Below are 259,450 nucleotides of genomic sequence, written 5' to 3' on the forward strand. Positions count from 1 at the left end.
AGAGAGAGAGAGAGAGAGAGAGAGAGGTATAGGTGACTGCCCCCCCCTTCCAGGATGCAGCACACACTCTGGTAGCATTGCTGCATTGGTGATAGGATATTTCAGCAGAACTGGGCTGCTAGTGGGATACCATTGAGAATCAAACCACTCATGTCACATAGCTTCACCCTTTCCTCTGCAGAATGGTTGGTTCTGTTTTTTGGTCAAGTCCAAGTGTGACAAAGTGAGAGATTTCTCAACAAACCTCTATTTCAGGTTTGCAACTATATTAGTAACTCCAGCTGGTGATGTGAAGAACATTTTCTTGACCTTTCTTCCTTCTGGTTGGCCACCCTCTGTTTTGCTGTTGGTTTGGTTCATTTCAGGGGTCCTGTTTCTCCACAGCTTTTGCTAACATGTTCTAGTTAGTGAATACTTTCTGCAGAAGGTATGAAAGCAGCACATATCACTTTAGAGCTTCGAGCGGTACTTTTACTTGGCACCAGCCAAATCTAATTTAAGAGATAATGTCCATGAAATAGGGCATTATTGCAGGGTCATGATTTCTCCTGCTGTTACATAAATGCAGAAGTGAAGCCAGGTTTCTATTTTGGGAACACGAGACATTGATCTTGTGACACCTCTCTCTTCCAAAGGCAATCATTGTCTGGTGCCAAAGAGTGGATCACAGCTTGGCTGATTTGTGACTGAACATACAGGAATGATGCTGGCTTTACTGGTGAGTGCTGCCTGTGTCTAGAGAACCATTTACCATTTAATATTAATAAAAAGGAATCTCATATTTATTATCACCATCTTAATATAAAGGAGATGGAGAAGTAGATTATTGATCGTATATTTCGGCTCTTACCTAGCTGGAGGAGCACTGCCAGGCAGTGACCTTCCTAAGCAGATTGACATCCCGGGTGCAACCCTTGGGCACGCTGTCTTCAGGCCCATTCCCATGGAAGGTGACCATGTCTCTAGAGGCTTCTAATGTGACCGGGGTGACCAGGGCAATGGGAAGAGCAGGGCCAGAGTCGAAGGCCCCCTCTTTTGAGCAGGGAGGGGGTGAAGCCACATGTGCTCACTAAGACCAGGAAGGTTTAAAACCCTAGCCATGTGCAGGGAGGAGGTAGAGAGGGCAAGATGCAAATCTGAGGTTTCCAGGCAGGCTTGGAAGAAGCCTGGGGACCCAGGGAGTGGGGCAGCAGAGGAGTAGGAGGAATTGGGTGCTGCTCAAACCCCCTCCCTTCTTCTTTTGCACTGAGATACTGGGAACGGGTTCTGGGCTGGTGAAGCCCTGGGGAACACAGGAATCTCACCTGGGCATCCTGCTATCCATTCAGATCGAGAGAAAGGTTGTTGCCCTACTGGCAGAAGTTCTCTTGGTGAGCCATAGCCAATAACTCAGGGACAAGAGTTCAGTGGTGTGAGTACAGAAGTTCCATCCTCCTCCCCTACACACACACACACAACATTAGGCAATGAGATGTGCCCCTCCAACAACCTTCTTCCACCTAGGGGCCAGACATTGGGTGCATCAGTACTACAAATACATGTGCATTCCGTACACACATGTGAACCTCCCGATTAGGTCATAGAACTAAGAAAAAAGAGATTGGCATGGGCTGGAGAGGCGCATGCCCAGACAGAGAATGGCACTCAATTCAAGGAAGCTTCTGTCCTTGATCTGCTTATACTATAAAACTTATTGAGATAGAATTACAAACTAGAATTTTTTTTCTGGTCCACCAAAGGCTGACTGGATATATCTTTTTGGGATTACAGGCTGGATGATTTTGAGTGGTGGGCTGGAACTGACTGTGGGCTATAGATTGCCTACCCTTGCCCTACAAGCACCTTCCTACCTACCAATCCCATCATGGTTTCCTAAGAAGACACAACTAGAGTGTAGTTAGGAGACAGCTGTAAAGTTTTCTTCCTTGCTCTTTCTGTGTTCTTTCTTTTCTCTTTTTTCAGAATCACTGCCCTTTATTCCCATACCAATTTTTTTTCCACTTCTTTCCTTTGTTCTAAAAGGATCATGCATCAGGTTTATTATGGACTCTTTGATCTACATCAGTGGCCCTGGGGCCACTTGCGGCCCTCAAGGACTCTCAATGTGGCCCTCAGGGAGCCCTCAGTCTCCAATGAGCCTCTGGCCCTCTGGAGATTTGTTGGAGCCCACACTGGCCCTTTTAGCATGAGGGTGACTGTTCGACCTCTCGCGTGAGCTGTGGGAGGAGGGCTCCATCCACTGCTTGCTGTTTCATGTCTGTGATGCGGTAGCGGCAGCAAAGGAAAGGCTGGCCTTGCTTTGTGCAAGGCCTTTTATAGGTCTTAAGCTATTGCAAGACCTTCATTCATTCATATAAGTTCATCTTTAATATATTCATTTATGCAAACTTATGTAAATTTATTCAAATTTTAAATGTAAATTAATTCTTTTTCCCCCCCAGCCCCCGACACAGCGTCAGAGAGATGATGTGGCCCTCCTGCCATAAACTTTGGACACCCCTGATCTACATTTATTCCACCCATTCTCTTGACACAAAACAATACTTCTCCAAAATATCTCTAATAGCTAACAACCCTTCTTCTTGGCTCTAAAACATTGTTTGATCTGAGAAACCTACAGGGAAACACAGAAGCCTGTTTTGCTTGCTTACTGGTGGACCCCAGAATCGTTTCTCCGGCAAGGAGATAACCAGTTTAAGGTTAAAAAGTAAATCAAAACCAAAAAGCAGGAGTTGGTTCAAAAGTCATAGCTGAATCTGACTCATTTCTTCAACATCAAAGCCCTTTTTCTCAATATCTCAATGACATTCTTTTCAAGGTCTTTTTAATTGGAGGCTCCAGGGATTGAACCTGGGACCTTCTGCATGCAAAGCTCGTACTCTATGGTCCAACACCTATAGGGGACAGCACAAAGTCGCCCCACTGTTCCCAAATGAGGAAACAATGTGACCAGAATGCAAATTAAAGTGGTCACCACTTGCCTAACCCAGTTTATCTTTCATATGAATATTGTGCTTCAGAAACAACATGCCAGTCTAGTTGAAATGAAGCAACTATTGAATCAGACCATTGAGTTGCATTGTATAAGCCTGGAAGTAACTCCCCGAACTTCCAACCCCGATACCCAAGATTTTAACTAGAGAGGCTGAGACTTAACACAAATAGAATGTGCTCAGTCACTGCGATATTGCCCCTCCAGCACCAGCTATTGAGATATACTGCCTCTGTACCTGAAGGTTTCATTTAGCTATAACAAACAGCTGTTGATAGATATCCACCATGATCAATAATGCAACAATCAATGGCACCAGCTTATCAGTGAGAAGAAAGAAGCATCCCTGTGGAGCATGGTCCATCAGTGGTGCTGTGGTGCATGAGAGTCTGATAGTCAGGTGTATAGCACTGGGAATAGACAGTGTCAACATGTCCCTTGATCTCAACCACTGATTCCTGAATGTTTCCCAGTGAGAAAGGGATAGCAGCTGCCAGGCCCCCATGACACTCATTTATTTCAGGACTCTCTACACCGAGTATTAAAATGTGCTACATGAAACTCCTCTGAAGTTACACGACATTTCAGCCGTTACACGACTGAAGTTACACGACGTTCACAAATGGTCAGACATAATCTTTGAAATCAAAGGCAAGCCAAAGGGTAAAATGAAGGGATTTTTTAAAATGTCTCACGTCTGCTATCTCTCTAGGGTTCTTCTAAGGCTTTGACTCTGGCCAAGGGAAGATAACGTGAAGTGCAATCGCACTTTATTATGATCATGTTGAGTTGCTCTGACAAGTTTCATGTGAGATTTTTTTTTTTGCTACAGTGAGTGCAATTTCAACACCAACAGTGGATTGAGACTTCAGCTGAAGCAAAGATTTCAAAAGTTTTCAACAATTTCAAAAGTAGTAAAAAAGTACAGGTCTAATTTTACAAGTTGCATGCTTGTCGGGAGGGGCGGTGTTTGCACCTAGGTTAGGGGGAATAGAGAAGAGAAAGGATGGAATCCTAGTGCCAGGGTCAGCCTAAATCTTCCTAGCACGTGAAGCAGCTTCCCAAATACTTCCCCTGCTTACTGGCTTCCTTATGAGGAAAGGCTATGGCGTTTGGGCCTCTTCAGCCTAGAAAAGAGGCGCCTGAGGGGGGACATGATTGAGACATACACAATTATGCATGGGAAGGATAAAGCGGATAGAGAGATGCTCTTTACACTCTCACATAACACCAGAACCAGGGGACATCCACTAAAATTGAACGTTGGGAGGGTTAGGACACACAAAAGAAAATATTTCTTTACTCAGCGTGTGGTTGGTCTGTGGAACTCCTTGCCACAGGATGTGGTGATGGTGTCTGGCCTGGACACCTTTAAAAGGGGATTGGACAAGTTTCTGGAGGAAAAATCCATTATGGGTTACAAGCCATGAGGTGTATGTGCAACCTCCTGATTTTAGAAATGGGTTATGTCAGAATGCCAGATGCAAGGGAGGGCACCAGGATGAGGTCTCTTGTTATCTGGTGTGCTTCCTGGGGCATTTGGTGGGCTGCTGTGAGATACAGGAAGCTGGACTAGAGGGGCCTATGGCCTGATCCAGTGGGGCTGTTCTTATGTTCTTACGTTCTTATGGGTGATGTGCCTGCTTCTCCCACTTCCTTACTTATATTCTAAGACATATATCCTTACATATATTACATAACATGCATGGGCTACCAAACGTGCGCAGACAGAGGTGTCACTAGGTTGGAGCCAGAGGGGCACCTGCTCCGGGTGCTACACCAATGGGGGGGGAGTACATGACTGCCTCTCGGCTTCCGCACTAGTTACGGAGGAAGCTAGTTCCTTCTACGGAAGAGGTGTGGCAGCTTCACACCCCCATTCCTTCTCCTTCAAAGGGGAGCCTCAAGAGAAGAAAGAACAGAGGGCACAAAACCACCAACACCCTCTCCATCGGGGAGAACCCTGAAGTGACATCACAATCCCACATGACATTGTAATGTCGCACCTCTAAGCACCGGAGCAGTGAGTTACACCTCTGTGTCCAGTGACCCTATACTATTGGTTCATGACACACCATGAGGGAGTTTGGCATTTAACAAGGACAGGGTAGAAAGAAATACATGTGCAAAACAGTTTAAAACATTTTACCCTGCCTTTCCCTTTTACAGTAAAAGGTCCAAGACAGCGAACTAAACACAGTATAATAAAAGACAAAATAGAAACAACAATAAACAGTAATTAAAATAATTTAACAATAAACATAATTTAATAGCAGTGATTCAAAACCATGCATTAAGAAGACCTAGAAGCTATAGTTGCAATGGCAGCAATGCAATCCCCAGGATGAGGATGGAAGGGGTTTTTCTTTACTTATCAGGAGCCAGCGTAGGAGTCCTGGGGGCAGCCGGGGTGTCCACGTTGCCCTCCGAAGGGCTCCCCATGCCTCTAAACATGTAAAAGTAACAAAAAAGGGCACTTCCAGTTTTGCAACAAAAACCAAAAGTGCCTTTTTTTTTTCTTTTTTCAGATATTTAGAGGCTTGGGGAGCCCTGTGGAGGACTCTCCGGACCCATCAGGACTCTGGTGCTGGTTCCCTGTAAGTTAACACCCTGCTACCTTCCCCTCTTCCCCCCAAGTGCTCCCCTGGCTCATGGATTATGACTCACCAGTTTGGGAACCACTGCTTTAGAGGTTAAGAACATAAGAACATAAGAACAGCCTCACTGGATCAGGCCATAGGCCCATCTAGTCCAGCTTCCTGTATCTCACAGCGGCCCACCAAATGCCCCAGGGAGCACCCCAGATAACAAGAGACCTCATCCTGGTGCCCTCCCCTGCATCTGGCATTCTGACATAGCCCAGTTCTAAAATCAGGAGCTTGCGTATACACATCATGGCTTGTACCCCATAATGGATTTTTCCTCCAGAAATTTGTCCAATCCACTTTTAAAGGCGTCTAGGCTAGGCGCCAGCACCACATCCTGTGGCAAGGAGTTCCACAGACCGACCACACAGCTGTCCTGTATGGGGTGGTCCTTAAGGTACCTTAAAAGTTTTAACTTTTAAGATAGCAGAATGTGTTGGCCTGTGTAATCAGCCAAGTGCCTCTGGGTGTCCACCTGCACCTGGACTCTAAATCCAATATGATCTGTTCTAAAGAGGAGGAACTCAAACAGAGCATAGCCCAGGATCTTTGGGAATTAACACTCTTTGACGGACCACTAGAAACCAGACCACTTCAGACAGCCAAAGAGGTTGAGATACTGAGGGACTTGAAGCCCTCTGTCAGGTTCTGCTTTCCAGTTCTAGTACCTCCCTGGCAACCCTGCCAAAATTCCCTCTTCTGGACAATGGTTACTATAGGCTCTCTGTCCCACTTCGTATCTAGTGACCCCAAGCATGAGCATCTGCTTGAGATTAGTACCCTATCATGTTTTAGGGACAGGCAGAATGGTCAGTTCTGTGGACATCTCACCTCACCTTGCAAATCAATCTCTGCTTCCCTGATTGTGCTGGATTGCTCCCCTACTAGACCATACCTCATGCATAGAGTCTCTGCTCTTGTAGCCAGATCCTTATGGACACTTACCTGGCTGATCTAGGCCTCCTCCCTATCCACAAGCAGGACAGAGCTTTAAGGCAATAGCTCTCCCCTCCTTTGCTGCCCCCCTTCAGCAACTGGTATTCCAATGCAAACAGCTTTTAACATTCTTAGTGTTGTTGTTACCTAATACTGTATTTTAAATTTTGTTGCGAGTCATGTTGGAAGCCCTTATTGATGCCTAAAGGTGGGATATAAGTGTTTTATGTAGCAACAATTTCAAAATAATATTGTCTATCTGTAGAGATTGCACTGAGTTTGAAACTTTCACAAAGGTAAAGGGAAGGGATAAGATCCTTGCATGACAAAAGGAAAATAAATTTCGGAAATGTTCCATGTCAAAGGAAGACGTGCAGTGAAGATGAAAACAGAGCCATGTTGTTCACTACACATCAGAAAGTGACTCTGGTACTTAATGGGATTTGCACTGCTCATTTGCAGTTTTGATTTTCCAAGTTTGTGCACTAAATGTTCAAGCCACTCTAGAATATCCCTGTGCCAGCCATTTTCAACCTTTTTCAGCTTACGGCACACTGACATGGCACTAAAGTTGTCAAGGCACACTACTAGTTTTTAATTACATTATTATGCTACAATTAATTTAATTAATATAACTAAGGGCACAAGCCTAACCAGGTCTACTCAGAAGTAAGTCCTATTTTGTTCAATGGGGCTTACTCTCAGGAAAGTGTGGTTAGGATTGCAGCCTTGGATCATGACAATGAAAGAAATTGCCAAGAAGCTTAGAGAGGGAGGTGTATGTGGTTCCTGGAAAGGAAGAACAATGTTTTGTTGCAGGTCTGTTCAAACTGTTATCAATTGATATGCTCTGATATGCCAGGAGAGATGAGATTGAGCATACTGGAGAAATTGGGGGGGGGGCCCTGAGGGGCAGTGAGGAGATGTGACTGAAACAAGTGCAGGATTCACTGGGGTGGGGGGAAAGAGAGAGAGAGAGAGAAAGAGAGAGAGAATGGGAGGCAACTGGTTTTGAACTTTGGAAGGTGGGGAAGAGGCAGGGGAGGGGCAGAAAGAGAGGAGTTAACTGCAATTATGATGGGGGGATGTGTGTGCAGGAGGGGAGGAGGTGGGTGGGGGAAGAAAAGCATCACTTGCCTGCTCATGTATTCAAGAAAGAGTGCAACGAAGCCTCTGTACATCTACTCAGAAGTAAGCCCCATTATAGTCAATGGGCTTACTCCTAGGTAAGTGTGGATTGGATTGTGGCCCAGCACCCTTCCTGCCAAAGCCTTGCCAGGGGAGGCAACGCAGGCAGGGTCACTTTGGGGCATCGCTGGCAAGGAAGAGGGTCTCTCCGGGATCCTTTCCAGCCAGCTGCTTCTGGCTCCTACCTGCTTCCACCTTCAGGCTCACCCTCATTCCCTCCACATTCCCGCCTGTCCAGAGCTCTTCCAGGCTCCTCTGGCTGGCTGTCCAATCAGCGCGTGGGGCAGGCATCAGCAACAGCAGGAGCGTCCAAGCCCCGTTTTCTCCTGCTGCCGCGCGAGGCTCCGAGCCGCAGCTTCTCCCGCACGCATAGCAGCTGCTGCTGCTACCTGACTCCTTGGCCCCACAGCACACCTGAGGCGGCACAGCGGTTGAAAACCGCTGCCCTATGCTGTTAGGAGGCCCCCCAAGGAAAAAGGGAAATGGACTATTTAAAAAGACAGAGAAGGAAAATGCAGCTCTTTATGGATAATTCATTATTTTTGTTCCTAGAGTTTTGGGGAAGTGGCTATCTCTGTCTTCATGGCTGAACCTCCATCGGACTGTCTTGCTCCTTGTACATTGGTGCATATGCCCAAGAAGAAAATTCACGTAGTTCACATCAAATATGAATGTTGCATGCACATACAACTTGCTTTTATCTCCCCATTTAAACACAAATTACTGGGGCCTTTCTTTTTCTGTAAAGCAGTGGCGGATCTGCCATTAAATCAAAGGGGCAAATGCCCCAGGCCTGGAGCCTCACACGCCTTTAGGACCTTGCAGAAGCCTCTCTGAGGCTCCTGACATGGTTTGCCGGAAGCATAGTTTAAAGCAGGGGTACTCAACCTTTCAACTTTAGGGATGCTGGACCTTTAACAAGTGTATAGAAGAGAGAATTGCAGCAGGTGCAACTTGTCATCCCCTGGTTTAAAGTGTTGGGGAAGGTCCAGGGTGCTTCCCCAATGCGTCCTGGAGACATGTGAGGCTCCATGCACTCCAGGTAAGTGGGGGGGGGATTTGCACATGGGGGGCAGCAGCTTCCCATGGGGGAGGCACCATTGCAGATCTTTTCCCATTGTGCACAGGGCAAGGGAGGGCCCCCTAAAATAAGAGTAATGTGTACCATTCCACTGGCTCAGGATCATACTACTGGCCACATCCCAATGTTATTGTGTCTTCTAGCTGCACATCTTGGTATCCAGATATTCACCATTAATGTGAATGGTTCCAAGTGTGGGTCCAGTGTGGAATGGGTCCACAGCTGTACATGTACAGGAACGATTCATGCTAATAACGCAAAGAGGGGGCAAGCAGGAAAAGTCCTGCTTCAGGAATATGTTGGAGTTAGGAATAGAGCTTTAGACTGCAAAACCAAATGCATTTACATGAGAGTAACTGTGCAATCCCATGCATGTCTACTTAAAAGTAAGTTCTATTGTGTTCAGTGGGACTTACTCTCCATAAAATGTGTATAGGGTTGCAACCTAATTCAATAAATTCAACTGAGATTACGTCTGAGTTGACATTTATAAGCTCATGCTGCTAGTGGTTTATTCCCTACTTAGAGCCCAATCCTATCCCATTTTCCAGGGCTGGTGCAGCGATACCAATGGGTTATGTGCTGCAACCTGCAGTGGGGGGGGGGGGGGACAGGATGGGACACTCACATAGGTCTCCTCGAGGTAAGGGAACATTTGTTCACTTACCTTGGGGCTGCATTGCAGCTGCACAGGAGCTGAAAAGTCGGATAGGATTGGGTCCTTAACTGTGACCAGTGTTCTGCCTACCATTCATTCATCCTTTGCAAAACAAGGGGTACATTCTAGATTTGGGTAACCAGGAATTTTGGACAACTGATAAAGGTGGAATTTAGAGAATTGCCTCTAGATCAGTAGTTCTCAAACTTTTAGCACCAGGACCCACTTTTTAGAATAAGAATCTGTCAGGACCCACTGGAAGTGATGTCATGATTGAAAATGATATTATCAAGTAGGAAAAATTTTAACAATCCTAGGCTTCAATCCTATCCATGCCTACCCAGGAGTAAGTCCCATTTACTATCATTGTTAAAAGCATATACATAGCAGCCTGTTCAAAGTACAGAGCTGTAATCTTTCCCCAAATTCAGTCACATACCATGGTAGCATCAAGTCTAATATATGAAAAATAAAATATTGCAATGAATTGGGACCCGCCTGAAATTGGTTCACAACCCATCTAGTGGGTCCCGACCCACAGTTTGAGAAATCAGTGCCCTAGATACTTTCAGGAGTTGGTAAGCACACTGTGAACAATGAGATCTATTAAATTAGACACTGCATTTCTTTAGCATTTACAACCTCTTGATTTGTGATAAAAGTCAATTGTTGTGGGCTGTTTTCTGGGTCACAGAGCATTGCCAGAGGGGGAGGATCTAATGCAGAGCATTTGACCACTTACAAGGTCATTAGTTATGTTGGTTAAGGAGGGTGGGGGAAATAGTTCACTGAGTAGCCTTGGTGATGCTTTTGCTGATTGGTGACCTTAATTAGCACTTGCCATTTGCTAACAGAGGAAAGATGTCATGCCCCGAGGTGAGGAATAAAATGTATTGATTTTGCAACCACAAATTGAAGTTAGTCTATGCTCTAAAGTAGTTTGTAGATAAATATTGCACAAAGCTATACATGTTATCCATGCTTCTCTCATGAAAGCTCTGGCAGCAGGGCAGTCCTCCACAACCTAGAGGTGTTTGAAAATTCTTACTTATTTTACTTAGAAGTAAGTCCACTGTGTTCAATAAGACTTCTTATTGAACACAGTGCCCGGGGCACTGTCTTATTGATCCTGAGCTTTCCGGGGTGCCCAGTCTCAATGGCACTGAGGAGGGCTGCCGCCGGATCCTGCGCCGCCTGAGCTACCGCAGGAGGTGCCTCGGGAGACGGGGACTTTCGTCTCCTTCTCCCAGGTAAAGTAAGCAGCCCTGCAATGGGGCTACTCATTTTAAAGGTACTCACTTAAGATAAAGGAACTTGTGTAGGGCGTGGAGCCCTGCCCAAGCGCCTTGGATCCTGCGGAGCAGAGCTCCGCGGACCTGCCTCCCTCCCTCCCCTGGCACACCTCCCCCCGCCTTCTCTCAGCACCCCGCCAGCCTCCCCCATCCCCAGAATGCCTCCTCCCCACCCCCATCCCCTGCCTGCTGTGCTGTGGCTCAGCAGTCCAGGAGACCGCCGAGCCGCAGAAGCTGGGCTCCCATCCTGCGCTAGCCCAGCACTGGCGGGTGCTGAGCTAGCACGGGCAGGAGCCTGGCAGTGAGGCTCGCAAACGTGTCTTACAGCACGTTTGCAACAGTGCTCAGCGGCATGGAGCCACACCACCAAGCATAGGATTGGGCTCTTAGGCTGCAATCCTATCCTCACTTACCTGGGAGTAAGCTCCACTTACTATCATGGGGCTTACATCTGAGTAAACATGGCCAGGCTTGGGCTCTTAGGCTGCAAACCTATCTTACCAGAAACAAACACCTGTACCTGTGACCACCAAGTCAAGAAGTCATATACCCATCAGTCATGTATGGACATTCCCACAGCTTCTGCTGCTTGCCTAGGATGTGGGGTGGAGGGACGACAGTGGACACATAAGTTCATGCTAAACAGCCAGAAACAAACTCCAAGGATAATTTAAAAGTGTTGTGATTTTCTAACACTTTTCACACAACTCTTCATTTCAATAACCTTTTTTCAAAGAGGATCAAGGAGAAGCACCATAGGTCAGTGGCAGAGCACATGCTTTGCATGCAGAAGGTCTCCATCTCACTCCCTAGCATCTCCAAAAGATCAGGTAGCAGGTGATGGGAAAGACCCCTACCTGGGACCCTGGAGAGCCACTGCCAGTCAAAGAAGACAGTGTTGGGCTGGATGGATCAACAGTCTGACACTGCATAGGAAAGCTTCATATGCTTGTCAGTCATTCCAGTGTCTTTGCATCATTAGCCAGAACACCAAAGGCAGAAGCAAGGTTATTTATTTGTAAGAATACAGCACACACTTTTCCCCTGAAGTCTGTGTAAGGAGGAGTTGGAAACTTTCTCTTAAGACAGGGGTGTCCAAAGTTTTTGGCAGGAGGGCCACATCATCTCTCTGACAATGCGTCGGGGGCCGAGGGGGAAAAAAGAATGAATTTACGTTTAAAATTTGAATAAATTTACATAAGTTTACATAAATGAATATATTAAAGATGAACTTATATGAATGAATGAAGGTCTTCCAATAGCTCAAGGCCTATAAAAGGCTTTGCACAAAGCAAGGCCAGCCTTTCCTTCACTGCCACTGCTGCATCACAGACGTGAAACAACAAGCAGTGGAGGGATCCCACAGCTCACGCAAGAGGTCAAACAGTTGCCGTCATGCTGAGAGCAGTTGCGTCGGGCCAGTGTGGACTCCAACAAATCTCCGGAGGGCCAGAGGCTCATTGGAGGCTAGTATTATAATGCCGTTGTACAAATCTATGGTAAGGCCACACCTGGAGTATTGTGTCCAGTTCTGGTCGCCGCATCTCAAAAAAGACATAGTGGAAATGGAAAAGGTGCAAAAGAGAGCGACTAAGATGATTACGGGGCTGGGGCACCTTCCTTATGAGGAAAGGCTACGGCGTTTGGGCCTCTTCAGCCTAGAAAAGAGACGCCTGAGGGGGGACATGATTGAGACATACAAAATTATGCAGGGGATGGACAGAGTGGATAGGGAGATGCTCTTTACACTCTCACATAATACCAGAACCAGGGGACATCCACTAAAATTGAGTGTTGGGCGGGTTAGGACAGACAAAAGAAAATATTTCTTTACTCAGCGTGTGGTCGGTCTGTGGAACTCCTTGCCACAGGATGTGGTGCTGGTGTCTAGCCTGGATGCCTTTAAAAGGGGATTGGACAAGTTTCTGGAGGAAAAATCCATTATGGGGTACAAGCCATGAAGTGCATGTGCAACCTCCTGATTTTAGAAATGGGTTATGTCAGAATGCCAGATGCAAGGGAGGGCACCAGGATGAGGTCTCTTGTTATCTGGTGTACTCCCTGGGGCATTTGGTGGGCCGCTGTGAGATACAGGAAGCTGGACTAGGTGGGCCTATGGCCTGATCCAGTGGAGCTGTTCTTATGTTCTTATGAGTTCAATGGCTCCTGGAGCACTCCAGAGATCCAGATGTGTACTGAGGCACACCGCAGGGGTAAAAAGTAGCTGGAGCAATTCCCTCTGCTGTCCCCACTGGTAGGACAGATGCTTTATTTTACCAGTGAACAGGGAGAACGTGCCTATGCTCAATCGCCAGAGGAGCAATCAAATGCCAGCCAAGCTTTGCCAAGAGCAATGATTTCATAACCATCTTCAAAGCAGCAGCGATCGCCTCTGCCCTGCCCACCCACTAGCTGCACTGAACAAGCCAGCCCAGTTTGTGATGACAACTGCACCATTGAAGAACTTGCACTAAACAAGTAGCGACGAGCACTTTGAAAGAGAGCAGCTTTCGTCCTGGCAGGCACCTGGAGCAGATGAACGGATAGCTCTGCGCCACCTGAGATGCCGCCAAGCACAGCTGTAATTTGACACACTGTGAAATGAATGGTCTGCGAGCAAACGCTCATTTTCACTTGCTCTAAGCATGGAAGGCACACTGGGAGGAATCCTCTTGGAGCAGGAGGGCCTGAGAACTGTGGCTGCTGCTGCTAGTGTCAGTGTGACTGTCGTATAGGTATCACAGATATCTAAGGCAGCTCCTCTCCATCATCAGGGGTGAAAATCCATCTTCCTTTTCCCTTGATCCTGCAACTTACCCATGACTTGACAGAAGAAGACGGATGCAGTGCCCAGTTCCTCTCCCAGCTTTACTGTCCGCTCGGTATATTTTGAATAGCTTCCCTGCAGCTGGAGGTTGTTTTGCTTTTATTCTCTTGTCTTTGTCTCCAAAGTGCTGGAGTTAAAAATCCTTCCTGGACTCCAGAATTACCTTCTCTTTTCTAAATACTGCACTTTATTTATTTAAGAGATTTCTATCTCACAGTGGTACACTGCTTGGTCATAGGTCATCTATGCAAAGGGCAAGACTAAGGGTTTTGCAAAACTAGTAACTCACCAGTTGGATTTGACTGTTGAAACAATTTGAGTGGGATCGCATGTCCCATAGCACTTATCAATAATCCAGAAATGCCACCTACTACCTACATAGTCTGACCACTTTTGCCTTCCTCCTAGCTTGAAATAGGGTACAGGCAAAGAAGAGCAGCTGATAGATGGAGGGAAGGGTAGTGAGTAACCCAGAGAATAGGATGACCTGATCTACGGACAATGTGCTGATTATTCACAAATCTGATCTGACCAGAGAACTGTCAATCGCTGACCATTATCCAGTGTTAATATGCTGGAATCCCTAGCATGTATTCACTGCTGAAACAGAGACGCCTGCGTTGGCTTGGTCATGTCGTGAGAATGGATGATGGCCGGATCCCAAAGGATCTCCTCTATGGAGAACTCGTGCAAGGAAAGCGCCCTACAGGTAGACCACAGCTGCGATACAAGGATATCTGCAAGAGGGATCTGAAGGCCTTAGGGATGGACCTCAACAAGTGGGAAACCCTGGCCTCTGAGCGGCCCGCTTGGAGGCGGGCTGTGCAGCATGGCCTTTCCCAGTTTGAAGAGACACTTTGCCAACAGTCTGAGGCTAAGAGGCAAAGAAGGAAGGCCCATAGCCAGGGAGACAGACCAGGGACAGACTGCACTTGCTCCCGGTGTGGAAGGGATTGTCACTCCCGGATTGGCCTTTTCAGCCACACTAGACGCTGTGCCAGAACCACCTTTCAGAGCGCGATACCATAGTCTTTCGAGACTGAAGGTTGCCAATACAATCCAGTGTTACCACCACCATGTTTTTGAAATACTTTTCTTGAACCTATATACGGTCGCCCCTTGCTTTAGGCACCATTGACTTCTATAAATTGAACTTGGGACTATCTAGTCCAGTGAAAAGCAAGACAGAAATGGTACAAATATAAATTTATATTCCATCTCTCTAGATTAAAATATATTCAAGACAGCTTACAGTATTTTTTTGAAAACACATAATCTAAAAGCAGAATAACCAAAACATTTAAAAGGAGAAGTTAAAGTGTTACAGAGTAAAAGCACAAATATAAAAGTATCAGATCTTTTAAAAGTTTGCTAGATATGAACTATTTCCAAGGCCTGCCTAAATGTGGGCAATAAAGGAGCCAGCACACCTGCCCACAGAGGCCACCAGGCTCTCTAGGAGCCACAGCCAAAACGGCTCTATCTGCTGTACCCACTTACTGCACCTCTGTCAGTGGGCACACAGAGAAGATCTCATGTGTTCTTGAATAGATTCTCAAAGTTCTTGGGAAGTCTCATATGGAAGGAGATGATTCTTGAGATACCTGCTCCCAGGCCGTTTAGGGCTTTGAGTATCAAAACATATGGCCTTGTGTGAGTCTATTTTGAAATTGGAATAATTAACAAAATTTGAGTTTTAACACCTAGAAGGAACTTGCACATTTTCCCAAATTGCATTTTAGCTCATATCTGACATTGGAAAAAGAACATCAAAGGGATATTTATTCCATGTCAACCCTGCTCAACCTTGTCCTTCACCCAATAGTTGGAGCAACCTCTCTCTCTCTCTCTCTCTCTCTCTCTCCCCTCCCTGTGTGTGTGTGTGTGTGTGTTTAAGTCCCACTTAGCCTTGCTCCATATCAGCAAAAGAGAACCCAAGAAGCGCCATTACCATGCAATCGACTGCAGGCCCCAAATCATGCAATTGACCTCCTCCCGGGGCACAATCCTATCTGTGGTGTGAGATTATTACATTTATTATTGATTATTTAATTCCCCCTCCCACATGTGTGCTAAAGAAGACAGCCTGCTGTTACTGCATTAATGTAATCTACATGAGATCTCCCTGTTACGGCTGGCAGGCTGCTCTCACCCACAGACTCTGCAAACTGCTAATTAACTCCCCATTATGATTTTTTTTCTCCTCTATCAAAGAAATGCAAGATGACACAATTCAATTAAAATGACTAGAGGAGAGTTTGAGCTGACATATGTTTCTCTCAATACATTTATTTTCCTTTTCCTAGACAAGCTGGAAGAAGTGCCCGTCTGCAGTTAGCAACCCTGGCAAGGCTGACAAGCGAATGGAGGCTGCTCACCATCTGATTGCATTAGGCTTTACCTTCCCGGGGGTTTAACTTCTCTCCCTAAGGAGGGCTTCGCTTTCCTCACCCAGGACATTATGATTTACACAAGGATCCAAGATGTAAACACTGGTATGTTGAAGTAGCTCTGGGAAAAGTAGCAAGGAAGGAAGAAAAAAGAGAAACGGTGGGAGGATGGAATGCCGTGGGACCTGGAGCATCAGAGAGAGGGTCAAAGTGACCAAAAACAGAATGAGCTGTTGATTCTAGTAGGGGCAACGCAATCTTGTACTGCCCAGTGCCGGCACTCCAGCCCCACTGCTGGTACTGGGCATTAGTGCCATGAGGCACTTCGGTGCCGGCTGTGAGCCCACTTCACAAGCAGAGAGGCTAGCGTCAGCTGGCACTGGGTCTCAGTGCTAGAAGGATGCTTTGCTGGAGTGCCAGGTGGTAAGTTTCCCTGCCCCTCAGCAGGGAGGCCTATCATGGCGGGGGGGGGGGGGAGAGCAGGTAAAAGGTGGGGGCAGGGTGAAACTGAGCAGGAGGAAGGCAGGCTGGAGGACAGATTGGGCCCAGAAGGGAGCGGGGATGGTGGCATAGGATGCCACTGAATCCTATGGCCCCCCCCAGAGCTGGGCCACCTGATAGTGGTCTCCTCGGTTTTGTGCCAGCTCAAGGGCTGGCACAGATCTGAGTAGACCCATTGGAGCCAGTCACACTCGAAACAGGGTAAGGGAACCGATGTTCCCTTATCCTGAGGAAATCTTTGGCACCTTCCTTGGCCTCATAGAATACAGTGGTGACCATTTTGGCAGCACTGTACTGCTGCGTGCCAGTGAGGGATAGGATTGGGTCCTAATTATCCAAATGAAGTATGCACAACTCCTTCAACCTTTCCTCATAGGGCATGGTCTCCAGTTCCCTCACCATCCTAGTCACCCTCCTCTGGACCTGGTCTAGTTTGTCAATAGCCATCTTAAACTTCAGCACCCAGAATTAAACACAGTATTCCAGGTATGGTCTGACTAAAGCAGAATACAGTGAGGCCATGTTAAGGGTTCATCCCTGGGACTGAGAGAGAAGTTACAGGCTGAATAGCAGCAGGCCTTGAAGCCTTGGCCTGACTCAGCCAGCACAGCATCCTGGGAAGAAAGGATGATGCAACATCGGGTGATGTAGACCAGGTGACTGCTATGTGTGTGTGTGTGTGTGTGTGTGTGTGTGTGTGTGTGTGTCACTCCATGCAGAGTCAGAGTGACTTAGCAGTTTCTTACTCCACACTGATTGGCTGACAGCATATAAAGTCCAGCAGGGACAAGCTGGGGTGTGGGAGATGAGAGTGGAGTTAGTGCCAAAGGCTACGTCAGTGAGAACCGTGATTCGTGTGATATCTGGACTGTTGTTGTACATATTGTATATAGTAAAGAGGTGTTTGGTGGAGAACTTCTGCCTTGTGTTGTCTTGTTCCCGGGAGTGCCGGTGCTCTGGCCTTGGGAGATAGGCAAGCCAAGCAGCCGGGCAGCAGCTGGCGCTGTACACCGTTCATCCAGCTCGCAACAGGCCATTACTTCTTGCAATCTGAATAATACAGTATACTTCTGTTGATGCAGCCTAGAATTGCATTTGCCTTCTTTGCCACTGTGTCACACTGCCAACATTATGTGTACCTTGTTGTCAACTAATGACCCAATCTTGTGGGCCGCTTAACGGCAGTGGATCTAGCAATCTTCTGCTGTAAGTCATCTTGCATTGGTGCAAATATTGCTGTCGTGCTATGGAACCAATGGTGGAAGTGGCCAAAGGTTCCATGCACATGCAAGAACTTCTTAGATGCTCCACAAGTGTAATTAAGGTGGAAGATGGGGTGGGTTTGTGGGTGGCTTAGGGGAGGATTGGAATGGAGAGTGGGTCAAACCAAGAGGCAGTTCAGGATCGTGAGGGGGTGGATCTTGGTGGCAGTTGGGCATGCCAGATCCTATCCCCCTTTCCCAGTCCAGATCACCCCTTCCTGTCCTTACTGTCACAAAATAGCTAGCATATGCCTGAGGAGACCCACTGGCAACAGGCAATTTACCAGGAGGTATGTAAAAAATATTTGTACTTACCTCTGGTCAGCTGCCATATTGCCCTGTCCCCACAGCATGCAATATGCACTCCGTCAGTGATGCTGCATGCTATGTACTGGCAAAGGATAAGATCAGGTTGTTAAACACCTAGATCTTTTTTACACGTGTAGTGTCCAAGCAAGTATCCCCAGTCTTCTATTTGTGTATCTGATTTTTCTTACCCAAATGCAGAACTTTACATTTATTCCTCTTGATGTCCATTTAGTTCACATTTGCTCAGTTCTCAATCCTTTCAAGACCATCTTTTGGGGTATTAGCTACCCCTCTCAATTTGGTGCCATCTGCAAATGTTATGAACATCGCTTCTACCCCTCATCAAAGACATTGAACAACTTTGGGCCCAAGACAGAGCCTGGCAGCACCCCACACGTCATTTCCCTCCAGGTCTTTAAGGAGTCACTGATAAGCACTCACTGAGTATAGTCCATCAGCCTCTCATGTATCCCCTGGACAGTAACAGAGTATAACCCACATCCCAGCAGTGTGTCCAACATGATGTTGTGGGAACCTTCTTCAAAAATGTCACTGAAATCCAGATATATTGTGTCCACAGCTTCCTCCGATCTAAGAGCTAGTCATTCTGTAATGAGACAGCTAAGATCTGATAGCAGACTTTTTTACTTAGGCAAAAGCTTTGTAGCCAGAAAAGGGATTACAGTATTGTAATGATGGGATGATGTTTTGTTTTTCAAATTAAATATCTCAATGTTTTTGAATCTTATCCACCTTCAGGGACACATTGGGCTAAAAAATACAGATAAATCCACTTTTTTTTCTTTTTTCCTTTTCAAATAGGAGAATTGAGAGCCCAATACTGAGCTCTTCAGTGCCAGTGGTACGAATGTTGTGCTGGTAGTATGAATGTACTGCTGGCTGTCACAAACATGCCATAAGGCACACCCACAACACCCTGCGCTAAGTCAGTGCTGGCCCAGGACCAGTCAGCACTGAGCCCAGCACTGGCCAGATGTCGCCTGGAGCTAGGTAAGAGCTCTAGACAGCAGTGAGGGCCTCGGGAGCAGGAAGGAGGCATTCCGGGGCAGATGGAGGGCAGGGGAGGAACTAGGGTGAGAGGGGGGTGGGACCAGTAGAGCTCTGCCCAGCCAGATCCTGAACTATGTGTTGGGCCAGAAGGCCTGACATGGAGTCTTTCAAATCTGTGATGGCAAAATAGCAGACTAGAGAAGCCCTACTGTGGGGCTTGGGGCTTTCCCCAGGGGAAAGCGATGAAAGTCCCCTTCTCCTGAGGAGATCTTCAGCACCTACTGCAGGGCCACAGGATGCAGCGGTAGCTGCTTTGGCACCTATGCACCTGTCAGCGGCACTGCTTTTAGGATTGGGCTGTGAGTGTTTTGGACAGGTTGACCCTAGATCATGCACAGCAAGTGCTCACTCCTCTGAGATTTATGAAAAAATTGTGGCTGAAGTGTGTTAACTAAGAGCCCAGTGCAATTAAATGTGGCACGGCAGTAGCAGAAGTTTCAGGGAGAATTTCTGCAAACCTTCCAAGAAACCATTCCTGATTCTGTACACTGGCCTCCATTGCCTGGTCAGCATTAAGCTCTAAGGAGGAAGGTAGTCTCTGGCAGACTTGACATATTGATGCTGGTATGATTAAGAGTGGCAGGTTTGTCAGAATGTCAGTCTGGATATGGGGGCTTTGGAGATGTGGATTTCTACCCACAAGTTGGAAAGTGACAGAAGGAGCTAGAAAGAGCGAGCTGGTAACTAAAATCTCTAGTACCACTCAGTTTTTAAAACCCCACTTGGTGCATTTTTGCTTGCTCCTAAATGAAGAGGATGTGAGTTGTAAAAAACTTTGAACCAGATTTTCTTCCGCTTGCCTGAAAACTTTCTTTCTTTCTTTCTTTCTTTCTTTCTTTCTTTCTTTCTTTCTTTCTTTCTTTCTTTCTTTCCATATTAGAGCTTGCATTTCAGCTTTCTGTGTGTGGGGAGGCAGCAAGATCCAACAAAGTCCCATGTCAGAATGGCTCACTTGCTTAGTATGTGCACCAAGACACAATGCAGATGTCCATTATGTTGATGTTTGGGTGGCCACAATTACTCCACTTGTTATTCTTGTGACAACAGCGTCTTGGATGAGGGTGTAATGCAGGTGGGGGGGTTAACTTACTTCACAGGTGGCTGTTTTGACACAAAACAGTTGTGGTGAAAGTAGTAGACAGTGAAAAACATATCTTGGACTAATAGAGATCTGGATCCCACTGAGTTGGATGATTACTGGTAAATCTAAAGCCTCCTGTTTCGGGGCAAGATGTTTTAGTGGGTATTGACTTCAAGAATTCCTGGATGAGACATTATCTGGGACCATTTCAGTCTGGCTTCTGAGTTTGGGATGGAAATAGCCTTGGTCATTTATGTTTTTGTTGTTGATCATCAAACAGCACAATCCTATCTTGCACCAGAACAGGCAGGCCAGGAGGCCTGCACTATATCCAGCACAAGATAGGGGCCCAAAGTGGCTCAGCCAGAAGTAAGGGAAAACTCTTCCCCTTACCCCTTGGTAAGCCACCGCAGCCCCAATAGGTCTCCTCAGACTTGTGCCACCTCAGAAGATGGCATAAGTCTGAGGAGACTGGAGCAGCTTGCAGCCACTCTGTGCCACTTGGGAACAGGGGCTAGGATCCAGCATATCTGCCGGGTGGTGTAGTGATTTGGGAGGTGAACTTAGACCTCAAAGATCCAGGTTCAAATCCCCCCTCAGCCACGAAGCTTCCTGGGTGACCTTGGGTTAGTCACTTTCTCTCAGCCTAGTCTACCTCACAGGGTTGTTGTGAGGACAAACGGAGGGGAGCAGCTATGTATACCACCCTGAGCTCTTTGGAGGAATGGTAGTATAAAAATATGAAAAATTTTATAACCCGGGGGCTATTTGAGACCCTTGGGGACCCCCAATCTGGCTCATGGAGAGCCCCCAGTCTTCAATGAGTCTTTGGCCCTCTGGAGACTTGTTGGAGCCCATGCAGGCCCAATGCGACTGCTCTCAGCATAAGGGTGACTATTCAACCTCTTGCATGACCTGCAGGCCAAGGGCTCCCTCCACTGCTTGCTGTCTGTGAAGCGGCAGCGGCAGCGAAGGAAAGGCCGGCCTTGCTTTGTGCAAGGCCTTTTATAGGCCTTGAGTTATTACAAGACCTTTATTCATTCATATAAGTTCCGTCTCTGGTATATTCATTTATGTAAATTTATTCAAATTTTAAATGTAAATTAATTCTTTTCTCCCAGCCTCCGACACAGAAAGGTGTCAGAAAGATGATGTGGCCCTCCTGCCAAAAAGTCTGGTCACCTCTGTTATAGAAGGGCAAGACAAGAAGGTGAGGTAGACAAGATTGTAGAGAAATGGGTCTTATCCATTATATTTTGGAAGAACAATCATAACAGTGGTAATAGTTACCCATATAATGCAGAGGCTTCACTAGGGTTTGTATTATCCATGCAAAACCTCATTGCATCATCGCCAAGATGGACCTCCTCCCAGACCAGATCAAACAGAATAAAATACAATTCAGTTCAGAACTGATTCAAATGTTGAAATGTTATATTGCACCTATGGCTGCATCCTGTATTGCTGCTATGCAATATTGGAAGGAAACAGTGTAAACCAGCGATTTTCAATCTTTTTCATCTCATGGCACACTGACAAGGAACTAAAATTGTCAAGGCACACCATCAGTATTTTGACTATTGACAAGGCACACCATTCTGCTGGTAGGGGGCTCAAATTCCCCAATTGCCCTCCTAATAAGTGACCCTCCCTGAAGTCCCAAGGCACACCTGCAGACCATCTAAGGCACACCAGTGTGCCATGGCACAGTGGTTGAAAATGGCTGGTGTAAACCAAGGAGTGTCTGTAATTGTTGCTTATAAAAAGGGCAGGCTTTTAGGCAATTGGGGAGATTTTGCTCAATTGGGCCCCGCGCATGGTGGGGGCCCTGCACAGCCCTTTCACCCACCACTGTTTCCAGTTGACCCAAAATTGGTGCCATGCAGGCAGGAGCATACACGCTTCACTGCTTCCTGCCCTCACAGCTCCCAGCGCCATCCTCTCCCCTGTCTTGCTCTGGAGTGGGCTGCTGCAGACGGGGCAGCAACGGGTGAGATTTGGGGAGCACTGCGAATTGAGTGCGTGCTCCCTCCTCCCTCCAGCTGACCTCCCAGGCGCCTATTCTGCACAATCACGAAAGGTACAGGAGTCCTATCCGCTTGCACAGAAGTAACAGATGTATTTTTCTTATTCTGGCTTCATTCAAGTTAAGAGATTTTTTAAAAAGTAGAGGAAGCCCTGCAAACGTGTTTCCAATTGGGCCCCACAGCTCCTAAGGCCAGCCCTGCTTATAAACACCTGAAAATGGATAATTTGTTTTAAAAAAAAATGCCCCATGTCTACTTTAAAGTCAGAGACAAATGGCAATCAGGCACTATTTGAAACAAAACAGGATGTTCCATCTACACAGGAGCTTCTCAAACCTTTGCTTCAGCACCTGATTGGATATCCATGCTACACAAAACATAGGCACCATGTTGTTAAAGCATCACTTTTTAGTCCATCAAACTCCACCACCAATTCTAGATATTCAAGGAAATTGCCATCTCAGTCAGGGCCCAAACAGAATCTATAGTTTATTGATTCTACATTATAAAAACAGAGAGAAGCACTTCTGATTTTGTGCCTTGGCTTTTCTGATGTATAGTTCATAGTACAAGTAAGTGCCCCTCTAAAAATTTAAGAAGATGAAGTCTTAAAACATTTTATTAATGGATTTCATTGACTTGCAAGCCACAGTTGTGCTCTTTCAAGAAAAGCATTTCAATTCATTTTAAAAGTGCTTCTGCATTCTTTTAAAAAGGTGTTTGTTATTAACCATTAAGGGCATTGAGAATTTGCAAAGGATTCAGAGGAGACCTGGGAGGGTGTTAAAGGATTTAGAGGAAGGACTGAAAAATCAGTTATGTTTAGCCAAAGAAAAGCAGATTGAAAGTGAATCTGTTTATCCTTTTCAAATATTGCTTCAACAATAACAGAAGGGGGGAAGCAACAGTTCACCCAATCCGCTCAAGATAGAGCAAGAAGCAGCAGGTTTTACGCTACAGAAAGGTAATTTTAGCTTTAACTTTTTGGGAATGTTAACATTGTTTACAATGTTTAACAATTGCTAAATTGTTCAGCAATTCAAATGGTCATGAATAGGCACTCAGCACCTGTGGTAGAAGGGTGACCTTAGCTGTACTATTTTGGTCAAAACCAGGCCATCCTGAAGCCTGTGAACCTGAGTCAAAACGTTTTTCCCCCTTTGCCTCAGATATCCCCTCTGTTATTATGAGTAAAACCTGAATATGCTTATGTCTGTCAAAGTGGCTGTAATTTCCAGTTCACACGCAGACTGCCTGATCAGTTCTTAAGACGTCGGCAGCCCAATCCTAGCTTGCGCTGGAACAGGCAGGCCAGCGGACCTGTGCTGTATCCAGCGCAAGTTTAGGGCTGCTCGTGGGTCAGCCTAAGGCAACGGGAGGCTTTTCCCCTTACCCTAGGGAGAGCCGCAGCAGCCCCAAAGGGTCTACTCAGATCTGTGCCACCTAAATTGGTGGTGCAATCTGAGCAGCCCGGGGCTGCCCCAGGCCACCAAAGAACAGGGCTAGGATCCTGCATAACTGCTGGATTCTGGCCCTGCCTCCTGCTCCCCACTCACCCTACACCACCCCAAAACATCTCCCTCCTGTCTCCTCCCCACACCTGACCCCAGCTCACCTGTCCCCAGATCCTGCGTCAGTGTGGGGAGGCCGATGCACACCTCTGCGTCGGTCTATCTCCCCTCATGTTGGCATGAAAGTGCTTTATGGCACCTTTACAACAAAGTTGGGCTGGCGCAAGAGCACCTTTGGATTGTGACCTGGGATACCTTGTACAAGTATCAAGGCCATCTGGTGCCACAATAGTGCAATAGATTCAAACCAAACTTCCTCGTCCAAGCCCCCTGATTAAATGTTGTCTTTCCCTTTAACCTGGCCAAGGACAGTGGTCCTTTGGTTGGAGGAGGAAATAAGAATTGCTCCAGTTTTAACATCATTATCACTTGAATGGCCAGCAAGCCCAACCCTCAGGAACGGAGAGTAAACAAGAAGCCCAATCTGAGACCTTGCTAAAATAACAACAGGAGGCTGGAAGAGGTGTCATAACAAAGGACTACATGCAAATCTATTGCGGAAAACCCTATAAAATATCTGGCCAGAAAGCCACAATTGGGAATTCCATCTCACAAAGGAGGAAGAGGGACAGCCAATTCATTACTACAGACAGTTGCCCTAGAAACAGAGCCACAGACCCTGAAAGTGTCAGCCAGAAGTAACATCACAAGAGACAAAGTCCATAGAGAAGATCATAGAAGTCAGTGTACTGTGAGAAGAAAAACATTAAAAATCACCACTCTAGGGGTTCAGCATTGACCTCCAGTGGGGGATGTCTCTGGTGTTAGAGATTCCAGCTCTGAGGGGTCCTGTCTAATAGATTGAGGCTCCAGCCTGGTATCAAGGTCTGGAACTGGGTCTGAGGCTAATCTTTCCAGAAGTGGTGTCACTAGGGATGTGGGGGGGTTGGACCACACTGGGTGGTGCACACGGGGGAGGGGTGACACCACTAGTTACTCAAATTGTGGTTTGTAGAAATAATACCATCATGTTATATACCATTCAATGCGTAATTTACAACAGAATGCTATGAAAAAACCAGAGTGAAATACCTCCATCCTATAAAATGTTATGGCCAAAAAAAAAAAAAAATGCAACTGTCTTATGTAACAAAAAAGTACATTTCCTTAATTCATTTTTTTTTTCTGCAATACTTTATTTATTTATTACAAAAACAGGTAAGGAAGATTGGATAAACTTAGGGCTGGGACTACACAGGTTACACATTTCCTTAATTCAAAAGAGACCAAACAAAATTCAAAACAGACCAGTGAGACTGATTGTTCAAAGAGCCAATGAGATGTCATTATGACACAGCATGAAACCAATAAGGTGTTAGTAAGGTGACACCCGGGGGGGGGGGTTTGACACCACTAGTGACCAAAATTGCTAAAATCAAAGTTTGCAGGAATAACACCATCATGTTATATATCAACCAATGCATAATTTCATGCAGAATGTAATGAAACAAACTACATTGAAATATTTATGTTCTATCAAAAGATATAGCCCCCCCCCAAAAAAAAAAACAGGGCAGTGGTGCATCACCATGCCCACCACCTGGGTTGTTGCGCTGCCCACTGCATGGCAGGAGGTCCATTATGGGGGGTGACGACCTGGCCTCCCATACCTGGTGACACAAACCCTGGTGACGCCACTGTCTTCCAGCCTGACAGTTCCCTGCTCCTCAGGATCCATCTCTGAACTAGTCCTGCCTTTCCATGGCTAGCTACACAACACTCTTCTGCTGCTTCCATGAGAAAGAAGCATCATGTTCTGTGTTGGCTGGGAATGATTTATGTATGCAGATGGCAACGCACCTCTACTTACTGCTAATAATGTTCCTTCTCCCTCTAATACTCTTCCTCTCCGAAACAGTGTATGTGATCAGGAGCTTAATAAACCTGTCTCCCACTGTCAGGCTTAATAAAACTGTAGCTTGTTTTTTCTATTAGCAAATCCAGTTGACTAATACCTTTACATTCCAAAGGGTGGCTTCTGCTTTGGAGGGTGTCACATCCCCTAAGTGTCTTAAAGTAACACTTGATGATATTTCCCCGACCAGAAAACAGACTGATTATATTGCAAACAAGATTACCTTTCAACAAGGTCTTTTTAAATGAGGATATGACAAGGGGCAAGTGCATCAGGCTGGGCAGTCTCTTCATGACTAAACGATGCTCGAATCTATCTGTGAAGCAACAGCTTGATTGTTCTCATTTAGGAGGATCCTTTACTTAGCAAGGAAGGGAATAAAGAGATAACACAAAGCAGCCTGTGGGAGGGGAGCTTTCTGAGATTCAACGCAAGCAATAAAAGGGTGCAGGGATTTAACAACTTAGGATCCAATCCTATCCAATTTTCCAGTGCTGGTGCTGCAGTGCCAATGAGGTATGCACTGCTTCCTATGTTGGGGAGGCAGTCTCAGAGGTCTCTTACCTCGGGACTACATTGCGGCTGCACCGGTGCTGGAAAGTTGGATAGGATTGGGCCCTTAGAAAGTAAAACAAATCCTTTTTTGGAACCAGAGAATTAGTTAACTGGAGACGTTAAGGCCGGAGTCTGCTGCTAAGGTTCTGGCAGGCACAAAGCTACATAATCATGCCACTCCTCCAGCTGCACTGGGTACCAAATTGTTTCCAGATGCACTTTAAGGTGCTACTTCTTATGTTTAAAGACCTAAACAGCTTGGGTTCCCTCCTTCCTTTTGTCCTCACAACAACCTAGCTTATAGGGTTGTTGTGAGGACAAAAGGAGGGACAGAACCAAGTACACCACCCTGAGCTGCTTGGAGGAAGGGTGGTAAAAAAATAAAATAACAATACCTTAAAGACTGCCTTCCTCCATGTTAGCCTGCTCATCTACAGCCTATGCATGTCGACTCAGAAGTAAGATCTATTGTGTTCAATAAAGCTTATTTCCAGGAAAGCATGTACTGTATAGTACTGTAGCCCCAAAGAGGCTCTCCTGCAAGTTCCGCTGCCACCAGAACCTAGACTGGTGACAATATGCAAGAGGGCCTTCACCCTTTGGAACTCCCTGCCACAGTAAATATAGTTGATATCCTCTCTGCCTGAGTTTTGGCTCAGATTAAAAACATGCCTCTTCCAGTAGGCCTTTGCTGGCCTTCTCAAATTACTTTTGTCTCTCTGGCTCCTTGAGTTATCCTTTTTTACTCTTATTTATCTACTGCTGTTTAATTGATATGTCGTTGTTTTCCTACCTGTTTTCTGAAAATAGCTTTTAGTGTCAGCTGTTGCTGCTGGTTGCTTGTACTGTATATTGTTTGAGTGCTGCTTTAGTCGTTGTTAACCACCTTGAGTCCTGCTTGGGCAAAGCAATGTAGACAAACAAATGAATAAATGTTCTTGTCAACTATTCAGAGTGCAGCAGGTGTAATCATAAGAACATAAGAACAGCCCCGCTGGATCAGGCCATAGGCCCATCTAGTCCAGCTTCCTGTATCTCACTGCGGCCCACCAAATGCCCCAGGGAGCACACCAGATAACAAGAGACCTGCATCCTGGTTCCCTCCCTTGCATCTGGCATTCTGACATAGCCCATTTCTAAAATCAGGAAGTTGCAACATTTTTAGTTATGTTCCTAGTGGTCACTGCTCTATTCCTCATCACCAGGAACCACCCCTAATGAGAAGCATACTAGAACTAGCAAAAGCCAAAAAGAAGTCTGCCCCCCCCAAAAAAAAACAGACATGTGAACAAGCCATTCCCATTATCTGCTCGCGTAAGTAAAAATGGGTTTGTACATACTAACCACCTGAGCAAAACCAACCCTTGAGCCAAACCAACAGGGCCAGTCCAGGATCTCCCAGCACCTGAGGTGGAGTGCCAAATGCAGCCTCCCTTACCCAGTGGTGTCCTAGTGGCTGTCATTCCCCCTCCACCACTGCTTAATGGATTCACAAAAGAAGAAAGGAAGAACTGGAAAGATGATGGGCTAGCCGCTAGAGCATCACTCCTCTCCTCCACACCTCCTCTTCCTTTCAATTCCCTTCTTCCTTTTCAAATCCAGGAAGCAGGATGAGGAGCAGCTCCCTTGCCAACCTGCTGCCTTAGGTGGCAGCATTAACCTGACTCATGGGTGGGCCAGGCTTGCAAACCTGGGGGTGGAGGGAGTTTCATAAACTTACTAATTAATGTCCTTTGAAATGTGCCCCTAACTTTTTGTGTGTGGGGGGGGGGGGGGACATACTTGTAAGGGTGCAAAAATTGGTGAAAGAAAGAGAAATTACAATTACTATTCTTGGCATTTTCTACAAATATTAGATAGAAAACACTCAAGCAGTGGAATTTTTCATTATTTGAGTGACGATAAAGAACCCAACTTGTTTGTTTAGTAACTAAAAACTTGTCTACTTGTTTAATATTCTATACCAGGGATCTCTAAACCCAGGCCCAGGGGCCAGGTTTGGCCTGTAGCAAGCTTCTGTCTGGCCCACAGCCAGCCTCTTGTTCCCTGAAAGCCTCTGGCCCACTTCACTGAACATGACCAGAGCTGATTGCATCTGGAAGGTGTTCTGAGGGCTGGAAAGGCTGAGTGAATGAGCCCACTCATTCATTTATTCATTCATCTAAGTTCCAGCTCTGATTTAGTTATTTAAATTTTATATTTAAATTTTTCCCCGGCCCTCAGCGCTGTGCCAGATATTTCATGTGGCCCTCTGGCCAAAAAGTTTGGAGACCCCTGTTCTGTACTATTAGTTCACAGTCCTCATTATTTGCACTGCTGACTGTCTTTCTAAAGCAAGAGACCCAAATATCTTCCTCATGAAAGTCCCAATATCATGCTAAAGTTCTTAGAGCTTTTTGCAGCCAGGTGCCAAAATCACTTGTGATCATGATGATTACCGTTCCTTCTCTTAGCTACTTTCTTTTTCTTACATCAAGCCTTCATATATTTTATTCACTGCATTCGCTTCCCCCAAACTTGTAACATCGTTATTTTCTTGAAAGTCTCCCATTGCTTTCGCAAGTCATTTTAACCCGCTAAAACATCATTTATTTATCAAATCACTCTTTGCAGCTCCCTTCACCTCATTTTCTGATGATGGTGCTTTGCGAGCATCAATTTAAAGCTCTCTATTTCCACCTAATAAGCTCAGCTTGATTAATTCATTTGGACAATATGATTGCATATGTACATTGTTGAGAGAGAAAGAGAGAGGAGTCCTTCCATGTCTGAAAAAATTGTAATGCAGCACTCTGTAAATAACAGTGAAAACTGGTCTATAGAAGAAGCACATTTTCACATTACAGTCCTATGCATGTCTACTCAGAAGTAAGTCCCATTAGAGTCAGTGGGGCTTACTTCCAGGAAAGTGTGGATAGGATTGGACTGTAAATGTCCTGCAACCACATCCTCTTCCATTCTCTGTGCTAAGATACACAACTAAGCACACATCACTAGAGGTGCTTAAAACATGCTCACACAACACTGCATTAAGGTGTTTAAGACATTTTCCAGAAATTTAAATAAATTACTTTTCCAATCAGAAATAATACAGTGGCTGTATCCTCTGACACTATATCATCTGTATTGCCTACCTCATACACTTTTAAAGCATTTAAAATGAATAAAAATGAGAACTTGGAATGAGAACGAATACAATTATTCTAATTTCTAGAAAATTAGAATAAAAACACATAACATCCCTTTCTGCCTTTTTCATTTTTTTAAATCACAATATCTGCAAAAAATTAAAATAATGTTCAATCACCCCTACACATCACTATGACAGAAACAAGAACAAACTTTGTTCAGAATTCTAGAATGCACACATTCAGTTGCCTGAAATGCACTCTGTTGCCCTCTTTGGTAGTGTTGGCCCAATCCCAGCCCCAAAGGGGCCCTTGTATTGTAGGTGACACAGAGGCACAGATCAGCTTTTCTCAACAATTCCCTCAACATACCACTTGCACGGTCATATTAGCCCATAAGAACATAAGAACAGCCCCACTGGATCAGGCCATAGGCCCATCTAGTCCAGCTTCCTGTATCTCACAGCGGCCCACCAAACGGCCCAGAGAGCACACCAGATAACAAGAGACCTCATCCTGGTGCCCTCCCTTGCATCTGGCATTCTGACATAGCCCATTTCTAAAATCAGGAGGTTGCACGTACACATCGTTGAAGACCAGGAGGCAGATTAATTGGTGTTAATTAATTAATTAAGTTTGGTGTCGTCTGCAAACTTAGCCACCTCACTGCTCACCGTGTCGATTGCCATGGCTGAACCCTTAGGCTTTCAGGTATTTTGGGCCCCCTCTGGCACTTCAGTCTTTCACCTCACTACAGCTGATAGTATATATGTCAGTATATATGATACACACCGCAGATATTCGCCTATAAGTCGGCCCCACAGATAAGTCAAGGGCAGGTTTTGAGCCAACAATCACAGAATTTTCTATGATAAGTCGGGGGTTAAACTTAGGGGGGTGTCTGACTATAGTTTTTTCTGATTTTACCTGAGGCCAGATCCTGAAAAATAACCTACCGCTAATTGTTACCTAAGAACTGTAGTCTCTAATTTATTAAAAACATAGTAAAAGATCATAAGATACATTTTTATTCTATTTAAATTCTGGTCTTCACCACCGTTTTGTAAACACTATCAGAGTAAGTGCACTGTAAACAACATACCAGTGGTTCCCAACCTGGTATTCATGTACTCCCAGGGACACTCAACAGGACCTTTAGGGGTACTTGAAAAAGAATGGCATAATGCAGGTCATGCTCCAGAATGCCTTGCAGGACAGGAATGCCTTGCAAGGACCAGCAAGGCAAGAAGGGAGGTAGCTAGTTGACTGTGAAAGCCCCACCAATAGCTAGTTTTTGGTCATCAATTCGTGTATGCACCAGTGATTGAAAACCAACACAGTAAAAAAGCTGAAACATAATATGGAAAGTGATCAATCACCCAGAATTCCTCAGCACTCTTCTGGTGCAAAACAGTGCAAAGGCAGAGTCTTCTGTTCTTCAAACAGATGAAAAGAGAAAACACTGTAATAAATACATGAAGTCTGGGTTTTCATATGGGGGAGATGAGGGCATGTATTATTAATTACAAACAGTTTGCTACTAGGAAGGGTACAATTTATGGAAATAGGCTGCCAAGGGATATGCCAGTGAAAAAGTTTGAACCATGAATCAAATCCACCTTTAAGGTATCTGGTGTGTTAAGCCAGAAGCTCTACATACAACATACAACCCGTAACACATAACTGGGAGTGTGCAATTCAATTCACAGCAGAGAGATGCAGCTGCATATATTTGCAACCCTTTTTACTCAGAAGTAGACCCACTGCTTTCCATGGGTGTTATTCTTAAGTAATGGTGCACTGAATTGTAGCCTGGGAAGGAGGGTCCCATCCTGGTGTTTCAAAAAACAGACCTGCTTTCCAAGCATTTGCAAAGCAGAACCAGGCTGCAGCAGAAGGAAGGAGAAGAAAAGGTTAACCAATTGCTTCTAAGGAGCTGTGCCTGCCTGCCTGCTGCTTGAGAAACTTGGTGCCTGTCTGTCTGCCGCTTGAGAAAGGAAACTGTTCAGAGTTGAAAGGCTCTGCCCTCTGATTGACCCAGAGATGCGGCAAAGTGAGAATTGGAGCTTGATTACTTGGCAAAAATTTCACGTACTATACGTGAGTATCTACAGTAAGTTTGTTGTACTTTGACCACTGTCTTATATGCGATCCGTTGTTAAGCAAGTGGTAGTTAAGTGGCGCATGCCTGTATAAATACCATAATTTAGGACTGGGCAGCAATCCTTTGGATTGCTCCATAAACAGAGCCCTTGTGGTCTTACTGGCATCTGTCCAAAGGGCTGAGCCCCAAATGAAGCTCTCCTCACACATTTTATAGCCTGCCTGTGGAAGCTTCCAGCAGAATTTCCTTATATGGGTAGGACGTCTTGGCTTATCTCAGCCTGGTGGTCTTTGCCCAGATCAGGAGCAAGCAGAAGAGACCGTTAAAAAAGATGGGAAACTGTTTAACTCTTTCCTGCCTGCATCCCTCTCTAGTTCAAGCTTTCCTGAGGTAACGTCAACCAGTCAAACATTCCAGTAGCATAAAAGAATCACTTTAAAGCAGGGACATGCAATGAGTTGGGAGGCAGGTGAGGCAGAGCCTCCCCATCGAAGTCCTTCGAAAAGCACCACCATTGCGTAAGGCGCCCAAGAACCCACAACCCATGCACAGAGCAGGGATGTGCCCTTTAAAGCAGGGATGTGTGGTGGGTGGGCAGATAGTTGAGGCAGAGCCTCCCCACCAAATTCCTTTGAAAAGCGCTGCTGCCGTGAGAGGCTCCCAGGCACCCTCAACGCATGCGCAGAGCGTGTGGGTTGTGGGTGCTTGGGAGTCTCACATGGCAGCAGCACTTTCCAAAGGAATCTGAAGGGAAGGCTCCGTCTCACCTGCCTCACCCCACATGGCGCTGGTGCCTTTGGAAGGACTCCGGTGGAGAGGCTGTGCTTCACCTGCCTCCTCACCCACCACAAGTTCCTGCCTTAAACATTTTTCCTTAACAGTTTTTTTCTACTTCTGCTTTCCTTCATATACGTACATATATAATCCTAAGGAAACAACTCTGAGATAAGGCCTTTTTTTTACATAATAGTAGTATAAGGGCCAAACTACCTGTGACCTTAAACCCACCATCAGAAAACAGGTCTAATGTAGCAGTGGGTCAAAAAGCAGTCCTTTTATCTAAAAAAAATTAGCCATGGGAGGAGAGGAACCTGGTCCTGCAGTGCGGTGTGCAGGAGCAGAGGAAGCTAACACTTTCCCCGTACTCTTTTCATGCCCACAGCAGTTGTTTACCCTCAAAAAATCTGTTTGTACAAAGCAGCGACTATGGGGGCAATCTGTCACTTTGTGGGTTGTTTCTGGCACAAAAACGGTGGAGGAGGAAAGTATTCACCACTGCACACCACTCTCTTGGGCCATATTGGTCCCCCATGACTTATTTTCACAGCTAAAACCGTCTACTGTCAACATTAAACCCATCTTCGAATGAAGGGTTTAATGTCCTGTGGCTCTAAGAGATGGTATAAGGCCTCTTCTATATCTTACATAGTGGCTTACCTGAAGGGGGGGCAAGGGGTGCAGATACCCTGGGGACCAGGCTTGGGGGCAATGTCGCGCGACCATCAACTCTCCCTGCAGCACCCCCTCGCAGCACTGAGTTGGCCGCCAATAGTATCGGTGCACTGATCTGAGGGCCACTCCCTGAGGATCTCCCCCAGACACGTTTCAAGGATTAGGGAAGCCACGCGCAGCCTCCCAGCCCTCAGAAGGCCTTGAAAGGCATTCTGGAGGCTGGAAATCTATACTTTGTGACATAAACCACATAAATTAATAAATAATAACCAGAAGTGACAGTGTTTTGGCATGCAACTTCTCCAGCCCTCTGAAGGCCTTCTGGTGGCTGAAAATCGTCACTTCCCATTTTTGGCTAAAAACCTTCACAACTCTGGAGGGGAGGGAGGCACCCCTGGAGGTGTGCCCCCAGATGGCACAGTGGCCAGGAATGCCACTGATCCTTCATCTCCTCCTCCTTTGGCTTTGCCCCTTGCCTAAAAGTGCAAAAACAGAACAGGATATTCATTAGCTACTAAGCCCTTGGCTAGTTGGGTACATGCTGTGCAATGCACAGAATATTCACTAGCACATGGGTTATTCCTGGGAAAAAATGGACACGTCAGGGCAGGCAATGTTGTAATGGACGTTGTATGGTCGTGTAAGTGGCTGTGATGTGTTGAAACTGACAGTGTGCAACAGCTATCCCCGACTGCCGTAGAGACTTTAAACCAGGTAATCCCATTTTTATAGGATGTTTCACTCCACTTTTCTTTTGACCCCATGTCAGTTCTGGACTTTTCACTAATAACACCGTCTTGGCTATAACAGCAACTTTATTCTAGTGCAGGGTGTCAAACATAAGGCTCGCCTTGAAGAAATTTATTCAGCCCCCATGATAATTGGGTTCTCCCAGTTTGATGGTTGGGCTCTCTCGTAGCTTGAAAGTATGAACAAGATTTGCACATTTTCTCTCCTGTCCTTTGCAGTTAATGAGTTTCTGTAAGAGAACAAACTGCTTATTTCTGGCTATCATCTGCTTAATGACGTCACTTCCAACTCTCAGCAGGCACCATGAATGCTAACTTCAGCCCTCTGTATGAACCAATTTTGACATCTGTTCTAGCGCTTACATAGCAAAGTGCCTGGTGTGAACTCTATTGCCCCCTCTGGTAGCAGTGAGAAGCTACTCCTAGCCATAATTTATTAGGGATCTTATGGTAGAAAGAGACACATGTGAATATGCGCTCACCCAACATAAATATGGTCTGTTAGGGCTCATTTTTAATCAAGGTCAATGAGACACACAATTCTGAGTTTTAAAAATAAGATTCTAATTGAAATTTTTCCTTATAATGCCAAACTTTTATTTCCCTCCCACTTGCTATTAGTGTAGATGAATCCCTTGTTAGATATCTCAGTAGGCAAACTTTCTTTCCCCTTTTAAATAAAGTTGTTTCTCACCAGGCACAGAGTCAGCCAGTTAACTGTGGAGCAAGTACTGTGTAACTTTTGTGCCCTGATGTGGATTATACAGTAATTGTTTTTATGTGTGGGCTGATAGCACCACCTGCTGGCCAGAAAAAGTAATAGTAGTAAATGACTGTAACACAGTACACAATGGGTGTACAATCACCCATCTAATGAGATGTCATCCATCTAATGAGATACTGTTACAATCTTGCAAAACTAGCTACCCAAACACCCTGAAAATAAGCTTCTTCAATACTAGATACAACTCAGTATTCTTAATAAATAATTATTTAATAATAAAACTGGAATAGTTAAAAAATCTGCATTTTTATTGTTCATACTTTGCAGTATTTTGAGTAGTTTGGAAATTTTTTCATTGATTTAGAAGACTTGGAGCCAAAGCTAACCTGAAATATAAAAAGATGAAAGAAAAAGAAAATGATGAGTTTCAGGTATGAAACTGCCATATCACATCTAGTCTGGCCTCAGAGACTGGCAGAGAGTTAAAGGCATACCATGTGGCGCCTGGGACTGCGAGGATGATTTGGGTGATGTTAGGTATTATAATATTTGTATTCCATCTTTTAATTGTGTTTCCAGGGCAAAGCACTTCTCTGCCAGAATCCAAAGGATAAGCAAAATCTATTTCTGAAATTCCAAAACCCAGAATTGCTACCAGAATGTTGTGTTTTTAATTTTAAATATTATGTTTGATTTTACTGTAAGCTGCCATGCAATTTTTAAGTGGAAAGGCAGGGTATAGATTCATCAAATAAATAAATACATACATACATAAAGTTAAAACAGAGTTGCACTTTAGGGATATTTGAAATGCCAGAACAATAATGGAGTGATGCTGAAGGAACCTGCTCACCCCCAATTAAATAATAATAATAATAATAATAATAATAATAATAATAATAATAATAATACAGGTATTTATATACCGCCTTTCTTGGTCTTTATTCAAGACTTTATTCAAGGCGGTTTACATAAGCAGGCTTATTAAATCCCCGTAGGGATTTTTACAATTTGAAAGAATGTTCTATCTTACAAGAACCACAACATTCAGGTGTTACTTTCTTGATCTGGTTTCACATTCTGGCCTCCATCCTCCCACGCTCAGAGCAGATGGAATAACTCGGCTCAGCTTGTCAGCTGCTTCAAGTTCGCACGGTGCCGGTGCAACCTTTGGATGTAATCTTCAGGCAAATGGAGGCTCTACCCTCTAGACCAAACCTCCTGCCCAAAGATGTATTCAGGGTCCTAGCTGGACCTAGAGACCAGGATGGAACACTGGTTGGGACAATCCCCACCCCCACTGACTGCTGTGCTCACACCACTACCCTCCTCACCCTGTTGATAGAGGTGCTGGAGAAGGGAAAGAGGAAATGGGAGAGAATGTTCTCTAGCCCTGTAGTCTCATATCTACTTCTCCTCCCACATTTCTCCTGTCCTCCTCCCTCTTTCTGGTTTTCCCATTTCAAAAGGTAAAGAGAGATTAGGGGAGGGAGAAGGGTGGCAGCTGCAACAAGAAGGTAAACTTGGAGGGGGCAGGGGGTGAGGGTGGCAACCAAGGGGGAAATATGGAGAGGGCACATAGAACATTTGAGTGGTGGAGACATCATGAAGGAGCTGCAGATGGGTTGCAGCTGGTGTGGGGGGAGATTAGAAGTTAGATTATTTGTCAGGCTTTTTAAATATTTGCGATTATAATTCTTTATATTGATGGAGAAATTTTAATTTTTGCTTTAATCAAGTTGCATTGGCCCTATTTTAGACATTTTTCCCTGTGTTAAATGGCATAAGTCTCAAACTCCATCTTAACCTAGGAAAACCTACCATGCTTAGTAGGGAAAGCCAGCCCGTATCAGTGACCTTAGAAATTGTTTTGAGAACCAGAGACACTTTATTTTACTCCTTCATTTGGAACGCATAGGAGCTTATCAGCAAAACACTGAGGCCAGATGATCCTTCCTGATGCTCCTTGCCCTGTAAGAAGTGTTGACTTTGTGCCCTGTAAGAAGTGTTGACAAAAAGGACTGTTTTGGAGTCATGTCCCACTAACTTGTTTCATTGTGATTGATTGACAGGTATGCTTTTCTGTTGCTGTCACTTTGTTTCCTTAGGGCTAAAATCTTGGTCAGATGTATTCGCTCTCACCACAGCACTGTTTTAATAAACCCAGAACAATTTTCTATCATCAGCCTTCATTTGCATAATTAATTTCTCTGGCACTACGGAACTTATAGAATTGTATCCAAAAGGAATCCTTTTGCTGGAGGAAAGGAGTCTTTGGATCCATCCAACCAAAGATTTCATTGCTCTTCTACTGGATTTGGAATTTTAAATATAATTTCGGTTTTTGTAGAACTGCAAGACACCTTGGAAGTTCTTTGAACGGAAACCCAGGGTGCCAAATATCTGCACATGCAACCACTTGAAGAACTATAGTTACAGACAGGCAACCTGTCTTCCTCCATGGTCTTTTGCAGTCACATGTATTGGAGACTAGATTGCTGCCTTTGTACTTGGAGGTGGGTGCAGGTCTGTCATGTGAAGATGTTCTGCAGAACAGCCTGTCCAATCAAGGTATCTGCTTTCAAACTTTTGCCTGTGGCATAGTGCTTGAGAAATCAGTGCCAAGAGCTATGAGAGGGAACAATTTCATGGAGGAGGATAAAACCACTCTGGTGGCATGCCCTTTCAAAGTGCAGGTCAGAAAAGCATGACCAGGGCCAGTCACATTGTATTTGAATCAAAAAGATGGATGGACAGCAAGAGGACTCGGATCCCACATGCCTTAAGGAAGGTCAAAACTTCAGTTTGTCAGAGCAGTTGCCCCTCTCTAGGTGGCTAGCTTAAGAGTAGGCTTGCCTTTCTTTTCTTAGGAAAATTCCATGAGTGGCCACACCTTGCTTGCAGCCCATTAGAATCTGTAAAATAAGTCACTTCCTGGGAGCTTCCTGATTTGGAGTAAACAAAGTTGTTAATAACGCAACAAAGGAGTCCTCAACCATCACTATTCTCACCAACTTCTTGACCAAATCTAATCCATAGTTGTATGCTGGGGTCCAGGCCTCCAGAGCAAGCCAAGAGCTTATTGCCACACTCTTCACAGTGTGCAGAACCAAAAAAGCACCCATCTTGACCTATGGTTGAGCAATCAAGCGCCATTAAACTTGATTAAAGGAAGTTCCTCGACAAGTTCACCCCACAAAAGCTCGGATGCAGTCCTATGGGAAACTTGGGTTTAAAGGCCGAGTCATTGACCCTGCTGGGTTATCTGTTTGCTGTTTACTGTGCCTTTTCCCTTCCCTGTTTCCCTTCCCACTGGGCAGCCACCCTTTTGTAAGCTGCTGCTCAAGCATTCATTGAGTCACCTCGAAACCCAGGCACACCCCTTCCCCCAGGAGAGCAACCTTGGCTCCCTCCCCACCCAGGAACCGGCTGATGCCCACCTGGGCTTGCTTTTCAAGCCCATTTCTGCCTGCCTTTCATGCTACCTTTGCCTCTGGAGATTGCTGTGCCTTGGCCCCCTGGCCTCACTCTCCCTGCAATGCTTCAGATTGATTCAGCAGACTGGTAACCTTCGTCTTTGGCAACCCTCACCATGGACCCACAAATATTCCTCTATCTTCTGCATCTCATGTGCAGTCAGATGAACAAGACGTTTAATGCCTCTATCTTTTCCTCCTTGTGTGAGCTCTGTATGAGCACGTTAGGGAGTCTAAGGCCCCAATCCTAGCCAATTTTCCAGCACTGACATAGCTGTGCCAATGGGACATGTGCTGCATCCTGCAGTTGGGGGCCAGTGACAGAGGCCTCCTCAAAGTAAGGGAATGTTTGTTCCCTTACCTCAGAGCTGCATTGCCCTTTCCACACTGCTGGAAAGTTGGTTTGACTCTTAGGGCACAATCCTAACCAGGTCTACTGAGATGTAAGTCCTATTGTGTTCAGTGGGACTTACTCCCAGGAAAGTGAGGTTAGGGTTGCAGCCTTAGTCTAAATCACTTGCATTTAGGATTAGTTGTGTGAATGATTACTGAATATATTGCTCTGCATTATTATCCCCCCAATAAAAATTATCTATCGTTAAACTTTTATCCTTTTCTCCCTCTTTCTTGTATGGCATTGCACTGAACCTACAATCGATTTGCCCATGTTACACGTGTCTTAAAGGCATCCCCAGTAACACCCTAGCAGCAGATAAAAAGCCTATCATGAAATGATGCAGTTCTATAAACGTAGAAGGGAAGAGGCAGAGTTTTCTGTCTCTCTGAAGTGGGGTTTTCAAAGACAGGTAAGGCTAAGTCTTGATTAATGTGGAAAGCTGAGACCACCTTAGTTAAAAAGGCAAGGTCTGGTTTTCACTGCATCTGGAAGAAATCTGACCCTCTCTTTCATAGTAATGGCTACTGGAAACACCATCATGAGAGGAGAAGATGCAAGGCCACTGTAGCCAAAGGATCAAAAGGTTTGCCCATAAATTGGGACAGACCAAGGACAAACTCCATAATGGAAAGAGAAGTTTCAGAGCTGGCTACAAATTAGCTAGACCTTTAAAGAACTCTCTGATTGAAGGATATAAAGACAGATGCGTGTGTATTACTCAGTGAAGTGAATGCTCAGGGAAGAGTTAAAGAAGACTGCAGACTTAAGGTGAAAGCCATAATTCAGACTCTTCTGAAGAGAGAAGCTCGGTGATGAAAGCAGTTGGAGACTGTAAAGATGCAGAATGGACCCACTCAAATCCATTTGAGGAAACCTTCAACTTGTAAGAGTCACATGACCTCTTGGCTGAGTCAGTCTTACAAGTCAAAGCCTTCCTCAAATGAACCAAGATGTTCTTAGCTTCCCCTCAACACCAAGAACAATCAGATCCTCTACATCATCACATTTTGAATCTTGATGTCATGCTGTAATGTACTCCATGACTCTTCAAAAACATGGAAGGGAATATCACGGGCACTCAAGAAATGGTCACAGTGTGCTGATATGAACTTCTCTGTGCAGGCCAGACTTTGGTGATCTTGACAGAGCCTCAATGAGATCCCCAGCCCCTCATGGAAGCTTCAGTGGCGATAGCGGCTTTGAAGGAGAAGCTACACATCTGAAGAAATTCTCTAGTCCACCAGAGTAAGGGAATGCAGGACCTGATCAGAAATGTGTAATGTAGTGGAATACAAAGAGGATGGCTGGGGAGGGCCCCTGGCCCTGGGTGTCAGACTGCAGAGGGGTGTCCAAGAGGTCACTCCAAGATGGTGGTGAGGGGAGTGACCTTCGCTGCAGCCACAATTTGGCAAGCACTGGCTGAAGCCAATCGGAAGAGAAGCATTATTGGTATGATTATATATATGGAGTTACAGTTATATATCAATATACAAATAAAGATATACAAAGTTAGTGTGTACATACACACACACACATATTCATAAAAGAAAATGTTCACTGTCTGCACTTCTCTGGGCATTATTTTTATTTATTTCATGTCATGACTATTACTGAACATAATTTGGTCATGAAGAAGCTGACGGAACACACCAAGATCCAGGTCTACAGAGCTTGTGTCCTGAGTACACTTCTGTACTGCAACGAGTCATGGACTCTTCGCTCACAACAGGAGAGGAAGCTGAACGCTTTCCACATGCGCTGCCTCCAACGCATTCTCAGCATTACCTGGCAGGACAAAGTTCCAAAAAACACAGTCCTGGAATGAGCTGGAATCCCTAGCGTGTATGCACTGCTGAAACAGATGCCTGCATTGGGTTGGTCATGTCATGAGAATGGGTGGGCCGGATCCCAAAAGATCTCCTCCAGGGAGAACTCGTGCAGGGAAAGTTCCCTACAGGTAGACCACAGCTGCGATACAAGGACATCTGCAAGAGGGATCTGAAGGCCTTAGGAATGGACTTCAACAGGTGGGAAACCCTGGCCTCTGAGTGGCCTGCTTGGAGGCAGGCTGTGCAGCATGGCCACTCCCAGTTTGAAGAGACACTTGCCCAACAGACTGAGGCAAAGAAGGAAGGCCTGTGGCCAGGGAGACACACCAGGGACAGACTACATTTGCTCCCAGTGTGGAAGGGATTGTCACTCCTGAATTGGCCTTTTCAGCCACACTAGACGCTGTTCCACAACCACTTTTCAGAGCGCGATTCCATAGTCTTCCGAGACTGAAGGATACCAATGATGATGAATTTGGTCATGGAAAGGGTGCAAAATATTTATGGGCTCAGGTTACCAAATGACCATGGTACACCACATCTTGCATATTTGAAAGTGGATAGAAACCATCTTCCTAAAGGGCTCCTGTAGAAGTGTGCTAAGCTTCCACACTGGGGCAATGTTATATCCACAGTACCTCAAGATTATGTAAGACTGAACAAAAGTAGAAACACTGAACTGAAGGGGGAATGCTACATTCTCAGAAGACTGATCTTGAACTACCTGGATGAAGACAGTAATTACTGAGACCCTGGGGCTTCAGACTCACCACAAAGTGAAGGATACTGACTATGCTGTAATCCTTCTTGAGATGATGCTTACTTAGGCCACCTTTTCACAAATGCCTTATACCTCAGGCTTGGTGCTGCTCCCATGCATCTGGAAGCTGGAATTCCATGCATCTGGAAGCTGGAATTCCTCGCAGGATGGAAACCGTTTAAGCAACTTAGATTTGAAGTCATACCCAGGTCATATCCTTATTCTTGGTGCATCAACATGAAATGCCAGATTCCTTCCAGGTGAAATCAGATAAGGCACCTTTAATTCAGAAGACTTCTGCCAAACCTCTGCTGCTTGCTTCCCGTGTGAACCTGGATGCCAGTGTCCCTCCCAGGATCCACTTGCCCTCTCAGCCCTTGCCCAGCATGGCTTATAACAGGGCTTTTCAAACTGGGGTGTCGTGACGCTCGAGCCCGTGGGCCCTGGCCTGTTTCCCCTTAAGGAGTGGGGGCTGCCTGGAGGCAGGGGCTCGATCCCCAGGATCGCACTGCTCAGGGGAACTGCAGGGGCTTGGGTCCACTTACCCAAGCCTCCTGCAGCCTCCCAGGAGTGCAGGGAGCCCTGCACGACCTTCTGCACGGCTCCCCACAGCTTTGAAAGTGAAAGCTGAGCAATTGCGCCCAGCCTCCGCTAAAGTGGAAGTGGAGCGCGATCAGTCCACTTTCACTTCTGAAGCTGCAGGGAACCCTGCAGAAGGTTGTGCAGGGCTTCCCACACCCCACAAGGCTGCAAGACGCTCGTGCAAGTGGACTCAAGCCCCTGCAGCCCCCCTGAGCTGCCTCCCACCCCCCACCCCCCCGCAATAATTTAGAGTGGCTCAAACTCTCCCTAAGAGTTTGAAAACCGCTGCCACAGGGGATTCACTCCTTTTTATTTTAAAGAACAAGTTACACTTGAACTAAGAAACACTTAAAATGGAGGCTCTCTTTCAAAATGGGGGGAGGGGGTAGAAGTGGTTCATTCACTACTGAGGCTGCAGGTAAACAGAAACTGGAAGTTTGGATTTTCCCCTGCCTTTGAGGCATGGAGTATGTATGAGGGAAGAAGCAGATTGCTAGACTAGGATACTTCTGAGGCAGACTCTGCATGTGCAAAATTCCACATGCGATTCCGCATAAACCTTGAAGAGGAACCTGTGAGGTCCTGATGAGCCTCTTTTCCAGCTTTGGAGATTTCTTTAGGCATTGCCTGCACATGTTAAGGCCTAGTTTTGTAGGCATAAGGACTAGAAGCTTGCTTTTAAAGTAAAATGAAAACAAAGTTCTTAAGATGCTGAATTCTGCACCCAATACTAAATTCTGTACTTTTCTGCATTGGTACAGAACAGATATAATCCAGGACACATGGCAACTGGGACATCCTTTGGGGTCCATTCGATCCCAACTTTGTTCACAACAGCCCTTTTTCCTCTCCCGTTTGGTGCCTTTGCCAGAGGAGGGCAGCAAGCAACTGCGAGTGACGCTTTCAAGGAAAAAACTAGACACATCTTTGTCTGTTCAAATGTTCCTCCAAAGTAACAGCTGGGGATGTGTGATCCAGATCAGGACCACGGTCCTAAGGAAAACATACCCTGAAAGCTGCTATTTGCACCCATAGCAGCTTCACTGCCTTGGCAAATAAACTCGGGGCAGAGAACTGGTGATCATTTAACTGCCTTTAAAATGCTTTTATCTTTGTCTTATGTAAAATAAGCAAATATCTGGGAATGTGCTCAATTATAATTTATATAATGAATTGCATCAGCAATTCAACTTTTTTGTAGTGTGGCGAATCTACAGTATTGTCAATATGGGGTGGAGAATTAACAATTCTCCAGTCATCTTTCTTGCTTTGCCCAACAAGGAGGTGTTCGAAAACTATTTTATTCAAAAGTAGGCCAATTGTGTTCAGTTAAACTTAGACTGTAATCCTATCTTACTCACCGGAAAAACCACCTCTATAACATAGCAGACTGTGGAGGTAGAATGCACCACTTTAGTTTATAAGTATGAGATACCATTTTTGAATATTCTCTGCAAGAAAACTCTGCAAGCAGAAAACGAGCACATCAAAGAAAAAGGTTCTAGCCCAGCCTGCTCCCTGTATGCTATATTTCTACTTTCAGGGAGGTGTGTGTTTGGTTTTTTACAAAGGGATGCATATACACAGTTGGCACCAAAAAAACAATAAAAGTAATTTCCCCAGCTGCGGTATGAATGGATACAAAACAGTTTCACTTCATTTTGCTGCATGTATAGACTCAGGCTTTTGGATGGAGAATTAAACAAATTACTGGCATAATTTACTTCAAGTGCAGAAGCTAGTTTCCTTGATGCACAATTCATATTTTTATTTTATTTTAGGCACAGAGCAGCTAGCATCCCAGCCAACTATTTTTTTTCCAACACTGCTGTAAAGCAAGAGGTTTTCCTAAGAGTTCATTCTTGTAGCAGTGCAAAGGGTAAAAATATTAAATATATATCCAGAGAAAGAAATATTTTTATAGAGCAAAAATACTTACACAGATACAGATAAATTTGTTTTTAATAAAGGAGTTAATTTTCTTTCAATCCTATATAAAACAATAGCAATTAAAAACTTCATTTTTGAAAGTAAAATATTTACATATGAACAAGGAACTGTGCAAAATTTACATGAAAAAAAATGGAAAGACGGGATTTCTTCTCCTAAAAGACAAAATAAAAAGGTGTAACAGTTTGTTGGATGTCGATAAAAATACTGATCAGCATTCAGTTTACACACAAAAAGAGTTAAGGTGCAATCCACCAGAAACACTTCTTGAACGAGCCCCGTTGAAATCAACGCCAGTTTCGTGCCCAGCTCCCTTCACCTCAATAGGGCTTGGACAGGAAACGTTCACTGAGGCCCCTGCCCTTAAAAATCTAACATGAGAGGTCACACAAAGAAAGCCGACATATTTACAGTCATAAAAGTACTATCAATAGACAATTTAATACAATAACCTCTGAAAATATAAAGAACCAATTAGTATATTTGTAATAAAAAAATAGGTACAAAGAGGGGACTTTTGCTCTGGACGTCTTTAAAGTAAGCCCATCGCTTGCATACAGTCTCTTAGCAAAATAATTATAGTTTACATAGCCATTTTTTAATGTTATGTGCCAAAAATTATGTACAATTACTGACAAAATACACCAACCATTTTTCAACACTTGATTTCACACTGAGAAACTGTCTTTTTGATGATTCCTCTCAACTCTGATTTTTAATCTAAGCTTTCACTTTTGCTAAAAAACACAGTGCAAGTAAAATATATTTATGCTGAAAAGGTTTTTCTTTTTTTCCTTTTTTCTTATTTTTTTTAAAACTTTACAGCTTTACAAACTATAGCAAATAAAATGCATTTCTTTTTTTCCTTTTTCTTTCTTTTTTTTACAGACGCTGATAAAACATTCAGAAGAAACCCTTCTTTATGGGCCTTCAGAGTTGGGGATGCCTCTAATAAGCGATAATAATGAGATTAAAAGAATCAAGGTTACGCTTAAAATTAAGTGTAATCTAGAATTTGAACAATGGGGGAAGATAAATATTTATTAAAATCAGTTTGCTTTGCTAACTGACTTCTTTTAAAAGCTAAAATAAAATGAGGTCATCTGCTGTAGACATATACCTATATAATCGATTTAGTTAAGTAAAACTGAACTAAAATGCACAATTAATGTTGAAATTGCTACAGAATCTGACACAGAGTAGCTGGTTATTTGCTAAACGGTTCCATCAGTCTCTATAATATGGCTTGTTTGGCAAGAAGGCCACTCAATCAAAGAGAATGAGTTAAACTTTGAATTGTCCTCTTATCGTCTCCTCAGGCCTTTGCAAGTCTCCTTACTGTCAAAGAAAGGGATCTCTTACACCAAAGAGTTCATCATAAATGGGAATAGAAAACAGTTCCTTGTAAAGATGTGGTTGTCTCAGGATGGTGGTGGTGGTGGTGGTGGTAGTGGGTTGTTTTCCTCAAACAATATCCCATATGCTCGTTACAAAAAGGCGTAATCTGCAAATATATATAAAAAAAGTGTCCCCAGGTGTCTTCTCTGCCAAAAATACCTTGATCTTCTCCACTTTTACTTAAGGAATGCTTTGTATAGCAATAGTGAATGGCTTGTCTCTCGCTCATTTTCTAAACAAAATATGAGGTCCCTGAGGTTCACCCGTGTTATCCTTTGCCGTGTAAACTGCCTGGTTGTTCCAACTCCGGAGCTGCCTGGGACTGCCACATTCGTACTGGATCCCTGCAGATGGAAAAGGAGAAGTCAATCTTTGCTATGTTCTCAGACAGAATCTTTTGCAGCAGCAACACAGTTCAGGAAGGTGGGAAGAGAGAACTGAGAATTTCTACAAGCTAGCAGTTTGGCTGGGTACTGGAGATTTCTCTCCTTGAATACATGACACTGCCTTATATGGTTTCAGACAATAGTTCCATCTAGCTTAGTATCATCTATATGACTGGATCTTCAGGGATTTGGCCAGGTCAAGGATTCAATCTGCAAAGTTCTGTGATTCATTCCCACGTGCAGCCTGATCTCCTGTGAAAGATGCACTGAAGCTGTTAACACCACCTGTTGCCATTGCAGAGGTAGCTCCAACTTTGAGTGGCTTTTCCCCTTTTTTCCCTTGGAAGCAAAGTGCTCTGAAGGTTCCGCTTCATCCCGTCAACAATCACTGCCTCCAATCTCTAACACACAAGTACAGATACAGGTATCTGTTCTCACTCTTTCCGTGACCATTTACATGGGTTCTAATTTCTTACCTCATTCATCCTTGCACTTCCCTATGAGACCATTAGACCAGAGACCTCTCTACATGACCACTTCAGGCACAGAAGCCACTTACTTGTGCTGCTGGCAAGCCACGACCACCCACAGATGGAAGCAGCCATGCAAGGGATCATTCCCAGCCTAAGCACTGAACAAAGGGCCTGCTGCACCTGCATCCATCAATATCTTTCAACAGATTTGAAATAACTGAATAGCTATTGATCACTGAATCACTGAATAGCTATCAAGTATTGCCTGATACATATTCTTAGCCTCATGTGCCTTTGCTACACAATCTGTGGAAGCAACAACTGTTTCATAAGCAATTACAAAGAGGCACCCTCATGGAAGCAGCACTACCCGGCCTACCCCTAAGCAGCAGGCAGGCATCTAGAAAATAGAGTGGCCTCATGCAGCTTTGTGGGGAAACGCAATCAACAGTTACATTTCCAGTACTGCAAGACAAGAGGTGCCACAAAATTTCCATGCCCATGAGAAATGCTGCAATATTTGTACAGCTTCTGCACTTACTAGATGGGGTATTTTTCTGGTAGTGAAAACTCTGCAAGGGAAGCCGATGTTAAAACTTATCAAGTTTTGTCTACTTGCTTTGCACATGTAGAAAGTAATTCATCTTGCCAAGCATCCAAAATGGGATGCCCACACATGTACACTTGTCCTCTTAAATGGTGCTCTCTCAAGGAGGACTGTATTTGAAAAGCACTTTTGCAAATTAAGCACCTTTGAGGGGTACCTGCTCTGTGCTAGGCATAAAAATGATCACTGACTAAAACATGACAGAATCTGAACTTGTTTGTTACTGTTACATTTGGAAAAGCTCAACCTTTGGCAGGATACATACTGTGAGCTTCTTTAAACCTTATTCTAAAAAGAAGTATAGTCAACACAGCTAACACCATTTACCATATTAAATATAGAAGCACGGCCTTGCCTTTATTGTGCAACATGTTTGCTATAAAGTGCATCAGTAACTACTAATTGTACATAAAAACAACAAAAGTACTACCAAAAGAAAAGGAGTAAAGTAGTATATTGAAACAGCTGGGGTGATTCTGTAGAGTTGTCTCACCCTTGTAGAGGCAGTAATGGGCTGTAACCAGCAGGTGACACATACAGACAGGAGGATTTACCTCTGCTCTTATTTTCAGAAACAACCATGTCTTTCTGATGCGTGTGCACAAGTTGATCATCAATACTGTGGGACTGTCCGTTTTAGCAAAGGCACTTTGGTGCAACAGTGGAAACATCAGCGCACTGTGATGTATCTTCTCCCCACCCTAATCCTGGCACTAGGATCTCACCATCCCCTCACTGTCCATCCTACCCCATTCATTTGTTCAAATCGCAAGTGAGTTGCTCTCCTGCTGGCTACCTGCTTTGCTCACTCTCCAATGAGCTCACCAGAAGGTCAAGGTCCACAGACTTGACCCACCCCCACTTGACTCTTCACACTATCTCCTATCCCACACTACAAGCAGGACCATATACTCATCCCTCCAACCTTCCTGGCTAACCTCTCTTCAATTGTCTATGGCAGTGATGGCTAACCTATGGCACGCGTGCCACAGAGGGCACGCAGAACGTTTTTGGTGGGCACTCGAAGCCATCGTCCCAGCTGCCAGGCTCAAGCCTCTGCTCACCGCCCCTGGAAGGCGCCAGCAGCCAGGACAAAGGAGGGAGGGGCGAGGCCAAGCTTGGAAAAGGAACAGACAGCAGGGGGAAGAGCCAGGCCCCCAGGGAGGAGTCATCCCCAGCAGCCCAATGGGAGCGCTTCCTCCCTCCCCTGTCTGGGGTAAGGCGGGAGGCCTTACTGTGAAGGTGCGGTGTGTCCGCGGGCTCAGCAAAGCTGCTGCTGCTGCTGCTGCAGGCTTTGAGGTGCCAGCCCTGCATGAAGTAGATCTCATTAAAGTCACTGGGGCTTGCTCCAAGGAAAGCGTGGCTGGGATTGCAGCCTCAGAGCCCAATCCTACTGTAGGATTGCATGTCTACTCAGAAGTAAGTTCACTGTAGTCAGTGGGGCTTACTCCCAGGAAAGTGAGGGTAGGATTGCAGCCCCAGTCAAAGGGGGGGGGGGAGCTCGTAGTTTAAGAGCCCAAGCCCATGCATGTCTACTCAGAAGGAAGTCCAATTAGAGTCATTGGGGCTTGCTCCCAGGAAAGTATGGCTTGGATTGCAGCCTGAGAGCCCACTTGTATGCATGTCTACTCAGGAGTCACAGAGTTTCAACTGTGACTCTGAGTTTGAAGCCCCAGAAAGCCATGGGGCTGGGTTTTTGCGCGGCGCGGCAGCTCTGGAGGCTCGGCGGGGTGTTGACTGCGAGGGGCGGGTGGTGGCTGCTCTCCATGGGGATGGCCTCTACGCCCGGCCCCCTCCTGTGCCCCCCGGGCTTCCTCGGCCAGAGCGGGGATGAACTGACAGCGCTAGGGCTTGGCGTGTGCAGGCTGCCGGGCTGAGTGGTCAGCTGTTGGGGGCTGCCTTGGTCTGAGTGTCCAGCTGTTGGTGGGTTTGTGGGCGGGGTGGTCGCGGGAGCGCCTGCCCCCGCCATGAACTAGCAGCAGCAGCAGCAGCAGCAGCAGCAGTTGGCCATCCGGGCAGAGATCCAGTGCTTAGATCTGAGAGCACGTCATCGCCATCAAAGCTGGATCGCTGCTCCTCAGTTAATCTCGGTCTCTCTGTCCTGGGCACGTTCACTAGCTGCCTGGGGGATTCATCCCCGCAAATTGGGCATCAGGTGGAAGCTTCAGGCTGCAGTCCTGTCCACACTTGCCTGGGAGTAAACCCCACTGACTATAATGGGGCTTACTTCTGAGTAGACAGGCATAGGCTTGAGCACAGAAGCTGCAGTCCTGTCCACACTTGCCTGGGAGTAAGCCCCACTGACTATAATGGGGCATACTTCTGAGTAGACAGGCATAGGCTTGAGCGCTGAGGTTGCAGTCCTGTCCACACTTGCCTGGGAGTAAGCCCCACTGACTATAATGGGGCTTACTTCTGAGTAGACAGGCCCTGAGAGCCCAATCCTACCCAACCTTTCAGCACCAGTGCATCCCAAGGTGATGGACCAAATGTTCCCATACATTAAGGAGGCTTCTGTGACTGCCCCCCACCACCACAGGAAGCAGTGCATACTTCATTGGCACAGCAGCAGCAGCACTGGAAAATTGGATAGGATTGGGCCCCAAGTCTGTAGTTGTCCTCATTCCACCCCCACCTCTCTTTCACTTGGGCGTGAATCTGGTGCAGGCTTTCTCAGAAGTAAGCCTTTTTTCAATGTAAACTGAATTCTGAGTAAAGTGTCACAGGATCACTCTGTACATTCCCTGTTCAGCTGTGCCTGCTGCCCTATTCCTTTGCTGTTGTATTTATACAGGGGGTGGTAATAAGTATTTATGCAGCACTTCAAAAATGCTGCCCTGGCATTGTCTTGTCTATACCTGCAGTAACTCTCAGGTAGGTCAGTATTATTATCCTCCTGTTGCAGATAGCCACTATTATCCTCCTGTTGCAGATAGTTGACATCTCTTAGCCACTACACTACACTTGCTAAGGTTCATTTCTCCCTAGTGAGTGGAAATGCCCTTCTTATTCAGTGTAACTTTGGTAACTTCCTTATGTTTAACCTTGTCTAATTGGATCCTGGGCAATCCAGTCATCTTTTAAAGTAGGGGAGAGTAACTGTGTACCCTCTTTACCTTTGTGAAACACTTGAGAAGATAGAAGGGATGACAAAGGACAGCACAGTTAGTTCTGAAAATGAAATCCTTAAAGTGTGGAATTCTCTGCCAAATAATTTTAAGTCAATGAAAGCACTTGGGATTGCTTTGTTTGGATTATCTTATGCTTGTGAGCAACTGTTTTCAGCTTTGAATGATATCACATCTGACACCAGAAACAGACTAACAGAAGAGCTGAGTGGTGCTACATATGTTGCTCTCAAACTTACAAAGTATGAGCCAAGGTTAGACAAATTATCAGCATGCATACAACAGCAAAAATCACATTAATGGTTCAGAAACAGGCCAAATGCAAACTTTGACCTTTCAATAAAAAGTTGTATCATTGAAAGCTCTGTTATTGTGTTTTTCTTTAAAGACAAAAGATGTTAATGTATGAGTTGTTTTTTTCTAAACTAAAACCTCAGTATTCAGGTTAAATTGCCGTGTTGGCACTTCGCAATACATAAGTGGGTTTTGGGTTGAAGTTTGGGCACTCGGTCACTAAAAAGTTCGCCATCACTGGTCTATGGCATCACAGTGTAGCCCTTCCTTCAGTCCAGTGCAGAAGCACAATTTCTAAGATGGAAATGGAACTTCTCATCAGCTGCTGTAGCACAAGCGTGGCAGCCTGTCCAGCACCTTACAACAGGGAAGCAAATCTCATGCAACTTTTAGAGTGAAAGTAGATTTGCAGAGCTAATTAGCAGATTAGTCTTGTGATCAGTCCCCAGACTAATAATTACTTCCAAGTAATTAGCCTGCCAAACCCAATGAATGTCCAGGTCACTCCATGGTACTAAGATGCATGCAGGTAGGCAGGTAATGGGTTCCATAAGCTTGTAAATTTTTCACATTTGTCTGCAAGTCTGAGATGGAAAGCTTTCTTCCTGTTTCTGTCCAGCCCTTGACAGTATGCTAGGCATACTTAGGTTGTATGGACAAGCTTGTCTGTACACAGTAAACCCATGTATTTGAACACATTAAGTGTGGAATCATGAATCAACTCCTCTAAGCTGTTCAAGGTAGTTCTATAAAATATAAAAAAAGAACAACAAACCACATGCACAAAAGGGGGTTTCCCAGAAAAATGTGCCAATATTTTTAAGGCAGGTGATGGATTTGATGTTTGCTGGCTAATTGGGTAATTTCCTCTGATTAAAAGATTATCACCACAGTTTCACTGAAAACTTTTCCTACACCATAAAAAAAATGATATCAAAGATTTCCTAGGGACCTAGACCAAAGTCCAACAGAATTGTTTCTGGTATAAGAACCTTTATCACTAGCAAGGTAGATATTCAAATATGTAGGCGCCACATTAAATATACAACTACTACGCTTCTCAAAACTGTCCTGAATGTTTGGATAAAGCTGATGGAAGACACAACTAAGAATACATAGGAAGATCAAGACTTCATAATGGTCCTGAAAATAGGCATAATGAGGTCTCACTCATAAGTGAGATTTATTTGCTATTTATAAACAAGGAAAATGTTAGGTGGATGGCAGAAATAGAAAGGTACATTTCAGGAGCATATTTAGTACAGTCCAGATCCTGCTCTCTATACCATCTGACAAATCTCTACAGGTACAATATCACAAGGCAGTGTTTCCTGTTCACCACCACCACGAAGTACAGATACTCATGTTTATGTTAGACCCCCAAAATGCAATCTAACCATGCCCATTTGGGGGGGGGAGTGCTAAAAGTATACCCTCATTTTTCCTCAGGATTATTCACTCTCAGATCAGATCAGTTTAGGGGCACTATTAACTGAGAGATTTTGCCTTAGCCCTTTTAACTCAGAAACCAGATTCAGATGCAACAACAAACCATGGCTTTTAGCCATGGCACAAGACTGAAAGCTTCTTTTTTGATTCAAGCTGCAGTTTCCCCATTTCATACTAACTTGGAAACTTGATTGCTTAAACCACAGTTGCAGCAACACACACCATCAACTAAGTGTAGTTGTATAACCAGTTTCCTGACTTTGGATGAAACAGGAAACTCCAGTTCATAACAAACCAGGCACAGAAGTTATACATCTCCTCCTGTCATGCATGCATCAGAGGGGGGACCACATCAGCCAAAGGTTTGTGCCAACTCATGCTCTGAATCCAACCAAAATCTCTTCTTGTATTTTCCTCTTCTTTATTCCAAGTTCTCATACTGTAGCACATGCTTCCTCTTAGGGTGGGAACGCATGAAATGGCAAGCGGGTGAAACTTCAAGGAGGGAATGAAATGTATGGTCAGTTCATTTCAGTTCATACAGGGGGCTGCAGGGGCTTGAGTGCACTTACCCAAGCCTCCTGCAGCCTCCCAGGGGTGCAGGGAGCCTGGTGCGATCTTCAGCAGGGCTCCCCGCAGCAGTGGAAGTGAAAGCAGAGCGATCGCGCTCCACTTCCGCTTTAGCAGAGGCGGGGCACGATTGCTTCGCTTTCGCTTTCACTGCTGCAGGGAGCCCTGCTGAAGATCGTACCAGGCTCCCTGCACCCCTGGGAGGCTGCAGGAGGCTTGAATAAGTGCACCCAAGCCCCTACAGCCCCCTGAGCGGCGCGATCCTGGGGGTCGTGCTGCTGCCTCCTCCCTGCCTCCAGGCTGCTCTCACCCTTAAGGGGGCAGAGGCCAGGGCCCACAGGCTGGGGCGTCGCGACACCCCAGTTTGAAAAGCCCTGGCTGAGAGGGTCATTGTAAGAGTCTGCCCGGTAACAAGATATTCAAAGGCTACCTGTTCTGTTAAGAGCAGAAACTATGGTGGAGATTCCTACACAGCTGTTCCTTCTCAAAGTCCAGGGGAGAGAGACTTTAAAAACATTTGGATAACTCCAAGAGTCACCAGGGTCATGGCCAAGAATGCAAGGATAAGTGGGACTCTCTAAGTGTTCAATCCTACTCAATGCCTGCCGGCTCACTGCTGGTGCACACTGTTGCAAATGTACCTTAAGCGCCAGTGGAGCACTGGTGCTGGAGCACTAGCCCCATTGCAGGGCTACTCACCTTACCCGGGGGACGAAAGTCCCCTTCTCCTGAAGAGATGGCAGTGGCTGCCTGGGCCATGTAGGATGCTGCAGCAGCCATTTTCAGCACTGCTGCAGCCCCGCACACTGGGCAGCTCAGGATTGGGCTGCCTGTCCCTGGTTCCCAACCTGTGGTCCATGAGATGCTAAGAAGTGGTCCATAAGGTCTCAGGAAAAAAAAATTGCTTTTGACCACTTAGACCACCCATGGACAACTCCCAGCTGCTAACAAAAGCAACAACCCACATATCTTTTCTATAAATGATAAATCTAATTATTACAAATTTAATTGTATTTTTTGTATGGAGGGGTTGGGGGGATGCATGTGATCCACAACAATTCCAGTTTTTGCCTCAGTGGTCCATGAGCTCCTAAAGGTTGGGAATCACTGCTCTAAGTAAAGTAGGGGATCTTGATATGTTATATTTAGAAGTTTCCCAAAAATGCTCAAGCAGGAAAAGTTACCATGCAATTAATGAATTTACTTAAAGTTAAAGTTACTCAAGAACACTGAATCTGCCAAGACAACATTGGACATTTTTATGGTTTCACTGATATTAAACATTAGATCTGCATGTTAATTTTGCAATAGTACAGAAGAAATTACAACTTTCTCATCTTTTCAGTCACCGTTCATTTAGAGCTAAACAAATATTGGATTGTTTTGCTTAAAGGTGACTTTACATATAATTAAAATTTAAAGTTTGTTGGACATCAGTGTTCCAATTTGGTTAACAAACCATTTGGTACTATGCTTAACAGAAGAAAAGTAAATGCACCCAAAGAGAGACAAGGGGAGCTCAGTTTTAAAATGTCAACTGCTACACCAGCCGCACAGCTGTGAGTCAATTAGATCTTAAGCAGCTGGTTTTTAATTAACCAAACAAAAGCTTCGATTCAGGACGCCTGCAGTTGATTTGGCTATCCAGTTACTGATTAATCTAAGATAACTAAATTAATCAGAGTTTGCTGAAGTGCAAACAAGACTTTCTGTAGAATATAAAACAGATCCCAAGGATTAACATGAACATTAAGTTAAATTGCGAGAGCACGCACCCACAAATTAGGGAGTAATTCTAACAGCTTTGGCTGAATGTAGTAATGTGGTATAAAACTGAAGCTGCTTTCAGACAGTACATAAGCAACTGTGGCAATGCAGGTCCACTTAACAGTCTGTGGGGTAACATCCAGAGTAACACTTCAATGAATGGGAAACATTCAGTGGTTCCCAAACTGAGTGCTGCAGGATCTGGGAAGCCATGGAATATTTTTCCAGAAGTTCCAGCTGTGTCTCTAAGACTGTAGATCCCACAGCAAAGAAACTGTAGGGGTACCATGAAAGAATTGCTTTGACAGTAAGGATACTGTGACCAAAGTAAGTTTGGGAACCTCTGCACTAGCACAGCGTTCTTCAGCCTTGGGGTTATGGACCCAATGGTTGAAGCCCACTGGACTAGAGCACCACCAGCTAAAGGGGGGCATCTGGTGTACCCCTTCAGGTACCAGGAGACTGTGTCCCAGTCCTGCTCAGGTTCTTAGTAACTAGGCTAAAATAGCTATCACTACTGCCAGGCTTCATGATAACTTTTTCTGCTCTCTCTAATAAGAATATTTGGTTACAGTGAACTGTGCTGGGAGGGTGTAATGGGAGGTAAGGAGTGGACTGCGATGGGGCAGAGGTGAGCAGATAGAGTCCCGGGAGGGAGGCAGGATTTACGGTAGGTCCCCAGGCTCTTAATTGTTTGGGTTGTGCCATGAAAAAGATTGAAGGCACTGCACTAGCGGATGACAACACTGAGAATCTTAACATAGAATACCATGATTATTCAAAAGGCATATAAAAGTTCTTATCTTTTGGACAGAAATAAATATGATCTTTAATAAATTTACCACAGAAAAGAGCCTCTGCTTCTTCGAAGAGGTCAATATTATTCAAAGTTAAATGAAAGGCAGAAAAGGGGGGTCACCTAGCAATCCAATCCATTCTCCCTCTTTTGTATGAAAGAGTGATGGTGCTTCATTCTTTCATACTGCTAAAAAGTGGTACAGCAATTTGACAAGCAATGGTATAGCCTTGCTACATCCCATGTTGGCAGTGATGCAAGTGGGACGGTCAACAGTAACCATTAGGCCATACCATCACCACCACCTGTAACTCAAGGCATCACCAGTTAATTTGAAACTCATACATAAAAGTTTGTAACTAAATTGTTTCAATTTATTGCCCTCACACTTGATGAATCAGTGCACTAGTGTGTGATCAATGTTACTTTATGAATGCTATAGTATTTTATGTACATCACTTTCTACTCCTAATAATGCAGATAATGCAATTAACAGGTTTTAGAAATAAGTTTTGACCTCCATTTAACTACCTGCAAAACTTTACAGGCCAAGGGCACAATCCAGCGAAGTACTTGGGCCAGCCCAAGAGTGTTGCAAACATGCTGTAAAGTACATTTGCGCCTCCTTGTGAGTTGGCCTGCGAAGGCTGACACAAGCCTCTGTGCCAATGAGGCACCAAGTCTTGCATCGGCTGAGCTTGGCCGACACAAGACTCTGGGGTGGGCGGGGAGGAGACGGGAGGGAGGCATTCTGGTGCCTCGTCGGCGCAGAGGCTTGTGTCAGCCTTTGCAGTCCAAATCACAAGGAGACGGGAGGGAGGCATTCTGGGGCGTTCCTCAGGAGGTGGCGCAAGACCGAGGAGACCCACCACGGCCAGGGTGGTTTATCCAAATATAAGGGCAAGAGTTGCCCCTTACCTCTGGCTTATTCACTTTGGGCCCCTATCCTGAGCTGGATACAGTGGAAGTCTCTTGGCTTGCCTGTTCCAGCACAGGATAGGATTGCGCCCCAAGTCCCCTTATTTCCATGCTGCTTCCTTGTAGGTATTTGTGTTTAGAGCTCCAGTTTTCTATTGTAAAGGTCTTTGTAAAATACTCTCTTTCAACTTACTAATGACAACTGAACTTATATGACTGTCCTGCCTGCTCCCTCCCCTCTCCAGCTCCCTGCGCCAACTTACTGGTGATGGCAGGCATCCCTGATCTGGTTGCAGACCCAGCCACTTACCTCGCATGGTAGTGGCCAGGCCATTCTGAATGGCTCACCATCATTCGCAACAGCCATAAATGGCCTTACACCACCAGAGTGAGTATACATGTGGCACAAGGCCTGCTTAGGACTGGGCCATAAGAGTGTTTTGCTAAGATATTTAAGGAAGAGAACCTTTGAATATAACTATGTCTCCAGGGCAAGAAAATTGCATCTGTTGAAAGCTTCAAGAATTAATGGAGAAACATGTGAACTCTGAAGCCAATTTTCTTGTTTTCTTCCATACTACTAAAATAATAAAGAGAAACTGGCAGAAACGTTGGCGTTTATATAACTGTAGGTTGTCTTCAAGGCATCTGGAGTTGCAGATCAGGTATATCAAAGCTCCAAACCTTTGTTTCACAGAACTACAATTGTTTGTTATCAAGCATTCAAGAAACTACCCCACACTGGCTCACACAAGAAATGCCAACTTCGTTTTCTTTAAAGAAGAAAACAAAAAAGGCTTGCAGGGAAACACAGGTGAAGAAGTATCCTCTACTCCAACTCATCTTGAAGTTATCAGTACAAACAGATAATGTGTAAATGATGTTCTCTATTACTTAGCAAGGGGGAGCAACTGTCCTCTTAACCCCAGCACAGCATCTTTTTCAGGGGCTGCTGCAGGTACCTTCTGCATATATATATTTTTTAGATTGTGAGCCCTTTGGGGCTCTATTTTGCTATGTAAACCACTCTGTGAATTCCTTTTTGTTGAAAAACAGTATATAAATATTCTTAATAATAAATTATGGATCTTCAAAATATTCTTGACTATCAGAACATAGACACACAATTATGAGAAAGAAATCTACACATTAAAAGACTTTTTAAAAGATTTAACAAAAATATTAAGGATAATTAAAAAAATGAGGAGGGACAGCAACTTTGGGAGTTCCAAAGTGTGTAGTCAACAAGCACATCTCCAATTTTGTTTTTGGGGGATGCATAAGAATCCTCCTGCCTCCTTCCAATCAGGCTCTGCCTGAGGTGGGTCATTCTACTGTGTACCAGAATCAGCTGCAATTGGATCATGAAATCACTCCTGGAGTAGAGATACATTAGAATTATGCAAACTCAAAAGGAGGTGTTGTGTCTTTGTAAGAGTCGCTGCTCTAGTGACTCAGATAAAAGCATAGGACGGGGCGTCAAACTCGCTTCATACAGCGGGCCAAATAGCATTCATGAGGCCTACTAAGGGCCGGAAGTGATGTCATTAGGCAAGAAGTAATGTCATTAAACATGTGACAACCAGAAATAAACACTTTTTTTCTCACTTAGAAATTCATTCACTGCAAATGACAGAAAATACATCAATCTTGATCGTATTTAAAGATATGGGAAAGCCCAGCTATGTGCACCACCCTTTCAGCAGTGACACCACAGCACTGTTCAGCAGCTGAGAGTCCAAAGGCCGGATAAAATGCTTTCACGGGTTGCATCTGGCCCCCAGGTCTACGTTTGACACCCTGGCATAGGACATAAGCTCTACGGAGGGGTTCATGTGCACTACAAGTATAGTCAGGGACAGATTGAACTGTAATCTCCACTTTTAAATCCAGACAAAGTGTCTGATGGAGCTGTCAGACATCTGGGACACACTGGTGCAAGTGTATACAAAAAGAGTTATAGTACTGTACCTCTGTCCCTGATCCAGAGCCTGGAGAGTCCACTTTCCTCTTCTTTCTGGGCCCTATTGCAGCCAGAGCCGTTAAGTTGGCATCCCTCTGTCTCATTTGTGCTAATTCTTGTTGCTGCATCTGCGTTTGGCAAACAGAAAGTCAAAATTCCATTTTATTTTTATTTTATGCTTTTGGAAACGTAGTCATTAAAATGATTACGCAGTTGAAAATAAGACACAAGACATATAATATTAAAATGACAAATGTACTTCAAGATGATATGCATTTTTGAAAACATACCTCCTTGGCCTTCTGTTTCAACCTAAGCTGCTCTGGATCTTCTTGTCGAGATCGAGACTGTGTTTGGAAAGAATTTGGAAAGAAGAGGGGTAAGGTGGAAAAAGGAACAAAGAGGTAAGACATTAAAGCATAAGCAGAAACATTTTTAAATCGTGTACTTAGCTATATTTAAACTTCAGTTATAGTTAATATATAAATAATATTCTACTTTCTCATATTTCATCCTTAAATACCATAGGCTACCTTCAGTTTTAAGAATAGGACACAGACATCCATTTAGAATCTGTTACATGTGTTTCTGTCTCCATGCTGACAGTGTAACTCAACTGACTTTCTCCCAATTCAACTAAGGGCGCAATCCTATCCTGCGCTGGAACAGGCAAGCCAAGAGGCTTGCGCTGTATCGAGCACAGGATAGGGGCCATAAGCAGCTCACCCAGAGGCAAGGGGAAACATTTCCCCTTACCTCCGGGTAAGGGCGACTTGCCCCTATAGGTCTCCTCAGACTTGTGCCACCTCTTGAAGTGAAACAAGTCTGAGGAGAGAGGAGCGGCTTGAAGCCACTCCGTTCTCCCCAGGAACGGGGGTTGGGACAGCCATCTCTGCTACGGCTCAGAGTGTCGCAAATAAGTTGAAAATCATATTTGTGATAGCTCATGAGTCAGCAGCACTGGACTAATGGCCTGCGCCAGCTTGCCAGCGCTGCATCCAGGAGCAACACTGGCTGCACAGGTGAGGAGGATGGTGGGGAGGCCGTGTTTCTAAAAGGGAGGGTGGAATAAAGGCCAAATTGGGTCTGGGAGGGGGTGGTATCAGTGGAGGCCTCCTCCATATTCTAATCCCCTTCCTGGGCCAGGCAGCCCTATATGGAGCTCTCTGGATTTGAGCCAGCAAAATGGCTGGCACATATCAGAGAAGCCTCATGGAGTGGCTGGGACATTATTCCGAGTAAGGGGAATATATCCCCATATCCTGAAGCGACCTCCAGCTGCTTCCTAACCTGCATTGGATACATTGCAGACCATGCAGCCTGGCTGTGCCAGGATTGGGCTGAATTTTTTCTCTTTCTGAGGATTGAGGGTTTTTTCCCCCCTCTTCACTTATACCCTGATGGAGATGCCGTATTTTCCAGGTGGCCTTCAGATTCCTTAGATGCAACAGAGGAAGCCTTACAGAACAACAATTTGCGACAGTGCGCACCGGTGGTGAGGCAGCACACAAAGCTTAGAATTGAGCCTTTCCTTCCCCCAAGCAAACCAAATAAATTCTATTTTTGACCTAAGCAAGGTAGTTGATCCCTTATACAAAGTCTGGAAACTTATATAGTTTTGTAGGCCTCTGCTCACGTCACTGGACTTCTAAATACCCACTATTATTAAGTGGGTAATATAAGTGGGTAAAATAAGTCACTATTCTCGACTTAAAGCTGCTTCAAATAATTTTTTTTTGAGGGGGGGAGGTGCTTTGATAGTGTATTGAAGTGCACAATACATCTAATCTAAAGTTTAGATTATGCTGCATCTTTGGAATGTTCATTGTTATAATATGATTGAGAGAAAATATTGGCTGAGAACAGGTAAAATAAAATAATAAAAACAATACTTCCTATTTCAGCTCCACATCTGTGTATCTTTAGCTGCTTACCTCTTCAAGAGCATTAGTTGACAACAGGTACTGATTTGCACATGAATTTAACCCATTTAGACCCTGTTACATATATGCAACATTGGGCAGAAATGACTTTAAAAATTAATTTGTGAAAGCTGATTAAATAACTGCTAGGCTTTGAGCATTTAATTTGCACCTTGCCCTTCCTCTTGTTGTACATCAGTTTGCCTCACTTTTATCCTCACAAGTACCCTATGAGGTTAGCCAGAGACTGGCCATACCACACCCAGTGAAATTCACGGCTAAGCAGGGATTCAAACCCATTGGCAAAATGTTCACTGGTTTTAAACAAATTTTTAAATTTGTTTAAAATTTTAAACTTTACACAGCCAAGGCAGGAGGTCCAGCAGTGCTGCTTCTTGCACTTGGTTCTATAAAGTGGTTGCCTCGCTGCAAGGTATTCTGTTTCTGTTCGGCCTTCCCTTAGAACAGGCAAGGATGATCACCAACAATTAAAAGTCAATGGGGTATAAAAAACTGTATAATTCAATCCGTTAAAGGGAGTGAAAAACCACATCCACTTAAATTTCATTTTACTAGAGAGGAGGAAGCTTATGGGAACATGAAGGAATGCCACCACATAGGGTTTCAGTTATTGCTTGGAAACTAAATTCCTCCCTCTCTCCTTAAGACACAGTAAGTGCTTCTACGCATACAAATATTTCCCTGCTGCTTGTGCCACAGCCTGGCTCCACATGCCATACTAAAGTCTGTGTCTGGGTGATACAGGATGCTGCTCTACAACTGGCAACAGATTCAGGACAGAAAAAAGAAAGGACTTCTTCACCTACCCAATACACAAACCATAAACAGAACACTCTGCCACAAGATGTGATGATGGCCAATTAAATTGATTCAAACAGTATTCAGACATTCATGAAAGATGGCTCTATCACTGATTGTTAGACATGCTGGTCATACAGAATCTTCACATTCAGAGGCTGAAACCATGAAGTCTCAGTTGCTGGGAAGCAAAAGTGGAAGAGGCTATTGCAGTCATACCCCATCTGGAGTTTCTGAAAAGCATCTGGTTGGCCAGTGTGGGAAAACAGGATGCTGGACTGCACCGACCTTTGGCCTGATTAAGCAGGACTCTTCTTAAGGGTGGGAGGCAGCACAGAGCCTGCTGTACATATAGGGCTCCACCTGTAGACCTATACTGACAGTAGGTTGTGGCTTGTTTCCAAAGGAGAAATACCACGGTGTGTGGTCTCTAAGGTTAGGAAGAGACCCCCCCCCCATTCCACATCCTGCAGAGCAAAAAAATTTCTTTTCTTTTGACAGTGAATGTGACACCTTGTCAGTCCATGGTGGGTAAAAGCCCAAAGCACTTGCCTTTGCTGCACGCATTAAAATTTCCCTTTCTTGTTCATCTTTCCGCTGTTTTTCTATTTGATCAAGTTGTTCAAAGAACTTGAGCTGCGTCCGAACATCACTTGCTTGCTCATATCTTTCATCGTCCTGAAAAGTGTGATAAAATGGTTTTCATTAGAAATCTGGGGGGAAAAAATGAAGCAGCTCTCGTGTACCATACAAGAGAAAAAGAAGATCATATATATATTTAAGCTCACAATGTTCACTTAGTCATCTTCAAACAGCAAGTTAATCTTTAAAACCATCTAGCTACTAAAAATGATTTTTCTTCTTAATTCCACATTGCATGCTATGAACTCATCAAGAGAAGCCTTTTGAGCAATATTTCCAGCTAACTCTTCCTTTTCAAGAATACTTTTTAAAAGCACAGTTCTTTAGAGTAGGAGATCCTAACAAGTTAACTAAAGTATGCCTTCTTTACTAAAGTATGCATTCTTCACATCATCTTTCAGAATTCCTTTCCTTCTAGAGTTCAGTATTAAGAAACAAAAGAACCAGGCCACTAGGTTAATGAGATTTCGCATTTTGTGACCAATCACAGCCAGATCTGTGTTCTTGATAAAGTATATAATAGCACAGGATATTAAGAAAGCGGCCTCCAGATTTCCTGCCATTTCCAAATTTCAGCAGTATTAGATTAAGGGACTCTCTAAGGAGCAGCATGTGCTGCCTTCACCATCTTGACTAGCTGCTGTTAATAATCCTATGAGATGGCCCTAAGTTAGGCCAGTCCTTTCCATGTACTACTGAGATAGAATGATTTCAATACATGCCCTCAAATTCCCAGTCAACAATTCCCAAATCAGTGCACCAGGCCTTCCTGAAAAATTTAAAGTTGGATGCATGCTCTGTTTTCTTGAGAGCAAAAAAGATCTGGGCACCGCTGCTCCCCCTCTCTAACACACAGTGGAGGGATATCTTCCTGAGGAAGAGAAATAGTAATAAGAAGCCAGGTTTCCTTACAGCTGAAGCATCACCAGAAAGTCTGGCCCCATTCCCAAGACTTTCCTGACTTGGCAAAGGAGACAGCAGATGGCAAGCAGGAGGTCTCAGAAATCCTGGGATCTTTAGACAAGGCTGGGAAAAGCTCCTGTCTGCAACCCTGAGGCTGACCTCATTGAAGACAATGGCCTGACTCATATGAATACATGAAACGGCTTCAAACCAAATCAGTTTGAGTTTATGTTAATTAGGCTATTCCATAGTTGCAAGGAGGTTGCCTGCCCATTCCGCTGAGAGCTAGTCAAGAAACTATATAAATGCATCTTGTTGAATGTAAATGTGCCTCCAATTTTAACCCCCCCCCCCCCAATCCTTTCACCCCAGATATTAAAAGTTTCTTCTTGGCTTTTATTAGGTGTTGCATCTGCATGCATCCCATTTCCACTGTCAGAACCAAGGTTGGGTCTACATCCCATTTCCACAGGCCTGTCTGGAAGAAGTTCATTTTACCCAACAAAGACAACAGTTTACCTTGTAAGAAATATTCTTCTGCTGGGCAGTCTCCGATACCTTCTCCACCAAGTTTTGTAACCTTTGCTGTGTTGCGTGCGATACGTAGCTAACTACATCAGGATGGATTTCTGTTATTCCATGCTTTTTACCTGAGTTTCAAATGAAAAGCAAAAGCATTTCATGAAGACTAATTACTGCAGTGGATTGTGTAGTTATTGAAGGAAACATACTACTTTACGGTGATGATATTATTTTGGATAGCCTATATTACACTCATGTGTGTACAATGCTTTAAGACCCACATTATTTTTTTTTTTTTTTTTTTTTGCTTTTTGCAAAACAACACTGTAAGGTTACTATGGCTGCAATCCTAACCACTTTCCTGAGAGTAAGCCCCACTGAATAAAACAGAACTTACTTCTGAGTAGACCTGGTTCAGATTGTGCCCTAAGATTCTCATTTTAGATATGAACAGCTTACCCAAGGCCAGACAGGAGGCTCAGGGCTATGCAGAAGTTTAAACCCATGTCTTCCAAGTCAGCAAATCTTGTCACTTAGGTCTATCTATTTATCAAGCTGAAAAGGCTGCAACGCATGACATCTGCTTCCTATAGGCAATTGATTTTGCTAAGAACCTTAATGTTTGAGTGACTGATTGATTGATTAACCATTACTTTACAATGTACCAGTGGAGCTTAAGCAGCAACCACTGGAAGAATATGTGCCAGCACAAATCAAACTTGCTTTGCTCCTTGTAATTCTATTTCAAGGATCCATTCATATATTTTTCTGCTTTCCCCTTACAGCTAACCAGAAAATACGGCTAACTGTTAGTTCCTGCAGGTTTGTACATAATAGCTTACTTCACATATTATGTTTTATTAGTTGTACACCTTCAATCAGCATTTCTCAGTGTGGGTTGGGACCCACTAGGTGGGTCGCCAACCAATTTCAGGTGAGTCCCCATTCATTTCAATATTTTATTTTTACTATATTAAACTTGTTGTTATCCTGGTATGTGACTGTATTTGGAAAAATGTTACACATCTGTACATTTAACAGGCTATTGTGTATATGCCTTAATACAGATAGTAAATGCGACTTACTCCTGGGTTAAGTGTGGATAGGACTGAAGCCTAGAATTGTTAAAAATTTTACCTGAGTTTCACCTGCTTGATGATGTCACTCGGTCATGACATCACTTCTGTGGGTCCTGACAGATTCTCATTCTAAACAGTGGGTCCCAGTGCTAAAAGTTTGAGAACCACTGCCTTAGATGTTTTAAGTGTACCCTTAACCACGAACTGTATGAATGATACAAACATATTTTTGGGAATTGGTATCACACAGATGCCCATCAGAAAGCCAAGACTGACTGCTGTTCCCCACCAAACCACTCTTGGTGGCAATCCTGGATTTCCCAACAGGGGACATGCAGAATGTTGCAAAGTTCAAGTGGTTTATACAGGACTAGATGAACTTTCCTCCAACTCTAAGAGTTAACAAAAACTGTGTGTTTGTCGTCATGCGTTGAGCAGCAACTTACCTATTTCTAATATCCTTCTTTGCAAAGGTGCTGGGAGAAGAAAGGTTTCATCTTTACACGACCTTGTTAATGTGCCCACCAACTCTGAATTTGTGGCCAAAATCCGCGCACTCTCTTCTGATAGGTTAACGCCCGCCATTGATGCAACATCGTTAATATCATCGTCATCCCTTCAGAAACAAAACCCATTGCAATCAAAATAAATCTTTCATCATCTGGAGTAAAATTTATTTGATTTTTCTCTGTAAACCACTTTATGAACTTTTTGTTGAAAAGCGGTATATAAATACTGTTAATAATAATAATAATAATAATAATAATAATAATAATAATAATAATAATAATAATAATAATAATAATAATGAAGCTAAGAATTCTCAAAACAGTTTTACAAAACCCCACAAAATTAGACATTGACCCCTATCCAATAACAAACTGCATTCGCTGGGCAACTACCTGTATTTATGATAACAACACTGAGCAAACAAATTCAGGATGCTTTACAAGCTATACTTTGGTCAAGATCTAAGTTCTAAGGAATTTAAATATAATGATACAATGTAAAAATTACTTAGGAACCAAGTAAAAAAGTAGACTGAATCCAACATAGTTGCCAATGGTGCAGAGATTTCTGATATGGATCTGAATCCAAAAGATCCACAATCTTAATCTGAATTATGGCTTGAAAAATGGCAAATTCATGACATCTATAAGAATACTGTTATAGAAGAAATCAAACTGAAAATAAATAATGATCATTTACCGTTCAGATTTATGTAAAAGGTTTAGAAGTTCTGTAGCTTTTCAGTGATAGAAATTGACTGATTTTGAAAAAAATTACAACGATAACCTGAGTGGTTCCAGTCCAATGCAGCACATACAGAACAATGCACAATTAGGTTGTAAATTAAACTGAAATCCTGTCAATTAGCAGTTTGGTAGAGAAGCAGGCATACATAACCCAGCATCCTGCTCTACCTCCCAAAAACTGAAAGATAGGATTCCAAGCATTTTTTACTTGACTTAAGTATATTTCATGTTTTTGAGTCAGGTAGGACCATCACAAATGCAGTGCCCATTTTCAAGTGCAAATCTCCACAAGGTAGCCACTAGGCTGAATCAGGATGCAAGCATAAATGAATGGGAAAAATAAGCTTTTTTCAGCTAAGACCCATTTATTGCCCGGTCCACAAGTGTACACATTTGGTCCCTGTTGCATATATGCAACACTGGGCAGAAATGGCTTAAATGAACATAAAAGCATAAAAAGAAGTAAAACAAAAAGCTACCTACACTAGTCATGATTGATTACAAAAAAAAAAAAATCAGTTCATGCTTTCTATGGACAAGCACCAGGCTCATTACCTTTACTACTTCTGTGTTGGAACAATGACATTATGTGAACTACCACCAGTACACAATAAAAGGGTTTAGCAGCCATGTGTTGTAAGATAGGCAAAGTCAGTTCTCAACCTGTGAGGGAAAGGGTGAGACCTTTGGAGAGGGACACACAGGTCTGGGAAACAGATAGCAAGGATGCAGCACTGAAAAGAGGTTCAGCAACTGGTGTTTTTCCATATACATCAAGGGGCCCTACTATCCACCAAAAACATACAATGCAAGGACATGCAACTCTAAGTTTAGCTTCCTGCATGTTGGTATCACTGCCCTTCCTCTTCCTGTTCCTTGCCACAGGAAGGAAGAATAGGCAAGATGGAATCCTGAGTTCCAGCTGTACGTTACATACCTAAGAATACACAAGTCTCTGTGCGTTATATCCAAGAGTATGTGAGTGTGCATGTATTAATATTCCCTTTCATACTAAAGAAACTGAGACAGACATGTACAGTTATGGTTATGGGCAAGAGGGAGGGCAGCACAGCGACTGCTATGCTGGATTATACTATTGCAGGTGCCAGTAATTATGCAAATGGCACAGGGTGGTTGGGGTTGTCTGCCTAAGCATGTGGGCTACTGCAGTGGGGCCCTGTGTCACATGCAAGCCCAATGAAGTGCTCCCTCTTATTGGGTCCTTGTGCTACAATCTCTCAGTCAGGTACGTTTGTGGGGTGTGCTGTGGTGCTGTTCTATGTTACCTGCCTCCTGCTATGGCTGAATGTCTAGAGAGCAGCTCTGCGGAGTGGCCAGGGTAGCAAGTCTCCAAGTATCTCTTCATTTCTCTCTGCAATGCATGTTACTGGCCAGTCACACAAAAAGTGAACATTGCAAGTTAGGGCAAATGCCTTTGCTGGGCTCAGACTTGCCTTTTCGGGCTCCCAGCTTGGGTTTCTGAGCACTAGGATACCATGGCTTACCTAAGTGCTTTTAAAGCTCCCCTTGTGGCGCACCTCAATCTTTCTGTAAACCTGCAGCTAAAAGTACACAACTCTACCTTCCCATTTGAGATGTGATTGTGTGTCTGTCTGGGAGTTCAGAAACAGAGATCTATTCCCTGCTAGGGTCCCAATTTTCAGCAACAAATCAGAAAAAAGATCCAAGTCTGTTGCAGATGCAGCTGTCATCTCTAGAAGGAGTCAACCCACCCACCCCCAATAACATTTTTGCTCAAATTAAGATTTCTTACCTAAAAGAACCTCCCCCTGGTTCTTTGAGTTTATTTTTTTGAGCAGCTGCTGCTTGAGTTGAAAGAGTAGAAAGAGCTTTGGTTCCAGGTAATACTGTCTGCTTTACCACAGGGACTGCAAGAAAAGGAAATCAAGATTCATGCTCTGTATGCAGCATTAGCATGACAAAAAAAGTGCTGCAGAATAAAGTTATGCAAAATAAGAAAATGTGTGCATATGAGCTAGACATGCATAATTTGTGCAGCTTTGAAAATCAGGGTTTTGGGGGGGGGCAGAATGGCTGAGTGTAGAGCATGCGCAGTTGTCCCTAAGAACCCATGTAGGCTGCTACTTGAGCTGCTTGCTCAGAAAAACTGTAGAAAACAGATATATAAAAAGACCAGAATTTTATATTTCAGTGTATTGATAGGGAGTTTCAGTGTTAGTGAAACCATTTTAAAATCTTATTTGCTGCCCATATAAATCATTGAAAAAGTCTTAGATTTAAACATAGCTGTGGTTGAGCAGCAACATCTGCCTCCACCCCAGGGAAAAATACCTGGTCGCTCAGGTTTTGATTTTATAGACAATGTTGATTTTTTTTTGTTTTTGAGTTTTTAAATACAAAAACAAAGTCCTACCAAAAAAAATTCCAATACTAATAAAGTGCATGATCTCCTTTTTACATGGGGTTGGGAGAGTGAGAGTGGGTCTTTATTATACTGCAATGCAGTCTACTATTAACATTAAAGGTTAGAAGAAAGAACTGAGGCTAGTTTGTATTTTTTGGCCAAAAAAAAAAAATTCCCCATTGAAAACATACCTCAGGTTGCAACAGTCAATGTACTTAAATTGCACCTTCAGATGTCCTCCCTCCCAAACATTCATTCACATGCAGAAGCCTGATTTACATGCAGCTGTGTGGAGTTTAAGCATCAAATAATTCAACAAAAATTAATTGTTTCACAAACATGATATCTGAGTTACAAAGAACATGAACGCCTGTCTTTGCTGTTACTACTTGATTTTGGGTACAGTTGTACTATAATTACAGATCTCTCACTTCCACCCTAGGGGGGACTAGAATCTGAACACTCTGTGTTGGTCTCATTACACAGGCCAACACACATTTTAAGTGTTACACCAATTCCTGGGTATATTTGGGGTGCTGATTCCAGAAATGGCATCGTTTTGCCCTATCACATCTAGTTTTGGAGACGCGGCATAGCCTCTTTAGTGAATGGTTCAAGCAGCTTCCTCATGAGGAAGCCTATAACATGGCTTCCTTATGAGGGAGCTGCTTGAACCATTCACTAATGAGGCTATACTATGTCTCCAAAACTAAACGTGATAGGGCAAAACAGATGCCAATTTGGAATTGGCACCCCAAATTCATATCAAACTACCATAAAGTTTGGGAAAAACTTTTCTGACCCTCAATTTTGTAGGCCTGTGCTATTAAGAGAATGCACACAGCTTAAATTACCCTAGTTCTAATTCTTCAGTGATATCATCCTTGCGCAAATTTTTTTATCTTTCAAGAATCCAGCACAAAATGTGTTCCTGAATCAATCATGAGCCATAAAAAATAATCATTGTGAAATAAACATTATTTCTGATTGCAGTTTTTTGACAGAACACCAGATGGAGCTTTGTTGTTAGGAAAGCAATATCGAGCCATCATTAAAGAGTTTTTCCTTCTTACCTGTCTGAAGTGGGTTCAGCTGAATTTGCTGAGGAGCAGTAAGCATGATACGGTTGTGCGGTGGCCGCAAGGCTACCATAGGGGTCTGTGTCAATGTCACCTGTGGAGGCCTAATCAACGTGCCTGGTTTTTGAGACTGCTGGATAACCTAGAGACATTTGGAGAGAGAATACTAATTTTACTAAACTAAATGAGGGCAGGGTGGCTGTTAAAAGATCCAGTAAACAATCAACTACTTAAAACTCTCTCAAGAGTGGCTAAGAGCAGCCGACTAACTTCCTCTGCTTTTGGAGTCCTCTAAACATCAAACACGGGGGCAGCTGGAGAGATGTACTGCCCCATTAGTTAAGAACATATGGGAAAGACATATGCTTTCCAAATTTTTCTCCTGTAGGGTGGACAATGGATGACATAAAAGCTACATGGGAGGTCTCTAAGTGAGTGACTAGCACACCCATTTATGCCACATGCAAGTTACAGAGGATCTTTATTTTATGATACCACCAAAGCTTGTCCAAGTTTCTTTTAAGAAATTAAGCCCAGTTCATACATACTGGGTGTTATCAGTCCGTTAGATTTTGAGGGCAAGGATAGACTGCAGCCTCTCCTCTTGTAGTATACGCTCTGAACATAGGTCTATCTTGCCATAAACCACCAATCCCTTGTACAATGAGAGCAGACATTGCTACTGAAAACAAGTGACTGTTGCAATAATTACTATGGAAAGAAGATCCCTGCCATTTCAAGAATGGCCCACCCCTACATTTGAATGCATGAAGAAAAGTAAATTGGGTCTACAAATATCCGAGAACCAGAATGTGACAGGCAAGCATGGGTAGCCAAAACCAAATTTAGTTTCAATACTGAGTCACTTCTAAAGGCAAAATTAAAGACTGAATAAATGTCTTCTGTTATTTATATGTCTTTTTAAACTAGTGAGGCATAGCAGTTAAGAGTATCAGACTTTAAGCAGGACAATGCTGGTAAAAAATGCCCACTTGGACATGAAACATGCTGAAGAACCATTGGCCAGTCATATCTTTCAGCCAACCCTATCTCTGCAAGTAATTTCTTTCAAATTTCTGGTCCTCTGCAGCCCCTCCCCTGCCACACATACACACACCATGCTGCTGCCAAGGGTTCCCAAACCTTCAGTGACTTTTCAAGGGGGCTCAAGGGCTTCAGAAGGGAAGAGGGGCTGTGGAAAGTGACTGTTGGTAGCATTGTTTGCAAGAGTGCAGCAGTCTGGATGCAACCCACTTCATAGCTGCTGATTAACCTCTTCTCTGTGAACTTTTTTTTTTTATTAACCATCCATGCTAGTGGTCATTCCAATATCTTGTGACAATTAACCCCATAGGTTGACTGTGCGCTATGTGAAGAAGTACTTCCTTTAATCTGTCCTATTCCCAATAAATTTAATTTGAACTTCAGAAAAGCTGTAAAAATAATGCAAGTTTTAACATCAGGAAATTATTACCAGGAGGGGGGCGGGGCCAGAGGCAACTGAATGGCTATGTTTTTCTGAGCTCTCAAAAGCTCTTGGAAAAGCGTGCTATTTCCTCCCAAAAAACCGTGGGTCTGAGGAGATCCGAGGATCTGTGATCAGGAGAGATCCAATCCTACAGATGGTGTACAGATGGAGAAGAAGGGTCCAGCCAGGGGTTGTTTTTCTCCAAGGGAACCCAGCCATCAATGTGTTGGTAAGGATTCACCTTGAAACTAAGCTGAAGGCCCCAGGCTTGTGTGTTTGCTTGTGTGAGAAGCAGCTTTGGAGGAGACCTGCAGAGCTTGTTATGGAAATATGAGAGTATAACTCTAACTTTACAAATCTAAAACTCTTTGGATTACAAATTAATCATTTTGGAATATAAACTCTGCTTTGGAATGCTCAGTTTCGTTTTCCTGTGGAGATCTTGGAGTGCCTATGGAGAGGACTGGAGATCTGCATCTCTTTGTTTTGCAAATGTGGTTTATTGTTTTGAATTCCTCTCACTATCTCTTGGAATGTGGTTGATATGGCAACAAACGTAAGCAATAGAATCAAAACAACAGAATAAGAAGAATAGAACATCTAGTGGACATCTAGTGGATTTAAAAAGACATTGCAAGGACAAGAACAGGACTTGACAAGTGATGCAAGGTGGATGATACGCTGAGGACACCTAGTTGTGTTAAAAATATTGCAAGGCAAAGGTTTATTTGACTAAAAATTTCCTTGTGTTGGTTTTTATGGGTGAACAGTTGATTTCTTGATGATGTGATGTGATATAAGGGTAACTGATAGTGATATATATGATAACAGATATTTGAGTTTTACAGGAAAGAAGACATAAGAAGGAAGAAAAGGTATGACAGCAAAAGGAGTGAAAGGACAGCAAAAGGGGCTTTCCCACCCTGGAGTCAAGCTTGGAAAACTAACACAAGAGGAACTGAAAGGAAAAGATCGGAAGCAGACAATACAAGACAATATAGAAAAATTAGTGGCGATGGGACAGCAGCACACAAAACAATTTCTGCAGGTTCAAGCTAATCTGGATGTTTTAACTACACAACTAAATGATCTCAGTGCACAACGGAAAGCTGTTAAAGGCCAAGCAGATGAGAATACACAAAAGATTAGAAAATTAGAAGAAAAGACAACAAAAGATCAATCTAGAATACTAGAGATAGAACAGAACCAATATGATGGAGAGGCAACTTTAATGGAAATTCAGATGGAGAGTGCAGCTCAAGTGGTGAGAATACAAAATGTACCAGAACAGAAAAGGGAAGATACACAACGTCTGATTGGTGATTTAATATCAGAGTGGATCAACACGTCAACAGAGGAGATACTCATGGATCTGGATTCAGCGAGAAGAGTGAGCACTTTTTATCTAAGAAGAACTACCAAGAGAAATCCATGTGAATTCATCAGAACTTTTTACAGAGATAAAATATTGAAGATCTCACAGGAAAAGGAATGGATGGTGGAGGGTAGCAAAGTGAAAATTCTGAGACATGTCCCATGGAAAGTGAGAAAGAAGAGAAAAGAATATGAAGAGCTAGCAAAATTCTTAAGAGGAAAGCAAATACCATATAGATGGCTTCTCCCGGAAGGTATGTTTTTTTCAATTCCAGTCACAAAGATATAATATAAATTCAACAATGAAAGCAGAAAATTTTCTGAGTACAGTGATGAAAGATGAGATGAGAAATGAAGAAACTGAGGAAGAGGAACTGAGAAGAAAATAAATTGTAGAAATGGAGCAGGAAGAAGAGAAATCAGATGATTCAGAGATAACTGAGGAATCAGAAAAGGAAGAAACTAGAGGGGCAAGGAGGCATTCACTAATAGCAACAAGAAGAAGACAAAAAGAGAAGGTGAATAGTAAAAAGAAACATGATGGTTAAGGGAGGATGGAGTATTTACTCTGTCAGCATAAATGGCTTAAATTCACCTCAAAAACGAAATTCTTCCTTCAATTGTAAAAGTTAAATATGGATAGCTCATAATATTACATTAGAACAATGGGAATAGATTTGGAAATATAATATAAAATTTATTAGAGCAACAAATTTTAAAGAAAATGTATATAAAATGTTTTATAGATGGTACATGACACCAGTAAAACTGGTAAAAATGTATCAGAACATATCAAAAAATTGTTGGAAGTGTAAATGTGTAGAAGGGACGTTTTATCATATGTGGTGGACATGTAAAAAAATGCAAGTATATTGGAAAATGGTAAGGAATCCAATACAAGAGATTGTTGGATTTACGATATCGCTGAAACCAGAGTTAATTTTGCTTAAGATTACCTTAGATATTATAAATAAAGAAAATGATGTGTATTTAGTTACTATGATATTAACTGCTGCAAGGATTTTATATGTTAGATACTGGAAAGATATTAAAATTCCAATGAAAGATGAATTAATAGAGAAAATAATGAATGTGGCGGAAATGGATAGGCTTACAGAGATTTTCGATCAATAGCGCAAACCGACACAGATAAAGCAATGGAGACCATTTTATGCTTGGTTGAAAATGAAGTTGTAGATATATAAGATAGGGCATTTAGATGAATATATTGTATACATGATATACTATACAGGATATGATATGATAGATATATTAAGAGGCTAAAGTAGAAGAGGAACAAGATTAGAAGATACGTATTGATTGATTAGATATATTGATATATGATGGCTTGCACCCTCCAACGGTGTGTTTCTGTTTGTTTTTTTGTGCTGTGTATTGAGTTTGTGTTTGTTATGTGTTTGTTTATATTTTTTGTTTGTTTTTATTTTGGAAAATAATAATAAAAAATTTTTAAAAAGGGAAATTATTACCAGAATGACTCAAAAACATGAATTATACTTGTACAGCAGACACTTGTTCTCCCCCAACCCAATAGCAGCAGGTTACATGAAGCAGAGAAGTGGCAAGGACTGTGGGTAGATGGGTATACTTAACTTTCTTCTGCCAGCCTCTTCACAGCCCCAAATTCCACCCTCTGCAACAAATTTCCCCTTGCAAATTACTTTTGGAACTCAGCTGGGGGCGATTTGGAACAGAAAATCGGAGGGCAGATAAAAGATTAAGCATGCATACGCATGGCTTTAGGAGGAATCCATACATAAAAGAGAAGCAATTTCTGGAGTTGGGAGATGGAAGGGGTCATTGAGGGGGTGAGTTACACACATGTATGAGTAACATCTAATTTGGTCCTCAGTTTGCAGGAAATAGTACAAAGTGTCTCTTTTACATTCATTTATATATACTGCTAGCCAGCCTTAAAAAAACATTCTACTGTAGCGCGAATCCACTTTAGTTTACACACCACCTGCGTGGGCTGCCCTTGTTTGCCAACCCCAACTTGCGTTGGCTGCGTTAGGCTGATGACCGGCTGCTGCAAGGTACTTGTTACGGTGGCAGTGGTCTTCCCTGCTGTTCGTGGAACAGGACTACTCAGCATCACAGCTGTAAGAGCAGTTGTGGGTTGCGTTGTGGGCTGCTGCTGCTGACTTTGCTGAATAAAAGCCGCTGAGTCTGGAGTCAGCTGTCTCAAGGCAGGTAAACTCCGCTGTGAGAGAACAGAAGAGAAACAAATGCTTAACTGCTCTGCTTTGAATACTTTGAATACTTTGAATACTGATAAAACTGCTTTGAATACTGATAAAATACTGATAAAAAAAAAAGTTTCCCAAATATGTTAATCAAAACTCATTTATCCTGGTGGATTAGAGATAACTGAAATATGTCATAGAGCAGATAATTTACAGTCACATGATCAGAACTCCCACTTAACATATGATTGCACAAGGGACAATGGGTTTGCTATAATCAAGAAGCAGGAGTTCTCAATGCCTTTATCCAACAAATCCCAGATGAACAAGAAATTCCAAGTTGCATTCTCCAGACTTTTGGTTGAATCACATATAAGTGACTGCAATTCTGTGAGGATCAATGAATTCTACCACCTGAGTTAACAATCTGGCTACAGTTTTTCATAAGCAAATCAAGAGCCACTGATGTTGTTGATATTGACTTCCAACTCTCTTCTTTTATTGATTTGCCACACTGAGCACTGGTGTAGTATAAGGTCTATACAGAGCAATATTATTAAGTTCATAAAAGACAATTCATTGGTCATATACAAGTAAGCATGCGATACTGCCCCACGTCAAATATTACACCTCTTGCAATGTAGAGCCCCCCACCAGGCATACAGAAGTTCTCGATGGTAATTGTGCAAAGTGGGCCCTGGTTTCAATATTTTGCATAAAATTCTTCACGAGGGTCACTATTACACTAAACTCCACCATCAGTTTCTACAAATCCCTGTGAGAATCCTCTGAAATTTTACAGAGAAGGAGAGGCAGAAATTTTTATCTTTGTAGTGCAGTATCATTTTAAGCAATATTTGTACTTTCTTTGTACTTGTTAAAGACATGGGACATCATTGCAGGAGATGCAACAAGGATAAAATTATGTTACTACCTTCAAGAAAGGCACAAGGTAGGGTTGAGGTGAAGAATTAAGTTCCCGGTACAGCCTGCTGGTGAAATCTTCTGCTTCAATTTTTCCATCCTGTGAAAGAGATTCAGATTCTTCAGATAATAAACTATGGATACTAAAGTCTCATCTGCTTACACACAAAAAGGCTTCTTCTTAAGATTTTTCATTACTTAGATTAAAAACAAAAATTTGTGGTATTTTTCAAAGAAACACTTTGCATAATCACCAAAGATAAAAATTCAAATCTGCTAGTACATAAGAACTTAAGAATAGCCCCACTGGATCAGGTCAAGGGCCCATCTAGTCCAGCTTCCTGTATCTCACAGTGGCCTTGAGGGAGCCTGAGGGAGCTCACAAGACAACAGACACAACCTGTGGCCTGGTGTCCTCCCCTGCATCTGGCAATTAGAGGCAGACTGCCTCTAAAACCAAGAGCTTGCACATACCTACTAAGACTTGTAACCCGTAAAGAACTTTGCCTCCAGAAATTTGTCCAATCCCCTTTTAAAGGCATCCAGGCAAGATGCCATAACTACGTCTTGTGGGAAAGAATTCCACAAACCAATTACATACTTGGTAAAGAAATATTCTCTTCTGTCTGTCCTAACTCTCCCAACACTCAAGTTTCGTGGATGTCCCCTAGCTCTGGTGTTTTGTGAAAGGGAAAAGAGCATCCCTCTATCCACTCTGTCCATCCCCTGCATGATTTTGTATGTCTCAATCATGTCCCCCCTCAGGCGCCTCTTTTCTAGACTGAACAGGCCCAAACGCTGTAGCCTTTCCTCATAGGGAAGGTGTCCCAGCCCAGTAATCATTTTGGTTGCTCTCTTCTGCACCTTTTCCATTTCCACTATATCCTTTTTGAGCTGTGGCAACCAGAACTGGACACAATACTCCAGGTGTGGCCTTACCATTGATTTGTACAAAGGCATGACAATATTAGCTGTCTTATTCTCAATGCCTTTCCTAATGATCCCAAGCATGGAATTAGCCCTCTTCACTGCCGCCGCACATTGGGTCGACACTTTCATCAAACTGTCCACAAGGACCCCAAGATCTCTCTCCTGATCTGTCACAGACAGCTCAGAACCCATTAGCCTATATGTAAAGTTTTGATTCTTTGCCCCAATGTGCATGACTTTACACTTACTCACATTGAAAACTTACCATAGATACTCACCTATAAGTCGATCTCACAGATAAGACAAGGGCAGGTTTTGAGGCAAGAATCATAGAATTTTCTATGATCCTCGGATAAGTCGGGGTCATAAACTTGGGGTGTGTGTGTCTGATTATAGTTTTGTCTGATTTTACCCTAGGCCAAATCCTGAAAAATAACCTACCAGTAATTATTACCTAAGAACTGACAAGTCTCTAATTTATTAAAAATATCATAAAAGATCATAAGATTCATTTTTATTCATAAACTTTTAAATTCTGGTCTTCACCATCTTTTTGTAAACACTATCAAAGAGTAACTGCACTGTAAACAACATACTAATAGAACAGTGGTTCCCAACCTGGGGTTCATGTACCCCCAGGGGCACTCAACAGGACCTTTAGGGGTACTTGAAAGAGCATGGAATAATGGCAGTGCTCCAGAATGCCTTGCAGGGCCAGCAACGCAGGAAGGAAGGTAGCTAGTTGACTGTGAAAGCCCCACCAATAGCTAATTTTTAGTGATCAGTTCATGTATGAACCAGTGACTGAAGACAGCACAGGAAAAAAACTAAAACGAAAAAAGTGATCCATCACTCAGAATTTCTCAGGACACTTCTGATGCAAAACAGTGCAAAGGCAGAGTCTTCTGCTCTTAAGCCAGAAGCTCTACATATAACATACAACTTAAGAATACAACTGGGAGTGTGCAATTCAATTCACAGCAGAGATAAGCAACAGCAAATGGCTGTGACCAAGTGCAGCTGCACATAGCTGAAACCCTATTTACTCAGAAGCAGACCCATTGCTTTCTCTGGGTGTTATTCCTAAGTAATGGTGCTCTGAATTGTAGTTTGTGAGACATTTGATGGGAGTGTTTCTACTTTCAGGGAAGGTGTATCCTGCAGCTGCAACAAGCCCACCCTCACCTGGTCTGAGGGCTGTTTCCTCCTCTTGATTTACAGCAGGATCAAGGCTGTCAGGGGGTTTCCTGGTCAGTTTCCCTGATTGCATGGCTTGTAAATAGGGGGCAGAGAAAGAGGGACAGTGGGGGGAGAAGAGAAGGGGGAGAAAACAGTACAACAGAGTGAAGGCTCATGGAGGGAAGAGAGGGGCTGGGGCTGAATTGCAGAGAGAAGCAGGCAGTGCAGGAGTGGGGGCGGGAGGGAGGCTGTGTGGGGGCCCCCCTCCTCCCTCTTGCTCAGAAGAAGCAGATGCAGAGCTGTAAACACAGCATGAAGAAGCAGCCCTCCCGTTTCTCGCCCCATCTTCAAGCTACAATCTTTTCCTGGGAGTAAGCCCCATTGACAATGGAATTTACTTCTGAGTAGCCATGCACAGGCTCGAGCTCAAAGGCTGCCATCCTATGCGCACTTTCCTGGGAGTAAACCCCACTGACAACAGGCATGGGACGCACTCCAGATTCCTGCTCCCCTTTCCTGTCCTTGCAAAGATGAGCAGGGGTGGAGAAGGAGGAAGTAAGAGCCAAGGAGACCAGGCTCGGGGAGCCTGAGCAGGTGGGACTGCAATGCCCAGGAGCAGCAACAAGGCAGGGAGGCAGGCAAGCGGAGCAGCTCCGTCAGGCTCCCCGCTCAAGGTGGGAAGGTTATGAACACCAAATAGGGATCAATGAGATTTAAACATATTAGACTCTAATTAGAGCATTATTTTGCTCTTAAGCTTGACTGTACTCATCTTCTTATATATTTCCTATGATCTTTCTTAGCATTATCCTCACCCACCCCATTTTAAATATTCTTTTTACATTTAATCCTTTATCTGCCGGTGCTTAGTTGAACTTCCCTAGTCTTCCTACATCGTAGGCTACAGTCTTAGTTTGCGGCAGGAAATCAGCCACATAACTGTGAAGGAGGCTTTCAAAGGCACTCTCTGCCTGACACTCTGCCTTCGTGACAGCAGCGAAGTCAACTGATTTTGATCCTGCACATTGGGGCAAAAAATCAAAACTTTACATATAGGCTGATGGGTTCTGAGCTGTCTGTGACAGATCAGGAGAGAGATCTTGGGGTGGTGGTGGACAGGTCGATGAAAGTGTTGGCCTAATGTGCGGCAGCAGTAAAGAAGGCCAATTCTATGCTTGGGATCATTAGAAAAGGTATTGAGAACAAAACAGCTAATATTAGAATGCCATTGTACAAATCGATGGTTAGGCCACACCTGGAGTATTGCGTCCAGTTCTGGTCGCCACATCTCAAAAAGGACGTAGCGGAAATGGAAAAGGTGCAAAAGAGAGTGACTAAGATGATTACTGGGCTGGGGCACCTTCCTTATGAAGAAAGGCTATGGCATTTGTGCCTTTTCAGCCTAGAAAAGAGACGCCTGAGGGGGGACATTAATGATATATACAAAATTATGCACGGGAAGGATAAAGTGAATAGAGATGCTCTTTACACTCTCACATAACACCAAAACCAGGGGACATCCACTAAAATTGAGTGTTGGGAGAGTTAGGACAGACAAAAGAAAATATTTCTTTACTCAGTGTGTGGTTGGTCTGTGGAACTCCTTCCCACAGGATGTGGTGACGGCATCTGGCCTAGATGCCTTTAAAAGGGGATTGGACAAGTTTCTGGAGGAAAAATCCATTATGCGTTACAAGCCATGATGTGTATGTGCAACCTCCTGATTTTAGAAATGGGCTATGTCAGATGCAAGGGAGGGCACCAGGATGCAAGTCTCTTGTTATCTGGTGTGCTCCCTGGGGCATTTGGTGGGCTGCTGTGAGAAGCTGGACTAGATGGGCCTATGGCCTGATCCAGTGGAGCTATTCTTATGTTCTTATCCTGGCAGATCTGGGGAAAGGGGTAATCACAGGAACCATAGCTTTCCCCTACCTCCCCCCCCCCCAATCACCATAATTTGTGTAGATCTGTTCCTTTACATGTTTTTGGTGGGGCTTTTATTTTGGTTGGTTAGTTTTTGAGTGTACTGTTATTTCAAATTTGTTATCAAAAGGTTCATCTGGTTCTTTCTTAATATTTAAGTACAAACTGCACATTGAAAAGTAACTGTCAAAGTCTCCAATAAAGTTTATGGCACAAGTACTGTTTTGGCAAGATATCTTTGGGGTTAAGTGGGGTTATTTTTTTTAATTGGATTGCACACAAAGTTGTTCTCAGAAAATATAAAATGGTGTAATCCATTATTTTTGTTCTGAAAAGTAATTTTAAAATTTTTGTGGTTACTTGAAACAAATAAAACACTGGAAAATTATTATGGAGGGCTCATCCCACCAACAGCCTTCCTTGATGTTCACCTGTACCAAAAGGTAATTCCCTTGAGTGACAATCTTAAGCTTTCATATACTACTTTAAATGCTGCTTAGGTATACAGGAAACGAAGTGAACAACAGTTAATTCAGTACACACACACAAAAAATCAGTCCTGTCTACTGCTAATCAAACTTTTGTGTTCATAAAACTTCGTTGGAAGTCTCATTTCAATCCACATTTCTGAAGCTGTCTCTTGAATCAGTGTCTTACCAGCAGGTTCTGGACTAGTTCTTTCACATTAGCTGCAGTCTCTGTAGACTGTTTTCCAGAAGAGGCCAGTTTTATTAGTGTAGAGAGAAAATTCTTGCATTTCTTCACATTTTCCAATGTTTCCTGTAGGAGGGGAAAAATAGGGTAGTAAACATTTCATATATCTGACCACAGAGAGAGAGAGAGTGCGCACAAAATACGTTGTGTTTGATGCAGGTCATCTTCCTAAGAAATGCTGTTGGGAGTTGTTTTTTTAAATCAAGTTTCCAGCCCTTATTTTATTTCAGAATTTTTCTTCCACCTTTCCAATTCTAAAAGGAAACACTCAAGATGGTTTATATAACTAAACCCCACAAAACAAAATAAAAATTAAGAGAAAGCTAGCAATCACAGAAGAGCCCATAAGAACGCAAGAACAGCTGCTGAACAACTGATATATCAAACGCTTGAAGAATGAGTATTTTTTCTAACGAATGGCAGAACATTGGCAAAAAGGAAGCTAAATAAACCACCTAGGGCAGGGAGCTTCACATTCTGTATGTCACCACAGAGGAGACCCACCCACCATACCTTGGAAGGTGATGAGATAAACAAAACTCATGAAGGTAGGCTTAGTGATGTGTGGGCAATACCTTGTGAGCCTTCGAAACCAAGGGACTGGGGTTGAACAAGCTCTCCAGCAGACAGGGAAGCTTGCACAGGTACTTTGCCCTTCCACCATGACTAGCAATAGACTAAATTGAGCAAAACAAGTAGAAATGTGCAAGGTGTCATTTATAACCTGACACTGTAGACACGTCGCAATATTAATCTTTTCCTGGTACAGAATCTAGAATACTCTGGAACAAAAGTTTGATTGATTGATTCAATTTTAGCAGAAAGCACGCACATGGCCTGGTAATGTTGATCAGTGCATTTCTGCAAGCATTTCCAGGATCTCAGCATTACCAACTCACTGAGCCAGTTTTATATTCATAAACTGCATGGCATAGACTCTAATTGCAATGACCAGTGTCCACAGGCTTATTTGATAGCAATCAATTGATTCTTCTGAGGAGCTGGCCAGTTTTGACTTTTGACTTGCAGCAAGTGAGAGGATCTTACTGTGGCTGCAGTTTGGGCTGCTGTAGCTGCTTGCAATGCTTGCTGAGGAGTTCTCGTCTGCACAGCTGTTGCTGCTCCCAACGCCGTCGTTTGTGCTGGAGTGCCCAAAACAATTTGAGGCTGTAAGGAAGACAAACATCAAGCAATCAAATAGAGTCACAACACAGAGAGAAATTATCACCACTGCCATTCCACAGAGCATCCTCCACAACAGTGAAAAAATACACACCAAAAAGACACCAGCTTGCAGCTTAAAGGAGTGACCACCAGGTGGCACAGAGCACTAGGCATTCAAACAGGAAAACTGAACAAGTCCATTAAAGAAAGTGTGTATTCCACTCAAATGGTAGCAGAACATTGTACAGAGACTTGAAAGCCAGTGGGTTATAGTATTAAGTCTACTTCCCTCTGTGCTGTTGACACCACCCTTAACTATTGTAGAGGTGCTGTGCACAATTACAAAACAGGCACAGAAGATTAATCCTCCCCCCTCCCCCCCCCCCGCAGGGATTTTTACATACACATCACATCAGTTGTAGTACCCTATCATCAACACAGGTCAAAGAACATTGTGTAGTATTCAGTGCACAGAGAATCATACTGAATAACCCAAAGTGTTTTCAGCTGTTAGAGGCTGTTATTGTTGGGGGGGGGGAGAACCTAAATTCAAAATACCTTAGTCAGAAGTGTAATTGCGACAAGAGAGCTTCTCCATGGGCTCCGGTTGTGCAATGACACTGAACACCTAGAGGAGCTACAGTAACTACACAAAAGGACTAATATGAACCACCTGCCATATTCATTCAAATTCATTACAATGTGGTGGTCGTGTGGCAAACATAGAAAGTTATTTTACAAAGATAGAGCCCTGCTGGATCAGACCACAGGGCCATCTAATCCAACAACTCACTTTCTACAAAGAACCACCAGATGCGTCCAGGAAACCCAAAACAAGGCATGAAGGCAACCGTCCCACCCACCCCCTGTAATTTCCTAGAGCCACTCTTATACAACTATAAAGACAGCTCGCGATTTATAAAGAAGTTGTAGTCCTGGAAATCAGTGCTTATATGTAACTAGAATAGGTTAGGGGAACAGCTCTGAGAGTGTGTTTTCTCAGCTCTGAGAGTGTGTTTTCATTATGTCTGAACACAGCTCTGAAAGTGTGTTTTCATTCTGTCTTTTTTATCTTTTACTACCAGAGACAGGTTATTAGCTAGGGTACACTTTCAGTTGGCCAGAGATGCCAGTTAGGCCTGCAGAGCCTAAACTGTCCCATGTGATCCAAGAATGCACGGTAGGAAAATGTCTTATACCCCAGTGGGGATGCTCACTGTAGTGGGAACATCAGACATGGCAGCCAAAATGTCTTTGAAGGAAGTCTGCCCACCACTGCCAATCTTCTCAAAGGAACTCCTAATAAAATGTCCAAGGAGCCCAAGGTTCTCAGGAACACTGTCAGAAAACTACAGCTCCAGGTGGATATATGAACAGCTTGCTTTAAGAGTCTCCGTTTGCAAACCTAAAAATACTTAGGCCCTACTGAATACCATATAACTTTTTTCTGTATAAACATGAATAGGAGTTAGATGTGAACCAGGTGGAGGGTAATAGCTGAGGATAGCATATCCAGTAGTTTTGCATCTGCCATTCTCATAAAAAATGAGCATTAGCCTCATGGAACTTGATACTCATTTAATTGCCCACTTAAGTATTAGAAGGCATGTGTGCTAGATTTCACAAACTCACCTGAACTACAGGTGGCCGCTGTAGCGTTGTTGTGGGTTGTACAGTTGTCTGTGCCTGAGACACTTGCTTTATTATAGTGGTTGGTGCCACCTGCCGTGCAATTATAGGCGTTCCAGGAGCCTGCAAAAGAATCCCAGGTATATTCACAGAGAAGCAGCTACACATTGAACAACCAAGCAGTCCAGCTTAACGCAGAACTTCAGGATATTGCTTGCACAAAATAATGTAGAAAGAAAACTTTCTATGGAACCAAGCACACATTTAACATGTTACAGTTTCTTCAGTTGCCCATCCTTCAGAGCAAATTCATGGCTTGGCTAGCATAAAGTTCACTGCTTTGTGTTATTTCACATGTATGCACCACAGCATCAGGATGCTCAATATATAAACAAAGACTTAACATAAAACCAGGTTAATAGTCCTTGGAATCATAAAGTAAATTAGAAAATATGCAGGTTCAAAATTTAATGAGATCTGTTGGGCAGAAATTCCAGAAGTCAGGAGATGGGACATTTATGCCCTATACACAAGTTTATGGAAAGTGTGTAACTATCAATGCTTTAGAAAAATTCAGGTATTGTAATTCAATAAACCAGTGTTAAAATTAAGCGTACAAGTGGCTCCAGCTGCTTTTTTATCTGTGCAGGGGTGGGTGGGGAAAATAAAGGGTATAGATTGCATTTCTGTACAAAAGTGCATTCAAAGAGATATACAACTTAAAATATTAATAAAAACATTAAGCAAAAATGCATATTTTCTCCTACAGATGGAAAAGTGTGTATACACACATTTTAGCAGCAACACACACACACACACACACACACACACACACACACACTTTAGCAGCAACACAGCCAGACAGGGGAAAGGGTCAAGCACTTCTTGCTCTCAACCCCCCCTGCGGTTCCTCCACACTTGGTTGCAATCTTCCGTAGCAGCTTTTCATTGAAAAAAGAGAATACAGTTGGGAGAACTCCATGAATCTCCTGTATAATATCCAGGTTGGTCTTCAGGAAGAGTCCTGAAAACCTCATGGCTCCTTCAGATGCTACTACCCTTCTAAAAACAGAGTCACAGCTGAACAATTAGATTCATGTCAATTTCACATTTTCAGAACACTGACTTTCACATTTTTCTTAAAGATTCTATGAGTGAAAAAGACAAGAATTTAACCATTCAAAAGTGGGTCAAAATCCATGAAAAAGACTGCAGCAGGCCTTAGTTTCAAATTTAATTTTAAAAGAGAGAAAACAAAAGAAAAAAGCAGAAAGGCAAAATTTCTAGCCCCAGGTTTGTATATTAAAATCTAATGTGTCAGAAATATTTGCCTTACACATCGGCTTGGGTAGGAATTCCAGTGATGCCAGCGCAGAGATTTCCCTGCTGTCATGGAAGTCTCCCTATCACTGGCTACTGCACAGATGCCAGTGCAGCAGTCAGAAAGCCATGTGCCCCCAGCAACAGGGCACAAACTAGCCAGCAGCACAAACTCACAAGCAGACAGGCTGTTAAGGGATGGAGAGAGGTGTAGAATGGGGGCAGGATGAGGTGGAGTCAGCAGCCATCAGATCCCAAATCCCCTTCCTGAGCCAGACATGTCCCCACTGGTTCTGCAGCACTACAGCAGCAACAGAGCTAGTGTAGCTGAGGAGTCCCAGAGGTGGCCAGGACACAAGTTAACATTCCTGTTACCCTTCTTGATCAGTCTCAGGGCAGGCTGGATTCAATCATCATTGTACCAGTGGCCCTGGGCTCTCAGCATGGCAGCCTCATGGAAATGGGCTTGGATTTTTCCTAACAAAGTGCTTGGATTTTTTCCAAACAAAATTCCACCTCGGTGGACTGTTAATGCTTCCCACACCAACATATGCACATATTCCCCATCTTTTGCAATTCTTCACAAGGTGAAAAATTAAATGCAGTATACATCTATGCAAGTAATACTATGTATGCATGCATGTATACTGAGCAAATATTTGCAGATTTGTCACATTTGATTCATTTACTTCAGCTGCAGAATATTGAGACTATGTGAAGAGAGAGTTTAAGAATGCTTTTAGTGCAGGAGTTGAGATGCTATGGTAAGAAGCACATGCACTGAGTTGGCATGACCAGGTGCTACTCCGGGATCAAGCAATGAGCTGCTTACTTTCAGAAATAAAACTTCACTCAATATTTAAGGCAGACTTGCCCAACATGAGGCACTTGACCCCTGAAGGAGACATGGGGCAGTGGGCTGAAAATTGTGATAGAGAGTCATCATAGAATAAGAATACAACAGGCAGACACACAGAATCTATTCAGCGCAGAACAGGAAAAATAATAATAAAATGCTTCTAATGGGGCTTGAGCCTCTGGAAGCATCCTGCTTTAATACCCTCAATGAAAAAAAATTAAAGATTTTATTTTACTTACGTTTCTTAGTGAACTGACCTGCACAGTCGAGATCTGGACCGGAGAAGCACTGGTTGGTGTGGCAGGGCGTGGAGTCATTGTAGTTTGAGACTGGGTCTGCGCATGAGCTTGGGCCTGCATCTGTGCCAAAGTATGTTGAGGAATCATCAACAACTGGCCATTCTCACTACGCACAAGGACCATGCCTTAAAAGAAAAAGAGAAAGCACTCCTTAGGACTGTTTCAGGAAATATAACAATACGATATTCCAGACATTAAATGAATGGAAATGCAAGATGTCATACATCAACAAAATAAAAATAAAAATTCTTATTTTTAAAAAGAGTACAAAGATTCTGATGTTACTTTACTCCCAATTCTCCAATGAAGCAACAAAAGAATATTTGAAGTACTAGACTACCCAACAGGAGCTCAGTGGCAGAACACATACTTTGTATACAGAAAGGCACAAGTCTTATTCCCAGTAAAAGAATCTCAGACCTTGAATAACCACTGCCAGACAGTGTAGACAGTACTAGGCAAGATGGGCCAATGGTCTGACCTGGGATAAGGAAGCGTCACAGGAGACAACTTGTTAGAGCAAGGTCCTTTATACTCTTCACTTGGTATCTTGGGGGTAAACTGTATTTAATTACCATTTAAACATGTAGCCCACATCCTAAAGGTTTTGACGGTAGCAAGCAAAAATTAGTCTGCAGCCCATATTCGCTATTAAAACAGAAGAAAGGAAAGCAGAATTCAAACAGACTAAAACACATGAAAATCCACCCCCCAGACTACCTAGAACAGCTTCACTGGATGCTTTTTTCAAAGGTAGTGACTAACATTCCTTCAGGAAGGCCAGTGCTATGCCATCTTGGCTTTGGTCAACCTGTTATTCCAGAGGTTAACATACGAGGTAGCATCAGTATCAACATTAAGCAGAACTTCTTCTCTCCCATTCTGAGGAAGGCTATACTGTGTAGCATAAGAATTGTTTCAACAAGCACTGCCTGTTTCCTTGCACTATTAATACAGTGGGGGAGAGAAGTGTAGCAGAAGAAGACAGATCAGGACCTGTATCAAAAGTTTTCTGGCCCTGCTTGCTGAAGTGAAGGAACATGTTGCAAGGGAAGAACCGAAGATGGAAAGCTTGTAAATCACTGACAGAGCAAGTGGTAACCTTCTTCACCGAATGGAGAAAACAACTTGAAGTGAACAACTTGAAGTGAACAACTCCTAAGCTACACAGCCATGCACAATATGACAAGCGTATATGAATAAATAAGGTTTATATTCCCCCGTTGCTGAGGATGGTATACATGGGAGCTGTCCCACACTACCCTGTAAAGCAGTTTAGGTTGAAAAATAATGAATGGTTGAGAAAGGGATTTTCAGGAGACCATCAGGTATTCGTGGTCCAAAAGTTTTGACCCTGTACCACCTCTCACCCTGATGTTATACTAGTTATCTTGAAAAGGTAGATCATATTTCCCAGGTTCCTCACTACTGAACACAATGATGGAAGAAAAGGCCTGCTATTAAATGAGATCTTTAGTAGCCCAGACTTAGAAAACCTCCCACCAATTAAACACACATTCCCTCAGAAATGGGAACACAAACTGTCTAACTTCTAAATTAATTTCCCATAACAGATTTAGTCACAAAAGTGGTTATAAAAAACCATAACTGGCCTCCAGTGCATTTGCAACAGACGGTGCTGCACCAAATTACATCCCCAAAGAAAAATAAAACTGAGGCAAATAAGGCAATCATTCCCTGCTCAGCAACACTCTTAAACCCACTATTAACAGCTGTGATGGGAAGAGGGTTGGAAAACTAAAACTTGCAAGGATTGGCTTAATAGGCAGAACTACGACATTACAAAGTTACAGACTGACAGGGAAAGCCTACAAATGTCTACTCGGAAGTAAGTCCTATTGCATTCAATAGGACCTACTGCTAGTCTAAGCCCACACAGGACTGCAACCTAAGTCAAGTATTTATTCACTAGAACTCCTATACATAGAGCTAGTTCAGACATGCATGGCCATTACTCGCTCACTCCAGTATCAAGTATGACTAGCAAGCGAGTATGTAAATAAATGCAGAGCAAGCCTCCTTGGCAGATTGGTTTCGTTCATTTATTTATTCCACATATTTATTTTAAAAAAAAGATTATAAAAATATAATCTTTAAAAGATCGCTTACAGATTAAATACACAATTAAAATATCACAATTCATACAGATAAAAACACAGTAGTACAAAACTATTTAAGAATCAGTACAATAAGAAAACCGTTAGCCAAGTAGCCATATAAATGCTTTTACACCACTTGGGACTATCCCAATGAAAGGCAGGATAGAAATGAAATAAACAAGCAAAAATAAAATTATGCACTTCAGTTCTGAATTGGATGTACCACAGGTTTAACTCAGTATAAAGTAGCATGGAATATCTGTATACGGTCTGTCTTTTCTATCATGAAGCAGGGAAAGGGCTTGAAGAAATCGGCAAATGTTTGTCCCAAGGTAAAATCCATCAACTATAATATAGAAGGTGCAAAACTTACCCTTACCTCTGACGCTGAAAACAAGTCTATATTTTTAAAATATTACATTGCCTTCTAAATGCAACCAGGGTCAAAGAAATGCTCAAGCAAATCTCCAAATGATCTGTATGTATAATGCAAGACTTGAAACTCAGAACTCTTCCTTGCATGCCATTGGTGCTAGATGGTCCTTTTGGAACATGGTTATTTAGGAAATAACCCATTTACATTTTTATAACTGCCACCCCAATTCAGCCATATGGATGTCTGCCACTCGTCATCATGTTCTGCAATAGCTGAAGTTTCCAAATATGTTTTGAGTAGTCCCATGTGGAGCACATTGCAGTAGCCTATCTATGCTCAAGGTTACAAAGGCATCCCTTACAGATTCTCCATACCAGAAACTGGCACTGCCTTAATCTGGAGTTTGAAGCAAAACAAAATATCTAGAACGTCTACACTACAAACCTGCATGACCAGAAAACAGGAATTCCTTCAACTGCCATCCATCATGACTTGACAATGGGCAATCACTGAGAAAACTAGATGTGATCAGATGAAAACGAGAGACAGGAATCCATCTGCCCCAGTGATATGTAATTAACGTAACACGCATAGTATTTTCACAAATGCAATAATGTCAAGTCAGAACAATAGGTATTCTAGAACTGCTAGAGCAAAATACATGAATTCCACTAAATGGTCTTCTGAAGCTCCTGGAAGGCTTGCTGAAATAATGAGATGACTAGAAATAACTGACTTTGTATGACTTTCTCTTCAAGCCTCTAAGAATATAGAACGTACCAATACGGTATCCTTAGGGTTATTTCTGTAACCATACAAGCAAGGAAAGCGCCCTACAGGTAGACCTCAGCTGCGAAACAAGGACATCTGCAAGAGGGATCTGAAGGCCTTAGGAGTGGACCTCAACAGGTGGGAAACCCTGGCCTCAGAGCGGCCCGCTTGGAGGCAGGCTGTACAGCATGGCCTTTCCCAGTTTGAAGAGACACTTGGCCAACAGTCTGAGGCTAAGAGGCAAAGAAGGAAGGCCCATAGCCAGGGAGACAGACCAGGGACAAACTGCACTTGCTCCCGTTGTGGAAGGGATTGTCACTCCCGAATTGGCCTTTTCAGCCACACTAGACGCTGTTCCAGAACCACCTTTCAGAGCGCGATACCATAGTCTTTCGAGACTGAAGGTTGCCAACACATACAAGCCTGACACAAAAGAAGAAGAATGCTCCGATTTGAAGGATGTTAACAAGGCCACGTTCCTCGCAGAAGTACCATGACATGTGCATCTTGGGCTACTCAGCCCCTTATCCCCCCAACCCCTTTCCAGCAACAAACTGTGACTGAATAGTTTTTAAGGGCTATTTCAACACCATATCCAGAGAAGGCAGATACCTCTAAAATTTTTACTTAAGAACATAAGCAGTGCCCCACTGGATCAGGTCAAAGGCCCATCTGCTCCAGCTTCCTGTATCTCACAGGAGCCCACCAGATGCCTCAGGGAGCCCACAAGCTAACAAGAGACCTACATCCTGGTGTCTTCCCTAGCATCTGGCATTCTGAGGTAGACTATTTCTAAAACAAGGAGGTTGTGTATGCGCATCACAACCTGTTATGGTTTATAACCTGTGATGGTTTTCTTCCATAAATCTCCCCAATCTAGGGCAGATTCTATCACCATATCCTGTGGCAAGGAGTTCCACAGACTAATCACACACCAGGTAAAGAAATATTTTCTTTTGTCTGTTCTAACTCTCCCAACATTCAATTTTAGTGGATGTCCTCTGGTTCTGCTGTTGAGTGAGAGGGAAAAAGCATTCCCCTATCCACTTTATCCATCTCCTGCATAATTTTGTGCATCTCAATCATGCCCCTGCAAAGGTGCCTTTTTTCTAAACTGAAGAGCCCCAAATGCTACAGCCTTTCCTCATAATAAACCTGTAGTTTAAAGTAGGTTTTTCTTCTTACCAGAACCTTTAAAATTTAGTTAGCATAATCATCTTATCTTTAACTGCTAACAATTATTTGTTTCTCAAACCATATGAACACACACATACCACAGCTGTTGCAACAAAACTGAAAGATGTTCTCTTTTAAACAAAAAATACTAAACATGCAAATCAAGCCAAAGTGAAGTACTTTTACATCCCACTCATCTCAAAAGCAGAGTTAAGCATTTGCTTAAATTTTTTCCCACCAAAGTCTATAGGATTTTAAAGTGCTAGATTGTACTCCTTGAGTGTAACAAATCAAGTGTAACTGTAAAAACTTAAGGGCTTCTTATTCAAGAGCTTGATATTTTCATTCCAGCCTCTAAATATGGAATAGTCAGCAAACAAACATTTTTTGCCCATTTCTCTGTCACAATCTTGCATCATTAAGCCTGGAAAGAGACACTGAATCAGCATAGATCTTCAACACACTCAGAAATGAAAACAAACACCTGCTGCTCTTGAAGATATATATCAAGTGCCACTTTCAAAAATTCTGTCACCAGTGCTGAGGCCTCAGAAAAGAGACAGCAATTTCTCAAAAGTGAATTTGACATTGGGTAGAAGTAAACATAAACACCTTCAGTTAAAATGTACAGGGAAGACAGCACAGAAAAGAGATGCCAAAACTTTCTGGCACCATGTCTCTTTTGAAGCACCCTGGGATTCAAACTATCTACCTTTCCATGCCACCTTGTCTGCTGAGGAACCTCTTGGCATCCTTCATGAAACCCCTGTACATGACACAGTATTCTGGGGAATATGCCAGTGCAGTGGTTTTCAAACATTTTAGCATCAGGACCCACCTTTTAGAATGTTGGGACCCACCAGAAGTGATGTCATTAACCTGGAAGTAATGTCATGACTGGAAGTGACATAATCAAGCAGAAAAATTTTTAACACACCCCCATGCAAGAAAATCAAATCAATTAAATAAATAAATTAAAAGTTTACAATAAGTACAAGTTTAAAAAATTATTTAAAATAAAGAAGAACCCTCCTAATCCTCCCAAGCAGTTGCTGATCTGTTAAAAAAAAAATAATTCCCCAAACATCCAAAACTTAAGATATCTTAATTTCACCTCTGGCTGAGCCATCTCTCTTTTTGCAAAATTATTTCAATCTGATATATTGTTAAAATTGCACTGAAGCAGTGACTGACAGGATATTGTTAACTAGATATTTTTATCTGGTACATGTCAAAACAAAGTGTAGTGGTTTGGGAAGTGGACTTAGACCTGGAAGATCCAGGTGCAAATCCCCACTCAGCTATGAAGCTTCCTGGGTGACCTTGGGCCAGTCACTTTCTCTCAGCCTCACCTACCTCACGGGGTTGTTGTGAGAACAAAAGGAGGGGAGCAGCTGTGTACACTGCCCTGAGCTCTTTGGAGGAATGGGTGGGTGGGTGGGTGGGAGGGTGTGTGTGTAATAAATAAAATGCTCTTCCTTGACCATTTCCCAAGGAGAATGCACATTACCTGGCACCCCCTTCAGTGCTACAAAGCAGGGTTACAAAGCAATCCTACTCATGGTTATGTAGGTCTGAGGCCCCTGAACAATCCTGCATTTATAAAGTGATGCCAAAAAAGACCCATTTATGCAGTGATGCAAAAAAAAAAAAAAAAGCCTGCACTGCATCCAATGGTGAGGGATGGACGGACACAAGGGCAAACAGGAGGTAAGTTTTTCCGCATAAGCTTTGGGCCTTCAGCTGGTCTTCTCAAACATATGCCACCAATTTTGGTGGCATATATCCAAGGAGAGAAAAGCGGCAAGAAAGTTTACAACAGAGGGGATAAGATCCAGCATGTGCCATTGCAATTCACCCTCTCCTGTCTCCTCCCCACCTCAGTTCCTCCCCATCCTGTTAAGCCATTTCTGCCCAACATTGCATATACACAACATGGACCAAATGTGTACACCAGTGGACTGGGCAAAAATGGGTTAAACCGCAGTCCTCCCATTTCCCAATAGCCCATCCCCACTGTTATCTTACTGGTGTCGGGGGGGGGGAGCCTCCCAGTAAGCCATGGCCGCAGCCAGCACCACTTGATGTTTCCATAAGCAGCCCACTCAGGTGCTATACAGCATCACAATTTGCAATGCTGTAAGTCAGGTTGCGCTGCTGAACTAAGCAACACAGCCTGATCATTGGATTGGATTCTATGAACCAAAAAAGTGTGCATAGGATTGCCGTGTTAGTAACATTAATACATAATTATAGCATCTGCCACTTACCTCAATACTGCCATAGAAAATACTACAGAAGATCAAGCAGGCTGTAATGCTACTTCAGTATGGCGATAAGTTTAAAGAGCTCAAAACTGTTCATAAAGAAAGTAATGGCTACTTTTGCCATTAGAATAAACTGTAAAAAAAAAAATTAAAACACAATTGAAAGTTTCACCAAAGATGATAACCTATTTAAATAATGGAAATCTTGTCTGATAGAACTGCTGATGCACTGCTAACATTTCCTAACACTGCTAAATGATAAGCATGGCACAGTTGGTGCCATATTGGCCCCAGTGGGACCATTCACACTACAGTATTTGAAATGAAGTCATCGTGAGGTGACTTTCCCTGCTGACGTTTTGCAAGGTAAAATTCGCTCTCAGATAAGAAGATACAAAACGTTTGTACTGGATCCTCTTCCTTTCAAAGACGGCCTTCCTGGTTTTTCAACCAGCCCTCCAAGTTTCTTCCTTCAAGCTTCTTAACTTCATTCTCCCGTCACTATTACTCTGCATCTCGATACTGCCATAATTCTAACCACTACATCTACTTATGTTAACGCATATGCTGGCTGAAACTGTGGTTCTGGAGCTGACATGAGCAGCAGAGTCACAGATTAGGTGTAATCTTCAAGACAAGGGTTCAGGGGAAATGATCTCCCCCAAATCTTACTTAAGAAGGAAGAGATATTTGTTTCAATTACATAGCAGTTCCTCATTAGGAGGAATTGAGAGTGTGGCTATATACCAGTGATTTTCAGCCTTTTTCATCTCATGGCATACAGGCAAGGCACTAAAATTGTCAAGCCACACCATCAGTTTTTTGACAATTAACAAGGCACACTGAACTGCCAGCAGGGGCTTTGCATCCCCCAGTGGCCCTACTAACAAATGGTCCTCCCCCAAACTTCCGGAGCACACCTGCGGGCCATCCACAGCACACCAGTGTGCCACGGTACAGTGGTTGAAAATGGTTGCTTATATATGGTTTTACAAAACAATTCAGCAGTTAGAATATGATTTATTTGACTGAAAGTATCTGCATTTATTTAAAAAAAAATGCATTCTTTATGAAGCTGCCAATCAGTAGCTTCACCATTCAGTTAAAACTGTTGTCTTAGTTGTACAGCTAAAAGACATTTTGCTGATCTGCTTCAGGCTGCAATTCTATGCACACTTACCCAAGGCAAAACGCTGTTGAACACAGGGGACTTACTTCTGAATAAACATGCATAGGATTAGGCTGTTAGTTGCCATCCCCAAACACCTTCAGTTCTTCCTTCCAAAACTTTCTCCAGGTATACTACTCTTGTTAAAAATGTTTCCGGGTCTCCTGATTAGCCCCTAGTTCTATTAGAAATGTTCAGTAGATATATTTAGCATTTGTACTATCCAGTAATAGTTGAAAATGCATTGCATTTAACCAGTAGTCTCAGGTACTGCTTGTGCGTGTCACAAATATATTGGTCGAATTAAAGATATGAGTAGTAATGTAACTTTTTTAAGCTCCTTATTAAAGCAAAATCAAAAGAGGGGAAAAGATTTTAATTATTTCTCAAACTGAGTCTTTTCATTTGAATGAAGCAGATAGAGACTTAAAAAGGCTAGTAAAAAGCCTGTTTTACACTAATTTATTAGCTCTCAGTAAAAATGATTGCCCAAATTGGGCTGGAACGGTCCTTCATGTGAATTATAAAAGTTGCCTTTTAACACACCACAACAATTCTCATATTTTCCTTGGAGTGCGCTATGTATAACAGTGGAGGCATTTTGAGACATAATGCTATAAGAGCAACATCTGAAGGAAGCAAAAGATCACAAGTAATTTATCTTACTTGGACATCTGGCTCTTCCAGAGCCTTAATGCTACACTCTTGAGATCTATGCTTTTGAGGGGCTGAGGACTCTCCAAGAAAAGTTTAGTGCATCTTCAAATAGAATTTACTGGGTGGTGTTTCAGGAGTCAGTCCTTACTTCTTGCTTCCCACATGTTAATCAAGAAGACAAAACAAGGAGGACAATTACTTCATTTCTGTTTCAGAACCTCCACTAAAACTGTGATGGTGCTGTAACAAAAATGCTTATCTAGCATTGTAAAATTAAGCAGAAAAAGTTGACAAAGCCTTCAGCATTTCAGATTGCCTACACCTTCATTAGCCAATATTCACTACTTAATTCTTAAACAAGCAAGCAAAATAAAAATCCTATCTAAACGTTTAGGTCCCACATGAGAGCTACCACAGTGTTTCTCAAGGTTTGTCCTCCACTGGACATGGTCCACCTATTAGAAGTACAACCGGAAGTAACTGGCAATGACAGGTTGGCAACCTTCAGTCTCGAAAGACTATGGTATCGCGCTCTGAAAGGTGGTTCTGGAACAGCGTCTAGTGTGGCTGAAAAGGCCAATTCGGGAGTGACAATCCCTTCCACACCGGGAGCAAGTGCAGTCTGTCCCTGGCCTGTCTCCCTGGCTATGGGCCTTCCTTCTTTGCCTCTTAGCCTCAGACTGTTGGCCAAGTGTCTCTTCAAACTGGGAAAGGCCATGTTGCACAGCCTGCCTCCAAGCGGGCCGCTCAGAGGCCAGGGTTTCCCACTTGTTGAGGTCCACTCCTAAGGCCTTCAGATCCCTCTTGCAGATGTCCTTGTATCGCAGCTGTGGTCTACCCGTAGGACGCTTTCCTTGCACGAGTTCTCCATAGAGGAGATCCTTTGGGATCCGGCCATCATCCATTCTCACGACATGACCGAGCCAACGCAGGCGTCTCTGTTTCAGTAGTGCATACATGCTAGGGATTCCAGCACGTTCCAGGACTGTGTTGTTTGGAACTTTGTCCTGCCAGGTGATGCCGAGAATACGTCGGAGGCAGCGCATGTGGAAAGCATTCAGTTTCCTCTCCTGTTGTGAGTGAAGAGTCCATGACTCGCTGCAGTACAGAAGTGTACTCAGGACACAAGCTCTGTAGACCTGGATCTTGGTATGTTCCGTCAGCTTCTTGTTGGACAAGACTCTCTTAGTGAGTCTGGAAAACGTGGTAGCTGCTTTACCGATGCGTTTGTTTAGCTCGGTATCGAGAGAAAGAGTGTCGGAGATCGTTGAGCCAAGGTACACAAAGTCATGGACAACCTCCAGTTCATGCGCAGAGACTGTAATGCAGGGAGGTGAGTCCACATCTTGAACCATGACCTGTGTTTTCTTCAGGCTGATTGTCAGTCCAAAATCTTGGCAGGCCTTGCTAAAACGATCCATGAGCTGCTGGAGATCTTTGGCAGAGTGGGTAGTGATAGCTGCATCGTCGGCAAAGAGGAAGTCACGCAGACATTTCAGCTGGACTTTGGACTTTGCTCTCAGTCTGGAGAGGCTGAAGAGCTTTCCATCTGATCTGGTCCGGAGATAGATGCCTTCTGTTGCAGTTCCAAAGGCCTGCTTCAGCAGGACAGCGAAGAAGATCCCAAACAAGGTTGGTGCAAGAACACAGCCCTGCTTCACTCCGCTTCGAGTGTCAAAGGGGTCTGATGCGGAGCCATCAAAGACAACAGTGCCCTTCATGTCCTTGTGGAAGGATCTGATGATGCTGAGGAGCCTGGGTGGACATCCAATCTTGGGGAGAATCTTGAAGAGGCCATCCCTGCTGACCAGGTCGAAAGCCTTCGTGAGATCTATGAAGGCTATAAAGAGTGGCTGTCGTTGTTCCCTGCATTTCTCCTGCAGTTGTCTAAGGGAGAATACCATATCAGTGGTGGACCTGTTGGCTCGGAATCCACACTGTGATTCTGGATAAACGCTCTCTGCAAGTACCTGAAGCCTCTTTAGTGCAACTCGGGCAAACAACTTTCCTACAACGCTAAGGAGAGAGATGCCACGGTAGTTGTTGCAGTCACCCCTGTCGCCTTTGTTCTTGTACAGCGTGATGATGTTTGCATCCCTCATGTCTTGAGGTACTCCACCTTCTCTCCAGCAGAGACAAAGGATTTCATGCAGCTCAGTGATGATGATCTCTTTGCAGCACTTTAGGACTTCAGCAGGGATGCTGTCTTTTCCAGGTGCCTTGCCAAAGGCAAGGGAGTCCAGGGCCGTGTGAAGTTCTTCTAGGGTTGGTTCACTGTCAAGCTCCTCCAGCACAGGCAGGCACTCAATGTTGTTCAGCACTTCTTCGGTGACTACATTTTCTCTGGAATATAGCTCAGAGTAGTACTGTACCCAGCGTTCCATCTGCTGCACCCGATCCTGGATGACCTCGCCTGTTGCAGACTTCAGAGGGGCAATTTTCTTCTGTATTGGACCTAGGGCCTGCTTGATACCATCATACATCCCCTTGATGTTGCCCGTGTCAGCTGCTATCTGTATCTCGGAACAGAGCTGGAGCCAGTAGTCATTAGCACAACTCCTGGCAGTCTGCTGGACTTTGCTGCGAGCACCTCGGAGGACCTGCAGGTTGCGCTCACTGGGACAGGCCTTGTATGCTGCTTGAGCTCTCCTTTTTTCCTCAATGACTGGTGTCAACCCCTCAGAGTGGGCTTCAAACCAGTCTGCTGTCTTGTTGGTCTTCTTGCCAAATATGGACAAGGCGGTGTTGTAAACGGCATTCTTGAAATGTTCCCATCTGTTGGATGCGTTTGCATCGACCGGGCCTGGAAGAGATTCCTCAAGCGCTCGTGCAAATTCCTCCACTTTTCTCTGATCCCGGGTCTTGCTCGTATCAATGCGAGGTCTTCCTTCCCTTCTCGTGTGATACAGTCGCTTTGTTTGCTGTTTCACTCTGCTGCACACCAGCGAGTGGTCGGTGTCACAGGCAGCACCCTGATAGCTGCGTGTGATCTTGATGCTGGGAAGGCTGGAGCGTCTGGTGAGAATCAGGTCGAGCTGGTGCCAGTGCTTTGATCTTGGGTGTCTCCAAGAGACTCTATGTTGGGGCTTCGTGTTGAAGAACGTGTTGCTGACACAGAGACCGTGATGACAGCAAAACTCTAGCAGGCATTGGCCATTTTCGTTCATCTTCCCAGTGCCGAACTGACCTAAGCAAGTGGGCCACGAACTGTTATCAGCACCAACTCTAGCATTGAAGTCGCCGAGGATGAACAATGGCTCTTTTACGAGGATCTTCTTGATAGTGGTGGCCAGGTCATCATAAAATTTGTCTTTGGCTTCTGCTGGAGATGACAGAGTCGGTGCATAAGCACTGATGAGAGTGACAGGTCCTGCTGATGACTGGAGCTGCAGGGACAAAATTCTTTCACTTCCCACAGTAGGTGGGATGATGGATTTCAGCAGGGTATTTCTGACCACAAAGCCAACGCCATGTTCCCTGGTTTCGTTTGGTGGTTTTCCCTGCCAGAAAAATGAGAAATTTCTCTCCTTGACAGATCCGGAATCTGGCAGCCTTGTCTCTTGAAGGGCGACGATGTCCATCTGCAGTCTGCTCAGCTCCATGTCGATGACAGCTGTTTTGCGTGCATTGTCTATTGCTTGCAGGTCATCAGAGAAGCCTGGTGTCATTGTCCTTACGTTCCAGGTGCCCAGCTTTAGGGCAGGAGTTTTCTGTTTTCTATTGCATGATGCAGAGTTGTCGATCCACTTGTCAGTTTTCACCCTAAACCCCACGCACCCCATGAGGTTAACGGACTGTGGCGAGGCAACACCTTACTGGCTGGGGACTGCCCAGCTTAAGGCGGGCGGTAGCTGCCCAATGAGATACAATGATCTCTCCCACCGTCGGAAGCAGCCCCTGGCGTCATGCCCTACGCCAATCGAGCAAAGACTTATAACCGGTAACTGCTGCTTCCCGTGTTGTGCCGACGCCGTATGGCGAAGTTGGAGTGTCCTCTCCAGTGCGCGAAGCCTGGGTAAAGAAGGTATGGAGGATAGGCTGTTACCCATGCAGCAAATCCCCCCTCTCCACGTCGCTGGAATGATCCAATGGAAAGGCAGAAACCAATACGGTTGGTTCCAGCGGCGTCGCAGGAGTTGCCAGAACGTGACTGTGTGCAGCCACGAACTGCCTGAGGGACTCTGGCTCCTGATTTTGCCTCGAGGTTGACTCCTGAAGCCTTTTCCACAACTGGATGTAGCCATAAGGCAGTGGAGGTTTGGAATCAGAGTTTTCCTTCTCTTACAGAGTTTTCCTTCTCTTTCCTTCTCTTTCCTTCTGAGATGCAGCCTCAGACATGCATCTCCCTATATTGACACAAGCTTGCAAACTGCAGGGCTCAGCTCTTCAGGGCAGTTAGCAACTGATTTTTGACTAGTCCAAGGGCTTGGAGCAATGTTATCTGATCCTTTTCATTGGAGGTTCTGTGCGACTCACCATAAATGGGATGGCAATGACATCATCACCAGTTACTTCTGGGTTGAGACGCCAGATGCAACGCGGCTTGGGGTGGACAGGAGGGCTTTCTCAAGAGCAGAAAAGCATGCTTTGGAGCTCTGCCTGCCAAGGCAAGCCTCCTACTGCAGTTGGTTATATTTCATTCCTAGTCTCACTGGTGTCCAGGGGATCAGTTAGCTCTACCAGACACCACCTCACGTACTACTGTTGGTACCCATACCACTGGTTGAGAAACACTGAGCTACCAGAAATGTTCTGGCTTTGGTGAGAGTTCCACAGAGCAGAGAGGAGAAAAATAATGTTATAAGCTGCTAACCATATGGACTGTGCTGATGGAATTGAGAATACCCACACAAAAAATAAGAGCCATCAGAAACATACAGCACTAGCATCAAATTCGCCACAATCGGGCCCTTCTAAATGGTATGCATTTTAGATAATGGGCAGGAGGTCTGGTCTAGAGGGTAGAGCCTACATTTGCCTGAAGATAACATCCACAAGGTTGCCAGTTCGAGGCCACCGGCACCGTGCGACCTTGAAGCAGCTAACAAAGCTGAGCCGAGTTACTCCATCTGTTCTGAGCGTGGAGGATGGAGGCCAGAATGTGATACCAGATCAGAAAGAAACATCTGAATGTTGTGGTTCTTGAAAGATAGAACCTTCTTTCAACTGTAAAAATCCCTATGGGGATTTAAATAGCTTGCCTATGTAAACCGCCTTGAATAAAGTCTGAGGAGAAATCTGAGGACCAAGAAAGGCGGTATATAAATACTTGTATTATTTATTATTATGCAGTTTAAAAATTTATGACTACTTCACCTCCACAGAGTCACTACTACCTGAAACCACTTCTTGACAATCAATGTATGCGATGGTTTTTTGCTCCTAATGCCTAGCAGCAGCCTGTACTTTCAGCTGAGCACTACAATACAGAATACAAAACAGAAATGGTCCTGGAAAAGCTGGAGTCACTTCCTTACAGGACACTCTCCTCCATGAACTAAACTGCACAAACCAGCGTGGTTCTGCTTGTTCATAGGGCTGATCACATGTTATGCTGTACCCAGGTACGCAATTCTGAGTGACTGACTCATTGTCAAGGGAGTGCTCAACGCTTGAAAATCCAGTGAACATAATCCATAGGCAACTTTACTGTGTACAGCAGTGTACAGTGTACAGCAGTGAATGCACAGAGGTGTGGACAGCTCACAGCAAACTCTTGAGTACATAGAGATCATTTATTAGTGCCTTCTCTGTCCTCTCCTTAGATGGTAGAATTGTTTGTCAACTTCCTATTCTTCCTTTTGAGGGGCTGGATGAGGACAAGAAAGACATTTTAAGAAAGCTGAAGGATTAGGAAAAGAAGCAGAGTTAACAAGGAGTCCCTCTGAGGCTCTCAGTGAGAGGAGTAGAAACGTCTCTGAACAGTGTAATCAGAAACAACACAGAACAGAATCATAGAACACCATACAGAATCAGCTGATAAGTCATGGTCGGAAGCAACTACTGAGGAAAACTAAATGAGGGCAGGAAGATGCAAGGAGAGAGAGAATCCTAAACACCATTTGACACTTTCTTTTTGAACTACTTAAATGTTTTGCTTAAGCATTCAGAAATACTATAGTAACAGATATCTCATGCATGTTTACTCAGAAGAAAGACCCCGTGTTAAATCCGATTTACTCTCAGGTAAGCATGCACTGGAATTGCAGTCTGAAAGTGTTTTGCCCCAATGTGCTAATAAGATTCACCACCATGCAAGCACACCTGGAAAACACACACAAAAGGTCTATAAAAATTAAGCAAACAAATCTATGTTCCTATAATAGGTACCATAGGTTCAATATCTAGTTTTAAAAGTAAGTCAGCCTCTATTGTTGTGATATATTAAAAGTACGGGATTCTTGCATGTCTAATCTGTTTACATGAACTAAACCTGGGTGAAACTTGACTCAAAATGCCTGCAGAAAAACAAATATATAGGAGATTCTTCCTTCAAGTTTGTTTCAACATTATTTTGTACCTTGCTTTTTTTCGGTAAAATCTCAAATGAGCTTCCTGTGTTGGTAGAGATAATTGATCTTGTGAGCACTACCCAGCAGAAGAGTGTGGATAAACACAAGAGGAAGGCAAATGCTTTCTTGCCCTCCCCTCTCCTCTCAGGTAGATACAGTCAGTTCTTGTAATCTGCTAGGGTTCGGTTCCTGGAAAACCTAGTGGTAATTAAATTCATGGATACTGAATCACTGAGACTATGGGGAAATGGCATTAGGTTCCAGAGCCATATACTCTATGGTCTCTTCTATACCATATGGTCTCTTCGCCGTATACTCTATGAATTTTATGAACCTGGATCTTATCAAAGTCTATGGGGTTGGGTGATAGTGAGGGGTCATTATCTCCAACATTTGATACTTCTTCCTCCTTGCTGATTTGCTGAAGGTTGCTGACCCAAAGATACCTCAGAGATCAATGGGAAGGGGGTTGCTTCACCCACTCTCTTCCTCCACCTGTCTCTTGGCTTCTTCTCTGGGTTTGCCCCAGGCCCAGAGAAGCTCTCAGGTAACCTTCCAGAGACCTCTCATCATTGGCCTCTCATCTTCGCCAGGGTTGTGAAGGTTCAGCTGGAGTTCTGAGATTGTGCCCAAGATTGTGAGGTAAGTCTGGAAGCAGGTACCAATTCTCCATGGGTCAATACCAATGCCCATTTCATGCAGAAAACTGACCCAATCCAGACAACTTTCATAAACACAACTATAATTGATTGGACACAATGACTGCAACCTCCTCCCCATTGGCTGTATACTATATAGACATTCCCCCTGCCCCCGACATAGCATCAGCGCAGCCTTTGGCTCCTGAGGAGGTCACTGTCTCTCCAACTCCTCTCAGTACAGTACACAGTATTCGAAGATAATGAGAACAGAGATGAAGATAATGAGAGGTTGATGGCAATTCTGCCCCTCATAGATAAGCGAATTTACATACAGCGAATTTGCATATAAAGAGAACTGACTGTGAGGACAGATTGGGCTCTGTAGGCCCAATTCCCAATGCTGTTTTCTCTAGAAAAAAAGTGAAGGTGAGTAAACAAAGGAATGAAAAAAAAATGAAGAAGCATTCTCTGCCCACTTCATGCCCATGGGCTCAATCCTCACTTTTTGTTCTGACCAGTAATGTTGTCGGCAACCTTCAGTCTCGAAAGACTATGGTATCGCGCTATGAAAGGTGGTTCTGGCACAGTGTCTAGTGTGGCTGAAAAGGCTGATTTGGGAGTGACAATCCCTTCCACACTGGGAGCAAGTGTAGTGTGTCCATGGTCTGTCTCCCTGGCTGTGGGCCTTCCTTCTTTGCCTCTTTGCCTCAGTCTATTGGCCAAGTGTTTCTTCAAACTGGGAAAGGCCATGCTGCACAGCCTGCCTCCAAGCGGGCCGCTCTGAGGCCAGGGTTTCCCACCTGTTGAGGTCCACTCCTAAGGCCTTCAGATCCCTCTTGCAGATGTCCTTGTATCACAGCTGTGGTCTACCTGTAGGGCGCTTTCCTTGCACGAGTTCTCCATAGAGGAGATTGGGATCCGGCCATCATCCATTCTCACGACATGACCAAGCCAACACAGGCGTCTCTGATTCAACAGTGCATACATGCTAGGCATTCCAGCATGTTCCAGGACTGTGTTGTTAGGAACTTTGTCCTGCCAGGTGATCCCAAGGATGCGTCGGAGGCAGCGCATGTGGAAAGCATTCAGTTTCCTCTCCTGTTGTGAGCGAAGAGTCCCTGACTCGCTGCAGTACAGAAGTGTACTCAGATTGCAAGCTCTGTAGACCTGGATCTTGGTATGTTCCGTCAGCTTCTTGTTGGACCAGACTCTCTTTGTGAGTCTGGAAAACATGGTAGCTGCTTTACCGATGCGCTTGTTTAGCTCGGTATCGAGAGAAAGAGTGTCAGAGATAGTTGAGCCAAGGTACACAAAGTCATGGACAACCTCCAGTTCATGCGCAGAGATTGTAATGCAGGGAGGTAAGTCCACATCCTGAACCATGACCTGTGTTTTCTTAAGGCTGATCGTCAGTCCAAAATCTTGGCAGGCCTTGCTAAAACAATCCATGAGCTGCTGGAGATCTTTGGCAGAGTGGGTAGTGACAGCTGCATCGTCGGCAAAGAGGAAGTCACGCAGATATTTCAGCTGGACTTTGGACTTTGCTCTCAATCTGAAGAGGTTGAAGAGCTCTGATCTGGTCCGGAGATAGATGCCTTCTGTTGCAGTTCCAAAGGCATGCTTCAGCAGGACAGCGAAGAAAATCCCAAACAAGGTTGGTGCAAGAACACAGCCCTGCTTCACTCCGCTTCAGGTGTCAAAGGAGTCTGATGTGGAGCCATCAAAGACAACACTGCCTTTCATGTCCTTGTGGAAAGACCTGATGATGCTGAGGAGCCTGGGTGGACATCCAATCTTGGGGAGAATCTTGAAGAGGCCATCCCTGCTGACCAGGTCGAAAGCCTTCGTGAGATCTATGAAGGCTATAAAGAGTGGTTGTCCTTGTTCCCTGCATTTCTCGTGCAGTTGTCTAAGGGAGAATATCATATCAGTGGTGGACCTGTTGGCTTGGAATCCTCATTGCGATTCTGGATAAACGCTCTCTGCAAGTACCTGGAGCCTCTTTAGTGCAACTCGGCCAAACAGCTTTCCTATAACACTAAGGAGAGAGATGCCGCGGTAGTTGTTGCAGTCACCCCTATCACCTTTGTTCTTGTACAGCGTGATGATGTTTGCATCCCTCATGTCTTGAGGAACTCCACCTTCTCTCCAGCAGACAGAGGATTTCATGCAGCTCAGTGACGATGATCTCTTTGCAGCACTTTAGGACTTCAGCAGGGATGCTGTCTTTTCCAGGTGCCTTGCCAAAGGCAAGGGAGTCCAGGGCCACGTGAAGTTCTTCTAGGGTTGGTTCACTGTCAAGCTCCTCCAACACAGGCAGGCACTCAATGTTGTTCAGCACTTCTTCGGTGACTACATTTTCTCTGGAATATAGCTCAGAGTAGTGCTGTACCCAGCGTTCCATCTGCTGCACCCAATCCTGGATGACCTTGCCTGCGGCAGACTTCAGAGGGACAATTTTCTTCTGTGTTGGACCTAGGACCTGCTTGATACCATCATACATCCCCTTGATGTTGCCTGTGTCAGCTGCTATCTGTATCTGGGAACAGAGTTGGAGCCAGTAGTCGTTAGCACATCTCCTGGCAGTCTGCTGAACTTTGCTGCGAGCACCTCGGAGGACCTGCAGGTTGCGCTCACTGGGACAGGCCTTGTATGCTGCTTGAGCTCTCAATGACTGGTGTCAACAACTCAGAGTGGGCTTCAAACCAGTCTGCCGCCTTATTGGTCTTCTTGCCAAATATGGACAAGGCGGTGTTGTAAATGGTATTCTTGAAATGTTCCCATCTGTTGGATGCGTTTGCGTCGGCCAGGCCTGGAAGAGATTCCTCAAGCGCTCGTGCAAATTCCTCCACTTTTCTCTGATCCCAGGTCTTACTGGTATCAATGTGAGGTCTTCCTTCCTTTTTCGTGTGATACAGTCGCTTTGTTTGCTGTTTCACTCTGCTACACACCTGGGAGTGGTCAGTGTCGCAGGCAGCACCCTGATAGCTGTGTGTGATCTTGATGCTGGGAAGGCTGGAGCATCTGGTGAGGATCAGGTCGAGCTGGTGCCAGTGCTTTGATCTTGGGTGTCTCCAAGAGACTCTATGTTGGGGCTTCGTGTTGAAGAACATGTTGCTGACACAGAGACCGTGATGACAGCAAAATTCTAGCAGGCGTTGACCATTTTCGTTCATCTTCCCAGTGCCGAACTGACCTAAGCAAGTGGGCCATGAACTGTGATCAGCACCAACTCTAGCATTGAAATCGCCGAGGATGAACAATGGCTCTTTTACAGGGATCTTCTTGATAGTGGTGGCCAGGTCATCATAGAATTTGTCTTTGGCTTCTGCTGGAGACGACAGAGTCGGTGCATAAGCACTGATGAGAGTGACAGGTCCTGCTGATGACTGGAGCTGCAGAGACAAAATTCTTTCACTTCCCACAGTAGGTGGGATGATGGATTTCAGCAGGGTATTTCTGACCGCAAAGCCAACGCCATGTTCCCTGGTTTCGTTTGGTGGTTTTCCCTGCCAGAAAAATGAGAAATTTCTCTCCTTGACAGATCCGGAATCTGGCAGCCTCGTCTCTTGAAGGGTGACGATGTCCATCTGCAGTCTGCAAAGCTCCACGTCGATGACAGCTGTTTTGCGTGCGTCGTCTATTTCTTGCAGGTCATCAGAGAAGCCTGGTGTCATTTTCCTTACATTCCAGGTGCCCAGCTTTAGGCCAGGAGTTTTCTGTTGCATGGTGCAGAGTTGTCAATCCGCTTGTCAGTTTTCACCCTAAACCCCACGCACCCCGTGAGGTTAACGGACCGTGGCGAGGCAACACCTTACTGGCTGGGGACTGCCCAGCTTAAGGCGGGCGGTAGCTGCCCAATGAGATGCAATGATCTCTCCCACCGTTGGAAGCAGCCCCTGGCGTCACACTCTATGCCAATCAAGCGAAGACTTATAACAGGTAAACTGCTGCTTCCCGTGTTGTGCCGACGCTGTATGGAGAAGTTGGAGTGTCCTCTCCAGTGCGTGAAGCCTGGGTAAAGAAGGTATGGAGGATAGACTGTTATCCATGCAGCAAATCCCCCCTCTCCATGTCACTGAAATGGTCCAATGGAAAGGCAGAAGCCAATATGGTTGGTTCCAGCGGCTCGCAGGAGTTGCCAGAACATGACTGTGTTGAGCCATGAACTGCCTCAGGGACTCCAGCTCCAGATTTTGCCTCGAGGTTGACTCCTGAAGCCTTTTCCATAACTGGATGTAGCCACAAGGCAGTGGAGGTTTGGGATCAGAGTTTTCCTTCTCTCAGATGAGCTGCCTTCCCAGGCTGACGAGTCCCATCTACCTGCGCTTAACTTTGTACCATGCTTAACTTTGTAAGCATATTGGTGTGCTTACAAAGTTTAAAAAAAAAAATGTCCTCCTGGACCAGACAGAATCTACCTCCTCCAGCATCCTGTCTCCAACAGTGATCAGCAGCTGATCATTTATAAAGCATGTATATTGCTATGTATTAATAATATATTTTTAAGATCTGCATTTAAGTGATATGATTAATATAATTAATATTAATATAATAAATATTTCTGGCCACTTCCTGTTTAATGATGTCACTTCCAGCCTTCAGGAACATTATGGGGAGTCATGACCAACAGCCACGGGGGGGGGGGTCAAGGGAGCCAAGGACTGGAAAAGTTTGAGTACCACTGCCCCACCCCCCGAGTAAAGTCCTGATGAACAAAATCCCAAGTGAGAGCTAAGAGGAGCACTTGCAGCCCCATCAGCACTGCATAATGCACCAGTGAAGCTCTTAACAGGCTCTTTCCCCAGGCTTTTTTCTAGGTTTCCCACCAAGGGCAAAAACCTGACCAGGATCTGACTGCTTGAGAAGAAGCTGCCCCCAAGTGCAAGTTACTTCTCAGCAAAACAGAGGCCACCTTGACCATGTCCTTCAACGACCAAGCCCTGCATGTTCTCCCCATAGAGGCCCAGCCAGCCCATCCCCACTATGCTCTCCTCATCTGGGGGAGGGGCTGGAGCAGGAGGAGGGGAGGGGGCTGGAGCAGGACCCTCCCACCCTACCTGAACAGCAACCCAGGCACTTGTTGACCAGTAAACAAGCAGGCAAAGGCTAGTATCTTAGGAATACTCGAGATACTTAAAGATTTTTGAGCCTTGAGATATTTTAGTAGAGTGCCAAGATTTGAACCTTGGGCATGCAAAGGGTCAAACTCATTCTGTGCCTGCTGATCTACCAAGCTCCATCCCCCGGCAGATTAGATCCTGCCTCATAGGATCATCCAGTTATGTGCCTATTTCCAGCTACGAAACGTTGAAGAATATGTTCATATGCCAAACACATAACAGAACCACATGACATGGTCATGTCACATGTATTGCATTACAAAGGCTGAAATCCTAAATACACTTACTAGGAGAGAAAATCCCACTGAACACAGTGTGACTCATTTCCAAGTAAACACGCATAGGATTGTGCTGTCAATGTAGCACTGTACTTTTTAACATTAAGTAGCAAATTAAATAATTCTTTAGAAAAGAATTTCAAATTTTTATTTTGGGCTCTCCCCCAGGTTGATTCTACCATAAAACACTAAAGAATTCTTTTGAAAAGATTGCAGCCTTGGCATCTAGAGAACTCACTCGGCTTTTCTCAATAGATGCCACCAACTTTGCTCCATTAGTCCTGTGGTGAGTCTTCCTAAAAAATTTAAAATATCTTAAAGTAGTATTTCTTTAAGTGTGCTCCTAGGAGCCCTGAAGCTCCCTCAGAATCCTTCAGGGGCTTCACAAGTACACTGTAAGTAGCCACCATCTGCTTAGCTTTGTGCTACTCCATGCATGTACTGGCACTCTGGGGCTCCCCAAGGCTCTGTGCATGTGCCGGCAGGGCTCCTGGAGACTTCATTTAGAAGTGTAAAGGGTTCCAGGGACCAAAAAGTTTGAGAACTTTTAACACCTTGCCCAAATGTAACAGCAGGAACTGAACGTGATATTCTAATGAAGATTCTAGGCTGACTTTTCCTGAATCTTCTAGCATCAATCAGACTGAAGATTAGGCTTGGAGAAATAAGACCTGATTTCTCAACGGTACATCCATCAGTCCATCCCTTAGCTGTACACTGTCTGAGGACACCTCAGAAGACGTTCCGGACACCTCCAGACGTGACCTAACCTTCTCTTGTAGGTGCATTGACATTTTGCTGCAAGAGACTTCAGACCTCTTCCAATCTGAAACAAAAACAGTCTATTCCACCCCATTGCAGGAACCCCCCCCCCCAAAAACCCAAAATTAAACAATGGCACTTTTGGCACAGGATACTTTAGGCACAACAAAGACTTGAGTATGCCCAATGGGATTCTTGTCTTTTTTTTTTTTCCTTTGAACAGACAACTGTTCAAAGATGATATTCTGTTTCTGAAAATCCACTCAGTTCTAAAAGCAACCAGTTATGGGAAAGAGAACACTGCTGTTCAAGAAAGCCCTCCTGAGTGTGCAGAAACTGTGGCATGATCCTTTAGATCCCAGCCAACAGTTAGTTCCATCACATTTCCAAGCCAGAAGAGTATTATTGTCTTTGCCAATAAAAATGTAAATCTTCCTCCTCCCTACCCACTTTTGTATGGATATGGTTTTCATTTGAAAAACCTGACCACTAAATATTAGTTTTCCTGGTGGTTTGGTACAAACAGATGCTTCCATGCTGGTTCCAGAGAATGCAGATATTCTGACCATATCTCAGCAGTTATGAACATTGAAGAATGGCTATGGTAATATTCTAAATTATCATGTTCTGTAGTACACAGCTGGTGTGCATTAATATAGCATGATAGTGTTGGTACAATCAAATGTGATTTTAAAAAATCTATTTTACAATTTTTATTCTTTTCTGAGAAACTTAATTTCTATCTCTCCACTAAAGGTATATTTTTCAAGGCAACTCTATTCAGCAACTCTCTAGAATTCTTCAGTTATCCCCAATCCACCAAAGAGTCTCAGAAAATATTTATATTATATATTTATTCTACCCTTCATCGCTGAGCAGTATACATGACTCCTTCCCCCTTTTAATCTCACAACAAACCTGTGAGGTAGACTAGGCTGAAAGACAGCGACAGGCCAACGATATTGCAAAGAAATCCATGGCTGAGCCATGAAGCCATTTGAACCTCAGTCTCTCCGGACCTAGTTCTACACTGTAATCACTATACCACATTGATTCTCATGCAGAATTCCCTTCTCATCCAGTTCAATAAAAGGAACGGATCTACACCTGCATATGCAGGTTGGTTCTTTGCAATTCTGAAAATTGCATCTCATACCACCAAAAGTATGGCCCTGGTAACTTCAGTCCAACTACTCACACCATCCCCACAAGCTAGTGCTCCAAGCACAATGAATTCCAACTACTGCGTGCAACTCTACAGAAAAATAATTGACAAGTTGTGAAATTGCTATAGGATGGTCAACATGAGTTTCAGTCAATTATGGCCTAAAGTAATGTGCAAAGCCAAGTGCAGATCTGGTCCAGTGTACAGCTGTTTCTTTGGCCTGCAACCACTGCTGAAATTCTGGTCATGGTATGCACATGTAATTGTACATACTTCAAAGAATTCTAGAAAGCAAACAGCTTTTCTGCTCATGTTTTGTGCAAGGTTACAAGTGCCTGCCAGGATCAAGGCTTCTCTTCCTCTAGTTGTAACATTTCAAATAAGCCATTAAATACAGTAGCTACGTGTATAAGTATTCATTATTTGTGTATAAGATATTTGCTCAGTGGTAGGTCCTCAAAAGTTTACTGTTGCATCTATTCTGTTGATCTGCCTACACCTAGGGTTCCCAACCCATGGTCCGTGGAGCACTGGTGGTCTGCAGCACCCTCCCAGGTGGTCCACGACCTCTCTGGTGAAAAAAGAAAAAAAAATGCCCTTCCAGGAAGAAAAAAAGCCTCTGCAGCACCAGCAGCCAATCAGAGCAGCTCAGAGTCAATCAGAGCATAGCCTTTCTCCGTCTCCTGCCTCAACCCTCCACCTCCCTTCCCTCCTTGTCTGAGTCCCCAGACAAGCAAAAAAGTGAAACGCATGCGCCTTGTAAGGTGCATGCGTTTGTGCAGCCTCCTGGCTCAGCTGCATGCAGAGGAGAGGTGCCCTGCCACCTCTGCCTCCAGCCTGCTGCCTCCATTCCTTGACCCTGTGCCTTGAGGTGAGCCCTCGCAGCCTGGTTTTTCAGGAGAAAAATCAGGACTGCAGCCAGCCTGGGAAGTCTCTTGGGCAGGCAGGCGGGGGGGGGGCTGCCGCCGCCGCCAGAGGTGGGGGGGCCCGAGGAGGGGAGGAATGGGAGTAATAAGGAGGAGGATGAGAAGGAACAGGCTCCCAAAGGCATTGCTGGCTGGCTGGCTGGCTGGCTGGGGGGGGGGGGTTTCCCCTGGGAGTGGGTTTCTCTGGATGTGATTTCCCTGGGAGTCCAGACTCCAGTTGGCCAGGGAACACAGAGGAAGGGAGTTGGAGGCAGTGTGGCAGCAGAAGAAGGGAGAAGCAGTATGCTCAACCCCCAGCCCTGGTACCCGCTCCTCAGTTGGCAGGATTGGGCCCCCTGGATGTGCTCTTCTAATGCCCAGGAGTGGAGCAAGGGATCCAGGCAACCAGGTTTTGGCACACCTTTTAGAGAGGGAAACAAGCAGCACCTCTGCTCTCTTACTGCAAGTTGCCCACCTGGGGAGAAGCAATCCCAGAAGTTGCAGAACAGGCACCACCGGAGCCAAGTACAGCAGGTGCAACCCCTGACTCTTCCTCCTCAGAGAGTAGCAGCAGCTTTGTCCATGAGGAGACCTCCCCCACCCCACACTTGGCCAGTTCTCTATCTCCTCAGATTGCAATCCTATGCATGCTTACCTTGGAGTAAGCCCCATTGACTATAATAGGACTTACTTCTGAGTAGACATGTCTAGAATGGAGCTGTTAGTCACACTGTGACTGTGATGAACTTCTCCAGAAATTTCTCCAATCCCCTTTTAAAGGCATCTAGTCTAGGCACAATCATCACATCCTGGGACAAGGAGTTCCACAGATGAATGGCAGAGTAGGCAGCTGTTGTTTTGTGGCTGCAGCCTACCTATAGGCTTGCTCACACTCTCTTAGCTCCAACCAAAGTAGTCCACAGCTAGAGCATGACAGCAATTAGAACAGGAAGTGAAGAGAGGCTTTCCCCCCCTAAAGACCTTGCAGTGCACACCAAAAGGACATTTCTTCCTGAGACATGCAGCAGCCATTCTGAGATGTCTCTCTGAGCTGGTGCTTCCTTCACACATCTCTTCTCCTTCAGGACCCACCTGCCTCAATTGTGTTGAACACTTTCCTAAGAACTCTGGACTCGCAAGTGGGAGGGGGGGGAGCAGGGCCAGGGCTGTGTAACAAAAGGAACTGTGGAGGGATGTGTGTGCTTTTTGTTGGCTCATTTAACTACCTTGCATGACTTGTCTATAATCCCCTTGTGCTTACCCTCTCCCTTTTTGAGGTGTTTTTCCACACTTAAACGAGGCAAGGGCTGTGCGTAATATGGTCTGGTGTGGGGGAAAAGAGACTGGATTGAATTGGGTGGGTGTGAAAACCTCTGAGTTGGGGGGGAGAATTATTGTGTGTTCCATGTATTCCATGTAAACTCAAGACTTTCACAGCTAGTGAAGCAAATGCAAGCACAACCATCACATTAATTATTAAATAATCTTCTTACATATTACAAATTTAACTGTATTTTTTGTGTGCAAGGGTGGGGGGGTTGCATGTGGTCCCCACCGTCTCACAATTTTGCCTTAGTGCTCCCTGAGCTCCTAAAGGTTGGGAACCACTGGCCTACACGTAGGCCCTCTCTTCTTTCAACCTGAAAATGATGCTTTCCATCATGATAGTCCTGATCACAGACTTTTTTGGCTAGAAAAAATTATGAATTGCACATTATACTTCATTGCTGACTCAGCTGCTTTTGGTTTTATTTTATCCACCTCAATTCAGCTCTGCCATTATCTTCCTGCTGTATGCTTTTGGGGGGAGTGGGGCTGCAGCCAGGTTAACCTCAGAATCACTGTCAAAAATTCTATTCTAAAAATGATGACAAGGGCTTTTAACACTTTGACTAGTTCAGGAAAAGAGAAAGAATTAAGAGCATGGACCACAATGAGTAGAGGGTAGGGGGTGACATGCCAAAACTCCACCCCTTTAGGAAACAAAAAAATGGGAAGCGATTGCTTTGGTTTTTGAAAATGCAATAATGAAACTGCATTAAAGTTCTATCACAATTTCAAAAAAATGCCAAATATACAAAATGCTTTATGAATTTTTTTTTATTGAAACGCAGTATAAAAACAATTTGATAACATTTGTCTAGATGTCTTCCCAAATATGCCAAATTTTCACATGCACAAATTGCTTTGAGTTGGTTTACTTTTTTAATAGGAGAGCATGCAAACACACAATTCCCCCACCTGCAATCAGAAGTGGTACAGACCAGGAAGAATTGCATCATATGCTGTTTCTGCACAATTGAACAGGCTCTAATACTCTTAAGAAAACACTTGATACTTAAACAAGCTCCATAACACACAGTCGCTGCAAGGTCATGTTTGCTACTCATATCTACAGTGGGACCCTATATACGCCTATCTACACCCTATATATGCCTATCTACACCCTATATATGGTACTGATGAGCCATAAACCTGCACCACCTCTAGCCTCATTTCTCAACAGTGGCATAGCTGGAGGGAGGGCGGGTCACGCAGGCTGGCAGCGAGGTGGGCAAGCAGCACCTCCAGCAAAACGGGCCCGTACAGCTCCGTTTTGCTCCCCATGCCAGCAATGGCTTCGAAGGGAGGGGCCGCTTGCCCACCTTGCTGCCAGCCTGAGTGATCCACCCCCCTCCAGCTATGCCACTGTTTCTCAATATGTTCCACCAGCTACATCAGGCCCAATGCACCTCTCTATCCACCAAACCTCCTATTTTCCCTCCCAAAACTGTTTATTACATTAAAACAAAGATGCCTTTACAAGTTCTATTCCAACAATTTTGGAGGCTGACCAATATTCTACACTACAGTCATACCCTGAGATATACCCATTCAGGTTACGAGAATTTGACTTTAGAAGGAGGTTCATTTAATACCCATGCTTTGGCTTGTAAGGCATTTCTTCACATTCACAAGGATGGAAGTGAATTTCATGTGCCTTGTGAGCAGCTGAGTACCACAAGATGAGATCCACCATGTGATCATCTTCACAGTTGTATAGTTGGTGTATACTGCATAAAGTTTTCCTCATAGAACACTTGGGATTTTCTTGTTTATAGCAGTGATAATCTTGTGCATTAAAGGTTGAGTTACATAAACACTGAGTAGTACAAGTATTTTTTTGTTGGCAAACACAATCTTAAGTGTATGGGAAATTAAACAAGTTGATTACCCCGTATCTGGAATTCCAAAATCCAGAAATTTTTTGCATGCTGTTTTGTTTTTTGATTTTTTTTACTTTTTTGTACTCCAGTGGGATCTGGCCAGCATATCACAATGCATGCTAGAGTGCTACCCAGCAAGTTATCTGGATGGCACAAAAAGCTGCGTGGAGTCAAGAAGGAAGCTTGGGAGGCCTTACAGGGGGTGACAGAAAGGCATGAGCCGGGAGCCTCACACACACCAGACAGCACACTGTGCCAATAGAAGGTTCAATCTTGCCTGCTAGAAGCAGGTTGTCATTCCCAGCATACAGGTATCTCATTATGTTTATGCAAATATTCTAAAATCCAGAAAATTCCAAAATCTGGAATTCCAAAACACTTCCAATTCCAAGCAATCTAGATAACGGATGCCCAACATGTAGCTACAAAAGAGCTTAACAAGAGCAGGTAAGTAGCCACATTATAGAGTAATTAACAAAGGGGAAAGTGCCTTGTTAAGTTGTGTCATTATAAATAATGTTAATCATCGCAGCAATTATGTCTATTTTAAAGCGATTTGGTAGTATTTTAACCAAATTTTGGAGCTCAGGAACACAATTTCCCACTGAAATTAATGGTAATTATATTTTCAACTTACAAGAATTCATCCTATGAATTCAGAAACAAGTTATCCTTGTACAGCAGGAGAATGCATTCAAACTATAACCTGACCAAGTTGTAGGCTACAAGTCAGAATACAGTTAGGCAGATCCAAGCGCAGAGCAGGGAGATGAGAATCAAAGAGGCTAAAGGCAGCAGAAAGGGTCAGGACAAGCTGAGATCAAATGCTGGATCACAAAGACAACAATCAAAAGGGTAAGAGGTAGAAAACACATCAGGGCTAGGCTGGGGTCAAGCACTGAAACAGGTGATGCAAGGCCATTTGTATTGCTACTCCAAAAAGTGACACTGCCCAGACTGAGAAATCTGGGCCTGGAGCAAGCATTATATAAAGCCAGTCAAGCCCCTATTGGCTGCCACCAGTGACGTACCTAAGGAGGGCACAGGAGGTACATTGCCCTGGGTACCAGACCTTCAGGGGGTGCCAACCCACACCTCCTATAGTAGAACTGAGGTGAAAAGGCTTCTGAAGGGTTAGGGTTTTTAGATCTTGAGCCCTTTTGGGACAGGGAGCTTTTTGTGCCCCCAGGTGCTAGATGCCTTAGCTACACCACCGCCTACGCCGATATTGCCCCCTTCCAGGTCTCAATCTGCCTTCCTTCTCATGCCGGTTTCCTCCCTATTCTGCCACCTCCCTGTCCAGTTCCACTCAACCCGCAACTCCCTCCCAGCCCTTGCACTGGAGGTTGTTGATAGGACGCTGGTGCACAGGTGCAACTACTAAGTGCTTGCAGCAGCAGCCCAGTTGTCCACAATGGTGTGATCTTACTATATTACATTGCAATGTTGTTGGCCACATTGGGCTATTATAAAAACAAAAGGCAGGTACAAGTGTTTTAAAATAAATGAATATTCATGGTTGGGGCAGTATAGCTCTGAATATCAATTGCTAGAGACATACAAGGTGGGATGACTGTCCCCTCCATGGCCTACTTGTAGACTCTGCAGAAGCAGCTGTTGCAGAAGCTGTTGCTGAAGCAGAAGCCTGGACTATATGGTCCCCTGGAGCAAGAAGGTTCTTCTTATGCTCTTATAAGACAAACTAGTTAACTTGACAATGCTGCACTTACTGCAGCTTCTAGTTCTCTACTCTTCCGCTGAGATCAAACTTACATCCAACTACCTATTGACATCTTATGGGCAAAAGTAATATTTTCCAGGATGACTATTTTGAAAAAAGTGATGCTGTTTTTTAAAAGTAAAGGGGAAAAAAGCAGAACAAACTAAAATATTAGCAACCTATTAAAATTGAAACCTATTTTGTTAAACTGACAGCAATTCATCATGTCACTTCTTGCAACTTTTATTCAAAAACCTTAAGCAAGTTAAGTTAAGTTAAGGTTAAAATCTGTTTTAAAACAGATAAAAGCTTAGAATCTTACATTTACTTAAGTTTTCTCTGCTTAAAACACAAGATAAACCAACGAGCCACTGAATTGCAAAGCCAGTTAACCTGTTACTCTTGGAAGACAGAGAGCTTTCTTGTGCAAGCAGCCCACTTGGCTGGAGCCATGTGCAACTGTACCGTGTAAATAAGCATTACCTATGAACTGTTTCCTCTGTGATCTCTGGAGAATGATACAGAATGATAGGGCGAAAATGTGCATGCAAAGCACATTCACACATTACATTTCTACAGAGATCCATACACAAGGGGAATCCCATTACAGAAATATATAATATGGGAACTAAGTGTTGGGGGCAGTATGTTTAGATGAAAATGATACCAATTACATTTTATTCCCCTAAATTTGAATCCAGTAAATATACCTATAAATGCATTCCCCAATTACTACACAATTATCATATGATACAATCCACAGAGACAATTCCAGCATATGGAGTAAGTTGGTTTGTCTGTGAAAAATACTAAGCAGGTTGAAGACGTATCTTTTTTCTTGTGCTATCTCAAGTGAAAAATAGCAAAGCTGAGTATATGAAGCTGCCTTATACCTGTGCTGCCATTAACCTTCTAAATGAGTTTTTGGGTGGCAGCTCCCTGATTGTGAAATTCTATTCTCCTTGAAATCTGACTGGCCCCTACACTGGCCCCTTTTCAGCAGACAATGAAGACTTTTTTGTTCTATTTGGCCCTTTCTTGATTTGTGCAGGGATCCCCCCCCCATATCCATGGGGGATAGATTCCTGCTGCTACTGCAGATACCAGAAACCATGGATAGTAGCAAACCCTACTCAAATAACCCCCTTCATGCTCATGACTCACCTCTCTTCATCTGCAAACAAAGATTTTTCTTCTTTTCGTTTTGGAACAGAAAGCAGACAGTGAGAACCTGGTTGCATAGATGCTAGAGGAACACTACGGCAAACAGTAGTGAGAATATTAAAAGGAAGTGAACAGCAGAGAAAGCAGACAGACAGCAAGAATACTAGATCATGCTTTCCGTTAGCATTATCGCTGTCGTCTCTTCCAGCAGCTACAAGTCTAGGTTCTCACTGTTTGCTTCCTTTTCCAAAGCGTTCCAAAGCAGAAAGAAAGAAAAAGCTCCCTTTTGCAAAGCGTTTGCAAATGGAAAGATGAGTCAAGAACGTGATGGGGGAACTTGAGAACTGCGGATAAGTGAAACCACAGATATGGATTCCACGGTTACGGGAGGAGTGCCTGAATTTCATTTCACTGTCCAGTACATCTGTTTAAAATTCAATTTTATTGTTTTATGGAAGCTCCCTTAATAATGAGGTAGAACAGCAAACTGTAAATATTTTAATCAATCGCTATTGGCAACCCAGAATTCACGTCAGGCCTTATTCTTTAACACATTTTTAATTGTACCTCTGCAGGTGCCATCTTTAACAGTCAATGCTTGTCCATCACCTTTTTTTTTTCTTTAGAACAAGTCGGAAATGACCTTACCAAACAATATAGGGCCATTTCCTGCCCAAACAAAAATGGCCACCAGCAGTAGTAGATGAGGAGGAGATTAACACTTCAAGTGCCACTACAAGTGTCACGGATGCTTTGGCAAAACCTGCCTTTTTTTAAAGGAAGTCCCACTGGGAACAGCACCAGCACTTTAAATTCTAATTACCTTACCACTGCCCTCAGAGGTGCTTTGAAAAGAGTTTTTTTTTAAGCCCTCTACCACCATGACCAAAGGTAAGCCTGCCTCTCCCATTGACAATTATGGTTTGGTTTTTTGTGGGTAGATAAATTGGGGGGCTTTATAATAAGGCTGTCATGAAGTCAGACAACTGTTTATTAAACTCAGTACTATCTAGGCGGATTGGCAGTGGCTCGCCAAAGCCTCAGGCAAAGATCATCTCCAGCATTAAAAGATTCTCATAAAATAAAAGATCTTTTATATAAAGGGATCTTTTATTTATCTTTTTAAAGGATCCTTTTAGTTGAGGATTTATTCCAGGAAATCCTGCATACAGACACATGCTCTACCATCCTTCCCATTATGCTAATATTTCCAGTATAAGTAAAACTGTTACTACACTAACAGTCCAATCCTATCCAGAGCTGATACAGCAGGGCCGTGGGGCCCATGCTGTATCCAGCACTGGTTAGGAGCGGAATGGAGGTCTCCTTGGGGTAAGGGAACAAACATTCCCCTACCCCATGTAGAGCCCCAATCTACCCAATGGGGCTGCTTGGCTCTGCCACAGGGAAATCACTGGCAGAGGTCCAAGAAACCCCATATAAAGGAAAAGGCTCAGGAGAGGGAATAAAAAGCCATGTAAGCCAGTGCTACCAATCCTGACCCCTCTGCACTTCTCATTTTTGTTGAAAAGCGTAATCTGCAAAGAAAGAAAGAAAGAAAGAAAGAAAGAAAGAAAGAAAGAAAGAAAGAAAGAAAGAAAGAAAGAAAGAAAGAAAGAAAGAAAGAAAGAAAGAAAGAAAGAAAGAAAGAAAGAAAGAAAGAAAGAAAGAAAGAAAGAAAGAAAGAAAGAAAGAAAGAAAGAAAGAAAGAAAGAAAGAAAGAAAGAAAGAAAGAAAGAAAGAAAGAAAGAAAGAAAGAAAGAAAGAAAGAAAGAAAGAAAGAAAGAAAGAAAGAAAGAAAGAAAGAAAGAAAGAAAGAACCTAAAAAGCACACCTCTAACAATAAGCCATTTAGGTGTCTATACTACTAGACTAGCTTAAATGGTATATATCTTGTCATTTTCTAGCTTCAATTAATTTAGGCACAAAAAATATACATAAATACACACGCGCACACACCCCTTCCCCTCTTATTAGAAGAGCTTTTCAATTCTTTTCCTAAGATCAATAATAACTTTTTCCTCCATTCTAGAAAGACAAGAGACACCCTGTTGTAAGCACACAGAGAAACTCAAAGACAAACTAAGCATTTGTTTTATAGACCCTGAATGCTCTCACACTTATATAGTCTGGATGCTAGGCGAGTAATACGCTATGTTAATAGAAACGCTTTCAGGATGCTGCCATATGTCATAAGAGCATAAGAAAAGCCCCACTGGAACAGGTCAAAGGTTCATCTAGTCCAGCTACCTATATCTCACAGTGGCCCACTAGATGCCTCTACCAGTCAATGTCCCACACCAGTCAATTCTGATCCATCCACAACCACTCTGCACAGGGTCACTATACACATCTGGCACTGGGAGCTACTGCTCTTCCAGAAGCACATGGCATGAGGCACAATACCATGAGTTAGCTTGTAACTGTACACTGCTGCTGTTTTACATTACCCTAATACTTTCACCAGCACTGCAGCTGACAGCATGAGGCAACAACTACGCATCTCAAATTCAGTGATGTGCAAGAACATGGAGCCCCCCTTTCTTCCAGTAAGTAGATGATCTCTGAGAACAGAAAATGGGGTGTCTGTTCTATTTCCTCCCAACATGGAGCAGCACAGCAGCTGCGTTTGCAAATTTTTGGGCCAGGGCCAAGACCCCTAACGCAAGGCAGACTGCTAGATACAATTATCCTTCCCAATCCCCACATCAGCCCCCTACATATGTTGTGGGCCCATACATTAATTGAATTGGGGCCACAGTTCTTCAATTTCCTTAGAATTCCAAGCAACCAACTGAGTTGGCCTCAATTCAGAGAAATGCATGATAACAGTTGCAGGAACGACAGGGGCTTTTTCTTGCTTTTAAAACAGAAGTTTTCCTTTCCAAGCTGCATGAGAAGCAACTATTTCTGCTTCCTCACGTTGTAGAAAAAATTCTTAACAAAGACAGAGGGGGAGTCGAAAAAGAACTACTGCTGTATAGCAAACAAATTAAAACACATTACCACATGCAGCTTAATGAGAAACTACAACAATAATCCCAAATTCACTTTGCCAAGAATACATAAATATTATCTATATCAATCACACTTACAATATTTCCTTTACAGCATCTTACATGAGGACTATTCCCTTATACTAGTTGTTCCTAAACTGTATGCTGCGGACCCCTGCAGTCTCTTTCTACCAGCTCTCCTGGACACCACCATTTTGAATTGCATATGATCTCCCAGGTGATGACGTACTGCAACAGGATGTTTGTGAACCACTCCTTTACTTCCCAAGAACATATGAGCCCTATTGGATCCATCAAGGTCGGTCAAAAATTCCACCATACTGGTTTCCACTGGGACCAGCCAGATGCTCTAGGAAGGTCACAAGCAGGTCATAGAGCAGCAATCCTCACACCTGTATCCCAGCAAATCTCACAACACCCCTGCAATGAGGATGTTAGGTAGAGAGATAGCAATCAGCCCCAGATCACCCAGTAGTACTAATATGAACAGTATGTAATATGAGCAGTAATATGAATCCAGATATCCTTGGTTTCGTCCAAGATGTACAATCTGTTTACTATACCATGTGATGTGCCCACATTAGCTTCATCCTCAATTTCTTACGCCACAATTCCAGTGTTTTTTAAGTTAATACCATCTTGTCCAGCAATTTTCAACCAGTGTGCCACAGCACACTGATATGCCATGAATGGTCCATAGGTGTACTGAATAGTACTATAAGGAGCTACTTTTGTTGTTGCTTATTAGAACAACACAACTATTTTAAATAACAGCCTTGGAGAGAACACGTGGCAGTAAGCACCAAGGAGCATACAGAAGCAGTTAACAAAAATAATTGAACTTATAAGTTTGTGAGCATTAGAACCATATGCCATGTTGATATTTAGTGTTCTATTAATATTTTGCATAACATTTACATCTCAAAAGATAAATTCCTCACAACAGATTCACAGAAACTTTGGTTAATGGTAAATCTTTAAGGGATTTACAACCCACTGTATGGCTATGCAGCACTTAAAAGTTACATTTTTTGGTTAAGGAAATGTGTGTTTTTTTTTAAGCTCAGAATGCACAATATCCAGCCTGTGTAACAAGGAACCAAAGAGACTGTAATCCAAATAGAATGAACATAAATTTGGCACAGTTTAAACATTTGTCTCTACCCTGACTGCAAAGTGGCAAAAGTCATTTGTTGTCAAAGGCTTGAAGCTGAGCCCCAGTCCTTCTTCCAGCCACCACTCCCCAGTTGTCATTATGCTGCATCAGCTGCCTGTCAACATTTAAATCTGGAAAAGAAGCTGGATCAGTCCCATCCATACAGTTCTGCTGGGCAACCAACAGTGCAACACTATGGTGCCTCCACAGGTTCAGCCTCTCTCTCTCTCTCTCTCTCTCTCTCTCTCTCTCTCTCTCAAAATGTTGGGAGAACACCACTGCATATAGCTGTTTCCTCAACAAAGGTACATAGGCAGGACCTCCAGCAAGCCCTCTCATAGTTTGCACAGTCTGGGCATAAACAGGCACGGTGCTGTGGTAGCAGAAAGGGATGTGGTCATATGGCAACAAGCAGCAGGAGGAAAAGGAGAGGATGGAAGGGGGAAAGGGGGCAAACCCCACAAGTTCCAAGCTGAGATTTACACTAACTCCTCATTGCTCGTGAATACAGGAGTGCTTTCTCAACTTTGTATTTTGTACCACTCAGATTTCCTGTACTAAAATCCAACCAATAAATACAGAACTCACTGCCCTGTTCTGTATTCTGGACCTTTGCCATACACTCCCTACACATTCTCAAAATTTTATATGCAACCACATACTGGTTAATAACTTACTTCCCCCAACTCCTGCATGTTGCGGTCCTGTCGGATAGTAGATTTTGCACAAATGAAAAACACACTCAGTCTTACATATAACTAAAACACAACTAACCAGGCTTTTATAATTTCACTAGCAACAGGCAAGGAGTATTTCTGCATTTTCAATAAATGTCTAATACATCAAAAGTATACTGAATACTTACCTGCATGCTGGAGGATTTGGGGGGGGAGGGGAACAAGAATACATTTATTAGCAGAGAGGCAACAAGTTCTCCCCAGCCCTCCATTAGATGAAATGGACATTAACATTCTTGCTAAATTTTCAGGAGCAGGTTGAAATCATGAATAAAAGGACATGTCACATACTGTATTGTCGTCAACAGCTCTGATATTCCTGGCAGGAAACTGGAAGGACAGCTTTTCAACTTAAAGGCTACTTGGGAATGCTTTCATAGTACTTCTTTACAAATATGAAAATTAGGCAGAAAAATCACATCTTGGTGGCATTTTCAGTTCAAAGAAAGGATCCAAGAATCCTCTCAGAAATTCCAAAGTAGTAAATGATATAAACATCTTCATGAGATCCTTGGTCTTCTGAAATCCCACAGACATCCCTAACATCGTAACAAAGGGACGATGGGTCCTCTCTAACATGGGGGTCTATTTATGGGGGACAAAGCAGAATGCTTTGATTCAGAGGAAATTCCAATGCAGATGTTCTTCAGAGTCAATTCCTACCTCCCCCATCTCATCTGGAATAAGACAGGTTTGCCTGCTCACTAGTTGGTTTTAGACTGCATTTCCAGAGACTAACAATAACAGTAAAGTGGGTTTTTCAGAAAATTCCCAATTGCAAAATTGTCCAAATGCTTTAATCAAATTAGATCAGATTTAGAATGTTTTGATAATGTGTACTTACAGTTTTAGTTTGCCTACTGTTTCTACCCACCCAACTCCTCGTTTACACAAACAGACTGTGTGTGTGTGTGTGTGTGAGAGAGAGAGAGAGAGAGAGAGAGAATGTCTAATATCTACACTTCCAGGTAGTTACCTGAAAAAATTAATTACAACTTTTAAACTACTATTAAATTTGACTGGTATTGTATCCATTAATTATGTTACTGAGTTTTTTAAACACAGCATTTTGACAAATTTTCCACATCCTATATCGTTTAAGTGGATTATAATATTACAATCTGCAATGAGATAACCCATTTTCATCCATTCAAATCAGAGATTAAGATATTTACATACTGTAATTTATCTCTCTGATCCGGGCAATATCCATGGTACAAACCAGGGATTCTTAACCTTTTCAGGATTACAGACCCCCAATGGATTGCCCAATATGCCCCCATCCCCCTTCAACAGATTGTCAAAATCTTCATCACCACCAGCCTGATTGGGTATCAGTATGACTTCAAAAGATGTCAATAGCTTAGTATCACTTTACCTATGGATAGCTAGGAACAGAACACTTCAATCCTCATTGATAATGGTGATAGCTAACCATCTAATCCAGTGATTCTCACACATTTAGCAATGGAACCCACTTTTTAGAATGAGAATCTGTCAGGACCCACCAGAAGTGATGTCATGACCTGTTGGTTGGCAACCTTCAGTCTCGAAAGACTATGGTATTGCGCTCTGAATGGTGGTTCTGGAACAGCGTCTAGTGTGGCTGAAAAGGCCAATTCGGGAGTGACAATCCCTTCCACACTGGGAGCAAGTGCAGTCTGTCCCTGGTCTGTCTCCCTGGCTGTGGGCCTTCCTTCTTTGCCTCTTTGCCTCAGTCTGTTGGCCAAGAGTCTCTTCAAACTGGGAAAGGCCTTGCTGCACAGCCTGCCTCCAAGTGAATAACATCATCAAGCAGGAAAATTTTTAACAATCCTAGGCTGCAGTCCTACCCACACTGACCCAGGAATAAATCCCATTTACTATCATTGTTAAAAGCATATAAATAGTAGCCTGTTCAAAGTACAGGTCTGCAATATTTCTCCAAATGCAGTCACATACCATGGCAGCATCAAGTCTAATATATTAAAAAAAAAATACACATTGAAATGAATGGGGATCCAACTGAAATTGGTTTGCGACCCACTAGTGGGTCACAACCCACAGTTTGAGAAACACTGATCTAATCTAACAAAGTTTTTAAAAAATTGTTCAGAGGCTGACAGCACAATCCTATGTATGTCCCATACTCCCATCATTTGGTTCCTATACCCCAAGCAGTATGGATACCCCTAGTTAAGAATCCCTGGTATAAGAACTTCCATAGCTGCATATTTATACTAATGTTAACCAAAATACTCTGCATAACATGTCACAGGTCCAACCATCCCAATGAAAACAGAGTTGAAACTGACCTGACAGTATTTGATATTCAGCTGTTGCTCAGCAGTATGACATGTATATCTTAAAAACCCACAATAGGTATTAAATAGGTTCATATTTTATTTTGTAAAAATATTCACTAGGCCACTTTAAGTAATAGCATGCTTCAGCAGGTACACAGGTTTTTTCCTAAACTGTAGCCTCTAAGGTGGTGTGGGGGAATCACTCTCCCCTCTTGAAAATCCTCAGGTGTCCAACAGAGGTTAGACGCATCAGTTTGTTTAGATTTTGAGCTTTCACTTAATACTGAAACTTTCCATACTGTTGTGAACAAAGCCTGCCAGACCTGAACCAGATACAAATAAAGATTCTCACTTAGCATACAGGTATAGATAGAGGTGTTTGAAAGCAGTATTATTTATTTTTCTCAGTCCAATGTGTTCAATAAGACTTAGGCTGCAATCCTATGTTATTCACCAGAAACAAATACCTCTAGAGTACCTCTTCTGCTCTTGAACGTAGTTTTACCTGCTTCTGAGATCTAGTGTGATGTCATGGCCAAGTGAGCTATGAATTTGAGTCTCTGCCTCACAAGGCCCTAGACAAGCCACTCTGTCTTTCAGTCTCAGCCTCCTATCTGTAATATGAGGGTAATGTTATTTATTTCACAGGGTTATCAGAAGAATTGCATGTGAAGTCCCTTGAGCATTTGAAAGCTTTATACAAACGTTAAGCATAATTACTAAGAAAAAAAGTGAAGGTAAGTCTGATGGGAAATTGTAAATACATGAGAAAAACCATTATGTTTGCTTTCAATAGTTATGAAGATACAAGCAACCAACACTTCTTCAGGAGACTAAGATGCACTTTCTTCACATGAAGGTGCTGATCTCTTAATTACCGGGACTGAGACTGGGAGTATGCCACAAGATCAAATGCTTACTACTACAAATTAACCCGACTTAAGGTGAGCAGGGGAAGTGTTATATTGGCACCTATGTTCACTGCAGTTAAGGCTAACTGGGTTTTTACTCAACCGAGATTTACTAACACGCTTTAAACCCTTGCTAAAAAGAAAGCATGGTTGGCTTTAACCAAAACAGAAATGAACGTAGACTGGTCCCAGACTCCTAACCATGCTTCAGAAACTACTTGCATTTGTATCTGCACTGGACTGAAGTAGCAAATTAAACTTTACAGTAGTTGACTGTTATCAGTTTCCCTCTGTCCAGTCAAAACTACCTCAAAAAATTAAGAATAATATCACCAAAGTCATATTCCTACAAGCTGTTATTTTCCCTTAACAAATGTCTTAACAAGCTCTAATTCTTCACCTAGCCTCTTTGACAGAGAAATTTTAACTGAGAGCAGGATAAGCAATGAATATATTCCTAGTAGTCCTAAATATTGTTTGTACAGTGAACTCTCAATTTAATGGGCTAATGGGGGCAAGGGGTTTTATTATGCCAAAAGTCCATTAAATTCAAATGCACTGAAGTAAATGGAGACACGCCTGCACAAAATGTATATGCCTAGTTTTTAATGAAGCAGAAAACATTCATTGTTTCTGAAGTCTGTTAAAACAAGAGATTTCTTAACAACACCGTAATTATGGACAGCAGAAAATTACCCTGGGGTTCCCCTATATGTCTTGAGCTTCCTTGCAGACTATATAAAGTGTATGGACTATACAAAAAAAATTTATTTTAATCCACCTATTTTAATAGGTGGCAATAGATGAAGTCCCTCTGTAACTCGGGGACCCATTGCAGTATCTATAGAAGACTTTTACCTAATATTTTCCCCCCTCACATGAACACTCAGCTGACCAGTCTTTAACAAGGGGCCAACTGACTTACCCATTATAGCACTGCTACTACACAGAACTCCTGTGCAAAGTCAGTCAATTCACAAGCAATTGAGAAAGTAGCCTTAGATAAGTAGGGGAAAAACTAACTTTAGCATCTACCCAATGCCAATTCTATTGGGTAAAAATAAACCTATGAAGTCAATCCAGTTACAGTATTTGAGACTCATTTACTATAAACAAGGATCCTGGATACTATTTATTTACCAAATTTATACCCTGCTTTTCTCCCCAAGGGGCACCCAATGTGACTTACAAACATAAAAACCACCTTTAAAACAATACATTATGTATAAACATTAAAATATCTTTAACCATTAAAATAAACTTAAATCCATGATAAAACACAAAACCAGCAACATTAAGAATGAGCAAAGCTAATAAAAATCTAAAAACAGCAAGGAAGGAAAGGTTCAGGTGGAAGGACATTGAAGTAAAGATCCCTAAAAAACCATGACCTCAGAAGGCTACACTATCAACTCAACAATTTCCCTGCTCCAACAGTTTAACCCCCCTGCACAGCGCCACCTAGCAGCTCATACTATGTTCATATCCCCCTTCTTGAAAAAGAAGGATGATAACACACAATCTCTACAAAATGAACACAAAAAGCCAGGTTGGGCAGTCTTCAGCCTTTTATGAGAATCCCAAGGTATACCAACCAGAGCCAGCTGGAGGCTCTGGAGGGAGGGAGAGACACCTAGAATTGAGAAAGAAGGTGCCTCTGAGCACATGATCAGCCCACAATTTTGATTCAGTACCAGAACTGAGTTGATAGAAATCCACTCTGATTTTCACTCAAGCTTCTTTCATTTCAGGAATTTAACTGAGAAAGGAGGAGGAGAACGTTTTTGGTGGTGGTGGCTGTAAAACAATTGGAACACTTGCAGATCTACTTTAAATGATTTAGAAATTACCAATAAGTTTCATACTGTCCTGCACTGAACACTTATTATAAAAATGGTACTATAATATCTTATTCACTAGCTGAGGTTACAACATCATGCCACTTGAGCTTACAGCCCGGGTTTACTCTGTGCTGTTGAAACTACTAACTCCCCGCCCCCATGGACCTTCAGATCTTACATAATCTCTAAAAATGGCTGATTGTCTTCTTTCCCTATCTAGACACATCCACACTAAGAGACCTGGAGCATCTGTCCGGGTATCTCCTGAGTGTTATTTGAACACTGTTTCAGGGTATGCTTGTGAGGACATATTGGAGCAGTGTTTCTCATACTGTGGGTTGGGACCCAATTTCTGCTGAGTCCAGTAGAGACTCCAATGAAAACACAGGTGATGGAAAAATTAGATAACTGATTGTCTCAAGCCCTGAGGCTATTCAAAAATCAGATAGCTGCTCACTGCCCTGCAAACAGATAAGCTCCTGCAGTCTGCAAGCTTGTGTCAATATAGGGAGATCAACGTTTGAGCATCTTTTTTCTGGTGTGTTTTTTCCCCAGGAACGTCAATGACAAGTAGTGGGGGCAAGTGAAGGCTGAGTCACTAAACTAAGCCCCCTCAAGCCTTGAGGCTATTCATTCAAGAAATGGATCAAGCTTTGTTTTGGGTTTTTTTGCAAATAAATAAATCTTATTTGTAAATAAATAAAAATATTGTTTCTTTATAGATAACTTTTTTAACGTCTCATAAATCTAGGTGGGTCCTGATAGAGAATCATTTTTAAATGTGGGTCCCAGTGCTAAAAATTTTGAGAACCACTGAATTGGAATATTTCCTTACTCTTTGACAGTGGTCTTCAATGTTTTTCGCGCCATGACCCCAATAAATATAACTTGGTTAAAAGACTGGGGACTTACCATTTATCCTGCAGCCCCCCCCCCCCGTCCTGGGACTCTATCCACCTATTCCCTGCACCCATCGCTGTCCACTCCCCATCCTCATAATGCCCTCCCAAGCCCTGTTCACTGTAACCAAATATTCTTATTGGACAAAGCAGAAAATGTTACCATGAAACCTGGCACTAGTGAAAGCCATTGTAGCCCAACTGCTAAGAACCTGAGCAGGACAGGGACACCACCGCCTGGTACCTGAAAGTGTATACCAGATGCCTCCCCCTTTACCTGGTGGTGCTCTAGTCCAGTAGTCTTCAACCTTTCTCATTCCTGTAAATTGATGCAATCCCTGAAGCTGCACAACCCCATTGGGGTCCCGACCCCTAGGTTGAAGAACACTGCTCTATGAGGTATTTCAGTTGTGACAGACAGTTCCTATTGGCACTGCAGCCAAATAGAGAGGTCCCTGCATGTCCATGTACGATTTACTAACTTGGGTTAAGTACCAAGGCAAACTAGACAGCTTCTCATACCATATAGTTTCTATGAGGACAGTGTTTAAGGCATTCTGGAAGCTGGTACACACATTACACAGCTGCTATGAGGCCAATTTAAATCATACCAAATGTTGTTTATCTGCACATCATGCAGCTCAGGCAATTTTCTCCATAATACTACTAACAGTAGGCTGGCATTAGTATGGAAAAAGCTTCCTGAGCTGTGCATTGAACCTGTAACCATGAACTGCTCACCATATGGAGCAATTTGAAACTGCCTCCATATTGTGACCATCACATGTACTAGCCCATGATGCAAAGCAAAGAAATGTAATTGCTGTTCCATTTAAGATATGTTATGCTGTTATATTTTAATTTATAAACCAACTTGAACTGCCTCTCCCAGGATTGGAAAAGTAGGATATTAAATGCTTGAAATAAAAATAAATACATACATATGCTGAATGCATCCAACTGATTTCAAAGCATACTGTGTTGCACAGCTATTACACAGTTTTCAGAACTGCTGCTATTTTAATGATTAATAATATAACCTAAAAGTAACTTTAAAAAAAAATGAAGCAAGTAAGGGAACTAAGATTTTGAGATTATATGTCAAGTTATCATGGATAATCCCGATCAGGTTTGTTGCAGGTGGGAAACACATAGCCCTCAAAAATAATCCTGTGTAGTCTAAGGCTTCTTTGAACCTAAAACATTAAGCACCTGGAATTACCATTGTGAAGCACCATCTAGCCATTGTGTTTGTAGAGTATGCTTGAAATGTGATGGGGAAAATGCTGATCTAAACCAAAGAACTAAATGAGAAGTTTCAAAAGATTTTCTAATTAAAGTACATTAATACTTTTAGAGACTGGGACATGTTTTTTCACATGTGAGGATAACAATTACACATTAAATATTGCAAATTAACTAACCATATTCACAAGCGGGGAGGCAATCCCACCATCACTGCCAAAGGGATCTTTGAGGACAAAGACTTGGACTCAAAGGATCTGCAACACAAGAGGCAAGTCTTACAAGCCCAATTTGCACCTTCCCTGTGATTCTTTCAGCAGTGTAGAAGCAATCCTCCTCACCACTTAAAGGATCCTTTGAGAGCTGAATGGAGCTTGGAGCATGCACATAATCTAAGCCCAATTCCCTCCACTCCTCACCTTTGAACAATCTTGTTTCCCTTCAGCCTCATCAACCTTCAGCACAAGTCTCACACCTGTCCATTGGTTGCCACTGCCAGGAATGTTCCCTAGCAGCAAAAAGGCAACATGCATGTGCATTCCTCAGCCTCAAAAACGGGTGGCGAGGTGGAAGATTACTGGCAACTTTTGCTATTTTTCTGTGAAGGTAGAAAAGTCTCTGCTGTTGATAGAGATCTTGATAAAGATAGAATAAAGATAAATAAATAAAGATAGTTGATAAAGATAGAATCTCAAAACACATAGACGAACAGGCCTTGCTGAGGGAGAATCAGCATGGCTTCTGTAAGGGTAAGTCTTGCCTCACGAACCTTATAGAATTCTTTGAAAAGGTCAACAGGCATGTGGATGCAGGAGAACCCATAGACATTATATATCTGAACTTTCAGAAGGCGTTCGACACGGTCCCTCACCAAAAGCTACTGAAAAAACTCCACAGGGAATTAGAGGACAGGTCCTCTCATGGATTGAGAACTGGTTGAAGACGAGGAAGCAGAGAGTGGGTGTAAATGGGCAATTTTCACAATGGAGAGAGGTGAAAAGCGGTGTGCCCCAAGGATCTGTCCTGGGACCGGTGCTTTTCAACCTCTTCATAAATGTCCTGGATGAGCAGAGAGGTGGCAAAGTTTGCAGATGACACCAAACTTTTCTGAGTGGTGAAGACCAGAAGTGATTGTGAGGAGCTCCAGAAAGTTCTCTCCAGACTGGCAGAATGGGCAGCAAAATGGCAGATGTGCTTCAATGTCAGTAAGTGTAAGGTCATGCACATTGGGGCAAAAAATCAAAACTTTACATACAGGCTGATGGGTTCTGAGCTGTCTGTGACAGATCAGGAGAGAGATCTTGGGGTGGTGGTGGACAGGTCGATGAAAGTGTCGACCCAATGTGCGGCGGCAGTGAAGAAGGCCAATTCTATGCTTGGGATCATTAGAAAAGGTATTGAGACCAAAACAGCTAATATTATAATGCTGTTGTACAAATTGATGGTAAGGCCACACCTGGAGTATTGTGTCCAGTTCTGGTCGCTGCATCTCAAAAAAGACATAGTGGTAATGGAAAAGGTGCAAAAGAGAGTGACTAAGATGATTACGGGGCTGGGGCACCTTCCTTATGAGGAAAGGCTACAGCGTTTGGGCCTCTTCAGCTTAGAAAAGAGGCGCCTGAGGGGGGACACGATTGAGACATACAAAATTATGCAGGGGATGCACAGAGTGGATAGAGAGATGCTCTTTACACTCTCACATAACACCAGAACCAGGGGACATCCACTAAAATTGAGTGCTGGGAGAGTTAGAACACACAAAAGAAAATATTTCTTTACTCAGCGTGTGGTTGGTCTGTGGAACTCCTTGCCACAGGATGTGGTGATGGCGTCTGGCCTGGACACCTTTAAAAGGGGATTGGACAAGTTTCTGGAGGAAAAATCTATTACAGGTTACAAGTCATGATGTGTATGTACAACGTCCTGATTTTAGAAATGGGCTATGTCAGAATGCCAGATGCAAGGGAGGGCACTAAGATGAGGTCTCTTTTTACCTGATGTGCTCCCTAGGGCATTTTGTGGGCTGCTGTGTGATACAGGAAGCTGGACTAGATGGGCCTATGGCCTGATCCAGTGGGGCTGTTCTTATGTTCTTATCTTCTCCTATCCTGCCATCCCATTTAGGACCTGCTTTGGAAGCTAATTTTAAGGGCAATAAATCCATCAAATGTCATTTGGCATCCATTATTATGAAAGTGATACACAAATTCTAAGAATTACATTCATCAAATACTCAAACTGCAACTCTTCTATCTTATGGCACAATAGTGAGCGGCTAAACACTGAAGAATAGTCCACTTCTATATTAGCAAGGTTTAAATGGTCTAGATCAGGGTTTCCCAAACTGTGGGCTGCGACCTGATTTTTGGTGGGGTCGCCAAAGAGTGAGGGAAAGAACAGAAAATACCAGTAATTGCTTTAAGCACTGAGGCTATTCAAGAATCAGATGCTGTAGCTGCTTATTATCCTGCAAAGAGCTCAGCTCCCCCACTCTGCAAGATAGCTGCTAATTGCCCTGCAAATAGCTGAGTTCCTGAAGTTTGCAAGCATTTGTAAAAATAGGGAAAATTTCTTTCTAAATCTCCTTTATTAAAAAGTCTGGTAAACCTAGGTGGGTCCTGATAGAGTGTTTTAAAAAGTGAGTCCCAGTGCATAAATATTTGGAAATCACTCGTCTAATACGAAACTTTTACTGCAGTAACTAGCAACCTGTGGCGAATTTCCCACCTCCAGGATGTATCACAAAACAGAATTTATGCCCCAAATTTTCCCTAACTGTGCCAGCAGTTGCCACAGGAGTGAGATAACATGATGCCTCCAGAGATGCAAATCTCCATAGTGAAAGTAGCATATAGAAAGTAAGTAGCACAGTATTCTCTCTCTCTTAATACATCACAGAAGTTCCTCCATACAGCAAGTATAAGATACTAGTTATCACAGTCAGATTTTCTTAATTCTTAACATTATGGTAGCATTAAGGTAGTGGTAGGTTAGTAAATAAGTCTTCACAAGTCTTCCAAGATTACTATAACTATGTGAACGCAGTAATTAAAGAAAAAAGAGGAGGAGCTGATATTACTAAGCAAAAATCTTGCCTCTAAAAACAATATAAAACCTCAACTGGCTTTAAAACAATAGCAAAAAAAATATGCACACAGCTCCCAGTAGTGAGGCTAAGTGGCTGCATACAAATCTGCAGAGCCCAAGTCTAACAGTAGGGTTAGCATACCACTTAACTGGCCGTTCAAATACTGCAAGGAGCCAAGAATGCCACTATATAGGTTAGTATTATAGGTTAGTATTTCTCAACCAGTGGTATGGGTGCCACCAGTGGCCTCTGCTAACTAAGAGGCACTTTTTCAAGCGGGTGTTCCTCTTTTTTTAGCAGGGGGAGAGTAACTGGCCCTCCTCACCCCAGCAGTGTCTTTTCTAGTGGCTGCCTGCTGGTGTTCTTTTGCATCTTTTTAGATTGTAAGCCCTATTGGAACAGGGAGCCAGTAGTTATTTGATTTTTCTCTGTAAACCGCTTTGTGAACTTTTTGTTGAAAAGCGGTATATAAATACTGTTGGCAATAATGATTAATAATACTTGAGGTAGTGTCTGGTGGTACTTACAGAACCCCTGCGGCCCAGCAGTGGAGCCAGAAATGCAATGCAACAAACAGCTGTAGGAGGCTCAGCTTGATGGGCAGAGCTCCAAAGCATGCTTTTCCACACTTGAAAAAGCCCTCCCATTCATCTTGCGCCTCTTACTTGTGTTTGTTGCGTCACATCTGGCCTCCCACCCCAGAAGTAACTGATGATTATGTCATTGCCAGTTCAAATAGGTACTTCAAATAGGTGAACCACATGAAGTGGTACAGTGGAGGACAAACCTTGAGAAAGACTGGTAGAGGTTGCAGTGTCTCTTCCTCATGGTGTCATTCTTTTTAACAAGGGCTGAAAGAAGGGCTGCCTGCTCTTTAAACCTGCAGCAGTGAGGATCAAACCCAGCAGCATAACAAGCCTTTTTCTACTGGACAACTCCTATAACTGTAACCATCTCCAACAGAAACAGGATCACAGTCAGCAGTGGCAAAGGTCACAACCTAGGACCATGCATGACTCATTCTTGCTTGCCACAGAAAACCGAGAAGAGCACACACACGCACACACAAAGGAGATTATATTCAGGTTTTCAAACTTTTTAATGTTTGAGTTAATATCATTGTTTCACATTACCAAACAAAATCAGCTAAGTATTAAACCCACTGACGACTGAAACATCAATTCTATTATTCTATAAAAGTTACCACTTTAAAAACACCTGACCATTATGTGGCATCCAAAGATTCAACCTTAACACCATGCATCTTAAAAATGAGTTCTAATGTCAACACCTTCAGTTCACATTCACACTGCCATAGCCCACTTCTTTAAATTCCTATAATACATCAAACTAAAAAAAGTTAAATTGCTTAACACATTTCAAATATGCCACAGTTGCTTCAAAGCTCAATCTACACATCAATGCATAAGGCAGTTTCTCACAAGTCATATTCATGTGCTGCTACATGCGTGACTACTGCACTCCCCCCAAGAATCACAAAAGGAATGCGAACAGTATCCAACTATACCTTTTCATGAGGATATAATTTTTCAAAATAATGAACAGGGACAGAACCTTGTGCATCTGAACAGAACAGTTCTAGGCAACTTGAAGGTTCATCACCCTCTCCATCCAAGACAACTGATCTAACAACATACATCACAGGAACAGTTCCAAAACCCAACATGGTACATTTTAAAAATTACCATGCCCTGTCATTTCAGAAATCAACGTGCAATGTTGTAAAACTAAATCCTCCAATGTAGCTTTGGGAAAGTTGCCATTAGCCACATACTTTTATGTGATTCACACCTTTTAAAAACTTGGCATATAGTTCAAGTACAAGGAAGTCTACTAGACAAGCACTTGCAGCAAGGATTTGTACGCAGATTAATTTGTCTCAAAGCGATAAATGTAAAAGAAAATATTTTGATTGTAAGATACTGGCTGTCTGTCCCACAGCTAGTAACAACTTAGAGGCAGGCTACTGTTGTCTGAGGGCATGGTCTGCAGGTACACAATACAGAAATCTTCCTAAACAAACATGCAAATTCCAAATAAGCTACCTTGAGTTCTATGAGGGGAAAAAAGTTTCAGTGACCTCTTAGATTGCTTTTATACTTGCCTCCACTGCGGTTGCTCCCATGAGGATCCCAAAATGCATAAAAATGTCTGCCTGTGTGATCCTAACCTAATGCATTATCATGAAGAATCATGTGGGCAGATGTTGTTGCATGTACTAGGATGAGATAGAAGAGACTGAAGAGGCTGTGCTACAGTAACTAAGGAATAACATTCTATGTGGGAGAAATTGTGTGTAAAGTTGCAGAAATACTTCACAGCCACTACTGGTACTTTGGAGTACTGCTTGCTGGTTTTGTAACATATTTCAGAACTGCATTGCTCAAGACAAGGCAAAAAAGCAAAAGCACAAATCATCAATTATTAAAGAAGTACATTACAAATCTAATTTCTCTGTTAAGTACTGATGGGCAAGAATTAGTGTTAAGATGATAGAACCCACCAAAGAAGGCTTACAAAGGAGCAGCTGACCATTTCCTAAATCAGTGGTTTTCCATCATTGTTCTTGCCAAGACCCAAACAAATAAGACTGGGGACCCTACGTCAATCCTGCTCCCCCTCCTGGGACCCTATCCACCCACCCCTTTAGACTCTCCAGGAAGGACAGAGTGTATAGAGATGCGCATTTCCCTCTCACCCAACACCAGAACCAGGGGACATTCACTAAAATTGAGTGCTGGGAGAGTCAGGACAGACAAAAGAAAATACTTCTTCACTCAGCATGTAGTTAGACTGTGGAACTCCTTGCCAATGCATCTGATGATGGTATCTGGCCTAGATGCCTTTAAAAGGGGATTGAACAAATTTCTGGAGGAAAAGTTCATCATGGGTTACAAGCCATGATGAGTATGGGTAACCTTCTGATTTTAGAAATGAGCCACGTCAGAATGCCAGATGCAAGGGAGGGCAGCAGGATGCAGGTCTCTTATTGTCTTATATGCTCCCTGGGGCATTTGGTGGGCCACTGTGAGATACAGGAAGCTGGACTAGATGGGCCTATGGCCTGATCCAGCAACTAGATGGGCCTATGGCTGTTCTTAATCCAGTGGTTCCTAAACTGTGAACTGTGGAATCCCAGGGAGCCATGGAAACCACCCAGAGGAGCTGGGGAATCCTCACAAAAAACCTAACTCCCTACACAATGTATAGGATTGTAGTCCTAAAGAAGAGTCACAACCAACGGCCCAGTAGGTCAACAGAGCCACCAGGCAAAAAATTTTGGGAAACACTGATGTAACCAAATATTTTTCTTAGAGCTGAAGAAATAACCATGAAGCCTGGCACTAGTGAAAGCTATTTTAGCACAACAGCTAAGAACTCGAGCAGGACTGCAACACAATCTCCTGGTACCTGAAGGGCTACACCAGATGCCTCTCCCTTTACCTGATGGAGCTCTAGTTCAGTGGTCTTCTGAAACCCCTCCCCTTCCTCAGAGCCAGCTTTCTCAGAGGAAGAGCTGGAGAAAGGCAGAAACCGTGGCATTCTCTCTCCTCCTTGGCTCACTTGTGCTGTCTGAGCCCAGCTGGGAAATATAGATTTTTTTTGGGGGGGGGGGGGGAATATAGATTTTTATTTAGAAGTTTCATACTACAATAAATAATACAAAGGAAAAATCACATTTTACATTTTCAACTACAGTCACATTACATCAACTGTTTAACTAGAACACAGATATAATTTAATAGCATCTAGGTGCCAGGTGCCATCACCACATCCTGTGGCAAGGAGTTCTACAGACTAATTATGTGCTGGATAAAGAAATATTTCCTTTTGTCTTAACTTTCACCATTTGATTTAGTGGATGTCCCCTGGTCCTGGCGTTGTGCAAAAGGGAAAAGAACTTCCCTCTATCCATCCCATGGATAATTTTATGTCTCAATCATGTCCCCCCTCAGGCACCTCTTTTCTAGACTGAAGAGGCCCAAACGCCGTAGCCTTTCCTCATAAAGAAGGTGCCCCAGCCCCGTAATAATCTTAGTCGCTCTCTTTTGCACCTTTTCCATTTCCACTATTTTCTCCTTTATTTCTTTGCCCCTTTGGATGCCCAGTGCAAAAAGGACAGATTTATCAATCTTACTGTAGACCACGGCACCTCCCACCTATCGTCTCCTCCCCTCCGTTGTCCCGCATTACTCATCCTCTTGGGTCCCCTCATACCTCCCGCCTGCTCCTTCCCAGAGACGATAGTCTCCCAGGTCTGTTGGGCCAGTTCGGGCCACTGAAAGGCCCTCACTACGCCCCTCCACAACTCCTTCACCGGCATACACTCATGGACGAAATGGGCTGCCATTTCTATTAGCGGCGGGGCACCTTCCTATCTAGAGGGTCCCGACCCCAAACAGGTCGGCCTCTTGCACCTCTTCTGATCTTCTTGCAACCATGGGTTTGCCACTCCCACCCTGAGGACCTGATGGAAAGCCCTCCACCTTAATTCCCATAAACTAAAGGGGATTCTCTTCTCGCTAAAGGCACTGTGCACCACCTTCTCCTGCAAGAGGTACGCGGAAAGGTGTGTCTTACTTTGCTGTTTCTCTTGGTGAGGCCTCATGATAAACTCCTGTACTGTCATTTCATACACGTAACACTTGAGTTGTTTCCCTTCCAGCCCACTGGTTTTATATGGCTTGGCCGAGAGTCCCATCTCCTTCATCAGAATCACCGCCTCCCTCATGTACTCCGGCAAAGATTGTTTTATCGCCTGAGTGAGTACATATCCCATCTCTTCTTTAGCCCACCATTTCTGTCCCCAGGTCATCTTTTCCCAAGTGTCTCCAAATTGGGCCCATACAGATGCAAAGGCTCCCCCTTCCTGCGGTCTCTGCCTCCATTTCTCCCAGTTGCCAAAGTTATAGGAGACAATGGTTGCCAAGAACAAAGGTCCCAGGACCCAAACCCCTAGTCCTTCTTTCACTTTCTTATATGCCATCGCTTGGGCAAGAGGGAAGAAGACAGTGCCCCACAAGAAAACAAAAACCTGATGGGTAACGTTGTCACTACCTGTTTTGGCGAGGGATGGATCGCTGCCAATTTGGACACTATCAGAATGCAATACACGTTGACATAATGTGCCCTCTGGTACAGGTTCAAGTTCCATTTTTTCCACCTCTTCAGTTTTTCCTCCACCTTAGAGGCCCACAGTTTCCAGTTCTCTTCCCAGCCTCTTTGTTTCAGTCCAAAAATTATACCTAAAATTTTTACAGATTCCACCTTTTGAACCTCTTGTTTCCTTTCATCCATTTCAAAAACAGTCCCCATGGCTCTCAACTCTATGTTTTTCCCCCCTGACCCAAGAGAATAACATTTGGTTTTATCTTCGTTTATCACCGCTTCCAAGGCCCTGCTGTATTCATCTATTATTCCCTTCAATGTCTCCATCTCACCCATGTCTCTAACCATAATGTACACATCATCTGCGTGGGCTACCATTTTTATGGCATTCCCAGCCTTTGCGCTATTCCCTTCCCCACCGATGGCGATTCCCTTTATTCTGGGCTCTGCCTGGAGTATGGCCAGCAATGGATCTAACGCCAATACATAGAGGAGCGGGCTCAATGGACATCCTTGGCGTAAATAATAATAATAATAATAATAACTTTATTTTTATCCCGCCTTTCTCCCCAAAGGGACTCAAGGCGGCTTACAACATATTAAAAACATAATTTAAAAACAAATAAAAACATATTAACACATCATAAAAAACAGCTGTCAGAGTAAAAAATAGGTAAAAAGAACATAGAGCAGCAGCAAGTCATAAAAGAATCAGGCCTGTAAAAAATATTAAAAGATGTTAAAAAGATGTTAAAAGGCCGAGAACTCAGAAGGCCTGTTTAAACAGAAGGGTCCTCAGGCCTTGCCGAAAGGTCTCAAGAGAGGGAGCCATTCTTAAGTCAGGGGGAAGGGAGTTCCATAGCGTTGGTGCCACTACTGAGAAGGCCCTATTTCTTGCAGCCGCCCCACGTACCTCCCTAGGCGGCGGCACTTGTAAAAAGGCCTTCTCTGATGACCTAAGAGGACGAGCCGGATGGTACGGGAGCAGGCGATCTCTAAGATACCCTGGTCCAGAGCAGTATAGGGCTTTAAAGGTCAATACCAGCACCTTGAATTGGGCCCGGAAACGAATGGGCGTATCCCTGATTCTATGGGTATGATTATTACCTTCCATCCGTTTACCTGCGGCATAACCGATGCCTGCTCATACAGAGTTTATATATAGTTTATGAAGACCTCTGGGACACCCTTTGCCATCAGCGTTTGCCAGAGACACTTTCTGTTTATTCTGTCAAAGGCCTTAGATTGGTCCACTTGTAGAAGTATCCCTTTCCATTCTCCACCATCTGAAAGGTCTCTCTAACCAGAACTAAGGAATCGGTCATAAATAAGAGCCCAGCTGGGGCTTCTGCTCCTATTATTTTATTTTCACTTTTTGGGTGCAGTGGTTTTTCAGAATACCCTGTAATGTGAGCACTATTGACTAATGGAGAAAGTGAGGCTCCGGTCCACAGGAGACACAGAATGGGTTAGCACTTGCATGCACTTTTTGTACACATGCCTCCACTATGCCCTTTGCAGTGAAACCCCAGCATGCATTTCTCTCTCTCTAGCACAGTGGTTCCCAATCTCTTATTCCTTTAAGACAGAGTTGGGAAACAACCATAGGTGACAGTGCCCATAACTCCTGAGTTCTCCCTGCCACAGTTGCCATAAAAAAACCCTCTTACTTCCCTGTCAGCAGTGGTGGCGGTGGCAAGCACCCCGAAGTGACAGGTGCCATCACCTATAGATCTCCGCCAGTCGCCATCCCCCCTTAAGTAGGGAGGATTTTCCAGTTGCCATCCCCCATAAAACGTGAAACCTGGAGGGGGGGGTTAACAACCACCAGGTTGGGAACCACTGATCTAATAGCAGCAGCAGTTTAAGAACCACTGCTCTAGGAACTCAAATGACCTTACTCCTGGTGGCTTTGTAGTCCTGATTTTATGGTAAGTACAACTTCTGAATGTAAGTTTTTTTTTTGTTTTAATTATCATATTTTATAGTTAGCGAAAACAGAATTCATAAGTGAAAATACTCACTTTTAATTTTCATTATTTATATTGCAACAACTCTTTTTATACTGCTTTACAGAATGCAAAATAAAAAGAAAGAGCTCCCTCACTAAATAGTTTACCACTGAAGTTTCTACAGCAAGGGAAAAAACAGAGGGAGGGATACTAAGGGAAGGGAAGAAAAATGAAGAGGGATGGCTAGGACATTATGGTATGAATATACCCCAACTCAGGGCCCATTCCTAAGGGGCCTGCAGCCTCTTCTAGGTCACTCTGAGGCTGCTCTCTTCCCCCAATGTAGTTCCAGAATGCAGTATGATGCATTCTCTTCCTAATTGCACTACATTCTGAAGTGACACTGGGAGAAGAGAGCAGTGACCAGGAAGAGGCTGCAGGCAGCCCAGAAGGCTGCCTGCAACCATGAAAATGCAGTGATTTTGCTGCATGCCAGTAAGAAAAGCTATTTCTGCCTTATTTTCCACTTTGCTTTTTTTAAAGGGCAACACCCAGTATCCCTGGATCCCTGTGGTTAATTGAAACAGCAGATACCAGATCCACATATACTGCGGCCCGCCTATACTCTAAAAAGGTGAGAGTTCTGAAAAGAAGTAAGCCAATAGCTGATTGCTACCCCTGATAAAAAACTATCTGCCAACTCTACTCTCCCATGTTAACATAGAAAAATAATTTCAGGGTCCAATTCTTCACTAATTGGGACATGTCAAATGTTTTCTCCTTCCAAGTGCGCATAAATATTAGTTGTTGAGTTAATAATGAGCAGACATTTCTAAACTCTCCAAAGAAAAGAGGTAGACAAGGTCATTAATTCATTGCCATAAGAGTGATGAGGAGTATTTTGCAGAATCACATTAAATCACATCTACACAAAGCCCCCAAAGACAGTAGCTCACATCACCCATTAGCATGCCCCACACAGAGAGCAGGAACCAACAAGACCCTTTGACAATTCAAGAAATTTAGTAAACTGTGCACATACATACAGTGTAACCACCAACTCTAACTTGATCATCGGTTAGGTCCTCTTATGAAACAAAATCTACCCCCCAAACCTCTCGAAGAGGATACTGACTGAGCCCCAGGCACAAGCCTGCTCTATCCAACATTCCATCTTCAGATGCAGCAATCCCCGCCGGAAAAGGAAAATAATCAAGATATGGGAGGGAAGGACCATCATCAAGGAGAGACTTCAGACAAAATCAAAATTATTATTCTTAAAGTATATCCAACTAGTTGAAACTAATTAAGCTTTTTGCACCCGCTACTACTCCAGGGATATTATTCTAGAATTTAACTTCAATAAGTAGAAATTACTTCTAGTTTGCATCTTATGATTACTGATGGCAACAATGGTTTCTTATACTCAAGCCTATGCATGTTTACTCAGAAGTAAGTCCCACTGTTTTCAGTAGGGCTTACTGTCCAGAAACTGTATGTAATATAGCAATGTACCTTTAGACCTGTCTGCACAAATCATAGTCTTTTTACTCCTTTCAAATTTCAATTTATTTTCAGGGTCACACAAATAAATCCTGTGTAGTTTGTTTTGAAACAGACAAGAGTTCTCAATTTTTCCTTGATTACCCATACAATTTGATGCATGAAAGCCTGCAACACATTTGGCCTACCCAGCCCAAATTGTTCCAGAACCCATCTCTGTCATACCTGGACATAAACTTAGCCAGTATAGTGCTACAAACATAAACAAAATAGCCAACACTTCCCCACAATCTGACTCCCACTCCTATCCTTACCCCTCAACCCAGCTTCCATATTCTCCTAAAGAGCAGCTGCTCCACTTTATGAAACTTGATAATAATTCATATCCTCATTAAAGTAGACCTCTCTGTCTATTAATATGCATGTAAGTAGAATTCCATTAAAGATTTTAGGGGCACTAAAATGCCATGCCAGAAAAAGAGATGCTTTCAAAAGCTGAAAACTCCTACAAGTGAGGGACAGACTTTCAACCATCTTTGTATCCAATAACCTCCATTAACCTCTTTTTAAACACACCATATACTTTTTGGTATCCAAGCACAATTGGAATCCATTTGATGATGGGTTGGTGTCCACCATCTGCACCTCTGTAACAGTGCGGTAGCTTGACTGCTTCTTTCTGGACCAAATAGTTACTCCCCACATCTGAGTGTGAGTGTGGGTGTTTAAATGATTTTACTTATTACTCTTATACATTATACATTTTATTATGGAGCTTTGTAAGCCGACTTGGGTGTTTGCTTCAGCATAGGGTAAGGTAGGCTATAAATTTATAATTTATGCTTATAATCACCAATCCTGATGCTATTAGTTTGACTCCCAGCCATCCCACCGAAGATCCTTTGGAGGTTCTAGGAATTGAATGGGAAGCCTTATGTATGCAGAGAATGTCCTCCAATATTGAACTCTGAGCATACACAAACTATAGGACCCACTTGTTCAGCAGAGCTGGGGGCTAATGTGCTTCTTGGAAGCTACTAAAAAGTACTGTTGTCTTAAACTGATCTGGCTTTTAAAGTGCTGATCATGTTTTATTGCCGTTTTTATTAGTTTAAGCATGCACTTTTACTTCTTAATTGTTTTTATAAATTTTGGTTGTATGTAACCTTGAGCATTTTCATAGAAAGGTGACAACTATTAAATAGAGTAAACAATCAATGAAACGGACTATTTTTATGATTTTGGTTTACTTTTCCCTTATAAGAAAATAATCCCATTTAGGTATGAGAAATTTACCATTACCATACATAAACCATTTAAATACTGAACAAAGATTGCATGTGAGGGACATGTAACTTAACCCTTTATAGAAGGGGTTCCCAAACTGGAGTGTTACGATGCCCCCACCAGAGAAGTCCCTTCTCAGGCTCCATTAAAGGATGGGGCGATGGTAAAGGCAGCGACGCAATTGGTACAATCATGCTGCTATCAAGGGTAAAAAGGTTTTTTTTTAAATTTACCCTGGCAGCACTGGCTCCCTGGAGGGTGCAGGGAGACCAGGGGCGACTCTAAAAAAAATTACCACAAAAAAAAATTTCAGACCCAATTCCAGTTTTGTGATTGCGAACTAGAAGTAGGGCACAATCACATTTTTTAGCTGTTATGAGGCTTGGGGAGCCCTGCAGAAGGGTCCATGGACTTCCTGTATCCTCTGGAGGGCTGATGCTGACAGGTGTAAGCAAAAAAAAAAAAAAAAAAGCTTTTGGTGCTCATAGCATTCACATTACTACTTTCATCCCTCTCCTGCAAGCACTTACAGAGGCCCAAACTCTCCAAGAGATTTGGGAAGAGATTTACCTAGCAGTAAACCCTGCTATATACAACAGGATATGGACAGATGCAAGGGAGTGGCAACAGGATGCAGGTCTCTTGTTGTCTTCTGTGCTCCCTGAGGCATCTGATGGGCCACTGTGAGGTACAGGAAGTTGGACTAGATGGGCCTTTGGTCTAATACAGCAGGGCTTTTCTTATGTAGTATACAAAGGAACTTACTCCTGAATAAGGACATACAGGACTGGAATCTTAATTTTTCTTTCCAAAAGTTAAGGTGGGCATGGAGAACTTTCAAATTTTGTTGAGACCACAAGTTCAAATGTTCTAGAGCGCAAATCACACAAACTAGGTCATAATTTGGAGAACAGTTTAGCAAGCGGATGACTTCTTTTAAATCACAAAACTTATGTTACGAGAAGGTATGGACCACATTTAACAGTAGTTTTCATAACTGATTTTTCTTCATCACAACATTGCAAAAGAATTCTTTCAGAAATTAAAAAGTTACAGGGAAAGGGGTAGATTTAAGATGGGATGACAGCAGAGTTCTCAATAAGGCTTGATGGCACACTTTTGGATAAATTCAAGATTATACTACAAAAAGAATTAAACATACCCCAACCACACTAGTATTTTATTTCTGATATTTTGACTCTCATAACAATTATGACCGGTTTTGACAACACTGCAAACGAGTCACACACATACTCTCACACTTTTTTTTTTTATGAAAAGGGTTTGTGCTTTTGCTATGGACAGGAAGGCCTCTGCTAGACCAGCCCAAGAGTCCAACTAGGCCAGCAATTTATTTCCAACAGCAGCCAGACTTCTCCAAGAAGACTACAAGTAGGAAATAAAAGCAACAGGCCTGTTGTTTAGCCCTCCCAGCATCTGGCATTTGTTATTAATAAGACAGCATTATCTATATACATAGTGCTTTACAAAGAAGGAGATAACAGATCCCTACTCCAAGGAGTTTACAGTCTAAGAAGTGACACCAGAGAGGCAACAGAGGAAGAGACTTGGAGGTTGGAGAAAACAGGGAAGCATATGTAGTTTTTTGAGGCTGCAATCCTATCCACACTTTCCTGGAAGTAAGCTCCATTGACTATAATGAGACTTACTTCTAAGTAGAAAAGCATAGGATTGGTCAGTCACATGCACAATTACAGTAGGGAAACAGAGCCTAAAGCAAAGGTACACTGCACTTGAACATGGAGGTTCCATTTATCTAACACTGGTAAAAGCCATTCATATTGCACAAAGGTTTATCTAATCCTTTTAAAAAGATGTTTTTAAAACTAGTGGTTCTCACCATATCTTGTTGCTATGAAAATTTTACGTTAATTTTGAGTCTCTTCGGGGGGAAAAGCGGGGTAAAAATAGTTATTATTTATTATTATTATTAATAATAATAATAATAATTATGCACAGTGTATACACATAAATATGGTATAACAGCCCTGCTGGACCAAACCAAAAACCTAACTAGCTCAGCACTGTTTCCCACAATGGCCAACCAGATACCACTGGACAGCCCACAAGCAGAGATTCAAGGTGACAGTCTTCTCCTGCCACTGCCCCAAGCAACTGGTATTCAGAAGAATGTTGCTTCTGAACAAGTTGCCTCACATACAGCCATCATGACCAACAGCAATTGATAGACTGGTCCTCCATGAATTTATCTGATCCCCTTTTCAAGCTAGTGATCATCATCACATACTGTGCCACTGAATTCCACACATTAGTTATGTGCTTTGTAAAGAAGTTTTTCCTGTTGTCTGCCCTGTCTCTCCTGCCAATCAGTTGCATTGGTTAACCCCTAGTTCTAGCATTACAAGAAAGGGAGAAAAACTCCTCCACTTCTTGCACACCAGACATAATTTTTTAACCTCTGCTTTGTTATGTGTTGTTATCACACACCCACCTCCAGCCTACCATTATTTTTTGATGCTAAAAAGCCTCAAATATTATAGCTTTTCCTCCAGGCCTCTGATCATTTTGACTGCCCTTTCCTGTTCCTTTTCCAAGTTCTTTAAAAAAAAACCCTCTTTAAAAAGTGATGACCAGTACTGTACATCATATTCCAAGGGTAGAATAGCCTAGTATACATCTACTGGACAAAGCCCAGGGTTTCTTGGCTTTGTTTTGGCGACTGAAATATAGGTGCTACATATGCTTTTAAGTACTGTATGTGGAAAAGAGGGGCACACCCCTCTCTCCCTACATAATATCCCTGCAATCTTCTCATGAATACAGACCTCTACTTTTAAAAGCAATGCACAATATTCCATAAAAACAATTTATACAAACATAGAACTTCTGGAGAAGCAAACAGAATACTCTTCCCCCCTCCATCCTTTTCTAACTAAGAATACAATGAAGAATAGAAACTACACGGTGTGGAAAGCTTTCTAATACATTTTAAGATTGACTGAACCACAAATAAAATTAAGCTTACTATGCAGTAGCTTTCAAGCCAATGCAAATACATGAAGTTTTCTGATTAAGAAGGCTGACAGGCAGCCTTCAATGAGCCAAGCAAGATCCTCACTTGCTGCATATGAAACGCTACTGTTCCAATACAAAATAGCACACGAACAGGGCTGCTCATCTCTCTTATGTGATAAACACATCAATCTAAGCATTTTGCCGATTACATTTCAACCAAGATATTGGTTTTGCGACTCAAAGATTCACTGAAACAAAGCACACAGTGCAGACGCACCCCATCGATTTCATTAGGTAGTAATGATAAAAATTTAATTAGATGTGCTTTCTGTGGCAATGATGCCACCTTGCAATAAGGCTTTGGAGAGAGCGGGGAGAACTGGTAGTCACTACTGCATATCATCATATGCAACCAGGATCCAGATAGAATTAGCAGGTATGAAGGTCTGAGGCAGGCATTTGGGATTTGTGCCATGTTTCCACACCACAAAAGAATATCAGCTAGAGGCGCATCCCTCTGAGGGACTCAAAACATCTAGAAACTTTATATACAAGAAGGTTGCTCATGTACTAATGAGTAAGAGCTTGAAACCTGACATATGTTCACAATTTAAAACCACTCCATTAAAAGGTCACAAAATTGAAGGCACTGAAGTCTGGATGCACCTACTTTTGCAAACACAGGGTGGAGAAAGTAAAATAAAATTAATCTAGCCCTACTGGATCCTGAATGACAGAAATTCCTACCCACATTTCATCTCAGTGCCAAAACACAATCTTAGCTACTACATGCACTGCAGCACTATAAACACAACAACAAGGTGATGTGAGGACAGAACGAGACTGAAATGTTAGTCCAGACATACTGGTTCTAAACCATCAAGAGCTAAGGCACCCTATTTTCATATCGCTTTAAATGAGAGTAAAAGAAAACTTATTTGCCCCCACATCAAACGTGCTTTATGTTGCTCCTGTGGCAACACCAGCAGGTTGACACAAAGGAGAGAAAGTAGAAAGATGCTGGAATGTATCTTAGGTCAAGTCAGGTCAGGTCAACTTTACTAAACATATTTATTATAGCACTTTGTTATACTGTACCTTTGATGCTTTGCTCATACTCAATAGTCAAGTAAAAACTCACTTAGCAAAGAGTTTTCTCATAAGGTTAAGTGTTAGCAAATTCAGGTTCCTTACAACGCAATCCTATATACATTTACTTGAGGATTTGCTCTGCTGAGCACAATAGGGGGACTTGCTTCTGAGTAAATGTGCAGAATATTATGCCTTTCAAACACCAAACTCTACAGGGTTATATCATGCTCTCTAGAAAAAGCAGCTGAACGATTTACAGCTGTGCAGCTTAGGCCCTCTGTTGGAATTTCAAGAATCACAGCTTTCACTTTTTTTTTTTTTAACCAAGATATGTTTCTAGCCCACATGCTTGTAGAAATAAATCAGAAGGAAAAACTGCTAAGGAACTAGCAAGCATAATCCATCAGCAAGACCCTGCTTTGCTTTTATTTTTTGACTTGTCATACCCAACAACTGTTTTGAACACTGAAGGTAGCAATTTCAGAACAAGAATTATGTGGAATAAATATGAGATGTCCACAAATTGGTTCATGCACTGCTTCCCGCACGATGCTAGTTATAAAACTATGTTCTAGTATAGAACACCTGAAATAATTTACAATGAGATCCCCATAACACTAACTGTCCAAGCTGCATGACAACAGAATGCTTTCTTTTAGGTAACAGGTACCAACATCATCACCAAAAAAAAACCCGATGAAAAAGCTTCCCCCAGCCTTTTCTTACCTGGTGGCAACTGAAAGTTCTGAATATTTGTTGGATTCTGAGGAGGTTGAGGCAGACGAGGAGCTAACACAGTGGGAGTCAAAGTTGCTCTGATTCCACTTGTAGTTGCTGTTGGAGTCCTTGGTAGGCTCTGTGTCACTGTATTGGCAGCACCCTTAGCCAAGCCTGTGGGGGTCCCTGGAGGCACAGGAGGTACCCCACCAGGATTGGATGCCACGTTAGGCAGGCCAGCTTGCATAGTTTGCCCAATGATCATATTACCCCCTGTAGTACTGGGCTGGCCACCAGCAGCTAGTGTTTGCTGTTGGGTCACTGCCTGCACAATAGTTTTAGGAGACTCCGATTTGATGACCTGTGTGGTGGGTGTAGCCTGCACACCAGAACCAGGCTGGCTGTTCACAAGAGATGTCTGGAGGGAAACACCAGACCCCACCGTGGCTGCAGCAACAGCTGCAGGAGGAAAACTTCCCACGCTAATAGTTGAATTGATCACAGTATTGCTCCCATTTTGGGTGGCTGCAGCCACCGAGGGTCCCGCTGTGTGAATGGGGGGCCTCACCAATGCTACAGTTGGCCCCCCAGTCCCAATGCTTGGGGGTTGCTGTGAGATCACTGTCGGTGAGGGTGAAGAGGCAGAGGACACCCCAGTGCCAAGGAAAGAAGTCTGGATGACTGTATTAGATGCAGACGGCAAGACAGCATTGACTTTCCCCACATTTCCAGGTCCATTGTTAACAAGAGGTGTGACAGCAGGGATGACAGTCGGGTTAGCCGTTACAGGTGTGGCTGAGAAAGACGTGTTTCCAGAGTGGTGAGAATTCATTACCACATTACTCCCGTTCAAAGTCTGCACTGCCGTGGTCCCAATTTTACCATTCCTGGTAGATAAAGCTGTCGTCATGGTGCTGATTACAACTGATTTGCCCTGGCTGAGGGTCCCTGGGGCAACAGTAGCTTCAGATCCACCTTGGACTGCTGCAGCAGTGCTGGTGCTGGTTGTAGTGGCCCCATCCAGACTGGAACCCTGGGACCTGGCGTTGTGATTGATAACACTCCCTGGCACGCCACCAGCTCCTGCAAACAACAGGGAGGTGATTAAAGAACATACAAATTGAAGACAAGAAAGTGGTGGGGTCTGTGACTAGATAAGACAAGAGGAGACCATTTTTCCCTTGTGATCAAATATCACAATCACTATCTTGAGACAAAACACGAAAATATTACATTCTGTTGACAAAATTAAAGTACTGATTCCACTATTCTACCTTATGACAACAGAGCTACACAATAGCCAAGCAAAACCTCCTGGAAAATTGTTTAAAGTGACATACGGTACAAAATAAGCTGTTATGGGAAGGTGTTTCATTTTCCATCTTTAGATACTACTTCACTGTGACTTTGAGAACATCCTATTGCACTCCAGTTCTCATAGCTGGGGTGTGTTAGGGGGGGTAGGAGATAAAATAAAATAGATGGAACCCATGGCCTCTAAACCCAGCTGTTTGATTCCCCAACCCCATCTCCTATAGACAAAACCTAGTAGAAACATATTTCCTGCTAATGGAACTACATGAAAAACTAGGGCTGAACACGAACTGTCAGAATGATGACACAAGGGAAGAGGTTACAAGGCAATGTTAGAAGACTTCAACCTACGCACACACATACAGGACACCCTACTGTTCTGATTGCTGCTTTTACTATCAAAGGAAAGATACTAATAAAGGTGCTTTTTTGCACTCACAAAAACTCCAGTCCATAGTAAAATCTGGTATTATGAATTACACCACCACCCCCAACTCTGCAGGGCCTGCATGTAGAAAACACAAGTAGGAAGACAGTAATGAGATAGATAATGTCAAACAAATCACAGCCAAGGGAGGACTGATCCTCCAAGAGCCCCCTGTACTAACCTAGTGCCTTAACAGGCAACAACACTGTCCTAATATTTCAGTAACAAGAAAGCAAGAAGAAGAAAAAACATGGGAAGAGGGGAGTGCCAATCATACGGAGGGGGGGGAAGAGTATTGCTCCTTCTCTCTTAAAATGCCTCTATCCTTGCAATGAAAGACACTATCGAATGTTTCATGATACTCCTCAAGGTCCACACCTTGCAATAAGAGGGAAAGCAATAACATTTCTCCCAACTGTCATTTCTCCCAACCCCGCAGCAAAGATGGGATGTGCTTGGATTCCCTACTTACCAGATCTTGGCATCTTTTTTAAGGAGTAAAAAGCTTTGGGTATAACCCTCACAACAAGGGAAGAAAAGCAGCCAAACAGGCAGGTACTGGCAAAGACAGGTGTTTAAAGGAGGGTTCCTGACCCTCAAATCACTTCCTTTCTCAAGGGAAACTGGTATCATGATTAATAACATAGAGGCCCTCTCCCTGCTCCTTGTACTTCAGCAACCTAGTGGGGAGGGCAAAGAAGAATTCAGAGAGCTTTTTTTTTTTTTTTTAAAGGCATTATTCACGGAGAGGGTGGGAGGAATCTCCCCTGTAAACAGGACAATTTCCCAGTTCCATGACAGGGAAAGTGGAGGGGGGGGAGAGAACAGAAGGTACAGAAGTCAAATGATAAGGATGATGGGATCTTCCCTTCCAATTCTCAACATCACCCTTAACACTCCAGCCACTAGGAGACTGGGGATGACATAATTAAAAGCAAAACACTAAGAAGGTGAAGATGAGGAGGGGGAAGAATGAGGAAAGCTGACAGCCCTCCAAATACACATACAACCAAACCCCAAATCCATTTTGACTCTAGATGTAGTGGGGGGAAGAAGGGGAGCCAGTCCCAGCCAAAAATAGTGTGGTGTTGTGGTGGAGGGGGGGAGGTTGGCATTCTAGGAAGGCCTCTCCCCCTCCCCCGGCTGACCGCCCCCCAACCTCCAGTTGGGGGGGCACATGCCAGTTCTTACCAAGACAACGGGGGAGTTGGAAAAAGGTGTGTGTGGGAGGTTGGCATTCTAGGAAGGCCTCTGGCCCTCCCTGCTGACCCCCCAATTGGGGGAGCACACATTTCCCACCAAAAAAAGGGGGCTAGAAAAATGAGGATTGGGAGATGGAAGAAGGAAGAGGGAGATTAAAGGGGCTGTCATGGGTCAGGAAAGGGGGGTAAGGAGGGAGTGTGAGGTCCTGATCTTGAGGGAGGAAGTCACTCCTCACCCCCAGCTGGGGGGCACACTCCACCAAAAGAACAGGGGAAAGCTAAAAAAGGGGGGAATGGCAGAGGGAGGGAGGGGGAGATCAAGGGGGCAGTCATGGGTCAGGGAAGGGGGTAAGGAGGGAGTGTGAGGCCCTGATCCTGAGGGAGGAAGGCAGGCATCCCTCACAACCCCCAGTTGGGGGGGGCACACCAGTTCCCTCCAAAACAAGAGGGGGGCTGGAAAAAGAGGGAACGAAGGGGGAGGTGAAGGAGGCAGTCATGGCCCAAAGAAGAGGGGCCAGGAGGGAGGGGAGCCCTGATCCTGAGAGGGCTGGCACCCCCACCCCCAGGTGGGGGGCACACTCCAGCTCCCACAAAAACAGCAGGGGGAGGGGGGAGGGGAGCGAGACGAAGGGGTCAGGGGGAGGAGGAGAAGGCACCCCCGCCCCCCGCCTCGCCAGGTTACCTGGCTTGGTGGTCTCGGGGCCACTGAGTCCCATCTTGGAGCCCCCGCCGCCCGCGCTGCCGCCGCCGCCGGGGCTGTCGGTGTGGACATGGGCACTGCCCGCTCCCCCCGCCGCCGCCGCCGCCGCTCCTCCTCCGGGGCTGGGGTTCGGGCTGCTGCTGCCGCTGCTGCTGCCGCCGCCGCTCACAACATGGTTCCCCAGCAGCCCCGCGGCGGCCCTGAGCGGCTCCTGCGCCTTGTGCAGCTGGTGGTGGCCCGAGGCGGCAAGCTGGGACTCGAGCGAGCCCACCAGGTCGCTCACCACCTTCTCGTCCACCTCGCTGTTCAGGAAAACCTCATCCAGCAGATCCGACCCCGCCGCCATCTTTTTTTTGGAGGGTTCCTGTGAGCGGCTCCCGCCCGCCCTCCGCACGGCCCTCCCCCTCCTTCGCTCACTCACTCACTCCACGGTCGCGCTCGCCCCTCCCGCCTCCGCTCCGCGCATGCGCGCCCCGGCCCCGGCGCGGGGGGGCCGCCTCGCGTCACCGGCCCGCGAGGGATTCCGCTCGCCCCTGATTGGCCGGCGCGCGGCTATAAAGGGCCGGGCAAATGGCTGCGAGCGCCCAGAGAGGGAACGGGCGGCGGCGGGACTGGCCGTGGCCAGCCGGCCTGCGGAGGGGGCGGCGTGTGGCGGGCGGGCAGGGGGACCGCGCCGGCGGAGCGCGTGTGGGACGGCGTGGTCGCCGCGGAGGAAGCCGCCGCAGCCCTTTGTCTGGCCGAGCCCAAAATGGCTGCATGCTCCGCGGCGGCGGCTCTCCCGCCGGAGCGCGCCTGAAGGGCGCCCGCACCTGTGGCAGCTGCTGTCACCCGCAGGACGGGCGGAGGGGGAGGAGCGGCAGGCCGGCGCTCCAGCTCTGCGGCTGCTGCCGCGCTCCCCGCGCCGCCTGCTCCCGAGGGGCCGCTCCGCGAGGGAAGCCCCGCCGCCTCCCCGCTCCGCCCCGGCTGAGGGCAGGTCATGGTGGTCGCTCTCGCCCTTGAGCCGGGCCCGAGCGGGCGACGCATCGATTCCCCGCTCCTCGTCCCCAGAGCCCGGCGCCGCCGCCGCCTCGCGCGGACCATTTGTCACCTCACAACTGACAGGACAACACCTCGTTTCTCTGCCGCGCTCCTCGGCCTCAGCCGCCAGCCCGGCCACTGGTCTGGGAGCGAGCCCCGCGGACTGGAAGGGCCGGCTTCCGAAGAGGCGGGTTGGCCTCTGAAGCTGCCAGTCCAGCCACACTTGCCTGGGAGTGAGCCCCACGGACTGCTCGGGGGCTAGAGTCTGAGGAGACAGGGATGGGATTGGCTGTCATGCTGCAATCCTATACACTTTCCTGGGAGTAAGCCCCATGCACTGCACTGGGACTTGCTTCTGAGGAGACAGGCATGGGATTGGCTTCTGAGGCTGCAATCCCATCCACACTTTCCTGGGAGTAAGCCCCATGTACTAGAATGGGACTCACTTCTGAGTAAACAGGCATAGTATTGGGCTCTCATTCTGCAATCCCATTAACACTTTCCTGGGAGTAAGCTCCATGGAGTAGAATGGGACTGCCTTCTGAGTAGACATGCATAGGATTGGCCTGTGAGGCTGCAATCCCATCCACACTTTCCTGGGAGTAAGCCCCATGGACTAGAATGGGACCAACTTCTGAATAGACATGCATAGGATTGGGCTATCAGGCTGCAATCCCATCCACACTTCCTGGGAGTAAGCCCCATGTGGCTTACTTCTGAGAAGACAGGCATATAATTGGGCTCTTAGGCTGGAATCCCATCCACACTTTCTTGGGAGTAAGCCCCATGGACTAGAATGAGACTTAGTCCTTAGTAGACAAGCATAGAATTGGTTTCTAAAGCAGGGGTGGGCAAACTTTCATCTTTAGGGATCCTGGACCTGAACAATTGTGTAGTTAAGAGAATTTTAGCAGGTGCAGCTTGTCATTTGTGAGATGACAAGCTACATCTGCTGAAATTCCCTCTTCTATGCAATTGTTAAAGGTCCAGGATCCCCAAAGTTGAAAGTTAGCCCACTCCTGCTCTAAAGGACCCTCCTCTCCTCCCATGACAAAACTGGCTTCTTTTTCTCTTTCAGATCTTCAGCTGCTTCTTCCTTAACTCTCTCCTGGTTGGTGGTTGGAAATCCATTACTCATCAAGCCACCTTATTTTTTTAGGGTCTTGCATTTGGAGCTTGTGTCAAAAATACATTCCTTTTGTGCCTAAAGTAGGGGTGTGCAATGGGTGTGGAGGCAGGTGAGGCAGAGCCTCCCCACCTTAGTCCTTCAAGAAAAGCTACCACGTGTGAGGTGCCCAAGCACTCTCAACCCACGTGCTCTGTGAAGGCAGGTGATGCAGAGCCTTCCCACAGGAATCCTTCAAAAAGCACCTGGGTTGTGAGTGCTTGGGTGCTTCACAGGGTGGTGTGACAGTACTTTTCAAAGGATTCCAGTGGGGAGGCTTTGCCTCACTTGCCTCTCCACCCAATGCACATCCCTGACCTGAAAATGGCAGGGTTTCCACAGCATATTGAAACTAACTAGGAAGGTAGTAAACATGATAATTGGCTTATTTATAAATATCCCTGTCAAGTGTTCAAAGAAAGAGCAACTCCTGAACCTGACTTTATATACCTTATAACAACCCTATAATGCAGATCAGTGCAGTGGTGGTTTCTCTCCAGTGAGGAGACCAGTGCTAAGAGAGTAGTCAATTATTGCTCTGTCCTAAAGCCTTTGCTTCTGAGTAAGCAGCTTTAGGACTGTGCAGTAGCACTGCTCTCTTCACTGGAGAGACTGCCAGTGCACTGACTTAAGTTATAGATCTTTTAAGTCCAACTGGGTTCAATATGAGACTTACTCATAAGCAAATAGGATTGTTACCCTAGTGAGGATAAATAAATGTATCAAGTGTACTTAAAAGGGAGTGATGGAGTATTGGATGGCCTCAACCCAAACCTGATCATAATAGGAAGGGCCAATTTTCTTTCTTTTGCTATTGTCAAATCCTCATATGATGCAATATGAGGTTCACCCAGAGGTTTCTCAGGCACACATATTTTTGATTGTTTTCAGATTCTAATGTAGGAAATCTTTCCTTGCTGAGTTGGCCTTTACATATTTCTGAGGCCATATGAATTTGGCATTTATTACCTTAAACCCACTCATTGACATGTTTTGCTTTATTACGTTTGCCTCATAGTTACTCCTGTTGAGAATATTTAGCTGTCAGGCAACACCTGCCATCCCCCAAGATTATTGGTGATCCTGAACTGTGTTCATACTATTGCAAGTATCTACTCCAAAGTTGCCTGTTATGATCTCCATTCTTTGTCCCTCCTCCTTCCCACCCGACAGGTTGGCGGAGATACTATATCAATATATCAATGTGTTCAATTATAAATGGATCTTTCATAATTCTCTTTGTGATCTTCCTACCCCCATTACCCCCTAAATTTAATCTGGAAAATATCTACTTCCAGGCTGTGCTCATCACAATCTCCCTTGCAGAGATGCCTTATGCCACTGCTGCCCTTTATTAATTATTTCTGTGTTTAGCCCACCTCATCCTGAGGGCTCAGGATGGGTGGCAATACTTTATTCTATAATTTATACTTCTAATGAGACTTTAAAATAGAAAAAATGGGGGAAGGGGGGAATAAAGTCTATTCTAACCCTGTCCATTAAAAAGCAACAGAAAGGTTGAAGTTTGCATTTTTTTATTTATGAAATATCAGGCTCCTAAAATAGCTAGTTTTAAAGTAGATAAATAGAGGAGTGAGGGGTTATGTCTTTTTCAGTCTCACTCCCTTATTTCATCTAGATAATTTTAAGAAGTAGTTACAAGACTAAGCTTTCTTACTGCCATCAGTAAGTGTCATGGCACAGCAGGGATTTTCAAGTGCCTGCCTAGGTGACTGGAGGGGGGTCTGTGCTCCTTGCAGCAGGTAACTGGTGTTTGTTAGCAATTAAGGATTGGCTGAAGAGGTAAGGAAAATGGAAAGCATACAGGGAGGCTACCCCACTGAACATTGTCTTTTTGTAAGCATGCTTGCATTTTATTTAGGAAATTTGATTCTTCACACTGACATCCCCATACCATAAACAAGCCTATGCAAATATGTGGGCAGAAGGGTGAGGCCAGTATAGGAGGAATGTTTATAAATCATAAAAAGAGAGGATGATTTTTTTTAAATGAAGAAAATAGCTATTGAAACTGCTCTGTTCAGCAGCAAAAAGTGGGGAAAGAGTACCCTAAAGCACCATAGTGAATATTAACTCTTCATACCCTAAAAGAAGCTGTATTCCTTTATGTACGCTCGAAACAAAGAAATCTGCTTCATGCTTTGTATGAATTCTGCAGATGGAAGGAGAAAAGAAGTACCATGTTCTGGATTTTGAACACTGCTATAAGAAGTGGTGGTTATATTATTTATAAACTTACCTCAAGGATTAGTACAAAAAATAATACATTCTGGATAACCAGTTTTCCTAACCTCAGATATCAAACTCTTAATAATGTGATTTCCTGTCCTCCTTCAAGCTATGGTCACTATGGCATTTCTTTTGATCTAACCAGTTTGTGCTCCACCCACTCCCAGGCCTTATAGTTGGATAACTAGCTTAGTAATTACTGCCCTCACAACAGGTAACAGCGCTCTAACTTCACTATTAACGTATAGCATAAAAGGAAAGAAGTTTAACTATGGTAGAAATGTAATAACTAGAGTGATAAGAGGTAGTATGTTAGTTTCCAAAGTCCAGGTGGATAGGAAGCAAAAGTTGCAAGGTAACATTTATTCCCGCCTATTTTGTTGTACTTCTGCTTTCTTTTTACCTTTGGCCTGCCTGCCTTACAGAATAATTACAAGTGAGCAAATTGCCTCTGAGCAAAAACCATGGCACTTCTGTCATCTGTTCAGCAAGGAGAATTGTTAGCATTAATATATTAAACAGTTCTTCAGAGCAGAAGAATGTCCTGTTTACATGATGCAAACTAATGTAGAAACAGCCATACTTATGCAGAAGTGCCATTATATCGATGGCATTCGCTGGCCAGTATATGTGCTTAGAACCCTTGTACCGAAGGGTATAAGCCACTTATGTCCATAAGGACATAAGAAGGGTTCTTGTGGATCAGGCCAAGGGCCCATCTACTGAAGCTTCCTGTATCTAATAGTGGTCCACCAGATGCCTCAGAGAGCACACAAGATAGCAAGATACCTGTATCCTTTAGCCATTTTTTGCATCTGGCATTGCGAGATAGCTACCTCTAAAACTCAAAGGTTGCGTACAGTCATCATGTCTAGTAATCTATGGTAGACTTTTCCTCCAGAAATCTGTCCAGTCCCCTTTTAATAGCATCTAGGTGCCAGGTGCCATCACCACATCCTGTGGCAAGGAGTTCTACAGATTAATTATGTGCTGGATAAAGAAATATTTCCTTTTGTCTTAACTTTCACCATTTGATTTAGTGGATGTCCCCTGGTCCTGGCGTTGTGCAAAAGGGAAAAGAACTTCCCTCTATCCATCCCATGGATAATTTTATGTCTCAATCATGTCTCCCCTCAGGCACTTTCTTTCTAGACTGAAGGGCCCCAAACATTGTAGCATTTTCTCACAAGGGAGGTGTCCCAGCCCGCTAATAATTTTAGTCTCTGTTCTGCATCTTTTCCAGTTCTACTTTTTGAGATATGGTGACCAGAACTGTACACAGTACTCTAGATGTTACCTTACCATGAATTTGTACAATGGCATAATAACATTGGCAGTTTTATTCTCAATCTCTTTTTTAAATGATCCTGAGCATGCAATTGGCTTTCATATCTGCCACTCATTGGGTTGATACTTTTAAGGGTGGCTTACAGCCCAATCCTATGCATGTCTACTCAGAAGTAAGTCCCATCAGAGTCAATGGGGCTTACTTCCAGGAAAGTGTGGATAGTCTAGAAACGGGCACAAGCTAGATTAGGCCACATTTTTTATATACTAATTCCTGTCTGCTGGTTGCTGAGATTCCTACAAAAACTGCTGAACCCTAGTCTGATCCAGCAAGGTACTTTTTGAATCTGCAGTCTTGCACTGCACATGTAAATTGTTTAGGCTGATGGAGCATGGGAATTATAATTTAAAACAAAATTTAAAAATTAGAACATATAAAACTGAAGTCAATACATAACTGCCTTGGGATAAGGCATTTTTTAAAAGTACAAATAGTCTGTTGTAAAGAGTCTACAGCTTTAAAGGCTGCTTCACACATGTCGTGTAGGTGTTCATGCATGATGTTTTATTGTAAAATATGAATACTGTAGATGGGTTGCATCCAGTTTCTCTTCCTCTAGACCAGGGGTGCCCAAACCCTGGCCTGGGGGCCACTTACGGCCCTCAGGGACTCCCAATGTGGCCTGCAGGAGCCTCTAGTCTCCAATGAGACTCTGGCCCTCTGGAGACTTGCTGGAGCCCATGCTTGCCCAATGCAAGTGCTCTCAGCATGAGGGTGACTGTTCAACCTTTCACATGAGCTGTAGGATGAGGGCTCCCTCCACTACTTGCTGTTTCACATTTGTGATGCAGAAGTGGCAGCAAAGGAAAGACCGACCTTGCTTTGTGCAAGGCCTTTTGTAGACCTTGAGCTATTGCAAGACCTTCATTCAGTCATATTCCATCAGTCAGTCCATATTCCATTCAGTCAGAAGTTCCATCTCTAATATATTAATGTATGTAAATTTATTCAAATTTGAAATGTAAATTAATTCTTTTTTCCCTGGCCCCCAACACAGTGTCAGAGAGATGATGTGGCCCTCCTGCCAAAAACTTGAATTTGCTGTGGCACCATGGTTTAAATCAATGGTTCTCAAACTGTGGGTCCTTGACGTACCCATGAGCCAAAACCCAATTTTGGGTGGTTTGCAAAACTGACAAGGTAGATTGGGCTATGTGCACCAAGGGTTAAACAAGCTGCTCCTTGTGCGAGAGCACTGCTGCCCAATAACCATTATAGCCATCAAGGGACTTGAGCAGCTGGTTAAAGTGAAACTTTTTGGGGAGTAGGATGCTAAAAAGGTTGAGAACCACTGATTTAAATTTCTGACAGCACTGCAGGTTAAGTGTTTCTCCTATCAGAACATCCTTAGACATCAATAAGTGTTGGGCTCAAATTCTTTTCCTAGATTCAGTGCCTCTATGCTCTGATCTTCCTATTGGCCATCTGAAGCTGTAAAAATTAAGATGTCTCAAGTTTATAAGATCATCATATCCAATTAAAAATGAGTCAGCCACAGTATGTTGCACCAAGGAAAAGGCAACAGTTACCACTCCCTGCACTACAAACTTGAAATAATAATATAGTAGCATATGTTCATTTCCTATGTGCTTAGGAACATAGGAAGCTACCGTATACTAAGGCAGACCATTGGACTGCTCAGTATTGCCTATACTAACAGTTCTCCAGGCAGGAATTTTTCTCTCCCTGGAGTTGCCAGCATTTGCAAATTAAATTAAATTTGCACCTGAGACCTTTTGCATGGGAGGCAAGCAATAGCCCTTCTCTTACTGGCAGTTGTAGAAAGGCATTCAACTGTGGTTACTTCCCTCTCCACTGTCAATCTAGATTCTGGGAGTGGTGATGCTGGCATAGAGGAGAGGCTACAAGTCTATGCTTGGGGGGGGGGGCGGCAGCAACAAACTGGCATTATTAGGCAGGTGCTGAAGTCTCAGGTCCTTGGAAGGATCTGTTACTGACCTCTGTGCCCATAGCCTTTGCACAGTGGTGGCAGTGTAGTGGTTCTTTGGGCCCACCTAGATGAGAGGCTATTATGGGCAGTTTGGCAAGATCCCTGAAACCTGGAGTTGCCTTGACTTCTACATAGTTTAGGATCTCTTGCATAATCCCAGCAGGAATGACAGCTGCTGTACATGAAATGGGCAGTATGCCCCAATTGTACCTCATCAAGGGACAACTGCTTCTGCCTCCTGGTCTCTTTTCTGCTTTGCACCCACCTTGTCTAAGCCAAACTTCCTTCCAAGGCTTGAGCCCTGGGCTGATGCACAGCTATGTCATCAGTGTACTACCACCCAAGTGCCTCCACTTTCAGTGGGATCAGGCCAGGCAGAGCACTGTCATGCAGTCCTTGTAACAGTGGGGTCAAATGCCAGCTTTCATACTGCTAAGTTCCACCAGTGGTACTCAAGTGACTGGATGAAAAGCACTGTTGTAGTGGTTCTCTTGTCATCTGCAAAGCATAAAAGGGGCTGAGCGATAATCTGTATATTATATAAAGTGAGGTGCTAGAATGCTGGATTGTAACTCTTCAAACTGCAAGTGAAAGTTTTCCTCCCCGTACCCCTTTTTAATGGCTGCTTCACATTAAAAACTCCTAGGAGATAAATTGTGTGTGTGTGTGTGTGTGTGTGTGTGTGTGTGTGTGTGTGTGTGTACGTACGTACTTCTATTGAAAACAGTAGGGCTAAAAGTCTACGGGGCTAAAAGTACCACTCTGTTCTCTCAAGAAAATAAGCCCAAAGATTCTTCAATTTCTGTGAATATTTCCTATGCACAGGCAGGAAGAGCCAACACAGTATGGCAGCCAGCTGGCAGCAGGAGGGAGGGACAAACTAGAATACTTAAGAATAGAAATTAGTTAGCTTTCAGCACATGCTTTAAACAAAACCCATAAATAGCAGAAGAGATGCACAATGAGGCTGGTAACCATCTTAGGGGCTAAATGTAAAAGGTTCTCACCCTTGCTACAGTTTATGCTATGTCATACCACTAAGTATTCATTAAAAATAGGGCATGCATTTGCCTGTCTAATTTGGCAGTGACAGTGCAATCTTATGCATGTGTACTCAGAAGTAAGTCACAATGCGTTCTAAGGAGATTGTTCCCAGGTAAGTGTGTGTAAACCTGCAGGCTGAGTTCCTTAAATTTAGGCTAGAAAAAGTTGAAAATTGGACATTGAAAAAGGTTTCAAGCTCTTGATTTTTTGGTGGTGTGTTTGGGTGTTTATTGTCTTATTAGGATCCTACAGCAGGATTTTTCAAGGGAAAAATTAAAATTGATTATTTTGAACAAAACAAACTTTTTTAACATGGGTTTTAATTCTTTGACACAACTATGATCTTCTCACCCAAATAAATATATGTCAAATTGTTGAATCAGAATTGACTTTTCTGTATCATGTTTTCACAGCTGTAATAGCATCTGGGTGAAAATGGGAACAGTTATAAATTGCTCATTGTCAAACTATTTTGGTTGTTGAAAAAATGTGATAACTTCAAAGGTCCTGTTTGTATGCTAGTCACAACACAGTACAGAATTCAGCATGCTTAATCCTATCAAAATAAATTAGCTTATAAAACTCTGGTGATTGCAGTTTTTACTTTTAACTGCTTTGCTTCTCTCACTGGAGTAGCCAGATTGTGTTGAGTAGTGTGATGTGTTCTTTAGGAACTTACAGATAAGCAACTCTTATTCTTTCTTAAGTTCATTTTGCTGCTTTAGAAATTACTGAATTTACATTTAATAAATGTAACATTAAATTTGCATTTAATATGTACAGGTTGGGACTCATTATTTAAATGGTTTCTGTCCCAAGCACTCACCTGGATGGCAAAAAAAACTATAGCAAATCAATTTAAAAAACAAAGTTTCTTTGCTTTAAAAACAAAGCAAATTAAAACATGATTTAATTTACTCTTAATTACTCTTATCTTACATCACAAAGGTTAGCAAGGCTGTGATTTAAAAACAGCCTTGCTAACCTTTGTGATGTAAGATAAGAGTAATTAAGACAAGAGTAATTAAGAATCCATCAATCAGTTTTCCTCTAAGAGCTTAGGAAGTAGCTTCACTCAGCCCTTCCCTTCACCATTACATTGGCATTCTTCAGTCTTAGAAGACTATGGTATCACGCTCTGAAAAGTGGTTCTGGAACAGAGTGTCTTCTCCAGTGCACAAAGCCTGGATAAAGTAGATATGGAGGATAGACTGTTACCCATGCAGCAAATCCCCCCTCTCCACGTCGCTGAAATGGTCCAATGGAAAGGCTTAAGCCAATACGGTTGGTTCCAGCAGCATCGCAGGAGTTGCCAGAAAGTGACTGTGTTCAGCCATGAACTGCCTCAAGGACTCCGTCTCCAGATTTTGCCTCAAGGTTGACTTCTGAAGCCTTTTCCATAACTGGATGTAGCCACAAGGCAGTGGAGGTTTGGGATCAGAGTTTTCCTTCTCTCAGATGAGCTGCATTCCCAGACTAAGGAGTCCCATCTACCCAGTGGCTGTTTAGTCTTAGTCGCCTCTTGCGAGAAGTACAGCCAAACTGAGGGCCTATTCTTATCCCCAGCCCCCAGGGGACAAATGCTCCCTTCACCAATGCAAAGTAATCACCTTTCTTTCATGTCCTCAGGGGGAAGAGAGGGGTCCACTGGAAAGAGAAGGATTGATGGATTGTCAGCCAGCTGCCCTCTGTCTCATTAAGGAGGCTATTGTTAAAGGGATATATGGTATAAGAAATGCATAAATGATTATAAGAATCAGAAGTAGATCAAAGAATTGTTCTATATGTAGTCATTTAAAAAATGTAATTAGAATGGAGAATAGTAAAGAATTGATTATAAGAGATTGTTGATTTTGTCATATCTTGGTAACTAGATTATCTTTGCTTTAATATGAATGAGCAATTGAAGTTGGTTTACGCTTGATAGAAAGTGAATATTTAGAAAATACAGTATAGGGCATTAGGAAGAACTTATCATACATGATATAAATAAATGGATAAATCAAGAAGAGATAGAAGTAGATGAGTACGTAGATTAGGAGGTATAGTATGATTAATTAGTAATGGTATATGGTACTCAGCACTCCTAAATGTATGTTATGTTTGTATTTGTATTGTTCTGTATTGTGTGATGTCTGTGTGTGTTAATTAAAAAAATTAATTTTTTTAAAAAGGGATGCATTTTTCCCCTTTTTCAGGGATCAGCACATTCCTTCTCGTTTGCAGTGGCCATTCTTGTTGAGTCAAATTCATGTATAAAAAATCAGTGTATAAATAAGCTGGACCTATACATCTTATCTGAGTCCTCTCATGTGAATCCCCTTGCTTTTAAAACTGCAATGCCGAGGCCAAACTTTGGTTTCTGTGTTTTTCAAATGTGTGAGGACTGGGCTGTGGAGCTCAGTCACTGGATTTCCTTAGCAGAAAGGTTTCCCAGAATCCAACTTCTCTCAGTTTTAGGAGATATGTAAAAGCTTATGCAGGCAAACCTAGAGGTTGGGTTAGGTTGTTTTAATATTGCCCTGGAACATGTGGGATGGATTTTAGGTTGTTGTTGTTGTTGTTTTTTAATTTGACAAGTGGTCTAGCTTTAAAATATGTGTTTAAAAGGCTTTAGATTTTAATTAACCACATTGAGCTTTTGGAAATAGGTTTGGTAAGTAGATTTGGTAAATAAATTATAAGAACATAAGAACATAAGAACAGCCCCACTGGATCAGGCCATAGGCCCATCTAGTCCAGCTTCCTGTATCTCACAGCGGCCCACCAAATGCCCCAGGGAGCACACCAGATAACAAGAGACCTCATCCTGGTGCCCTCCCCTACATCTGGCATTCTGACTTAACCCATTCCTAAAATCAGGAGGTTGCGCATACCCATCATGGCTTGTACCCCATAATGGATTTTTCCTCCAGAAACTCGTCCAATCCCCTTTTAAAGGCGTCTAGGCTAGACGCCAGCACCACATCCTGTGACAAGGAGTTCCACAGACCGACCACGCGCTGAGTAAAGAAATATTTTCTTTTGTCTGTCCTAACCCGCCCAACACTCAATTTTAGTGGATGTCCCCTGGTTCTGGTATTATGTGAGAGTGTAAAGAGCATCTCCCTATCCACTCTGTCCATCCCCTGCATAATTTTGTATGTCTCAATCATGTCCCCCCTCAAGTGTCTCTTTTCTAGGCTGAAGAGGCCCAAACGCCGTAGCCTTTCCTCATAAGGAAGGTGCCCCAGCCCCGTAATCATCTTAATCACTCTCTTTTGCACCTTTTCCATTTCCACTATGTCTTTTTTGAGATGCGGCGACCAGAACTGGACACAATACTCCAGGTGTGGCCTTACCATAGATTTGTACAACGGCAGTATAATACTAACCGTTTTGTTCTCAATACCCTTCCTAATGATCCCAAGCATAGAATTGGCCTTCTTCACTGCCGCCGCACATTGGGTCGACACTTTCATCGACCTGTCCACCACCACCCCAAGATCTCTCTCCTGATCTGTCACAGACAGCTCAGAACCCATCAGCCTATATGTGAAGTTTTGATTTTTTGCCCCAATGTGCATGACTTTACACTTACTGACATTGAAGCGCATCTGCCATTTTGCTGCCCATTCTGCCAGTCTGGAGAGATCCTTCTGGAGCTCCTCACAATCACTTCTGGTCTTTACCACTCGGAAAAGTTTGGTGTCGTCTGCAAACTTAGCCACTTCACTGCTCAACCCTGTCTCCAGGTCATTTATGAAGAGGTTGAAAAGCACCGGTCCCAGGACAGATCCTTGGGGCACACCGCTTTTCACCTCTCTCCATTGTGAAAATTGCCCATTGACACCCACTCTCTGCTTCCTGGCCTCCAACCAGTTCTCAATCCACGAGAGGACCTGTCCTCTAATTCCCTGACTGTGGAGTTTTTTCAGTAGCCTTTGGTGAGGGACCGTGTCAAACGCCTTCTGAAAGTCCAGATATATAATGTCCACAGGTTCTCCCGCATCCACATGCCTGTTGACCTTTTCAAAGAATTCTATAAGGTTGGTGAGGCAAGACTTACCCTTACAGAAGCCATGCTGACTCTCCCTCAGCAAGGCCTGTTTGTCTATGTGTTTTGAGATCCTATCTTTGATGAGGCATTCCACCATCTTACCCGGTATAGATGTTAGGCTGACCGGCCTATAGTTTCCCGGGTCCCCCCTCTTTCCCTTTTTAAAAATAGGCGTGACATTTGCTATCCTCCAATCTTCTGGCACCGTGGCCGTTTTGAGGGACAAGTTGCATACCTTAGTCAAGAGATCTGCAACTTCATTCTTCAATTCCTTAATAACCCTTGGGTGTATGCCATCAGGGCCCGGTGACTTATTGATCTTTAATTTATCAATGAGGTCTGAAACATCTTCTCTTTTAACCTCTATCTGACTTAACTCCTCGGTCAGGAGGGGCCGTTCGGGCAGCGGTATCTGCCCGAGGTCTTCTGCCGTGAAGACAGATGCAAAGAACTCATTTAATTTCTCTGCCATCTCTAAGTCTCCTTTTATCTCCCCTTTCCCTCCCTCACCATCCAGAGGGCCAACCGCTTCTCTGGCGGGTTTCCTGCTTCTAACATATTTGAAGAAGCTTTTATTATTCCCCTTAATGTTGCTGGCCATGCATTCCTCATAGTCTCGCTTGGCCTCCCCTATCACCTTCTTACATTTCTTTTGCCACAGTTTATGTTCCTTTTTATTCTCTTCATTAGGGCAAGACTTCCATTTACGGAAGGAAGCTTCCTTGCCCTTCACAGCCTCTCTAACTTGGCTGGTTAGCCATGCAGGCACTCTCCTGGATTTAGTGGAACCCTTCTTTATTTGCGGTATACACTTCTGCTGGGCCTCTATTACTGTTGTTTTAAGCAGCCTCCATGCACTCTGGAGAGACTGGACTCTTTTTACCCTCCCTTTCAACCTCCTTCTAACCAGCCTCCTCATTTGAGGGAAGTCCGCCCGTCGGAAGTCAAGGGTTTTTGTTAGAGATTTGCCTGGTATTCTTCCCCCAACGTGCACGTCAAAACGGATCGCAGCATGATCACTGTTCCCCAATGGCTCAGTAACGTTTACATCTCTAACCAGGTCCTGCGTACCGCACAAAATTAAATCCAGAGTCACCTGTCCTCTGGTGGGCTCCGTGACTAGCTGATCTAAGCCACAGTCATTTAGCACGTCAAGAAATCCGGTTTCCTTATCGTGACCAGAACACAAATTGACCCAGTCAATATGAGGATAATTGAAGTCCCCCATGATTACAACCCTGTCCTTCCTTGTCACCTCCCTGATCTGTTTCCTCATTTCAAGGTCCCCATCTGATTTCTGGTCTGGAGGACGATAGCACACCCCCAGTATTACATCGCTGCTCAAGCCTGGTAATTTAACCCACAGAGATTCTACGGTGGAGTCGGACCCACCTTCAATCTCTACTTTGCTGGATTCTATCCCTTCCTTAACATAAAGGGCCACCCCACCTCCAACACGCCCCTGCCTGTCCCTCCTGTAGAGTTTATAGCCCGGGATTGCGGTATCCCACTGATTCTCCGCATTCCACCAGGTTTCCGTTATGCCCACTATGTCAATATTTTCCCTTGTCACCAGACATTCCAGTTCTCCCACCTTTGCTCGTAGACTTCGGGCATTCGCATAAAAGCATTTATACACGGAATGCCCCAGGATGGGCTGCTTATTCGCTCCTTTGTCCCCGCATCCTCTCACTGTGCCAAACTGTCTATCACATCCCATCTCCCTACCTTTCCCAATTTCTTCTCCTACCCTGCCTTTGTCTTGTTGTTCTCTAACCTCCCCATCCTCATCCCATAGGGATGAGGAGTCCCGAACCGGATGCCCCTCGGCTCCTGTCGGCCTTCCCCCAGGGATCAGTTTAAAAGCTGCTCTGCCACCTTTTTAATGTTATGCGCCAGCAGTCTGGTTCCATTCTGGTTCAAATGGAGCCCGTCCCTCTTGTACAGGCCCCGCTTGTCCCAAAACGTTCCCCAGTGCCTAACGAATCTAAACCCCTCCTCCCTACACCACCGTCTCATCCACGCATTGAGACCCCTGATCTCCGCCTGCCTAGCTGGCCCTGCGCGTGGAACAGGTAGCACTTCAGAGAACGCTACCTTTGAGGTCCTGGCTTTCAGCTTCCTGCCTAAAAGCCTAAATTTGGCCTCCAGGACCTCCCAGCTACACTTGCCCACATCATTGGTGCCGACATGCACCACAGCCGCTACCTCTCCCCCAGCACTGTCTACTAGCCTGTCTAGACGAGAAGTGATGTCCGCAACCTTCGCACCAGGCAGGCAAGTCACCATGCGGTCCTCACATCCGTCGCAAACCCCCCTCTCTATGTTTCTAATAATCGAATCCCCCACTACAAGAAGCCCCCGACCCCCCTCCCGCCGAGGAGTATCCCGAGTGCGCTCGGATACGGGCCCATCCCCTGGAGAAGGGGTCCCCCCTAGGGGATTGTTTCCCTCCTCTCCAGGATGACGTCCTCCAGTCCCGAGACTTCCCACCCGGGCAGCCGAGGAGCTGCACGCCTGAGGTTGGGACGAAGCCTTATCGTCCCCAGAAGTCTCCCCACGGTCCTCCTCTGGCTGCCTGCGCTTCTCCAGGTCGGCCACCAAGGCTTCAAGGGAGCGGACGCGTTCCCTGAGAGCATGGAGCTCCTTGCACCGAGGACACATCCATGACTTATACCCCAGAGGCATATAATCATACATGTGGCACTCGATGCAGAACACTGGATAGCCCCCACTCTGCTGCTGGCTGTCTGACTGCATAGCTTTTTTGTTGCTGTTGTTGTTGTTTTATTTAGGGGTCCTTTTAAAAACCGTACACTGGATAGCAGCCCTTTTCTCTAGGGAAGAGGAAGGGCAGCGTATGGGGCCCTGGCCTCCTCGCCCTGCTGCTGAACTCGCCCAGATGCTAAACTCTTGTGCCTTACCTGGCACTTAGTTCCCAGAGGCACTGGGTTCCCAGAGGCCACACGCGTCTGCAGAGAGCCTCACGCGATGGCCTGCCTAGCTTTATACTCCTGGCTGGCTCCTCCCCCCTCCTTCCTTCCTGATTGAAAGGGGGCTGGCCTTCCCAGGTGAGTTTACAAAAGCTCAGGAAGGCAAATGGCTGCTGATGGGCGTGACCTACTCTGCAGGTTTAATTTAAGCAAGTAGAAAACCTGCTTTTCACTTTATCCTCCTCCCTTTCTTCGATTAAGTGCTACCTTAGGTGCAGCTAGCTTTCAATTTTGATTTAAATGCCTGACCCTTGGGCACTTACTCACGAGTAGGACTCTGCTCTTACTCACGAGTAGGACTCTGCTCCTGCTCAGAGTAGCCCTATGTACCTCCCTTAGGTGCTAACTTTCAATTTTGATTTAAGGTTGCTTTAAAGGTAAGGTTAAGGTTAGAAGACAGGGAGTTAGAAAGACAAAGCGTTAGAATGAGTACACTTACCTCCACCTCCTCCTCCTCCTCCTCCTCCTCTCCTTCTCCAAAACTCAGAGGTCTCCTTGCCTTCTCCTCGCCCAGATGCTAAACTCTTGTGCCTTACCTGGCACTTAGTTCCCAGAGGCACTTGGTTCCCAGAGGCCACACGCGTCTGCAGATTCTTCAAATTGATGAAGCATTGGCAGTTTTTCCACTTTGATACCAATGATTGCTAAATGGAAGTAATTCAACTTCATGGGGAGGATAAATTGTGGAGGGGGCTATAATTTTGTAGTAAAGCTTATATTTGGCATGCATAAAGTCCCAGGTTCAATTCTTGGCATCTCCAGGTAAATGGATCTTGGGTAACAAGGCTGAAAAAGACATCCATCTGAAATCCTGGAAAGCCATCAGTAGAGAGACAGTACTGGGCTAGAAGGACCAACTTCTAAGGAATTTCAGGTATGTTCGTAATTCCTAGAACTACCAGTACTGGGGACTTTAAAAAGTACTGGGACTTAAACAGTAACTTAAAGACAGCTGCGTCACACTTCTATGCAGGCATAATTTATCTACTCCAATGTTTCGGAGCAGATATGATAGTGCTTGTTTTTGAGAGGGAGTGATGCTTCTTTCTGGGGATGCACAAGTGGTGAATACAGAAGAGCTTGTATAGTACTTAATAGAACTGTACTCATGTTCCCCTCCAACTAATACAATTGCAAACTGTAACTTGTTGTAAAATGTAACTAATACAAACACAGCCTCTCCCTCATCTACTGTATGCTGCTGTATGGCCCATTTTATACATCGCACAACAAAAAAACACAGAGTGTACATTCACTGGGGCAGGGGTGATGAACCTTTTTGATACCATGTGTCCAAATTGGCAATAATCTTCTAAAAATTTTCTTGCATGCCCATGGTAATTTTGAGCAGCAGATTATCATGTATTATATCATATTTGCATTTTACAATTTTTTTATGAAGAGAACAAAAAGTCTGAAAGCATTCTTTTAATTTAACATTAGTACACCCTCATCCCTTTGCTTAACAGAAGCATGATTTGCAGCCTGCCTGATTCATTCCACTTCCTTTTGAAATGAGAGTGGTGCTTTTTGGGTTCCCAGCCTGATCTGCTATTTCTCATATAAAACAGAAGTGGTGTGGACCAGGCAGGCTGCAGATCACACTCCTCATAAATAAACTAAAAGGAAGAGGGGAGGGCTCCAAATCATCTATCCCTGCCTACTTGTAGGTGCAGAGAGGTGATCTGGAGCATGCCAATCTCCCTCCCCACTCCTTCTTGGCAGTGCTGGAGAATGGGAAAAGAAACTCCTTACTTCATAACTGTGCTGCTTCCTAACTTTTGATTTAAAGTTTAAAGGGAATGTGCCTCTTAATTTTAAATGCCATGTGGGTGGGGGGGTAAGTGAAGTGTTCCTTACTTGCTCAGCATTTAATGTTTAAAAGACTGCATTCCCTTTAAACACAATGCAAGAATGGAGCATGGAGAGGTAAGGGGATGATCCAGTTCCTATTTGCATTTAATGAGCTGCACTGCATGCTGCATACCAACAAAAGGTTTTTCACATGCCACCTTGGTAGAGGTGTTTGAAAACAGTATTTACCTTATTCAGAACCTATTTTACTCTCTGGGAACAAACACCACTAGCCATAGATTCACCATACCTGCACCAGGGAGTGAATTATTTAACTATTTTACAGATAATAATTTATTTAACAATTTTGTTAGTGTCACATAAATAATGCTTCAGCTTAAGTATAAACCTCCAGAACCAGACTATTCTGTGGCAGACTGTTCCAGTGCTTAACACATAGTTAAAAAATTCATCCTCGTATCTAGCCTAAATGTTACCAACTAAGGCTAAACGTACCAACCTCTCTTAAATATTCTTCATAGGATTTGGTTTTCCCTGACCATCTGTGTTGCCCTCCTATGAATCTGCCCCAGGTTATCAATATCCTTCTTAAACTGGGTGCCCAAAACTGAGCATAGTACAGTTGTCCCTTTTCTTAAGCTCAGTTGGCTTGCTCAAATTCAACTACATGTTCTTGGCAATAAAAGAAAAAAACCCCACAGACAGAAAAGTGAAAGTTTAAATAAGAAAGGTGATTCTACCCACCCTTGACTAAATACATGCATGTAAGTGAGCATGAGATTGGAAAATGAAGCTACTGTTCCTTCAGTCAGTTTCAGTTCCTACCTACCTCTCATAGTTTTTAAAGAGTCAGTACATATTTTCCAGATGTAAGGGATTTTCAAGGCAGTTTTAAGTACAGTGGGTCCACAGTATCTTTGGGAGATCTGTTCCCAGACCACCACCACCCCACCCCACCCCCCACAGATATCGATTTCTGCAGATAATCAAATCCACGTGGCCCAAAAACCATAAATGCCCGGTCAAAGGCTTTGCCAAAACATTTGAGATGCAGGGAGGATGCATGCAACCTCCCCAAGCCTTACGAGGCCTGCCAGAGCCTTTTGAAAGGCACTTCCTGTTTGATGAAAAACTGGAAGTACTTTTCAGGAGGCTTTCTGAGGCTTCCTAATGCCTCAAAACACCTCCCAGACACGACCGGAAGGCACTTCTGGTTGCATCTGGGAGATCATGTGAGACTCTCCAGCATGGGTCGGCACCCACATTGGCTCAAATATGCAGGTGCCAAACTCTCAGGTAAGGAGGCCCACTGTAAATGCTATTTTAACTTTGCACAATGACTCTGGAATGTTACCCTTGCCTTGTGTAAGACAAGGGACTTTGTTTTGTGCAAAGGGTTGAGTGGTAGGTCCAAGACGTTCTTGATTTATCTTGTTTAGTGTACAGTTTTATCTCTCAGAAGGTGTATGAAAGGAACAAGGTGGCCTGCTCTCCTGGACTTAATCCTTATCAACAGGGAATAATTGGTGGAGGAAGTGAAAACAGGAGGGACTTCAAGCTAAAGCAACCATTTCACCTTGATATTCTCAATATCAAGGGAAAAGAAAGCTAAGAATAGTCAGATGTGAACCTTGGATTTCAGGAAAGCTTATTTTAATAGGCTCAGTTAACAATTAAGTCTTATCCCATGGCTAGAACTTCTAAAGGACAAAAAAAAAAACCAAGGGGAAATATTTTAAAAAGCGATACTGAGGGCACAATCACAAACAGTTCCCATGAGCAGAAAAGTTGAGAGACATTTAAGGAAAGCAGTGCGGCTATACAAAAAACTTTCTGAGAAGTTAAGAAGCAAGAAGAAGATGTACAGGAAGTGGAAGGAGGGAGAGATAACAAAGGACCTGTACAAAAGTAAAGCCTGTACCTGCAGGGATGACGTCAGGAAGGCCAACGCACAGAATGAACTGAGATAGACAAGACAAAACAAAATGAAAACTGGTGTTTTTGTCATATCTGAAAGAAGAGGAAAACTGTGGAAGTGGTACGCCTATTGCACAGAGAAGATGGGAAGTGGTAACAGATAACAGGAGATGGTAGACCTGCTCAGTTCTTATTTTACTTATGTCTTCTCCCATATGGGGAAGGAGGCCTAACATAATCAAAGGTGCACTTATGCAAGGGTTGCATTGTGGCCCAAGACAGATAGAGATGGTACTGGAACCTCTAGTTACTCTAAATGTATTTAAACCTTGAGAACCAGATGGTGAGACCTCAGTGTACTGAAGAAGCTTGTGGATTTGCTCTCAGAAATATGCCTATAATCTTTGAGAATACTTGAAGATAGGTGAAATGCCAGAGGGCTGGGGATGTGCAAATGTCACCCCTATTTTTTAAAAAAGAGGATATGGGGAACTATATACTAGTTGATGTCAATACTTGGAAAGATACTGGAACTGATTAAGTGGAAAGTCTCTCACTTGAAAACAGTGGAGTGACTTTGACAAACCAGCTCTGGTTTGTCAAGAACACGCCAGGCCAGATGAATCTCATCTCCCTTTTTGAGTGACCAATTTAGTACAGTGGTTCACAAACTTTTTAGTCCAGGACCCTCTTTTTAGAATGATAATTGGTTGAGACCCACCAGAAGTGATGTCATTCACCTGGAAGAGATGTCATGGCCAGAAGTGACATCAAGCAGGAAAATTTTTTTAACAATCCTAGGCTGCAATCCTATCCACACTTACCCAGGAATAAGCCCCATTGACTATCATTGTTGGAAGTATATGCATTATAGCCTATTAAAAATACAGATCTCCTCAAATGCAGTCACATACCATGGTGGCATCAAGTCTAATATAACTGCTAACAATAAAATATTGAAATGAATGGAGACCCACCTGAAATTGGCTCGTGATCCACCTAGTGGGTCCTGACCCACAGTTTGAGAAACACTACTTTAGTAGATTGTGAACACAGGCTACCTAAATCAGTGAAGCATTTGACAAAGTCTTACATTATAAACTGGTCTAGATCAGTGGTTCTCAAATCTTTTAGCATCAGGACCCACTTTTTAGAATGACAGTCTGTCAGGACCCATCAGAAGTCATGTCATGGTCAGAAATGACATCAGGCAGGAAAATTTTTAACACCTCCATATGAGAAATCAAATCAATCAAGTAAGTAAAACTTTACAATAAGTATAAGTTTAAGAAGTAATTTAAAATAAAGAAGAATCCTCTTAACTCTTTCAAGTTGCTGATCTTTTGGAAAAAAAAAAAAATCTCCAAACATCCCAAAGGCTGCAGTCCTATCTACACTTACCCAGGTGTAAGTCCCACTGACTATTATTGTTAAAAGCATATACATAGTAGCCTGTTCAAAGTACAGATCTGTAACATTTCCCCAAATGCAGTTAGTTGCATGCCATGGGTAGCATCAAGTCTAATATATTAAAAACAAAATACACGTTGAAATGAATAGGAACCCACCTGAAATTGGCTTGTGATCCGCAGTTTGAGAAATGCTAGTCTAGATAGTACTACTGTTAGTGGGTTCAAACAACCATCCAAGAGTGCTAATAAATGGCTCCACATTAACATAAGAGCCCTGCTGGATTGGGACAAAGTTCCATTGAGTTCAGTTTCTGTATCTCCCAGTAGCCCACCAGATGCTTCAGGGAGCACGCAAGATACTTACATGTTGTTGCGGCTCCATTGCATCTGGCAATCTGTTGTAGCCTACTTCTAAAACTAGGAGGTTGCATATGTGTATCACAGCATGTAACCTGTGATAGACTTTTCTTCCAGAAATCTGTCCAATCCCCTTGTCTCTAGACCAGACACCATCACCACATTTTGTGACAAAGAGTTCCACAGACTAATTACATGCCGGCTAAATAAATATTTTCTTTGTCCTAACCCTCCCACTACTCGGTTTTAGTGGATGTCCCCTGGTTCTGGTGTTGTGTGAGAGGGAAAAGAACATCCATTTATTCACTCTATCCATCCCCTGTATAATTTTGTATGTCTCAATCATGTTTCCCCCCCCCCCGGGTGCCTTTTTTTCTAAAGAGCTCCCAATGCTGTAACCTTTCCTCATAAAGGAGTTATCTCAGCCCAGTAATCATTTTGGTCTCTCTCTTCTGCACCTGTTCTAGTTCCGCCATGTTCTTTTTGAGATGTGGAGTAGACACAGTACTCCAGGTGTGGCCTTACCATTGATTTGTACAATGTCATAATAATATTGGCTGTTTTATTCACAATCCCCTTTGCATGGGGATTAGCTTCCTTCACCACTGCCGCACACTGGGTTGACACTTTCATCAGATTGTCCACCAGCACCCTAAGGTCTGTCTCCTTATCCGTTACAGAAAGCGCAGAACCTATTAGCCTGTATGTGAAGTTTTGATTTTTTGCCCCAGTATGCATTACTTTATACTTACATTGAAAAGCATCTGCCATTTTGCTGCCCATTCTCCTAGTTTGGAGAGATCCTTTTGGATCTCTTCACAATCTCTTCTGTTCTTCACCACCTGGAAAAGTTTAGTGTCCTCTGCAAACTTAGCCGCCTCACCGCTTATCCCTGTCTCCAGGTCATTTATGAACAAATTGAAAAGCACCGGTCCCAGGATAGATCCTTTGGGGCACACAACCTGAAGAGGGGTACTGAGTGGAGTGCCATAGGCTCTGTTCTGGTCTTCATGCTGTTCTATCTGTTTATAAATGACCTGGATGAGATAGCCTGGGTGGACATCCGATCTTGGGGAGAATCTTGAAGAGGCCGTCTCTGCTGACCAGGTTGAAAGCCTTTGTGAGATCTATGAAGGCTATAAAGAGTGGCTGTCGTTGTTCCCTGCATTTCTCCTGCAGTTGTCTAAGGGAGAATACCATATCAGTGGTGGACCTGTTGGCTCGGAATTCACACTGCGATTCTGGATAGACGCTCTCTGCAAGTACCTGGAGCCTCTTTAGTGCAACTCGGGCAAACAGCTTTCCTACAACGCTAAGGAGAGAGATGCCGCGGTAGTTGTTGCAGTCACCCCTGTCACCTTTGTTCTTGTACAGCGTGATGATGTTTGCATCCCTCATGTCTTGCGGTGCTCCACCTTCTCTCCATCAGAGACAGAGGATTTCATGCAGCTCAGTGACGATGATCTCTTTGCAGCATTTTAGGACTTCAGCAGGGATGCTGTCTTTTCCAGGTGCCTTGCCAAAGGCAAGGGAGTCCAGGGTCACGTGAAGTTCTTCTAGGGTTGGTTCACTGTCAAGCTCTTCCAGCACAGGCAGGCACTCAATGTTGTTCAGTGCTTCTTCGGTGACTACATTTTCTCTGGAATATAGCTCAGAGTAGTGCTGCACCCAGCATTCCATCTGCTGCGCCCGATCCTGGATGACCTCGCCTGTGACAGACTTCAGAGGGGCAATTTTCCTCTGTGTTGGACCTAGGGCCTGCTTGATACCATCATACATCCCCTTGATGTTGCCCGTGTCAGCTGCTATCTGTATCTCGGAACAGAGCTGGAGCCAGTAGTCGTTAGCACATCTCCTGGCAGTCTGTTGGACTTTGCTGCGAGCAGTTCGGAGGACCTGCAGGTTGCGCTCACTGGGACAGGCCTTGTATGCTGCTTGAGCTCTCCTCTTTTCCTCAATGACTGGTGTCAACTCCTCAGAGTGGGCTGAGTGGGACTGGTGTCAACTCCTCAGCATCATCAGATCTTTCCACAAGGACATGAAGGGCACTGTTGTCTTTGATGGCTCCACATCAGACCCTTTTGACATCCGAAGCAGAGTGAAGCAGGGCTGTGTTCTTGCACCAACCTTGTTTGGGATTTTCTTCGCTGTCCTGCTGAAGCAGGCCTTTGGAACTGCAACAGAAGGCATCTATCTCCGGACCAGATCAGACGGAAAGCTCTTCAACCTCTCCAGACTGAGAGCAAAGTCCAAAGTCCAGCTGAAATGTCTGCGTGACTTCCTCTTTGCCGACGATGCAGCTGTCACTACCCACTCTGCCAAAGATCTCCAGCAGCTCATGGATCGTTTTAGCAAGGCCTGCCAAGATTTTGGACTGACGATCAGCCTGAAGAAAACACAGGTCATGGTTCAGGATGTGGACTCACCTCCCTGCATTACAATCTCTGAGCATGAACTGGAGGTTGTCCATGACTTTGTGTACCTTGGCTCAACGATCTCCGACACTCTTTCTCTCGATACCGAGCTAAACAAGCGCATCGGTAAAGCAGCTACCACGTTTTCCAGACTCACAAAGAGAGTCTGGTCCAACAAGAAGCTGACGGAACATACCAAGATCCAGGTCTACAGAGCTTGCGTCCTGAGTACACTTCTGTACTGCAGCGAGTCATGGACTCTTCGCTCACAACAGGAGAGGAAACTGAGCGCTTTCCACATGCGCTGCCTCCGACGCATCCTCGGCATCACCTGGCAGGACAAAGTTCCAAACAACACAGTCCTGGAACGTGCTGGAATCCCTAGCATGTATTCACTGCTGAAACAGAGACGCCTGCGTTGGCTTGGTCATGTCGTGAGAATGGATGATGGCCGGATCCCAAAGGATCTCCTCTATGGAGAACTCGTGCAAGGAAAGTGCCCTACAGGTAGACCACAGCTGTGATACAAGGACATCTGCAAGAGGGATCTGAAGGCCTTAGGGATGGACCTCAACAAGTGGGAAACCCTGGCCTCTGAGCAGCCTGCTTGGAGGCAGGCTGTGCAGCATGGCCTTTCCCAGTTTGAAGAGACACTTTGCCAACAGTCTGAGGCTAAGAGGCAAAGAAGGAAGGCCCATATCCAGGGAGACAGACCAGGGACAGACTGCACTTGCTCCTGGTGTGGAAGGGATTGTCACTCCCGGATTGGCCTTTTCAGCCACACTAGACGCTGTTCCAGAACCACCTTTCAGAGCGCGATACCATAGTCTTTCGAGACTGAAGGTTGCCAATACAAAAGGATGAGATAGTGGAGGAGATACTTATCAAATCTGCATATGACACAAAACGTAGGGGGGGGGGGTTTCCTAACATCCTAGAAGGTTGAATCAGAATTCAAAATGCTCTTGAGAGGCTTAGTTATTGGGCCCATACCCACATGAAGAAGTTATATTAATAGAAGCATCAAGTTTAGACCCTAAATAATAGTTCCTCTCTATTTTTCTGTATTCAGAGCTCACAGCATACAGTTGCCCCTTGTCATGTGAGTTATGTACAGCCTGAGGATGTGGACAGACTCCTTTGGAGTGTGAGGCCATCTGCCTGCCTGCTCGACCCTTGCCCAGCTTGGTTGATAAGAGCTGCCCGGGGTGGGCTGGCTGAGTGGACAGGGAGGGTGGTCAACTCTTCCTTGATGGAGGGGACGTTACCACTCGCTTTGAAACGGGCGGTGGTTCGCCCCCTCCTGAAGAAGCCCTCCCTGGATTCCACTGTGTTGGATAACTACCGGCCAGTCTCCAACATCCCGTTTCTGGGCAAGGTAATTGAGCGGGTGGTGGCGTCCCAACTCCAGAGGGTCTTGGATGAAGCGGATTATCTGGATCCTTTTCAATCTGGCTTCAGGCCGGGCTTTGGGACAGAAACCGCCTTGGTCGCCTTGGTGGATGACCTACACCGGGGACTGGACAGGGGGAGTGCGTCCCTGTTGGTCCTGCTGGACCTCTCAGCGGCTTTCGATACCATCGACCATGGTATCCTTCTGGGCCGATTGGCCGAGTTGGGAGCTGGAGGCACTGTTTTGCGGTGGTTCCGCTCCTACTTGGAGGATCGGTCCCAGATGGTGGTGCTGGGGGATGCCTGTTCGACACTCTGGCCCTTGAGATGCGGGGTGCCACAGGGCTCAATTCTGTCCCCCATGCTATTTAACATCTACATGAAACCGCTGGGAGAGGTCATCCGGGGGTTTGGAGTGGGGTGCCATCAATATGCTGATGACACCCAGCTCTATCTCTCCTTTCCTCCAGACTCCAGGGTGGCGGTTGAGGACCTGGAGCGCTGTCTGGAGGCAGTGAGGATCTGGATGGGGGCTAACAAGCTGAAATTAAATCCGGATAAGACAGAGGCTCTCCTGGTTAGGAAATCCTCGATGCAGGTGCTGGACTATCGGCTTGCGCTGAATGGGGTTGCACTCCCTCTGAAGGAGCAGGTCCGCAGCTTGGGGGTCCACCTGGACTCGCAGCTGCTCCTGGATTCCCAGGTGGCGGCTGTGGCAAGGGGGGCCTTCGCTCAGCTTCGGCTGGTGCGCCAGCTGCGGCCGTACTTGGATCGTGCAGACCTGGCCACGGTGATCCATGCCTCGGTGACATCGAGATTAGATTACTGTAACGCACTCTATGTGGGGCTGCCCTTGAAGACGGTTCGGAAACTGCAACTAGTGCAGAATGCGGCGGCCCGTGTGGTTACTGGAGGTAGGCGGTTCGACCCTGTCAGTCCGCTTCTCCAGCGGCTGCACTGGCTGCCCATTCGTTTCCGGGCCCAATTCAAGGTGCTGGTATTGACCTTTAAAGCCCTATACTGCTCTGGACCAGGGTATCTTAGAGATCGCCTGCTCCCATACAATCCGGCTCGCCCTCTCAGGTCATCAGAGAAGGCCTTTTTACAAGTGCCGCCGCCTAGGGAGGTACGTGGGGCGGCTACAAGAAATAGGGCCTTCTCAGTAGTGGCACCAACGCTATGGAACTCCCTTCCCCTTGACTTAAGAATGGCTCCCTCTCTTGAGACCTTTCGGCAAGGCCTGAAGACCCTTCTGTTTAAACAGGCCTTCTGAGTTCTTGGCCGTTTAACATCTTTTTAACATCTTTTAATATTTTTTTTACAGGCCTGATTCTTTTATGACTTGCTGCTGCTCTATGCTCTTTTTACCTATTTTTTTTTACTCTGACTGCTGTTTTTAGTATGTGTTAATATGTTTTTATTTGTTTTTTAAATTGTTTTTAATATGTTGTAAGCCGCCTTGAGTCCCTTCGGGGAGAAAGGCGGGGTAGAAATAAAGTTATTATTATTATTATTATTATTATTATTATTATTATTATTATTATTATTATTATTATGTTCTGAGGTCAGAGCATAAAGCCAAAATTGGTCTGGTGCTGTAAACAGTCTTGGATGCAAGATTAGCTTGGATCCATCTGTAAGCTACTTTGAGGTCTGCAGGGCAAGCTCAGTAAATGAGAACCATGGTACTTGCATTCTATTCAAAGCGGTTTTAATATAGCGCTACAGAAGAATTCTTTTTTTTTAATTAAGGTTTTCACAATACATTATATCTTCAGTAGATCCACATCATCAACTTTCGTTTCAATAATTACATTTCTACATATTTTTCTTTACTTCAGTGTATATTCCATTTCCTCTCCCCCCTCCCTCCCCACCTCGGACTTCCCACAACGTTTTTACATTTTACAGCTACAGAAGAATTCTTTAAGGAAAAATTAAAAATATGTTAATTTGATTAATAAGAAACATGCCTTGATTTTGATTGTTTATTTGTGGGGTTTTGTTTTGGGTCCCGTCCCGTCGTGTGTGTTCCCCCCGCCGCCATTCGATTGTGCAAAGAAGCAGAATTAGGACAAAAGAAAGGAGCAAATGGCATGGTCAAAACAACAGAAGTGCTGGAAAACATTTTAAAGACATTTCTAATTGGCCTCAGATTTGTATGCAAATGTCTAATCTGCAAAATTATGTCATGAACGAGGACATATGACGACAAATGGGGGTTGCGCCGATTGCTGACAAGATGCGCGAGGCAAGATTCCACTGGTACAGTCATGTTATTCGGAGCGATGAGGCGAGCATGGCATTTCAGTTATCTCCAACTGGACCAAAGTTGGAGAACTTTGGTCTGTGACTTTGGTCTGTGACCGAAGGAGGACCGCAAGGAGGACCATCCACGAGGAGGACCAAAGAAGCAGCAGCTGGTCAGCTGCTGATCTGCAGTCACTTTCCGGGAAAGAAAGAAATTATATGGTGCAGATAAGGTACCAGTCCCTGGCATGTTGGGGGGGGGGGGGAAATTGCAAGTCTGCCACATTTATTTAAAAGATTTTTTAAGCTTGCTTTTCCATAGCTCCAAGCAGTGAACAACACAATTAAACATAATTTAAAATAACTAAAAACAAAATATAAAGTAAATACAATAAGATTAATACATCAGATAGTTTGAAAAGCACAACTTTGTGCTTCAGACATCAGGAACTAAACCTGGAATCTTTTCTGTACAAAAGCATGGACTCTTATGACTTGGGTTGTACTGAATGAAGTGATTAAATGCAATGGTTGATTGACTGGAATGAAACTTAATAAGAATAAAAATATAGGAGAGAAAGTAAATGGATGGTACAATAAAAATAATTCACATGGATGGTACAATAAAAATAATTTATTGCTCAAATTATGGAAAGTAGGAGATAGGTGAAACTTAATGAAATTCATAAGCCCCACATCCAAATCATGGAGACATTTATTTATTTATTTATTTATTTATTTATTTATTTATATTCTGCCTTTCTCCCCAAAGGGCACCCAAGGCAGCTTTCTTTCTAAAATTTCTTTCTTTCCAAAATAGTAGCTAAAGGGGGCCAGCAATATGCAAACTGTATTTGATAAAAGTATGTTTGAGGCAGCCCTAAACCACATTCTGTAGAAAGTATACTGAGGATTAGTTTTTGAAATAGTAAAGATGTTTTTTGTTATGGGTTTTGAGTGAACTTTCTAGATTTGTAAATAAAAGCAGTTCTTTAAATGCAATAATTAATGTATTCCAGGCATAAAAAGTAAAGAGGTAGAGCAACAAACTGTAGCAAAAAAAAATGGGTTAAAATTGGTTTTAGAAAGTGTGATAACATGTTATGGGCAGTTTCTCTAAGGCAGGAGTGCCCAAACCCTGGCCCTGGGGCCACTTGTGGCCCTCAAGGCCTCTCAATGCAGCCCTCAGGGAACCCCCAGTCTCCAATGAGCCTCTGGCCCTCCGGAGATTTGTTGGAGCCCACACTGGCCCGATGCAACTGCTCTCTGCATGAGGACGACTGTTTGACCTCTTGCGTGAGCTGTGGGATGAGGGCTCCCTCCACTGCTTGTTTTCTCATGTTTGTGATGCAGTAGCGGCAGCAAAGGAAAGGCCAGCCTTGCTTTGTACAAGGCCTTTTATAGACCTTGAGTTATTGCAAGACCTTCATTCATTCATATAAGTTCATCTTTAATATATTCATTTATGTAAACTTATGTGGTTGGCAACCTTCAGTCTCGAAAGACTATGGTATAAGCCTACAGCACCTGGCATTCCTAGGCAGTCTCCCATCCAAGTACTAACCAGGCCTGCCCTGCTTAGCTTCTGAGATCAGACAAGATCAGGCATCTGCAGGGTAACAGTTGCTGCAAACTTATGTAAATTTATTCAAATTTTAAATGTAAATTAATTCTTTTATCCTGGCCCCCAACACAGTGTCAGAGAGATGATGTGGCCCTCCTGCCAAAAACTTTGGACACCCCTGCTCTAAGACAATCTCAAACAAAATTAAAGTGATGTTTAAATCTAACTACCATCCTGAATTTTTAAAATATACTTACTAATTTTTTATTCTTCTCCACCCACAAGCCTCAGTTCTTTTAACAGCCAAGAACCTATCTCTCTCTGGATGCTTTCAGTTAAGAACATAAGAACAGCCCCACTGGATAGGCCATAAGCCCATCTCGTCCAGCTTCCTGTATCTCACAGCGGCCCACCAAATGCCCCAGGGAGCACACCAGATAACAAGAGACCTCATCCTGGTGCCCTCCCCTGCATCTGGCATTCTGACATAGCCCATTTCAAAAATCAGGAGGTTGCACATATACATCATGGCTTGTAACCCGTAATGGATTTTTCCTCCAGAAATTTGTCCAATCCCCTTTTAAAGGTGTCCAAGACAGGCGTCATCACCACATCCTGCGGCAAGGAGTTCCACAGACTGACCACATGCTAAGTAAAGAAATATTTTCTTTTGTGTGTTCTAACTCTCCCAACACTCAATTTTAGTGGATGTCCCCTGGTTCTGGTGTTATGTGAGAGTGTAAAGAGCATCCCTCTATCCACTCTGTCCATCCCCTGCATAATTTTGTATGTCTCAATCATGTCCCCCCTCAGGTGCCTCTTTTCTAGGCTGAAGAGGCCCAAACGCTGTAGCCTTTCCTCATAAGGAAGGTGCCCCAGCCCAGTAATCATCTTAGTCGCTGTCTTTTGCACCTTTTCCATTACCACTATGTCTTTTTTGAGATGCGGCAACCTCTAATTTCCTGACTGTGGAGTTTTTTCAGTAGCCTTTGGTGAGGGACCGTGTTGAACATCTTCTGAAAGTCCAGATATATAATGTCCACAGGTTCTCCCACCTCCATCCTCCAGGACACCAGTCTGGCCCCACTCTGCAGGATTTCCGATATTTTGTGAAAACCCTTTTGTTGGCCTTAGTTGATCAATGAGGAGAGCTGAAACATTTGCACAGAGTGCTGGAAGGAGGACTCAGAAGGCAAGGAACTCTACAGAGGAAGGGGCAGACTGAGGGGATGCGTCTGAGGTGCTGGGAGAGGCTGATTGTCATAGGGGCTGCCCTTTTAGCAATCCCCCTTCTGCCAAGGTGTCACTTCACAGGCCACCTCTCGTCTGCTGAGATGTGAAATGATGCCTCAGCAAAAGCAGCACTGCTGAATGAGTAGCCTGCGTGATAATTGGACTCTCTCATATCTTTAAAATATGATCAAGATTTGCACATTTCTCTTCTGCTATTTGCAGCTAATGAGTTTCTATGTGAAAACAAAGTGCTTATTTCTGACCATCATCTCCTTAATGACATCACTTTCTGCTTAATGCTGTCACTTCTGGTCCTCAGCAGGCATTATGAATGCTATTCAGTCTGCTACACGAAATGAGTTTGACACCCCAGGTCTAAGCGGCTTGGGTATGGGTTGGATCCTGAGAACCTACACAGGTTTTGATCCTGAGAAGCTTCCCCTGGTGGAGGAAGCTCCTAACAGATCCAAACCAATGCCCTTGCTGAAAACTAATAATGGAATAAACATGGGTAGCTCCCAGTAGGCTGTCTAATCACCAGTGGATCTCCTTGGGCCCCACTAGCTATTTTGCTGGCACAAGGAGAGGAATGGGGCTGATCTGGGATGAGAAAGGACAATAGGATACATCATGTGTGATTACCACTGAGATCCTCTGAACTGCTCCTGCACTCCCCAGCCCAAACTGCCACGACCCATCCCACAGTGTTGTAAAGGCCCAATAGAATTGGGCCAAAAGTGTTTTGGCCATATGTTCACTGGTGTTTCCTGCAGCAAACCTGCAATGTACAGGCAGCATATGTGCATACACATTCATCTTTATTTTATTTTTCTCATTTTTATATTATCCTTCCTCCAAGGAGCTCAGGGTAGTGTACAAGTTCCTTCCATACTTTTGTCCTCACAACAACCCTGTGAGGTAGGATAGGCTGAGAGAATGACTGGCCCAAGGTCATCCAGGAAGCTTCATGACTGAGTGGGGATTATGAACTGGGATCTTCCAGTTCTAAGGCCAACCCTGGTACCTCTACGCAGCAAGGAAATTAACTCAGCCTTTCAAAACATTGTAATAGAGCTGTCACAGGATTAGTACCCCCCTGCTTTGAAAATGAATGTTTGCTTCAGCATTGCTGATTATAAAGATTTTTACATTTTACTTTGTGACAAACACCAAAAAAGCACCATTGGATCCTATGGGACTGACTCCCATCCATGAGAGCAACTGAGTCCAATCCTATCCAACTTTCCAGTGCCGGTGCAGCTGCAATGCAGCCCCAAGTAAAGGGAACTGCAAACATTCCCTTACCTCAAGGAGTTCTCTGTGTCTGCCCCCTTGCAGGATGCAGTACACATACCATTGGTACTGCATAAATGGTGCTGGAAAACTGGATAGGATTGGGCCCTGAGGCAGTCACCGCAGGTACCACCTCTGTCCATCCACTGGCTCTGCTCCTCCCATTCAGTGAGTGAGAAAAGAGAGGGATGGAGTGGAAGATGACATGTAAATCCAGGGAGCAGGACAGCAGTGTTTGGCCCTTCACCAGGTAAGGGGGGCAGCATTTGGCACATCTCGTCAGGTGCCAGAGGTCTTGGGCTGATCCTGCAAGGAAATGTGAAATTAGATGTTCACCTCAATGGAATTTTAAAAAGCATATTTACAACTCAGAGCATCTCTTTTTATTTCCCCCGTTTCCAGCATTGCTGTTGTTTCCCAAAGTTGCTGTTCATAGCATATAGTTGCTTTGGGGACAAATAGCTATGGGAGTGTTATTTTTAGTAGGAAAAGGGAGCAAGGGGAGAACACACTGAGGTGAACATCTAGTCTGACCTTTAATGTGCATACTAAGTATATTTAACGCATTGGCTATAGAAGACAACTAAAGTGAAAGTAACATCTTTCAAAGTCAGCCATTAAACCGCTAGATACGCATTTCTCAAAGTATGCTCCCTGAGACGCTTTCAGGGGTTTCATGAGCACACTGTAAGTGGCCTCATGTGCTGGTGCTTCTTGGCTCCCAAGACTCCACACCTGGGCCAGTGGGACTCCCCAAGACTCCATTAGGAATGTAAAGGGTTCCAGAGACCAAAACATTTGGGAACCACTGCATTAGATGATACAGAACCAATATAAAAATACAGGGGGGAAAGGCTTTGAGACTAAAACTGAAGTTAAATTGATAAATAAAACCATGTTAGTGAAAAGGAATCTCCAGTCATTAAGACCTCTCACAGCACTCATCTTGATATCAAGGTGGCTACATGCCTCCCACCATGCACTCCATCCAGTCTACCTTCCCCAGCATCTGCTTTCAGGACCACTGTTGGCTGGGTGGATATGATATTTCTTTCTGGGACCATGGGCTGGATAATTTTGGGTGGTGGGCTGGATCTGGCATGCAAGCCATAGGTTGCTGATCCCTGATTTAAACCTTCAATTACCAGGAGACAATATTTTCAGTATTTAGGATTACCAGGGAGATAGTCTTTGAGATCTTGGCTCTTATTTGCCCAGCGTGGTCATGCGTAGGTGGAAATTATGTGGCAATCACCATATAGAAACACAATTCCAAAGTGAACTACTGCTCAGTACCAAACAGTTCAGTGTTTGATTGTGGATTGAGTAGCTATTCTGTAAGCAAGTTGTCTCATTGGGAAACTCTAACAGAATAATTGTCATGCTTAAAAATGTATGTCATCATTCACTGCCCTTCTAAAGCATTATAATTACACATCACTGCGATTTAGTATCCTTTAAAAAAATAATGTGCCACATCTACATAGGTAGTTCAACCCATCTGTACCCATACACTATGCACATTCATACCTATGTTTTCTCTCTCAACTTTCAATTATATTTATAAGCAATATATGCTTTGAACTGTAGAAGTACATACAAAGCCTGAAACAGTGTTTCTCAAACTGTGGGTTGGGACCCACTATGTGGATTGCGAGCCAGTTTCAGGTGGGTCCTCATTCATGTCAATATTTTATTTTTAATATAGTAGACTTGATGCTACCATGGTACATGACTGCATTTGGGGAAATGTTACAGACCTGTACTTTTAACAAGCTACTATGTATATCCTTTTAACAATGACAGTAAATGGAACTTTCTCCTGGGTAAGCGTGGGTAGGACTGCAGCCTAGGATCGCTAAAATTTTTCCTGCTTGATGATGTCACTTCCGGTCATGACATCACTTCCTGTGGGTCCTGACAGATTCTCATTCTGAAAAGTGGGTCCAGGTGCTAAATGTGTGAGAACCACTGGCCTATAGAGTAGCTTTCCATAGCAGCACAAAGATAAATATCCTGTGATACTGTAGGATCAGCTCTCGTGCTACATCTTTTTTTGTTGTTGTTGTGTCCCTCCATCGTCTGAGTACAAATCTTTGTGCAGTTCCTGTTCACACATGCTAATTCGTCATATCATTTCAGGCTTGGGGTATTAATTTATTGCAACACCGACAACAACAAATCACTGTTGAATTTGCACACTGGCACCTGGGTGTCATATGCAGTTGTGATTTACAATCGTTGTATTGAGTGGTGTTTTATTAGATTTTAAGATATCAGTTTGGATACATTATATGGACACTGCAATGAGTTGTATGAGTGTGTCTGTGTTTTGCTTTTGGTGAAATAAGAAAGGAATTGTCTTTGGAAATAATCCAGTGGCATACCTGGGAGCAATGGGGGCAATTGCCCTGGGTGCCAAGTTTGGGGGGACGGCGCTATGATCTGCTGCCCCTGACACCAGATTTTTTGTGCAGTCCAGAACTGTGCTGACAGTGGTCAGTGTGGTTTTGCATTAATCTGAGGGCTGCGCTCTTCTCCTCCTCTTTCTTTAAAGAAGCACAGCCACTGTCTGTGCAGTTCCAAACCTTGCCTGAAGGCTGCCTTTTTCTCCTCCACTTTAAAGAAAGAGGAGAGGGTGACCCTCAGAATGGCCAGGTAGTTGACCAGAAGCAGCACTTGCTTCCTCCAATTTCAGAGGAGGTGGGCACCACTTCTAGCTCCGATGAAGCCTTTTGTGCAGCAGCACAAAAAGTGCCACCTGAGCTTTCTCACACCACTAGACGTAGCATCCAGGAGACCGCTTCTAATGGTGTGGAAAAACTCCAATGGAGCAGTGTCCATCTCTTGGAAGTAGCCTCTAGAAAGGGCTCTCATCTCCTGGACACTGCTTCTAGTGGAATGGAAAGGCTCTGATGGAGCCTTTTAAAAGGGGGAAATGATGCAGTGCAGAAGTAATTGCAGTGACACGATGACATCACCCCAGTTCCTTCCAGATTGGAAGGCTTGCAGATGTGGGGCAGCCCTAGTAAGAAAAGTGCCAGAACCACTACTGAAATAATCAAACATATTTTTAGAAATGTAAATTCCCCCACCCTCCATGAAACTGATATTAAGACCTGGTCTACTCATGCACCAGAATGAAATAGTAGAGCTCTGAAGTGGTAGCATGAAGAGGTGTGCATTGTTTAATGATGGGAATATGTTCTTCAATCCCAATTGTTATGCAATCAGGTCCTCAAGTGAACATTCAGGACTATTAGTGCCTTTCTTGTGTAAACAGACACTTCCTGCCAGACATTAGCTGGCTGCACAGGCTACTGGAGATAGATTGCCTCTTCTTTGCACTAAGAGCCTCTTTGTTGTGTAAACAGACACTCTGCAGCAAGCTATGGGAATCCTGATTGCCTCATTAAGAGCCTCTTTGTTGTGCTTTAACCAGTTAAGTGGAAGGTTGTTAAGCAACCCAGGGCTGTACTTCAAACCACAGATGTGGATATCACTTCTGAATAACTTCTTAAAATAAAACTACTCTGCAAGCTGAAAATCAGCAGAGTAAGAAGCAGGCTGGGGGAATCTTTTTACCTCGTGATTTTTTTTCTTTGTAGTTAAAGGTAGATTTTTAGGTGGGAGAGCACTCAAAATATTGGATTCCTCACCTGCACTCTGAAATGGTGCATTCTGTCACTCTAGGATTCTACCCTCTCATCTAGTACATCTGTAGCCTGGCCTGCTTCAAGTGTACCAAGGGGAAAGGGAACTTCTACAGCCCAGCCTTCTGACTTAAGTGTAGCTTGACTTGCTCTGTGCTGGAATTCTGGCCTCTGTTTTAGAGTATAAATGTTATAATCCTAATTTCAATCATTAGGCATCAAAAATGTTGTTGTTTATTTCTTACCTGTCTTTAATCCATAGGTCCAACAATAAGTCGTGCTCTTTTTAACGTCTGTTGCTTTTCCACAAGTCCACATTCAAAGTATTCTATAATACATAAAAATAAGAAACATTAATGTATAATTCAATTACAGCAGCAATAAATGTAATAATTACTCAGAAACACCATGAAATGAAAGTAGCACCAAAATAATGTTCCATGAATCCCTCCTTCATGGAGGGAGCTTACAACAGCATTGCACCGCTCTGCAAAAGGTCTGGATGTTACCCGGTATATTTAAATCACACTAATTGTATGGTATTGATTTTGTTTCCAAACCAAATATTTACATTCAAATATTGTGAGCTATTGGAAAAACTTGTTGAGCTATTTGTATAACATTTCAAATTAAAGTGGCCATATATGCTTAGTTTTGTTTACTAAATGCAAGTCGAAGAAACATGCTAAGTCAGATCCCAGCTGATTGAGGAGTTCAGAAAATTTTCCAAGCAGTACACTTTACTACCACATGGTAGTTGCTTCATATGCACGAACCTTCCAGACCAGTGTTTCTCAAATTGTGGGTTGGGACCCACTATGTGGGTTGCGAGCCAATTTCAGGTAGGTCCCATTCATTTCAATGTTTTATTTTTAATATATTAGACTTGATGCTACCATGGGATGTGACTGCATTTGGGGAAATGTTACAGACCTGTACTTTTAACAAGCTACTATGTATGTTATTTTAACAATGATAGTCAATGGGACTTATCACTAGGTAAGGGGTAGGTTTGCAGCCTAGGAGTGTTAAAAATTTTCCTGCTTGATGATGTCACTTTTGGTCATGACATCACGTCTGGTGAGTCCTGGCAGAGTCTCATCCAAAAAGTGGGGTCCCAGTGCTAATCGTGTGAGAACCACTTTTCCAGACTGTTCTCAGACATTCCTGAGGGTAAACGGTCTTGGTTCCAGGTGCCTAGAGAACTGGCGCAAAAGCTAGGCCTCCCCTGGTGCTCTCCAACTATCGTGAAGGGACAATGGGCCACCAGTACTGAGGATTCAGGTAGGTCCTCTGGTAGTGTGGGCCAGGTGTGGGGAACCTTCTAGGCCATTAAATGTGATCTTTTGAATGAATCCAAATTTTGCAGAACAAATCCTTTTATTTTTATTAATATGGTTTTGTTTGTCTTTTATTATTTTTATTTTAATCTTAAAATGACCATATTTAAAATACCAAAAATAAGCCCTGACTGATGACCACAATTAAAACATTAGTAAGTCATAAGGGCTATTTGGACATATGCTATGCTCATGATTTCATTCTGATGCACCTTTAAAAGTCCTGAAGATACTCCCCTATAAGTGGATCGCACAGAAAAGACGAGGCTGGGTTTTCAGCCAAAAATCATGGAATGTTCCAAGACCCTCAGATATGTGGGGGGAGGGGCACTTAGGGAATGGTGCTTGTGAGGAGGAGCTGCAGCTTGTCCGGGTTGAGGCTGGTTGAAAGGGGGGAAAGAATCTGAGCCACTGTTTTTAAGACATTAACAAGGTGCTTATGCAGTACTGTGTGCCATTCCCCCTTCTGTGTAATGGAACAGCTCAGAGGGAGGGAGGTGAGAGGAAGCAAGGAGAATTTTTTCAATCTGCAGTTGTACTGTATCTGTAGATGGCAGGCTTTAAACCATTTCTGCCCAATGTTGCATATACACAACAGGGACCAAAAATGGGTTAAGAAAGACAGCAGCAACCTGCCTGCCTTCATGACATACTGGCTAGTTGTGAAGCCAGAGCAGCAAGCACAGCCGGCCATGGAGAGATGCCCCCATGACACCACACACATACATATGACAAGGATTTATGGCAGGTCTAGAACCCACAGTGGCTGATTCACAGGACTGATCACTAACCATTCAGTCATAGCAGGAAACATGCAAAGAGCACCACATAAAGCATTTAGCAGCCTGCAGCATCACAAACAGGCACACCTGACTAGGACCAGGAAAAGTTCATTACGGGTTACAAGTCATAGTAGGTATGTGCAAGCTCTTGGTTTGAGAGGCAGGCTGCCTCTGATGGTCAGATGCACCAGGATGCAGGTTGTGCCTGTTGTCTTGTGTGCTCCCAGGGGCATTTGGTGGGCCACTGTGAGATACAGGAAGCTGGACTAGATGGGCCTTTGGCATGATCCAGCAGGGCTCTTATGTTCTTATGACTAATCAAAGTGAGGGCTGCATGGACCAAACACTGTGCTTGCATGTGACAGAGCCCCTATTGCAGCAGCCCACCCATTTTTACACACACACACACACACACACACACACTCACTCTCTTACTTTACATAATTGCTGGCTCCTGCAGCACAATAGCCCAGGCAAAGATGATGCTCTCCTTCACCAACTACCTGCTTTCAACATCCTGACAAAGGAGAGAAGGTAGCTTGTAACCAATAAAGGGCTTCCCTCCCCCCCCCCACCACTACAATGGAGCCCAAAGAGACAAAGTATAAAAGCTCAATTTTAGGCATGTCTACTCAGAAGTAAAACCCATTATAGTAAATGGGGATTACTCCCACATAAGTGTGGGTAGGATTGCAGCCTAAGAATGCTACAGACCCTTAGTCCTGGTAGCAGAGTAGTAGTGCCCTCCTCCTTCCCTGAGGAATCCCACCCTGAGGCTAGTTAAAGTCAAAAATGACTAGAGTGGGGAGAAGGCACCCCATCTGCTAACACTGTGATTAAGTCAAAATTTTTATTGAACTATGGGTGCAATCCTAACCCCTTAGTGCTTTCCAGCACTGACGTAAGGGTAATGCAGCTCTGAGGTAAGGGAACAAACATTCCCTTACTTTGAAGAGGCCTCCTTGAGTGACACCCAACTGCAGGATACAGCACATGGCCCATTGGCACCGCTATGCCAGTGCTGGAAAGCATTGACATAAGGGGTTAGGATTGCGCCCTATATCAGAGATGGCACAGCATCTGAAAAAGAAGCACCCAAGCAGAGTAGCTTATCATCCCATCTTTGCAGGGCTCTAGTTCCTTTGCAACTTAGCTGACAGGCGCAATGTAGTAAGTGCCAGTGAGGTCTGGTTGCACCAGTTATATCACAATCTGTCATGGATTACAAAGCAATAGGGGCCTGTCTGGAACAAGTAACGGCACAATCCTATCCAATTTTCCAATGCTGGTGCAACTGTGCCAATGGGGCATCCACTGCATCTTGTGGTGAGGCAGCAATCACAGAGGCCTCCTTAAGGTATGGGAACATTTGTTCCCTTACCTTGGGGGCGCATTGCAGCTGCACCAGTACTGGAAAATTGGATAGGATTGGGCCCTAAGTCAGCAACCCCACAGAGGAAAACTAGAATCACACTGGTCACTACTGCCGTGTTGTGGGCTTCTCTTGTGGTCTGCAGAACTGGGCATGTGGAGGGTCCTGTGTCCTCTTTCCCTGTTGGACAGCTGCCCATGGAGAGCAGAGAAAAACACAGAGTAGCAAGACACAGATACCAGCAGCAGCAACACTTGGTCTCTGGATCAGAATGCAGACTCAGTGATTGTTAGGGAGACCAGTGCTACCTGTGTACATATGATGAAGTGCCCTGTTGAGGGTGGGTCCTGTTGGGAGGGTGGGTCCTGAGAGTCCTGTTGGGAGTTGTGCTGGAACTCTTTAACCCCATGTGGCAATGCTACACTCCTGAACAATGAAAGGCCCCAGATGAGTATTTGGCCAGCAGTGGCAACAGTTGGAGTACTTTGCATTCATCAACAGACGACCGACCCTGCTATTAGCTTTTGCAAAAGGAAGGGATGGTTAGTCAACATAGTTTATAGCAAAGACACATTTTTAAACATTTACACATCCTGGGTGGGGTGTCCGCATAAAGACATGACACAGATATAGAGCGTCAATATGTTGCAGGAATATGGGATTCCTTTTCTTCTGTGAGATGTGTTGTCCTTAAGAATAGTGAATTGTAAACAATTGGCATTGTCTTGGGGTGGTGGAATGAAGGTTTCACTTAGATGATTGTGTGTAGATGTTGCAGGTACTCCTGGGGCAGAGTACCTGCAATAAGAATTCTGAGAAGACAAATGTCAACAGTGTATCTTGTCATACATGTTGTGAGGGCAGCAGGCTGTTTGAAGAACTTCCTTTGAGTGCAAAATGCAATTTCTTCTTAGTTCCCATCACCTCAGTTCATGTGTGCATCTGTGTGCACAAGTGCTATCAGCATTCATGACATGAAGCTGCAAAGATATAGCTCCATGCTGCATGCCCTGTCATTTGATGTCTGGTCTCTCTGGCAGGGTCAGAGAGAGCAGTACTGGGGTTGGTGTGCTGTGGTTGGATCTGGAGTGCCATCTGTATCCTCTGCCACAGGAAAATGGGTGGGACTGAGGATGTGATAGGAGTTGTGATGTGATTTTTTAATTCCAACGCCAGCTCTGACATCATGGTAGCATTTTGCCAAGGTGCCTGACATCTGGACAGGATCTAGGATATCGTATATGTCAACTCCTCCCCATCCTGCCCACGTCCCTTTTGTGTCCTGCCCACATCTCCACCCCATCTAGGGGTTTATGCTGGCTGTGTCATTGTAACATAGTGCTGGTGTTTATGGTGTGTGTATAGGTGAAACTGAGGTTATGACAACAGGGCTTCATCACTGCAGGTGCAGCTGTGGTTGTGCCAATGTCCAAGGTCACGTGCTATATTCTTTACTGCTCAGAACAGCATTTCCAAAGTATAAGATTGGCCTCTAATTTTATTTATCATTCCTTTATTGTATGTACTCTACAACTCTGCTGTTTTCTTCCTGTTTCTTCAACACACTGCAAGAATATGCTTGCTTATTTTTTTTAACTAAAGGCCCAATCCTATCCCACTTTCCAACGCCAATGCAACTGCAATGCAGCCCCAAAGTAAGGGAACGCATGTTCCCTACCTTGAGGAGGCCTCCGCGACTGCCCCCACCATCACAGGATGCAGCACGCAACTCACTGGCAGGGCTGCATCAGTGCTGGAAAGTTGGGCCCTATTGGCCACAATAGATTTTAGTGTCAGAGCATTACCCAACTAAGGGCCCAATCCTTTCCAATTTTCTAGTGCCATAGCCATGCCAATAGGGTGTACACTGCATCCTTTGGTGAGGAGGCAGTCATGGAGGCCTCCTCAAGGTAAGGGAGGGCTGCATTGCGCCTGCACCAGTGCTGGAAAGTTGGATAGGATTGGGCCCTGAGCTGACGGCTCTGTTAAAAAAAAATAGCCTTGGTTAACATAAAAATCTATTACAAGACATACAATTATTCCATATTACTGTGCTTTATTATGACCCAAATTTACCACAATATACTTTGACCCGTGTTCCAGTTTCTCGCATTTGCCATAATCAATATTACAATTAGATTATTAAAACAATACAGCAAGCTTCAAAGAAATGTGAAAGTAATCAGGTTGGAATTATGATCACAACATTTTTATTATTTTTAAAAAGTACAAATTCTTGTTTAATAAAGTAAAATCTAGTTTGTTACAAAAATCTTATTACTGAGAGGAGATGATGAATAGGTATTAATAGCAGTGAATTGTAAACAATTGGCACAGGAGACAGGAGTCTTCTTTCCATGACAACCCACCCAAATGTGGGAGATGAGAAAAATCTCATCAGAGAGCAATTGGGTAGATGTCAGAGTAATCTCTTCCCTCCATTTTCCATTGGTCTTAATTTGAAGGGAAGCTTGGAAAGTCCCCAGATTGAATTAGATTATATCTTCTCACCCACTACTAGAAACACCCACAACAAAGCCATGCTAATGCATCCCATGCACAATAACATCCACTGGGACACAGAAGGAAACCGCCCACAACAATGATGACATCCAGTGACATAGGCCTGGTCTCTGTGGCAACACGCGCGCGCGCGCACACACAGCACCTGCACGACCTGAGGCAATCTAGGATGTTGCATGAAGAAACCTACATAGCAGACATCACACACACAAAACAGGAGTAGATATAAATGCACATATAGTATCCAGGTTTTTACATATCAGTGACAGCAATCACACAAGAGGGGGGCAGCAGGGCACTGACCAATGTTCAGGACATCTTCTCAACTTCTGATTTGGCTCTCCTGGAGATGTAGAACCTTTGAGAGCAGCTCCACAAACATGTTAAGCCAATTGACAGCATCTTGTGACCAACAGCAATAAAGATCCCTGCAAGAAACCGGAAGTGCCTTTCCTAAGCACAATAAAAATAATACGGGCCTTTTTATTGTTAATCCCTTTTTTAATGAACCCAAGCATGGATTTGACCTTCTTCGTATCTGCGCATGTGGGTCAACACTTCCACTGAGCTCTCCACCAGCACCCCAAGATTCCTCTCCTGATTTATCATGGACAGCTCAGAACCTGTCAATATATATGTGAAATGTTGATTTCTTGCCCCAGGGCCCAATCCTATCGGATTTTCCAGTGGTGCAACTGTGCCAATGGGGTGTGCACTGCACCCTGTGATGGTGGGGCAGTCACCAAGGCCTCCTCAAGGCATGGAAACAATTGTTTCCTCACCTCAGGGCTGCATTTCGGCTGCACTGGTGTTGGAATGTTGGATAGGATTGGGCCCCCAGTGTGCACCATTTTACACTTAGGGCACAAGCCTACACAGGTTTACTCAGAAGTAAGCCCTGTTCTAGTGAATGGGGCTTCCTCTAGATAAGTGTGGCTAGGAGTGTGCTGTGAGGGCCCAATCCTGTGCATGTCTACTCAGAAGCAAGCCCCATTGTAGTGAATGGGGCTTCCTCTGAGGTAAGTGTGGCTAGGAGTGTGCTGTGCGGGCCCAATCCTGTGCATGTCTACTCAAAAGTAAGCCCCACTGTAGTGAATGGGGCTTACTCCCAGGTAAGGGTGGATGGGACGGCTGCCTTCACTCAGGCGCAGTGCGTCTGCGCAGCCCCCCCACGACGGCCTGCCTAAACCGTCTGCTGAAGGGCGAGCTGGGCGCTCGCCTGTGTGGGAAGCAGCGGCTGCGCGTCACGTGGCCCTGCCTCAGGGCGACGAAGCCCATCCCCCTCCTGGCGCGTTGTCCTCCCCTCCCCCGCGTTCCCTCGCCCTGACCTCCCCCTCGCTCGCGCGTCGTCTCAGTGCGCCTGCGCGGCCCCGCCCCTCTCGCCCCCGCCCGCCGTCTGCGCCCCCTCCCCTCCGCTGTCTGCCCGGGGCCTATAAAAGGATCGGCTGGCGGGGCTCTCTCCTTAGTCCGCAGTGGAGGCGTCCGTACTGGGAGCGGGCGGAGGAGCTCTGTGAGCGACGACGACGCGAGGCCGGAGCTGCGCCGGCAAGGCCAGGCCCCTGCAGTCCCGGCCGCGGAGGCCCTCAGGCCGTGGGCGCCATGAGCTCGGGGACGCCGTACATCGGGAGCAAGATCAGCCTCATCTCCAAAGCCCAGATCCGCTACGAGGGCATCCTCTACACCATCGACACCGACAACTCTACCGTCGCCCTCGCCAAAGGTGGGCCGGCCGGGGCTCGGAAGCCGCGCACCCTCCTGGGCCGGGCCTCCTCCCTGGGCCGGCGGGGCAGCGGCGAGGAGTCTAGCTCTCGGGTACTCCCGCCTCCTCGCGCACCGCCTGGGGGAGGGAGCGGCTGAGCGCAGAGGGAGGCCTGTCTGCCCCCGCCTCAAATGTGGGCTTCCCGACAGGGCCACTCCTTTTTCAAGCCAGCGTGGGGGGCCTTCGTCTCTGGCAGAGAAGTGGGGGGGGCAACCACCACCCCGGGGGTGGTGGGGGGGCAGGTAAGGGGGAAGCCGCCCCTCCCTGCGGGGGTGGTGGGGGGCAGGTAAGGGGGAAGCCGCCCCTCCCTGCTGGGGTGGTGGGGGCATGCGAGGGGGGCCACCCCCTGGGGGGTGGTAGTGGGGGGAGAACACCACCCAGGGGGTGGTCCAACTCCCACAACTGTTTGTCCCCATCATGCTGTCATGAGGCGCCTTGTAGGAGCCTCTCCCAGATCTCCTAGTGTTGAAGAACCCTAGTATTTTCCCCTTGCAGTGTTCTTGTATCTCTCTCTTCCCAGCCCCCAGATTCAACTAGTAGTAGTAATGATGTGCTGGGGAGATGAATATGGGTTTTAGGGGGTGGCGTGGGGATGTCCTGGCTTTGTCTATGGACATCTGTTTGCAAGTTGCATTTTTCCTCATGGTTTCCTCTGAACCTGGGCCAGATAGAGACAGGGGCTTGCATATGGGCCTGGAGAAGAGAAATGGGTCCTCTTGAGGTGCTTCTTTCATGTCTCTTGATGTCTCTGCTGCTAGCTCCTTGCTGCCTCTTTGCAGGGCTGACCCTTGGCAGTCTATTGACATAAGGAGTCCCTTCACTGGATCAGCCCAAAGGCCCATCTAGTGCAGCTTCCTGTATCTCACAGTGGCCCACCAGATGTCTCAGGGAGCACACAAGACAGCAAGAGACATGCACCTGTCTCTTCTCTCCATCCTACTGATTCTGAAGAGAATAGAGGTGGCTGCAGTAGGATCCTTGCATTGCATTTGCCTTGAACAGTTATCTCGCATAACACCAGAACCAGGGGACATCCACTAAAATTGAGTGTTGGGAGAGTTAGAACAGACAAAAGAAAATATTTCTTTACTCAGCGTGTGGTTGGTCTGTGGAACTCCTTGCCACAGGGTGTGGTGAAAGTATCTGGCCTGGATGCCTTTAAAAGGGGATTGGAGAAGTTTCTGGAGGAAAAATCCATTATGGGTTACAAGCCATGATGTGTATGTGCAACCTCCTGATTTTAGAAGTGGGCTATGTCAGAATGCCAGATGCAAGGGAGGGCACCAGGATGCAGGTCTCTTGTTATCTGGTGTGCTCCCTGGGGCATTTGGTGGGTTGCTGTGAGATACAGGAAGCTGGACTAGATGGGCCTATGGCCTGATCCAGTGGGGCTGTTCTTATGTTCTGAGGTGATGTCTTGGAAGCAACCATTGAGTTTTCTATTACCCCCTTTATAGCAGCCAGTGGTAAAGGGTGTTTAATCTTCAGATAATCTGCAAAAAAAAAATCCATGCCTAAAAATACATTGTTTAATGAGGAAGCATCTTCAGTGAACTCACTAAATCATGTTTTTCAACTGCCTGATTTAACTATCTCGCAGTTGTGGTTATATGTGTGTTTCATGTTTGAAGGGGGAGAAACTAAATGTAAAGGTACATTTAGTCAGATGGCAAGCTGGAATGTTGAGCTGAGCTAGGCATTGGAAAACAATGCCATCGTTGGGAAGGGGTGCTTTCTGTAGCTTATAGCCTCTATCTGGTTAGAGGCTTCAGTTGGCTTATTCTGGTTTCTAAGCTAACCTTTTCAGGTTTTAAGAACTCTAGGAAGAGAATGGCCCCTTAGCTCTGGCTGTCTTCTATCCCTTCTCCTTTCACAGTAGCTTTATGTAAGAGTTTTCTTCTATCCAGTCATCTCCTTGGTTTTCAAGGTTCTGCCAATGACTGAAAGTAGAAGCAGAATGCCCAGGTTTCTTGTATCTTAGCCTAAGTATGCATAATGTTGAGAATAAAAGGGACACTACATTTGCTTGCTCCCGTTTCACCTGGAAGATAAGGCACAGAAATGCTCTTTCTTCCCAGATATGTAGTTCATTCCTCCCATGGTTTGACATCCGGAATATTTTCCCTATCACTGTAATGGGGCAGGGAGAACAAACATCCTCTTCTAAAATCCTTTCCTTGGAATGCTTAATTACATGGACCTGGGATGCTCTAGCCCAGTGGTTCTCAAACTTTTCCAGCTCGTGCCTCTCCTGACCCTTGTAGCCATTGGTCACGGTTCCCATTACAACACCTCACCTCAGTTACCCCCAAAATGGGGATGAAGGTGTTATAATTATACACTAGAAACAAGGCTGCCAGCACTGTGAGTCTGCAATCCTAACCACACTTACCTGAGAGTAAGTGAACAAAATAGGTTTTACTTGTGAGTAGACCTAGTTAGGATTGTGCCCTGAGTTTGTTAGCAGCACACCTGGAGGGTTTTGGAAAGGGAGGGGGAAGTGATGAATTTGCTGGGGGAGGGGAAGACTTTGTTTTGTGTGTATCTGCTAATTGCAAACTGAGACTCAGACAGTGTTTGGCTGGAATCCTAACCCCACTTTCCTGGGAGTAAGTCCCATTGAACACAATAGGACTTACTTCTGAGTAGACCTAGCTAAGATTGTGCCTTTTGTCTTACAATAGCAGCCAACAGAGTAACCCCCCCCCCCCAAAGAAGGGCACCAGGATGAGGTCTCTTGTTATCTGGTGTGCTCCCTGGGGCATTTGGTGGGCCGCTGTGAGATACAGGAAGCTGGACTAGATGGGCCTATGGCCTGATCCAGTGGGGCTGTTCTTATGTTCTTATGAGGCAGGAGGACAAAGGGGAATGGCTAAAAAGGAATGGGGATTTTTATTTTTAATCAATTTTTGGAGACAATTGGCCACCTCTGTCCCGAGATGCCTGGCAATGCCCCTGGAGGCTAACCACACCTCACTAGGGAGGTGGGACTCACAGATTGAATAGGGCTTTAGCCTTTCTGTTGCTTTAGATGTGATCAGTGTGTGAAAGTGACCTAGTTTTCTGTAGCTCATATTAACTTCAGGGGCTGCTTTCTTCATTTTTTTATGGCTCCACCAACTCCTGGAGGTTGTGAACATGGAAAGTACACTGGCCTGTTGCAGGTGCTCTGCATGCAGTACCATCTGTTCCTGGCTTCTGTTCCTGGGAGCAGGGATCCCATGTTGCAGGTTGGGTATACAGGTCCCCCTGCTAATAACTCAGACTTATGCTTTCATGAGGCCTTTGAGAAACTTTATCATCACCAAGGGAGTACCATACCTTGCTTCCTTGTTCCTTCTCTGCTCTCGGAGGGAGAGTGTTGCTGCTTTAATTCATTCTCTGCCTTCTGCATCTATTCAGCTGGCCTTTAGTGTGTGTGTGTGTGGAGCCAGTGACAGGTTATCAGTACCTCTTATGTCTGTACTGTATTATTTTCTGTCATAGTACTGCAGTACAATAAAGTAGCCAGAGCTAAGTTTCTGTGCATGAAGGGGAGTGTTAGTAGAGATAGCTTCCCTGCCTTTAGGGGTGGGCTGAATTTGGCCCAATTAGAAACTGCCCATGTATCCAGGCTTTGGAGAGGGGGAAAAATAAAGCCTTGTAGTAGGTAGGCTGAACTACCTACGACATTAGCATTAGGATTTCCTACCTTATCTGAGTTGTCTCTTGATGTAGGACTATGTTGTGCCAGCTGAAGAGAGAAGCTGGTAACTTGGCACACCCTGGCTGAGAAGTATAGGGATTAAGTGTTGGCTATCTGTGGGTAGGATGTAAACTGTAAGGATGCTCTGACTTTTTCCACCTTGGAGAAATGTAGACAGTTGGTTAAATTAAAGTTGGTGTAACAGATGCTAGATTTGAGACTTCTGCACAAGGTTAAAGAAATGTTTCTATTATCTGTATTGTCCTAAAAACAAAAAAGACATACCAAAAAATATAGCCACACTGTGAGAGTCTGAAGTTTAGGGGAGCTTGTCTCTGTATCTTACCTTGCTTTCTTGATCTCAAGCTGTCTATTGCTTTATTTTTTAGCTTCCTTATCTTACAGGAAAGTGAAACAGGCCTGTACAGTAGCTAATCATGAATATCTTTAAATATACTGAATACTTGCTGTGTGTCAGCATTTCTCTGTATAAAATATTATGCTGGCTTTACTCTTTATCTGATATGCACTGCAGTATGAGTGGCTGTATTCTGCATGATGCTATAATTTCTCAGCAGTGCTACTTACTTTGAAGTAAATATTGATGCTTGTGTCCTTAAGAGAACTCTTGCTTTCTCTAGATTTTGTAATTCTTATCCTGTAAAAACTTCTTCATCATGCTGAAATGATAGCTAACTGGAGGCTTATAACTTTTGACACCAAAAGTTTTTGTTTTTTTAAGCAGTCGGACTCTTGTTTGTGTGTCTTAGTATATACTACTTAGAATGGGAAGTTGTGGTATCCCTGATTCTGGGGATCTTGAAACTTTCCATTAAACAAATTTCTAGTCCTTCTGCCTTTAGAGGAACTTTTGGATCATGTAAGTGACATCCATAACTTAGGTCAGCAATTCAATTCTAACAGGCGGTATACTTGAATTAAATGAGAAGCCTTTGGCTTTCTTGGAATATTCATTCCTGCACAAGCAAAAGGATTCTTCCTCCTCTTTGATGTGTGAATAGTGACAAAGGCTTAGGTCTAAGAAGAGATCATGCCATTTTGCTGCATGAATTCAGGCATAAGCAATTGAAATATTGTGTGAATAGTGACAAAGGCTTAGGTCTAAGAAGAGATCATGCCATTTTGCTGCATGAATTCAGGCATAAGCAATTGAAATATTGTATGAATAGTGACAAAGGCTTAGGTCTAAGAAGAGATCATGCCATTTTGCTGCATGAATTCAGGCATAAGCAATTGAAATATTTAAAAACTCTGCCAGAGCCTCAATTGCAGTTCACACTGAGTAGTAGAACCTGTCTGCTGCTCTGGAAGGAAATGGGCAGTGTGCATAATGGAGGGAGCTGGCTGGATTTAACCTTGGACCATTGCTTGCTTATCCCTAAATCTCTCAAGTCTTCGCTAGGGAGTAGCTCCTTTCATAGAAGTACTTTGTAGTTTTTTCACAAAAAACTTCCTTTTTTGTGAAAACAAGTGACTTTTGCAGTGCCACTAGAGCAGCCATTTTCAACCACTGTGCCATGGCACATTGGTGTGCCATGAGTGGTCCACAGGTGTGCCACAGAAATTTGGGGGAAGGTCATTTATTAGTAGGCCAATGGGGGGTATGTGCTCCCCACTGGCAGTATGGTGTGCCTTGTCAATTGTCAAAAACTTATTGGTGTGCCCTGGCAATTTTAGTGTTTAGTCGGTGTGCTGTGAGATGGAAAAGTTGAAAATCACTGCACTAGAGTGTTGGACAGATGATGTCCTCTTGGCTCAATCACCAGACTAACAATCCAATACATCTGTATACTTGACGTTAGTAGGTTACTATTTCAAACCTGCAGGTAAATATTGTTCAGTTTTCCTCACCTATTTTAGCAGAAATGATTCTGTACCCAAAATGTGCTATTGTTGGATGCAACTTTTGTAACAGTGGACAAAGCCCGTAGTCATTTATTGACTTAATATTTTATTCTAGGAAGAAGGTATACAGTACATAGTTCTCTTTTCTCCCATTTTAGCTCACAAATAACCTAATATTCCTCACAGGGTTAAGACTGTGACTGACCCTAGGTCACCAAGTGAGCTTCATGATAGAGAAGAGATTGTACCTGGGTCTCCCCAAATAACATCTAGCACAGGGATGTCAAACATAAGACCTGGGGGGCTTTTTATATAGGGATGTCAAACATAAGGCCCAGAGCTTTTTATACAGCCCTCAGGCTTTCAGCTGCTGTGTTGTGCTGAGGTGCTGCTGCTGAAAGGGCAGCCTACATGAAAATTGGGCTCTCCCATATCTTGAAATATGATCAAGATTCATATTTTTTCTTTTGTCATTTGCAGCTAATGAGTTCCTAAGTGAGAAAAATGCTTATTGCTTGTTATGACCTGTTTAATGACATCACTTCTTGCCTAAGGACATCACTTCTGGCCCTCAGCAGCCATCATGAATGCTATGTGGCCCTATGTGAAATGAGTTTACGCCTGATCTAGCACAATGTTGGTACATTACACCAGGTGCACCTTCACCAAGAGGGATCCCATTCCTATCAAATGCCTTTGCTTAGGCATTAGGAAAGAATAACTTTCCCCTGCGAATCTGTCCTGCTGGGACAGTTGTTGTGACTTGTAGAGTACAGAAACTATGTACAAGTGCTCTCCAATCACCAGCAGCTAAGCTGAGCTCTTCCCTACCTCTGATATTGGATCTCTGCTGAACAGGATGTTTATAGCTCTGCCTATTGGCATCTAAGGGCAAATAAACCCCATTGGTCTTAAAAGGGGCTGTTGAGAGTGCTGCAAGTGTATGCTGAATAAAAAGGAGCCCATTCCATGTTTGCTTTATCAGAAGATTTCCATAGTTCTGTTGGTGCAGAGGTGAGGGAACTTGAATTTTGTGTTAGATGTTTGATGGTTGTGATCTTGGCAACATAAGGAAGCCTTTTGAAAGCTGCAGTAAAAGCACAGCAGCAAACCTGTCTGTGGAGAATGACCTGTTGCGGAGTTTTTCAGTTCAACCCAACACACAGAAATTGTTAAACAATTAATTGAATGTCTTATTAAGGACTCTAGAAAAGAAACTTTGTACTACTATGGAATATGCTTGTGGCCTCTGCGTGCAAACTTTGATCAGGTGCACAGCTGACTTGTGACTCTTAGCAGGTGATGTTCTGCAGTGGCTTTATGCTTTCTGTTGGCTGTTTGGGAAACTATTACATGGCAGCATTTTGCTTAAAATGAGCAATTTGTTCTCACTTAATTTCTGACTTGACTGACTTTTGTTACTGTGCCTTGACTTGCATTGATTCATCGTTGGTGGTAGCAAAACGTGGTTAAAGGATGTGGGGATAGTCACCCTGCAGGGTTTGGTTGCATTGCTCTGTTCTTCTGTTTTTCATCTAACCTCCTACTATAGTCTTTACCTGCCAAAAGTCAACCGGTAATTCACAAACCCTGTGAGTATCCTTGGTAGTATATTTGCAAAACTTGGAAACTAAAGTTGGGACTGCTTTTCACGAAGCATATATTGCTCTGGCTGTTTTGCAGCCTGTTGTGCTAAAATTGATGCTATTGTAGTAGAGGTTGTGTACCAGGTTGCAAACGGTCATTTCCCTTCCATCGTTTTCATGTTCTATAATAGAAACCATCAGTGTGCCAGTTTGGATGATCCAATGGCCACTCCATAGCATGAACATGCATTTCATGTGTTCATTTTTAGCACACCATTCCATGCTTGCATAACTGCATGGAGGTTGGGCTGTCCAGGTCACCCTGCATTGTATTTAAAATATTAGTTAATATATTAACTGCAAAGTTAGTCTGCTTGTCACATGACTGAAGAGGATATATGTGTGTGAGGAGCACACATGCACTTCAGCACCATAATCTGAATTGGCCCATTGAGAAGCTGTCAGTTGTTGGGAGTGCCCCTGGATTTGGTATCTGGAGAGTGGGGATAAGGGTTTGATCTAATAGAGAACAAATTTCAAGACCAGTTGCCTGCATTGCATTCAGTGAAGCAAAGGGGCTTGGCTCCATTGGGATGCATTAAGCAGAATTATCAATTCTGTTAAAGAAGTCAACCTAGCATGTTGAGAATGGAGGGTGTAGTTCAGACAGATCTGTAAGGAGCCTGGAGGATGTGTAAAAGCAGCATGAAACAGCTTGTTTAGGTCAAGTATTAACACTTGGCTTATTTTTATACTAAAAGTACGTTCCTTTGGAACTGAAGATCGTCCCACAGACCGTCCTGCCCCTCCAAGAGAAGAAGTTTATGAATATATTATCTTCCGGGGGAGTGACATAAAAGATATTACTGTGTGTGAGCCTCCAAAAGCACAGCATAATCTGCCTCAGGATCCTGCCATCGTTCAAGTAAGTCTTTTCATCTGAAATCAGTGGTTTCATCCAGTAATGTGAACTTGTATTGTTTTATGTCAATGGGAGCATCGAGCAAAACAAAAATAGAAGTTGATTATTCAAACCTCCTAACAAAGGGTACTTTATCTATTGGGTGATGTTTAGAAATAATGGCTGTGTTGACATCTGTAGCTAAAACTGACGTTTCATAAAACTGTTTGTCAGCAACTAGCACTCACGTGTCATTTGTCTGCTACTAATATCCCTCTTCCCACTGGGCTTTACAGGAGGCTGTAGCAGTGAGGCACCACTGCCACCTTGTGTGAAAGCCCAGCACAAGAAAAGCCACTCTGAAAAGATCGTGATCTCTTTTCTGTCTTGCAATTAAAGACATTAAGAGCATAGAGCAGTGTTTCTCAAGCTGTTGGTTGGGACTTAATGCTATATTAGACTTGATGCTGCCATGGTGTGTGACTTTATTTTGGGAAATGTTTCAGATCTCCTCTTTGAACAGGCTACTATGTTTTACCAATGATAGTCAATGGAGCTTATTCCTGGGGGAGTGTGGATAGGATTGCTGCCTTTGGGATGTTTGGGGATTTTTTAAACAGATCAGCAACTACTTGAGAGAGTTAGGAGGGTTCTTTATTTTAAATTTTTAAGCTTGTACGTACTGTAAACTTTCTTTACAATTGATTTGATTTGTTTTTCAGTTCCAGCCATGACATCACTTCTAGGTTAATGACATTTCTGGTGGGTCTCAATAGACCAGTGGTTCTCACACATTTAGCACTGGAACCCACTTTTAGAATGAGAATCTGTCATGACCCTCCAGAAGTGATGTCATGACCAGAAGTGACATCATCAAGCAGGAAAATATTTTGCAATCCTATCCACACTTACCCAGGAGTAAGTCCCATTTACTATCATTGTTAAAAGAATATACATAGTAGCTTGTTAAAAGTACAGGTCTGTAACATTTCCCCAAATACAGTCACATACCATGGTAGCATGAAGTCTAATTTATTAAAAATAAAATATTGAAATGAATGGGGACCCACCTGAAATTGGCTCTTGACCCACCTAGTGGGTCCTGACCCACAGTTTGAGAAACACTGCAGTAGTCGTCATTCTAAAAAGTAAATCCTGGTGCCATAAAGTTTGAGAACCACTGGCTTAGAATATATGAAATAGTCAAATAGGACAACTATTTTATACATTTCTTGTATACATGGTCCTAAAGAGTGCATTTCTGAACTATGCTGACCAACTATTTTATGGGCTATGGGTAGGTGAGCCAGTTGGGGTCCAGAGTTGATCACCAGCTGTATAATGCATATGGGGAAAGGACAGTATGAACATCAGAAGGGTCATTGCATAGTCTCAAAGGCTCTTAATCTCCAGCAGAGCCAGCCAGACCAGTCAAGTGTTCATTTAAAAAAAACTCCAGAAACAATTGACTAAACTTTTAGTCACTAAATAGACAAAATCTTTGGCTTTCTTGATAATACTGTGCATTTGTAGTAATTGGAACCTTCAGTGGCCTGTTGCAAGTGAAAAGTATTGGTTGAACAGCCGTGCTTGCACTGATGTTTTGGGGTGGGAATAAAAGCAACTCATTTGCTTTTTTAAAAAAAGCATAACTGTATTGTGCTTTTATTCTACAGTCTTCCCTGAGCTCTGCCTCTGCATCCACCTTCCAGCCACATGTGCCTTACAGTCCCTTCAGAGGAATGCCGCCCTATAGCCAGCTTGCTGCCAGCTCTTTAATTAGTCAGCAGTATGCAGCTTCCCTTGGTTTAGGTGAGTAACAAAGGCAGGGTTCTCATTTAGATGGTAAAATGTGTTTAGTCTATACACCTTCAGCCTGGAGGATGGACTTCAGAAGACTGCATGTTCTCCATACAAAACATTTTGGGGGGTAGGGTCCCAGTTTAGTCTTCTCCTTGCTTTATTTTGTGCATAGCAGTGTTCTGAGTTTTTTCTTTGCGGGAGCATTCCATCATGTGTGCCTTCTACTTGTGTTCTGGAGTGTTGCAGCTCAGGTACGGGTTGTGTGCCTCAGTGATATATCTAGATAAAAAATAAGGGCATTTCTCATTTGAAAGGCTTTGTTCTGCTGCAGCTGGTGTCTTAAAGTTAAGCTTGATTCGTTTTGCAGAGTTATATGGAGGATTTGCATTAGCTGACAGGATAGAAGTAAGCCTTATGAACTGAAACTTTTGGACTAAGCTACCTTTCGATGGGCTACTCAAGGGATGAGGCTGAGGTTGGAGTGAAGGCCTTGGTACTAATCCCACATTAGCTATAAACTTGTGTGGTCTTTAGTAGCTGTTGCTGCTTAGCCTTGGTTCTTCAGTAATTGTATCATGGTATATTGGTTTATAGTGCATTAAAATTGTATAGAGCTGTTTACATATACTAGAAACACCCAGAGAAAACTTCTGCAGTTAAACAGAACAATGGGAATGAGGGGGAAGAATGCCAGGCTGATACATTTGAGGATGTCTTGTACTGTCTCTTATATTGGGCTCCTTGGCATATTCAGCTTTTATATTGCATTTGTATTCAAAGTTGGTGCCTAATATAGTAAGTTTTAATAAAGTCTGTCTAATGAAGATCTGTTGTGTTCTTGGTCAAATTTTCTCCAGTCAAAACTATAAAGCATACAGATCTTAAGCCACTTTCCCAAGGCATCTTGATGTCTGAACAGCCTTGTCTTATTGGTTTCCTTCTTTGCTTTGTCCTCTCCCTTCTATCTTCCTTTCTAGAGAAACTGGTAAGCCCTCCAGCATCAGCAGCTGCTTCCAGTCCTAGCACTTCTTCGTCTCCTCAGCCTGTTTCAGAGCCTGACTTGTCATCAGAGCCACACCTGCTGTCTTCTAAGGGTAACACCGGCTTGAGGATTCCAAGTATTTGGAAGAACTGCATGGTGTTTGCAAAACATTTTTGTCTCTTAACCCCCCTTTGCTCCTGAACAGAGTAACATCAGCAAAGATTACTGCTGCAGTAGTCTGCTTCTGAAAACCTTGTTGCATTTGCTCCAGGTATTGGATCAGTGGATGAGGAAGAAATTAATTTTTGGACACTATGTATTACAAGGTTTATATCTTGCTTTTTAGCCCCAAAAGGGGCCCCCAAGGCAGCTCAAACAAATGCAAATCACATTTAAAATAAAAACAAGGATACAACCAAACTGCAAGCTACCAAAAAAATCTAATCACAAAAGTGTAAAGAACAGCGATCTTGGAAGTGGGGGTGGAACCACCACTCAGCAGAGAAAATCAAAGTGGCTGAAATGCCTGGCAGGCTTAATTTTAAGATTAAATAAAACTAAGATGAAATAGTTAGAGGGAAGGAAGCTATAGTGCAGAAGACATTTAAAGTAGGGATGTACTTGTTTCATATTGATGGCCAAATAGCATTCATGGTGCCTGCTGAGGACTGGAAGTGACATCATTAAGCAGGTGATGACCAGAAAGGAACTCATAAATTAGTTCTGGGGTTGCATTTGGCCCATGGGCATTAAGTTTGACACACCTGATTTAGAGGCTAGAAGCCACTGAGAATGTTCAGTGAACAGTAATTCGTAAAATGCCCTCCTGAAGGCTGCACTTGGGAGTTTGTTGCCCAGAAGGCCTTGCTTGCATAGCCATATAAATTTTAATGCAAATTGAACTTCAAGGAGGAAATGCCTAGAGATTTATTGCCAGCAAATGCATGAAGTTCTCCTAAAGAGAGGTCTATATTTTGGAAATGCTTGCTTTAGAACAGAGCCAGCCCAGATTCTTGGGCTTATGGAATGCATTTGTCTAAGATTCTGTACATAGTCAAAACTAATTGAATATGCTGCTCTTGAATGTTACCATGATTCAGAGTTTGCTATAAACACTTTGAGGCCAGGGTTCTTCAGCATCAACTTCTATCCCATTAAGACTATTTGCTGGTAGAAGTGCCTGCTGGGAGGAAGATGAGAGTAGACACTACTTCATGCAGTATCAACATATGTCTCAAAGTTGTACTTGTTTTTTAGGGCCGTACTGAATGTTGTGCTTTGAGTCAACATGTTTCTCTGTGGTTGTATATTTTAGTGCAGTCTTGCTTTCTTTCAGTTTTGCATGCAAATGTATGAAATCTCTAATGCTTTGAGCTAGGTGGTCATGTTCTGTAGCATGTCTGCTTAAATTTTTCCAGGGCAGAGGTCTAAGCAAATTAAATTACCTAGTAGAAATACTTCTCTGGACAAAAGGGTGCGTATCAGGCAAGCACTAAGACTTTTGAATATTTTGTGGCATATATTTGCAATGACAGAATTCTAACAGGTTAGATGGAATAAACAACCTAGCAGTTTGAAAGCATGTAAATGCAAGTAGATAAATGGGTACCACTTTGATGGGAAGGTGACAGCATTCCGTGCGCTTCAGTGTTTAGTCATACTGGCCACAGACCATGGAAGATGTCTTCGGATAGTGCTGGCTCTCTGTGCTTGGAGATGAGCACAGCCTCTAGAGTTGGACAAGACTGTGCAGGGGAAACCTTTACCACTTTTAGATAGGATAGGCTTCTACATGTGGCTAACCCCCATCACATGGGTTTCCGAACTGTGAGCATGGCTCCCAGGGGAGCCACGGAAACCAGCCAGAGGAGTCAGACTCCTGGCAAAAGTGCCTATACATTGTATTGGGTTGCAACCCTAATGAGTTATGTCCAGTGAGCCAGTAGGTCAAGGAAACCACAAGTTTAAAAAGTTTGGAAATTCCTACCCTAGAATATTCCATCTTCTAGTTGGAAGTTGAGCAAGACCTTAAGGGGCCTTGATTTGAATCTGTCTTCTACCTTTACTGTTTTCACCAAGAGGTAACGAGTATTCAGTATAGCTGTAACAAACCCAGAAGTATTTGGTTCAAATCTACATTCTTATAACTTGCAGTGAAGCTGCATGAACTTCATGATTCAGAGTTTGGGTGGTATCTTATTATGGTTCATTGCAGTGGTTCCCAAACTGTGCTGCTGTGCCTGAGGGCACCACAGCAAACTGACAGGGGTGCTGCAGTATGTCCTGGTGGCCTCCTCTTCTTGGCTCTCCTGGGCCCCACCATCTTGAATTACACAAGATCTAAGTGAAGAAGCAGCCACTGAGAAAGAAGGGTGCTATGACCACAGTAAGTTTGGGAACTGCTGATTTATTGCCTGTTATACAGGGTGACCCCCCCAAAAAACAGAACCCATAAAAATTTTATTAAATCCTACAAAGGTCCAGTAAATTTCAAGAAACTTACTGGACTCAAACATTTAGAGAGGAGTCTTCTTCAGAGGACAATGTAGAAATACTGGGGAATATTTAAGAGATTTTGAAACTTAGAGAAACTTACTGGACTCAAACAGTTTTATTCAAAGATTTGTGGGTTCTGTTTTTTTGGGTCACCCTGTATTGTTGACCCTGTATGGGTACTTATTGTGTGAACTAATCCTAGAAAGTCATGTATATAATCTTCATGTTATGTTACAAATTCCTGCTGAAACAACATAGAGGCAATACAATACTACAATGCTGTTTGCTAAAAAGAAAAACCAACTAAACTTTTGAGACCTAGTGCCATAGTTCTTAATTTCAGTTCCGGAAATGGGGGAAGAACTTATTCCATAAGTAAAATGAAGGCACTGCATAAATAAAATTTATAGAAACAGTATATATGTCTCATTCTGGTTCCGAAGCAGACTCTCAAAGAATTTTCCATTTTGGGCAAGAACCTTGGTAGTCACTAATAGAAATTAATGCTAGGTGACTTGCAAGAAGAATGGCTGTGGGAGGAGAGGTTATACTTGAGAGGGACAGAGGGATGGGCAGTGGCCTGAAGCCTTGTCTGCTGGTTCTAGGAAGTCCTGCTGAGCACCCCTTCAGTTCTTTTCCAAATTGTTGCTGCCTCTGCTTGCCCTCCCCCTAACATTTTTCATTGCATGGTGAAATAGAGCTTCAGCATACACACAGCTCTGTCATATAGTGATTGATAGCCTGAATAATGAAATGACAAGGCCTTTAGTTGGCTGGCTTTCAAATTTGGTTGCCCAATGATAAGATGAAAAATTCTCAAAATTGGAAGCTATCAAAATGGTGTTTAAAATATATGCAAACTATAGGAGTCTCTTCTGTGTCAGGAAAGACCAAATCTGCACCCAACAAAAGTATTAAATTGTGTTGAATTTCTGTTTTTTTGTCTTGCACAACATTTTTCTTGTGTTGTGGAAGATCCAGAAGCTTAAAGTAGCACAACTTGTATAGAGTAACAGATGTATGGGTAAGTGAAGAAGTTGTTGGTAAGATTGCTAGCTGGGCAGCTCTGAGTGCAGGTGGTCTACCAGGTATTAGTTGCTAGTTTTTTAAAATGTGTGCAATAACTAGGAACCAGGGATCAAAGTTCACCAGATCTTACACTAAAGTTTGTGTATATAGATGTGCAGAAGATGCTTAGGCTTAAAAAAAATCTGTATAAGATAAAACCAGTCATGGTGCATTGAATAATTTCAGGAATTTTCTTTATGGAACTTCATAGTTTTACACTGTAGAACAGTGTCTATATAGAACTACAGTTCTCATGTGGGGGAAAGGAGAAAACTCTGAAGAGTGGAGTGCCAATATGGCTGTATCCACTGGTGGTCTGTATGAATGTCCTTGTGCATGAACAAAACTTGTGCTTACAATGTGAGTTATCTTGTTCAGGGTCCACTGACAGAGCTGTTGTATCTATTAGAGAACTTGTCATAACTTAATGTGATTAATTCCAACTAAGAAATGAGAAGCAGCATAATGATAGTGTCCAAGCTACGACTGATATTGGTCTGTGGACAACAGCAAAACAATCTCCTTTCTTGAACAAATATCTTAATTCAGGAAGTATATTTTGTTACTTAAGCCCTCGTCAGGGGAACCTTCTGCTCCAAACTTGGAGGGGAGTCTAAGATCTGAACCTTGGGTCTGTTTGGGATTCAAGGCAACGTAAGAGTAGTTGAGACAAATTTGACTAGAGATTTCTGACAGTTTTTTGGCTTCCTCTCAGGTGCTGCTTTTGCTTCCGTTCATTCAATGCGCAAAAGTCCTATGGTGGAGCAGGCAGTTCAGACAGGTCCCATTGACAACAACTTGAATCCCAAAAAGGCTCCTCCAATCAAGGTCACTCCAGCAATCCAGCGCAATACAAGACAGTCTTCACAAAGCAACAAGACAAGTGGTATATAACTTTCCCCTTTGAAATAAGCCAGCAGAGATATTTTTTTAAAAAAAAAATTCAGTCTTGAAGTTAACTTGAGCTAACCTGCTGTTTTTTTTAGCATGATGGCTTATATTGTTGAGTGAAAAGACTCTTCCCATTTTGCCTTAGATACAGTTGAGCCAGCACCTGTACAAACGCAAGGGCAGGTGAATGATGAGAATAGAAGGCCCCAGAGGAGGAGATCAGGTATGTTACCTGACTGTAAATTCTCCAGACTAACTGAAAACCCTTGTGCTTTGCTTCCGTCATAAGTGAGTGGGCAGAAGAATATGGATGGCCGTTTGGCGGTCTAGAACAAAACAAGACTGAGTAATTTTATCTAGAAGTGTTATCATATGAATAACTACATTGGTGTAATCTCCAAAGACCTGAAGTCTGCAGTAACTTATGAACTATATGCCTGAGCTTTTCAGGAGACTTCAGTACAAAAACTTAATAGTTCAATACAATAGTACAATACAAATACAATAGTACAATACAAAAACTTTATTATAGCTGTCCAGTGTCTTAATACAGGCATTCTAAAGCAACTGTTCTTGGGTTAGATGGGCTTATGATTCTAACTGGTGGGAGGGGCTTCTGTCTCATCAAATGCTAGAATGAATTAGTGGATGTGCATGGCTTCAGATATGTAGTTCATAGTTCAAATAGGGTATCCTCACTCAACATGGTACTGCTGGATTCATAGACTTTAACAAGGGCCTGAACAGGACGCTTTTGGAACCATCTTTGCAGTGGAATTGAAAAGATTTTGCAGGTGTTACTTGTCATAGGCAAGAAATTCTTGAGCTCACAAGTCCAGCTGGTTTAGAGCAAAATTTAACATGATTTAGAAGGTTCTAGCTCTTCTCCTTTTCAGGAAACAGGAGAACTAGGAATCGTTCCAGAGGGCAAAATCGAGCAACAACTGTGAAGGAGAATACAATTAAGTTTGAAGGCGACTTTGACTTTGAAAGTGCGAATGCACAATTCAACCGAGAGGAGCTGGATAAAGAATTCAAGAAGAAACTTAACTTTAAAGGTTCGTGGCTTGGCATGGTTGTCTTAATCTTGAAGCGAAAGACAACTTGCGAGAACTAAAAACATGTACCTGTGTGGTTTTATGCATAACAGTCTCTGGGGTATTCCTCTTCAGATGACCAAGTTGAGTTGGGAGAAGAAAAGGGGGAGCCTGCTATAGCTGCCAAGAACTGTGGTGGCAATTCAGATGAAGACCTCCTAGGACCCAACTGCTATTATGACAAGTCAAAGTCTTTCTTTGATAACATCTCATCAGAACTAAAATCCAGGTAACTTGAGAATCCTGGCCTAACTTTCAATACCTTTTATTCACACTCTCATAAAAATCCCTGGTTCCTGATATACTTCTATTCATGCTTCATTTAAAGTTTTGTGCATTAATAGCACCAGGGAGTCTCAACTCACTTCCTGTTTTAATACTAAATTGGCTATCCATTTGATTATCCATAATTGTACTGTATTGCTCTTCCATAAATGTGTTCAGTATAGTGCATATGCTACTCATGCAACTACAGAAAAAATGAGGAACATATGAGAATGCATTTTGTATGTTAAATTTAGTAAACGATTGCTGTATTGATGCAATTATGGTTGGTGTGTTCACCATATTTGCCCTTGATCTTATTCAATAGTTTTGTCCAATTTGCTTATAGTCAACATCTAAATAACTTTTCATAAACCTTAAAACATAAGTTTTAAATGGAGAACCCTATTGGACTGGACCAAGTACCCAACTAGTCTAGCATCCTGTTTCTCAGATACAGCTAGAAAACCCACAAGCAAGAGAAGGCATATTCTTCCCCTGCCCCACCACCGCCATTGCTGTGCTGTAACTTTTATGTGGTGGTGTCATAACTACTAGAGAGCAAGGGGCTGTGGCTCAGTGGTCGAGTATGTATCTTGCATGTAGAGGGTCCCTGTTCAATCCATGGCATCTTCAGATAAGGCAGAGAAACTCTTACTTGGAAGCCCTAGAGCCATTGCCAGTCGTCATTGATGTTGAGCTAGGTAGACCAATGGTTAGAGGTTAAACATTTCTATTTCCACAAATTTTGTTTTTTTAAAAAGAAACACAGAAAGCTGAGTTATGTGTTTCGGGGGCACGTTATTATAAATAGCTTTAAAAAGTGTACTAGGTAGGTTGATATAGGCAGCAGTGTCGGCAGGTGCAACCATAGTCATTACCCATGCACTCATTTATTTTCAGATTTTTGTATTTTACAAAACAGAAGTGCAGAAAACAGTGCTGTGTGTTTTTAATTTCATTATCAGTGATGATTGAAAAACTATACCTCTACCAATGATCTGATTCAAGAGAAAGGAGCTGTTTATGATCTGTTGATAGTTTATGTTCTTCATGAATCTTCTAATCCCCTTTTAAAATTACTTGCACCAGTGCCACCATAATGACCAGTGCCACCATGTAATGGAGAAAATGATTGGTTCAACAGTTGTTGGCAACCTTCAGTCTCGAAAGACTATGGTATCGCACTCTGAATGGTGGTTCTGGAACAGCGTCTAGTGTGGCTGAAAAGGCCGATTTGGGAGTGACAATCCCTTCCACACTGGGAGCAAGTGCAGTCTGTCCCTGGTGTGTCTCCCTGGCTATGGGCCTTCCTTCTTTGCCTCTTTGCCTCAGACTGTTGGCCAAGTGTCTCTTCAAACTGGGAAAGGCCATGCTGCACAGCCTGCCTCCAAGCGGGCCGCTCAGAGGCCAGGGTTTCCCAGTTGAGGAATATTGTGGCAGCAACACAGAGCTACAAATTGGGAAGTTCAGTTCAAATTGGGCTCTAAATTAATGGTATTGGCCTTAAGCAGTACACACTCACTCTCAGGCTCACAACCAAGTAAAAAATTTAGCTATTAATAAACACTGACAACATGGTTCACAACCTAAACACATGATGCCATGTTGGGATGAAGAGGGATATTTGCTCTTCCCCTGCTAAATACAAGAGCTAAATGCAGATGTATAATATTATAGGCACCTTTTAAAGGTGCCTCTAATACTGGATATTTCTTTATCCAGTGTATATGGCACTGGATAAAGAAGATAGTGTATAGGAATCAAACAGTGATTGTGAATGCTTGTTCTGTATCTGGCTTAAAGGAATAGAACCTGTAAACTTTGTTCTACTTAAATATGGTACTTCTATTTTTCTCTGACCACAAAACAAATAGAAACTTGGAGACAAATGCTTGAAGTATTTGACTCCCTTAGCAAATTGCTGTGACAAATATCACCTCAAGGTTCCGAGGAAGCTCACTAAAACCCAGTTGGAGTCCTGCTGTACTTCATTTTTGTGGCTGTAAAGGATTTAACTTTTTCCCTGATAGTATGAATACTGGCTACTAGGGTCAAGTAGGCTTCATGACCTGCTTGATCCCCCAGAAGCTCCTGGTTTGTCTTTGTGGGAAACATGATGAACTAGGTGGAACTTTGATCAGCAGGACAATTACATTAATGATCAAACAAATGCTCTTTGCCTGAATGGTTTGAGTGGTGCTGTGTCTTGAGTCTTGCTCTGCATTCCATGGGAGAGGCAGGAACTGACAACTTATTTCTTAGTTCCAGGCGTACAACATGGGCTGAAGAACGGAAGCTCAACACAGAGACATTTGGTGTGTCTGGCCGCTTTCTTCGTGGCCGTAGCTTTCGTGGTGGGTTCAGAGGTGGAAGAGGGTCTGGAGCGGTCCGGCGGAGTCAAGCGCCTCCTAGAGTAGGCACTGGGAGAGTGTGAACCTTGCAGGCAAGCAATAAAACTACAATCCATTGGGCAGGTCTCTTGAATAGTTATGCTCCCTGTCAAACTACTGTGCATTGTTTTATGTGAAATGCTTTCCTTATCCTACCAGTTTAGTCTTCTGTAGCAGCAAAACTAGCTGAAATGGGTTTGGGTTGTACAGGTTCTCTTTATCTGCAGATTCACCTTGCCTTGTCTGCCATACCCCAAATTGCCCCACTGAAGACCACCTAGATGTGACTGGAACCTTGTTTCGGTCAGTCTTGAAGGCTCTGGTTGTATTTGGCGCTCCAGTGTGCTTTGAAAACTGGATTTCATTATCTGTGGCTTTTGGTATCTTTGGGGTGGGGGGATCTGGGAACTGAACTGCTGTGGATAGAGATATCACCTGTATTCGCTCTCCTATGTTCCTTCAGGGCTGTAAAAGTAAAAAGGGCTGCAGTGGAAAAGAGGAGTGGAGGCATTTGTCACTGGTGTTGGTGATAGTAAGGCAGCTTTTGCCACGATTACAGTTGTGTCACTCCTTGTATCTGGCCCTGCCTCCAAGGATCTTAGGTCTGCAGAAATGAAATTCTGTTCTATCTTTGCCTGCAAAGCCCTGTTAGTGGGCTTTTTGTGAAATGCATATTCCTTAAAACCAAAAATGACCTTAATAGTAATAAAAATTAACCAGAGTGACTACAGTAATCAAACTGTCATGCAAATAACACTTGTGTCCCCTCTGTCAAGGTTTTCATGCTGTGAAGACATGTACATAGGAAGGAGGGAACAATCAACTGCTGCACTTAAAATGGGTGAATGAACACGATGTTCACAAACTTCAATGACACTGTTGGCTTGTGTTGAAGCAGGATTGGAGCACTGGAGTGACTTGAAAAGAAATATGCTGGCTAATTGCCTTGTCAAGGAGTTTTTTCTTTCTTTTAACGACTTGCAAGGGGAGCTGCTTCTAGGTTCCACAGGCTGCTGTAGTTAAACAGGTAGAACACTAATCCAGCTCCTTGAAGGAGACCAACACACAAGTTCTTCAAAAACAAACCAAAGCTCAATTGAAACCAGCAACCTTTTTTGTTTTGAGGAACTGCAATCCTGCTGGTCCCCTTCTGTTCTCCTTTCCTCTCAGTCTTTTCACACACGCGCCTCAAACCTGTCCCCAAGTCAAAGCAGATTGTTTATGTCTAGAAACAGATTCTGGTGCAGAAAGTTGTGTATAGTGTGGTGATGGGAATTGTTGTTGATCATGTATCTAATTCTGGCTTCACCACAGGAGAAGGTATGGTTTCCCTGGAGCTGTGCAACAGACTTGCTTGGGTGCTGGCCACCCCTCAAAAGGAACACTGTTCAAAGCATCTAAACTGGCCAACAGTAGCAGGGCTGCTCTTCAGTGACCCTTCAGTTAATAGCAGGAAAACAGTCTGGGAAAGCTAATGATTATGGGATGCTCTTGCAGTGGCTCTTTAAAGGAGATTGATTTTTTTTCCTCTGTTCAACTTAAAGGGGAAACTTAGGCTTCTGGCCTAAAAGTTCTTTCCTTGGGGAGGAAGAGATGTGTTTGTATGTGTGACACGGAATTCTTCAAAAAGGGGAACCCAAATGAAGCTTGGCAAACCAGCATGTTCAGTTCATCCCCAATTCCTTCCCCAAACTCTGTAAATAGTTCTGATCTTTTGTTTTTAAATTGTTAATGGGGGGAGGTTGAAAGGTGGGTGTGCAGGGATTATAAACTTTTGCATGAAAGTGGGTTAAGCCTTTAATGGCATGTGTTCTTGTTAGCTGTAGGAATGTTTTTGTTGTTGAAAGGCCTCTAACAGATGCCATGTTCCCCCCACCCCATTCCTGGTATCCTTTTTGGGTTCTCCCACTCCACAGGTCATGCATTGACTTAAGTTGTTGTAAAAGCTTGAATTTATTTTGTAGGCCTTCATCACAAAGGACATTTTGTGGTGGGGCTGCTTTGGAGTCCTGCAAATTGTAATTATAAATAAACATGTAAATGTTTAACACTTTTCTGTTGGCTGGCAATTCTCTGCATGTAAGTGAACTGGATCCCAACTCAATGTAAATACTAAATGATTGGTAGTGCTGGTCTTGCTAACCTGTTAACAAACTGTCCACAGCACAGTAACTTTAGGTTGGCATGGAAGTTATCGTCCTAGTCCGTTTTGATATTAAAATTCTGTTGCCTACCTAAAACATGCCAAAGTATTCTAGTAGGGCTTGGAGGCCTTCTGTGACAAGCCTTTTTGCTCATGCTGATGGAATACAAGTGCATTCAGTCTTGGCTCTTAGTTGCCAGTGGTATTTACCAAAAATACCTGAATTTTCAGAAAACCTGTCTGTGTAATGCAGTAAGCTGTGTGGTAGAATACAAGAGTACTTACACTAATTACACAGGCCTACAAAGTTGAGGGTCAGAAAAGTTTTTCCCAAATTTTATGGTGGTTTGATATGAATTTGGGGTGCCAATTCAAAAAATGGCATCCGTTTTGCCCTATCATGTCTAGTTTTGGAGACAAGGCATAGCCTCTTTAGTGAATGGTTCAAGCAGCTTCCTCATGAGGAAGCTGCTTGAACCATTCACTAAAGAGGCTATACTTTACAGAAAATTTCCCCTTACTGCAGATTTATTTAAATATATAGCCTGCTCTCTAGATGTGATAGGGCAAAACAGATGCCATTTTTGGAATCGGCACTCCAAATATACCCAGGAATTAGTTGGCAACCTTCAGTCTCGAAAGACTATGGTATCGCGCTCTGAAAGGTGGTTCTGGAACAGCGTCTAGTGTGGCTGAAAAGGCCGATTTGGGAGTGACAATCCCTTCCACACTGGGAGCAAGTGCAGTCTGTCCCTGGCCTGTCTCCCTGGCTATGGGCCTTCCTTCTTTGCCTCTAAGCCTCAGACTGTTGGCAAAGTGTCTCTTCAAACTGGGAAAGGCCATGTTGCACAGCCTGCCTCCAAGCGAGCTGCTCAGAGGCCAGGGTTTCCCACTTGTTGAGGTCCACTCCTAAGGCCTTCAGATTCCTCTTGCAGATATCCTTGTATCGCAGCTGTGGTCTACCTGTAGGGCGCTTTCCTTGCACAAGTTCTCCATAGAGGAGATCCTTTGGGATCCGGCCATCATCCATTCTCACGACATGACCAAGCCAACGCAGGCGTCTCTGTTTCAGCAGTGCATACATGCTAGGGATTCCAGCACGTTCCAGGACTGTGTTGTTTGGAACTTTGTCCTGCCAGGTGATGCCGAGAATACGTCGGAGGCAGCGCATATGGAAAGCATTCAGTTTCCTCTCCTGTTGTGAGTGAAGAGTCCATGACTCGCTGCAGTACAGAAGTGTACTCAGGACACAAGCTCTGTAGACCTGGATCTTGGTATGTTCCGTCAGCTTCTTGTTGGACCAGACTCTCTTTGTGAGTCTGGAAAACGTGGTAGCTGCTTTACCGATGCGCTTGTTTAGCTCGGTATCGAGAGAGTGTCAGAGATCGTTGAGCCAAGGTACACAAAGTCATGGACAACCTCTAGTTCATGCGCAGAGATTGTAATGCAGGGAGGTGGGTCCACATCCTGAACCATGACCTGTGTTTTCTTCAGGCTGAGTGTCAGTCCAAAATCTTGGCAGGCCTTGCTAAAACGATCCATGAGCTGCTGGAGATCTTTGGCAGAGTGGGTAGTGATAGCTGCATCGTCGGCAAAGAGGAAGTCACGCAGACATTTCAGCTGGACTTTGGACTTTGCTCTCAGTCTGGAGAGGTTGAAGAGCTTTCCATCTGATCTGGTCCGGAGATAGATGCCTTCTGTTGTAGTTCCAAAGGCCTGCTTCAGCAGGACAGCGAAGAAGATCCCAAACAAGGTTGGTGCAAGAACACAGCCCTGCTTCACGCTGCTTCGGATGTCAAAGGGGTCAGACCCCTTTGACCCAGGAATTGGTGTAACATTAAGGAAGCAAAATGTGTTGGCCTCTGTTATCCAAAGTCTATTAAAATAGGCCGTGTAGGTTAGCTGCTCATCACAGTATAGTGCTTAGTGTTGGAGCTCATCTGTTTTCCTTCAGCAACCTAGACCACTATTTCTAGAGTGGAAGGCATTATTTGTGAACAGATAATAAAAACCATGAAACCTGCACATAAGCAAAGGTTTGCACAAACCCCACACTTTGGCAGCTTGCAGCCAGAGAACCACAACTACTCTATTTTTCCAGAATGGGGAAATACTTTTTCCATTGAGGTTCAATGTTATTAAACTACTGCATTAGCCTAGATTACTGGTACAGTTAAAAGGAGGATACTCTCCTATTTCAGGAGTCTAATGGGAATGGTGGGTGAAACATTTTAAAACAGAATAATCTTACAGTTTACCTGATCACAGGTAAAAAATCCAGAGACCAGGCTATATATTTAAATAAATCTTTAGTAAGGGGAAATTTGCTGTGATGTAAGCAAATATCATTACATGTGAAATGTTTGAGGACAAAAGCACTACACCAGTTCCCTTATTCTGCATTTGAGTGGGACTTTGCATTCTTCTGGTAGCTCATACATATGTGCAAATAGTTTCACTATTTGCCAAGTTAGAGAGGCTGTGAAGGGCAAGGAAGCTTCCTTCCGTAAATGGAAGTCTTGCCCTAATGAGGAGAATAAAAAGGAACATAAACTGTGGCAAAAGAAATGTAAGAAGGTGATACGGGAGGCCAAGCGAGACTATGAGGAACGCATGGCTGGCAACATTAAGGGGAATAATAAAAGCTTCTTCAAATATGTTAGAAGCAGGAAACCCGCCAGAGAAGCGGTTGGCCCTCTGGATGGTGAGGGAGGGAAAGGGGAGCTAAAAGGAGACTTAGAGATGGCAGAGAAATTACATGAGTTCTTTGCATCTGTCTTCACAGCAGAAGACCTCGGGCAGACACCGCTGCCCGAATGGCCCCTCCTGACCGAGGAGTTAAGTCAGAGGTTAAAAGAGAAGATGTTTCAGACCTCATTGATAAATTAAAGATCAATAAGTCACCGGGCCATGATGGCATCCACCCAAGAGTTATTAAGGAATTGAAGAATGAAGTTGCAGATCTCTTGACTAAAGTATGCAACTTGTCCCTCAAAACGGCCACGGTGCCAGAAGATTGGAGGATAGCAAATGTCACGCCTATTTTTAAAAAGGGAAAGAGGGGGGACCCGGGAAACTATAGGCCGGTCAGCCTAACATCCATACTGGGTAAGATGGTGGAATGCTTCATCAAAGATAGGATCTCAAAACACATAGATGAACAGGCCTTGCTGAGGGAGAGTCAGCATGGCTTCTGTAAGAGTAAGTCTTGCCTCACGAACCTTATAGAATTCTTTGAAAAGGTCAACAGGCATGTGGATGTGGGAGAACCCGTGGACATTATATATCTGGACTTTCAGAAGGCGTTTGACACGGCCCCTCACCAAAGGCTACTGAAAAAACTCCACAGTCAGGGAATTAGAGGACAGGTCCTCTCATGGATTGAGAACTGGTTGGAGGCCAGGAAGCAGAGAGTGGGTGTCAATGGGCAATTTTCACAATGGAGAGAGGTGAAAAGCGGTGTGCCCCAAGGATCTGTCCTGGGACCGGTGCTTTTCAACCTCTTCATAAATGACCTGGAGACAGGGGTGAGCAGTGAAGTGGCTAAGTTTGCAGACGACACCAAACGTTTCCGAGTGGTAAAGACCAGAAGTGATTGTGAGGAGCTCCAGAAGGATCTCTCCAGACTGGCAGAATGGGCAGCAAAATGGCAGATGCGCTTCAATGTCAGTAAGTGTAAAGTCATGCACATTGGGGCAAAAAATCAAAACTTTAGATATAGGCTGATGGGTTCTGAGCTGTCTGTGACAGATCAGGAGAGAGATCTTGGGGTGGTGGTGGACAGGTCGATGAAAGTGTCGACCCAATGTGCGGCGGCAGTGAAGAAGGCCAATTCTATGCTTGGGATCATTAGGAAGGATATTGAGAACAAAACGGCTAGTATTATAATGCCGTTGTACAAATCTATGGTAAGGCCACACCTGGAGTATTGTGTCCAGTTCTGGTCGCCGCATCTCAAAAAAGACATAGTGGAAATGGAAAAGGTGCAAAAGAGAGCGACTAAGATGATTACGGGGCTGGGGCACCTTCCTTATGAGGAAAGGCTACGGCGTTTGGGCCTCTTCAGCCTAGAAAAGAGACGCTTGAGGGGGGACATGATTGAGACATACAAAATTATGCAGGGGATGCACAGAGTGGATAGGGAGATGCTCTTTACACTCTCACATAATACCAGAACCAGGGGACATCCACTAAAATTGAGTGTTGGGCGGGTTAGGACAGACAAAAGAAAATATTTCTTTATCCAGCGTGTGGTCGGTCTGTGGAACTCCTTGCCGCAGGATGTGGTGCTGGCATCTAGCCTAGACGCCTTTAAAAGGGGATTGGACAAGTTTCTGGAGGAAAAATCCATTATGGGGTACAAGCCATGATGTGTATACGCAACCTCCTGATTTTAGAAATGGGTTAAGTCAGAATGCCAGATGCAGGGGAGGGCACCAGGATGAGGTCTCTTGTTATCTGGTGTGCTCCCTGGGGCATTTGGTGGGCTGCTGTGAGATACAGGAAGCTGGACTAGATGGGCCTATGGCCTGATCCAGTGGGGCTGTTCTTATGTTCACTTATCTTAAGTAACATCCAAGCTCCTGCTCTACTGAAGTCACTGGAACACCCCAGTTTATATAGTGAATGCCTTCAGCACTAGTTATTTCATTATTTTATAGCTACGCAATTGTATTATGATAGGTTATATGTATTTACCTACTCAATTATGCATGTCTGAGATCTACAAACATTTACAAGCACCCACATCAGTTTAGCTGTTACACAGGGAGACTAGCACCAGTATAGACTGCCATCCCATGTGATGTCTATGCTGCCTGTCATATAGGCATGCACCTGTATTAGGTGTTACAGGCCTTTATTTTTGTACTATACAGTGCTATGTAATAGCAGAAATACACATTCAGACTGCTGCATTATCCTTAAGTGTATCATATTTAAACTTATATTATGAAAGTTTTGCAGTTAGAGCTCTAGGGAAATGGCTCTTTCAGATTTCCTGAAGCCAATGGAAGGATGGCAAAATCAAAGGTGGTACAACTGTTACAGGGTAAATACATGTGAAATGCAAAGCAGCTATCGGTGTTTGACAAGCTGTTTACTGCTCCACTGAAGCAAAGTTAAATGAGTAGCTGCCAGAGAGTAGATAATATAAGCAATTAACTGTTATTGATAGGCTAGGACTTCGCAGTATTTATGTAAATAAAATGGTTAGACAGGAGCATGCTTTCCCTAGCAGTCATCACAGTAGAAAGTAAACTTCTAGCCAATCTTTACAAAAACCCAAGCCCGATGAAATAGCACTATATCTTAATGTAGTATCTTGAGTTTCTAAAGCACAGCAGACTTCAAGTTAGGCTTTTTGTTTAAGTTGAATGTCTCTTCTTAGATGTCTGTCTGATGGAACTACATGTTCTATAAAACAATGGTTCCTTATTCAAAACAAGCATGGTACTGCACCTTCCTGTTTCTCCTTGGCTAAGAGCTATAAAGCTACCAACATTAGTGCAGCTTACAGCTGTAATACAAGGTGGTTAACACTCACAATGCACCCCAAGTTAGGTGTAGGTACAATAGAAAAGGCATCTGTTTTGAACTATCTGCCCTTCCTAATAAAATGAAGCAGTTGGGCAACAAGTCAGGCTTGTTCGTTAGCTCCCACAAGTAGGGAAATTACTACATAGTACATTAAGCTAAACAGAGCTGCCCTACTGCAACACATTAACATCTCCACTTTTAGTTAATTTTTCCCAACTGCTTCTCTCAGGGCAAGTTTCTAATAGCATACTTTCTTCATTAAGTGACTTAGCAGTAGAAATCCTGTATTACTCTTCAGGGACATGCTACCCAAACTCACTATGAGTAAGTAGACAGTTTCTTATGCATGCTACTACTTATACAGCTGGCTATATTATGGCAGAAATTATCCTAAGTCACTAAATGGGGCGGAGAATTTTGCACAGAAAGGTTCAGGCACAGCATTTCAGATATAAACAAGTCAATCCCTTCCAGCATTGTATTAGTCCAAACTTTACTGGTAGATTAAATATTAGGTCAAATAAATTCATAAGTTTAGTCCCTTGCAGAATCCACATGAAAATTGTTCAGAAGTTCAGACAGCTTTGGGTTCTTATATGGAACTTACAAAAACAGCTTTGTCTTATAAAAAAGAAATGCAACATTACAGTAATGACTGAAGAAAGGAGGAGCATGTTACAGTAAACAGGCTTAAAAAACCAAATGGTTTATTGTAGCAGGCCTCTTAAAAGGGCACAGAACAAAATGGAATGCCTACATGTATGTATAGACATACAGAATTCATTGAGGAACCAGAACAGCTAGGCAACTGAATTTTATTCATGATGTTTTCTTCTGTTTTTTCTTCTCATTTTCTTCTTTCTCCTTTTCAATTTCAGCAACATACTTCTCAATTTCCTCAGGACTCAAAATCTGCAACACCGAAAGTTAAAATCAGAGCAAGGTTTCTGAATCCTCAGCACACACTAGAGCTTTTCTGACCCCTCCTAACTCCAAAAAAGCTGCTCCTAAGGGTGGCAGAAGACTTTTTAGAGCAAGATAAGGAGAACCTAATAATCTGCCTGTGCACATTCAGAAAAAGCGCTTTTTACTCACTCGCAGGGCAGTTTAGCTCCTAGCTTCTGTATGAGACTGCTTCTCAAATTGAGAAGGCAGCAAGATCAGAGAGAATGATGAAAGGATACACAATTCTGTGCATTTCTTGCTAGTATCAGTTAAGGATAAATCTATATACAGACTAGATTTCCAAAAAGACCAAGTTTATTCCCCCTGCTGCAGGCATGGTTACCTTAAGGCCCAATCCTATGCAACTTTCCAGTGTCAATATAATTGCAATGGAGCCCCAATGTAAGGGAACAAACATTAATTTACCTTGAGGAGGCCTCCATGACTGCCACTCCACTGTAGGATGCAGTGCACACCCTAGTGGCACAGCTGCATCAGTGCTGGAAAGTTGCATAGGATTGGGCTCTCAATCTAATATATAGTGCAGATACACAGATTTCAAGTGCAGACCTCCACTTTGGTTGGAGGTCACTCCAACTGACCACCAAAATATCAACACCACCAAAGCTGACCACCAAAATATCAACATGTGCTCAGAACTGAGCAACAGTATAACTAAGGGTACCTTACCTTCAGAGGCTGGTTCCTTCTCATAACTGCCAGTTCAATATTTTTCCCACCAGATTGCACAACCTTAAAATGAAGGAAATTTAGAACAAGTGTTGGTAGCAAATTTATAGCCTTTTCATGAGCTTTGACATTGCAAAGTGAGGGGCATGCCACCACCATGCAAGAGCCACTGTTATTCTAGTGCTCAAAGCACAAAGACTTCTTTTTGGACCAACATGAGAACCAATAAGGTATTTTAATTCTTATTGAATGAAATTAAAGTATTGGGAAATTATATTGTTTGTCAAGCCAGTTCTACAGCCAATACTGTACCTCAGGGGTCTCCAAACCCCGGCCTGTGGCCAGCCTGATTCCATGAGAGCCTCAGGCCCAGCTGACCAAACACAAACTGCGTTGTGCTTGTGGGGTGAGGGAATGGGGGTCCATTTCAGTATGTGCTTTATTTCTTGGGCTGTGTTGGTGCTTAGAGAAATCCTGGACGTTTGAGCCCATTTATTCATTCATCTAACTTTTATGTTTAATTTTTTTTCTGGCCCTCAACACTGCCAAATATTTGATGCAGCCCTCTGGCCAAAAAGTTTAGAGACCGCTGCTATACCCTAAACAAGGGGTGAGAAATACATTCAAAACAAGCAGTCTCCCAGTTTAACTTGGAGATGCATCAAATTTAAGACAGTAAGGGCTTCAATCTTTATACTTACTTCAAGAAGGGCTTTGATAACAAGCTTAATGGTCAGATCATCTGTTTCAATGGCTTCATCAGTGTAGTTTTTTTCCAAAAATTCGCGCACTGACTTTGCTCCTCTGCCAATGGCATTAGCCTACAATCAGTTTTAGAAGACAGTTATAAGTCAACAATTTAAGCAAGATTATGCTCCTAGATAGTCTGTATATACTATATCAAAACTGGGGGGGGGGCACAGTACCGTGTAAAAATGGGCTAATCGTCAGTAAAAGAACACTGAAATAGGACCATAAATGACTAGGCATACCTAAGTAGAGCGAAAAAAATTCAGTGTGCCTGGTTGGTCAAATGACAATTACTTTTCACACAAATCCAAGTTCCCTTCAAAGTGCCAAAACTGCTTTGTCCAATCTACCATAAAGAAGTACCGTCCTTATACACACACCTTAGTGTTCTGGGGGAAAAGAGGAACAACAAGCGGGTCCAGCTCAGCACGCACAAACTCAGTGCCTAGACAAAAGTATCTGACAAAACAGGGTGATGGTTTCCAATTCCACTGAACTAATTGCAAGGACAGAAGTTGCAGTCTTTTACCCATTTACATCAAGAGTTTTAAAAGAAAGGTCACTGTAGATAATCTGAAGGAATTAAGGGGGGAGGGGGAGAATTTCAATCAAGTTTTGCTCTTAAAACAATTGACAGTAATCATTTAGAGACCTGAAGCTGTGACCAACAGGCAACAGCAATGGTTAGCAAGGTTTCCCAATCTAATTAATTGGGCAGAAATGTGCAGGTGGTTAGCAGTAAAGCATCTACCGCTTTTATTCAAAACACTATTATGTACAGCAGTTTCTCCAGAAGAAAGAGAAACAGAAAGTGAATGAGGACAACAGGATGGGTATGACTGTGTTGTGCTGCCTAATCGTACTAAAGTTATGCAAGAGGAGTTAAGCTATCAACAGAAGTGTTACATTAATATATTTAAGAACTACTCTCAGCAAAACTACAAATCAGCTCACCTTCCAAGCATGGTATGTGCCAGAAGGATCTGTCTGATAGAGCCTCGGAGTTCCATCAAAGTCAAATCCTACAATAAGGGCAGAAATGCCAAAGGGTCTGCGGCCATTACTTTGGGTGTACCTCTGAGGAGGAATAAGAAAGTTTCATTTTAGCAGAAACTGCAAGTCCATAGAAGCAGAGATTTCTTGTACACCAGACAACTAGGCAACATCAGATATTTGACTGAACCTGATTTAAGGAAAAAACAGACATTAATTGTGAATGTTTTGAAGAGCCATTTTCCGTACTCATTTAAAAAAAATCTACAGGCAGGTTTCTCAGACCCCCATGGATAGCAGAAAGTAGAGGAAAATAGCACAGCTCCATTTGTCTCTGGAAGGCTCAAGTGGGGCTGAGTCTGGCTCAACACTGCAGATACATAATCTGTGGATACGGAGGCCGCACCTGTACTGTACAGAACTAGAGGAAGTCAACTGAAGCATCTGCCTGATGGTTTTGCATCATTCCTTTTCATGATTGTTCCCAACCAAATTCAGGATTTTTTTAGAACATGAACACTCGATTCTCATAACGAATTCAGAACTATGCTCTAAATTTACTGGAATAAGTGTTACTTGTGGTCAAAGAATATATTTAGTACTGCATTAATGACAGTGCTTCACAGATACTGAATCCTGTGGTAGCAGAGAAAATAAGTCAAGGTCACTGCTCCATCACCTCATGAGAACTGAATTACTGGAGAGAGATGTCACCTCAAAGCTACAGTGTATCACAGGTGGTAGAAACAGTCCTAATGGTATTTTATACAAGCCACCATGAGAATTCTTCTGGAAGAAAAGGTGAAGTAGAAATAAAATTTTTAAAAACTAATGTCCAGTTGCCAGAAACTGAAAAACACTGCCTGGGTTGCACACTTCTTCCTTACTTCCTTTCCTCCCAGGCCTCCTGGTTTTTCCACCATCCAGAGGCAGAGAGGTGCAGCAGCAGTGCTAAGCTGCTAAGTTATGGTAGTTTGCTGATTTTTGGGTTCTTATCCTAACTTTTCACAAAAGCCTCAAGGTTGTGAAAAAGTAATAAAATTAGTTTTAATGCATTAAAAACCACAAATCAGATAAAGCACATCCTCAAGGCCAGGCAAAAAGGAGCAACACAAACCTACAGAAGGGAGAGCCTCAGCCCAGATCCACCAAAGGCCCTGTCCTGTGTGCATAACAACTGAGCCTCAGCAACTCGCAGCACAGAAAGCAAGGTCTTCCTTTTCCCAAAATGTTACTGGTCAGGCAGAATCTTCGTTCACCCAGTGCCCAAACAATACAGGGCTTTAACAATGACAACCAAACCCCTGGACTGCACCCAGAAGCAGAAGAGAAGCCAATGGAATTCGCACAAAATCAGAGTAACAAGTTCTGATCAAGAGACCCCCATCAAAAAGACTGGCTGCAGCATTTTATACCAGCTGCACATTCAGAGTGGTTTTTCAAGGGTGGTCCCATGCAGAGTGCAACTAGCATGTGACTAAAGCATGTTAACCGTAGCAAGACATGCTGTCATAACAATGTTCCACTGCCTGGCTACAGGCTCCTCATGCTTTTCTGAAAATCTTTTCCCTTTATTTTTGTTTCATCCTACTTTGTAAGTCTATGTATTCAAATAGGTCTTCTTAGAAGTTAGGACAGAGTCAGTAAGCTCTGAGTTGTGGGGGAAGGCAAAAAAGTGCAGAAACCACGACTATATAACACTTCCAATTTCAATTCTGACATCCAGGCAAATACTACTTACCATGTCACTACTCACCATTCTGAAGAGAAATTAGCATGGCAACTGCACACACTTACACAATCGGCCAAATATAGCATCAGCATTATAGTCTGGAGCTCACTGATGTATATCAGTGGTCTCCAAACTGGAGAACATTTCATCCAGGCAAAACTCTCCCCATCTCAGCCGACGCTTACCATTCCACCGGAATGCTGCTCAGTTTCCCCTTCCATTGATGCACAGGGATGCTTTAGGCAATCACGTCGACTGCCCAGTGTTCCAGCAGACCATGCAGCAGGATGTTTGGGCAGACGTGACTGCCTGGAACATCCCTGTAACAATGAAGGGGGAAACAGAGTGGCACTGTGGTAGAACAGTAAGTGCCACTCAATGGGGAGAGAAATTAGGCAGGGCACCGGATCCAATCTGTAGGCCAAAGTCTGGAAAGCCCTGGTGTATAAGAAAGTTTCCACTAAAATCAAGCTCTCTTATTATCCACCTTCCAACAAGGAAAACCTAGCATTCATTGTGCATACCTGCTTCAGGCTAGCAATATAACGTGTAATATATTCCACAGTGACAGGATCCTCCACTGTAAGTCTGTGGCTTTGACACTCCACTCGAGCTCTGTTTATAACTATCCTGGCATCTGCTGTGAGACCTGCAGACAACATGAATTAGCAAAATGCACTTAAACATAAAATACATACAGCATCTCTCTCTTCTCTAGAGAGCTTTAACAGAGAATGTTTCACCTGATCTTAGCCAAAAGGCAGAGAAGCAACAAATAAGGGTTAATGACAGATCACATGTAATTGTGGCTGATGGGGGGGAGGAGAAGAGATAAATGTTGTAGGTTGTGTTAAAACTTTCTACTTTACATCCAATAAGTTATACAGTTCTGGGTGAAGTCTCTCTAACATATTAGCAATGCCCTCATTACAGCATCCTCCAAGCTGACAACATCAGGAAAGGATTAAGCTATCTCCTTTCAGATTCTCTAGATGTACCTTGGCAGACAGGTGTTGGTAAAAAGTGACATGATGAAACTTTGTAGTTTAGTCTTCAAATGAAGGGTGAATGAGAGATCAAAACACATCAGACCTTATAGGTTGGCCCTTGGTATCCACAGGAGATCAATTCCTAGACTTCATATAGATACCAAACCTGTGGAAACCACTCTCCCTGTGCCTCAGAACACCTCCTAGGAGGTTCCATGAAGCCTTTCAGACATGGAGTGGGACCCACAGTGAAACAAACTTGTGGGTCCTGAAGCTACGAATAAGGAGGTGCAATCTGTAATTTCTGATATAGCAGCTGCCAACAAAACAGTACTTTAAAATCAGGACATTTTGGCTATCTGAATTGTACAGGATTAATAGATAAAGAAACATTAGCCCGTTCATTTCACTCTCAATTTTTTCTGTCAAAGAAATAGTCAAGGAGTGTTAGTAAAGTTCATTTGGTATTTTGACTGTTTCAGAAACTTATCACAATTTCCAAGTATTTGATATGTACAGTGAAATAGTGCCTAATCGTTTTTCAAGAGATTTATAGTGCAGGTGTTCAAGAAAACATAGCTATCCCTTATGGCAGTTCGAGCACATTCTGCAGCTAATGCTAGGGTTCTAACCTAAGGACAGTGAACAGAAAAGATTTCAGAAGTGAGCTTCAGCACCTTTTTCTCAACACAACAGCACTTAGGATACAATCCCTTGTCTGTATGTGTTCCCCTCACTTGCATAGAGGTGGACTGTGTAGAAAAGCACAGCCCAGTGGTTCTCAAGTTGTGGGTAAGTAGCTCAGCAGTGGGTCATGATTCAATTTTTGGTGGTTCGAGAAAGTGACAAGGTAGATTAGGCTATGTGCATCAAAGGTTAAACAACCTGCTACATGGGGGGGGGGAAGCAGTGCAGCCCAATCACTATTATAGCCACAGAGGCTTAAGCAGCTGGTAAAGTGAAACTTTTTTTTTAGGTGGGTCCCAATGCTAAAATTGTCTGAGAACCACTGGCATAGCCTGTTTTCTTTCACACTCACTCATAGTTAAGATAAGCAAAAGATCTAAAATGTACAGTTTTAACTATGAAAGACAAATACAAACATGATTTTTATTGATTTGAACATGTATCCCATGGCATTCTAGTTAGTAAGGCAATTTCATCCCAAGGCCCTTTTCAAGCATTTATGGTAATCATCCATTGCAGTACCTGCAAAAGCCATGCAGACGTTGTCATCAAGGGCACAGATCTTTCTGACAGTTCTTTCATCCTGAAGTTTTGCCACAGATTTCTTTTCCACACCAAGCACAACAATATCTTTTCCTCGTACTCCAACCTTGAATATCACAAAAGGTAGAGAAATTTTTAAAGTAATTCAGAGAATGCATCTATGCGTGTGTTTATTTTAATATTAAAATTCTCTAGAGCAGACTCTCTCAACCTTTTTGGGGGTATGACCCCATAGCAGCCCTTTTCAGGTTCCACCCCCAGGTCAAACAAGGATACTACACCAACAGATAAACATTAAATCATTTATTACTGAACACCAAGGTAACTCACATTATGTTCCCCACTCCCCAGGGGGCCATGCGGCTCGAGAACGGCAGATCTCGAACAGCAGTCTCCACAAGGAGATCGCAGTGTCCTGAAAAAGCCCTCCCCATCCCAAGCTGCGCTTACTCTTCCTGCTGCATCCTCGTTTCTCTTTCAAGCTGATCTGTGCACAGGAATGCTCTGGGCAGTCGCTTCTATTGCCCAGCAAGCTATGCGGCAGGACGTCCGGGCAGAAGCGTCCCATGAACAAGATCGGCTTGCACGGCGGAATGGGTCACGGGGGGGGGGGGCTTTTTGCCAAACTCCAGATCCAGCCTTTGGGCCAGGCCAAGCCAGGGTTTGGAGAGCCTGTTCTAGAGCAAAGTACTAGCTGTGCAATCCTATTGAGAGCGAAGGGGTTTGTCGCAGATTTAGACGGGATGCAGAATGAGCAGACTAAGAAGCATTAAAGTCTCACAAACGAATTATGAATTAGAATGTTTTCCATCACTGTCCTTACAGCCTCTCTCCGCGACTCGGAGAAAAAATAGTTTCCCATCTTAATTCTTAAAGTGTCTTAAAATACAGAGTTGTGCTCAATAAAACTATTCAAGGTAATCTAATGAACAGTTAGGTTCGTTACACAGGTGTGTAACAATCGCTCCTCTTACACGCCACTGTTGCTGTGCAGGTACACACACATGTACACAACACACACACGTAAATGTACACGCACACACATATATGCTGCACACGCGGGCAGAAACGGCTCGGGGCCCCCGCAGTCCCTCGCTCGCCCCCCTCCCGCCCGCTCCCAGTGCTGACCAGGGACCACGCCGGCCACGGCCCTCGCCGAGGGGCCCCGCAACCGACTCCTCCTCCCCCCCCTCGCGCCGCGAGCCGTGCAGGGCCCGGTGCCGGCCGCGGGCACACAGGCGCGGCACGCGCGGCCCCTCGGCGGCCTTACCGCAGTGGAGCCCTTCTTGACGGCCTCCTGCGCGTACTCGACCTGGAACAGGTGCCCGTCGGGGGAGAAGACGGTGATGGCGCGGTCGTAGCTCATGGCCGGGCCGGCGGAGCAGCGAAACAGCAGCGTCACTCGCCGCGCTCCTGCGCTTGCGCCTGCGCAGCCTCGCCACGCCCGCGGCCCCGCAGCCGTCGCCCCATTGGCCCGCGGGCGCGTCACTCACCTGCCCCGCCGAGCCGCTGGGCTCGCCCCGCCCCACGCCGGGGAGGCCTTCCGCGCGAGCGGTCCTGCACCTGCTGCTCTACGCGCTCCGTGGGCGCACTGCGTCCCTCGGCCAAACGCATCCCTGGCTTCACGCACTTGGCGTACTACCCCTTGCCTGCGCACTTGGCGTGGCGTAGCCCTGGTTTTACGCACCTGGGTACTGTAGCCTTTGCCGGCGCAATGTAGCCCTGGCTTCACGCACTTGGCGTACCACCCTTTGCCTGCGCACCTGGCGTGGCGTAGCGTAGCCCTGGTTTTATGCACCTGGGTACTGTAGCCCTTGCCTGCGCACTTGGCGCAACGTAGCCCGACTTTTACGCAACTGGCGTACTGTACCCCTGCCTTCGCGCACTCGGCGTACCGCACCCCTTGCCTGCGCACCCGGCGCGGCGCCTCCTCGCGTGCGCACCTGGCGTACCGCACGCCCTATGCCGCCTGCGTGCCGCAGCCGGGCCCGCGCGCCGGACGCAGGGCGCGCTGATTCGCTGGGCGAGGCGAGCCGGCGCGGGGCGCACCATGTGCGGGGCGGAGCGGGGGGGGCCGGGCGCGCGCGGGCGGGGGCGGCGCTTCCCGGGCGGCCCCGCCGCGCCCCTCGGCTGAGGCGCGCCCTGCGGCGGGAAGGGGACGGCGGCGCGCGGGCGGCCGGCGGCGGCGCGGGGCGCGGGGCGGCGCGCGGAGCGTACCATCTGGCGGCGCGCCCCTCCCGCCCGCTCGGGCTGGCGGCGGGGCCGAGCCGCGGAGAGCCAGACTGTCGCAGCCGCCGCAGCCCGCGCGGGCCGGCATGTCGGTCGCCTTCGCCGCCGCGCGCCCCCGGGGCAAGGGCGAGGTCACCCAGCAGACCATCCAGAAGGTCGCCGGGCGGGGGGCGGGTGGGGCGGGCTGGTGCACGCGTGTGCGTGTGGATGCTGCGCACGCGGGAGAGGGAGCGCCCCCTCCCTGGCGGGGCGGGCGGCGCGGAACAAAGCGGGGCGCGGGGGGAGACCTGCTGGCACCTCCTTGCTAGCTCGCAGAGGGGGCACAGGCTTCGCCAGCCTCGGGGGGCCTCTCAGCCCCCCTGCACGCCCGAGGGCACCCCCGGGTGTGAGGCCGTCGCCCTCCCTCCCGCACCAGGGAGCCTGGCGCTGAGCCCCCAAAGGGTCCTGGTGATGCTGTGCAGCGCTGGGCACGGGACGGTCCCGGTGGCGTAGCTGGGGGGGCGTAGTGCTGAGTCGGGCGGGGAGGCTTGGCTTTGCTCCCCTGTTGCGAATGGCTCCGAAGGGGGGGGCAGCTTGCCCGCCCCGCTGAGCCCCCCCAGCTACGCCACCGGACGGTCCTGTGAGATTTATCTTCAGTTGTGGCTGTCAGGGAAACCCCTGCTTGGGGTCGGGCAAGAGGGTGGCGAGGCTGGCGCCTGGAGCTCCTCAGAGCTTCCCAAGGAGAACAAGGTGGTGTTCCCCTGTGCCCAGGTTGGCGATGCCACTCGGCGGAGGAGGAGGCAGATACAGGGCATCCGGGAGGGCATCCGGCACCCCAGCCCTCCCTGGTCTGCCTCTTTCTCCTTGGCAGGCGCTGTCAATAAGGGAGAGGCGTGGAGCTGTCCGTGCTGAGGAATTGATCTGTTCGTGCCCAGTGATCGCAGTGCGCCTCACCAGCCTCCCTCCTTCCCTTGCCAGGATGCGCTCCGAGTTTTGCCTGTTGGCTGCCCAGGAGTTTGCTTAGCTCGGTCGGTTGGGCAGGCGGTCAAGGAGGAAAGCTCAAGGGGTGGTCTGTGTGTTGTCAGTTACAGCTCGAAAGCCAGAAGGCGGTGCTGGAACACAAATGCGCCACATGGCAACCTGCTTGTCTGGAGTCTTAAAGAGCAAAGGGCCCAGCTGAAGAGAACAACAACACACACAACGGATCAGAGGTGCAACTAGATTGGAGCCTGAGGGGCACCTGCCCCAGTAGCTAAAAGCCCCAGCACCCGGGGTAGAACATCACGATGTCACATAACATTATGATGTCACTTCTGGGTCCTCTCTGGAGGAGGAGATGCTGGCGGCTTCACGTCCCCTGTTCCTTCTCCTGTGGAGGCTCCCCCAAGGAGACAAAGAGAAGGAATGGGAGAAAAACAGGATGGAGAAGGAATGGGGGAAGGGTGCAAAGCCACCAGCATCTCCTCTTCCAGATACGACCCAGAAGTGACATCATAATGTTATGTGACATCGTGATGTCACTACCTAGGCTGTTGGGGCTTTTACCTACACCTCAGCAACAGGTCACCGAAGCATGCTCGTATCTGGATGCGTGCACTGTATCATTTAGGAGCTCCTAGTGTTGATATGGGTACAATGCTGCCCAGAGTTCAGCATTTTTTTAAAAGGCTGCCATCCTACCTACACTGACTCAATAGTAAGTCCCACTGAAATCAGCAGGGCTTCCTTCGATTATTATTTCTTCGATTTCTTCCTAAGCCTGCTTAGGAGTGGACTGCATTTCCTACTGAATGCCATGGGAGAGATTATTTGTGTATTATTGTTGTAGCATCATCAATGTTTATGGTACCTTATGAAATGCAAGAAGTCCGGTCCCTGCCCCAGGGAGCTTACAGTCTAAAACAGAGATCTGAGCATGTGCTCAACTTTCCCATCCCAATGAGATCAGTGGGATTTCAAAGCCCTGCTATTGGCTGGAGAGTCTTTTGCTGGAGCATCATGTCGTATGACAGATGCCTTGACCTATTGTTGGCTTGTTGGTGCTGGACTTTAGATTCCTGTTGTACTTAGTAGGCTAGTGCAATACTGGGAAGAAAATTTGACAACTTTTGTAATGTACAATATATTGAATGATTTGAAAATGTATTGAGATGTGTGACAAAAATGTGCAAACATTGGAAATGTAGCTGATGAAAGTGTGCTGGATTCTGCTGCAAAAATCCTTTGGAAAGTTGGATTGCAATTGCTTTCTGGGGGTTTGGTGAAATGCTTGTAGAAGGTTTTTCTTTATTTGGGTTCCTCTCTCTTAATATAAAATGAATGTTTTATTTGTCCGAAGTTGGACTTGACTGAATTATTGTGGGCTTGAGCCAAAACTGGGCATGTCTGTTTTGCGGCTTCCCATATTCAGAGTTCCACTGTATGTGGAAGTTGCAAGGATCTCTCCGGCTCATAGCAGTTGACAGGTCTATCCTCCATATAACTTTGATTTATAAAATCTTTAGCTTGGTACCCTTTGCTACTTTCTTCCTTGTATTATATTGCAACCTTTAATGTTTATTTTTTATACAAGAATTATACAGTCTTGCTTGGACAGTGTAACAAAAGCTTGTTATCCCAACCCCCACTCCTGTGGTTTATTAACATCGTAAAATTGAGAGGAACTTTGAGTTAGAGCTACCAAGGCAACAGTTGTTTACATGAAGCTTGACCCAGCCAAATTCGAACATATTTGAATCACATTGACTTTAGTGGTGGAGTTAAGCACATGCTTAACTTGGGGTGGAGCAGGCCCATGGCTGCAGATAGCTGTGAAGGCAAAGCAAAGGACTGGGAATCCCCATCCTCTTGCTGTTGAAATGAGCTTGGGGGGTTCTTATTCCAGGATAGCTGGAAATAGATCCCCTAATTTCAACTCAGGGGTATCTGATCCATCCATTTAAAAGTGTGAACCACTTGGACTGTTGCAGGAAAATACTTGGTATTTATAGCAGCATTAGAGAACATGCAGAACACGTCACACAAATTATCTCAGCAGTGTAACCCTTCACAGCAATTCTGAAAGATAGATCTGTTTTACTGTCCCCACATGGTGGGGAAAGAACATAGGAGTGACGTTGAGAAAAAGAGAGCGAGCGACTGGCTAACTGCCACTTTCTTAATTCATGGCCGGGAAGGCATTGAAGGTTGGCATTCCTTGCTTCAATAGCAGTTTTGGGAGGAGGGGTCAGTTTTTGTCAGGGTTGTGTGCAGGTAGAAAGGGTTAAATCCCACCCCCCCTTTTTTTCTAACACAGCAATTCTATTCTGACCAACACCAGCCTCTACGGCTGCCATTATTGAAGAGAGAGGAAGCACATGGATGCTTCCATTCCATTTGGTTTGTCCCTTTTCATTCCATGGCACCAGTTCTCAGGATATCATAGGATAATTGCACAGTCTGTGATATGCAGATTGCTATTTGTATTAATTTGTCTTGTTGCTGCATTAAGCAGGGTGAATTATTTTTGTTTGAATTTTAACTTGGTGCTTTTACCTATTCTCTGTCCTGCTTTTTTCCCTGTGTCCCATAATGCATGCTCTCTTCTCTTGGGGCACTTCTATAGGTTTATCTCAACCCCCATTTTTCATTAACCAGTGGCGTTGCTAGGGGGCTGTGGACCGCACTAGGTGATGCGCACAGAGGGGTGACAGCACTACTCACCCAAATTTTTTAAATCTTGGTATTTTTGAATAATACCATCATGTTACATATCAATAATCGATGCATAATTCCATGCAGAATGCAATAAAACAAACCATGTTGAAATATCTCTATTCTATCAAAAGTTATAGTCAAAAAACATCACCATACCCACTGCTACTCCCTTGCTGGTCTCTTCTCACTGGTCCCATTGCATTCTCCTCTCTCTTTACCCCATCCCTCAATTATGTTCTCTTCTGTCACCCACATTACCTTGTCTGCTTTCTATTTTCTGCAACCCATCTATTACTCCTTTTTTTTTCTCCACAGTGCCTTTTTTCCCTATCTTTTTTTGGTTCTGTTTTGCCCTATTGCTTCCCCCACCCATTTTGTCTCATCTTCCTCACTTAAAGTGGCTACATCAGCTCACCAGGATGGAGCATGCAACATTACTGGCTGGTGCAACAAGCTGGGAAAAAAGCTGCCACCTCTTCCACCATGTACCTCTGAAGACAAAACAAGAAAACACATGGGATTCTGAGATAGGAACATCACCAATTTATTCTTTTTCAAAAGTCAATCATAGTCCCCCCAGTTTGGACCAGGGCTGAGGATCTGCTCTTTTCCCTGCACTGCAACCCTGATCCAAATCCTCTGGTATCAGCTGTCAAGGGAAAGATTAAATTTGTACCCTAAGTTTTCTACAGTTGATAGCAGCTTCAGAGGAGCTATTTAAGCAGGAGAATATTTAAACGTGCCAGCCCTGCGACCCACCAAAAATTGGGTCGTGACCCATAGTTTAATAACCGCTGGACTAGAGCATTGCACTCTAGCCCACCACTTCACACTTCTGCTCTGTCCCTTTCTTCCTTTTCTGTTCCAGGAATAGGAGGAGCAGCAGTGGAGGCAATAAATGAGTGCGCAGAAGAGGGCACCCTCCACTAATCTGTTGCCTTAGGCAACTGCCTCAGATGGCCTTGTGCATGGCCCAGTGTTGTTTGTGCATTAGAACATGAGAAGAGTCCTTCTGAATTGGGCCAAGGGCCCATCTAGTCCAGCTTCCACCGTGGTCCAATAGAGCACATAAGACAACATGACACCTTTAGACAACAGGATACATTCCTTTGCATCTGGTATTCAAAAAGAGGCTACCTATAAAACCGAGACATTGCATAGTCATTATCACTTGTAACCTGTGATGGACTTTTCCTCTATAAACCTGTCCATTTCCTTTTTAAAAACATGTAGACCAGGTGCATTTACAACATCCTGTGGCAAGGAATTTCACAGAATAGTTATTTGCTTTATAAAATGTAATGCTGCTGGTTAGGAATTCTCACGGACTTTTACTGGCCTGAGTGGAGCTGAGCTCTTTTTCCTGTGCATTGATAAGAACAGTTCATCAATTGAACCAGGTGCCTCAAAGCTTGCAGAGCTGTTTGAGCTCAGTGGTTGAGCACATTCTCTCTGCACTTCGTGTTCAGAAAGTCTCGGTTTCAGTCCCTGGCATCTCCATATAGAACTGGGAAAGTGTGTGCATACACACACACTGAGATGTTGGAGAACTGCCATTATAAGACTATATCTTTGCCAGCCTTCCTGACTTGGATTCGATTTTTGGGTCATGCTAGACTGACAGAGTGGGACTGTGCAGACTGATTTTTAAATGTATCAAATTGATGAATAATAGTACTGTGAATTTTCAAGATAGGGCTGGATGCAAACTTTAAAACAGAGTAGCCAAATAAACATATGTGTTTGGTATAACTGATTTCTGCACAACTCTTGTGCTGGTTGTACAGGAGCCTAGATTCTGCACTATGTCATTCTTTAAACAGAATGCACTTTGCATTCTACACCCAATAAAAAATGTCCATGCTCCAATTCCTGAAGTTTCCCTGGCATTTTTTTCCCAGCAGCATTCCCTGGAAACTGCAGGTCTTCTTTTAGAATTTGGCCTGCGGCGGAGACCAGTCAATCATAGCTTTTGATTCATTCTGAAACGCCATTTCACTGGCGCATGGCTACACAAAATCTTTCTCCCTTTCTCCAAAGAGAAATGTTGCCCAGGAGGAAGAATGCATTGGGGATGTAATTCTCCTTTGATGGCTGTTTCAGTCTAGTCGGAGATGCAGATTTCAAGCACTGCTTAGCAGCCGCCTTTTCCAACCAGTTTATTGTGGGAGTTGTCTGAGTATATTCAATCGGGTTGCTGTCCAGAGTAGGATGGTTTATCATTGCAGCTCCTACTCATTGCAGAAGACTACTGACACTGATTTATTTGGAAGATAACACTTTTTGCTTATATAGTGTTTATATAGGGCTCTCAGCCTTATCTCAATGCTGTTCTCGTAACAACCCTGAAGGGTATTGTTATCCCCATATCGCATCTGGGGGATATCATACAGGATTTGCCATGGCTGACGCAGGGGTGATCAAGCTCAAATTCAACCCAGCTGTCTCCCTGAGGGGTTCTCAGCCACTGAGTCCTGAGACACAAATGCTGATGTTGTAAACATTTTATTTTGGTTACAAAATTGTGAGATTTGTAATTACATAATTACAAATGTAATTAGTTTGCTTATTTGCCCCTGTGTTTTGCTAATTTTGTCCAGATCCAATCATACTCAGGCAGGCATGCAACCAGAGCGGAGCACAGTCTTTTGAGGCCGGAGTTCGGATGTACGTACGTTGCCTCTCTGTCTCTCTCTCTCTCTTGGTTCCGCAGTCTCTGATGAGTGGAAATTTGGGTTCTCTTTCTAGCCTTTTCTTGCTGGCTCTGCTCTGCTGCTCCTCGAGTCACTCCCTCCTCCACCTGAGCATCATCAATCTGCCAATCCTGCTGTTGTCTCTTCTTCCTTCTTTGGTGCAGTTGGTGACGTTCCACCGCCTCCTATCACCCTTTCTTCACTTGACCCTGGACAAATGGTTGTTAGTGACCTGATGGATGTTTTGCAGTTCATGTTTGTGGAAAACTAGTAGGACTTTCATGGATCCAAATGGAAGCTTGATTATATTGGAACATAGCCTTGCCTTGCCCATAGCTGGAGAATCTGCTGCCTTGGGGCACATCAGAATTCTTGCTATATCAGTCTCTCTCTCTCTCTCTCTCTCTCTCTCTCTGTCTCTCACACACACACACACACAGAGCATCCTACTTCACCCAAAATCTATTCTAAAAATCACACTTAACACGACTTATGATAGGAGCCAACATTGAGAAGGAGGAGCTTGCTTAAGGCTACAGAGTGAGTTAATGGCAGAGAACTGTGGAAGTCCTGATTGCAGCTCAGTCTTTTAGTCTGTATACAACAGCCAGTCCCCAATATTCTCACTGGCTTAGTGCTCACTGAGGTGGTGAACCTGCACCTGGGCGGTGAATACTCACGCGATGGAATACTCCTTCATACAAAAATACTTCCCTCTGCATAGAAGACTAGTATGTCAGAGAGAGGGGCCCCAACCTACCTTTTTTCCTGCCCTGCTACTTTTCTGTGTGAGAGTAATGGTTTTTTAATTAAAGGGAATTCTATCATGTAATTGAAGTCCAGGCACAGATCTACCATCTCAGTGAGATTTAGGTTCTGACCAGCTCTTAAAAGAACCAAGATTTCACCATTATCTGGCATCACATTAAGAAAGAAAATCATAAGCAAGGATAGGCAAATTGAGGACCAATCTATCTATGTTAGAATGTATGGTTTGACCCTGCATCCTTGTTTATTGTAACATAAATAGCTGCCATGGGGGGGATCAAAGTCAAGACAGAGTAGAGAGAGGTTTGTTAACTCTTGTATTGCCACAGTCCTGGTGTGGTCCCATCCTCAAGGTGAAATAAAGCAACAATATTGCTTCCTCCTTGGAATAGCACCTGTAAGGGGAGGAGGTTGAGACCACAGTAGGGGAAGAAAGTGTTAAAGCCTTCACTCACACAGCTGTCCTGGTCATTTTTCTTTCCCATACTGGCTGCTATTAAAAAATAAGCTCAAATGGCCAAACTCTGTTGATCTGTAGTTTGGCCCTGAGGGTTGTACAGAAAGGGTCTTTCTCAGTCCTGGGGATGGACACAACATGGCTTCTTTGGAATCTGTTGGAGATAATAAATGGGTCACAATTGTGAACCTAGTTAAAGGGGCCAGAGCTTATCCTCCACTCCAGATACTGGGCTGAGCTGGAACAGGGGTAGGGTTAGTTCCCTGTATAAATTGATTTATTTTCTCCATATTGCCTGCCATTGATTCTTATGGAATAAATGTTGCAAGTATGGATAGCATTGCAGTGAGGTTGAATTTGTCATGCATCTGACACTGGGTGGTTGGGCCTACATTGAGCAGGAGCCTGTAATAGAGCACCCAGATATACTATATTTGCATACACTACAATACATCCTAGAGTCAATACTGAGTTAGATAGGGCTGGGTTAAACTTGATAGGGGATTTGTGATTGGATTATCCGGAGTTTAAATAACCCGAAATGTGACCTGAAGCATGGTGCTGGGGAGAGAAAGGGAATTAGCACTTCTTCCTGACCTGCTTTCCCATTTACAGTCGCCTCCCTTCTGTTTGCTCTGCCTGTATGGTACCGTCCCACAAATACCACGGGGGGGAGGGGAATTGGAAAATGGTTTTATGCCCCTATTGCTACTGTGCCACCTCCTGGTAGGATCACACACACCCTGTCTCCAGTGTCTGCTATTAATTTTTTTTAAACGAGAAGCAATATGATGTAAAATCTACTTTGGTGCTCATATAAGGAAGCTTCAAAAGTTCACATACATAATGGTGGGGCATTCTGCTAATTAGTATAAATAGCATTCCATCTGCCTCTTCCACTTTGCTTCCTTGTTCTGGCAATCAGTACATATTTATCCCTTTGGGAAGTGATTTACTTATGAAAGAGTATGTTCCATGACTAGAGCATTCATCAGTGATTAACAGACATGAAAAGGTCATGCAAGAAATAAGGATTGCAGGAAGTTTCACTTTTTAAAAAAGCAGAAATATACAGGAAGTTCAGCTGTGTTTCAGCAACTAATACCTTGATCTTTTCCCCCTTCTTTAATCCAGATGTTGGACGAAAATCATCATCTAATACAGTGCATTATGGACTATCAAAGCAAGGGAAAAACAGCAGAATGTACTCAGTAAGTATGATTTTTAAGTGCTGAAGGATATTGGGTCTCTGGTTTGTCAGTAGATAAGAGGCTTCTTTGTGTATTGTTGAAAACATTTGTGGGATTGGACCTCTTTCTTCTTAAAGCCAGGGGCCTCCAATTGCTGAATTTGAGGTAAGGCTGCAATCCTATACTCACTTCCCTGGGCGTAAGCCACATTGAACACAGTGGGACTTACTTCTGAGCAGACATGCATAGGATTGGGCCCTAAGCCCCTTAAAGTTAATACATTTACTCCAGAGTAACATGAAAAGGAGAAAACTATCCTGTGGACTGCAGCTTTAATCTTTTTTTTTTTTCTTACATGGTAAATTAGCCATTTCAGGCAGTGTGATTTAGGGCAGAGACCACACAAGTAGCAGTAACCATAAGCTAGTGTTGTGTGTGTTGTATTCCCCTCCTGGGTACACACAAGCATGGACTATGGCTGCCCCAGGCAAATGAGACAGATTCGCATTTTGCCAGACAAGTGTTTTGCCTATGTACGCACCAGTATTTGCAACAGGTAACACCAAACAGTGCGATACAGAAATATCTTTTTGTAACTAAGTGGTGCGCACATTGTCTTGGGTGAGAGAGAGCACTGGAGATTTGTAATGTCTTTGGAACAGCAGTTTATTTGCACATACTGTATTTACACACAGCACATTAGGGAGCAACAGACTCCTTGGTGACCCACCCCACTTTCTGGCCCAGGTACACAGTGTTGCATATGCTCTAACAATCCCTCTTTATCAGGGACACTTCTAATCTTCCTGGACTTTTCCTCTGGTAAATCCCTTGCCTGATTTTTATTCCTATTATTACATTCAAGAGAGAGCATTTTTCAACGTTTTGTTAATTACAGTTAATTAGATGGTTTTCAGCTTCTTACTGCTTTCTCCGGGGCCTTAAAAGTTAACAATGCAGTCCTCTGCATGTTTACTATGAACTAAGCCCCTCTTGATTCAGTGGTACTTACTTCTAGAAAAGCATACTTAGGATTGCAGCCTAAATTGTTGAGTAGGGTGTTGGAAGCATCTGGTCTGTAGTGCACACGTTTGTGTAAATACATGCACAAGAACATTTCATCACCATGTTGCAACCTGCCATTTCATATGCTGTAACTGGGGAGGTTCACTTTGAATTGTGGCAACATGTTACAGAACAATTAACAGTACATATTGCCTTGTACCTGCTCTTGCACCTGCTCTTGCAGGGAACATTGCAGTTCACCACAGGTAAGCAGGTAAATTTGACTCCGGATCTTTTGCAAAATTTATAGTATCTTGCTAAGTTGCAAAGCAGATGAATAAATCAGATACTGTGAAAAAGAAAAGGTAAAATAACATTTTGAAAAGGAGAAAACTTTCTGACATGGTTTCTTCAGGTACAAGTTAATTTTCTTTGCCTATAGGTACCAACAAATCTTGCACAGAAACCTGGTTTACTTGGCCACAATAGCAGACTCTAACCAGAATATGCAGTCCCTGCTTCCTGCTGTAAGTACAGTACCAGCATTATGCTAGATACAGTTTGTTGAGTGCTGCCTGGTGAGATTAAAATAAGTTTATGACTTTCAACTTAATAGTTTGACAGCTACTTTATAAGGGGAAAAAGGGCAACATTCCTAGGGTGGGCTGGTCTGGAGCTACATGTGTTTTGGGAACTGGAGGCACAATTATGATCAGATACCAAGGGCATGGGAAGTGCATTTCTTTACCATTGGCCTGTACACATCTGAGATTAGAAAAAAGGGTTTCCAGGGAATGGAATATATTTCTAGGCAGGCCTTTGGTCCCATTCCTCTTATTTTGGAAATCAAGTACACCCTAACTTTTGTTGTTGTTGTTGTTTCTTTGGTCCAGTTTCTGTCCTTTTTGTCTTCCTTGGCACTACCCTGCAGTGGTTGGGAGAGGAGGGTAAATACAGTAGTTAGACCCCCTGCAACAACAGGATATGAGAAATTTCCTCCTGGGGCATATTTCCCATCCCTGGAGCTCTTACAAATAGACAGCTTCAACCAGGCTGAAATTGGCAACCCTGGTTAGATGATGAATGGATGACAATGAGACCCCCATCAGAGTTTCCCCTGTTTGTGTCCCCGGTGCCCTATCAGAAGTGAAGGTGACTGGGAAGGAGCCTTCTCAATTCTGACATCCTGTTTATGCGATGCCCTCCCCAAGGAGGCCTGTCTGGCAACGTGTTTTGCTGTCCTCTTGGTGCCAGGCAAAGATTTTTTGCTTTTTTCAGTCTTTTAATCTGTGAAGAAGTGTATCTGCAAGCTGTTATCCACTGTTGTTGTCTTTGTTGTGTGCGTGCATTATTGTTCTTATCCCTATTTTACGAGCCACCCAAGGAATATTTATATTGGAAGGTTGCATATAAAAATAAACAGCTCAGATCTATGAGCTGTGAGAGCTAGCAGAATGTGCATTCCACCAGTAGTTGCTGCTGAAAAACAGCTGTAAAGTGCCTTCTAGCAGCACTCTGAGTAGTGCACTGTCAGGATGCTGGTAGGAAGCACCCTGTGTGCGTCACCAGACCTGCAGAGGTTTGCCGAGGCAGGTAAGGTGGTGAGGGAGGAGGGAATGGGGTGGGAACGGAGCAAAAGGGAGCAGGGAATCTGTGAGTGGCGGTGGATCCAGCAGTGATGGTGCACGTTGGAGTCTACCCCCCTTTTCTGCAGCCTCCTTGCTCCCTTTCTCTTCTTGAACTTGCACTAGCAAAAGTGCTAAAATTGCTAGTGCAGGTCTGAGGAAACCCTTTGCAGAGTGAATTTAAATCCTTTTTTCCCTGCTGAAGCCTCCTGATTCATCCCCCTTGTTAAGCGTGCTCATTTTTGGAACGGCTGCATCACCGGGGGGGGGGGGGAGGAGGATAGGATAGGCCTCTCAGTACTAGTGATAGTCATAATACCCGATGCACTTTTTAGCATATCTCCCTACTCTTTCATTTAACCTCCTACCCCAATATTATAACACTGGTTTCCAACCTGTAGTCCGCAGACCACAAGTGGTCCATGAGATCCTGAGAAGTGGTTTGGAGGTCTCTGAAAAAAATGTCAGCTTTGATCATTTCCAGTGTCTTGCCAAGTGAGTTTCCCCAAGTACCACCGGAGAGGGCATAGAATAGATGGCCCACAACTGGCATTGAAGTGCCAGCTGCAGCTGTAGTTGGTCTGTTCTCTGCCCTAGCTGGTTGTTAGTGGGGGAGTGCTCGTTTAGAAGATACTTCCCCATGCACTACAGGAGAGTGCGGAGAATGGACCAGCAACAAAAGCAGCAACCCACAGATCTTCTCTATAAATAATACTTCTCTAATAAATCTTCTCTAATTATTGGAAATTTAACTGTATTTTTTGTGTGCAGGGGAGTGGTTGCATGTAGTTCTTGACGATTCCAATTTTTGCCTCAGTGCTCCACGTTCTCCTAGAGGTTGGGAACCACTGGTTTATAAGAAGCAGTCCTTTTTATTCAGGAGCCTGGCTATTCCCTAGTCCCCACCTGAATCTTGATTTCTTTCTAGGCTATTTAGATGAAAGAGATAGTCACATATGCTATTATAGCTGCTGAGTTTCTTGTCATTGGAAATTCTTATACATGAAGTAGCTCATTATTAATTGTGCCAAATTATAAATAACAATAGCAAGAATTCTTCCAAATCAAACATTTTGAAAAAGAAAAACCTACCCCCCCCCCCACAATCCCTTCTCACTGAATCTGTCTTTTCCTTGTTGCCATCTGTAGCCACCGACACAGAACATGAACCTTGGCCCAGGAGGAATGAATCAGAGCGCATCCAACCAGTCTCTTCATTCACAGAGCAACCTCAGTGATGCAATCGGGACAGGCCTTCCACCTTCCTCTCTCATGCAGAGTCAGATTAGCAATGGTGAGTTTTTTGTGGTTGCCTGGCAACCGCATCGCAAATGCCAAACATGCTCTGAGAGTGGCCTTTTATGGTTGTTTTAACTAGCCTCTCTGTCATGTGGAGAACCTCCACATGGGATTGAATGTGCACAAATTGGTTGCCGTTTGTGCAGGTGCTGTGAGTCTTCTGCCACAGGGTGTTGTCCGAACAGTGGATTCCCTATAGGAGGAATCGGTATGAAAATGGAGGTTGTTAGTGGTTGTTAGAGGTTCAGCAGAGTGGTGCTGCTGAAACTGGTGACATTGACTTAAACAAGGTTGCATAAAATCTCAAGGAGCGGGTATCAAATCCTTGCTTTGTCACCTCTGATTTACTTCAGTGATTTAGAAGACTGGAAGGAGCCAGAGAGAGAGAGAGGAAAAAGCTAGAAAAAGTTAAACAAAAACCCAAAAGATTTAAATGCCTCATGCAACCATCCTAGGTGTGTGGGCATATTTACTTGAAAGTAAGCCCCACTGAGGAAGACTATAAGAAAAACCCTGCTGAATCAGGCCAAGGCCTATCTAGTCCAGTATTCAATTACCTGCAGTGACCCTCCAGCTGCCTCTGGGAAGCCCACATACAGGATTGAAAGGCATACTTCTCTCCTGTCATTGGTTCTCAGTACCATTGCTGGTATTCAGAAGCATAAAGCAAGGACCCTTGCTCAGTGGTGGAGCAACTCATTAATACTCTCTCTCTGTTTGCAAAAGGGATATTTTTCTTCCTTTTGCTTTGGAGTAAGAAGTAAACAGGGAGAACCTAGTTTGGTGGATGCTGGAGAGATTCTACAGGAGGTGATGGTGATAATGCAAATGGGAAGTCCTCTATCAGCCACAAGTCTAGGTTCTCGCTGTCTGCTGCCTGTTCCAAAGTGAAAAGAAGAAAAATTTCCCATTTGCAAATGAAGAGAGCACGATGGGGGGATTTGAGTAGGGTTTGCTGTTATCTGCAGTTTCAGGTATCCGCAGTACCAGCAGGAACCTATCCCCTATGGATACCCGGTGATGCTTGTAAATAGTATAACTTTAAACCATAAGAATGAACAGCATTACCTTGAAATAACTTTCAGATCTTTCAAAATAAAGGGCAGAAACACATAAGACATGGAAAGACAGGATATGTTTTTTTAATTACATGAAATAAATATTCTCCTTAACTCATTTTGTGCTGGAGTCAAGGTAAAACTGAATTCCCCAAAAGTATTAAAACACGCGCATAGACCAGTGTTTTAGCTTTTAAGTACTTTCTGTTGTGTATTCAGAACGATTGGACTCAAAACACAGAACACTGTCATCGAAATAGAGTTCTTAGTTTTGTTGGTTCAGTGATCTGGGGATACAGATGTCTGATGAACACCCTTACGAAGTCAGGCAGATATTTTTAGAGAATTTCAGGACTAACGAAGATGAGCGTCTTTAAATTCTCAGTAGCCATATAATCTGCTGTATTAAACGGTTTTGTTAAGAGTTAGGTGGTCTAGAAATTAGCATTGTTACAGATTGTACTGCACAGCAAAAACCTCACATGCCTAGCACCTGATGGTTTCTGCAGTATTCTAATAATTTTAGCATTTATATCTTTAAAAAAAACACATGATTAATGGTACATATTTGAAGGTGGAAGCAGTCTGCTAAAGGCTTAAAAACTGAAAATAATCCATGTGATGAATCTGGCATTTAAAGTATAGTCTCTGCCCACTTCCTCCCCATCCCCCTTTTGTTTCTCCAATCTTCTGCTCCCCAAGTATCCTAATTGGTTATCATTCCCAAATTCCAAATCATTCCCAAATCTTGCGGGGGGGGGGGGGGGATGCATCCATATTCTGCAAAGGGTGTTGAAATTTAAATTTGGAAAAGCAAAATAACATTCATTTTTTTAAGTGGCATCACTCGATCACAACCTGTGGATTTTCCTGCTACATGGTTTGCACTGCAGAAATCTAGACTCCTTGAAGGAAGGTAAAACCTGAATAGGATTTAATGGCATCATTTCCCCTTCATTCTTTCCTCCTTTGATTTCTGCTAGGTCCCAATCATGTGTCTATGCAACAGTCAGGCCAGAACACCATGCCTACGACTTCCTTGAGCATGACTGTCAGTAGCCATGGGACCGGACCAGGCTACAGCCATTCAGTGCCTGCTTCTCAGAATGTACCAATGCAAGGCCAGGGATCAATAGGCAACTATGTCTCACGAACAAATATCAACATGCAGTCAAATCCCGGTATGGTCGTCTTGATTTTCCGCTTATTGTGGTGGTGGTTCGTATATATTGTTGTAAAGTGTCAGGGGCCAGCTGCTGGGTGCAGCCTGAAAAACTCACTTTGAGTTGGGGTGGTGGTGCTCTGATGAGCATCCCACATCTATCTTCCACCCACTCTGTCCCACAGACTCCCTCACCCCATGGACACTAAAATCTGTGGATGCTCAAGTTCCTTAAGGTGAAGTGGGGGGCAGGGTTGCGGCATTGCAGTTCCTTACTGTGAGCCTCTGGAGGCCACTTGTGGGTTGTGCTGGGCCTATGGCCCACTCCATTGGCCTCACTGTACTTCACAGTGGCTTCAGGAAGCAACTGGCAATGACATCTAATTCATGTCCTTGATGTCCAGTTTGCTTCTGGGGGTGTTCTGAGGCACAGGGAGATCAGTGGAGTGAGCCGCGGACCCTGAACAACCCAGAAGTGGTCTCTGGAGGCTCACAAAAAAGGCATTGTGGTCCAACATGGAGCATCAGACTGTGGCCCACAGCAAGTCCTTTTTTTCTAATATTTTTGATCTACGGTTGTTTGAATCTGCAGTTGTGAAATGCACAGATGGGCAGGGCCAACTGTAATACAGTTTTTGTCTTGCAGTTTCCATGATGCACCAGCAAGCAGCAACGTCGCATTACAACTCTGCACAAGGAGGGAGCCAGCACTACCAAGGGCAGTCTTCCATTGCCATGATGAGCCAGAGTAACCAAGGCAACACCATGATGGGCCAGCGGCCAATGGGCCCTTACCGACCTTCACAACAAGGTAAGTCTTAAGCTGTTGCATGTCTCTAAGACCCAACACAGGGCACACACCCCTGGTCTTGGTCAACAAGTGTGTGTTACTGCTAGTAAGGCTGTTGCTAGAGAAGCTGAAACAAACCAGACTAACACTTGGATATTGGCAAACTCTTCATAGAATAGGCGAGGATCTTTAGGTTTGAATGTCACAAAATATCCTGATTTGTTCTAAGCCAGGATAGGAAGTAGAATCCTTCCTCCCCTCATGCCTACAGTTAGGGGGTGTTGTATAAAACCAGGATTCAGACCTAGCTTTGTCTGAATCAAACAGTTATCTCAGTGGCTCCCAAACTTAACTTCCCACAGGGTTACAGTGTCCCTGCGGCCTTTTCTTCCCAGCTCAGCTGGGCACCAACATCTTAGATATTCTTGCGAGATCCAAGATTGGGTGGCACTCCAGTCTCATGAGATTCAAGATGGCAGCGTTCAAGATTTGGGTGCCCCATGAGATCCCAGATGGTGTAACATAGGGTGGACAGGTTGGAGGGGCCACTATCTTGTAATCCTTATAACAACTCTTTGAGGTAGGTCAGTATCATTATCCCTGTATTTCTGGTGGAGAATGGGGAGGCTTTGAGGCTGTGAAAAAGTGTGACTTGTCGAAGGTCACCTAGTGAATTTATAACAAAGGTGAGATGCAAACCAGAGTTCAGGCTTTTGTCCAGTGTACCATAACAAGACTTTCTCAGTATAGGACAGGCCCGCAAGTTGGGCAGGTAGGGCAGACAATCTTCAGAGGTTATTTCACAGTCATCCCTCTTTGTCGTGCTCATACGCTAATTGAGATTATTTTGCTCTGCTTTGTAGGGTCATCACAGCAGTACATGGGCCAGGAGGAATACTATAGTGAACAGTACAGTCATGGACAAGGATCATCAGAGCCCATGAACCAGCAATACTATCCCGATGGTAATGTTATCAAGTAATGGAAGGGATGATTTGGAACACAGAGGCCCATCCTCATAAACACTCTTAGGTCTTAACCCAGCAGTAAAGGCGTATTGATTTTAAGAGGTTCATTTTCAAGTGAGCTTGAAAATAGCTGCTAAGGGGGCAAGTACTCACATAACAAGGGCAAGAGGTGTCCTCTTCATTAACTTTTGTGGCAGTTCTCTTTGCTACTGTTTTAAGGCTTTAGTGGAGCCAGCTAGAAGGAGGGGGAGGAAAAAGGGAGTGGGGTGTGCAGATTATTATGAATCCTCTGTCTTTTCCTCCATAATTCAAGACCTGGGCATACCAGATAATTGGTAGCTTAGGAGATAAGGTATGGATCCAGGGAGATGGGTTACATTTGGCAGATTTGTGACTCAAGAAGAATTAGACCAGCTAAGCAGAGAACTGGCAGCACAGATTACATCACAGTTTACAAGCTGTGAAAAGTACACTATATCTGAATGCCAATTGCAAGGGAGCGGCACCAGGACGCAGGTCTCTTGTTGTCTTCTGTGCTCCCTGGTGGGCCACTGAGAGATACAGGAAGCTGGAATAAATGGACTTTTGGCCAGATCCAGCAGGGCTCTTTTTATGTTCTTACATGTGACTGAGCAAGGTATACAGTAAATAATGAGTAGAGCATCAGCTGCAGGAGAAACAGAAGGGGTAGATTCAACAGTAGTGACACCAGAAAACATATGGAGGAGGGGGACAGACAAGTAAGAAGCACTTCAGGGTATGGCGGGAGGCAATCTCACATGTTGGATTTCTGAAAGAGAAATAATAGTACATTTCTCATGAATCTCCCGTCCTTAAACATATTTTCTCTGAAGTAAGCCCTTGGGGTTTTGACAGACTTAAAATTCTCTTCCCCTCTGCAACAGAAGTGAGTCCCTAAGGAACTGCACATTGTATATATTCATTGAAGCTAATAAAGAAACTGAGTATGTGAAGGGTGCTTTTCCTTCAGATATGGATTCAGCAATAGAGGAGGTTCAGAGCCTCTTCCCTTTCCCCTGGCAAAGTCCAGTAAAGAAAATAGAAACCCTATCAACAGTTTTATGGCCTTGATCCTAAGTGTTTTTCTTATGAGCTAATTTCCCAACACCTACAGCAGGGTTTTTCAAACCCTGACCTGTGGGCCATATCCAGCCCTCAACGCCATGTGAAAATATATGATGTGGTCCTGGGGCCCAAAAGTATGGAGATCCCTCGTCTAGAACAGGGGTGTCAAACATAAGGCCCAGGGGCTGGATGTGGAAGCTTTTTATCCGGCCCTCAGGCTCTCAGCTGCTGAGCAGTGCTAAGTTCTTACTGCTAAAATAGAGGCCCACAGAAAAATTGGGCTCTCCCAAATCTTGAAATATAATCTAGATTTGCGTATTTTCTCTTCTGTCATTTGCAGTTAATGAGATCAACGTGCTGATTTCTGGCCATCAGCTGCTTAATGATGTCAGTTTCTGGTTAATAACGTCAGTTTCGGCTCTCAGCAGGCATCCTGAATGCTAACTTCGGCCCTCTGTATGAAACGAGTTTGACACCTCTGGACTAGAACCTTGTTCACTTTCCTGTCACCCCCCCCCCCCCCGGTGTATTGCAGACACATAGAGGGGGAAGGAGGATGGCAACCGGCCTCACACCTCTGAGCTTTGCTTTCCACCCCAATTATATTCAACAAACTATCTGAAAGGGGAACCCATGTGCATACAGCTGTATCTGCATAAGCTTTCCATTCAGTTGAGAATCAGGCTTCCCAATTGTAGAGGGCCTATGGACATACAGCTGTACATGCATATAATCTCCTTTCAGATCCTGTGCTTGGAGATTGGTGGGGCAAGGCTACTAACCAAAGTTGGGGACAGCACCTCCAGCCATGATCTCACTTCCTGCTTCATGCATTAAGTGTTTGCATGTGTGGAGAAGGGGAGCTTGTCAATGGACCCTAAGCACTGTGCCAATGCAACAGATACCTCCATCAGTACAGCTGGCTGTACCTGTGCCCTAGATGTGTGATTTCCATGCTACTGGGGTTAGGTGGAGAATAGAGGAAGGCAAGAAATAAAAGGATCAAACAACTGTAAAAAGTATTGAAGAAAAAACAGAGAAGTCAGTTGTAAGGAACAATCCTGTATCCTTTATTTCTGCAATGTTTCAGAGCAAATGGTTCCTGCTGGGATAAAAATTTGACTGATCTGCAATTCAGAAAAATAATACCAGAATTTGAACTCTGGCACCTCTCATTAAGAAATTAGAATTTGAATCCTTGAACATTTACCTGTGAGTAAGCTGCACTAAATATAGTGGGATGTACTGTCAAATAAACACATTATAAACCCTGATATATTTCTATCCACCTACCTGTAATCCAAGTGTGAGCTGTGCATTAGGCATATTCACCTGGTTTAGGCTGCAATCCTATGCACAATTTCCTCAGAGTAGGCCCCTTTGAAAACAATGGGACTTACTTCTGAGTAGATCTGCATAGGATTGGGCTGTGAGTCATTTCATTTCTCCCCTGCTCAAAATTGTAGTTCTATAAGAGGGGGCAAGGGATCTGTTTCAGAATATTCAGCACCACAGTTCCTAGGATTCTTTGAAAGGGGGGAGGGAACCATTAAGTCTCCAATTAAACTGGTATATAAGCAATGTACATTTGCTTGTTGCCTGGAGAAAGGTGGTATAGAAATCTCCTAAATAAATAAATAGTGCGAACATGCCCTTCTGGTTTTAAATTAATTGCCCTGCGTTTAAACAACACTTATGTAACTATTTTGCAATTTTTTCAGCTTTCTGTTTCGGATGCTCTGTTCTTGAATGTGTTTTACCATCTGCCTGTAGGTCACGGTGATTATGCCTACCAGCAGTCATCTTATTCCGAGCAAAGCTATGACAGATCATTTGAGGATTCCACACAGCACTACTATGAAGGAGGTAAGACTAAACAGTATGGAAGCGTTTCTTGTAGAACATACCAGTCTTGGGCACGTGTTCAAGTACGTGCATTGTATTTTTACTCTTGCTTGCAGTACAGACATGCAATTGTTTTTAAGAAAATTTGACTTTTTAAAAATAGGTACAGATGTTTTTATTGGGGGAAAATTATTATTGTCTGTGCAGACTGCTTGTTTGCCTGTCAGCTGATGCAGGTCAATAGAAAAAGTATCTGATCCCAGCATTCTCCAGTCTGCCAAAAAAATTGGAATCATAGAGTTGGAAGAGGATATTCAAGGCCATTTAGTTCAACCCCCTGCTAGAGGCAGGAAAATCCTCTCTAGAGCATCTCCAGAATGAGCCTGCTTGAAGACCTCCAGTGAGGGAGAACCCAGCACCTCCATGGGAAATTCTTTGCATTGTTGAACCACTCTTACCTTTTAAGAATTACTTTTTGCTATCCAACCAAAACTCTTCTCCTGCACCTGAAGACCATTAGTTCTAGTTGAACTCTCTGGGGCAGCAGAGATCTTTGCCCTCTTTCAAGTGATAGCCCGTGTCAGAGCGGTATCATATCCCCCCTTAGCCTTTTTAGGCTAAACATACACAGTTCTTTCAACCTTTCCTCATAGTACTTGTTTTCCAGACTCCTGACCATTTTCATTTCCCTCCTCTGAACCTGCTCCAGATTAGCTGCATCCTCGTTAAAAGTGGGGTGCCCAGAATTGGAGATAGGGCTGTAGATGCTAAACGTAGGACTTGTAACATGGTGGCTGTTCCTCTGAGGAGCAGTCCCCATGGGGGATTCTTGAGCATATGGACCAGATCTTCGTGGTTCTATGATTCCTGTTAGCCAATAACTAAGCCCTCTTGTTCTTCCTTCTTTAGGAAATTCTCAGTATAGCCAACAGCAGGCGGGATACCAACAAGGAGCTGCACAACAGCAGACATATTCACAGCAGCAGTACCCTAATCAACAAAGCTATCCAGGACAACAGCAAGGTTACGGTGAGGAATCATGTTCAGGAATGCTTCCCATAACACTGCCTCCTTTAGTGCTGGTTTGCTACAGTGCTCTTTGTCCTGGTGTGATTGATACCTGTTCTAGTCAGTAAGAACAGTGCATCCTGGGCCAATCAGTTCCTCTTCTATAATTATAAGATAACAGTGTATTCTGTAGCACTGTTTCACATAACGCTTAACTTTCTGGAGTGGATCCCCTGCATTATGGGAGGTACTAGCACTTTTTGCTGTACTTGTAACTAGATTGTGCATAACAGTGTCTGTCCTTTTCTTTTGTTCATCTTTATTCTGCCCTTCCTCCAAACAGGACAGCACATAGTCCCAAACCTTTTTCCCCACACAACAACCTTGTGAGGTAGGTTAGGCTGAGAGATAGAAGGTCAGGCAGTAAATTTTGTACCCAATCAAGGATTTGTATCTGGGCCTTTGTGGTCTGAATCCTACACTCTAGCCCAGTGTTTCTCAAACTGTGGGTTGGGACCCACTAGGTGGGTCGTGAGCCAATTTCAGGTGGGTCCCCATTCTTCTCAATATTTTATTTTTAATATGTTAGACTTGATGCTACCATGGTATGTTACTGCATTTGGGGAAATGTTACGGACTTGTACTTTTAACAAGCTACTATATATATTATTTTAACAATGATAGTAAATGGAACTTACTCCTGGGTAAGTGTGAGAAAGATTGCAGCCTAGGATTGTAAAACATTTTCTTGCTTGATGATGTCACTTCTGGTCATGACATCACTTCTGGTGGGTCCTGACAGATTCTGACAGATAAAAAGTGGGTCCTGGTGCTAAATGTGTGAGAACCACTGCTCTAGCCACTATAGTGCACAGTCCTTCACAGTTGTCTTTTGATTTAAAAAAAACCATGGAAGGGAGTGGCTGTAGCTCAGTGGTACAGCACCTGTTTTGCATGCAGAAGGTCCCAGGCATCTCCAGGTAGACACACAGATAGATCAACAGCTGCTGCCAGTCATATTAAATAACTAGCTAGTTGGAACAATTGTTTGTATAAGCTCCACATGTTCATCATCAACCAATCAAAAGATGCAGGCAATTCTACATTCTACATATATAAACAAGTGTTAATATATCACTATAAAAGTAAACATTCAGTTGCCTTCTTTGCAATCCGCCACATGGGCACTGGAAAAATTCTGATACCGTTTTACTGCTATGAAGGCAAAAAGAGACCACTTTTTCAATTTCCACGTAGCAATCTTACAGTCCAATCCTATCCTTCCCCTGCTGGTCCAGCTGCACTGAAAATACATGTGCTTTATCCAGTGGGGGGGGGCACAGGAGGCTTTGGAGGGGAAAGGGTACCCTTTCTCTTCTGTAAGCCTCCTTCCTAGCAATGGATTTCCTTAAACCTGTGCCAACAATTTCACTGGCACAAATCCAAGAAGGGAAAGGGGGCAGGGAGGCTGCTGAGGGAGGTGGTAGGATCTCGCACACATCATCGCCATCTGATCAATCATCGCCATCTGATCAATCCCCCCCTGCAGCTTCCCCATCCAGTTTCACCCCTCCCCACCCCTTTCTTACCCCCCTACTCCCTTCTGCCACCTGCACTGGTGTACCTGCTGCAGTGTGCTGCCAGTGGTCCAGTAGCACTTCCTGCCGACACTCCAGCAGTGTGCTATTTGGTGTGGCGGAACGTGCTTTATGGCAGCTTTTCAGCAACCAGTGCTGGTGGAACTCGAGTTCCACAAGTGTGAATTGCCCATAGGAGTGGACCCCCACAATCTATTGTGGGGGGGAAAAACAAAAGAGAGACTGGAAGCACCTTAAAAACAAGTTTATTCAGTATAAAACTTTCAGAGGCTTCAATCCATTTCAGCAGATGCACAGCATGATGAAGATGCCTGCAATCCATGAAAGCTTATGTGGAGATAAATTGTTTTGTTTTCAGGCTGCTTGCTACAAGGCTCCTCTGTGTGTTCACTTTTTCAACGCTCATTTGGACGAATGCCCATCAAGTAGCTGAGACTGAAATTTACTCTCTGTATTCTTTAAGACCTAAACGAAAAACAACCAGGAAAGTATAATGCAGAATGTTCTCTGCTCTGGGGGCAGGCAGGAGTGGAATCTACTGATGGATCTCTACATGATTTCCAATAGATCACCAAGTGTTTCTGGCTCCCATAGTTTAGTAATATCAAATAAAATTGCAAGTTAAGCAAATATGTGTCATGTTTGGCCTTGTGCTCATTGCTTGTATCTCCCACTCAGTATTCCTCATCTTCAATAATAATACAGGTATTTCTATACCGCCTTTCTTGGTCCTCAGATTTCTCCTTAGACTTTATTCAAGGCGTTTTACATAGGCAGGCAATTTAAATCCCCGTAGGGATTTTTACAATTTGAAAGAAGGTTTCTATCTTTCAAGAAACCACAACATTCAGATGTTTCTTTCTTGATCTGGTCGCACATTCTGGCTTCCATCCTCCCACACTCAGAGCAGATGGAATAGTTCGGCTCAGTTTGTCAACTGCTTCGAGGTCGCACGGTGCCGGTGGCCTCGAACTGGCGACCTTCGGATGTTACTAATATACTAATACTAAGTGGTCATCAGTTTTAAGGTTCTGCTAATCCCTGTTCAACTGTTGGTCACCAAGCAGGAAAAATCCTAGTAATAGGCACATCATGACAGCTATATCTGTAACAATATGAAACTTTCATCTATGGAACTCAAGGGTTTTGCTGTTATCTTCCTAGGTCCTGCCCAAGGAGCCTCATCACAGTATTCTAGCTACCAACAGGGCCAGGGACAACAGTATGGGAGTTACAGAGCTTCACAGACAGGACCAACTGCACAGCAACAGAGACCTTATGGCTATGAGCAGGTAAAAATGGCCATCCCATTTGCCCCCAGCATCAGGTCATTAGAAGGAGATAATGCTCTGGCAATGGTCCCCCTGCAAGGTTCTTTGTTATTTTGGATTAACAGAATAGCCTTTCATGAGAGGAAAAAATAACTCGGCAAGAACATGGGATTTTGCCCAACAGTTCAAACATTTCTCAGGGACCTGCAGTCCAATTTTGTTTCAAACCCTTCTGTGATTTTATATGTTTTATAGACCTAAAACTGATTTACCAGTTATTTCCTCTCCCCACTGAATCCTGGAATTGTCTTGTGGAAGGATGCTGAAAAGTCTCTTGTAGCAAAGTCTAACCAAGAGAGAAGGCCCAGTACCTTGCCAAACTACCGGTGACATTCTCAGGTGTGGTGGATGCAAGTAGCTTGAATGCACAGTTGCTGCAGTCTACGTTTAAACAATTTCCACTACACTTGGAATATCTGTCTCTCTTCTCTCTACAATTCCCAGAATTTCTAGGAAGAATTTGGGATGGTCAAACTATTATTAAAAAGCAACAACCCAATAACCCTGTTCAAATTAACCTCTCACTACACTATACTCAGCAGAGAAAAGGGGCTGCATCCACTGGTTTCCATCTCCAGTGTTGGTTAAGCAGACTATCAGAAAGGTCATGTGCAGCAATAACACAAAGACTATCAAGAACCCCACTCATGCAATAGCATGGTGAGTCTAAAGGTTCACAACTGTACATGACGTAGATCCGCTTTTCCAAAATTGTGCGGAACATTTGGACACTGGGGGCAGGGCTGGCAGGTGTGGCCCCACTCTTCCCACCCCGCACACTGAGTTTATTCATGGAACAGTCCATTTGAACAGAGAATGTTGTGTAGGTATACCCTATGTATCTGCAAAAATGATTGCATTTATTTTTTGAGCAGCCCAGTCCTAACAAGCAGTGGTGCTGCATGGCCTCCTCTGTATCCGGTGCTCATTGGGAGTAGGCTGGAGGTCTCCTCAGGGTTATTTTCCCCCTTCCCCCAATAATGCCCCAGCCTTCCCTATGGGGATGCTCAGATCTCTGCAAGCTGTTTAGCTAGCAGAAGTCCACGCAGCCTAGTGTAATGCCAGCAGGCCCAGGAAGGGGGTTAGAATATGGCAGAGGAGACCTCTGCTTAGCCTATCCCCCTCCCAGCCCTGATCCACCCCGTTCCACCCTCCCCCCACCTAGAAATACCCCCTCCCCGCCACCTTCCCCTAGCCCCTGTGCCAGCCAGCTCTTCTTTTATCTCTGCTGGCAGCTGGAGGCTTGGATGCAGCGGCAGCAGGACGGCACAGGCCTTTCTGCCACTGCTTCTTACTCTCAAGTTTATGATGGCTAGCGCCAGTGTGGTAGCTGCAGCGGTGATCACATAAGGATTGCGCTCTAACTCTTTTTTTCTGCCTCCATTAACAGGGCCAATATGGAAACTATCAGCAATAAAAGGACAAGCATCTGTGTCAGATTTGTTTCAATATTTATGTCCATCTTTTGAACTTGGATGTACAGGCAGTTTTTGATTAATCGTAATATGTTGGTTACCCCTTAGCACAAAGGAGCATCTGTTTGTGAACTAGTATTCATTTCATGCTGGATATGAAGCAATGCACTACTGGTAACAAAGCAATGCTCTCATTGTTGGATATATTTTGGTGCTGTGTGTAGTATTGTATGCTGATACACTGCTGAGGTTCTTCCTCCACCCCTCCCTATCTCCCTCATGTGATATTTTAACTAGCTTTAGATGTAACTGGATCATCAGGATTATTTGTGCCCAGCTCCCTAGTTCATTTTTAATGAAAAAAGGTTACAATATTATTATGTCATTTTTTAACCATATGCGCTTGACTTTGTCTTCATTCTCCAGTCTTGCAACCATTCTAGCTTTCATGATCAATGTGAAACATCAATGCATATGCATTGCAGCTTATTCTGTATGCTACTTGCCTCTGAAATCCATAGATCTTAACTGAACCACGCAATGATAGCATCGGGATATTTTTTTTCCCCACTTTGTATTAATTTATTTTCTGTGTTGCACATGACAAAACAAATGGAAGTTTTATTTGCTGAACAGCCCAGTGTGCAGCAGCAGTTTCATACAGCAGTTACTAGTACTGAATTCAGCTACTTGTCCATAAGTTGTTTACTATGGATTTTATGTGGAAACGTACCTTGTTGTATTAGATGCATATACTGAGGAAGCATTAAACTGCAGAAATGTGAGCGGTCATTCTAGGTAACTCACACTGAACTGGCAGAGAGAACTCTTTGATCATAGTTGCTCTAGGAATGTGGTGATGGGTTTAGTTGGAGTACAGATGTGGAATTATGTAGTTGTTAAGGAGGATGTCTGTAATGCTCTTGGGGGGGCTTCTGATGGAGAGCAAAAATTTCTCTTTTCCTGGCAGCAACCATGACTATATAATTATCTTTTATATGCCTGGATACATTTCTGCACACACTGGTATTTCTTCAGCCATGTTAACTTATGGCATAAATATTAGCTATGTGGGCTGGGTGCACTAGGAGCTTTTCTGATTTGATCAAGTCCCGTTAAGTTAAAATGCATTAACATGCATTATGACATTTAGAAAAAGGAACATTTGAGAATCTTTACAACCAAAATGCCCACAGTTTACTTCATAAGACACCCATTTCTGGTAGACAAAAAGACCACACTTCAGTGGTGGGAAAATAGGTGCCTTATTGGGTAGGGAAAACCATCACAGACCCCTTAGACTAATAGCAATGGCTGCCCAAACCTGGGAGGGGATTTGCCCTTTCTCCACTGCTCAGCATCCCCCAAGGAAACCTCCTTCTATGTTCAGGTTGCAAGTACACTGATCCCCCCCACCCGATAGTCGCCATTTATAACAGGAGATTGCATGCAAGCAATTCCCACAGCAAAGTACTGTTGTGTACCACTTAGCACTGTGAGAGAAGGTCCAGTGTTGTAGCACTTCATAAAATATTGTAATTGCAGATTTGCAGCCTGATCCTCATTCTAAAATAAGTCCCACAAGGTTCTGTGAAACTTACTTCCAGATGGGTATGCTTAGAATTGCCGCCTTAAAGATTCATGTCTTCTGAGTTAAATATCTGCTCTGTTGGTAGTAAAAAATACAGGGGAGTGGATTGGAACCTATTTGGGAAGGGTGAAGCATTTAAAAGTGAAACATTAAAAAACCCCAGAGGGTTGAGCATGTGCATAATGGTCTCCCACTGCTTAATACTTAAGTCTAGGTGACTCTTCATCTTCCAACTGAAGAAGCAAGAATTGCTATCAACAAGAGAGCAATTGGTTTACTGTAAATACACGTTTTCATATTTTACAACATTTGCTACCAATAGTGATGTTGAATTTTTGAATAGACCCCTGGAGCTAACATATTGGTAAGCAGGGAAACTTCTGCATAGCTTTGTATCCTATCCTTGCTGATAAGCTTTCATCAGTCTTGATTACAGTACACCTGTAGTTATAGCACCTCCAGTAATGCCCATGCAAATTATCCAGGCAAGCACATAGCTGCCATTCTTTCTTAGATTCTTCCATTGTTCCACTTATTCAGATTTTGCAACTAGAAACATAGCCATAAACAAAAAAAGTCAGGTTACAAACTTCTGCTTTTATAGTTCTTCCTTCCTATTTCAGTTTCAGTACCTTAACAGTGGTTCAGAAATGGTGTGCAGTACTGTATACGTTTCAGTGCATCAGTTATACAGCTCTAATTATGAACTTCCATTATGTTTAACAGATTGGAGCCCTCAGTGTTTAAAGAAATCCAGAGAGGGAGGATGAAGCAATACATACAGAGGCTGTGGTATTTAGAAGGCACTGTCATAAAAATAAGTGCATGTTCATTAGGTGTCCCTTGGTCACCCTTCTGGTGCAATGAGCCCTCCTGCTGGTGGTGAGGGGGCAAAGGCACAGCAGGAATACAGCACCATAAGGATTTTGAGGTGGTGGGAGACAGGAAAAAAGGGAAACAATCAGTTTTCACCTCTTTGCAGGCCCTACCTCCTTCACAGTTCTTGCTTGTCAGTAGTAGAATTGACCCCCAGAGCTCACCCACAGAGTCTGGCAGTACCTGAGACAATATGTGACCAGCAAAGGAGCACTGATGTTGTAAGAGGGAGAACCAGCTACAAAAGTTCCCATGTAGTATCCCATGAGCTGCCTTGGCTCAGCACTATATTATGTTGTATTAGAGTCACTCCTTGCCTTGCCTGTTGCATGCAGTAGCAGACAGACACAGCTCAAGGGCAGCCAAGCTTACAGTACTGCCATTTGGTGCTGGATTTCCCTCTGGTGTGCCCAAAAGGGAGTCTCAGCTTTGTAGTCTCAGCTCTGTACTCACAGCCCATCATATATAGATTATAAATAAAGTTTATTCGTTTTATATAAAGAGAGATTTTTGAAGTTTCCAGGATCCACTTACCTGTTGCTAAGAGTTCAACATCACTGGATCAACTAAGAAGGTGTTTTGTGTGTACAGGTTTTAATTAAGTTAAATAATCAAAGATGAATTTGAACACAGTTCAGAGCGCTGGATAAAAAACCCACTTATATACTGTGTGGGCATAGAAGGCTATGTGGCACAATATATGTGGTTCACGCATGTACCTATGGCACTGCTGAATACAACTGGTTCTCTGCTGCACTGAAACCTGGTCTACCAGGGGTACAAAGCTGACATATAGAAACCTTTTTCATATTGGCTTGAACAGAGCCAAAAAAAAAGTATATTTTACTCCTGGAATATTTTTATTAAATTTTTGCCCAAACTATAGATGCTTTAGACTTTATGCAGAAGTGACATCAGTAAGCTGCCCATGAAATTGTAATTTTAGTTTTTCCCATCTTCAAACTTGTTCTTCTTCCTGAAATCTTTGTACAACTCAGCAGAGCTATCCCCACCTCAGTTCTGCCATACAGTGCACCAAACTTATAGCCCCAGTTCCTTCAACCAGACCTGCTTGGTCATACCTCCAGCAAGAGACCACACAACCTAGTTCCCATGTACCGATCAGTGACTGCTGGAAGTTGTCACAGCAGCCCGTGGCAAGGAGCCATAAACATATGGTGCTCTATTCCCTGGCTGGCAGACACTGAGGTTTCCAGCTAGCTCAAGCAGCCCACAGCTGCTGCGCTTGTAGAATTTTCCCAACTCAGAGCCCAAGCCGATGTCTGCCTACTCAGAAGCAAGAACCATTGTAGTCAGTGGGGCTTACACCCAGAAATGTGTGTATAGGATTGCAGCTATTCAAGGCATTTGCCAGGGATTGGCTACCTGTGCAGGTTGTGGGGGCAGTGGATTGCACCAAAGTAACCAAGCAGTGGCACTGTGAATGAACTACACTTAAATATCATCGAAGGGCTGGAATATGGCCACCTTTATATTACAGTTAGCCAGAAAAGACACCCTGCATTGCTCCTTACCAGCGTTGACATTTGCTTTTCATGTAGTTTTTAACATTGCTGAAATTACTTTTAAGACAAGCATTTTCAAGATTGAAACATCACATCAGTAGGAAATGTCTTACATTAAGAATTTCTTGAATGTTGTGTATATAGTGTATTTGAAAGAGCGCTTTGGAAATAGTTTGTACATTATTTCCTAATTTATACATGATTTTTAGTGTTAATATTTCTAACTATTAATAACAAAATATTTAATGTGTTGTCCATTTTTATGTACTGATGTAGAAACAAAAGGTGATGCCAGCATTTTGACTTTTTTCATTAATTGTATCATATTTTTTTTGTTTTGTAATACAGAATGTTTGACAATGTTTTAGGTTAAATTAATTGATCGTGAAGCCAATAATGGTACTTTTTCGTATGCTGGAAAGACTTTTAAAAGGACTGGTGTAATCATGTTTGAAGTCTGGTTTTTTTAATTGCAAGTTTAATGACAATGATACATAAATCTCACCATTTATAATCTGAAATATTTCAAGTAAAGATCATTGCATGAGGAAAAAGTGTTCATCTCAATTTTCAAAATGTCAAATTTTATTTAATTTCCAAGATCAAGTTCTTTATTTTTATACTTGGCCAACAATGTAATTGGAAGGTGTGATCAGAGAGTGCTGAAATCTAGAAGGGCCTCAGAGCACAGACTGTGGGCCAAATCCTATCCAATTTTCCAGCACTGGTGCGGCCATGCCAATGAGGCATGCACTGCATCCTGCAGTGGGGGAACAGTCCTGGAGGCCTCCTCCAGGTAAGGGAACACTTGTTCCCTTTCCTCAGCGTTGCATTGTGGTTGCACCGGCACTGGAAAGTTGGCTAGGATTGGGTCCTGTGTTGTCTTATTTGCACAGGATCAGGACTAGGGTTGCCAACCCTCCAGGACCGGCCTGGAGTCTTCAGGGATCAGCATCAATCTCCAGGTGATTACCGAAAGCAGTCTGCAAAAATTTAACAGAGCCTTCAGGAATTATTTAATATTTGGGGAAAAATATCTCCAGGAATAGCTTCAACCAGAGTTTATTTTATTTATTTAAAAATTTCTTTCCCACCTTTCTACGACAAATTGGAGCACCCAAGGTGGCTTACAGTATAAAAACAATACAATGTAAAAGATTAAAACAATACTTAAACATAAAAAAAATCAGACTCCAGTAGATCACACAACTATTAAAATTACATTCATTAAAAGTTCCAGCCTGTCATGTCAACAGTTAAAAGCTGCCTTGAACAAAAAAAAAGTCTTGAGGGGCTGCCAGAGGTGCCCATAGACAAGCCATTCTTAAGTCAAGGGGGAGGGAATTCCACAACCAAGGAGCTACCACCAAGAAGGCCCTATTTCTAGCTGCCATCTCCCTCACCTCTGCTGGTAGCAGCACAGTCAAAAGGTCTCCTTCTGATGACCTGAAAATATAGGCAGGATCATATGGAAGGAAATGGTCCCTCAAATACGCTGGTCCTGAACTGTATAGTTAGCAACCCTAATAAGGACTGCAGTAGAAGCGGTAGGGGAGCTTTAACCTTATCCTCAGACTCTCGTTCCTACTCCCTCCTCTGAAGTTTCTACTTGCCAAGGAAAAAATATGTTGGTGTCAACAAGAGATTTTGTCCTTTAGCAAATAGCAACAGAGGAGGGGCAATCTAGACTGGGACTGTTGTGATAGATTTAATTCCCCATTGCCCATGTTTCTGCCCTATTCCCAATTTTATTTTCCAAAGTAAACTTTGGAAAACTCTTCAGCCTAGAAAAGAGACGCTTGAGGGGGGACATGATTGAGACATACAAAATTATGCAGGGGATGGACAGAGTGGATAGGGAGATGCTCTTTACACTCTCACATAATACCAGAACCAGGGGACATCCACTAAAATTGAGTGTTGGGCGGGTTAGGACAGACAAAAGAAAATATTTCTTTACTCAGCGTGTGGTCGGTCTGTGGAACTCCTTGCCACAGGATGTGGTGCTGGCATCTAGCCTAGACGCCTTTAAAAGGGGATTGGACGAGTTTCTGGAGGAAAAATCCATTATGGGGTACAAGCCATGATGTGTATGCGCAACCTCCTGATTTTAGGAATGGGTTAAGTCAGAATGCCAGATGTAGGGGAGAGCACCAGGATGAGGTCTCTTGTTATCTGGTGTGCTCCCTGGGGCATTTGGTGGGCCGCTGTGAGATACAGGAAGCTGGACTAGATGGGCCTATGGCCTGATCCAGTGGGGCTGTTCTTATGTTCTTATGTTAACTGAATCAGCGAGACATTTTATATAACATGTTGTTTGGTCTTTTTGGGATAAAGGCAGTTTGCAAATATATTTGCTTCAGTGTTTACCCATGACAAATGTGCTAATGGTTGATTTAGAAAACATAGTAACTTTTTAATAGCTGACCTAGGCTTTAATCCCACAAGTACTAACCTGGAAGTAGCCGTTAATGAAGGGTATTGGACTTCCAAGTGAGTGCGCATAGGTTAAGGCTGTTGTTTTAATAGATCACTCTCCTTGTTTGCTACTTTTGATTCTCTCCTTGCCCTCCTAAGACCTCCAGAATATAACAATGGCCTTGTCACATCAGATTAATCTAAATTTATGGTGCAATCCTAATGGGCCCATCACGACAGCAGAAGTTCCGTTGTCTTAAGACACTTCAAAAGGTGCATTGCTGTGTAGGACCCAGGAATAAGCAGTGGGAGCTGGTCTGATAGAAGCTGTGTTGCCTCTGTTTTGCTCTTGCATAGTCTTTCCCAAGGTTTGTCCACCATACCACTTCACACAGTCCACCTATTTGAAGTACCACTGGAAGTAACTGGTGATGACATCACAGCCAGATTTAATGGACAAACTGTAGAACAGGTTAGGACATTCAAATACCTGGGCATTCTTTTTTCGCATAATTTAGCATGGACGTGCCATCGTTATATGGCTCGCTCCCTTGCCAAAGCCTCTTCGCAAGCCATTGTTAAATTTTTCCATAGCAAAGGTGGCTCGTATATTCCAGCGGCACTGAAGGTCTTTAATGCGAAATGCTCCCCCCAACTTCCATACGGGGTGCCACTCTGGATCCAATCGTTTAATAGCTCACTGGAGCAGATTCAGTCAGTCTTTTTAAGAAGCATACTAGGTTTGCCCTGGTGTGTTTCTTATGAGGTGCTCTGTATAGAATCAGGTCAAATCCAACTTGAAACTCTGGCGTGGATTAGAGCCACTAAATATTGGCTTAAAATTCTCTACAACACTGATTCCAACACTCTTCTATTCCATCTTCTTGATGACCCTTACTTTACAGATAAATTTTGGAGTACAAAAATAAAACAACTGGGAGTTGAGCCTGATTTACTTGGCCAGTTGTCACAAGACAAGGCATTTAGGCTCATCAAAGAGAGACTCCTGGATATTAATACTTCCAATATTTTATCTGCTGCCAACAAAGTCTGCTCACCATTACACTTTCATTTACCGGTCAGAGTAGGGGAAATTCCCAACTATTTATACACCTTGGAATGTCCAAAAACTAGAAGGGCCTTTTCTATGGCCCGTAGTAATTCCATTCCATCTGCTGTCCTCTGGGGCAGATTCAATGGTACTCCTCCACATGAGAGAATTTGTCCATGTTCTCAGCGTGCTGTAGAAACTTTAGTCCATCTTCTTTTCCATTGTCCGCTTCATAATGAAGCCAGGAGGAAATGTCCAGCTCTCCAACCCTATCTCAATTTTTTCTTGGAGGATTCTGCTATATTGCAAGCCTTATTAGCTTCCACTGACCCTAACACCATTTCCCAGATAGCCACATTTATCTCGCAAATTGTGGCGTCTAATCTGAAGTGTGCCCCCATTTCTTTGAAGTCTCTGAATTTCGGGAGTTAATTGCAAGTTGGTGTGTTATGTTATAAGCAAACATTTTTTTTTATTAGCTGTATGAAAGTGTTTAATGATCGTTTAACTGTGTGCCAATAAAGGTACTGAAACTGAAACTGAGTGCCCCTCAACTGCAGGATACAGCACATGTCCCATTGGCACAGCTATGCCAGTGCTGGCAAGTGGGT

General features: G+C 43.9%; 4 protein-coding genes and 1 long non-coding RNA gene across 7 annotated transcripts; 3 read left to right on the forward strand and 2 right to left on the reverse strand.

Annotated features, from left to right (window-relative positions):
- The first annotated feature begins 656 nt into the window (after positions 1-656).
- LOC136648209 (uncharacterized) lies at positions 657-44,511 on the forward strand. The gene is made up of 4 exons (XR_010794330.1): positions 657-718; positions 15,926-16,114; positions 21,355-21,443; positions 44,281-44,511. It is a non-coding gene; the product is annotated as an uncharacterized lncRNA (long non-coding RNA).
- On the reverse strand, positions 43,503-147,596 carry TAF4 (TATA-box binding protein associated factor 4). Its single transcript, XM_066624279.1, has 16 exons — positions 147,233-147,596; positions 143,617-144,690; positions 83,680-83,864; positions 81,265-81,384; positions 79,516-79,635; positions 78,412-78,534; positions 73,733-73,822; positions 72,573-72,815; positions 67,744-67,891; positions 66,059-66,173; positions 63,475-63,644; positions 61,947-62,077; positions 60,435-60,560; positions 57,432-57,488; positions 57,150-57,269; positions 43,503-45,134 (listed from the first exon to the last, which is right to left on the reverse strand). Exons 1-16 carry the CDS (start codon positions 147,594-147,596, stop codon positions 44,967-44,969), a joined length of 3,354 nt encoding a protein of 1,117 aa, XP_066480376.1. The 3' UTR covers positions 43,503-44,966.
- A 42,176-nt stretch (positions 147,597-189,772) lies between these two features.
- Positions 189,773-211,215, forward strand: LSM14B (LSM family member 14B). Its single transcript, XM_066624119.1, has 10 exons — positions 189,773-190,094; positions 198,032-198,195; positions 199,848-199,983; positions 200,952-201,068; positions 205,236-205,406; positions 205,557-205,634; positions 206,308-206,469; positions 206,584-206,737; positions 209,038-209,218; positions 209,942-211,215. Exons 1-9 carry the CDS (start codon positions 189,974-189,976, stop codon positions 209,207-209,209), a joined length of 1,275 nt encoding a protein of 424 aa, XP_066480216.1. The 5' UTR covers positions 189,773-189,973; the 3' UTR covers positions 209,210-209,218; positions 209,942-211,215.
- Positions 211,216-217,531: 6,316 nt separating this feature from the next.
- PSMA7 (proteasome 20S subunit alpha 7) lies at positions 217,532-225,600 on the reverse strand. Its single transcript, XM_066623897.1, has 7 exons — positions 225,446-225,600; positions 224,155-224,281; positions 222,481-222,605; positions 220,186-220,308; positions 219,183-219,302; positions 218,482-218,544; positions 217,532-217,758 (listed from the first exon to the last, which is right to left on the reverse strand). Exons 1-7 carry the CDS (start codon positions 225,539-225,541, stop codon positions 217,666-217,668), a joined length of 747 nt encoding a protein of 248 aa, XP_066479994.1. The 5' UTR covers positions 225,542-225,600; the 3' UTR covers positions 217,532-217,665.
- An 814-nt stretch (positions 225,601-226,414) lies between these two features.
- On the forward strand, positions 226,415-255,924 carry SS18L1 (SS18L1 subunit of BAF chromatin remodeling complex). Of its 3 annotated transcripts, XM_066623591.1 has the most exons (12): positions 232,008-232,746; positions 232,828-232,995; positions 235,132-235,208; positions 236,635-236,719; positions 238,967-239,111; positions 241,158-241,355; positions 241,983-242,147; positions 242,990-243,091; positions 245,954-246,046; positions 246,935-247,054; positions 249,796-249,923; positions 251,353-255,924. In XM_066623591.1, the coding sequence occupies exons 2-12, from the start codon at positions 232,990-232,992 to the stop codon at positions 251,377-251,379; spliced, it is 1,146 nt and encodes a 381-aa protein (XP_066479688.1). In that variant the 5' UTR covers positions 232,008-232,746; positions 232,828-232,989; the 3' UTR covers positions 251,380-255,924. The 3 variants fall into 3 exon arrangements, with proteins under 3 accessions (XP_066479687.1, XP_066479688.1, XP_066479689.1); XM_066623590.1 differs by lacking the exons at positions 232,008-232,746; positions 232,828-232,995 and adding an exon at positions 226,415-226,559; XM_066623592.1 differs by lacking the exon at positions 232,828-232,995 and having other exon boundaries at positions 232,009-232,746.
- Positions 255,925-259,450: the final 3,526 nt, after the last annotated feature.

This window comes from Tiliqua scincoides, chromosome 4, assembly GCF_035046505.1.
Source record: "Tiliqua scincoides isolate rTilSci1 chromosome 4, rTilSci1.hap2, whole genome shotgun sequence".
Lineage (NCBI taxonomy): Eukaryota > Metazoa > Chordata > Lepidosauria > Squamata > Scincidae > Tiliqua > Tiliqua scincoides.

Bases quoted from the DNA above. Each gene is read 5' to 3' on its own strand.
- TAF4 (XM_066624279.1), bottom strand. From the start codon at position 147,596: ATGGCGGCGGGGTCGGATCTGCTGGATGAGGTTTTCCTGAACAGCGAG. The intron at 73,823-78,411 runs GTAAGACACTGA...TCTCTTTCACAG, and splicing joins AACTAGTCCAGAACCTGCTG to GATGGAAAAATTGAAGCAGA. The intron at 57,270-57,431 runs GTATGTTTTCAA...TGCCAAACGCAG, and splicing joins TGAAACAGAAGGCCAAGGAG to ATGCAGCAACAAGAATTAGC.
- LSM14B (XM_066624119.1), top strand. From the start codon at position 189,974: ATGAGCTCGGGGACGCCGTACATCGGGAGCAAGATCAGCCTCATCTCC. The intron at 199,984-200,951 runs GTGAGTAACAAA...CTTCCTTTCTAG, and splicing joins TGCAGCTTCCCTTGGTTTAG to AGAAACTGGTAAGCCCTCCA. The intron at 206,470-206,583 runs GTTCGTGGCTTG...ATTCCTCTTCAG, and splicing joins GAAGAAACTTAACTTTAAAG to ATGACCAAGTTGAGTTGGGA.
- PSMA7 (XM_066623897.1), bottom strand. From the start codon at position 225,541: ATGAGCTACGACCGCGCCATCACCGTCTTCTCCCCCGACGGGCACCTG. The intron at 220,309-222,480 runs GTATGCACAATG...ATTCCTCCTCAG, and splicing joins ATATTGCTAGCCTGAAGCAG to AGGTACACCCAAAGTAATGG. The intron at 218,545-219,182 runs GTAAGTATAAAG...CTTCATTTTAAG, and splicing joins TTATCAAAGCCCTTCTTGAA to GTTGTGCAATCTGGTGGGAA.
- SS18L1 (XM_066623590.1), top strand. From the start codon at position 226,491: ATGTCGGTCGCCTTCGCCGCCGCGCGCCCCCGGGGCAAGGGCGAGGTC. The intron at 235,209-236,634 runs GTAAGTATGATT...CTTTGCCTATAG, and splicing joins AAAACAGCAGAATGTACTCA to GTACCAACAAATCTTGCACA. The intron at 243,092-245,953 runs GTAATGTTATCA...ATCTGCCTGTAG, and splicing joins CCAGCAATACTATCCCGATG to GTCACGGTGATTATGCCTAC.